This window comes from Castor canadensis, chromosome 2 (genome assembly GCF_047511655.1).
Source record: "Castor canadensis chromosome 2, mCasCan1.hap1v2, whole genome shotgun sequence".
NCBI classification, from domain to species: domain Eukaryota; kingdom Metazoa; phylum Chordata; class Mammalia; order Rodentia; family Castoridae; genus Castor; species Castor canadensis.
Genome location: NC_133387.1, coordinates 116,816,248 through 117,104,605, shown reverse-complemented (window position 1 = coordinate 117,104,605; position 288,358 = coordinate 116,816,248). Strand labels below are relative to the sequence as shown.

The 288,358-nt window shown below is 37.4% G+C and overlaps 1 protein-coding gene and 1 long non-coding RNA gene across 3 annotated transcripts; one reads left to right on the top strand and one right to left on the bottom strand.

The window, feature by feature from the left end:
• Positions 1–63,940: 63,940 nt before the first annotated feature.
• Sec61g (SEC61 translocon subunit gamma) lies at positions 63,941–70,569 on the bottom strand. Of its 2 annotated transcripts, none has more exons than XM_020188138.2 (4): positions 70,458–70,569; positions 68,899–69,001; positions 67,541–67,643; positions 63,941–65,421 (listed from the first exon to the last, which is right to left on the bottom strand). In XM_020188138.2, exons 2-4 carry the CDS (start codon positions 68,990–68,992, stop codon positions 65,412–65,414), a joined length of 207 nt encoding a protein of 68 aa, XP_020043727.1. In that variant the 5' UTR covers positions 68,993–69,001; positions 70,458–70,569; the 3' UTR covers positions 63,941–65,411. The 2 variants fall into 2 exon arrangements, with proteins under 2 accessions (XP_020043727.1, XP_020043726.1); XM_020188137.2 differs by having other exon boundaries at positions 68,899–68,998.
• LOC141420765 (uncharacterized) lies at positions 70,052–224,360 on the top strand. The gene is made up of 4 exons (XR_012445344.1): positions 70,052–70,829; positions 200,812–200,989; positions 214,157–214,256; positions 222,229–224,360. It is a non-coding gene; the product is annotated as an uncharacterized lncRNA (long non-coding RNA).
• Positions 224,361–288,358: the final 63,998 nt, after the last annotated feature.

The window sequence follows — 288,358 nt, the reverse complement described above, 5'->3', positions numbered from 1 at the left end:
TTACTTCTCCAGTGTGCTCAGAGCACCCCACCCTTACTGCTGCATGTCTTTTTCAGTTCCTTGTTTATTATTCAGTTTTTTTTTTATGAGGCAGGGGTCAGTCTGTCCAGGAGCTATGTTGGTTTATCCCAGGGGTAGCTGTGGGAATACCACATGATGCTTATTTGCTCACCTGTTGGTCTGCGTCTCCCGAGCATGTTTGGAGCTGGCATCTGGTGGTGCAGGAGCCCTTCTGTTTTCACAGTGTAACATGGCATGGATAAGCTTTGTATGGGCTGGTGGTTTTTTTTCTGCCATGTGTGGCTCCAGCGTCTCAGCAAGTTTTTTGATTTATGGAGCTCACAAGTTCTGCTTCTTCCCTCTAGTTGCCATCTTGGATCCTCGAATTCCAAGTATTCCCTTTTAAAGGACCAATTTTTATGTTAGTTCTAGTAGTCTATTTTTTGTTCCAATTCTCATATTTTAACATAATGTTTCTTTCTTCCATATAACAGTCTTATCAAAGTTAACTGGTTCTTTGTCAAGTAATGACTTGGGGATGTGAACTGGTTTTGTTTGTTTGTATGTTTGATTTTGCAACATCTCCATATTCAACAACCAACCTCCAAAGAATTTTTACTGCATAGAATTAATTGCCTTGAATGAGAACAGGGACATCTACATGCCAGAGTGGATTCACTGACATCATGTCCCCCACCAGGACAAGTAATAAGTCATTATGCTGGTTTCTATGGAGACAGTAGGTGCCTGGTACAACTTTACTCAGAGTGAATTCCAGGTGACATTCTTCAGTGATTATTGAACCTTAAAATAAATGAACTTTAAGAGTATAATATCCTGTAATCTATGCAGTGTGTGGGGGGGGGAGTTTGACTATATATGTATGTGTATGTGCTTAGTACATGGCTCAGTACTTGTAAGGCAATAAAGAACTGTATTGAGGAATCTTTCTGATGCTCATAGAACAATAACAATCATAACATGTTCATTATTCATACAACCATCTTTTTTTGAGGGCATGCTATTAGGTACAAACCAAGCTAGGAGCTGAGGATGCAGCAGTGACCATATTATTTCAGTCCCATCTCTTGCATTATTTTAACTCTATTGGGACAAACAAATAAGCAAATAATTACCCATTTAATAATTGATTAATTTGATAAACTGATATGCATAAAAATGTAGGACAATGTAAGAAAGCACAAAGACAGATGTACTGGAGGCATTAATTGAGGCTGTGAAGCATGAAGCTGGAATCTGAAAGAGTAAGTCAGGTGAAGCTGAAATTGGGATAGACATAGTTGAGTACAGATGAGTAGGGAAGATGCTTCCTGAGATGGGGTTATGTCTGCATGCAGTAACTTTGGATGGGAGAATCACAGATTCATCTTAGGATACATTGATTCCAAAGTTCACACAAGACCTCCACATACAGATGCCAAGTACACAGTGGATAGTCAAGCAGACCTCACTGGAGAGCTCTGCAGTGGTCCTGTCTTGTTAATACTCTATTGTTTCCTCACGATGTGCCTCACCACCTGCTGTGGTTTGGATCTTGAATGTCTAAGGCTCATGTGTTAATGTCTAGAGGCCCATGTGTTAAAGCATGATATCCAGGGTGGCACTATTGAGAGGTGGTGGAGAAGTGATACCTAGGAGGAGATTCTTAGGTCACTTGAGGTGTGCCTTGGAGGGGGATTGTGCTATCCAGTCCCTTTATCATTCTTTTGTTTTCTGCTCTTGAAGTGAGTGGTTTTGCTCTGCCAGTTGCTCAACCATGATGTACTGCCTTACCACAAGCCCAAAACAATGTGGCCAACTGACAATGGTCTAAAACCTCCAAAATTGTGAGCCACATTCTTTATAATTCTCACATTATCTCAGGTAGTTTGTTATAATAAAAGAAACTGACCAACATACCACTCCTTCCCCAAATTCATCATCCATGGAGAAAACTCTCAGAATTCATTATCATTCAGTTCCTCTCACACCTCTAGAAGGATGAATTTTATGTTGAAACATTATCATTGGCAGCCCAAAGATTTTGCCAAATAGTGAATCATTAACATACCAGCAAGTGAAGCTTCCCAATTTTAAGTATCACTTCTCACATCCAGATGATGGCTACAATACTGCTATAAGAAGCAGCCCCAAAGAGCAATTGGCCATGCTAAGGAGCCAGGATTCCATAATCACAGCAAGAAAGTGCCCCATACAGAACAATGCAAGGTATTTTTCTGTTTTTCTTTGCTGCCGATGCCTTAGGCAGCAAGCACTGATCTTAAATTCAGCTATGCCATCTTAAAAACATTTATTTTCCCTTAAATGTTCATTGTAGGTGCAAAATATGAATACATTAATCAGAGAGTATTTCATTCATTTGATAATGGCTTTACTCAAGTTCAGAAAACTGTGTCTCTGAAAACCTCAGAAAATTATTTGAAATCACATAAAAAGAAAACCAGTTGAAGGTCATACCACAAAGACCAGCACAAGCAGCCACAATTTAGAATAGGCATGTATTTAATTTTTCAGGTGTATGTTGATGAGGTGAGTTAGAACTGTTCTAATTGCTAATCTCTCAAAGGAAGCAACACACCATGTTAATTAAATTCACTGATGATAGAAAATGTAGAGGTGGATTAATCATTTCTAATGGCAGAACAATTTTCTTTAAAAGCAAGTTTTACAAATAAGAACTGGAATTAACCAAAAGAGAGCTTTGTTCTTAGAGAATGCACACACACACACACACACACACACACACACACAAACTGCCCCCTGCACAGATTATATACTATGTTAAATTTTTAAAGTTACTTTTTTTTTCAGCACTGGGATTTTCAGGGCCTCACACTTGCTACCCAGGTGCTGTACCACTTGAGTCACTCTGCCAGCCCTAAAGCTGTTTGTTTTTTTAAGATACAGTATTTATTGAAGAATGGCATGTATAATTCACTCTTTGAAAAAAGAGTATATGTTATACATGTATAAAGGAATGGCTTAGAGAGTGGGAAATAAATAAATGAACCCCTTCAACTACATTTTGGAGCCATTTTTGTTCCTGTATGATCATGAATATTGCTAATTAAAGACCAAAGTTACTTTTCTCTGACCCCTGTATAAGGTAGTATACAAAAATATTAAGGGAATGAAGATTTAGATATATAATTTTATTAACTAAAAACGCATTATATAATGAGGCATGAATAAAGTATACATCTCCAAGAAACACCTGACTTGTCTTTATAAATAAAGGAGATGGAAAGTATGTAAAATATAAGTTATGAAGATTATAAAATCAAGCCTGTAAAGAGGAAATGGCTTACTGAGACTGGAAATATTACGATTATTAATATCTAGAGAGGAAGGATACATTTGTCAAGCTAAACATGGAAGTAAGACAGCCACTGAGAGGTGAGAAGGGGCTGAGAGGTACAGTTGTTGAATGGGTGGGATTTTTACTGCATTCCTTTAAGAGTTCAGAATTTCTGTAAGTACCTGGAACATAGGGCACAACTGGCCCCAGACAGAGAACCCAGCAGGACCATGAGAGCTAGCTGCTACTGCTAAAATGAAAACTGTGCTTTATTGGTCGTTTTCCTCCTGGAACCCAAGCTGCCTAATTGGAAGCAGCAAGCACCAAAAAAGAAGAAAAAAAAAAGGAACAAAGAGGGCCCTAGTCAGTAGCCAAGATCCACAGCTGTACCTCCTAGTTTGATATGTAGGTGTACTTAGATCCCATCAGAACAGTGGATATTCACAAAACTGCTCTTTTTGCTTCGCTATCCAGAATGTAGGTATTCTACCAACAGTTTTTATGCTCTGCCCACTGGTGTAAGGAAGGACTGGAAGGCACAGGAAGTACTGATGCCTTATCCATTTCCTCTTGTGTTCATTGTTAAGCACAAGTGGTTGTCTCACAGTGGGAAGTAACAAAAGGAGAGAACAGCTAAGTTTCTGTGATTATTCAGTTTCAATGCAAGGCAAATACCTTCTTTTTGCACTCAGAGAAAGTTCTGTTTCAGGTGGAAAGTGTGACTGAGGACCCTCCTCACCTGTCACAGATGCGACCCTCCTACCTTGTGACTCACTCCATGTCTCCCAGATGTCCCAGCATAGCAAGTTCACTGAAATTCTAAGCTCATGAGGAGTGTGGCACACAAACTGCAAATGTCTCCTCTCCTCACAAATTCAGAAATAAATTATTGTGATGATGGTAACAGAGCATGGAGCCCAGCACACAGACCTTTTGAGAGTGGGGCCCTCTGAGGGTGGGTCTCCTTGTCACACACCTATGAATCATCCCTTTAGGAGGATGCAACACTTTGTGTTGAGTACAAAATTCCACTCCATTCCATCTTTATAGGGTCTTGATTGCACCAAAGAATTAAAGTGATATTAGATTATAAGAAACCCAAGCATAATTCAAGTATTATATAGTCAAGCAGCTCTCACAAGGAAATGAAGACCCAAAAAGGCATTTAGTGTCAATCATTTACACAGTGACTTGGGCAGAGGATAGTATGTGATGAAATTTGATAAAGAAAAGGACCTTATGCTAGAGTAGTTAATTGGATGGAAAAATGACTAAGATGCAGGGTCACTTCACAGATTTTCTTTGGCTTCCACTTTTCATTCTTGGCCGTAAGAATGTTATGCTATACGAACTTCATCTCCAGCTTTAAGAAGCAGCACAAAGGTCAGAATGATCTTTTTGCACCCACTGTTTTTCAAGTGCCTTTAACTTAAATTGTCAATGGGCAAGAATGGTATTTTTTGAATGGTGAACATTTAACTTCTTCAATTACATTTCGGGAAGTGTGGTCTCTAAACACATAATCCAGTCAGGCCCAAAGAGAATTTCCACCAGGGATTAGAGGTTATCAATTTTTCAACTTGCTCAATATGTCGAAGAGTTAGGTACCAGGGTAGGGAAAGACTGTACCTTAGTAGTCCTTATTAAATGTCTGCTCCACACTAAAAATCATATTGAAGGAATGTTATTCACAATTTACCCACAGCGTTGACCTGTTGCCCCAGCACTCACATGGGTGCTTGCAGCCATTCAGACTGGAAAAATCTACCTGTAAAAGAAAACCAGGATGCAAAGCCCTATCTGTGAAGTGATTCAATTTTATAAAAACGCTCAGAAATTTAGAATTCTATTTTATTTCATTTTACTTGTATTGTATAGAGAGTCTGCAATGATTACAATGCAAAGAGAATTTTCTTTTCCAGAGGCAGTAAGGTTTCTGACACAAATACTGTCTCTTTCCCTTCTCTTGACCCTGATGCTTGTAGCTGTTCTTGCTGAGTCTTGTTCCGCAGCCTTCAATAGAACAATAAGATTTAGACTCAAGCACACTTAGAGTCCTAGTTTTTGGAGTTTTTTGTTTTGTTTTATTTATTTTGTTGTTTTGATCCTGGCAAATTACCTGGCAATGATAAAATATTCTTGAGTGTAAGGCAGATTAGAAAACAACCTTTCTTGCAAAGTGAAACTGGGATAAAATTTTAGAATAATAGATCATTCAACCCTCTTCCTCATGTGTAGGAAGAGTTTAGTAAGCTTGAGTGAAATTAAGGATTTTCATGTTTTTTCTCTGTATTTGATTAGTTATGTGGGATCTGCGTAACACATTAGAATTGGAGCACAAAGGACTTTTATTTTTTCCCCAGATCTATGATAATAATTATATTTTCTATATATAATTTGGAGATTTTGAGATCTCTTTGAAATATATATGTGTCATCTTTAGCAAACACCACCAGAGAATTGAAAGCATATAATCAAGCACTGGACCTTTCAAATTCACCCTACCTGCTGCAACTCTCAAGTCAAGGATTTCTTAAATTTTTTTTAAATTAAGCTTTCTCCCTTTGCAAAGCTACCTATTCTGATCTAACAGCCTGCTACAGGAGCAGAGTGATGAAAGGAATCCAAGGGCTAGTAGCCATTCATTACACTCATGATCTATAGACAGAACCTATTTCAACTGGCTTGGGGATGTAGCTTAATAGTGGATCCATTGCCTAGCATATGTGTGGTCCTTCGTGCAGGTCCCTGGGTTGGATCCTCATTAGTGCTAATCTACCTCAATGGGTGAAATAAAGAAAAGGAAGCCAGCTGTGAGAGAGTACTTTTTGTGCAGAAGCCAACTCAAAACCAAGTTAAAATACCCAAGACCAGGTTCTCTCACCATGAGCAATGATATTATGGTAGACACTGCAGTCAAGAGTGGCTGTGAAGGCAAAAGGAAAGGGAATCTTCTGTGCTGACCTTTGAAACCTTCCCCACATCATCTTCCACAAGCTTTCCCCTATGGTAGCTGGGTATACACACCCAAGTATGTCACATGGCACGTGCTGAGGATGGAAAATCCTCTGCCTGCTGATTTTGAATGGCTGTGTGCCACAGAGAGCCCTCCTGGATCATGCTGACATAGAGTACGACTGCCTTTGACCCATCATCCATTTGAGAGACTGCTTGGTGTAACAGTTCATGTTCTTTTCTAATTGATATTTTTACCCAGAAAAAACAGAGTTTAAGTTTGTTGACTAATTCAGAATGCTTAATAAATCAAGTTTACATTTTAAACAGCAAATAGAGACAAAGAATGTGGACATTTTATAGAATCAGTAAGATACATGGGGGTAAGCTGTCTATGCATTATTTGACAGCATCTATAGTCCCAAATGTAGACTCAGGCTGAAATTACATACCAAGAGGTTTGCATTTGTATAAATTTGCTTAAATGTGATTCACTTAAATTGGTTTTGTTGCACTGTTAGTGGCAATATCACAAGAGGTTAATTCAGATTATGATTAATTTTCAATGAGGATACTTTCCCATGTAAGTTAATATGTAACTAGTTTACCATATTTCATATTTGTTATTTATGCTTCCTGCCAGTTTTGAGGTTTCACGGTTTTTAAACTTGTGCAAATCTCTGTCTGCTTTCTTTATTTCCTCTTCACCACATTTTCCTATTTCAGATATTGAAGAGTAGTACATGTCAGGTCAGTAGGGGGGTCTTTTATGATTTGAAATTGGAAGTGGTCTGACAGACAAAGGAGTTGTGGCATCTTGGTGCATGTGCACATAACTTAATTGTATCATTACTTTGACAACATGGTTTGAATCCATGAAATTGAGTTTGGATGAGAAAGCATATTATCACATGGATTAGTCTGCTGAAAAGTCATGACCACCATCTTGAAATGAGTCTTACTGCAGAACTTCTTTAAACCATATCCTGCCCACTCACCTAATTAACTATGCTTTTCTCTCTCTTTATGCCCCCAGGCCTTCTTCTCATCCTCCCTTTCAGGTAATCACCTGACTTCTATTCCATTGGCAAAATAAAAGTAATCAGGGAAGAATGCCCATCCATAGCTCCCTTCCTCACACTTGTTGCTGTGTCCTCTACCTACTATCTGATTTCTCACCTCCCCTTTATAACAAGTCTACTTAGTTATCCATACACTTGTCACTCTCAACTTTTTCTACTCTCTCCAAAATCCACACCAATCAGGTTTTGTCCTCCTTAATATATCAGAGATTTCCATGCTAAGTCTAATGATTATTTCTCTGTCCTTATAGGAATTTTTGGTTTGCCAAGTCTTTATAAAGACAGATCTATCTTTTCTTAACTTTAATCTATACTTTTTGTGCTTTGTCCACTGTCTCTAAAGGTTTATTTAAATATTCTTCAAGTTCTTTATGGTTTTTGTTTATTGTACTTAAACAACTCTTAAATCTCTCTGAAATACATTTTAGTGTGTAGTGTCATATAGAAATCAAGCCAAGTATATTTCTTAAAACAATCACTTGTTATTTCATTTCTTCATATCTTCTTCAATTGAGAAAGTGCTATTAATTAATTGAGAATTAATGCTGTTCTAGAGTCACACCTGATTAGGCTTTTCTCAATCAGTTTTATGTAAAAGTCACAGAAAGAAGATCCTAGAGATCTTATGTAGTTGAGATTCTTCCTGAGTACTGAAAACAAGTTTCTGTGGCTCTTTAAGTATGGTAAATTTATGTATTCTGGTGGAAAATTAAGAGAGTTGAGCTCTAGAGCTAAGCCTTGTGTGCCACTTAGAAATAAATCTCAGATTATATTCTCTGATTTACATTTGAGTATTTCATAGATCATTTTAACCAAATTACTTTGTGACCATCCACATCTTAGTTTTTAAGCAATCAAGTAATTTGAAGATCTAAAATTAAGAATATTTAGAGTACTGTAAGAATACTGCATTGCTGACCAAGTGGCTCAAGTGGTAGACCACCTGCCTAGCAAACACAAGGCCCTGAGTCCAACTCTTAGTACAAAAAAAAAAATAATATGGCATAAGAATATTTAGAAAATTGTAATTATATTCAGAACGCAGGGTAAGAGATCAATTGTTTTAGGAAAATATAGCATGTCAGAATTCACATGTTCTTCAATGTTTGTCTATGATTAATGCTTTTAAAAAAGTAAATAACTTGACAATATAAATACACGTACTCAGTACTGCTACTATTAATGTCATTCTGAAAGTTCTGGTTCATAGAAAAGGTACCAATGAAAACATAAATGCTAGCCAAGAAAGGAACTTTATAGAGGCTCAAAGTTTAGCACAGTAGTTGAGTGCATGGCCCAAAGCCCTGGGTTCAATCACCAGCACCAGAATAAGGGGTGGGGAGGGGGGAAGAATGAAAGAGAGAGAGTGAAAATTATGCCGTAGCCCAGAACTGAGCTCTCAAGGTACAAACTATACCCATGGATTTCTGACTCAAAATCTCAGAACACATGCCAAGGAATCTGCAAAATTTTCTCAAATTTAAGATTCCCTGGTGTAAGAAATGTGTGAATTTGGGCTTCAATTTCCTTATTTTAGAAGAGGAAAAACTCTTCATCATCAGGCCCTTTGGAGGAACACAGGAAATTATGCAGGTGGGGGCTTAGAATCCTTCCCCAGTGCTGTGTAGGAACTCAATTGTTATAAGTCTCAGTATTACATAGTGAAACAAACACATAGAGTATGTAAGATAACACTAAGGAAGAATATTTAGGAGTTAGTGAAGGAAACAAAAAATAACTATGGCATGCTTTTTAAAAATCATATAAATAATATATGAGAACAAAGGACAATGTGATATTGTAATTCCACACAGAAATATACAATGGACACTTTTCATAACTCAACAAAATGATGCCAACTGACACCATGAAGAAATTATTCATCCCTCTTTCCCCCCACAAATGCAGAAGGAATTATTTTGAAGCCCTTATTTCTTGCTAAATAACATAATTCACAGTTACAATACACTTAAAAATATGGTATAATTATCAAAATGGGAAGACACACTAGTGGAACTGAAAAGAAAATATAGAAATCTAAGGACATGATCATTTAGAATAAGATGGAGTTTAAGATCAATGGAGAAAATGGGAATTACTTAATAAATGATAATTGGATTATTGATTAAGTAATTAGAAAACATAAGATCACTCAGAAAAAATAAGATCACTCCAAGTTAACTTCCAAATGGATTAAGACTAAAATTTAACAATAAAAAAAGAAAATTGGAGTGCACAGAAGAATCATGTGTTTGGAATCATTCTGTATATTATGTTCATAGAAGCAGAATCTATAAAGTCATTGATTTTCTGGAAGCCACATTTGATAAATAAAATGTTTAAAAAAGGCAAAATAAGGAGCATAAAGTAGTATAACATTTACAATCTTTGATAGTAAGGTCAAAGCTGAACCAAGAATATTCCAGTTAGTGGAGAAAATATCCTGGTTAAGGCTAAACTGTATTACCACCATTCAAAGTTGCCTGGCATACTAGATACTCTTACCCTGCTAGTGACATAATAGTTACCAAAACTATATTCTAATTATTCAGATGCAGTAAATGCAAAACAGGAATGCAATGGCAAGAACTCTGTGTCAGACCATTCTGATACCCACACTGGCTCTACCGTCTAATATGGTGGCCTTGTCTATGTTCCACAACTCCTGTTCCGAGTTTGAGAACTGGCCCTGTCATCCCAGCATGTGCTCATGCCTCCGGGAACCAAAGATCATTCTAATTTCACCAGCATACATAGCCAATAAGGAATAGCCATGAAAGTATGTACCTCCTCACCGTATGTCAGAGATATACTCTATTCCTAACACCGCCATAGCCATGCTACCAGGTTAGCAGTGTTTAATGAGTTGTAAAAGGACATAATCAAGGAGGAGTTTGGAAGAAAAAATATAATAGATATACTCTTGTATATCAGTCTCTTGAAGAGTTAATGATCTCTCCAAACAGGCAATCTTTCTGGAGATCAGAAATGATGACACAGTGTGTATATGTTTTGACCCAGAAATTTCACTTTAATTATTAAAAATAAATTGAAGATGTTTCTAAAGATATTCATAGAAGCCAGCTATGGTAGTACACAACTGTAATTCCAGTTATGCAGGGGGCATAGGTAAAGGGGTCACGGCCCAAGGCTAGATCCAGGAAAAAGGCACAAGACCTTATCTGAAACATATGTAAAGGAAAAAGGATTGGGGCATGACTCAAGTGGTTGAGCACATGCCTAGCAAGTGTGAGGCCCTGAGTTCAAACCCTAGTGCTGCCAAGAAAAAAGAAAAGATATTTATAGAGTATTGGTCATAACAATACTACTTATTGTGGTAAACAAAATGTGACAAGCTGTTTCTAATAATATAAAATTCCTAAATAATGATACATTCATAGAATGTGATACTATATTAAAACTGTGCTATAGTTTTATATAGAAAAATACATAATATAAATTTCTAATTTAACAAAAATCAAGTTAAATAGGGATTAAAATTTTAAAAATAAATGTGGGGAAAACACAGGCCCAGTTAGTTGTAATTTTGAACATGAGAAAAATCAAAATCTACCATATTCGTCATGCTTGAACTATTAAATTGCCTTAAGAAGAGTTGATTTTATTTCCCTTTTCTTTATTCAGTTATACTAAATAGGTTTTTATTTTAGAGGACATCTGGAACATAAGTTTTGCACACAGGCCAAGAAATAAAGAACTAAATAAAGAACTAATAAAGAAATAAAGATATTTTAGGATGATCTCCATCATAACTATTCAAAAAATTATGAGGAACTGATGGACAAATTTGTAAAGAAACCGAGGGAATTCATGTAAGAAAAAGAGAGAAAAATATTTTCCTTCTGTTTTGAGGCTTAGCATTACTTTTAAAAAGTCTTCAAAGGGATGAAATAGCCTTATAGGAAGTTCCCCAGAGGCCTCTGGTGGTGAGAGAGGTAAAAAAAATACAGCCTCCTAAATTGTGCTGAACACTGGGGTGTTTGGTCACAGGCAAGAGAAGGTTCCAGGGACAGTACATGCTGGTGCAAAAACTTCTCTCCTTCAAATCCAGACATGGCGTTGGAGGAAGGCCATGTTGCAGTAAATTCTGTGAGGGTAGAGCTATGTATGCCTTGGGTCAAGTGTGTGAGTATGTATCATGAGTGTTCAAACCTCATAGAATTCTGTGGTAAAGCATAACCTGACAAACAAGAGCAAAACAGAAAACAAAAATATTAATAGCAATTTTCTGAGAATAGCTGAATTATAAGTGACTTTGCTTATTTGATTTTTTTCTGTTCAGAACTGAGTATTTTTTTTTTACAGTATAAAAATAGTTTCAATGAGGGAGCTAAAAATAAGGACATTACCACTTACTTTGTGAAAATTCAAAATGTTGTATTTTTAAGTTTAACTTTGTTTTTAATTGACACGTGGTAACTGTACATATTTATGGGGTATCGTGGTGTTTCCATGCATATAAATATTGTGTGATGATCAAATCATATCCAGTTAGCATGTCTATTACCTAAAACACATATCACTTCTTTGAGGCAAAAACATTCAGAAGCCTTCTTACTAGTTATTTTGAGATACATATTACAATATTGTTAGACAGACAAATGTGATTGCATCAAACTGAACAGCTTCTGCACAGGGAAACAATAAACAGAGTGAAGAGACAACTTACAGTATGGAATAAAACATTTGAAAACTATGCATCTGGCAAGTGGATAATATCAAGAATACAAGTGCTGGGGGGCACCTCAGTGGTAGGGCATGTGGTTAGTACCCATGAGATCACGGCTACAATCCACAGTCCCTGTTCCTCCAAGATCCAGAACATATAAGGAATTCAAATAGTTCAGCAGCAAAAAAAAAATCTGTCCTGCGAGCAGGTGATCTTTGGGTGTGTAGTTCCCTAAGGTTCAGGTAGACATAGACCAGTGTCTTCTTGGCAGGATAAGACAGGAGAGGCTACAGGAAAGATGGGGAACATGACACTCTTTCTCTGATCTTTGCAGTAACTTTGTGCTGTTACAACTCACCGTGCAGAGCTTATGAGATTCCAGGTTTTTCTGTACAGCACCTACTTTTGGGGTCTGGAAATAGCACCTCATCTTGATACACCCCTCATTGTTGGGGCATTTCCTCATAATCCCCTGAGTTCAGGGAAAATTTGGCTTCATAGTGAGACCATGACTCAAGAAAAAAATAATCGCAAGAATTGACTATTGTCCTGTATAGACTCTGAATGATATAAAAGCGACTGGCAGGATCCAGGCAACAAATATGAGAGTCCATTCAGACTCAGATTCAATGTCTAACAACCAAAAAAAAAAACCAGAGACAACTCAGGGATCAAGTAAAAAAAACTTCTAAATAATTATAACCTCACACCTGCACACCCATGTTTATTGCGGCACTATTCACAATAGCCAAGTTATGGAAACAGCCAAGATGCCCCACCACAAATGAATGGATTAAGAAAATGTGGTATCTATACACAATGGAATTTTATGCAGCCATGAAGAAGAACGAAATGTTATCATTCACTGGTAAATGGATGGAATTGGAGAACATCATTCTGAGTGAGGTTAGCCTGGCCCAAAACACCAAAAATCCTATGTTCTCCCTCATATGTGGACATTAGATCAAGGGCAAACACAACAATGGGATTGGACTTTGAGCACATGATAAAAGCGAGAGCACACAAGGGAGGGGTGAGGATAGGTAAGACACCTAAAAAATTAGATAGCATTTGTTGCCCTTAACGCAGAGAAACTAAAGCAGATACCTTAAAAGCAACTGAGGCCAATAGGAAAAGGGGACCAGGAACTAGAGAAAAGGTTAGATCAAAAAGAATTAACATAGAAGGTAACACACACGCACAGGAAATCAATGTGAGTCAATGCCCTGTATAGCTATCCTTATCTCAACCAGCAAAAACCCTTGTTCCTTCCTATTATTGCTTATACTCTCTCTACAACAAAATTAGAAATAAGGACAAAATAGTTTCTGCTGGGTATTGAGGGGGTGGGGGGGAGAGGGAGGGGGCGGAGTAGGTGGTAAGGGAGGGGTAGGGGCAGGGGGGAGAAATGACCCAAGCCTTGTATGCACATATGAATAATAAAAGAAAAAATAAAATAAAATAAAATGATGGAAAAATAAATAAATAAAATTCAATTACTGTTAAAAAAATAATTATAACCTCAGAGAAATATAAAAATATTATATGAGAAAAGAAACAGATGCCATGATAAGGAAAAACAAGGCAAATCTATTTAAAATTGAAAAAATGATAGATAAAACAAACAATTGAATAGTAGTTTTTGAAAACAAAGTCTAAAATATTACCAGAGACTAAAATTAGCAGAACAAAAATTATATCAGAGGTCAATCTAGAAAGTCCAATTTCAAATAACATGAGTTTCAGAGTACAAATGAAGAAACCAGAATAAGACATTCAGCAAATGACACCACTTTGGCTGAACGTTCAGATTTGCAAGCAAATGGCAGCTGCTAGTTTGGACTCTTTCTACACAGGAGCCCTTGAAGTCACAGGCCAGTTATAGGTCTGAGATTACCACAGCCTTTAAACCAAATTCCAAACTCTGGCAGAGCTCCTGCCACCAGCAAGCCTTTGAGTGTGAAAAGCAGGGAAATAGTGACTTCAGAGACGGTAAAAAGCCTTCAGAAATGCAATGGGATGTAGAACAAATCACCCCAGAAAGAACAATCCAACAAAGTTCTGAATTCTAGAAGGACTTGGCAGCTCACAGCACTGGCCAGAGATGTGAATGTGAACAAGGCTGGAATGTCAGCCAGAGACACAATGCTTCTGCAGAGAGTCAGTCCGTGGAAATAGGGTAGTGCCTGGGAAACAAACAAGGCAGCAAGAGGCAGAGGAAAGAGAAGAGAATCCTATATTTTGGGTAGCATAATAGTGTGATAATGCATGGGCTCTCAAAAAAGTAGGAAGAATACAGCTAAAAAGTAGAAAGAGGAAATGAAAAAATGGAATGAGATCATTAACTACTGTATGGATAATAAGGATGGTCAATAGTACCTTCAAAAACTCAGAGATGATAATAAAATTTTTTAAAAAAACAAAATTAGAAACACCACAAATGAAATTTCTGCAATGATAATTCAAGTTTTGCTAAACACCAAATGAAATTGTTTTTAAAACACAAAAAGACACATTTAAGAAATACATATCACGGTAACACACACAGACACCTGAATTCTGCCAAGTCAGAGGGTTTCAGAGAGGATCCTTAGCTCTGGAAAGCAGCACAGCCCAGCAGCACCTGTAGCCTGGGGACATCAAACAGAACCTGTGATAACAAAGGCATGGGGTGCTACATCACAATTTGTGAGATTTGTTACATGGCAACAGAGAATGGATACCAAAGTCTGCAGGAAAAATAAAACAAAATAGAACTGATAGTATTAAGTGCAGAGAAAACGCTATAAACATTCTTGCCGTACAGATACTGGAGTAGAAGAAAATTATGTAAAAATAGAGAAATCAGTCAATAGACTAATCAGTAAGTAAGGGGTGAGAGAATAAATTAAGAATTTTATAAGAAAGAAAAAATGTTAACCACGTGGCTTGAAAGTATATTTTCATAATATAAATACTGATAGTGATTTGACCATAAATTACAATACAACTATGTAAGAGACCAACACAGGAAGTCCATGCACTATGTTTAATTTTAATAAATCAGGAAAGAGAATGAGGCCTTTTTTTCTTTATTCATTTATTCATATGTGTATACATTTCTTGGGTCATTTCTTTCCCCTTCCCCCATCCCCTTCCCTCTCCCCTACACTCCTCTCACTTCCAGGCAGAACCTGTTCTGCCTATATCTCTAATTTTGTTGAAGAGAAGACATAAGCAATAATAAGAAAGACAAAGCGTTTTTGCTAATTTGAGATAAGAATAGCTATACAGAGAGATTCCTAGCATTGCTTCCATGCACATGTGTATTACAACATGAAAAAATGTGGTGATATGCCAGTGAAATCTCCTAGAGAAGTGGGGCTGATATTCAGGAGCAGGTGTGGATGGTGAGAAGAGGTGAAATGAAACACTACTATTTCTTGGTGACAAGACATTTAACACTGTAACTACATGAAGAAAACCTTCCATGACATTGGGGCTAAGCAGTGGCAGACTGGAGCCACCTCACAAAGGTTCATATTTATGGTTTATCTTGTTAGGAATCTTGGTGCCAGTTATGAATAATATAATTTTACAGCTAAATAAACTATACTCAAAGCACATCATTCCCCAATTGTTTTACTGTCTTTTACCATCAAAGTTATTTATTATTACTCTTTCATTATGAAAATATGGTATTATGATGTGCTGCTGTACATTTCTGCTCATCCTCTCGCTTTGTTCCACTCTGATAGTGTTAAATTCACCACGGTGCAAGAATCTGCAGCATGGAAACCCATAAATGCATTAATTCAGAACTTGATCTATTGTATGCTGTTATCTAAACTTTATAAATTGATGAATGTTTCTTTTGCAGTGTGAGAACTGAATCCAGGACCTCACATATACTGGGAAAATGCTCCACCATTGAGCCATATCCCCAGGCCCTTAAGAATAAAATTAATAATGAAAATTAGAATTAAAATTGGGCCATACCTATACCTGTTACATTATGGACAGCCTAAAAAGTCATGAGGAGTATTTATGACTTTAATTTTTTATTATTATTTGATTAGGCATATGTTGCTCATTGACATACTTCTTTACTGTGTCACTTTGTGTTAGTAAATAACATAAATGAAAACATCAACCAGCATACATATCAGATCTGCACTAAAGCATTAATTACAGCATACACATGTAAATAAATGTAAAACAATAAAATAAAAAGGAGAAAAGAAGTGGAAAAAAGCATTAATTACAACCATAAACTGCTGTAGGCACAAGATTCTGAGTAATTATGTGTGAGGCCTTCTGTGAAAAATCAATTGGTTATTTGAAATTTGAATGAAGAATATTGTACATTTCATCATTATTTGTAGATTATGTACTACACATCATCTATATCAATACAACATATAAAAACTTTTGTACATATGTGATGCATACTTTCATAATCCCCAAAGACAGCTGTTTAAAGTACTAGCACATCAATTAGCTTTAGGTTAGCAACTCTGTTTTACTTCCTTTTTCTGTGTTTATAAAATAAATTTTACATAAATTGGTATGACTTTTTCTGGAATTAAAAAAACCTGAGATGCACATGATACCCCATTAATGTGTGTAATTTCTATGTTCTTATGCACTTAAAATTAATTAATAAAAACAATTTTAAGTGGCTCACTAAAGTTCAAACATGGAATATGAATGCTAGTACAGACAAAATCCATAAGGCAACTGGCCTTGTGCTTTAATAACCCTATAAATACTCAAAATTGGTGTCAAATAATTATACATATAAATCTTTTTCACAAAGGAATTCATGAGAAATGAGTTTGTATATGATAAGATGCTCATTTTATTTGCAAGGGTTGTGGGTAATTACTTAAATCTAATACATAAAGCAATTATAATACATCTATGTGATAAAATATTTGTAAATAACTAGATTTTCATGGGTTTGAGCCCGAGTACCACAAAAAAATTTTCAGATAATTTTTTCATTAGGTGTATTTATAATATATTAACAATACATAAAATAATATGCAGAATGTCATGGTGGTGAGAATGTGTGACGGCAGAGGTTATTCAACTCATGGTTAATAGGAAGCAAGATATCAAACCCAAAGAGAAAAATGAATTTTTTAAAAAAATCAGCATATTAAGTGTTTTTATTTTTTGGAATTATTATTTCATTGTTGATGTTCATCCAAGGGGGTAAGAACATGTAGGGGTAAGAACATGTAGCAGAGAAGGTTATTCACCTCATGGCAGACAGGAAGCAGAGAAAGGGAATACAGAAAGGGTTCAGAGTAAGACAGGCCCTTCAAAAACACTCCAGTGATCTGTTTCATCCAACCAGGCCACACAATTCATAGTTCTACCACCTCCCAACATTCTATTCAAATTTTGAATTCACAAATGCAATAAACCACTCATGAAGTCAGAGCCTTCAAGATCTAATCATCTCTGAAACACCTTCACAATCAAATTACAATCAAGATTAACCATCACAATGTTACATAGTGTATGTTGAGCACTGTGTTCTGAGCTTCACACCTTTTTTAGTGTTTTAGTATATGATCGTCATACAGGAGATCTCATTGTGACATTTCCATATGTATATATATTATATCCCAGTTTGGATCATCCCCTCCATCATTCTCTCTCTTCTCTCACTCCATTTCTTACAATGACTTTGACAGGTTTCGATGTTCCATATTCATACATGTATAGAAAGTACCTCAACCATATTCAACATCCTTTACCCTCTTTATTTACCTTCCCCTCCCATTATTTCTCTACCCTTCACATGACCTGCTGTATATTCCTGTCCTTCATTGTTTAAGAGTCTATTCATGATTCATGGTTTTGCCTTGATATTTTACCTGCATATATATTATACCTTAATCAGTCTGAACCCCTCCATTATTCTTCCTTACCCTTTAATTTTGCTTAATCCTTATGACTCTGTGAGTGGGTTCGGGTATTACCCAAACTTTATAAATGCTGCAACTACATGAATTAAAAAATTACATATGGTAGGGCTGAGAATGTAGCTCAGTGGTAGAGCACTTACCTAGCATGAGTGTGGCCTAATTTAATTCCCAGAACCACAAAAATTTACACATAATGAAAATTAAAGTGAGATATAAAAATTGAATGTTAACAAAGGATTATGTTTCTGATTATGGGTGATGATTTTCTTATTTTCACTTTTCTGAATTTTTGTTCACATCCTGTAAATGGGAGCTATTGTTTTTCACAATTGGGAAAAATAGTTAACTTAATTGTTTTAACTGGTCATTTGACGGTAGAAATATAGGGAAAAGAAATGTGATGAATAAACAAAGGGAAAATAATCTCAGACAGTGGCAATGAAACAAATAGAGAGTTCATAAATTAAGTAACTTTATGTGAAACTGTGTTATTTGGTAAACAGAATGTTAAGAAGAAGTATATACTGAAATATAATTTAATAAGATAATGTTCTTGGTGCATAGGAACTGTGTAAAACTCATTAAGGAAATGAAATAACAAACAAAAAAACTTCCAGATAAAACAGAAATAAAACTTTAAAACTCTAAAAAAATCTGTAAGTAATATAATAGAATATTTACCAGATATGTATCATGAGAGCAATCTCATTGTTGAAGTAATAGAAGAAATCACAAAGGGATAAGCAGGCATATTTGAATATAAAATATTTACAACTGGTAGGAGGAAGAAAAAGCAAACTTAAAAGCAGCACAATAGAAAAACAACTTTTAAAGTATATAATTGGGGGATAAGTCATATTTTTTACTTTAATTTTGCATTTTGATTGGATCTTTGTATTAACATCCCATCAGGTATTTGGAAGAGATTAAAATATTTCACATGAAACTGTATAGGGGTTTACAAATAGTAAGTAAAACATTAGAAAATATGACTCTAAATACTAACCAAAAATGTAAATTGGGGCAATAGCTGAGTGTCATTTTCATCTACTTAACTACCAAAAAATATAGTGTAAAAATAATATAAATCCCCAATGGATGTGATTATTATAAAACCAGACTCTCATGAAATGGTCATGGCTCACTTAAATCTTACAGCCTTACGGTTACAGGAGAGAAATAACTCTGGTGTTCTATTGCACAGTAAGGTGACTATTGGTAGCAATAATGTAGTGCGTCTTTTGTAAAAAAGCTAGAAGAAAGGATTTTGAATGTTTTTAACCACAAATAAATGATTAATATTTGAGGAAATAGATATGTTTACCCTGATTCGACACATTACACAATTTATATATGTATCAAACATAACATGGTACTCTATTATGTATGTATGTGACACAAAGTAATCTCACATCATTTGATTTCCCATATCCACACCCGCAACTTTGATTTCATGAATTTATCTTATGCCCAATGCACTTAGTGTCTCATGCCATTTAGCAAGAGAAGGTTAAGGCTCACAGCAGTTTAGCAAGTGATTCAATGTGGTCATCAGACCTTTATCTCTGCTTCTGGAAATTATATTCCTTCCACTCTTAATGTCTTATACATTACCACTGAGCAGTACAGCAACTTCTAAGCTGTCACAAGGGCATTCACAGAGCCCCTGGTGTTACCACCATGTTGCTGGGAAGCCTACCCCAAAGTCTGTGTGTAAGGTTGGAAGGACTTAAAGGTATTAGGGAGAATCCCAGCATATGAACAGAGGCTTTCCCACTTAGAATATAACTAGTTATTAAAGAAGATCCTCTTATAGTCATCACCACCATCACCACATACCACTGGTGAAATTGGCTTTCACCAGTCACTGTTGCAGGTGGGTGTCCCCATTTATCTGGCTGTATTTTCTCTGCCAGCAGCAATCATGGCAGAGGACTGTAAACTTCTTGATCCAGAAGATATCTCACAGGAAGGAGCTCTACTATGTCTCATGATGTGGTTTATGTGACAAATTCAAATATTTCAAAAGGAAAAAAATGCTCTGAACTTCCCATTTATTCACCAGTGAGCTGTACTAACCAAGATCTATCAACAGAGGTTTCCAGGGCTCACTAAACAAAGGTATTGTGTTAGTTTCCTAGGGCTGCATAACAAATTACCACAAACCACATGGCTAAAAACTACAGGAATCCATTCTCTCACAGTTCTGGGGCCAGAAGTCTATAATTCAGGATCTGGCAGGGTAAATTTCTACCAGAGGTTCTGAAGCAGTTTGTTCTATGCCTTGTTCCTGGTTTCTGGTGGTTGCTGGCCAATTCTTAATATTAGTATTTTTTACCTTATAGACTGTATCACTCCAATCTCTGCCTTCATCCCCAGAGCCAGGGGAATGAGATTAACCATAAGGAAAAGACTCATATAAGAAAAAGGTAGACAAGTCCTAAAACTACAGGGAGAGTTGGTAAGCTGGAAAGTGAAGAGAGCCAATGGCTTAGTGCCATTCTGAGTCCAAAAGCTTGAGAACCAGGAAAGGTGATAGTAGTTTTTACCCAAAGACCAACAAGTTCAAGACCCAAGAAGGGCAAAAATTTCAGTTCAGTTCTGAAGGCCAGAAACAAAAAAGACAATGTCTGTTGAAAAGCCATCAGGAAGGAAGGCTAACTCATAGGAAAGTTAGCCTTTTTGTTCTATTCAGGTCTTCAACTGACTAGATGAGGCACATCCATAATTAGGGAGGGTAATCTATTCAGTCTTCCAACTGAAACCTTAATTTAATCTCATCCAAAATCACCTTCACAGAAGTACCTAGAATGATGTTTACTCAGATACCTGGGCACCCCATGGCCTAGTTAGGTTGACACCAAAAGTTAACCATCACACATGGCATTCTCTCTTTGTGTCTCTTTCTCACTGTCTCTGTGTCCAAATATCTCCTTCTTGTATGGGCACTTGTCATTAGATTAGAACACACCCTGCTCCAGCATGACTACATATTATCTGGATTACATCTGCAAAGACTTTTCCATATAAGGAGGTCACATTCACAAGTACAGCAGTTAGGACTTGAACATCTTCTGGGGATGTGTGGGGGGACACAATTCAACTCACAATAGGTTGAAAGCTAGTATGTCTTTAGAGAACCACATCTTCATGTGATGATGGACTTGTCCTGGAATCGGGTAGAAACTTTGTTGAAAAATAGGACACTGAGGTCACTGATACAGGGCCCTCCCACAATGGGCTACCATCTATAGTGAGGGAATTTTCTATCAGTTTTGAGGAAAGTTAGGTTGAATGTATTTGGGATGCAGAATTGTTTAATTTCTGGAATGTTATTATGATAGTCTCTATCCAGGTAAGCAATTTCCCTTTTCTGATAAAACCAGGATAGAAAATTGAGGAGGAAATGGCCAGTACTCATTGCTGGTGAAGTATAAAGTAGTACAACCACTTTAGAAGACTGCTCAGCAGTTTCTCCTAATGTTGAACATATGACTGTCTTGTGACATTATAGTCTGCTTCTGGGTCCTCTGGTAGATGGACACATAGGGGAGCACACAAACTACCAGCAACTGGAAACAACCCATATTTCCATCAGGCAGAATGCTGATGATATATTTATACAGTAGAACACTGTCCAGCAATAAAAATGAAAAAAATGAACTAGTGACAGGACAACATGAGTTGGCCTCACAGACTCATAATGAGCAAAAGAGACACAAAGAAGTATGCACTGTGAGGTGCCACTCATATGCAGTTCTGTTACATGTTATTTATATGTAACAGAAAAAGCTGTTGGGAGATGGCAGGTACTGGGTCAGTGGTTTCCTTTTGGAAACATGTATTGACTAGGAAGAGTTGCCAGGGACCCTTCTATATGATGGAGATGCTCTCTGTCTTGTGCTGCATAATGGTTATGTGTGTATGCATATATAAAAATTTATTAGCCAGGCAGCGGTGGCTCATGCCTATAATCCTAGCTACTCAGGAGGCAGAGATCAGGAGAATCGTGGTTCAAAGCCAGATAGGAAAATAGTTTGCAGGACCCTATCTCAAAAAAACCCATCACAATGAAGGGCTGATAGAGTGGTTTGAGGTGTAGGCTCTGAATTCAAGCCCCACTACCACAAATAAAATAAAATTTATTAAGACTTGGGTCTAAATGAAGTTTAGAAACAAACTCAAGAATCTGCAATGCCCTCAGTGGACAAATCTCAAAAGAAGAAATATAAATGGTGAGGAGGATATGAAAGAAACGTTCAACATTGTTAGCTATACAGGAAGTGCAAATAAAAACTACAGTGAGATACCATCTTACCCCAGTTAAAATGCTTATTATTTTAAAAATGAGATGTGGGAAAAAAACCTCTTATACGGTTTTGGTAGAAATGCAAATTAGTATAGCCATTACAGAGATCAGTATGGATTTAGTTTTTCAAAAAACTAAAAAATAGGGCTGAAAGTGTGGTTGAAGGGATAGAGTGCTTATCTAGCAAGCTCAACCTTGCATTCAAACCCCAGTACCAACACAAAACTAGAAACTAAAAATAGAATAGATCCAGCTACCCCACTCCTGTGTCTATACCCAAAGGAAATGAAATCAGGACATGACAGGTACATCTGCACACCCGTGTTTATCGCAGTACTGTTCAGAAATAACTAAGACATGGAGCCAGCCTAAGTGCCCATGAGCAAATGGATGGATAAGGAAAAAATGGATGGAGACTGCAGTGTGACTCAAGTGGTAGAGAACTTACCTAGCAAGCATTAGGTCCTGGGTTCAGTAACATTACCACCTTCAAAAAAAGAAAGAAGGAAAATGTGGCATATATACACAACGGAGTATTACCCACAAAAAAGAATGAAATCCTGCAACTTGCACAAAATGGATAAAACTTGAGGACATTATGTCAAGCGAACTGAGTGAGACAGGGAAAGACAAGTACTGAATATTCTCTCTCAGATGTGGAAGTTAAAAACAGTTATCTGAATGCAGAATAGTGATTAACAGAGGTCAGGAAGTGTGGGAGCAGGGAGGGGGAATAAAAGGAGGTTGGATTTGGTTAGTGTATGCTGTATGCATGTGTGGAAATAGCACATTGAACCCTATTAATATATAGATATACATGAATATATAATAATATATATTAATTTATACATATATTTGAAGCACATGCTGATTGAAACTAAAATTAATGGGCTCACAGAGTGGCTTAAGTGGTAGATCATCTGCCTAGCAAGCATGAGGCCCTGAGTTCAAACCCCAGAACCACCAAAAACCATAAACACTAAAAATTAACAATTGACAAGAAAGAACTTAAAGAGTAAGAAACTTGAATTAAAATAGCAAAAGCCCTGAGTTTTATTTGACTCTAAATTATGTGCCTGCATACTTTGATAAAATGAAAACTAAAATAAAGGCAATGGGTAAATTTACTGTCACAGTTAATTTTTGTATATATTATATCCATACTCCAAGTTCATTCTTCTTCTTTTAAAATACATCTCAATAGGCCTCAACTTTTGTCCAATCTTACTCTCTTTATATCTAAAAATGTCTAACATCTTGAATTGAGTTTTGCTAGTATAATAGGGTAGTCAGTAGGAAAATATAAGATCCTGATGTACAAAATGGATTGTAAAACACCTGACTCTAGAAGATAGAGATGGCTCAGCAATGGTTAAGCAGTTATTCTGACGTCATGTAAGAAGTGCTGCATTCCTGGCCCAAAAGACCAAAAATCGTATGTTCTCCCTCATATGTGGACATTAGATCAAGGGCAAACACAACAAGGGGATTGGACTATGAGCACATGATAAAAGCGAGAGCACACAAGGGAGGGGTGAGGATAGGTAACACACCTAAAAAACTAGCTAGCATTTGTTGCCCTTAACGCAGAGAAACTAAAGCAGATACCTTAAAAGCAACTGAGGCCAATAGGAAAAGGGGAACAGGTACTAGAGAAAAGGTGAGATCAAAAAGAATTAACCTAGAAGGTAACACCCACGCACAGGAAATCAATGTGAGTCAATGCCCTGTATAGCTATCCTTATCTCAACCAGCAAAAACCCTTGTTCCTTCCTATTATTGCTTATACTCTCTCTACAACAAAATTAGAAATAAGGGCAAAATAGTTTCTGCTGGGTTTTGCGGGGGGAGGGGGGGGGAGTGGGTGGTAAGGGAGGGGGTGGGGCAGGGGGGAGAAATGAACCAAGCCTTGTATGCACATATGAATAATACAAAAAAAAAAAAAAAAAAAAGAAGTGCTGCATTGCTACTTGGTAGTTCTCTCCCTACCCATGGCGATAGTGAGGTGAAGTGGTCCCAGTTCCTAATAGTCCGCTGTAGTTGGGTGACTTGGGGAACTTAATCCATGAGCTAAATTGCTACATACAGTGGGCCAGCTTCTGAGTCCCGCCTGTGAAATCTGAAGAGCAAGAAATAAGCAAGGCCACTGCCAACAGAAGAGCTGCGGGACAGGCCAACTAAAGGAAGCCTGAGCTTTACCCAACGGCAAGTGTGGCTATACCCTAAGACATCTGGCACAGAGGCCTCTGAAGTTCTGTGGCACCAGGCTTCCCAGATGGATAGTGTGGTCTCAGCACCAGAAGCTAAAGGTGAACCACTAGGTTGAGGCCACAGGCCATATGGGTAGAGGCAGGAAATAGAACATCTGTGAAAGAAGGTGTCTAAACAAAACACAGAAGTCAGGTGGGTCAGAGCCATGAGAATCAGTCAGTTTCAAACATTGCCCTTGCTCAGGCCTAGAAAGTACAGAGCCAGTGTTGGTCAGCTTATGTGAGCTATTCCTGCCTATGACCCCTTTCCTACCCTCCAGAAGCCTCAGTTGAGATGAAGGAGAGTTGTGTAATTTTGAATGCATTTAGGAGCTTCAACCATGGAATGGGACTGAACAGTCTATATGCTGATTTAAAAATGTGTTTTATATCTTGAAGTGCCATAAAACTTTCTATTGACTTAATAATCATTTTGAAAAAAGACTTCCTTCTCTAAGAAATATTTTAACATGGGAATGAGAGATGATCTAAATTTATAATTCTGTCATCTTTCTAGTTGGGCATGTCCAATGTTCAGGAAGATTAGTCATACCAGCACTTTGAAAGGATCATCTCCATGTACCAGTACCTACCATTTGCTGCCAGTGAGGCTCATCCCTTTGTAGATTAACAACTTTTCTCTCAAGATGCACAGACTTTATGTCTTTGATGCTCTATATTTTATTATGTGTCAAGTGTGGATTTATCTAACTTGGATAGCTAAAGCTATGATTTTGATCTGAGGTTTCAGAATCATTTTATTTTTTAATGCCACTATAGTTTGGATCTTAAATGTCCCCCAAAGACTCATGCGTTAAATGCTTCATCCTCAGAGTGGTGCTGTTGGGAGCTAGTGAGAAGTTTTAGGTCATTGGGAGGATGCCATTGAAGGGGATTGTGGCTCTTCGTCCTTTTCTTCTTTCTATTATTTCCTGGCCATGATGTTGTTTCTTCTATGATGTGCTGCCTCAACACAGGCCCAAAGGGGCTACTTGATCATGGACTGCAACTTCCAAAACTGTGAGCCAAACCAAACTGTTCTTTTCATGTTGATTTTTCTTGGTATTCATTATGGTGACAGCTAACACAAATGCCGAACACTGCCTCTTAAAATATGCCTCCTCATCATGCATTTCATCTTTTCTTTCTTTTTATCAAGTACATGTGAGTGAGTAGCAGTCCATTTTCCATGTCTCTAGACTATTCTTTCACATTTTTGGTTCTGGTTCTTTCCAGAACCAAAGATACCAGAAGATAATTTCCTGGTCATCAGCATCTAGTTCATTTTTCCACTGTTCAATTGTGTCTGTCTAAAATCCCTCCCATCTAGCTATTTAAAATCTTTTATTTGTAAGTCTGTAATTGATTCTTCTATATATCTTCCTGTTTTTCATTTTTTTAATCACTTTGTTAACATGTCGTTGTTCACATTTTATGTATGCTGTTCCTTTCTATATCATTTTAGCATCTTAAATGTAATTATTGCAAACATTTGTAGATATAATCCCAATACTCTTCTGTGGAGTAAATTTAACATTTCATTTGCTGACCTTTGTTTTACCTCTTTTTTATTATTTAATATTTCAAAAATTTTATAAATTTTTACAAGGTTATATTGCAGGAAAGATTTTGTGTTTTATTATTATTATTATTATCTTCTCTTTCTTCTTCTCTATGCTTACCTATTTCTATATAGAGATTTTGTGCTTGCATTCACTTGGTTCCCTAGACAGAAGTTTAAAAACAGAGAGCTAGCTTTAGGATTCCTACTCTGTGTTCAAATTGAGGACAATGGGATTTGGGCATTGAGCCAGTGGGAAGGTTGGACCAAATACAGAAGTGAAGAAGCTATGCCTTTGTTCAGTTACCATCCTAAGCCAAACTTCATTTTTTGTTGCTGTTTTTTTCTTCCGCAGGCAAGGATGTTGACTTTTCTCTTGCTTCAAGCTCTAAGCATGCCTCTGGAATCACCAGTCTCCATGGGCACAACAACTTCTCTTTACCCACAGATACTAATTTCAGGCCAGTGCTGAACCACAGCCCAACAAATTTGGCCATCAACGTTGTTGCTGTGTTCTCTTTTTGATGTTTTAGCTATTTCCATTTTGGGGCGAGGTTATGAGAGCTAACTAAGCATGAACTTCATATTCCATCTTGCTCAGAATCTGCTTTCCTATTCTAATTTATCAAATTGACTACTTGGTTCATTTATTTCATCTTTTGTTTTAAAAACAAAAGAATGTCAGGCTTCAGAGTTCAACTAAATCCATACATTTTTGAATAGCCTTTTCATTAATTCTATTTTCTCAGTAAGCTATATTTTTTAATTTCCTCTTTGACCTAGAAGCTATTTAGAAATTTTTGTTCTTTTGCATCAGAAATATGAATCAGTGAGTAAGTCACTCTTTTTTCTAATTTTAAACCTTTTTCTCAGCTGTTCTATATATGCATTTCCTTCCATATGAACCATGAAAGAAAAATCCCAAGTCATCGAAGTCCCTGTTTATCTGTCCTCAGGAAGAAATACAAGAAACTCTACCTCAGCAAACCCCATAACTGCTTCCTGTCTTCCACTGCTGATGCAATACTGGCTTAAATTCCCCATAGGTGACAATATTACCAATAAAGTAACAGGAGATTGCTTGGTGATATTCCAGTCCACAATGTTGGTTTTATGCTATTTTATTCTCTATCTTATTCATGCTCTAACCATTCAAATTGAGAGCAGAAATAAAAACACTTCAGGAGTCATATGTACATGTATTTTATTAGATTTAAACTCAATCCACTAGGGCTATCAAGACTACCTCAGAGCTGGAAGGCACTTGAGGCAAATTTCTGTATTTGTCCTACTTTACATTGTTAAGAGTCAGGTAAAATGCATCAAGGAAACAAGGGGGGAACATAGTATAAATTAAATCTACTTCAGCTTCCTAGTTAATCTGATAAACGTGTTCTCCTGTTTGGAAAATGAAAAAGAGTTAAAAGTTGAAATAAGCTCTCTGATATGTAAAGTTAATGATGTATAAAAGGTCATCATCAGCATCAGTACTGACTCAGTTGCTCAACCTGTCTGCCAGTATTTTCATGAGTCATTCAGTGTCCTGGCTCCTTGACAACTCAGATCAGCTGCTGAGAAGGAAAGGCATTGAGAACCACAATGGGCAGAAGTATGGAAGAAAATTTACCAGGAAGCTCTTCTCCTGACAGTGTTTGATTCAAAACACTGGTTCTCAAAGTGTGTCCTGGGAACAAGAGCATCAGTTATCTGTGAGCTTCTTAGAAATGCAAATTCAGGGCCTTCCATGACCTGTTGATTCAGAATCTCTGGGGACAGACCTAGAAAACTGGATGGGGAGATGGGGAGGGATTAGCCAAACACCCAAACTTTCAGTTTTAAGATGAGTAAGTTCTGGGGATATAAAGTACAGCATGGTGACAAGAGTTAATAACACTATATTGTATACTTGATGATGTGATGAGACAGTAGATGTTAAGTGACATATACACAGGTACAATGTGTGCATGCATACATACCAACAAATAGTTTAACTTATAGTAATCATCTTATACTGTATCAAATTCTCACATTTGTTGTATATTTTAAATAAATACATTTTTGTCATCTTTACTTAAGTAAAGCTGGGAGGCAGCTGATATTATTTTAGCAATAATACCAGTGTTGTTATTTCCAAAACAATTACATAAATATACATATGTATATATTTTACAGCAAGGAAATAAGTGACTTCATGAAGGATATTAGGTAACAGATTTTCAGCATATGGATACAAAATAAAATCAGTCAAGTTAAAAAGAAAACAAAAGCTCTCTAGGAGATTCTTAGGCATACTAAAGTTGGGGGACCATTAAGATAGAAGAAGAGATTCAATTAGGAGAAAGGAACACATTCAAATTCCAGGAATTAGAAGTAATGCAGAAGACAGAGAAAAGAGAAATCAACCATCTGGTTTTACCAATGAAAATTGAAGATCCCAACAAGACCCACAGTCCAGAAAAGCTGAGACAGTTTGCCACCCTACACTTAAGTAAGCAACTAATTTTCTAAGGTACATAAATCATTTAACTTATCCATTGTTTAAAACCTTGTCAATTAAATGACACCTGAACTTCAATAATCAATTTTAAATAATTCAATTGATTCATGTGGTTTAGAAGTATAGATTTCCAGAATCTTGCCTAACTGTGCATTCTTTATAACTGTGGAACAAAATAAGTGGTGCACAATAGTGTGTCATCAAATTTTTTGTAAGTTAAAAAGTTTATACTTTTAGGTTTATTCAGTACTTGCTGGGTGTATGTGTAGTTTAAGAGATGTGGGACACCTGGAAGAACTATTCTTATTTTCTTATTGAAACTCCAGTATGAAACTATGGACAGATATGTTGTGTAAGAACTACAAAATAGATGAATGAATCAATGACTCACAAAGCTACTGGACACTGAAGAGATTCCAAATGGGTGCATGATAAAGGAACCAACTCTGATCTATTCTGGAAATTTTGAGGGCTTATGTCATGTTATTTAAAATACTTGTGAAGAAGACCAATTCTCCCTAATTTGTAAAGACTGTTTCTGCTTTTGTTTTATACACTTGAAAGAAGTCACTAATATTGGAATCTTCTCTGATAAATCCTTGTGAAAATGACATCTTTTAAATGAATCTACTTTTATATATATTTTGATATGTCTAAAGTAGTTGGAACTCATTCTTCTAAATTATGACTCTATTATTTTAAGTGCTTGGTTCTAAGTGACATAAATAAAAAATCAGAGGTTCACTAAATCCAAATGATTGTATTATCTCTGGCAGAGAAACAGCTGCAAAGAAGTCAGGAACACAGTAACTTGAGATTCTCTCAAAAAATTTCCCTACTACCAAATCAACATTACATGATCTGTGAAAAAGAAAGACTGAATAAGATGACTTTTATAGAACACAACTATACTAATATAGTCCAATAATTTGGATCTTATGCACCAAAAGTAGTCTAAATTTTACTTATTATAGTCCAAAAGGGCCTTTGGGAAAGGAAGAAATTGAATACCAATAAATTTATTCTTAGTTATCCAGGAAAAAGAAAAATAAATCTATTTTTAAATATCTGGGTAAGGTTATTTTACTTTAAAATAACTTCATTCTGTGTGGAAAGGAGAAATACTGCCTGGGTTCTTTACATACCTCTGAAAGACTTTTAATGATAAATATCAACAATATATATTAGTACAGAAAAAGATGTTTTTAACATAGGTCATTACATGACAAAAAGACATTTGCTAATACTAAGTAATTTTCAACACTGAATTATTAAAAATTCTTACTATTGGTAACTACTTGTGATCACAATAGGGCCATATGTGAATCGTCCACAAATCGTAAGAGCTTAGCTCTGCTCACATGCTGAGTCCATTCATGAGACTCAATAAAAGATGAGAGAATAAAAAGAATGATTCTTGAGTGTGACATAGAGCTCTCCATTCTGTAAAAGTTTCTATGGTTCACTCACAAGCAGTTTTCATGATAGGGTTTTTGAAGATGATGAGTACTGCATCCACTGCTGATCAATACTGACTTAAATTCCCCATAGCTGACAATATTACCAATAAATTAACAGGACATTGTTTGGCGATATTCCAGTCCACAATGTTGGTTTTATGCTATTTTCTTCTCTATCTTATTTATGCCATGGATGGATACATAGAATGATTACATAAATAAATATGTACAGGGAACTTAGGATAGGTTATGAGTGGCTGAAGGGCAGGAAGTAGGTAATAAGCATGTTTGGGCCAGGGATCAATAGTGAGTGAGGGATAGGAGTTGGTAGTGAGTGGGGTGGGATAGGAATGGTCATGCCTGGTTAATAGTCATTGAGTAGATGAGGTTCCAGTGGAAGAAGGATAGTGCATGAACATGTAGAAAGTAGATGTGAATGGACTAGCTATGAGCAGGAATTAACAGGGATTGGACAGTGAATAGGCAGATTTGAGAGGAGGTGGAGTTGGTGTAATCAGCAAGTGTATATAGTGACATGGCAGTGGTGGTCTGTGGGGAGGAGTAAGTGAAGCATGTGCTTGGGACATGGTAGACAACGGAAGTATCTATTTCTTGTGTTTACAGAGTAATACCTCTAACATTCTAACTCTCAAGTGAGTGGTTAAAGGGTAAAGGTTAAAGGTGGTATTAGGGGTGGAGTGAGTGTGGATAGTGGATGGTTTGTATAAAAAGCAGTATAGATTTTTAGTGGGTTTGAGGCAAGGTATGATAGCAAGTAGGTAGTTAGTGGATGAATATATATAGACACTGGGCATGGTCCTTGTAATCAGATTTTCCCAGTTCATTGGATCTGGCCTTGTACCTGGAACTTGGTCTTGATGTGGTTATTTGACACAAATCATAAACCAGGAATTTTGATTTAGAGTTTGAAGAACTGGACTTTTGATTCTAGACCCTCTTACCTCAGGAAAGGACTTCAGCCTTGATATTAAATCTAGACCTAAACCAACTTTTCTTGTGGACTTAGACATTCAAACAAGTTCTGGACCTAGAATTCAGAAGTGAAAATCAGACCATATATGAGAACCATAGATGCAAACCTCAAATCTGGATTTTGACAGAGACCATAAGATATAGATCTATAACTTGCATCTGAACTTAAACCAAATTTACGTCTGGAAACTGGAACAAACTCATACAACTCCTCTCTCTCTCTCTCATATATACATATATATGTGTGTATATGTATATATATGTATACGTGTGTGTGTGTGATTTTAATTTTTTTATTGTTGTGTTGGTTGGGGGTACATTGTGGCATTTACAAATGTTCTTACAATATATCAAATATATAATATTTGAATTCACCCCAAACTCAGATCTTAAACCTAGTTGTATGAATTTTTTCTGATCTAGCTATTAAACCTGACCATAGTCATGAAAACTGGACATGAATCTGGATCTTAGAACTAGTCTTTGGACCTTGATCTGAACTTTGGACTTGGGCATCAAATCTTAAGACTTAGACCGGTATTTATGACTTAGACTTAACTTGGACATGAAATGAAACTGGATCTTGGAACTGGATTTGTCCAGGACTTGGGGATTAAAATTAGTTCAGGGTCTTGGAACCTGGTACTTTAGCTCTGATCCAGAATTTGTACATAAGCTCCTGGCTTTTTTAGGTGATCACAGGCTCAAGCTCCCATAAAACTTGTTCAAACGTCAATACTGATGATACTACACACTCACAAGAAGGGAAAGGTGTTTTATTCATAGTGAGGCTTTCTGAGGAAAGCAGAAAACAAGTTCAAGATAGTCTGAAAGTGGTTAAGAAAGCAAGGAAGGGCAAGTGGCTTGAGATTTCAGTGTGGTTACAGGATGCATCAAGGGTGAGGGCATGGACCAGGATTTGCATGGTTTGAACTTTCTGCCAGAGCCAAGGGCTTTCTTATTAACTGAACAAATTTCAAGCAAGAAGAAAAGAAAGGGGAGTAAGGCTTGAAAGTTATCAGTTGTATTGAAAACTGTTGAAAAAGGCAGGGGAGAGGGGAGGTAAAGGGATAAGGGAGAGCAATGGAAGGGGTTGAATGGACCAAAATAAAGTATACCCACAGCAGGGATACATAAAGAAACCCCTTTGAACATCATTTAATAATGAAGACAGGACTGTAAAATAGATATAGTATGTGAGTGTATGGGTGAATTAATGGGGGGGAGAGGGTGAATGAAGATGATTAAGATGAGGGTGTATGGTTGATGAATTTCATATTGTTATATGAAATAGAATAAAGAAACCTCTTGCAATTGCTTTAAGTGGGGCAGAGAGGGGGTTTAGGGGGAGAGAGGATGGAGGCAATTTAACCAACGTATAATATAAACCTAATAGGAATTATCAATATGAATCCCCTCTATATAATGAATATATCCTAATAAAAATTTTTATTAAAAATAGCTGTCAGTAGTCAAACATTAAAAATGGAGTCAGACTCTTTATCGCAATTCATGCCTGATAAATGACTGATGGCTGAAATATACCATATTTCTCATAATTGAATTTAAACTTGCTTAAACAAGCCATTACAATGCTTTATGAGGCCTGTAGCCTGAGTCTGGCAAGGGAGATAAAATTTCCATTGGATGCCAAATTCATGAACCCGACAGTATCTATGTTCAGACATGCAATGAGTACTTTGACCTCTATCACTAATAACCCACACTTTGAATGGAGTGAAGAGTACCTGACCCATGTGTAAGTTTGATTTATATTTTGGATAGTGGTGAGGCAAGAAATGACTAGACTTCTTTACACCAAGAAGGTGGTATTAGAGCAGGAATTCTGTTGCAAGTGGCTAAACTTCGTGGCCAGGTCATGGACAATTATAGTCCATAAAAACTATGCAAGTGAGGTCAACTGTTGGATAAGACACCTGAGCCAAAGATGTCTGCCTAAAGTTCAGACAATTATGCTAAACCTTAGTCTCAGACTTTATTTCAGGACATCAATTAAGAAATATCCAGGAGGACCAATCCAGTAGGCTCCTTCAAGTATACTGTTCATAAGGCCATCCACAAAATATGTCAACTCCCCTTTTTATTTACACAGGGGACTTCCAGGTGACCATTCAGTCCAGAAAATGGATGATTTCCTCTAGAATCATAAAACAAAGGACTGAGGACAATGTGAAGTTACTTTTTCCTATAAAAAGGGCATGTCACATGCCCTAGTTATAAAGATAAAAGTAAAACAAGAAGGTCATTTAAAAAGCTCATTTTTATGCTAGCAAGGTCTCAGTGTCCATGACAAGCCTTTAGGGTGCTACTCCTTGACCCAAGGTATAATGAGCATCTGGGTGTTAAGGCTGAGGGACTGCAACAGACTATATCCAGAAAGATCCGGCATGAAGGCCAGCAGTTTGCACCCTAATGATGTGTTGCCCGGGGGCCAGAAGGACAGAAGCCCATGAGCAACTATGGTCATCCTAGGTGGTCCATAGATTCTTGGTGGGATAGGGCAAGGAGACAAAAAAAGAAGTTACTAAAGATTAGACAAGGAAAGACTGTTCTAGGGAGCACCTATTGTCTTTTGGACAGTTTCTAGAACTTTTTGTTTTAGGGGCCCTATTCAAAGTGGGACAATTAGCAAGTGATAATAAATGGTCTTAAGTAAAGTTGTACTTTAGGAATATGTTCCCTTGAAATCCCCCAAAAGCCTGAAAGATACCAAACTTTTCTAGCATTGTGAGTGCTGACAAGTTCAATAATTGTTTCTTGACAGTGTTAGGGATGGACTAGCCTTCAACCAGCTATATAATGCCCAGAAATTTTACCGGTTCTTGTTTAAGTCTAGAACCAATTATAAGTCATATCTGTGTCTAGTGTCTAAAGTTCATGATAACATCCAGATCTAAATGCTAGATCCAATGTCCTGGTTTAAGTTCAATCTCCAAATCAAACATTTAGACCTAGCACTGAGATCTAAGGGCAAGATAGAAGTCCATATCAATGTCAAATCCCAAGTCTAATGTCAAATCCAAGATCCTAAGAATGTGTCCAGGCCAAGGTCCAGGTAAAATCTATTCTGTACTTTCAAAGTCTATGTCCAGGACAAGGTCAAGACGCAGAATTCTATATTCATGATCAGGGGCATGGCCTAGTTCCAGAATCAATGTTTGGGTTAAAATTCCAGCCCCAAGGCACGTCCAGGTAGAAATGTGAGGCATAGGTCCAAGGTCTACACCTGGGGTCCAGGTCTGAGGCCCAAGAAAAAGGCACATGAATCAACCAGTTGTAAGAATGAGGTGATAGGCTAATATTTATTGAGGGCCCACTTAGTATCAAGCATTATACTAAATGCTGTGCATGAATGTCACCTAATTCTCCCATACCTCTATGACAGAGGGAGGGGCTATTATTATACTCATTTCATAGATGAGAAAACTGAGGCTGAGAGAGGTTAAACAACCTCCCTGAAGTCATTAGACTTCTAAACAATAGGAGTAGGACTTAAATCTGGATTGTTTGAAGCTTGGTCCATACTGTCTCCTCAAATGACAATGAGGGACTGAGAGAGAGTTAAGGATGACATTATGAGAGTCTCATGTAGATTTGCTGAAAAATCCTTCTTTTGAAGACTTGTATGAGAAGTCACTGAAGAATTTATATAGCAACATTGTTTTAAGTTTGTCCATAATTATAAAAAGTTTTAACTCAAGTTAGAAAATTGATGTCTTCCTCAAACATAGGTAATACAGGAAAGTAAAAATAAGAAAATAAAAATCAGTCAATGTGCCAACACTGAAACTTAAGCACTGGTAGCATTTTAGTGTGTTTTCTTGAGACCTTTTATATCATTTGTCATTTGCTCATTTAAAAAATATTCACTGAAAGTTTCGTTAATGCTGAGCACTCATGAACAAGACAAATGCAGCCCCTCTTCTTGAGGAGCTCACTGTCTAGGAATCAGGATAAACACTGAAAAAGGGGTTAAAGATGTAATTGCTAGGTCCATGGAGCATACAATATGGGGACCTAACATGGATGATACCTCAGTGAAAACACTGAAATCTGGGACCTGAAGACAAGGTGTTACCTGGATGAAGACTGGAGGAAAATATTCCATACGGAAACAACAGTATGTTGTGGGTGTGTTGAAATAGGGAAGAGTATGGCCCTTTTGGAGCAGAGAATACTCTGTAAGTATGGTTGAGGCATCTACACCAAAGTAGCAATTAGCATGAGGTGAGGTGGTAGACCACAGCAGTGCCCAGTTCTGTCAGGATTTGAAAAGCTATGTAAGGCTACTGAACTTTATCCTAAGAGAAATGGGAAGCTGTTAAGGCTTCTCCATTAACAAACTCCCATGGTAAGGTGGGAATGTTTAACATCATCAAATCGTGGGTAGATGATGTAGCATGACCTGATAGGAAGTCACTGTGTACAACTACATGAGGATGGTCTTTGGACTGGAGTGGGTGTGTGCGTGTGCATGTGCGTGCATGCAGCATGGTCATCTAGAGAGAAAATTCTCAGTTCCCAACTTCAGATGAAAAACAAAAACTTCCCTAAAAATTCTCTTTAAATATTTGAGTGACTTAGTGATTTTTCATTATCAGCTCCCAGACTTCTCTTTCCCCTGGTATCTCCTTTTGTTCTCTCTCTCTCCTCTCTCTCTCTCACTCACACATTTTCACTGCCTCTTCTTATGTCAGGTAATGTTGATGTCTCTGATTTTGCCCCTTACTCTTCCAAGTAATTTACAAATTCACCACAACCCTTTCTTCTTTGGCATCTACTTCTTTAGAAGACAAGAATGGATGGCTAATAAAATATTTTTACTTTTTATACTAAGCTCAGATTCCATACTAGAATAATGTCATTATAAGGTAAAGATCTTCCTTTCTTTGATCCAGATACTTGGCCACGTTTTCCAAAACAAAGCACCAGACAGCCTTTCTCTTTCTCTTTTGATTAGTACACAGTATTTTTACACACAAAGTATGTTTCTGGTCTGCTTCCTTGATATATTCCATCTATTGATTCTTCTAATACCATTACAGTTTTAACTTTTCTAGTATTGCCTTGGCTAATCTCAGCTGATTATTTTCAAAAGATCTTTAGAATTATTAAATTAGAATTTTGTTCTAGTTTTATTAGAATTTAAAAGATCAAATTACAGTATTTAGTGTCTTTTTAATAGTTAATATTTGTGGCTATAAACTATTAGTTTCTCTCAATTTGTTCAAGACCTCTTTTATGATTTCAATGATAATTTTGGTGTTTTTTCTTATTGCTCTCACACATTTCTTAGGTAGTGAGTCTTTTGATGCCATTGTTATTTTGTCAATACAATTTATATCTGGATATTCTGTTCACTAGCCATTAAACATTTATTGAATACACATTAAGTGTCAGACACTGTGTGAAACAGGTTCTGAGGAAAAGGCAAATTTGGTATGCTAAGCATGTTTAAAGGGGATTCCGATGGGCATGGTGGGGCACATCTGTAATCCCAGCACTCTGGAGGTGAAGGACAGATGATTATGAGTTTGAAGCCAAGCTGGAATACACAGTGAGACCCTAGCTAAAAAAACCAAGGGCTGGTAGAGCACTTGTCTAGCATTCCTTGGGTTTGACTTCAGAACCACAAAAAAATAGGATTTCAAATATGCTTTGTCACACTTAACTAAGAATTTAACCTATTTTTAAGTGGAATTTCTTAATGAAATGATGGATAATGACATTTTTGAAATAAAACGAAACTTAAATTAAGTGATCTTAAGTTGGAACTTTTAGGTGGTAAGTCTGGAAATTCAGGGGATAACTTCAGTTACAACAGTAACTGGTGTTTCTGACCTTGTGTATTCAAGGATGCTCAGTCACTCAATAAAAGTATGACAAAGCTAAACTGGAGACAACAAGAGGCATAGAACTGAAAACAGCTAAGAATATTTGTAATGAATATATGAATAGCCAACATTAAAAGTCAGGACAAAGCCATAAAAAGTGTCTAACTTTCCATTTCTGGCACAGAAATGGACAAAACAGATAGGACCCAAGGACATAATTGATTTTGTAAACTGTGAAGTGATCACTTTTAGTAAGCAGAGAAAATATGATTGATCAATTCTGTTCATATTATCACCTATCAATATGGAAAAGAATTGATTTTTACCTTAGAACTTCATCCAAATGACTATAGCTAGATTAGAAGTTTAAACTAAAAAAAAGAAGATCATTTAAGGATAAGAATGTAGGTAAGTATAACAAAATATCTTTGAATTCTTGAAGTTTTTTTAAGCATTCTATCAAAGAAAGCAGGCAGAAAAGACAGCCTTCTCAAATGTGGTGGGAAAACTGGGTATCTGCCTGCAGAAAACTGAAACTAGATCCATGTCTTTCACCCTGTACAAGTATCAACTCAAAGTGGATTAAGGATGCCAATATCAGACCTGAAACTTTGAAGCTAGTGCAGGAAAAAGTAGGGAATACACTGAAATTAATAGACAAAGGCAATGATTTCTTAACGAGAACTTAAATGGCTCAACAAGAAAAAGGATTTAATTTCAGATGGGACTACGTGAAATTAAAAAGCCTCTGCATAACAAAAGAAATGGTCTCTGAATTGAAGAGGCTACTCACAGAATGGGAGAAAATCTTTGCCAGCTCAAAAAACTAAACTCCCAAAATATCAATGACCCAATGAAGAAAAGGGCAAGTGAACTGAACAGAGCTTTTTCAAAGGAAAAAGTCCAAATGACCAAAAAGCACATGAATAAATGTTCAACATCCCTGGCCATAAAGGAAATGAAAATCAAATCACGTTAAGATTCCACCTTACTCCTGTTAAAATGGCTACCATCAAGAACACAAACAAATGTTGGCAAGGATGTGCGGGAAAAGGAACCCTCATACACTGTTGGTGGGAATGCAAATTAGTACAACTACTATGGAAAATAGTACAGAGGCTTCTCAAAAACAAAACAAAACAAAAAAACTAAAACTAAACTGCCATATGATCCAGCAATACCACTCCTAGGGATATATCAGAGTGAATGTAAGTCAGGTTATAATAAAGGTACCTGCAAACCCATGTTTATTGCAGCATTATTCACAGAGATAGACTATGGAAACAGCCAAGATGCCCCAGTACTGATGAATGGATTAAGAAAATATGGAATTTATACACAATGGAATTTTATTCAGCAATAAAGAGTAATGAAATTTTGCTATTTCCAGGTAAATGGACAAAACTATAGAACATCATCTTGTGTGAAGTTAGCCAGGTTCAGAAGGCCAGAGGCTACATGTTTTCTCTCATATGTGGAATATAGACCAAATATAAATATAAGCAATATTATGAAAATCAGGTCATGCTAAGGGGAGATCACAACCAAGAGAGGGAGAATAAAAGAAGGAAGTTAAGAAGGTGAATATGGTTGATGTACTTCCTATACAAGAATAAATACAGAATTTTTAAACCTGTTGAAATCACCCTAAGAAGTGAACTATGGTAAAAAGGAGGAAAAAAGGAGGAGATGAACCAATTTGGGTTATAATACATAAACATGTGGAAATGTCACAAGGAAACTCCCTGTGTAACTATCTTAAACAAATAAGAATGTCATTTTTTTTTTCTTTTACACAATTGGAGAAGAGGAGGGCAAAACAGGTCCTTTCTGGAGGATTGGTACCAGTGGGAGGGAGAAGAATGTGGGGAAAGTGTGTAGGAGGGTAAATATGGTGCAAATGCTGTGTACACATGTATGTAAATGGAAAAATGAAACCTGCTGAAACTATTCCAGGAATGGGGGGAGGAGAAATAAAGGAGAATGATGGAGGGGACCAATTCAAGTATGATATATTGTAAGAACTTTTGTAAATACCACAATTCAACACAATAATAAAAACAACATAGCACAATAAAAAAAAGCAGGCAGAAAGGCTGACAGCTCTGTTGATTTAAAACTGTGAATGTCATATACAAAAAATTGTAGGTCTGGGGTCATGGCTCAAGTGGTAGAGTACCTGCCAAGCAAGCATGAAGCCTTGAGTTCAAACCCCAGAACTATACCACATTTTGACTAGATAATATGTGATATAGAATTATAATTTTATTATGTACAGGAATAGTTATGTGTTGTGTGGGAAATTCAGTATTTTTATAGATACATGTTGAAATATTTAGGGGTCATATATCATGATTTCTATAAATCATGTTTTAGTAGTTTAAGAAATTATATAAAGTACATATCAAGCAAGTATGGAAATTGTTAATAATTGGTGAAAATAGGTAGAGGTTACATTAGTATCAGTTTAATGTTTTTGTATGTTAGAAAAAATTCATAGTGAAATTACAGAAAATATACTGAAAAAAGACTTAAAAGACAAATTATACACTGAAACTTTTCTTTGCAACATACTGTGCCACAGAACCTAGAAAAATCTTACCTTAGCATGAAAAGGCTTTGTCTATTTGCCACATGGAAAAAGATATCCTTCCTTCATCCAGAAAATAATTCTTGGAAAACTAAGAGTAGAGTACCATTCTGCTACTAGGCTTTTATATAAGTTATAGCAAATGTAAAGAGAGGATTTTGAATGCTTTCATCACAAAGAAATGATAAGTGTTTTAAGTTAGTTGATATGCAAATTACCTTGATCTGATCATTACACAATGTGATGAATCACAGCATCACATTGTACCTCAGAAATATGTAAATTACATGGCAATCAAAAAAGGAAAAATTGGTATGAAATGGGTTAATAAAGAGATCACAACCTATCAAATGCAAATTGGTAATAAAAGGTAAAACCAAAATTCCAACAGGAATTTTTTCTAAAATCCATGCTTTATCCCTGTAACTTGCTAGTCAAAAGAAATATTAAATGAAAGCAGTGAAACCAGAATATGTAAGACTTTTGAGAGTACACAAAATAGCCTTGCTTGGTGAATAGGTTAGAAAAAAATCACTTTTCTTCAGGCTGGTACAGCTTGTGCCAAAGGACTGGAGACTTGACCAGCTCACTGGACACCTTAGCAAGACTCCCTCTGTGTGTCACACACAAACCAACCTACCATCACTACACCACAGCCACCACCTGAGAGTATTAAAGACTCTCAAGGCCATTCCAAAGGCATTTTAATCAAGAGTTAGAATCTCTTCAAATTTCCTGTTCTCTTGGAAAATAGTAGCAGGCAGTAAAAACCAGAACTTCATTGGTTGAGACCTGTTACCAAGAGATACTCTCCTGAGCTCTAGGAAGGAGAGGACTTTAACTATGAAATATTATGTATTGCCAGTGCATGGAGAGTAAGAAGTGAATCACACTGAACAAGCAGGAGGGCAGATTTATCAACCAGAGCACAGAAGATGGAACACTGCCTAATAAACAATAATAGACAGTTAATAAAATCTAAAATCAATCTTTTTCCTCACAACAATATCGGAGAACTTCAGGTTAAGATGAAAAAATATATAAATATGAGTGATTTTTTTTTTCAGGTTTTTTAAAAATAACCATTAAGTTAACATGTGCATTACAGGAAACAAACACATGAAGCAAAGAACAAAATCACCCATAGCCAATATGAGTGATTTTTGTCTAAAGGTGTGTGCTGCTGAATTCAAAGTGAGAAAGAATTAGAAGAGAAATTCTGAGAAACAGAAATGACTATGGAGTTTTAATAATACAATGTATATGTATATAATCTAAGGTATTATAACTTAAATTAAGGTACACTTGATATACATTTTAGAAAATGCTCCAATGTTAGGTTGGTTATATAATATTCTATTTCCAAAATCATGATCCAATCACTTCAATTCTGCCTCTGGCATTGTTTTAACAACATTTCCAGAATTATACCATGTCATTTGGCCTTCTTTTCCAAATGCTGATTTTAATACAATTAAGGGTCTTGGGTTATAAGAAAAAGGTACATCCTCCAATAGCTCCCAGCCAGATTTCCCTTGACCCTTTCTGTGCCTTTTTTGTAGACAATGGTGTTTGTGGTCTGACCTTTGGCTACTTTTAAAATCTTTTATGTGGTCTGTTTTTCTTCACTATAGTGTTTATTACTTGTTTTACATTAATAATTATTTTAAAACAACTAGTATATTAAAGTAAAATAATGAACATCACTTAAACTTTTAGAATGTCTTTTATCTGAAGTTCTTTAAGTGCTATGTTTTGTATTTTTTAATTGTCCCTTAAACCAGATCATTTTGTTGCGTATTTTATTAGTTATGATAAATTGTTATACCACAGAAGCAAGTAACCTCCAAATTTAAATGTTTCAAAAACTTCTGTCTATTGGACTATAGAACCAAGTTACTCTCTCAGGTAGTGGCCTCTGTATGAGGTTTCAGAGTTTGGTTCTTCATTATCAACATATGCTTTCACAATCAGTCAACACAGCAGAACAAGAGTAATATAAAGAACAGCACACAAATGCTTAAATGCTCCTGCCCCACAGTGACACATGCCACTTCTAAGCACTAGCAATTCACATGGCCAAAGCAAGTCACATGGCATTCAATAGAATGAAAAATACATTAATACTGAGTGCCTGAGAGGAAAAGTCAAAAATGTTGGTGAGTAGCTTCGGGTACTACCACCTATGTGTAATTTTTTATTTAAACTCAACTTTGTAGGGAATTGTTTTTACCATGGGCACTCTATATGCACTATGTAATTGAGGTATCCTTCCAGAGAAGATTTGTGCTAATTTCTGTTCGAGGTCCCGAGGACTCTGCATATGTAATTTTCAGCTTTGGTTCATTCAACTCATAAATCATTATCTGTATGCCAATGGGTTGCTCTGATTTAGAGTTTACATGTTTCAACATAACAATGTAATAAACTTCTTTATTGCTTACCCAGAAATTTTAGACCTATTACATGAAGATGCAGTTACCTCAGTTTCCACTTTCCACCATGCCTGTTGTATGTGCACATTCAAGAGTCAACCTCCAGCACTTAAAGCTTATAGTCTCTGTTATGTACTCAAAAAACAAAAAGCATCACATTGCATATTCAACGTTCTTTAAGTCAGTATTTTCTTTGTTATTTCCTGGCTATGCATTCAAAATTTTGCCAAATTTTTTTCTGTATATTTTGTATTTTGGATCTGTTGTCTTAATTGCCATGTTGCCAGAAACACAAATGCTATGAACTTGTGTGTCAGTCTTCTCTACAAAACTACTACAAAGATGGAAACTATGCCACTGTATTGACTCAGTATCCATCTTCCATCCCGGGACTCAGTAATAAATATTACCACCCTGGAGTACCAGACAGTGTCTAAAAAAGCAGCCATCAGTTCTTTTTCTCCCTGTACAAGCATGTTTTTCATTCTATCAAGAAATGGAATCTGTTCTCCTTCCCTTGAATCTAAAGAGCTGGCCTTGTGGCTTGCATTTTACAATAGGAAATAGTGAAAGTCATGTTCTGAGGCTTCAAACATATGCCCTGAAAGATTTGTATACCAACTTTACTCTCCTGGAGCTCAGACTAGAGTACGGAAGTATAGACTAGAGCATTAAATAATGAGCTCATATGGTGAGAAGCCCTGAAGAGTAAGAGGTTACTTTGGGCATCTCAGCCTCAGCGAAGCTTTCAGCTGAATGCATAGGTGTAAGACCTCAAACACAGTCCTCAGAGCCCTAGTGAACCTATGACATTGGGAGAAGAAAGAAGGTAATCCATCAAATTTTGTGCTGATTTATTATATAATAAGACACTAATGACCAATAATTTGATGTGCCAATGAAAGAAGCAACAGAAAAGCACTGGGCCCTTATCTTAAAATAATATTTTTGAGGCTGGTAGAGTGGCTTAAGTGGTAAAAGTGCCTGCCTAGCAAGTGTAAGGCCCTGAGTTCAAACCCGAGTGCTGCCAAAAAAAAATTTTTTAAAGGAAAAATCCTACAAAGATGATTGTCTCTAAGTTAATATAACTAAAAATTTTTAAATTACTTTAAGCCATCTTTTTTTTGCTTTAAAATTATTTTTTATTCTTTAGTTTTTATTTTATTCATATGTGCATACAATGTTTGGGTCATTTCTTCCCTCTTCCCCCCGCCCCCTCTCTTACCTCCCCTCTCCCCCACCCCCTCGCTACCAGGCAGAAACTATTTTGCCCTTATCTCTAATTTTGTTAAAGAGAGAGTCTAAGCAATAATAGGAAGGACCAAGGGTTTTTGCTGGTTGAGATAAGGACAGCTATACAGGGAGTTGACTTGCATTGCTTTCCTGTGAGGTACTGGGTTTGAATTCAGGGCCTCACACTTGCTAGGCAGGCACTCTAACACTTGAGCCATGTCTCCAACCCTGTAATTTAAGCAATTTTTGATGTTTTAAATTCTTATTCTAAAACACATATGCATTGATATTTGGAAGCTGGTTTTTTCTTGGGTTAAAAGGTGTATATCACTGTGACTTTGTCAATTTAGTTTCTGAAAAGACTGGCTGAATTCAAGGTGAGGATTTTGTTGTTTTATATGTGCTCCACATCTTGGTTTCATGCACTGAAATTTATTAAGTGTAAGAAAATAAAGCACAGTCGTTTGACTGAGGAAACTAAGTACTTTCTTTTCACATTCAAATAAATTCAGTTCCTTATCCATGGGTTTTTAAACCTGGCATTTTAAAATGAAACAAATGATACCACTCCAAAACTGATGCCAAATGAAGGCTTCAGCAATTAAATGCTGTCTATAAGTTGTAGAGAAAATACAACAAATTCTAAGTTGCTAACCTACTTTATTACAAACATAAAATACTATAGTACTGTAACTTTTATTATGTAAATGTCCAGATCAAGGCAATAAAGCCATTTCCATTCATTCCAAAAGAAGTGTCAGGTTTTATGAAAGAGATTGAGTCGGGTGTAGCTCCACATAGTGTATCAGCTTTCTTATTGGCAGCTACTGTTTGTCTGCAAAGTTTGTAAAACACAAAGAACTGAAGCTTTAGCTAAACATAACATTCTTTATTTGACTCTACAAAAATACAGTATATTTATCATCCATATCACTTATGTTTATGACTACTTAAGCATGAAATAAGAGGAAAGAACAGAAAGAGAACTGCTGCTTAGTGTTAAGCACAGGTTAATGAAATCTGCCTCTGTATGCTTTTTACATAAAACTGTCTTTTGGTCTTAAAAGAGCTCTTCCAACACAGTTCTTCTGACATTATTCTTCCATTAAATCATCACCTATATAATTACATCCTATTGATGAAAGAATCTACTGAAGTTCTCCTTCCTTCATATCAAGTAAAGGTCATAATAAGCAAAACTGGCTATTAAATAAATAGCAAATAAATTCAATCCTACAATAAATGTCTTCATCTGCTTATACTAACAGAAAAAATGACACAGCAAATATGGACTTCAAATGAGCTTAAGAAAAATGTAAAAATTCTGACAAAACATGAAATTCAGATGGCTCTTAATCAATACAAACATTTAGTACAGAAAACTTTTAGCATTCGTCCAGTAGAACATTAATCCTTTTCTGCTGGTTTGAAAAATACATTTGTATAATGCTAAACAACTAAAAGAATAGTGAAAGAGTATATAGTTTTTCTTTCCTCTATCTATGCAGTGTCATAATACATATTAAGAATTTTTACCTAGACTTAATTATTCACCAAATCTGGCAACTATACAGAAACACAAACACAAACAAAGTTAACTCTTAAAGATAAAACTCATTTAACTAAAATAATTACACTGTGCCTCAAAAAAGAATAAAGTACCTTGGAATAAACTTAACAAAGGAACCAAGGACCCTTTTGAAGAAAACTATAAACTACTGAAGAGAGAAATCAAAGAAGACATCAGAAGACAGAAAGACCTCCTATGCTTGGGGATTGGTAGAATCAACATCGTGAAAATGGCCATACTACCAAAAGCAATCTACATGTTCAATGCAATCCCTATCAAAATTCCAATGCCATTCTTCACAGAGATAGAAAAATCAATCCTTAAATACATATAAAAACAAAAAAAAACCTTGAATAGCCAAAGCAACTCTAAGCAAAAAGTCCAATACTGGAGGTATCACAATACCCAACTTCAAACTATACTACAAAGCCATAACAATAAAAACAGCATGGTATTGGCACAAAAACAAGCATGAAGACCAACAGGTTAGCACAAAAGATCCAGACAAAAATCCACACAGCTACAGCCAACTGATCTTCAACAAAGGAACCCAAAGCACACAAAGGAGAAAAGACAGCCTCTTCAACAAATGTTGCTGGGAAAACTGGATATACACATTTAGAAGACTGTAACAAGATCCCTATCTCTCACCCTGTACCTAAATCAATTCAAAGTGGATCAAAGACCTTAATATAAGGCTTGAAATTCTGAAACAACTACAGGAAGCAACAGGAAATACACTGGAACAGATAAGCATAAGGGAACAACTTCCTAAAAAGAACTCAAAAGACTCAATATCTAAGAGAAAGAATGAACATATGGGACTGCATCATAGAAAAAAGCTTCTCGAACACAGAAAAAGAAACAGTCACTAGACTCAAGAGACTCCCCACAGAAGGGGAGAGGATCTTTGCCAGCTACTCATCTAATAAGGGGCCAATATTCGGAATCTACAGGGAACTCAATCAACCCCCAAAGAATCAACATCCCAATGAAGAAATGGGCGCATGAATTAAACAGGGAATTCTCAAAGGAAGAGGTAAAAATGGTCAGTAAATACATGAAGTATTCAACTTCCCTGGCTATAAAAGAGATGCAAATAAAAACTACACTAAGATTTCACCTCACTCCAGTTACAGTGGCCATGTTCAAGGACAATAACAACAAATACTAGCATGGATGTGGTAAAACAGGTACCCCTATACAGTGTTGGTGGGAAAGTAAATTAGTACAACCATTATGGAAAGCATTATGGAGATTCTTCAAAAAGCTAGACAGAACTGCCATATGATCCAGTGATACTGCACCTGGTCATATACCCAAAGGACGTATGTCAAGATACAATAGAGACACCTGTTCAGCAATGTTCATTGCAACACTATTCACAATAGCCAAACTACGAAAACAACTCTGATGCCCCACAGCTAATGAATGGATCAAGAAATATGATATATATGCACAATGGAGTATTACTCAGCCATAAGGAATAATGACATGTGGTTTGAAAGTAAATGGATGCAACTGGAGGACATCATGTTAAGTGAAGTAAGCCAGGTTCAGAAAGACAAAGACTGCATATTTTCTCTCATATGTGGAAGACAGATCCAAAAGATAAACAAGCATGATAATATACAAATTCTTATGTTTGTAATAGTGGAACTACTCAATGGAACTCAAGGAAATAGGGAAAGGAAAAGAGAATGATAGAGCATCAACACTATCACAAAACATCTGTGAAGGTAGAAGATATAAGAATATGTATCGAAAGCTATTGAAAAATGGGGGGTGGGAGGTAAAGGGATAAGGAAGTATAATCAAAGGGGTTGAACAGACCAAAGTAAAGTATACTCACAGCGGGGATACATTGAGACACTCCTTTGAATTTTGACTGAAATATTAAAAATGAAAGACAGGACTGTAGAAAAAAATAAATAGTTATACTGTGCAACAAACCATGAAAAGAATACATTTTCCCCTGAAACAAAACTATACTGAAGCAAATATAAATTTCTTCAAATGACAATGTGGCCTTAGTGATCCTGGATTTGACTCAAGAATCAAAAACATTGGGGGTGTTTGTATTTTCAATTAACAGCAGATACTGGGGCTTGAACTCAGGGCCTACACCATAAGCCACTCCACCAGACCTTTCTTTGTGATGGGATTTTTCAAGACAGGGTCTCGTGAACTATTTCCCTGGGCTGGCTTTGAACCGTGATCCTCCTGATCTCTGCCTCCTGAGTAGCTAGGATTACAGGCATGAGCCCTCGGTGCCCAGCTAAGACAGCTGATTTATTATATAACTATATGAACCCCAATTAAACATAGTGTGAGACACCATATGAAATTAAGATTCTCAAATCTACCTGGCTTTCAATAACATGTACTACACAAATCAAGAACATAATCTCAGGGTCCTTGATGTGTGCTGGGGAGGAAGTTCTTTCCAAACACCATTATGCCTGATTCAAGAATGTTTACTTACTGTAAATTAAAAGTATACTTTAATTTTGTATTCAGAGGTGAAGGTTTGAAATTAGTTTGGAATATTTTTAAAATACATAAAAATCTGTCTTCAGATGATTACAAGAGTGGGTAACATTGTCTGATATAATTAGAGTAGCACTGAGTGTTTTAGGGAGAATGGTAAAGTCATGGCAATAGGACCAAGGAAAAGATGGAGTTCACCTTCCATCGCCTGAGTTCTGGCAGGGGAAGGGCAGGAAATAGTTGAGAAGGCTGTTTATTGTATACTTCACCTATCATAAGAATCTGCCTAGTCAAATGTGAAACAGAATAGCATTTCATTTTGTTGGTAGCATATCAGAATATTGGTGAAACAGATAAACTGTGGAACTACCCACTGTATTATCCATTCATGAGTTCTGTTCTTCAAGGTTCTTCAACTACAAGAAAGGGAGAACTAGTCTATGCCCAGCTCAAGTGAAGAGGCCTCTTGTAAGGACAGACCAGGAGATTTCAAGGAAATTCAGGAAAACTAAAACTGGAAGAGTTGAAGACAATCCACAGTCTCAAGGCTCCCTGTTGATTCTATTTCTCCTCCCCTTTCCACACAAACCACTGGGGACCCAACAGGTAATGAAGAGAAAGAGCAGCAAAGGGCTCAGAGGGTAATGACACAAACAAAACTGAACTATTTTTGATAAATTCTGTTGTGTGATATGATAAAAGAAACAGAGCGCTAGCGTGGTACACTGAAAACATCACTAATTTAGTATGTTGGTCAATAAAGTTCTCCTGGGAGAAGTGACTTTTCAATTAAGACTAGAAAAATAACCAGGAGAAAAGAAGAGAGGAGAGAATGAATGCCCTGGCCCAAGTGAGGTTCTCAGGACTTTCTGCAGAAGTTTGTGTGCTGGTGGCCTGAGCCCATCTTCAGTGCCAAATTATCAAATATTTCCCCTCCTGAGAGCTTAGTGCCTTCTTTAAATTTTAAGCTTGTTATTAACAATTCACTAAGAAAGAACTTAAGATGAAAAGGGTTTATTTTTAAAACAAAAAACACTATGCAAACTGGGAGACACAGTCTTTTGTACAAAACAAAAATGATCTCTGAAGAAACAAAAAGAGGGGCTGAATTACATATAGGATGCCCTCCATCCCCAGGTTCCCAGTCAGTCTGCTATGCAAATGAGGGATGCAAGCACTGAAAATGCTTAGTCCTCATTGGTTGTCTGTAGGCCACAGCTCCTTGGTCAGGTCCAGGTGGCAAAATGGGACTTTCTAGAGGCTGTTTATTTTGGCATTGAAACAGAAACACACCCAAGCAAGAGCTGACAAGTTCAGTCTGTGGTTCTTCTGGGAACACAAAGTATATGTGAAAACCACCCCAAACCCCAATAAGCCAACAGCTACTAGACTCCATTTTAAATTTAGACTAGTTAGCTTCTCGGGACCCTTCTTGGGAGAGTCAGCTTTTCTTAAAATTCGTAAGCATTACAAAGTGCTGTGGCACTTCACCTTAAAGAGTCAACATTTGTATTACCTATCTTTGTTTAGCTACTAGACCATTGGAATCTTTGTGACAATCAGTGTGATATTTCTTACCAGGTCAAGAGAAAATCTTTGGCTAATTACAGGGAATCTTGTGCCATGTATTTGTAGTTACCTACATTTCCCTGACTTGCACAATGTCTACCTACATTCATGATTTGTGAAATAAGACTAATACCAAGACTGCTTTCCTTCACATTCACTCTTATTGATGACTTTCCATGAAATTTTCATTGTTCATTACTACCTCTTTTAATATGTAAGAGGATTTAAGAAAATTAATATGTAATCATTTGTATTCATTCACCAATAAATATCTTAGCAACTACAGTGGGTCAGGCACCATTAAGTGTTTTTAGGATACATCAAGAACCTGCCACTGAGGCACTTACACACTAAAATTATCTCTTTAACAGATGTCCAGTTCCTCACAAATACCTCTGTGTCAAGCTTTCTATATTCCCACCATGCCACTATTTATGAGCATTGTTTCTTTGCAAATGTCCAAAAGATGTCCTCATAGAACAGGTCATATGGGTATCAGTATAGGAAAGTGCCTGCTGGGGGATGCATAGTAGGGCTGAGAGCTGCCAAAGGAAGGTGTACAACCTACATAGGAAGCAGACATGCAGCTTTTCATCTAGACCAGTTTGTGCTATTCCCTCTAATTCATCCCTGAAATGAAATGGTCTACAGATATTAGCAAAGCTCTCCCTGGCATGGCCTAAGAAGTGCTGGTTTATGTCTAATAAACTCCCATTCCACTCTTCCACTTCCTACCAGATCAAATCTCCTCTTCTCCTATTCCCACTCTAAGTCCCATTGGGTCCAACTTTCTTCCAAAACCGAACCCAGGTAAAGATGGAAAGTGGTCTCCTTCCCCTAACCCCTTATACTCTTAGGCTCCATTCATATCTATGCCTGAACACTCTGCCTGTCTTACTTCAAGATTACCTCTTATTTTCAAAACACCTGTTTTATGTTTTTTTTTTAAACTTAAACTTTGAATTTTCATAGTTCTTTTTATTCACTCCATGTTAATCCCCTCTTAAAGGCAGTGTGTTGCCTCTTGACTAATTAGAGGAAAAGTAACTTTCAAGTGACCAAATATAAAAGGCACAAAGTTAATGACTCTAGATATTATCTTATTATAATACCTTCCCTTGAAGCAATATGTCAAATCCAGGAAACCTTAAGGAACACTTACAAATCTTTCGAGAAGATACCCAGCTTATCTCCAATATCTGCCTTTTGAAATTCAATGCATCTTAAAAGGTTCATCTGCAGTGCAGGAGTCAACAGGCTTTTGATAAGACTAATCCTTCTCCATCAACTACCCTTATTCCTCAAAGGAGCATAAGCATCACCTGGGAGCAACACACTGCCTTTAGAAGGTATTAATAGGCAGTGAATAAAAAGAACTACAGGGAGTCAAAGTTCAAGTTTTTTAAACGTTACAAACCAGGTGTTTTGAAAAGCAAAGGTAATGAGGAAAGGCAGGCACAGAGTATCTGTTGTAACAACAGAACTAAAAGGAACCTAGGAGATTAGGGGAAAAAAGGTCCATTATCCATCTTTACCTGGACCTGGGTTTTGGAAGGAACAGTTGGACTCAACAGGACTTAGGGTGGGGATGGAAGATATGCTAAATTTAAGGAAATGGAAAATCTCAATCCCATTCTACACTTCCTTAATTAAAATCTGCAGCCAGATCCTCAGGTGATTCATTCCAGAAGTTTCGCTCTGTAGTACCACTAACAAAAGTGAAGAGAGTGACTCAGAACCCAGCATGCTCTTTGCAATGCCCACCAGCAGATCCCTATTAACAATTCTCATTGCCTACAAGCACTTTCAAGAAAATAAGGGCAAAATCCACACTCTTTTCCCCTACTTCTTTTTTTTTTTTTTGGAGGGGCGGGTGCGTGGACCAGTCTCTTACTTCTGAAAAACAAGATTCCCTGATCGACTCATAACTCATCTCTCATCCACATGAGGTTAATTCCCTTTTTCTTATTCCATTTTTCACCATTCTTTAACTCCTGAAACTCTTCCACTCTGTCCTTTGGAGTCCATGATCAGACATAGCAAATCCAAAACATACAACCTTATCAAAACATTTCCTTCATCCTTATGCTGTTCTAACACTGTTTAGCCTGTCCCTTTGTTCTGTCATTGGAGATTTCTTTCCCTGTCCCATCCCACTCATAACACTGTGACTGGAGAGGGGCATGTACCCTCTTTGGACCTAAAAGCAGCTTCAAGATTGTCCTCTTCTCACTCCACCCTTCAACTTTGAAATTCCTATCATCAATCAGTACTGCCTCTCCTCACAGCACTCACCTGTAAGCTATTCATCTCAAGTCTTTCTGGGATTTATTTCCTGGCTTGCTGTTACCCTCTGCAACACTACTTCTATTATAATCCTTGGTGATTTTTAATATCCACAAAGATAATCCTTTGCAGTATACAGGCTTCCAGATCTCTTGATTTTTTCACCTTTAAGAATATTGAATTCCAACCTATCTTTGCTACTGATTCTCATGACTCATTCAGTGTTGTAACTGGTCATTACCAATGACTACAACTGCTCCATAATTTGAATTTAATCATCCTGCTTTTCAACCACCAATTCCTTTTTTTGGGAGGTGGTACTAGGGTTTGAACTCAGTGCCTCATGCTTGCTAGGGAGATGCTCTACCACATGAGCTATTTTTTAGATACAGTGTCTGGTTTTGCCCAGGGCGAGCATCTCCTACCTACTTATGGCCTTCCTGTGTAGCTGGAACCACAGGCATGGGACACCACACTCAGCTTATTTAGATGGGATCTTGCTAACATTTTGCCTAGGCAATCCTCCCAATTTCCACCTTCCAAGTAGCTGGGATTATAAGCACAAACCACCATGCCCAGCCCAATTCCTGTATGTCTAGTTCACTGCTAACACTTTTAATTTCAACAATTTTTTTCTTTTGAGTTTTTGAGACAGGGTCTCACTGTGTTGACCAGATTGGCTTGAATTCCTGATCTTTCTGCCTTAGCCTCCTGGGGGCTTTGATCCCAAGTGTGAACCACGACTCCCAACTCAACAAATCTTTAATCCACTGGGACCCATGGTCTGTTGCCCTCACCCAACTCTTGCCTCTTTCTACTTCCTACTCAGCTTAAATTCCATGGTACACCATTTTATCATTGACATGTACCTTCAACCTAAGTATCTCTTCTCCTTCATTTCCGCACCTGGAAAAGGTTTGCTTACCTATATACTCTTTCTTCACAGTAGATCCCATATCTCCTCACCCCTACATTATCAATTTTTAGAGGTCTCTCTTAGACCACTCCTATCACCATACAAACACTACTTCTTCCATATAAATAAATCCTCTCTTGATCCCAATACACCACTCTTTATAAAACATTCAAGAGCAGTCCATGTCCTTGCCTTAAATTCCTAGACCCCCCACTGTCTTTTGAACCCACTTTGGTCAGGCCTTATCAAGGTTGTAAATAATCTCCACATTGCATTGCTAAATTTGTCAAATCCCAATCTTCATTCTACATAACTTGGTTTCTACAGCACTACCATTCCTGGCTCCTATCTCTCTGCCTGCTCCTTTTCAGTCTCCTTCGATGGCTGACTTCCTAATGTTGTAATTTCCCAGAACTCTGTCAATGGACTTTTGTTCTTCTTTGACTGCACTCACTCCTTTAATGATCTCATGTTGTTCCAAAGCTGTAAAAAGAAAACATCTCTATATTGATGGTTCTCAAATTTATATTTCTATCCTGAATACCTCATGGAAACTCCACACTAGTCAGCTGTGGAATCTACTTGACCATCTAATAGGTATTTCAAATTAGCATGCCCAAAACCAAACTCCTGATCATCCTCCAAAATTCACCCATTTAATTTTCCCTATGTTAGCAACTGAAACTTCAGCAGGTCTGTGTTTGTCTGTGAGAAAATTCCGTACCACTAGTTGTATCACAAAGGAGAAATACATTGATAAGTAGTTGATGCTCATATCCTTTAAAACTGAAATAAAAATAAAACAGATTTTTTCTTTTAAGTTAGCAGGAGATGACCCACTGTCAGTTGGAATTAATTCTTCAGAGACAGGAAAGATTTTGAGTAGATAATGCTCTTGTACTTGTCTTAAAGAATAAAAAAATTCAAAGATTTTTGTTTTACTGACCCCCACCCTGCCCTGCATGGTTACTTGATCTGAACATTTAGTAAACTTTGTGGGATAACTGTACAACCATAATTACTTTAGAAGGATTCTCATCTGGATGCAGCTGCCTTTGTTACTAGTAATGACACAAGAGTTAACTACCCAGTCATACATTTTATGTACTACAAAATCCTACTACAAGCTACTGACCTCTGCTTCTGAGCTCTGGGCTTCATCTGGAAAGATAAACTTGGCAATGCCTCTCAATTTCAGTTGATGTTAAGAATCACCATGTAAGAACAGTTAAACAAGTACAGAATCTGAGTCCTGGCATCTATTGACTGATTTGGTAGAGATATAAGGTAGGAGATTCCCAAGGGTATTTTTGAAAATGCCCTGATTTGCAGTTCCTCAGGGCTCTACTTCTTTTACTGCACTCTCTCCTTTGATGACCTTATGCCATCTCACGACTTAAGGATCCTGGCCTCCCCAGGATCTGTTTCTGACAAATGCCTAAGTGAGTCCTGTATTTGGGAACACATGAAAGGCACTGGTCTGTGAACAAGAGACAGCCTATTCCTGTAATAATAGTAAACAGATACAAAAGTTAAAAATATTAAGTAAAAATTCTGATAAAGTAAAAATACTAAGAATTCCTTCACCCAAAGATACTATAAAATAAAGTACCTGCCATAAAAAGTAGAAAGGTATATTATAATACCAGTAGAGGGCTGGAGGCAGGCATGGCCCAAATGGTAAAGCATCTGCCTAGCAAGCACAAGGCCCTGAGTTCAATTCCCAGTGTTGTCAAAAAGAAAATACCAGAAGATAGAGTAGGAGAGTCTCTTGATGGGGGAGAGAAGTTAGCTCTTTCACTTCAGAAATGATGGACATTACTAAAGTTGAACATAGACACACCTGATCACAGTTTTACTCTTCATTTGTGTTGTAATTTTATAATGGAATGTTACACAGCAATGAGAATAACTGTGATAACTGTGCTATAGCTATTAAAGGTATGTATCAACATTTATGAATTGAAAAATACTATTCAAAAAAAGCCAGTCACAGAAGAACATAAATAGCATGGTGCCAAATATATAAAGTTCAAGAACAGATGAACCAAACAATATGTTGTTCACATACATACATATATATACACTACCTAAAGAAAAATGAGGGAAAAGTCAGGATGGTTATAATTTCTGTGTGAAAGAAACAGAGGAAAACAGAATTGGGGAGCTTATCATTTTGTTCCCCATTGCTTCCCATATCATTTTTTTAAAACTAGTTAGAGTATTTTTTCATTATCCATTAAACTGTTCAGTCACATAGTACATAATCTTGAATATATGATTAACATCAACTTAAAATAATCATTTATTGGATAATTACTTTTTGTGAAGAGAACTTCTTGATAATCAGTTGAAAATTGACAACAGCCTTATGACATGTATTTTCCCATTTTACAGATAACATAACAGCCATAAATAGGTGAGTCCTTATGGCTGCTAAAAACCAGAACCAAGGATTGGAGGTGTGGCTCAAGTAGAGTGCCTGCTTTGAGATTGTGAAGCCCTGAGTTCAAACCCAGGGTAAAGTAAAAGCCAGAACCAGGATTTTAACCAGTGTAACTCCAAAGTCCTCTGAAACCTACTTCTCATATTGATAAAGTTCCTTTAAGCCTCCAAACACATTACATGTAATGTTTATAGTCCTTCAACTTTATAAGACATATTATTCACAATACTGAGGGCAGGTGGTGATGCTGACTTACGCTGGGCTCCTCTTTAGACTACTGCCTTCTAATTCCACTTCCTCAACCTCCCTGTAATCCATGCACACAACCTCTTTTCCTTCAACTAGTGTTAATTCAGGACCATGTCACTACCTCTTAGGACATTAGACTGCAAATTACTTTCCTTGATTTCATCATTGATCCTCTAATCAATATAGTCTCTGCACTGCTCCTATTGTGGTTTTTCTGGTTTCAGCAATGCACACTATACTATCAATAAAAGAATTCAAAAACCAGTTCAATGCATACCTTGGATTGAAAAATAATGCTAGAAACAAACTTAGTCCTGTTCCTCTTCCTCACTAGAAGCAGAGAATACTGACTTGCAGTAAAGTGTTTATTCCCTAGACAAAGTAATAAAAAAAAATACTTGGGTCTAAAACGTGGGTTGGGCCCAGAAAAATACTTCCCTTCCTGCCATTTAGAGGTCCCCAAGAACAAAGGCCAGGTACTTGTCAGCCACTGTGAAGTAAATTTTGTTTTACAAGCTCCAAAGATGTGTGAGTCCAGCCATGAAAAGAACGACATTTTACACTGGGAGATGGTTTCAAAGGTGTTGAAATAGTTTTAAAAGCATTTAAGAAATGGTGAAAACTCTCACACTGGCCATCTCAGGAAGAATGTCAGCGGACAGTGGTTGTCCCCAGCCCTAGGTGCCAAGGCCATTAGTAGGAGAAGAGCCCAGAAGCTTAAGCCAAAAAGAAGATGTAGCACAGCTGGAAACACTACCTTGGTTGAGGGAGGATAAGAGAAGACTGAGTTCCTTCCTCCTCAGTCTGTGACTCTCTAAAGGTTAAGTCACTTTCTAAGAGCATTTGGAGACACGGTTTGCAGGGATCAGCACCTGCAAAATGTTATAGAGCAGGGAAAAGGCAGGGAGTAAGTCTAAGAGCAAACAGGTAAATGAGTGCTCCAAAAAACTATCCATCATATTTGTATGCCTTATTCTTAATAAGAACTAAAAAAACGACCCAGAGGCAAAGAAAGTAAATGGTTTTTAAAACAGAAAACCACAATTTTCTTCTTAAAGAGATCTGAAATGTTAATGCATCTATGAAATAATTTGATGCTATAAAATCAAAACAAAAAACTGAGCTACTAGGAATTAAAAATGGCTTTTAAAATAAAAAGGCTGGAGAAACATAAACTCTTCCTGAAAAACGACAACAAAAAACACCGCAGGCTAAGGAGCGAGAAAATAGTAGAAAAATGAATAAAACATATGACTAGAGTGCCAGAAAAAGGAATCAAGAAAATTTAAAATGATTATATTAAGATAATTAATATTCTGAAGATTATTTCAGAACTGAAGAACACAAGTTCTCAGATTTTAAAAACTTACTAATGCTCAGCACAGTAAGTAAATCACATATAGGCAAGTCTTTGTGCAATTTATCAAAGATCCTTAAAAGCTCAAATATCAACAAAAGCCATCAATAAACAGAATGAGAATGAAAATATATTTTTATCAGCAGGACCATATTAGCAAAAACAATTATTGATATCTTAAAGCTATAAGGGAAAAGTCACAAGGGAAAATTATTTAAACTGAAGTTTCTTCATCAGCATTATACAAAGAGATTTCATTGTGACTTTTACATAAATGCGTATAATGTACTTCAAATTCACCTCATCTATACCACATTTAACACCCTCCTTTTTAATTCTTCTCATTATGCTTTCATATGATATATAGATGATGCACTTCTATCATATTTAGCCAGCTATTATCCTCTCCTTTCCCCCTCCCTCCTGCATCTACAATCATGTTCCCTTTTTAGTCATATCATATTACTGTTTTTTTTCAGGTCTAGATTCTGCAGTAGAAGAAAAACATGCCATCTGTCAGGGACTGGCTTATCTTACTTAACAAGATGATCTCCGATTGCATTCATTTTTCTGCAAACAACTGTATTTCATTCTTCTTTATTGCCAAGTATTAATATTGTATAGATGTGCCACATTTTCTTTACCCAGTCATCAGTCGCTGGGCACATAGGATGATACCATAGCTTGGCTATGTAAATAGTGCTGCCGTAAACATGGGTTTGTAGGTATCTCTATTGTATGTTGACTTAAGATTCCTTCAGATACATACGCTCAAGAGTGGTGTAGCAGCATCATATAGGAGGTCTATGTTTAGTGTCTTGAGGAAGCTCCATACTGATTTCCACAATGGTCGCACTTGTTTACATTCCCACTAACCAGATGTAAGGGTTCCTTTTTCCACATCCTTGTAGCATTTGTTTTCTTGAAGATGGGCCTTCTGACTGAGGTGAGATGGAATCTCAGTGCCTTTATGGCTTAGGATTTTGAACATTTGTTCGTGTATTCATTAGCCATTTGTACTTCTGAGAAATGTTTAATTCGTTTGCCCATTTATTAATTGCATAATTTGTTCTTGGAACTTAGTTTCTTACATGCAGTTAAACTATCAATCAAGTATTAGCTTACAATAAATGTATTTTTGACCTCTAGCACTTTTTATTTAGAAAGTTATTTGATGTCATACTATAGCAAAATAAGAGGAGAACCAAAAAAGGAAAAGATCTAGAATCTAGAAAACATAACCTCCAACCCAGGTAATCAAGGGAAGAAAGATCTTGTCCAGAAGGTAATCAGTCTAAGTTGGAATGGGAGAGCTTCAGGAGGAAAGGGTGGAAGGGATGCATGCAGAAAAGACAAAATCTGACATTCTGTGATAAAAACATACAGTGTTAAGAAAAAGAGATAAAAATATCACAACACAAAACACACAGATGATAAAAAAAATGATGTAATCATACTATGTCACTTAAGCAAGAAATTAGCAATATTAGCAATGTGTGTAACCTGGGCTGTGAACATATTAAAGTCATATAGTTCGCAACTAATTACAGAAATTAGGGATAGTGGTTAAACTACAGTAGGAAAATGAGGAAGGTGGCAGGTATATGAGCTAAAATGTCAGTTATTTTAACAAGAAATTACTAATACATCTACATAAGGCTGGTGGCATAGCTCAAGTGAGAGTGCGCCTGTCTAGCAAAGTGCAAGGCTGAGATCAACACCCAATAACACAAAAAATTAGTACATCTAAATAAATGAATCTAGAAATACATGACTTTGAAATTAAGACAATTACCAGAAGAAACAACTGAAATAAAAATGTATGCATCTCTAGAGACTAAAACAGTGAAGAAGGAATGGGGCAGAAGACTAATGCTATGTATAAACCTTGTTCCTTGTTAGTTCGGTAAAATGAATATGTGAGAGATGCTAAGATTTACAACTACATAATATAACAGGCACAAATTTCTAGACCATAAGTCTAGGATGCAAGAGATGCATTCTCATCTTTGAGAAACAAAATTAAACTGTTAAAATGTCCCATGCTAATAACAATAAAAACAGCATGGTACTGGCACAAAAACAGACATGAAGACCAGTGGAACAGAATAGAGGACCCAGATATGAAGCCACACAACTATAACCAACTTGTCTTTGACAAAGGAGCTAAAAATATACGATGGAGAAATAGCAGCCCCTTCAACAAAAACTGCTGGGAAAACTGGTTAGCAGTCTGCAAAAAACTGAAACTAGATCCATGTATATCACCCTATACCAAGATTAACTCAAAATGGATCAAGGATCTTAATATCAGACCACAAACTCTAAAGTTGATACAGGAAAGGGTAGGAAATACTCTGGAGTTAGTAGGTATAGGTAAGAACTTTCTCAACGAAACCCCAGCAGCACAGCAACTAAGAGATAGCATAGATAAATGGGACCTCATAAAACTAAAAAGCTTCTGGTCATCAAAAGAAATGGTCTCTAAACTGAAGAGAAAACCCACAGAGTGGGAGAAAATAATTGCCAGCTACACATCAGACAAAGAACTTATAACCAGAATATATAGGGAACTTAAAAAACTAAATTCTCCCAAAACTAATGAACCAATAAAGAAATGGGCAAGTGAACTAAACAGAACTTTCTCAAAAGAAGAAATTTAAATGGCCAAAAAACACATGAAAAAATGCTCACCATCTCTAGCAATAAGGGAAATGCAAATTAAAACCACGCTAAGATTCCACCTCACCCCTGTTAGAATAGCCATCATCAGCAACACCACCAACAACAGGTGTTGGCAAGGATGCGGGGGAAAAAGGAACCCTCTTACACTGTTGGTGGGAATGTAAACTAGTACAACCACTCTGGAAAAAAATTTGGAGGCTACTTAAAAAGCTAGACATTGATCTACCATTTGATCCAGCAATACCACTCTTGGGGATATACCCAAAAGACTGTGACACAGAGGCACCTGCACACCCATGTTTATTGCGGCACTATTCACAATAGTCAAGTTAGGGAAACAGCCAAGATGCCCCAGCACTGACGAATGTATTAAGAAAATGTGGTATCTATACACAATGGAATTTTATGCAGCCATGAAGAAGAACGAAATGTTATCATTCGCTGGTAACTGGATGGAATTGGAGAACATCATTCTGAGTGAGGTTAGCCTGGCCCAAAAGACCAAAAATCCTATGTTCTCCCTCATATGTGGACATTAGATCAAGGGCAAACACAACAATGGGATTGGACTTTGAGCACATGATAAAAGCGAGAGCACACAACGGAGGGGTGAGGATAGGTAAGACACCTAAAAAATTAGCTAGCATTTGTTGCCCTTAACGCAGAGAAACTAAAGCAGATACCTTAAAAGCAACTGAGGCCAATAGGAAAGGGGACCAGGAACTAGAGAAAAGGTTAGATCAAAAAGAATTAACCTAGAATGTAACACACATGCACAGGAAATTAATGTGAGTCAACTCCCTGTATAGCTATCCTTATCTCAACCAGCAAAAACCCTTGTTCCTTCCTATTATTGCTTATACTCTTTCTACAACAAAATTAGAAATAAGGGCAAAATAGTTTCTGCTGGGTATTGAGGGGGTGGGGGGGAGAGGGAGGGGGCAGAGTGGGTGGTAAGGGAGGGGGTGGGGGCAGGGGGGAGAAACGACCCAAGCCTTGTATGCACATATGAATAATAAAATAATAAAAAAAAAGTCCCATGCTAGAGTGCCAGAATATTCTTTAGCTGTTTTCAAAGATTCTCCCACCAGGCCCTTGGTCATCCGAGGAAGGCCAAGGACTTATGTTAATGTAGTCCAAAACCAGCAAGAGACCTACAACTAGATTGTCATGGATGAAGGAAAAGATTCAGGTCAGTGGGATGGAGGGAGAAGGCTAAAAGTCCAGTCTCAATGTGAAAAGCTAAGGAGTTTGCAAACCAATGAAAATGTGTTAGAAAAGCTAAGGACATGGTTTGTATGTTGTAAATAACCACCTGCTTTGTGGCACTTAGAAGGGATGACTAAACTTCAACTTCATTCAATAAATACTAAGTGGCCACTATGTGCAGACACTTGGCATATTGTAGTAATCGCAAAAAAAATGTCTTTCTGTGGACCTTATATCCTAGTGCAAATGTGAGAGAGGTAATAGTGGAGAACATAAATAGTAAACTGTGGGTATATTTTGAAGATTATAATATCTACATTATTTATGAAATACAGTTACTGTGAGGATTAACTGAGAAATACAATGAAAGCCATGTCTAGTAAATGAAAGTCCTAATGCACACCTTTTGTCTCTTGTGATTTGGGTGTGCCTAGATGACACCTCCCCATTTTAGCACCTGTCTTAGTCACCCAGATCCAATATCTTAATGACCATTGTATTTCTCCAGCTAGCAAAGTATAAGACTAAGAAGTGAGGACCATCATTTTGAGTCTTTACTCCCACTTGCTACATGGGGAGCAGGAAATGTTTCTCCCATTTCTCCCCATTTTTAATCCTTTTTTACTAAATTCCTTTCCTAATAAACTTTATTATCATTTTCACCAGAATTATTCTCTCGCCAGACACAAGAACCAAGGTATACAATAGTGCTAAACTTTCTGGTAACAGGATCACGTCATCCTAGAGTTCAGAGCAGACTGGGCCACATGGAAGACCCATTTAAAAGAAAAAAAAAGAAGGCAAGTCATGAAAAGATATGTGAAAAACTTACATACAACTGAGTGACAGGAGCTGATCTGAAAAGGCTATCCACTGGATGATTACACCTATATGACATTCCTGAAAAAGTAGAACTGTGGAGGCAGTAAAGATCAGTGGTTCCCAGGATTAAGGGAGAAGATGGGACAAACAGGCAGAACATAAGAGAATTTTTAGGGCAGTGCAACTATTCTGTGAAGTACTACTATGGTAGATGCATGTCACTGTACATTTATCAAAATCCATTTTGTTTGCACACTAAGAGGGAACCCTAATGTAAATTATGGACTTTGGATGACAATGGTGTGTCCAAGCAGGCTCATCAATGGTAGCAAATGTACCACTCTGGTGGGGAATGTTAACAATAGAAGATGCTATTCATGTGTGGGGACAAGAGGTATATGAAAATCTCAGCTTAGCTGTGAACCTTAAAGTACTCTACAAAATAAAGTTTATTAAAAAAAAAAAAGTCAACAAGTAGGGCTGAAGAAGTGGTAGCTCAAGTGGTAGAGCGCCTGCTTATAAAGCCCCAGGCCCTGAGTTCAAGCCATGGTACTGCAAAAAAAAAAAAAAAAAAGCAAGTTTCCTGAGAACCTTAAAAAAAAGTAACAATCATTTAAGGATTTGGGCAGGGGTTTATGGGGTTGGTTGAGAGAAGAATGCAAATACTTTTAGATTAAATTATAATTAATGAATTGTCTGTTTTATTTTACGAAAATGCAAATAATGGAATCAAGACATTCCAGGAGCCATTTTAGGAGTGTAAGAAGACTCCTAAAGAAAACCCCACAAAATATTGCTAAAAGCAATTGAATGAACTTAAAAAATAAGAAAGGTCTATAGGAAACTCAAAAATTTAAGGGAAATACATATACACTATGGTAGAAGCTATAGGCAAAACAAGCTCTTCAGTGTTTCAACACGAGATAATTGCATCCAAGAAGCAGGAAAATCTCAACTTTTTCTAGACTACAAAGTCATATCTGCATGTAACTTACAGGTACAACTCAACTCATTTTAAGCAGAAGTTTTCTGATAGATGGTTACAATTTTAAGAATAAAACACAACGGTGCCATGTACACTCAGGTTAAATTAAGTACCTTTTCCAACAAGCAGAAGCTTTCTTAAGAAATGGGAGACAGATACTCAGAGCACAGACTTGAGATAAGGCAATGCAGGAGTTAACGAAGCTACTGAAGTAGGAACCAGCCTTTACTTCCTGGAGCCCTCAGTCAAGGCTCTGCCACTGTCTGTACTATTACTGCCTTCCGCTTTGGTGTAACTTTGTGTTGCCTTTTTTGTTGTTAAAGTGTAGGAGTCCCTAGAAATGCAGAAGTGCCATAAAAGGGATTGCTATTTTGCTATAGGTACTTAGAAAACAAACAAGGTTTAAGAAATTTCCTCAAGTGTTTGGAACACAAACTTACCACTTCTTATACGTATTATGAGTATGTTAACTTAAAAAATCTAGGCTGGGCATCAGTGGCTCACACCTGTAATCCTACCTACTCAAGAGACGGAGATCAGGAGGATCACAGTTCAAAGCCAGCCCAGGCAAATAATCCATGAAATCCTAACTCGAAAAAAACCCATCACAAAACAAAAAGGGCTGGTTGAGTGGCTCAAGGTGTAGGCCCTGAGTTCAAGCCCCAGTACTGCAAAAAGAAAAAAAAAAAAATTCTTTCCTATTTAAGAAATTAAACTATTATTTATGAAGGTTATTTTATCATCAGCCCTCATATTACTTACATGTATAGATACAAAATACTTCTGTAATAACTTATCTACTCATGGCCAACCCATCAACCCAAATGTGTCATAAATACATAACTATAATTCTATGTCAAGAAAATCTACATTCATTTTATCTTACAACAAAATTATCAGCTAAGCAAATCTGTCACAGAATATTTTTCACTATAGTTACTTAATATAAGCAGTGTATATGTGCATGTATGTACATGTGCAGAGGCACATGTGTAAACACAAATACTAATGAGCATGCATATATACAGACACATACACACACTTTCAGCCTTTAAGTAGATAAAAATCTATCTATAGGATATAGAATTAGGTTTAAGATTAGAATCAGCCAAAGTTTCATTCAAATTTTATTTCCAAGGACACCGTTCAAGAGGCAAACACCGCCAACACTTCAAAAGCAGATTATCTGTTACTGCTATGATGAAAACAGACTTTGGTCTCTGAACTATGGATCCAAAATGGAACACTACTGCTCAACCACAATAGACACTTCCCAAGGTTTGAATGTGCCCCCCCAGAAAACACATGTTGGAAACCTACTCAGCAACAGACTTGCAAGGTAGGGCCCAAGGGCAGGGATTTAGGTCATGAACTCTTCATCCTCCTGAATGCCAATACAAAAGGGCTTGCAAGTCCTCTTGCTCTCTCACCTACCACCACAGGATGCTGTTGCAAGCAGTCCCTTGCCAGATGCTGAAACCTGAATATTGGATTTTTTTCTTTCTAAATAAATTACCTAGTGTGTGGTATTCCGCCAATAGCAACACAAACTAAATTAAGATGCTTAAAACACCTGCTACTTTAATTACCGAAAAACAAACATTTGTCCCAATGTGTACTAACCAAGGTTTGTAAAAAATTTAGAACTTGGTGGGGACAGTTATAATTCTAGTTACTCAGTAGGCAAGAGACAGTAGGACTGTGATTAGAGGCCAATCTGGGCAAAAATGTTATTGACGCCCTATTTCAAAAACAAGTTGGATATGATGGCACACTCAAGATATCCTAGCTACTCAGGAGGCTGAGGTAGGAGGACTGAAGTTTGATGTCAGCCAGGACAGAAGAGAACCTATCTGAAACATAAACTGATGCAAAAAGGACTAGGGATGTGACTTAAGTTGCAGAGCACTTGTCTAACATGAGGGTGAGGTCAAACCCCAGTACTGCAAAAAAAGAAAAAAATTGGCAAGTCTGAGCACTGAATAAAGAAATTGGAAGTAATGGAAAAGCATTTAAAAAACAAACACTGTCTTGCTTTTACACTGTAGGGTTGCAGAGGTTTCAGTATGTGGCTCAGGATGACCTCAAACTCACAACTCTGCCTTGGTCTCCTGAGCGCTGGGATTGTAGACATGCTATACCTAGCATTTTTCTAAAAAGGAATATGCCCCCTTTGGATTTCAGATTAAATTGCCAGTGAAACCTCATAAAATTCAGAACGCCAATGTTTATTACAGTATGACTACTTAGGGAAGACTTCTCACTTTCCCCATTTACTGTTTTTATAAAAACACTTTAAAGGTGTACATAAGAATTATGCCTTAATATCACTGTTTACAAAAATTTAGAAAACAAAGTAGAAATTTTTACTCATAATTCCACCCCACAGAGCCATACTGACATTTAATGTACTTCTTTGCAGGCTCCATTTGTATATCATTCTGATCCTGGTGCCTGTGTGTATATCATTATAGGTGTGTTTGTATGTGTGAGTGTATGAAGCTGTACTGCTGCTACTTTTTTTGTCAACACACCATGCCTTCAGAGTAAGAAAGGAATATAATCAAGACTGAGAACAGTAGGAAAGCCTAGTATTAGGTACTTTTTGCTAATATCATGTTTCATCTTTTTTTATACATTGTAACATTTGTGAATTTGGAATAGTTCTATACTTGTTGATGCCTTACAATTATAGTAGGCAAATGTCTTCTTTCTTTTTTATGGTACATTAAAAACATTGTATCTTACTACTTTTGCCAAAAAAAGGGAACACTTTTTATTTAGTGACATCCTGGATCCAATGATACATGATAAATTTTAGAATCTAAAAGTTGTAGGTAAAAAACAAAAATAAAAACAAAACAAAAAAACCCACCACTTTTCCAATTATAAATAAGTTCCCAAAATTATCCTGAAAACTGGAAAAATACTGGACTAAACCAGCTGTGTAGAAGGTATTGAAAAGCTGCTAAAGAATTAGCCTCCAGGAAAGGCTCCCAGCCCTAATGAATTTGAGGGACAAGGACAACTCATGATACTGAAGGATCAAAGAATATCACTTCCAAGTATTAACCATGATTTTCAGGAATGTTTCAAGTAGCTCCTGAACTTTTGTATGCTACTTTTTCTATTTTAAGTAAGTAAGGACAAAACTGATACCCTCAAACTCTAATAGGCGCTCACTATCTACCTTCCTTTACTTCTTGTGTTTCCATCACAAGGAAACACTTATCTGATAGTAGGGGCTATGATTTAAATATGTCCCTCCAAAACTCATTGTGAGAACTGTGAAAAATAAAGTCTCTATTATTTGTAAGTTACCCAGTTTCTAGCATTTTTTTATAGCAGGACAGACTAAGACAGAAAAGTCCTCTAAATACACAGTATTTTATCAGATCTCTTAATTTCTCCTATAAACCAAAATACTAAAAGAAAAAAAAAAAGAGGGAAAAAAAAGAATACACCACTTTTCTATCCTTAAAATTTGATAAATATCTGGTGGAAAAAAGGTGAAATATTTTTTAAGCTTGAAGTTATTTTAATTTAGAAATAAAAACATTTTGGAAGGGAAGGTGAAAAACCCCATAAAGTACCCCAAAACACAAGTTTTTACTTCATAAGCTTCTCAAACCCTCACTTGTTCACTAATCCCAAAGATGAAGATCTTCAAAAATGTATTCAGCCACCCCTGTAAAAGAAAGAAAAACAGTCATTTTTGAGCACAGAGATTTTAATGATGATACCCGCTTGAAATGCAGTATGCTTCAATTTTATGGAATCAAAATCAATTATCTGAGAACCACACCTAACTTTCCATCAAGACAGCATAAAAGAAAGGCATAGTCAACTTTAAAATCCTGGAACTAAAATAAAGGTCCTTCATGATGATGTGCTTCTGAAGCAGGTGTATTTTAAACTCACAAAGTTCCTTTGGGAAGTGCCATTTTGGAATAGTCAAGCATATTGTCTTTCTGAACATGACAAAAGATATTAAATACATCATAGGATAGTTGGTTGAGAAATTTTCCAATTTGATTCACAGGCAACAAACCAGATGAAAATAAAGACTACACACCAGCACAATGCTTCTCAATCATTGTCCCATAATCATTCAAAAAACTGGCTTAACCATAATGAAAACAAAGCAAGCTTTTCTACAGAAGACTGTCTAAATTTTTAAAGCTTAAATCATTAAAATTGTATTATCATATATACATTTTAGTACTGTGATGCTAAATAAACAGAAATAATTCCATTCCCAAATGAAAATTATAAAATAACTCTGAATATAAATTTTATTGCTAAGTATTTTAATTATTTATTATTAAATTGTTACTGTAACTAAAACACCAGCAAATGACTCACTCCTTTAAATTATAATACAATGGGCATTAATTTTGACTGCTATTATTATTTTTAAAAATTACTACTTAAAAAGAATAGAAGAAAATCGTAAGGGAAAAAATGTGATAATTCAATGTAATGCAAGAAAAATCTGTGGTTATACTTCAAGCAGCAATTTATGCCTTTTTTTTAATGCTCTTTCAAGCACAAAAAAACCTCTTTCAGTTTTATAGCTATCACAGCATATCATGCAAAGGGTATATTTTCTGTAGCTTTCCTCACAAAATGTTTTATCAATATTAATTAAACTGTCTGAACATGAAATGGGAACAAGAGCATATAACACTGACTTGAAGACTTGAATATTGACTGTATTACACTTTATAAAAGAACAGAGAGAGATCTGAGTGACTTGGTTCCTTCCAGCTCTAACTCTTCATGATCCTGAATGTTACTTTCTGGCACTTCTGTTTAATAACTATGGTAACCTACTTAAAAAATCCACCTGACAATATGCATGCAGTAACTTGTCATTTAAAAGACAACCTCCACCAGTATAGATAATAAAATACCTAGTACTTAACACATTTATAGTTTAGAAAACTTCGAAATAACTGCTTCAAACCTCACCATTCCATTAAATAAGATAGGTATTATTTACCTCCAAATGGTAGATGAGGATGAGAGTAAATGAATAGAAAATCATAAAGTACTGAAACTCATCCCAAGTCCTCAATCACCTAAAATTGATTAACTGTTTAGTGCCGTAAGGTGTCCCGATGACTTGTAATAAATTTAGAAAGCAAAAGCACTGTTGGTCTCAGTATTTCTCAGCCTTCTCTCTCTCTCTCTCTAATATAATAATATAAAGATTATGACACCCTACCATTAATACTAGTGGTTCATTACAACATTACAACTTCCACCTAAGTTCTTAACTAATATGGTTTTCTCTGGGCATTACAGGACTTAAGTCATGAATCTTTACTATAACCCAAATAAAAATTATTAAGCTCATGGGATAAACTGGGTAAAGAAGTAAATGGCTCAAGGCTATGACAATTTGAGTTGTGAAGCTAGGCAATCAGGCTCAGAATTAAAACTCTATCAAAATAGTGATTTTCGGATGAGAGCATTTCTTCTACATTTAAAAATCAAATTATAGCATAAAGAGGACTTGTACTTGAATAATGGCTCTGTCAATGAATACTTCCTGACATACTGAGTACCTTTAGTAATATTTTATTTAAAAAAGTAGTACCTGGCTCACAAAATTGCTAGCTATACAGCATAAGATTTAAAAATACTTTGAAAGAACTATTATCTTACCAGTAGACTTTAACAGCATTAAATATCAAAAAACATGTCTGCGTATTAATGAAATAGCAGACTGTCAACTTAGTTTCCATTTTCATTCATTTCTAGATTTCATAAAGGAAATCTATTTCATAAAGTTTACTTACACAATGATGTTATTAATAGGGATATGGATCAATTTTACAAAGAAGCCAATGAATCCCATTATGGCAAATCCTATTGCTGTTGCCATGGCAATCTTCTGGAATTCTGAATTTAGAGACACAAAATTCACATTAACTTTTTGTACTGTCAAAATATGGGGAAAAAACTATCAGTAACATAAATAAACTTACTGGTGTATACTACCCCTGTCTAGTTAGTAGCTATGTAATTTAAAAACAAAAAGTAAAACTAATAATAGTAAACAATGAGTGTCTGACAGGTTTTTAATTTTCTATCACACACATTTAAAGGAAACACAGAAATGAAAATGCGCATCTGCTAGTGAATTCATCAACAAGCACTAAAAATATCTGCTGTTCTCAACAAATGATGAAAATACTAAAAAACAGAAGAAAAAAGGTGGAGGATGGAATACACTGAAATTATTTTATTATAACATTGGGTATAAAAGCAGAATCCTAACTTTAGTGGAATACTACAAAGGATTGATTTAGTTTGTTTAGTACCAAGATGAAGTTAAAAAAAAAATTCAACATAAAAAAATCAAAATTGGGCCATTTTATAAAAAGGGTTTTAACTCTGGCATATTTTGATTTCAGCTGTTTCCTCAGGGAAGCTTTTCCTGCCTTCTGACTTGGTCAGTCTGCCTATTAGGTGCTATCAGATCTTCTATTAATCTTCCCTAATACTTACCAAGACAGTAATTTTAAAATATAATTATTTGTTTTATGAGAGTCTTCTCTGATAAGCTTCTAAGCTTCATAAGACTATTCATCTATTATTACATTTACTTATAAATTATGTGTAGTTATCTTGTGTATTATATTCTAATCTGGTCAATAAATAAAGGCAGATCCACAAAAGATGATAAATAATAAACTTTTCTAGATTGGCACCAACAATATTGTTCATTTTACATTAAAATTTGTGCGCTGGAGTGAGGAAAGAGCAGGGATGACTCCAAAGGTTTTTCCAAAATGGTAATGTGGAAGATACTAAGAACTCTAAAGTCATAAATATGATAACTTAAGTCTAACATGGGAAAAAATGCTGAAATAATTTGAAAATACATAAAACAGAAAAATTTAGACAGCACTGTACAGAATATAAGTGGCATTGCTCGAAAGCAAAAGCACAAAATAAATCAATAAAAATGTTGATAAAAGTAATGCAATGGTAGCTATCACTACTTTGTGTGTATGGGGGTGGTGGCAATGGTGGTGGTGCAAGCACTCTACCACTGAGATACATCCCAACCCTGCAATGGTTATTAATCAGGAAGATGTTAAATACAAGATTTGGAAAAAGTTAATTTTTTTTTTAATATTAAAGCTATTACCTTTTCTATCAGGTTTGGTGCATCTTTTAACCAGCCGAATTGAATCCTTCACAAACTGCCGACTCGGCTCAACAAACTGCATAACTTGATCCATGATTTCCTGCTTTAAAAAAACAAAAAAGGAAAAGAAAGAAACCAAAATACTCACTAGCATTACTTATCATATAATAATAAGGTCTTGCTGAGTTATATAAAGATGTAAATGAGTCCAGTCAAGAATTCATGCCTGACAGGGATCAATTCCATCTCATAAAATAAAAACTAAAAAGGCGGATTACACAGCCTAAATTTACACTGTATTTGTAAATTCCAGGAAAACATCAGATGAAAGACAGTAAGAAAAGCTCTACCCATGTTATCCTCATTTACAAAGGACTGCATACTCAATATAATGTTTATCTGTATTACAAGGTTATCCAGCTGACAACACACTCATTCCCAACAATGTTGGGATTCAACAACTACTTTCTGTATTTTATTTTAAACTATTCAGAAACCGCTTGTCTAGTGCAGCGAATGCCAACTACGGTGCTGCAAGAGCCTAAAATGGAGGCAAACGTGAATTTCAATGAGATTGTTATCAAACATTCCTATACAATACGTTTAGGGAAGAGTAAAGTACATTGTGTAGTATGGATAGACATGAATTTTTCAAAACCACATAAATCTAAAGCAAGATCCAGATCCTTTTAGGTGTGAATACATCTTTTATGGAAACAAGGCTATACAGTTTATCATATATGTTCTTTTGAGCTAACTACCTTAATAGCTAATGAGGCCAGGGCATTTGTGCTTTATGTGCAGTGCTTAGAATGGCAACCTGATGGTGGTTCAAATCCCTGGCCTCAAAACACTAACACTCTCTAATCAAGTCCCGGCCTCCTCCTGTAGGGTGGGCAGGGGAGAATTAAATGAAACAATTTACGTGAAACAGCTAAGGAACGCTGGGGAATTCTGTAAACCTTCTGGGTCAAGAATAGAGTTATGCCTGTTTTCTCGGTATTTCATTGAAATTTTTTCTTGAAATCCAATGGTCTTAAATGCACACTAGACAGAACGCTGCAAACAGTGTCAGAGGAAAGGATCCAAGAACCTACTAGATTTCCTGATATAGAATCCAACCCAACTCTCCCACCTGACACCACGGCAAGCCCAAGTACTAAACTACTCTTACAGAACAGGCTCCAAACACGCACCACCAGCCCCGTGGGGTCACGGGGGAGGCCACTATGTCCGACGACACTGGAAGCCCTAAATTAAAGGGTTGGCACGGAGGGACGACAGAGTATGAGCAGAAGCCGAGCCCTGACCCAAGAATCTAGGCCCTGAGGGACCACGGCCATCGCTTCCCCTCCTCCACTCCTCGGGAGCTCGCGGCCCCTGGTTCTTCGCTTCCACCTGCGGCGGTGTGGGGAAGGAGTGCAAGTGGCCGGACTCGGCCTAGGTCTAGACCGCACGTCCCCCCCGCGAGAGCTCCGCCGACTCGCCCGCGCCCTCTACCTCCGTGAGTCACAAAGGCCCGGCTCGCTCCTGCCAGCCCTCGGGTAGTCAACACTTACCTGCCCGCTGAGTTCCTACTCCCAACGCCAGAGACACGTAGCACTGAAGCAGTTAGAAGCCCGTCGGAACCGGAAGCCGAGACTGACCACGGCCCGCCCACCCTGCCTTCCAATTGGGTCTTTACCTGTAGTCGACAGTGCGCAGGCGCAGAGTGACGAGTGTCTCGGCTTCGCTTCCTGGAAGAGACGTGCCCAGGGCTGGGTGAGGATTTCTGGCGTGGAGTTTTCTTTCTCCAGCAGTTAGAGTGTGGCTTCCGCCCTGTTCTCGCTTTACTAAGTCCCCAGGAATGTCCCCCGCACCCCACCAGCCCGACCTCAAGCTATTCACGTTCACAGCCAGAGCCCCCTGCGGCTTTGTGCGATTCCGCTAAAGTAGGTAAATGAGGAAGTAAAGGTAGATTTGTCTTCGTTTGTTTTCTGCGGTCTATTTTTGGGTCATGTCTCGTCTTACTGTACATGCCTTATGAATGTATATCACGTTGTTGGTCAAAATGAGGCTGATAAGCAATATGATAGTACGACCGACCTAATTTAGCATAATCTCTCCACTCTCTAAAAATGGCCTTCTTCCGCTGTCAGTCATGGGAATGTCGCCGAAATTGAGAACGTCATTTGGTGTACTCTAGGAACGAGTGACATGATTACATTGTATCCGTGCTATTTGACGTACTGTTTCGCAGAGAATATCATGAACATTCATGACTGATGAGCTCACCAATATGTGATCTTTAGAACGAATCATTCTTTATTTTTTGAGAATCTAAAGTGTTTAACACTTTACTAGGTTTGTAAATAAATAAGCCAGGCTTGGCATGACGTACCTTCTTGGGGTTTATGGTCTGGTAAAGAAATCTACAGAATAGAGAGTTGGAAAATAGATAGATATAGTTAATATAAACACTATGCAGCAGATAAAGTGTGAAAAAGAAGAGTGAGATAAGGACAAGATTACCTTGGATAGGTCACTCTAGGCCTCTAAGGAACTACCACATGGACTAAAATCCAAGAGATGAAGAATAGTCAAATGTATCCCAGTACGTTAGTCTTAAAACTAAGACAAGATATACACAAGGTGTATGACCACTTACAGTACAATGTGACAAGGTATACATAATGCGTATGACCACCTTTAGTACAGAATGACAGTATGAGTGACCACTTACAGTAAAATATATGGAAAATGTGTTTAAAATGCAGGTTCTCTCCTGAATCAATATGCAAAGTTCTCTGAGTTAGACATTTACATTTAGATACTGAGGTTTAAGAAGCACTGGGAGCTTTTTGGGGTGGGGGCTGGATTAGGGTTTAAACTCAGGGCTTCTTGCTTGCAAAGCAGGCGCTCTACCTCTCGAGCCACACTTCCAGCTCAAGCACTGAGTTTTAACATCTCACTGGGCACAGTGTACTCAGTTACTCCTGAGGTTACATTTGTTACTCAGGTACCCTGGTTATGTTCCATCATCAGGGTAAGAAAAGGGATATAATGTACAGACCTCTGCACTTTGGAAGAGCTTTTTCTTAGCTTCATAGCCAACACATCTTGCAGTCAGTAATACTGTGAAAGAAGTATTAACAAACTCCAGTGTTTTACTTTGACAATGAATGAAAACCATAGTCATACCATTGCATATGTGAACAAAACCTACATAAAAAGTAGTGCCCATCCCTGTAACATGAATACACAACAAGATTATTTCAGTGCTATTAGTATAGCACTGAAATTCAGAATTAATCCAAAGAAGGTGGGAAAAGAGGAAGTGAAAAAAACAACAGTTGAGCTACACAAATACACACAGAGAACTAAATACAACCACGTTATAAGTTTTACATATTTTGTGACATGCTATATAACTTACAAAATGTTAAGTTTTATGTAACTTTTATATTTAAATTTTTCCCTTAAAGAACACATCAGAGTGCATTATAAAAAAAGCAAATAAGCCAGGTCTGATTGTACATGCCTGAAACCCAGCAATTGGGAGGTTGAGGCAGAAGTAGTGTGAGTTTGAGGCCAGACTGGACTATAACATGAGACCCTGTCTCAAAAAAATTAAAAAAGAAACTAAACCAAGATTTAGCTATATGCTAATGACATGCTTGTGCTTTTACATATAGAAATTTATAGGTTGCAGATAAGTAGATGGAAATGCAAACCATAAGGCACTGTCAGAATTCAGTATAAGGTTTTTGATATTAAATAATGTAGACCTTAACATTGGAAATTCCTAGACATAAAAAGAGACATTTCATAGTAATAAAGGGTCAATTCATCAGGAAGGCAAGGCATAACAGCCATAAATTTGCATGCTGAGTTTCAAAATACATGAAACAAAAATTAGGAAAAAGATAGATCTACAAACAAATAGGAGATTTTAATGATTGATAAAATTAGGAAAAAACAGCAATTGATAGAATTAGAAAAGTAATTCAGTAAACACATAGAAGATCTGAGTAACACATCAGCACATTGACTTAATTGCTCAGTAAATTGGCCACCCCCATTCTTTTAAGTGCCTGTGGTAACTTCACCAAGTTAGAACATATGCTAGGTCATAAAATAGTTCTGTACAAATATAAAAAGATTCTGTAAGGATGCAAAATTGTGCAGCCAGCCCCTTTGAAATACAATTTGGTGGATTCTTAGAAGAGTAAACATTTGACCATACTATCTAGCTTGTGCTTCTTGGTATTACTCCAGAGGAATTGAAAATTATGTCCATGTAAGAGCCTGTACCTGGAGGTTTTTAGCAGTTTTATTCATGATTGTCAAAACTTAAACTTAACCAAGGTACTTTTCCTTAGGTAAATAATTGTGATGTACCCAGAATAGTCAGTGCAGAAAATCAGTTATCTAACCATGGAAACACATGGAAAAAATAAATGCATATTACAAACTGAAAGAAAGCAATATGAAAAGGTGTGTACTGTTATGATTCCAACTATATGACCTTTTAGAAAAGGCAAAACTGTGAAGATTATTAAAAAATCAGTGATTTTCAGAATTGGGGGAAGGGAAAGATGATTTGGAGCACAAGATTTTTAGGGCACTGAACATAGTGTGCATATTATCATAGTGGCTACAGCATGGGTTCCCAAGTGAATCATTTGTCAGATGATGAAGCAGAAAACTTAATGTGTCATGCAAAGCAAACTTATTACCGTGAGGAGAAATAAAAGCCTAAGATCCAGTGAGTAGGCCACCTAAGACAAAGGAAAGCTTCCCAGAGTGGGTAGAGTGTCATCTTCATGTGCCCACTTGGCACCATAGCTGAGAGACCTAGAAAGAACTCTAAGTTTTATATCAGACAACTGGGCTCAGTGCTCTAAAGTATAGGACATTCCATACTGGGAGAGGTGAGGACAGATCTCAGGTTGTTTTAGACATTTACACCTTATCTCAGGAGGTTGCATTCTGCGTGAGAATTGTAAGCATGAGGTAGAAGAACTGGATCAGTCAAGGCCATTCAGAGACTTGTCCTCTCATAGATACATGTCGTTGTAAATTTGTCCAAACCCATGGGATATATGCCAAGAAAAAAACCTAGTGTAAACTGTGGTCTCTTAACTGATTATGATGTGTCAGTGCAGGGTCATCAGTTGAAACATACCATTCTGGTGGAAGCTGTTGATAATGTGTCAGGGTAGGGAGTATCTGGAAGTCCTCTGTATGTTCCTCAGTTTTGCTGTGAAGCGAAAACTAAAAAACAAAGTCTTAAAATACTCAAATCATACATTGCTTTTCTGACCACTGTTAACTTAGAAAACCAGATAACTGGAAAATTCCCAACTGTGGAGGAATGTATTAAACAGTATATTTCTAAAATAATCGATAGGTCAAAAAGAAATCACAAGGGAAATTAGAAAAATAATTTGAACAGAATGGCAGTGAAATTTCATCATATCACACTGCGAGATACCACCACACTTTCGTGAGAATGGTTAAAAATAGCCAGGCATGGTAGCTCATGCCTGTAATCTCAGCTACACTGGAGGTAGAGATCAGGAGCTCACACACTGTTCCAGGCCAGCCCAGGCAAAAAGCAAGACCCTATATGAAAAATAACCTAAAGCAAAAAGGGCTGACAATGTGGCACAAGTGATAGAGCACCTGCCTAGCAAGTGTGAGACCCTAAGTCTAAAACCAGGTACTGCAGTCCCCCACAAAAGAATAATTAAAGTTTAAAAATCTGACCACACCAAGTCTGTGCAAAAGTATAGATATCCAGAACTCTCATGCATGGTTATAGGAGTGTAAAGTAGAATAATCCTATTGGAAAAGTTTTAGCAGGTTGTTATAAAATTAAGCATATATTATATGATGCCCTTACAGTACCAATTCTGGGCATTACTAAGATAAATGAAAATCACAAAAAGACTTGCACAGCTTTATTCATAATAGCAAAAAGAAAAAAGGGCTGGCACAGTGGCTCAAGTTGTAGAGCACCTGTCTAGCAAGCGTAAGGCCCTGAGTTCAAACCCCAGTAATAGAAAAAAAAAAAAGTAATTCATAATAGCAAAAAAAAAAAAAAAAAAAAAAACAGGTCTTTCAGTGGATAAATATATAGGTATAAACCCACAGTGGAATACTACTGCTTATCTGAGAGGAAAAAAAGAGCTATTGAAGCAACATTGATGAATTTTAAAAGCACAGTGAATAAAAGAAGCCTTTGCAAAAGAGTGCATACTATACAATTCTATTTATACAAAGTTCTAGATAACCACAATTAACGTAAGGTGAGAAAAATCCTAATGGTGCTTGCCAATGGGGGTATGGATTGAGATGGGGGATAAGAGGCTTGGAAATGAGACTAATATTCTGTAATTTGACAGAGATTAGAGTGATAGTCAGTTTGGGCTGCTATGACAGATTATTAGAGTGGATGCTTAAAAAACAAGCATTTATATCTCACGGTTTTGAAGGCTCAAAGTTGGAGACAGAGTATCAACATACTTGGATTCTTTGTGGAGACCCGTTTTGTAGTTTATAGATGAGTACATGGTGGAGGGGTGTATTTCTAGCTCTTTTCCTCTTATAAGGACACAAAGTCTCATCATGGGGGAGTTCCATCTTCCTGATTTATTTTTATATGAAAGGCCTCAACTGCAAATCTCATCATGGTAGGACTTAGGAACATAGGAATTTTTGGGAAGAAACATCAATTCATAGAAAATAGGACTTTTAAGGTCTGTACATTCTACTTCAAAAAATAAAGCATTGAACTGCTGATCTATTTAGTAGTGAAGCATATAAGTGTCTACAACTTACTTTGATCTTTAAAAAGTAGAGTCATGGTTGGATAGAAGAATGGACCAATGTTTGATAAATATGGTCAAAACTCTTAGTTGTTAGTGTATGGGTATCCAGTGAATAACTTTTCTATGACTGAATAGTACTCCATTGTGTATACATATCACGTTTTTAATAATTCATTCATCTGCTGATAGACACTTAGAATGATTCCATATCTTGACTGTTGCAAATAGGGCTGTACAAACATGGCAGTATAAACATCTCTTCAGCATAATGATTTTAATTCTTTTTGAGTACATACTCTATAGTAGGATTTCTGTATGGTATTTTTATTTTTAATTTTTTGAGAACCCTCCATACTGTTATCCATAATGGCTGTACTAACCTACACAAACAATTTAGTAGTAAAAAACCAAATAGTCTGATATTAAAATCTGCAAAAGACCTCAGTAGAGATTAAAAAGATAAGCTATAGACTGAGATAAAAGAGAAAATAAGTGTAAAACACATATATGATTGTAGGCTTGCATCCAAAATATGCAAAGAATTCAACACTCTGCAATTAGAAAATAATCCAATTAAAATATACAAAAAATCTGGACAAAAGAAGATACACAGGGGGGAAATAAGCATATGAACAAATGTTCAGCATCACATGTCACTAGAGAATTGCAAATTAAAACAAGGAGATACTATTACAAACCTATGAGAATGATTAAAATTTAAAACCTGACAATTGCTGGCAAGGATGAGGGGCATCAGGAACTTGTATTCATTGCTGGTAGGAACACAAATGGTACATCCACTTTGGAAGACAGCCTAGCATTTCTTACACATTTAGAGATCACTACATTATTATAAGAAGCCATTTGATATATGCTGTTTTTATCTTGCTCTGAACTGCTCTTAGCACCTACTCTGTCTTCATTTTTTTAATTGGAGTAATTTAATGATTAAGAAGATGTGTTCTACACAACTGATACACCAGTTGACATGGCAGAGAACAATGGAGAGAAAACAAAACAGTAGCTAAAAGTGCTCAGAAAGATTGCTATGAGATAGAGAGCTTAACTGCTAGTTTTACAGATAAATGGAAGCAAGTGAGGACAATGTAGAGGTTTTAGAACTGAGCCCCCTAACTTACAGGCCAAAATGTTTTTCCGTCTTATCACTGTTTCTCTACCATCCCTTATGACTAAATATTTATGTTAGTAAATAAAACTGGATGGTGAATGAATTTTTTTGCTTAGGATTAGGGTTACTTTCTAGCTGCTTTTAAAACACGAAATTTAATACCTAGCCCTCACTTTAGTTTATTCCAGTCTAAGTATTAAGTACCAGCAAAGAACTCATTTACAGACTGTTCAAGAGAATCATGAGGCTTTAATTTTTAGTTCCCTCAGTTGGTATTGATTCAGTGGATTTTAATATCTTCTACCCTCTTGTTCGTAATGAGTCCCACCTAAGTTTGATAGTGCTATCAAGATCATTGAAGATTGTTAGTTTGGTCAAGAGCATGATGGAGAAGCTATGACAAGACCCATGTATAAAATGAGATAAGTGAACAAAATACATGGAATACCTGTTTTTGCACACTGAGAAACATGAAGTAATAAATGTGGTGATACATAAGTGGAGGGTGAAAAATTAAGAGTCTTAAAATTATCCCACTATTCTGCCTGAAAGTCACTTTCCAAACCAAATGTAGGGAGAATCCTGTGCAGAGAATGGTAATTACAGGCGATCAAAAAGTCTGAGATGGCTGGAGTTTCTAGAGCAGACTAAGACTGAGGAGTGAGCTAGATGTAGGAAGAGCTCAGGAAATCTGCAGACTTCTTACATCTGTTGATGAAAAGTAGTATGCCCTTATGTAAGATGACACTTGATGAGTCTGGGCTAACTGACCGGGAGCTGTAAGATAACAATTCCAAGAGAACATAAGGCTATGAGATGTAAGTTAGAAACAGCCAAATGGAGAGGCTTTGTTGACTGAATGGGACATTGAACAGAAACCTCAGAAACGTGGCTGCCTAGTAATAGGACTAAGACCATGAAGACTTGTACAAAAGAGGGAAAAATTAACTGACATTCAAAATTAAATGATGTCTGACATGTGATTAAAATTGCTAAATTGAAAAAGGCAAAAAAAGGTAACATAACCAGATGAAAAATTAGTCCGTAGAAACATGCAGAAATAGTGGAGATGAGGGAATTTATCAATGAATGATTTTTAAACAGTGTATTAAAAATTAAGCCCAAGGATATAAATAAAAATAATAGGAAGATCAAGAGAAAACAGAACTTCAAAAGCTGAAAAATACAATATCTAAAATAAGATATTCACATTACAGCTTTACCATTCAAGGAGAAATATCAGTAAATATGAACACAGCAATGGAAACTACCATAATAAAAGCACAGAGAAAGGAAAATTGAAAATTAACCAACCATTAAGGAACTGTGGGCAGAAGCAGGCTAGTAAATTTTAAAAATGGCTCTATGGGGGAAAAAATACTTGATTTCTAGCATTGGTAAGCTTTCATGATACAGATATTCCCACTGTGGATGATTTCAAGATACCAGTGTGACATCATTAAGCACAAACTTTTCCACATTTGATCAATTACAAACTGATCCCTCTGTGACATTGGACAAGGTGCTTGATTTCTTCCAGCCTCAGTTTCCTCATCTGCCAAATGGGACCAGGCATCTAGGGCCTGTTCTGCACTTGATATAATAATATACAAGATAACTTCAAGTCATGGTAAATGCTCTGACAAAAATAAGAACAGATTGATGGAATAGAGATGGGGATCTTGTTTAGAAGGGAGAGTGATATTTACATTGAGAACTGTGTGTTGAAAAATGCCAGCCACTTGGCAACCAGTGGGAGAGTAGCACAAATGTTTGCTCCAAGGCAGGATTGAATGAGTGTGACTGAAGAATGGGTGAGGGCTGGTGAGGTGGAACCCCCAGGAGCCATAAGACCATTGCAGTTAGGCTTGTTCGGGAGGGGCTTGGATCCCCACAAATGAAGTCTTTGAAGCAGAGGTAAGCAGTTTAAGTTGTGATCTAAGTTGTGGGGAGCTTTCTGGGGTCTGTGGTCATGGAGGGTGGGACCTGGTTCCTGATTGGACAAAGCCATCCTGGGCTGAACTCTGGAGAAAGGGCAGAGTCGGTGAGAATAAGTAGGGCTCACCAAGGGGCTGCCATAGGTGTCTTCTTGGAGGACACTAGTTAAGGCAATGGTAGCAGAGGGTGAGCAATGGTCAGAATGGGCACGTGTGTTAGAGCTGGATCTAGTCCTCAAGGCTTCCTGATGAGAGTAGAGGGGAGGAGAGGAGAAGGAAGGGAATCAAAGGTAGTGCCTAGGCTCGGGCCTAGCAATTAGGTGAATATTGGTATCTTTTTAACCATTACAGGGAAAATTGGGTGATAGGCAGCTTCTGTGGAAAAAGTTTTGTTTCCATCAGATTAGTGATAACATGCCTTTTTAATGTACAGCTGAGCTTCCTGTGCAAGTTGGGGCGAGGCCAGGGCTTGAGGCTTTGGAGAGTGGTGACTGTAGACTGTTTAAGACCTAGGACATGGAGGAGAGTGGACAGGGAAGAAAGGGGAGTGGAGGAAGGGGCAAGTTAGACCAACCCAGGGACTGGCGAGTGGGAAGGTCAGAGAAAGGAGGTGATACCAGTGAAGAGTTCTGAGAAGGATAATATGAGGTTACGGGACAGAGACAGCTTCAGTGAAGAGAAGGAAGCAATTGCAGTTATCACAGGCTGGAGACTGAGGGTGAGAAGGTCAGTAACTTCACATACACAGAGTTTTATTTGGAGGAGAGCAGACAGACAGTGAGGATGTGGAGTTGAGTGAGATGGGTTCCTTTCTCTTATAAGGTGGGAGGCAACAGCTAATTTGCAGGCTAGTGGTAATTATCCAGCTGAGAGGGACAAAGTAGAAAGTACAGGTGCAGGAAGGAATTAGGTGAAGTGGGCAGACAGGTGAAAGATGTCTCAACATCTAGTGCTGCTTATCCCAAAAAGTAAGAAGCCAGATAGTCAGCTGAGAGTGTGAGGAGGTGGGGCTTCAGGATTGAGAATGGAGAAGGGTGAAATGGGCCTCTCAAGCAGTGATGGGTGCTTGTTTGAGGCCTCATGCTTAATGTAGTCATCCAAGTAAACATTTCTCCAGCTCCCTTGTTCTGAGGGTCCTGGAGATCAGCTCCAGTTCTTGGCAATGCTTTGGCAAGCTAGATGAAATGTGACCACCAGATGGCCTCAGTGGAGGCATTGCTGAAATCTCAGCTGCAAGACTTCGAAGGCCAAATGGCCTCTGCCCTCTCTCTTTTATATTTAGACCATTAAGTCTCAAAGTTGAGTAGTAAAAACATACTGCTAAGTAACAAAATTTTCACAGGTTGTTATTATTATAAGAAAATTATTCTCTTATGATATTTAAATATTTGCAAATTTTAAATACTATACATTCCCTTCTTACAGATCTTATACAACTCTACAATCAAAAAATTTAAAACTGGATTAAAATACAACCACGAGTCAAAAATCCAAACCGCTCACCTTAATGTAATTTAATAAAAGATGATCTTTCTCTGAAAATAGTTAAGTGCAGTATGTGAAAAAAAATAAACTGACAGATCCAATGAGTTAAAAAATATAAATTAAAAAAACAAAAGAAATAGTAGAAAGCCATAGCCAAGTATATCATAATCAAATTTTAGAAAGCCAGTGATTAAAAAGATTGTCTTAAAATTAACCAAAAACATACATATATAAAGATAAGACCTAGAGCAGACAGCATTATTAATCCTACAGACATTAAATCAACTGTAATAGAATAGTACAAATTCATGTTATTAGATGACTTAGAAGCAATGAACAAATGACATAAGAAAAAAGTATTGATAGAAAATCTGAATAAACTGTATATTAAATTTAATTCATAATTTGTCACCATATGAGAAAACCTCTAGATCCAAATGCCTTCATTGGGGAATTTACCAAATATTTAAGAAAAATATAGTAATAATACACAAAATTTTATAGAAAATAGAAAAGGTGTGACCCTTTCAAACTCAGGTTTGTGTGTGTGTGTGTGTGTGTGTGTGGTACTGGGGATTTAACTCAGAGCCTCCTGCTTGATAGGCAGGTACTCCTACCATTTCCATTCTGCCAACCCTCAACTTTCAGGACAAGAAGAGAAAGTGCCCACACTCACGACAAAAGCTTTCAACAAAATCGGAACAAAAAGCAGCTCCCTTAAACTGGTAAGAACATTTTTTAAAAATGTATGGTAAGCTTCATATTGATGGCCAAAGATTGAATCTATTTTCCTGAAGGTTGGGAACAAGGCTTCATTCTCATCACTTCCATTCAACATTGTCCTGGAAATCTTAGGCAATCTCTCCAGTACAAACAAACAAGACCAAAAAGTACAAGGTGCTTTGTTTGTTTGTCTGTTTGTTTTGGAAACAAAAATGTTAACTCTTTTACATACAGATATCACACCGTGTGTTTAGATATTTCCAAGGAATTTACAAAAATTACAGTAGAGATAATGAGTGAATTTTGAAGGTTCATAGTATAGCATACTTACATATGTGTTTACAAAGTCATTTGTGTTTATACCATCAACAAAAAATTTGAAAATGAAAAAGTAAATACCATTATATTTACATATCAGCATCAAAAATCTTCCAATATTTAGGGATAAATTCGATAAAATGTGTTCAAAACTTATACACTGAAAACTGTAAAACATTGCTGAGAATAAATACATTGAGAAAAGTAATTGACCAGTTCTTTCCAAATTGACAGGTGCAATGCAATCTCATACAAAATCACAAAAATCTCAGCTAGCTGTTTTGTAGAACTTGACAGGCTTGTCCTAAAATTTATAAGGAAATGCAAAGGGCATAAAGTAAGCAAAATAAGAATAAGAACAAATTTGGAGGATTCAAGTCTTATTACAGAGTAAGAGCAAGCAAGAGAGAGTCATATTGACCTCAGGTTTGGTAAAATTATAGATAAAGGTAACCAAACAGGGAGTCCAGAATTGGTTCACACAAATATGGTCAGTGATTTTTTGGGGGGGAAAGTACGGGGCTTGAACTCAGGGCCTCACTTGCTAAACAGACCCTCTACTACTTGAACCACTCTGCAACCCCTTTTGTGTGTTGGGTATTTTTGTGATATTGTCTCATGAACTATTTCCCAGGACTGGCTTCTAACAGTGAACCTCCTGATCTCTGCCTCCAGAGGTGCTAGTATTGTAGGCATGAGCCACTGGCACCTGGCTTTGTTTTTTTAATTTTTAAATAATTTTGATTAGGATAAATTAATTATACTAAGGGATTTTATTGTGATCTTTACAACATTCTAAACTTTGTACATAATGTACTTTGACCATATTCACCCCTTCTATATTACTCTTTCTTAACCACACCCTTCCTTTGGTCAGTTGATTTTTAAGAAGAGTACTAAGCAAGGCCCTGTGTTTGATCCCCAGCACTAAAAAAAAAGGAAAATCAATCCCGTGGAGGGAAGGATGGTGTTTGTAACTAATGGTGTTGGTACCATTAGATATCCATATGTGAAAAATAAACCTTAGTACTTCATCATATCATACACAAAACATGAAAAAAGGATCATAGACTGAGATGTAACAAACCATAAAACTAATAGGAAAAACATGAGGAAATTTTTATAATCTCAGGATAGACAAAGATTCAAAGATTTTTGAGATGACGAAGTTATAGCTATAAAAGAATGAATTAGGCTTTATTAAAATTTTAAATATTTGGGGCTGGTGGAGTGGCTCAAGTGATAGAGTGCATGCCTAGCAAGCATGAAGCCCTGAGTTCACAACCCAATTATGGCCAAAAAAATTTTTTTTTAATGTTTGTTCTTCCAAGGTATTTTAAGAATATAAAAAGGTAAGACAAATCATAGACTAGGAAAAATAGTAACAATATATATACCTAGCAAAAGACTTGTCTAGAAAATATTCTCAATAATGAGAAGACAATTCAGTTTTATAAAGGGAGGGAAGCAAGTTAATTGCAAATTAATTAAACACATTTTAAACCAAAGAGTATAAGAGTATACACAAATAGACAATGAGCACATGAAAAAATCCAAAGCATTATTAATTAATGGGGAACTACAGATGAAAGTTTTGCCCACTAGAATACATAAAATTAAAAAGAATAAATATTGACAAGGCTGTAGTTTAAAACTGGAGCTCTCATTGTTTCTTATGGGAATACAAATGGTATCATTTTAGAAGACACTTTGTCTCTTCTTTATAAAGTTAAACATCTACTTTAAGACCCAGCAATCCATTTCTAGGTGTTTACCAAGAGAAAAGAGAACATTTGAACACACTTGTACACATTTTCTTAGAATAATATTTTTTTCCTGGTACTGGGAATTGAATCCAGAGCTATTCATAAAGTGAACTGATAGTGTACCACTGAGCTACACCCCCAGCTCTATACAGCTGTCTTATCTATAGTAGTAAAAAAGTGGAAACAATCCACAGGTCCATAACAGGAGAATGAGTAAAAAAGTTGGGACATATTTATACAAGGGAATAGTATTCAGCAGTAAAAATGAATGAAGTACTGATATTATGTTAAATGAAAAAGCAAATACATAGATACAAAAAAATACACACTATATAATTTTATTTATATAAAATTCTTAAAAGTCAAAGCTAGTATATAGTAAAACAGCAGATCAGTGGTTGTCTGGCTCAGGGATCAGGAATGGGATTATATGTAAATAGGCACAAAGATAATTTTGAAAGGTGATGAAAGCATTCTAAATTTTGATTGATGGTTGCTTGGGGCTGTATACACTTACTATAAGTCCTTGAACTTTGAATGATTCTTAAACCACAATAGTTATGTTTTTTAAGAGTGTCTATGTATGTATAAATGCATTTACTTTTTGAACCTTAAAATAAAAGCTCAAATTTCCTTTATTAGAGAACAATTATAAATGTTAAGAGATAGTTTTGCATATTTTTCATCAGAAATATCTAGAAAAAGCACAAGATGGCGATGTTACTCCAAGAAAGCATATGTGTATGTGCATGGTTTGTTTCTTAAGTAACATTTTCACCTGGTATTGATAATAAATCATTGAAATTATTCTCCATAGTACTTTCTTTCCCAGGTGCTTTTGGAATATCTTATCTTATCTAATATCTTAATTATTGTCTTTATTCAGTAACTATGCTACAGATTCTTTATAAACATCTCAAGAGCTTATTTTTCTGTGACTGCTAATAAAAGTTTTTAGAACTGTATAGTCTGAAGTCAATAAGATATGTTCTGTTAGAAAGACTTATGTCTAGTACAGTTTGTTGCTCCTCAATTGAATTGTCACAAAAATGGCCTTATCTCTTGAAGGAGTGCTTCACATTTCTATAGAATCCTTTGGTTTGTATTTCTGACAGTCAGCCATTAGAGGGCACTGCAGAAACATACATCCTAGCACATGTGAATGTGATGTGGGAAATGCAGTGGAATTGGTTGTTAGTCTTGGAGCATTGTATGAACAAAATCTTCTACAAAAGAGACTATAGTTAGTTTGTTAGTGAGCATCAATAAGCATTCATTCTACCAAAGTAAAAGGTGAAGAGGAAATGAATCCATGAAGAATCCATCTATTGATACAGATTTTTAAAAATATTCTCAGTAATGACAGAGTTGTTACCATCAAACTAACTCTCCTGAATGCAACTACAATCTCTAAACTTTACATATAAAGCAACTGTATTGAAGACAGGAGAGAAAAGAAGGCACTTGGTTTCCCATTTTCTCTCCTCAGGTTGGACCCCACTCTGTACCATGTGGAGGGCAAAAACTCAGTGAATTTGATCTTATTGGCTCAAGACCCAAATGACAAGACTTCAGAATAGCCAAACTAACTGGAAAGTGGGGAAGAGGTAGCAAGAAAAAGCCAAAGAAGGGGAATTCCATGTTCTGTATATGGAGTTTCACTTTCTAATCAATATACTATGTGTACATGAGGCAGACCCTAGGCAATAATAGCTTCAAGCTTCTTTGTTCCTTGACCAGGACTGTGTGTGCTATGGGGAGATGAGAATGGAATCTGGAATAAGGTAACTTTAGGCTACAACCTTATTCTTCTCCTATTATCCTAATGCCTTGAGCTTGTTAGTAAATCTCCAAGCTTTAGCTTGCTTTTCCAGAACATGAAGGAAGCCACACCCTTCTTATAGGGTTATTTTTGAAGATTAACAGAGATATGTATAAAGTGCCTGACATGTACACTATGTGGTCAGTTTCTTCCCACCTCTCTTTTGTGGTTTACCTGGACTCTTGTGACTAATTCTCAATTTATGAGGTAAATTCTAGTGGCAGACCTCAAAATTAGCTTGGGACTATGGTGCTGAATGTTTATTAATAGCCGTATGTTTGCTTCCTTCAACTTTGGTGATCTTCTCTGTTCCCTCCTTTTAAATACAAGTTTGAAAAGTATTCTGTCCCTTTTTTGTAGCAATCAATAGTTGGCCAGACCTCCCTAAGAGGAGGCTCTAGATGGCTTCAGCCTATGGCAAACTGGACACTTACCAACTTTCTAAGAATATCAGCTTCCCAAGAATATCACCAAGAGTCACTTGCCTTGCTCAGATATTGGCCTTTCAGACTTTGCATTTACATAAGATACTAGTCTTTATTAATCTTCATTTCCTAATGCACCTATTCCTCAGCAGTTACCTTTACATTACTTTACGTGATCACAAACACCAGTTATTCAAAGGACTGCTATAGTTTGGATCTTGAATGTGCCCCACAAGCCCATGTACTTGCTCCCTAGGGTGGTGCTATTTGAAGGTGGGGCCTAGTGGGAGGATGTTAGGTCACTGGGGGCATGCCCTTGTAGAGGATTGTTGGACACTGCTCTCTTCCTCTCTTTCTTCCTGACCATGATATGTGTGGTGATGCTCCTTTATGTGTTCCTGCCATGGTGTGTTGCCTCACCATAGGCCAATACCAACTGCTTATGGATTGGAATCTCTAAAATTATGAGCCAGAATAAACCTTTTGTTCTTTTTTTTTGCCAATACTGGGGTATGAAGTCAGGGCCTAGTATTTGCTAGGCACCCATGCTCTATCACTTGAGCCACTCCTCCAGTCCCCCAGTCTTTGTAAGTTTATTACTCTATTATAATGACAGGAAAGCTATACACTCTGTCCAGGAGTCATCTATGTTTCTACATTTTTCCTACCCCCTCCCATCCAATCTGTGCACGTCCTCAAGTCCTATAGTCTAACCTTAGTCTTTGCTCCTCTACCTTCCAGCTGGATGACTGTGATACCTCCTGATTGGTTTTTCTATTTCCATGCATATTGTGGCATGCCATTCTCCTCCAGATCCAAGAGTTAAACCTTTAAATATGCTTAAGTGTTATCAAGTCATATTACTCCTTCACTTTAATTTTTCCAATAACTTCTTATTGTAAGTAAAATAAAATCTAATCTTATGGATCCCCTAATTATGTCTCTTCAATCACCTGGTTCATTTCCTCTCATTCACTGTAGTTGTGGCTATCTCTCTGTCCCCCAACATGTCACACTCTTCCTCTCAAGGATGAAGACACTCTCTGCTTCTTTGCATAGCTGCTTGCCCTTTAGCATTCCTGGTTTGGTTCTATACTGTCTCCTTAATGAGGCCTTCCCTGGTTGTCCTAAGTGAAGCCCATCTGCAACCAACCTCAGCTCTCTCTAAACCATTGCAGTTTTGTTTCCTTCATAGCACTTAATACTTTTGTAAGTTATCTATTTATTAGTTGCAGTATCAAGAATTGATTAAAAATATAATTTAGTGGAGAAAACAGAGAAGACCAGTAGATAAGTACCTATAGTCTCCCTAACTCTTGCTGCCTTTTAGAGCTTAGGCTAGACTTAGATGGTTTGCATGCCCCATGGCTAAAGTAGCAGTAAAGAACAATGCCCCCAAGATGTTCTCTATATTTATGGGTGTGTATTTTAGGAAAGGGGTGGGGCAGGGGATATCCATGAGATTATATGTTTCCTGCTTGTGGAAGTGACTTTGTTGGAAAGGACCTAGTCATTAACCAATCCTCCTGTTACAGTAATGTAGACCTCCTTACCAAGCTCTCTACTGAACTACTGAAAGCAGAGAGGAAACAGGCCTCCTCAACTATGTGGTGGTGTCTCTCCTCACTAACATGAAAGCACCATCAAGATGGAAACTTTATCTTGCTTACCACAAGAAGAGTACTAGACACACAGAATGGTAATTGAAAAGTATTTGTTCAATGAATGGAAGAATAACAGAATGAGTAATGAAGAAGTAAATGGGTAAAAAGGAACTGAAAATTGGGGGGAAAAAGTCTATTTGCCTGAAATTAGGTCTTGATAGTGGAGTGAGTAGGTAAATGGGTGCCTGAATTTCTTATAGCGTTATGACTGACAGCAGATGCTAAAGGTTGAAGATAGTCACTAATGTTCCTTCAACTCTTAGGGGTTCTTCCATGACTTTTAAATACAGGCCCATGCAACCCTTGTGCAGCTACGTCTTCACTTACGGAATTGTACCTGTCAAATTGACATGTATTGTCTCTTAGATTAGTCTTCAATATCAGAATCAATGCATCACCTTCATTTTTGTCAGAGCAACCCACTGAGATTCTTTGAGAGACATATTGCAGTTGCCCTAATACCAAGGGAAATCTGCATTCTGTTTTGCTCATCCCAACCCAAGATCACAATCTTTCCTGGATTGGTTTTGGCAACAGGAGTGATAATGAGGCCATTTCCACTATTATAAGGTCAGTGTTGGTAATGCTTACTGCATCACGATGAATTTTTGGAATGTTTCTAATTTAGCAAAGTTAAAAAAAACTTTAATGAAGGAAAAGTATGTGATGAGCTAATCCTGAAGAGAATGACTAATACTACAAACCCATTAAGTACTTGATCAAATTCATCTCTTGAGGATTTCTTATTATAAGAAAGTTCTCTGGTACTTTCTAGTTGCTCTTATTTCCCAAATATAAACCCTTGGAACAGGTATTATTGACATGTAAAATTAGTAGGATTTATTTTCAGAATGTCAAAATATCTATAAAGTAAGAAAAACAAATCTTTACCAGTCTCTTCCACGGCTCATTACTGAATAATTTTTCTCCACCAGTGTGCTATATGTGCTTCAGGTCTCTTAGAAATTGAAAAATTACACATAATAGAGAAATTACACAATTTATTTCACTATGTATTTCTTCAAGGGACATCTCTGTTGCAATAATTTTAGCAAATTTTCTTTACAAATAAGTTTAAGACAAACACTGAAGTTTTATATATGTGACTATTCTTTCCTTAAAATTATCTTGAATATTGTGTTTTCTTGTATTTGTTCTTCTTTCTTCCTGTTCCTTCTTAGGCTTTGTAGTATCTTTATGTTTTATTTATTTATTTATTATGGCACTGGGATTTGAATGCAGGAGTTCACATTTGCTAGGCAGGCATTCTTACTACTTGAGCCACTTCACCAGCCCTTTTTGTTTCTTTAATCACCTCCTAAACATTAATACTTTACAGTCAATCCATTATTTCTTTCATACTTATACTTTTTTAAATGTAATCTGTTCACACAGCTTCAGGTTTTACTTAAATGTAGGATTTAAGTCAAACTTTTAAATAACCTTTGTAGCTACTTATAAGAGTGGACATTTCTACTTAATTGCACTACAAATTCTTCAGAATCAATTCATCTATATCTCCTCTGTCCCTATCATCAAGTCCCTCTGTTTTCTTAATTTTAATATTGTGGCAAACATTGTCTACTTTTCCATTCTGTGAACATGGGAGCCTTTCCTTATTCAATCCTCTCACTCACTGCCACTTTCCATATCTTTGTAGTATGTATTTCCCTAAAGTCTCTCCTAGCTTTTCCTTCCTCTACATCTTCATTCTTATCAGAATAACCATAAACTGCTATCTGGTCTCTCTAAAGCTTAGCAGTCACTTGGTGTTCACAGCAACTGAGGACAACATTCTTGAACCAACAGGGCTTACTTCAAGCCTTTTATGTGAAATGTGATCTATTCAGCATTAATAAGGCTCAAAATTCATTATACTTAAATTATAGGGACTGCATCAGAATAAAATAAAATTATGCTAGCAAACATCTCTTCTGTATGAAGAATATATAAGTATTCTTGAATACAAGCCATGGAAAGAAAAGGTATGATTCCTGACCTCCCACCCAGAGAGGAGAGGTAATGTATGAAAAACCAAGGTCACAGACAGTGTCTCAGATTTCAGATTTTAGCTCCACCATTTGTTTTTCTCTAGGTAAGATACTTACATTGTTTTGACTTTGGTTCCCTTATCCCTAGAGTAAATAAAGATACTAACACCTCACTCAAAAGGGCATTTTGATAGTTAAATAATATTGTAAAGTTTCCATCCAGAAACTTGCACATGGGAGATTACCATTAAATCATAACTTATGACTTAGGAGCTCAAAACTGTTACACTTGAAAACTAAAGTTCTGATAATAGTTTTAAATAACAGTTTAAGGAAATAATAGGAATTCTGTGAAATATATCCTATTTGCTAAGGAATAGTACTGATAGCCATTCTTGAAGAAGCCCAGATTGACTGTAACAGAGAGAAATTACAGATGCAGCAAGACCACACACAAATGCTGTGACTGCTCAGCTCATGAGAAAGAAGATTTTGCTGCATAAAGCAAGAAAAGTGAGGAATTTCTGTAGACTTTTATAGACTTTTAAGTAAAATCAGTCTGTGACTCACCTCTCACCTAATCCCAGTGACCAGTGACTTCTAGGTTTGAAAGCATTCCCAGCCAGTGTTTTCTCTGAGGGAAGCCCAGGAGAAACATAGATGAATAAACCTTCCCTATGGGGGGGGAGGCACTCCTGTATCAGCAGACTTACATGGGTGTGGGCTAGGTGAGGAGTGTGAAGACTACTAGAAACTGCCATTTGGGTGTACTGCAGAAAACAAGAAAAGAGATTTTTAACTCGTGTTCAGATTTTAGAGGTCATTTACCAAAGAAGAAACCCAAACTCAGACCAGCTGAGTTGGGCAAAGTTACTGAGCTACTGAAAGGCAAAGCCAGGCCTAGAGCCCAGATCTCTGGCCTCCTAGTCCAAAATTTTCTCTTTCTTCCACACCACAGCTGCCTCTTTACAGTGCTGACATTTTGGCATTTTACTTTTTCACATGCAAATATTTTGCCGTGCTTTGTGTTACTTTACTAACTAGGGTTTGCTCTCCTGACTAAATGAGTGTGGCTTGGAGATGTCAAAAGTCATCACCTCTTTTAAAACAATTTCTCCTTTCTTTCAATTTATGATGTGGAACATTTGCTTGTTTTTTCCTTACATCTAGAATGGAAGAGAGCAGTACATATACTTGATTTGTTTGTTGTAGTGGATGATACAAGTAGTGAGGGTAAGATTAACAAAACCAATGGGCCATAGGAAAGTCTTTCCCATTCCTGTTCCCACCGTTAATTTGGGATACAGTCCAGCAAATTTGTTGCTATGAAACTGCTGCAGCTGGGCCCAGTGGGAGTCTGGGTGGTCTCACTAAAGCTTGCTGCTGCTTCTGTTAGAAACTATCTAGTATAACACTACTGAGAATAACCATTATCAGCATGTATCTTCCTACACTCTGTTATTTATCCATTATTTATTGAAATAGTATTATATTCCAGGTATTCATTAGGTTCCAGGAATTTGTTGTCCCTTCACATTACAATTCTAGAGGGAATTGTAATGTGGCATGATAGATGCTGTAAGATGAAATCAAGAAATTAATACACCACAGTGACTAATTCCATCTTCTAGGGTCAGTGAAGTCTATTTGGAAGAGATGATATTTAAGCAGAAATCTGAGGATTGAAAGAGGTTATATAGCTGTAGATGTAGAAGAGAGGATGTTCTTGGCAGAGGAAACTGTCAGAGACTCAGAAGCATCAGAGAACCTGTGAAACAGAGTACAAATTAGCAGTATGTTTGAACCGCAACATAAAAGGACAGGACCAATAGAGGAGAAACTGTGAGAAAAGGAATTGAGAGTAGCTGAAGGGCCTTGAATTCCTGTCTGCCTAGGACTTTGGATGTGATAATTGCATCTTCAGGAAAGTGCAATTATCTGGTGTGCCATCTCTGTCCCCAGAAGCCTGGCCTTGTGATCTTTGGGGGTGATATAGTGAAAGTGACAGGGAAAAATCAGAGAATGGAGCATGTGTTTGCCATTTAAGAAGTTGTTGAGTGGTAAGAGGAGGCCTAGTTTTCTGATTGGGTAAGAGCCTATATCTTTGAGCAAGGATAAGATGGCAACAGAAGTAAGATTAGGTTTAGCAAATAGAAAAATAAAGGTTAAAAATAACAATAGCTTAAATATGGTGGAAGTTTCTTCCTTAAAAGGAAGCATTGAGGAGGAGCCAAGATGGCGACTAGGGTGCAGAAGCAGATAGTATGAGCGCCATGAATCAAAAACTTTGCTAAGATGCTGGAGCCACACTTGGCAGAAATAAAGCACCAAGGAGAATAAAAACTTTGACACCCTGAAACCCTAGCCCGTAAAAGGCTTCTCCATGCCACATCACACTGAGAAAACAGGTGGGCTGAGGTTGCTGCCAGCCGCTGGGAGATATTCAGCAGACCAACAGGTGAGCACGGTATTCCCCCAGCCACCCCTAGGATAAATCAGCATAGCCCCCTGGGCAGACTGACTCCTTTACACACAAAAAAAATCTGAACAATAAACAACTGAAAAATAGCACACAGAAGAGGGGGCAGGAACTCTGAAAGTGCATCGGAGAAGGGGGGAGGGCAAGGAGCTAATCTCTGTACGAACTTCAGTAAACAAGCACTGGAAAGGCAGGAGGGCTGACAGTGGGCGGGCGATAAGCCACTGCCTGAAATAGGGCAGGTAGTGGTCCAAAAAACTCATCTCCTAAGCCATTGAGCACTACCCAAAGTCAAACGGCTCTACAAAATTGAAAAACAGTGAACCATTACAACACACTGATATCAGGGGGCTGGCTGACAGATCACTGACCTTGCCTCAGAGAAAAGGGTGAGGCAAAGAAACAAGCCCCCATTAACACAGTGAAAAACCAATTCCAAAGCAAGACAGCTGGTGGACTACAGAGCTGACTTCCTGAAAAAAGGACAGCATGCAAACTTAAACTGCAATACCTCACTGAGGGAGGAGCTGACCAAGCAACTGCCACTGAAAGAAGAAAAAAAAACCACTACCCATAAGCTAACCAACTGGTTAAATACCAACAGCTTCTGGTTAAATACCAACACCAGGGCTGGATGCTGGAGGAATAACACCAGAAGTTAAGCCAAGACTGAAATTCTGTTGTTCCTGAACCTGGAGTTTTTGTTTCTTGTTTGTTCGTTCATCTCTCTCCATTGATATCTTTAGGTTTTCTTTTTTTGTTAGTTTTATTATTGTGAATTAGCTAATACTAAATTATACTCACACCAGGGACAGAAATTGCACACACACTTAGCTAAAAATCCAATACAGTCACAAAACAAAATTAAGGGGAAGAAAACTGGTGTCTGAAACCACCAACTAGCCTATCAAAAACATAGTTGAACAGTACCAAGTAGAGCAGTGGGAAGAAGAAAAAGGTATAGAAACCATTCTCCCCCCCCCCCGTATAAATTAATACAGGATTCAGAAAGAAATGAAGAAAATGGATTCCCAGTTCCAGACTCCAACAAAACAAAGATAAATGACACCAAAGAACCCAACGATGTCCACAAGAACACCCTCAAAAAGAAATCCTGCAAGTAATCACTTGACAGTTTCATGGAGATGTTACTAGACATGGTTAACCAAAATGTACAAGAGGCATTCAAAAAATTTAAAAACACCAAAATGAAGAATATGAGAAGACACAGAAACAAATAAATAAACTCATAGGAGCCCTAAATATACACCAAAGAGAAACAGAGAAAACTATAAACGAAGAGATAAATGAATTAAAGGTGAAAATAGACAATATTAAAGAGGAAGTGATCAATGATATGGAAACACCTCAGAAAAAAGAAACAATCACAAAACACAATGGAAGGCCACCACCCAAAACTGAACCAAGAGGATATTAATCACCTGAATAGATCTATAACACAAAAAGAAATTGAAGCTGCCATCAAGAGCCTCCCCAAAAAGAAAGGTCCAGGACCTGATAGTCTGAATTCTATCAGACGCTTAAACAAGAACTAATACCAACTCCCTGTAAACTGTTCCATGAAATAAAAAGGGAAGGAACACTGCCTAACTCATTTTATGAAGCCAATGCTACTCTTATCCCAAAACCAGACAAAGACACCTCCAAAAAGGAGAACTACAGGCCAATTTCCTTAAAGAATATCAATGCAAAAATTCTCAATAAAATAATGGCAAACTGAATCCAACAACACATCAGAAATCATTCACTACAACCAACCCGGCTTCATCCTAGGGATGCAGGGGGGTTCAACATACTCAAATCTATAAATATAATACAGCACATTAATAGAAGCAAAGACAAAAACCACTTGATCATCTCAATAGATGTAGAAAAAGCCTTCAACAAGATCCAACACCATTTCATGATAAAAGCTCTAGAAAACTAGGAATAGAAGGAAAGTAAACGCTATATATGACAAACCTACAGCCAACATCATAATTAACAGTGAAAAACTGAAACCATTCTCCCTAAAATCAGGAATGAGACAAGGGTGCCCACTATCCCCACTCCTATTCAACATAGTACTAGAATTTCTAGCCAGAACAATTAGACAAGAAGAAGAAATAAAAGGAATACAAATAGGTAAAGAAACTGTCAAAACATCCTATTTGCAGATGATTTGATCCTATCCTTAAAGATCCAAAAATCTCTACCTAAAAACTCTTAGACACCATAAACATCTATAGTAAGGTGGTAGGATACAAAATCAACATACAAAAACCATTAACTTTTGTATACACCAACAACGAACAAACTGAGAAGGAATATATGGAAGCAATTCCATTCACAATAGCCTCAAAAAAAAATCAAATACCTAGGAGTAAATTTAACAAAGGATGTGAATGACCTCTACAAGGAGAATTACAAACTCTTATTTTTGACAAAGGCACCAAAAACATACGATGGAGAAAAAGACAGCCTCTTCAATAAATGTTGCTGGGAAAAGTGGTTATCTGTCTGTAAAAAACTGAAACTAGATCCATATTTATCACCCTGTACTAGTATCAACTCAAAATTAATCAAGGACCTTAATATCAGACCCGAAGTTACTACAGGAAAGACCAAGGAATCCTCTGGAAGCAATAGGTATAGGCAAGGACTTCCTCAATAGAAACCCAGCAGCTCAGCAACTAACAGAAAGGATGGACAAATGGGACTACATAAAAAGCTTCTGCACAACAAAAGAAATGGATTCTAAACTAAGAGACCACCCAGAGAGTGGGAGAAAATATTTGCCAGCTATACATCAGACAAAGGACTGATAACCAAAATATACAGGGAACTCAAAAAACTAAACTCCCCTGAAATCAATGAACCAATAAAGAAATGGGCAACTGAACTAAACTGAACTTTTTCAAAAGAAGAAATCCAAATGGCCAAAAAACAAATGAAAAAATGCTCATTTTCTCTGGCCATAAAGGAAATGGAAATCAAAACCACACTAAGATTCCACCTCACCCCTGTTAGAATAGCTATCATCAAAAACATCACCAACAACATGTGTTGACAAGGATGTGGGGAAAAAGAACACTTGTACACTGCTGGTGGGGATGCAAGCTGGTCCAACTGCTCTGGAAAAAACTTTGGAGGCTTCTTAAAAATCTAAACATAGATCTGCCATATGATCCAGCAATCCCACTTCTGGGGATATACCCAAAGGAATGTGACACAGGTTACCCCAGAGGCATCTGCACACCAGTGTTTATTGCAGCACTATTCACAATAGCCAAGTTATGGAAACAACCAAGATGCCCCTGTACTGATGAATGGATCAAGAAACTATGGTATTTATACACAATGGAATTTTACTCAGCCATGAAGAAAAATGAAATCTTATCATTTGCAAGTAAATGGATGGAACTGGAGAACATCATTCTGAGAGAGGGTAGCCAGACTCAGAAGAGCAAAAATCATATGTTCTCCATCATATGCGGTCTTTAGATCTAGGGCAAATACAGCAATGTTATTGGACTTGGGTCACATGACAAGGGGAGAACATATACGGGCCACATGGGGTTAGACAGAAAACCCAAAACATGAAAACATTTGATGTCTGCACTCCAGAGGAATTAATACAGAAACCTTAAAGCGACAGAGGTCAACACGAGTTTGGGATCAGGAACCAGTTAAAGATCAGTTAGCGATGAATCAACCTGGGTTGTAATACATTTGTACATGAAAGCAATGCTAGGAATCTCTCTGTATAGCTGTCCTTATCTCAGCTAGCAAAAATGCTATGTCTTTCTTATTATTGCTTATTTCTATTCTTCAATAGAACTGGAGAAAAATGAAGAACAGGTTCTGCCTGGAAGTGAGGGCTGAGGGGAAGAGGGTGGGGGTACAGGGAAGGGGGAGAAATGACCCAAACAATGTATGCCCATATGCATATGTAAATAAATGAATAAAAAAATCCAAACATAGTTCTGCCCATATGATCCAGCAATTACCACTCCTAGAGATATACCCAAAGGAATGCAACTCTTGTAATTACAAAAGCACCTGCACATCCATGTTTATTGCAGTGCTATTCACACTAAGTGTTAAGTGCTAAGTTATGGAAACAGCCAGGATACCCACTACTGATGAATAGATTAAGAAAATGTGGTATTTATACACAATGGAATTTTACTCAACCATGAAGAAGAATGAAATCTTTTCATTCGCAAGTAAATGGATGGAACTGGAGAACATCATCTTAAGCAAAGATAACCAAGCTTAGAAAACCAAAAATCATATGTTCTCCCTCATATGCAGACTTTAGATCTAGGGCAAAGGCAGCAATGTTGTTGGACTTGGGTCACATGCTAAGGGGAGAGCACATACAGGAGGAATGGGGATAGGTAGGAAACCCAAAACTTGCAAGTGTTTGATGTCCCCACTGCAGAGGAGCTAAAACAGTAACCTTAAAAGGACAGACGTCAATATTGGAAGGTAACCGGGAAGTAGTGAAGAGGTCAGGTAGAGATGAATTAATTCAGGTTGTAATATACAACCCAAAGCAATGCTAGGAATCTCTCTGTATAGCTATCCTTATCTCAACTAGCAAAAACACTATGTCTTTCTTATTATTGCTTATGTCTATTCTTCAACAAAATTGGAGAAAAGGGCAGAACAGGTTCTGCCTGGAAGCTAGGGGAGTGGGGAAAGATGGAGGGGGTATGGGGTGGGGGAGAAATGGCCCCCAAAATGTATGCACATATGAATAAATGAATAAAGACAAAAAATTCAATACAAAAAGGAAGCATTAAGGCAATCAAGGACTGGTGTGGCAGCTCCACAGTGAATCTGAAAGGAAGTCCCACCTCCTTTGCTTCTGAAGCAAAGGTCTTATGCCTGCTTATGCCTACTAAAGATACAGTGATTACATTTGCATTCCCCAGTGTGAACTTAGGCTAGACAACTAGCAAGCTTTCCCATATGGGGTAATGCTTCCTGCTGTTTGCTTCCAGGTCAGTCAAGCTGTTAGGTTTTGTAGCACGAAATTTCTGCATGTTATTAATTGTGCTTCTCAGCCTTACTTATGTTTTCACAGTTAATGCAAACTTCCACTTCCCCTTCATTGAGTATTACGTGCTCAGCAATTGCCTGCGATGATTTCCACTAGTGTTGTGTTTTTGTATTGAAATTATTAAATAATGTCAGACTTAGCCCCCAAATTGCAAAAATACTATAAAGAGTTCACACATCCTTTCCTTCTATCTTTCTCACATGTCCCCACATGTCAGTATCTTAATAATCATAGTAAAATTATCAAAACCAGGAACCTAAATTGATAGAATACTAGGAATACATCAATATAAACTTATTCCTTATTCTTAGTTCAGGATCTAGTCCAGGACTACAAGTTGCATTTGGTTGTCATATACCCTCATTTTCCTCCAACACTAGCACCATTGTCCCTTCTGAATGTATCATATCAGAAGACATATGTTATCCATGTGTCTCAATACTATTAATTTAAGCTCCAATCTTTTGGTTAAGATAGTGTCTGCTAGGATTGCTGCACCTTAAAGTTTACTATTTTTACTTTTCTAATTAGTAAGTATCCTCTAGAGAGATGCATCAAAACTATACAAATACACCCTTTCTCTTCATACTTCCCCCACCCCACATACCACATTCTAGCTTCAGCATCTATTGATGACTTTTGCCTGTTGTAGTTACTACAATAGTAACTGTCAAGTGCTGTTTTTTGTTTGGGGTACACAGTCTAACGCTGAGTTTGAGAATATTGGAGGATTACCTCAAACATTACCCCCTTTAGAGCCCAAGATCTAAAAGCTAGGTATACTAACTACTGGCCGTTCCATGGCTGTCATGGTGAAAGTCAGCCATGGGGGATAGCATCTTTTCCATGTATTCATTCTCTGCTAATACTTGATCTGTTATTTTGTCTCATCTTTCATTTTGAAATCTAGATTACAGGCCTTATTCCTAGAATATACCTGGGCTTAAAGTTATAGGCTTTGCATCTTTTTGGTTCAGTGCCCCACTATTTCTCCTCTTTGATTATTAAACCTGACCTACTCCTTGATTCTCAACTTCAGGCAGTCTCCTGAAATTGGAGTCTATTAAGCCTTATACAAGTAATTCCTTTATGTAGGTTCAGCTTTTCAAATCTCCACAATTTTTTGGCAATTTTCTCTCCTAACATTTTCTTTCCCAAAGAAGTAATATGAGTCAAATTATTCAAATAATTGGGAATTGTGTGGACATACTAAAATTTAGTGATAATTTTGTCTTTAAAATATTATGTTCAACCCTCAGGGAGTGATGGGAAGTTAAGAAAAAGGGCAAAAAAGGCAAGATCCACTAAGGCATATGTAAAAACCCTTTTGGAAGGAGAATTTTTTATAATAAAAATATTTTTATGGTGTGTGGGTCAAAAAGGCCAAGGAACTAGTCTCAGCAACAGCATACAGGAAAAGAAGGAACTTAACAATAACAGTATTTATATCTTTCTTGGGGAGTTTGAACTCAGGACTTTGTGCTTGTGAGGCAGGTGGTTTACCATGTGAACCACTCCTCCAGCCCTTTTTGCTCTGGTTGTTTTTGAGACAGGGTTTTGCTTTTTGCTTGGGTGGGCCTGAATCATGATCCTCCTGTTTATGCTTCCTGTCATAGCTGAGATGACAGGTGTGCTTAGCCACGCCCAGCTTTTTCTGTTGAGATGGGGGTCTCCCTAATTTTTTGCCTGGACTGACCTTGAACCATGATCCACCCAATCTGTGCCTCCCGAGTAGCTAGGATTCTAGGCATGAGCAAACTTGGCAATATTCATACTTTTATGCATACTTAGTTGGTACAAGACACCATACTGGGCTCCTAACAAATACTAATTAATTTAATCTCCACAATGACTCTGTGAAGTAGGAACAATTTTTCTCATTTTAGAGCTGTTGATTTAGAGTGATGAAGTAACCAAAAGGCATATAGCAGTAAGTGGGGGAGCAAGTACTCCACTTCAGTCTGACTTCAGAGCCCATATCCTGATCATTACCAGTCATGCCAGGCTAGGTATGAAATCAAAAGGAAGTTTTCTTTGGCACTTTGCCTGCCTGCCTACATTCTACCTTGTTGAGAAAGTAAGCGATATGCTTACTTCAGTACTGTTAAAATTAATGATGACCCACTGCAACTAATCCAGACAAGAAGTGGTTTATAGGGTATCCATACTGATGACCAGACTCATATACCTGTAATGGAAAATACTTCTACCCATTTGAAATGTCCCTATTGATGCTATTATGTCACTGGGTACTCCCTGGCTTCCCGTCAGTGACAGGAACAGACTTGGCTTCATTGACAATGGAGGACATTGCTTTGGCTGTTGTATCACTCCTCTCTAGCCCTCATTCTCACCTAATTAGCTAGTCTACTTGCAGGATTTAAGTCACTGCTATGCACAGGTTTACTCAGGACATGAAGTGCATGAAGTAATTAATGAGCAGAGCAAACAAGAATCATGTCAGCTGAGATGGCAAAGAAAGAACAACAAAGGGGCTGGTGGAGTGACTCAAGTGGTAGAGTGCCTGCCTAGTAAGCTGAGGCCCTGAGTTCAAACCCCAGTACCACGCACAAAAAAAAAAAAAAACGCAACAAAGAAGCAGCAGCTAGCTACAAGGGAAAGAGACAGGAAGGAGGAAGGATCAAGGCCAATAACCAGTTAAGAAGTGCCAGCATGGCCATAATTTTTTTTTTTTTTTTGTGGTACTGGGGCTTGAACACAGGGCCTATACCCTGAGCCACTCCACCAGTCCTCATGTTTTGAGATAGGGACTCACGAACTATTTGCCTGGCCTGGCTTTGAACCACAATCCTCCTGATCTCTGCCTCCTTAGTAGCTAGGAGCCACTGTTGCCCGGCTCATACTTTTTGTTAAAATATTGAAAAATGTTCCGTTAGTTGATAAATGGGAACTGCTTCAAACCTATCCCCTTCCCAATGTCTCTGTCAGCTTTCTTCCTTCCAGAGTTAGTGAAGTGCTAATATCTGTCTAATTCAGAATTAGGCCCCGAGCAGTTTATAAATATTTTGAATATTCCCTTGAAGAGGGTACAGTCTTTTATCTACATTTCATTCTTCTACTCCAGAGAGAAATTTCCATGAGGCAAAACCTCTTTATGAAAACGCTGTTCTAGGTGGCATCTTTTATCATGGAGTTCCAACAATGAAAGATTTTGCTTTCATTTCCCTTGTTTGGCAGAAACATTCAGCCCTGTTTCCCTTCATGCATTCACTAAGGCCTTTCTACTTTGGTGTTCCATCTGCTCATCATGAGAGACACTAAATAACCTGAACCTCTTCTCCAAAGTGGCATTAGAATAAATAGTACTTATTCATTGGAAGATGACAGTGGAACTCAAGTTCTAGGATCCTATATGGTTTCTTTTATGGAATTAATGGATTATATATCAAAGAAGCACACTTCAGCTGCCAAACTAGTTTGCATATTCCAGTCTAAGTACATGATGTAATGACTTGATACACATATAAATTGTGTAATAATCACTACAATCAAATTAATTATCACATCCATCACCACCCATAGTTACCATTTTGGTGTGTTTTTGAGGGCACTTAAAATCTGCCTTATCAAACTCAAAACTCAGAACCACACTTCTCCAACGTCCCTTCCCTCAACCTCAAGCTCCTGGTGCCCTAAAGCTGTTCTGCAAAAATTCCACATCTCCCACCTCTTCCTATTCTTATTCCAGTGTCTTATTTTGTACACAGAGAACCTTACATTCTTATCCTCCCCTCAGCATTCCTCATTCCTCCTCCTCCTCAGGTCTATTTTTTTTTCATTTCTCCTGTTTTTGATGATTCATTATCAGAAAGTCACAAAACTTTGTGGTGGAAGAAATAGATTAAAATGAAGAACAGAAAGAAAGAGATTACTCTGATGTCAGAGAAAATGTTCCCTTGGACGTTGGTCCTTATGGGTGCTGCCCTTTGATGTCATTTTGCTCTGGAAAGATTCAAGGAATATATAAAACTTTGGAAAAATAAGTTTTAATTTATTTGAGAAGCTCAGGGTTGCTTGTTCTCAATTATTGCCTCAAAAAATGATGGTGGCATATAGTTACTAGGAGGGGTAAAGCATAAGGGAGAGGACACATCTGATATAATTAAGCCAGTCATCTAAGCAAATCTGTTTCCTGTGAGTAACACAAATTAACTTTAGTGTTAGTTGGGGAATTAAGGTGATAAGGAAATGATCCTTGGGACTCAGACCCAACCTAGAAAATTTTCAGTCTGTGCCTTTATCCCAAGTGACTTACTCTGGTTTCAGGAAGACCTAGAGACCATCTCATGCTTCATTCCTGTCCCATTACTTCTGCTCCATTTTCCATACTTTTGTTATAAAAAATATTTTAAACTCTTAAATAAGGTTCTAGAAAAAATTGTAGAGAATTGTTTTAACTTTTTTTTTCATTTTTCTTTTATTATTCATATGTGCATACAAGGATTGGTTCATTTCTCCCCCCTGCCCCCACCCCCTCCCTTACCACCTACTCCAACCCATCCTCTCCTCCCCCAATACCCAGCAGAAACTATTTTGCCCTTATTTCTAATTTTGTTGTAGAGAGAGTATAAGCAATAATAGGAAGGAACAAGGGTTTTGCTGGTTGAGATAAGGATAGCTATACAGGGCATTGACTCACATTGATTTCCTGTGCGTGGGTGTTACCTTCTAGGTTAATTCTTTTTGATCTAAACTTTTCTCTAGTACCTGTTCCCCTTTTCCTATTGGCCTCAGTTGCTTTAAGGTATCTGCTTTAGTTTCTCTGCATTAAGGGCAACAAATGCTAGCTAGTTTTTTAGGTGTCTTACCTATCCTCACCCCTTCCTTGTGTGCTCTCGCTTCTATCATGTGCTCATAGTCCAATCCCCTTGTTGTGTTTGCCCTTGATCTAATGTCCACATATGAGGGAGAACATACGATTTTTGGTCTTTTGGGCCAGGCTAACCTCACTCAGAATGATGTTCTCCAATTCCATCCAGTTACCAGCGAATGATAACATTCGTTCTTCTTCATGGCTGCATAAAATTCCATTGTGTATAGATACCACATTTTCTTAATCCATTCGTCAGTGCTGGGGCATCTTGGCTGTTTCCATAACTTGGCTATTGTGAATAGTGCCACAATAAACATGGGTGTGCAGGTGCCTCTGGAGTAACAGTCTTTTGGGTATATCCCCAAGAGTGGTATTGCTGGATCAAATGGTAGATCGATGTCCAGCTTTTTAAGTAGCCTCCAAATTTTTTTCCAGAGTGGTTGTACTAGTCTACATTCCCACCAACAGTGTAAGAGGGTTCCTTTTTCCCCGCATCCTCGCCAACACCTGTTGTTGGTGGTGTTGCTGATGATGGCTATTCTAACAGGGGTGAGGTGGAATCTTAGCGTGGTTTTAATTTGCATTTCCTTTATTGCTAGAGATGGTGAGCATTTTTTCATGTGTTTTCTGGCCATTTGAATTTCTTCTTTTGAGAAAGTTCTGTTTAGTTCACGTGCCCATTTGTTTATTGGTTCATTAGTTTTGGGAGAATTTAGTTTTTTAAGTTCCCTGTATATTCTGGTTATCAGTCCTTTGTCTGATGTATAATTGGCAAATATTTTCTCCCACTCTGTGGGTGTTCTCTTCAGTTTAGAGACCATTTCTTTTGATGACCAGAAGCTTTTTAGTTTTATGAGGTCCCATTTATCTATGCTATCTCTTAGTTGCTGTGCTGCTGGGGTTTCATTGAGAAAGTTCTTATCTATACCTACTAACTCCAGAGTATTTCCTACTCTTTCTTGTATCAACTTAAGAGTTTGGGGTCTGACATTAAGATCCTTGATCCATTTTGAGTTAATCTTGGTATAGGGTGATATACATGGATCTAGTTTCAGTTTTTTGCAAACTGCTAACCAGTTTTCCCAGCAGTTTTTGTTGAAGAGGCTGCTATTTCTCCATCGTATATTTTTAGCTCCTTTGTCAAAGATAAGTTGCTTATAGTTGTGTGGCTTCATATCTGGGTCCTCTATTCTGTTCCACTGGTCTTCATGTCTGTTTTTGGGCCAGTACCATGCTGTTTTTATTGTTATTGCTTTGTAATATAGTTTGAAGTCAGGTATTGTGATACCTCCTGCATTGTTCTTTTGACTGAGTATTGCCTTGGCTATTCGTGGCCTCTTGTGTTTCCATATAAATTTAACAGTAGATTTTTCAATCTCTTTAATGAATGTCATTGGAATTTTGATGGGAATTGCATTAAACATGTAGATTACTTTGGGGAGTATCGACATTTTTACTATGTTGATTCTACCAATCCATGAGCATGGGAGATCTCTCCACTTTCTATAGTCTTCCTCAATCTCTTTCTTCAGAAATGTATAGTTTTCCTTGTAGAGGTCTTTCACATCTTTTGTTAGGTTTACACCTAGGTATTTGATTTTGTTTTAGGCTATTGTAAATGGAATTGTTTTCATACATTCTTTTTCCATTTGCTCATTGTTAGTGTATAGAAATGCTAATGATTTTTCTATGTTGATTTTATATCCTGCTACCTTGCTATAGCTATTGATGATGTCTAGAAGCTTCTGAGTAGAGTTTTTTGGGTCATTAAGGTATAGGATCATGTCGTCTGCAAATAGGGATATTTTGACAGTTTCTTTCCCTATTTGTATTCCTTTTATTCCTTCTTCTTGCCTAATTGCTCTGGCTAGGAATTCCAGTACTATGTTGAATAGGAGTGGAGATAGTGGGCATCCTTGTCTGGTTCCTGATTTTAGAGGGAATGGTTTCAGTTTTTCTCCATTAAGTATAATGCTGGCTGTAGGTTTGTCATATATAGCTTTTATAATGTTGAGGAACTTTCCTTCTATTCCTAGTTTTCTTAGAGCTTTTATCATGAAATGATGTTGGATCTTATCAAAGGCTTTTTCTGCATCTATTGAGATGATCAAGTGGTTTTTGTCTTTGCTTCTGTTAATGTGGTTTATTACGTTTATTGATTTTCGTATGTTGAACCACCCCTGCATCCCTGGGATGAAGCCTACTTGGTCGTGGTGGATAATCTTTTTGATGTGTTGCTGCATTCGGTTTGCCATTATTTTGTTGAGGATTTTTGCATCAATGTTCATTAAGGAGATTGGCCTATAGTTCTCCTTTTTGGAGGTGTCTTTGCCTGGTTTTGGGATAAGTGTTAATACTGGCTTCATAAAATGTGTTTGGCAGTTTTCCTTCCCTTTCTATTTCGTGGAACAGTTTAAGGAGGGTTGGTATCAGTTCTTCTTTAAAGGTCTGATAGAATTCAGCAGAGAATCCATCAGGTCCTGGACTTTTCTTTTTGGGGAGACTCTTGATTGCTGCTTTAATTACATTTTGTGTTATAGGTCTATTCAGGTGATTAATTTCCTCTTGGTTCAGTTTTGGATGATCATATGTATCTAGAAATCTGTCCATTTCTTTTAGATTTTCAAATTTATTTGAATATAGGTTCTCAAAGTAGTCTCTTATGATTTCCTGGACTTCCATGGTGTTTGTTGTTATCTCCCCTTTTGCATTCCTAATTCTACTAATTTGGGTTTTTTCTCACCTCACTTTAGTCAGGTTTGCCAGGGGTCTATCGATCTTGTTTATTTTTTCAAAGAACCAACTTTTTGTTTCATTAATTCTTTGTATGGTTTTTTTGGTTTCTGTTTCGTTGATTTCAGCTCTTATTTTTATTATTTCTCTCCTATTTGTTTTGGGATTTGCTTGTTCTTGTTTTTCTAGGAGTTTGAGATGTATCATTAGGTCATTGATTTGGGATCTTTCAATCTTTTTAATATATGCACTCATGGCTATAAACTTTCCTCGTAAGACTGCCTTAGCTGTGTCCCATAGGTTCCGGTAGGTTGTGTTTTCATTTTCATTGACTTCCAGGAACTTTTTAATTTCCTCTTTTATTGCATCGATGATCCATTCTTCATTAAGTAATGAGTTATTTAGTTTCCAGCTGTTTGCATGTTTTTTGTCTTTACTTTTGTTGTTGAGTTCTACTTTTACTGCATTGTGGTCCGATAGTATGCACGGTATTATTTCTATTTTCTTATATTTGCTGAGGCTTGCTTTGTGCCCTAGGATATGATCTATTTTAGAGAAGGTTCCTTGGGCTGCTAAGAAGAATGTATATTGTGTAGAGGTTGGATGAAATGTTCTGTAGACATCTACTAGATCCATTTGATCTATTGCATATTTTAGATCTTGGATTTCTTTATTGAGTTTTTGTTTGGATGACCTGTCTATTGATGATAATGGGGTGTTAAAGTCTCCCACAACCACTGTGTTGGCGTTTATATATGCTTTTAGGTCTTTCAGGGTATGTTTGATGAAATTGGGTTCGTTGACATTGGGTGCATACAGATTGATGATTATTATTTCCTTTTGGTCTATTTCCCCTTTTATTAGTATGGAATGTCCTTCTTTATCTTGTTTGATCAATGTAGGTTTGAAGTCTGCTTTGTCAGAGATAAGTATTGCTACTCCTGCCTGTTTTCAGGGCCATTGGCTTGGTAAATCTTCTTCCAGCCTTTCATCCTAAGCATATGCTTATTTCTGTCAGTGAGATGAGTCTCCTGTAAATAACAAGTTGTTCGATCTTCTTTTTTAATCCATTTTGTCAAACGGTGTCTTTTGATGCGTGAATTAAGTCCATTAACATTAAGCGTTAGTACTGATAGGTAGGTGGTGATTCCTGCCATTTTTTTGTCTTAGTTGTTTGAAGGTTTGATTGTGTGTACCTAACTTGATGTTACTCTCTACTGTCTTGCTTTTTCTTAACCTGTGGTTTGGTGCTGCCTGCCTTTTCATGGTTAAGTTGGGTGTCACTTTCTGTGTGCAGGATCCCTTGCAGAATCTTTTGTAATGGTGGCTTTGTGGTCACATATTGTTTTAGTTTCTGCTTATCATGGAAGACTTTTATTGCTCCATCTATTTTGAATGATAGCTTTGCCGGGTAGAGTATCCTGGGGTTGAAGTTATTTTCATTCAGTGCCCGGAAGATCTCACCCCACGCTCTTCTTGCTTTTAATGTTCCTGTTGAGAAGTCTGCTGTGATTTTGATGGGTTTACCTTTGTATGTTACTTGTTTTTTCTCTCTTACAACCTTCAATATTCTTTCCTTAGTTTCTGAACTTATTGTTTTAATGATGATATGTCGTGGAGTAGTTCTATTTTGATCTGGTCTGTTTGGTGTCCTGGAGGCCTCTTGCATTTCTATGGTAATATCTTTCTCTAGATTTGGGACATTTTCCATTATTATTTTGTTGAATATATTATGCATTCCTTTCACTTGCACCTCTTCTCCTTCTTCGATGCCCATGATTCTCAAGTTTGGTCTTTTGATGGAGTCAGTGAGTTCTTGCATTTTCTTTTCACAGGTCTTGAGTTGTTTAATTAATAGTTCTTCAGTTTTTCCTTTAATTACCATTTCATCTTCAAGTTCTGAGATTCTGTCTTCTGTTTGTTCTATTCTGCTGGATTGGCCTTCCGTTTTGTTTTGCAGTTCTGTTTCATTCTTTTTTCTGAGGTTTTCCATATCCTGGCAGTTTTCTTCTTTAATGTTGTCTATTTTTGTCGTGAGTTCATTTATCTGTTTATTCATTGTGTTCTCTCTTTCACTTTGGTGTTTACACAGTGCTTCTATGGTTTCCTTTATTTCTTCTTTTGCTTTTTCAAATTCTCTATTTTTGTTGTCTTGGAATTTCTTGAGTGTCTCCTGTACATTTTGGTTGACCCTATCCAGTATCATCTCTATGAAATTCTCATTGAGTACTTGTAGTATGTCTTCTTTTAAATTATTCTTGTGGGCTTCATTGGGTCCTTTGGCATAGTTTATCTTCATTTTGTTGGAGTCTGGATCTGAGTTTCTGTTCTCTTCATTCCCCTCTGGTTCCTGTACTAATTTTTTGCTGTGGGGAAACTGGTTTCCCTGTTTTTTCTGTCTTCCCTTCATTGTCTTTGGTGTTGTTACTGTCCCTGTAATGTGTGCAATTAAGTATTTTCTAGCTTGTAATAATAACAGTGGTAATATTTAGAATGGAAGGGTGAACTGAGATGGAAAGCAAGAAGTTAAAGAAAAGGGGAAAACAAATATACAGACAAGAGGGAGAAAGCAGAGCAAGGTATCAGACAAGAGAGTTTCAAAGGTATAAACAGGGAGTGTTAGTGTACTAATCGACAGTAAGCTGAACAGAACATTAGAGAGACAGAGAGAGGATTGAAAATCAAAGATAAAAAAATAAAAAATAAGTAAATGAAAGAAATATCTATATATAAAATTGAATTAAAATAAAATGGAAAATAGAAAATTAAAAAAAAAAAAAAACTTCCAAGTTTATATGCAATGCAGTTTCAGTTTTAATAATTTGGGTGTCTGTCTCAATCTCCAGTCCTGGAGTTGGTGCCTCAGATGTTGTTCTGTAGTTGTCTCATCAAAGGGGATGCATAAAGTAGAACAAAACTACACACTCACACACACACATACACACACACACACATACACACACACACACAAAAAGCCCCACCAAGTGTCCCAAGTTCAAATGCAATACAGTTTCAGTAAGTTTTTCGGCTTGCAGGTGTAATTCGGTTGTTCTCTCATCAAAGGTAGGGAGAAAAAGAAAAAAAGGGTCTGGAGACAGTTCTGAGAGTGGTATCTGCAACTGTGGCTTGCCTGCTTGCTGCTCTCAGCCTGTAGCTGGGAGCGTTATTTATGCAGATCTCTGGGGTGAGCTAACACTCACCTGATCCCACAGGCTTTGTTTGCTCAGAGTTCTCCTGTGCAGGAGCCTCTGCTACAGGCTTTCTCCTTTCCAAGCACTGGGAAAGGTGACACTGCCACCAGGTTGTCAGGCCTGCATGTTTATTTACAGTTCTTGTAGCAGGTGGGTCTTCCCCCCTCTCCTCTGAAGTTTTCCTCCCACTGCCACTTTCAGAAGCTTTCCTGCTCCTGCTTACTGGGCGGTGCTGCTGCTCCTGCCCGCTGCCATGTTTATTTACAGTTCACGTGGGAAGTGGGTCTTCCCTCCTCTCCTGTGGAGTTTTTCTCCCTCCTCCACTCTCACAAGCGTCCCCGCTCCTGGTTGCTGGGTGCGCGCCCCGCTCCCGCCAGAGGCTCTCCAGCCTGCCCAGCTTGTTTATTTACAGTCCCAGGAAGGATTCCCTTCCCCCAATCTTCAGCGCTCAGGGTGCCCCACCCTCTTTCCAGCATGTTTTAACTGTTCTTATTGCTTATTACTCAGTTTCTCTTTTTTCCCCAGGGGGAGGTCAGTCTGTCCAGGGGGCTATGCTGCTCTGGCCCAGGCTTGTCTGTGGGAGTACCGCGGTACCGCGAAGCTCACTTGGTCCGTGTCTTCCCAAGCCGTATGGGCGCCGGCCACTGGTGGCCCGGGGGCCCTCCTCGTTTCTCCGTTTAACGTGAAGTGGAGATTCTCTGCACCGGCTGGAGATGTGGAGGGGTCAAAGTTATGCCTTTTCTCAGTGATTATGCCTGCAAAGTGTGTCTCCAGAGTCTCTCCAAGATTTCACTATAGGAGGGTCGCTTTCTGCTTCCTACCTCTAGCCGCCATCTTGGAATCTCTTGTTTTAACTTTTAAGTGTTCTATTTTACTGTTTGTCCTTAACCATATAAATCATATTAATTGTGGCCTTAAAATATCACCTCAAATATTTTTGTAATAACATAGTATTCCAGATTACCATTTTAATAGCTAAGAATGCCACTGAAATAGGATGTCCTAATTCCTTGACATTTCCCTTATTATTAGGTATTTGATTTGTTTTTATTATTTTACTATTCAGATCATTTTATAATCAATACTTACATGTACCTTTTTGTACCCTTCTACTATTTCCTTAGGGTAAGTGTACTGGTCCAAATTATATGAGTATTTTCATAGCCATTTACCTTTCTATTAGGGCTGTACCTGTTTAATAGCTCTTGCTTCATTATATGTATGCATTTGTTTGCATGTATTACCCATCTTCTCTAGCATTTTAATTGTAGTCTTTCTTTTACCTAGAAAATTTTTATGCTTTTGTTATAATTGGACTATTTCTCTCCTTATATTGGCCATTTTCTCTCCTTATATTGTTTTAATATTTAGAATGTTATCATTTTAAATTTCTAACATATTATGCCTTTCTGCTAGGTCATCTATGATTTCCTTAATATTTAGTTCTTTGATACATTTGGAAATTTTTTGTTTTGCCAGTACTGGGGCCTAAACTCAGGACCTCACTCACACTTGCTACACAGGTACTCTATCACTTGAGACACACATCCAGCCCTTCTTGCTGTAGTTATTTTTCAAATAGAGTCTTGCATTTTTACCCTGGCAGGCCTGGACTATGATCCTCCTATTTATGCCTATGGCCTAACTAGGATAACAGGTGTGCGTTACCATATCCAGCTTATTAGTTAACATGAGATTCACTAACTTATTTTGCCTGAGCTGGCCTCAAACTGTGATCCTCCCAATCTCTGCCTCCTGAGTAGCTGGGGTTATAGATAGGAGCCACTATACCTGGCATTAATAATTTTTCTCAAAATATTATTCTTTTATACCCTAGAAAAGTTCCTTCTGTGCTGTTTAAGAAGCGTCTTCTCTTGGTCATACCCTTAACTGAGAGAGCACTGTGATTATTCCACTTCCTAAATCCTACTGAGACTAGCATTCTTTCCTTTTGTCTTCTCCCTTCTTTTCTTCTCATTAATGCTGTTCTTTGCACCAGTTGGATTTATTATCCTAGTTCCTTTCTTCACTCCTTATCGGCATGGTTGAGCAAACCAATCAATCATTTGAGGATAGACTTAATCACTATTCTACTTTTCTCACTTTCTTGACTTTCCACCAAAACTGTGTTGCTGATTCCAAAGTCTAGAGGACCCTTTCTGTCCATATTCTCTTTGTCCTCCTCAGCTGTTTAGTGCAGCTATATAGAAATGAAGTGACTGATGGCTGACATTATGATACCTTGTTCATATTGAGCATTTAGGATTTGTGTAAAGATGGTTCAAGATTTGAGTTGGCAAATGTAGGTAAAGCCTTGACAAATGAAATATGCATTCTTCAATTTGAAACTTTACTATAGCCAGAGTGACTCTAGAACAAAAAATAAGGAAATGATCAATCATCAACTAGGAGACCAAATAGGTACACCAGGAACATAGCATGTAAGAGTAAATTTCCTGGTTGTGAGAGGAATATTAATAGGAAACTGCAGAAGGAAAAAAAAAAAATACATGGTGGAGGGAGGAACAGAGGGTCCGTGACAGAAACTTCAGAATTCTTACCTCAAAAAAGCCAGTCTGCTAGACCTTTTATACTTTATCTTTTCCAAGCCTGATAAAAATTATCCACAAAGGTAATGACTGACTTGCAGAAAAGGATGCTAAATCTCAAAACATTAACTGAACTGTTAGTGTTTAGGGGAACTTTAGTGCATGTAGGAGTCCCACCCAAATCTGCATATGAAACTGTCCTCTGTCTGCTCTGAACATGACTTTATCATGTTCTCATAAACAAGTGGAAAATGGATCTATGGAAATTCATAGTTTTTGAATGAATGTATGCTGCTACTATTTCTTTATGCCTAGTCTTGGATCCACAAGTCTTTTAACTACTTGCCTACCACTTATTTCTCCAGTCTGTGGATATCATGTGGGGATACCATGAACTTAATCAAGTTGGTCCAGACTGCTCCTCCCAACCCAGGATTTTTTTGTCACAGTGATTGTCCCCCCATTTCACCTTGTTCAAGTCAGAAACCAGCAATCATGCTGACATCTTTTTTCTTGTAGTGCTGTTGCTTTCTCACTCTTTCTGCCACTTTCCTTCAAGTCCCATCATGGTCCTTCTGGCACTGTTGATTCTTGTCTCATTACATACCCTCTTACCTTCTTTCTCTCAATTCTGTTTTCTAAAGGCTAATGTCATCTCTATTGTTTAAAGAAATGGAACAATACTCTTTTGGGAGGGGAAGGGGGTTTTAAAATTCAAACTCCTGCCCTTACATTAGGCTGGTGTGATTTGGCCCTTAACAATCTTTGCAGCTTCATCTTTCACCACTGTGCCCTGGCTTTTCACGTGTCCATCACAGACTAGCCTTTTTACAGGAACCTCAATCTGTCATATTCCTTCCAGTCTCAACCTCAGGGGACTGAATAGTTTAGTGATCTCTCATCCCTATTCCATTTTTTCCCATAATGCTTACTATTTTCTAACCTAATTTAGAACTCATTTATGATGTAATAATTTATCACCTATCTTTCTGCACCTTTATGGAATACAAGTTCCATAAAGACAGAGGTTATTGCTGATATTGTTCACTGATATTCAGAATAATGCTTTGTTCTTACTATTTAATAACTGTAGCCAATAGTTATTGAATAAGTTGTTTCAATCACTATTATTTATAGCATATAGATAAGTGAAGAATATCCAAATTTTTGGAGCAGACTGACTCATGTTGCCCAAAGGGAATAGAGCATATTCTTTTTCTAGAATGCCATATAGTTTGAGTCATAATGTTTTTTTTTTTCATACTGGCTTCTTTCACTTAGCAACCTGCTTATAAGTTTCCTCCATATTCTTTCATAGTGTGGTAACTCTTTATTTATTGATGAATAACAGTCCATTGCCTGGACCACTGCAGTTTAACCATATACATATTAAAGGACTTTTGTTTGCTTCCATTTTTTAACAGTCATGAACTAGGATTTCAGTTAATAGAAATACATGGTCACTGATCTCTGTTAATTCATACTTATTGGCTTTATAAATATTAGCCTATGACATATTGCAGTAGTAAACACATCTGCACATAGACATCCTGCTCTTTACAAACATCAAACTAGTTCTGTGATATTTTTCATGATTATTTATCAAAGAATATTGTGTTAAATTATGAGCCCAATATTTTCTTATCAACTCACACATTCAGAACAAAAAAGCAACCCAAACAATTGAAGGACTCAAAATCCTCTCCTTTGAGGGAATGAAAGTAGTATGTTTTGACTGAAGAAGAGAGAATTCAGAGACCCTGACAAAGATCTTCAACAATGTTAAAAGCAGTCATAGGAAAGAGGAGCTGATACTGTTCTGTAGGACCTTGAAGAATAGAACTTGGAGTAATGGGTAAAAGTAACATTGAGACTGATTCCAGGTTTTGAGAGGTTGCTGAAAATTCCTTCATTTTGCTTGGGACATTTCCCAATGTCTATCATCAAAGAGTAGTGGAGAGTTTGTCATTTGACAATACTTTAAAATATTGCAACCCTAATAAATCCCTACATTTATCCAACATAAATTTGATTTCAAAACTTGTCAATCAAGAAAATTTCAAGTAGAAACCTCAATCTTGAAATTTAATCTAGTAATGCAACCATATACACCCTTGAAAAGGATTCAAAGTGAAAGTTAATATTTCACACTTAAGTGAAAACATCAACTCTGACACTGAATATTTTCTTGCCTGGGAGAAAACAGACATTGCCTTCCTGTGATGCTTACATATTTTAGTGTTCCACACATTGTCTATGTCTTTTCAAGTTCCGTTCAGAGTTCTTCCTGCAGTTCTCCTCTAGAGTTCTAACAGCTGGAGTAGCCCCATAGTCATTTTTGCTAAATGATGTGAGGACCCTTGCACTTCTTTTTCCCTTTGGAAGCCAAAGGCACCCATCATGCACGTGCTCTCTCATAAGTTGTTCTCTTAGGGCCAAGTGAGTCACTTTTTCAGTTGACTGTTAGTGCCAGGTTGACTCCCAGCCAGGGCCCAGTGGTTACAACAACCCCTAAGAAAGATTCCTGGCTAAGATTCTTGAAACTAAGTTGCTCAGAGCCTTTCAACTCTCCCTTTATTTTCTGAGATCCAAGTTATTTGATATTTTTCCTAATGGATCTTCTCAAAATCATCTTGGTTCATTATCCTTATCCTCCACTCATTTTTCTGTTGTTTCTATAGAAACTGACATCCAGGTAGTAAAAACTACAGTCCTAACAATGGATGTCCTTATCTAAAGATGTTAGAACCCCATTCTTCATTTTATGATGCCCACTTAATCTTTCTGTAGCTGAAGCCTGGCTCTACATAAGGAAATAGTTTTCCATAGTTAAGAGCAATGCCCCGGGACCTGCCTCGCCCTTATGAACTCAGCCTGGGCTTTTCACATGGGAGTCATAAAAGCAATTTTGACTCAACCGGTATTTCTTTTGGCTTCAAGAAAAAAGCTATATAAACTTTAATTTGGCTCTGTAGGTCAGGAAAGTAAATGTCATTGCAGACCTTCATTTAAGTTCAGACTTCACATTTGACACCTTTTCTATCAGAATGAAGTACATAGAAATAATCAGCCATGCTTATAATGCAATCAATTTAATTAGTTTCTACATACTAATAAAATATCAAACATTGGCATAATTACCATCTTCTGACTACACTCCATTAACATGAATGTGGTGCAGTGTTACTCTTCTAGTTTCATGTTGTTTTTTTTGATCATTTCACACTTCCAAGTATTCTATTTGTTCAGTCAGTTTTGCCAAAATAATTGAGAAAGAGAAAAGCAGACTAAACACAAAGCTGAGCTTTATGACTATATGGGATTAATGACTACTTTAAACCTTCATCATTGCTGTATTTCTGGGATTTTCTCTTGGTAGCAGATTAAGGAGCCTGGGGAAAAGTTATTGTGTAAGGAAATTGAAGAGATAAAATTTCAGAATTTGTCCTGTATATTGCAAGTAAATTCAGAAACTGGTGCTTTGTGTACACAAGAAGTGAGGAGAGGGGAGAGATATTGGATCAATTCAATTTGATGCATATTATTTGGCCACCATTCCAGACACTTGTGAATGTTGAGACACAGAGATGAATAAGAGCATGGGCCTCTTACTTGTTCAGGAATGTAACACACATGAATCTCCCACAGCATGGGTAAATGCCACAATAACTGAATAAGTACTGTGTGAACAAAGATGAGAGTATTTCTTCTGTTTGGTGGGACTGGGGTGAGTTTCGTGGGAAAAGTCATGTGGAAGGACTCTTAATGAGTCACAGAAATGGGAAGAGGAGGTCCTCTGGAAATGATCAAGGGCATATAGGTTTAAGAGGTTATGATTTTTGTGGAATCATTAAATAGAACAAGACTTTGTGACCAAATTCCCTAAAGCAATGGCTTTAGAGTTAAGGACCTCTTTGAGAATGATCCGCTGCCTGGAAAATGCACATATACACAGACATTATATTTTGTAAATAATTTCTGTGTTTCATAGTACTGAGAAACCTTATTGAAAGACTCTAAGCTTATATTTGCAGAACATCTGCTGGGTAGTACCCTTGCTTTCAAAGAATCAGGGTTGGTACTTTGCAGATTAACATGTTTGTTATGTGAGTGCTTGTTCACAGCTTTGGAAGGTGTTTATTACTACAGACTGTTATTTCAATAAATATCCAATTTAAAAAGGTTTAGGGCCATTTTAATACTAGAAGAAACTAAGAGATTAATGAGTGTATCTTCTTTCTACTCCAGCAGATCTTTTTTTTCAAATCATGGGAAGATAGATAGGAATTTTCTTCTTGAAGATATTCTAAGCCCAGAAGACCATATTCCAGAGTTTTTCAAGGTACTTTTTATTGAATGAAATATTTCCTCTTATACTTGAAGCACTTGTTTTCCAATTCTCTGTAAACACTGAGAAATACTGATTAGGGCTTCCCTGAAAAAAATGCTTGTTTGTCTATTTATCAATGGATTCTGATGTAGTTGTATGGATAAAGATTACAGTAACAACGGTAATAGTGTTGTCAGCACTCTTTATGTGGGTAACAGTGCACAGCAGGTCAGTGTGTGATATACTCTGGCCTTTATACCTGCTCGTTAGTAATATTTGTCGTGGTGTCTTCACCTTGCATTGACATTTTTGAGATTTTTTTGTATATAAAGCACATTTCTTTATACAAGCCCTTTGTAAAGGACATAGTATATTTTCTTGAATCTTTATTATAACTTTCCGTGGGTAGAAAGACATTTATTTATGTCTTTTTAAAGCATTAACATTTGTAATTTTTAATGTTTCTTTTTTAAAATGTAAATAGTTTAACTCAGTAATTAGTTTACAAACACTGAGATTCTGCTATCTACAAATGCATCATGTTCTTGAAATAATAAAATATTTAAATATATTAAATTCACCATAAAAATATCTGAGCTACTTCTGTATAGCTCTTTGGTAGAGGGAAGCAGTGATTTCATGATGCAACCTGTGACCACCAAGGCATGAAGAAAGCAGAGAATCTGTTGTCAGCCTTGCTCCATACAGAAAATTCCTTTTTCAATACTGGATTGAGTAGCTTAGTGGCGCCATCCCTTTGGGCCACCAAACCATTAGTGAGCAATAACTCATAAGCATGGACAGCTGGAAAGATGCATTCAGGAAAATTCTGATGTTTTGGGGAAAATATTTTGATAGGCTATTAGGGTAAATAACAACTAACAACTGGTTGCTAATCTGCCTTCTGAGGAGGCAGGTCTGATCCCCTTAGGGGCTTGTTTTAGAGAATGTTAAGAACTGCTACCAATTACCATCCTTCTCTGTTCCTTAGAAAAGATCTGGACAAAGACAAAGAATATCCATTTCACAGGATACCCAATTATTGCTCTGCCTTAAGTTAGATCTAGATTGAGCACCAATTTTAAGTCTTTTCATTGTCAATGGCTTCTGGAGAAGGTGCCAGCTTTTGTTCAGAGGGCAAAACCAAAGAAACTGCATCTGTGTTTGAATTGATAGAAGTAAAATCAAATTTTCCCATAGAAGCTGTATTGTAAATTAGGATATACAGGTGTCCAGTGGCATCATATTAAATAGTTTTAATCTACATTTATTCATTCTAGGCTGTATCTCAAATAACTCTTCATAAACAAGGTTGAGTTATTAAGGAAACATGCCAGAACACTGTTCTGGAAATTTTTAGCTTTGTTTTTCCAGAATTATCCAAGCCAAAGTGGCATTCCAAAGCCTGTATTTTCATCTTTCCATCAGTGGTTTGTTATTTTTGTAAAGAAGCTGAAGTTTTAGCTCCATCCTCAACAGAGGTAAATGCACAATTCACCATTTCTTCCTGATATCCCAAGCACCACAGAAGTGGAACTCAGTGGTACAGGAACCTGAATTTCATTTTCCTTCCCTTTAATTTCCTTGCCTTGATCAGTGTACACTGAACTCCCCACCCCAAATTCTATGCTGGAACCTCAGGAAAGATTTCAGCTAGCTCCTCCTGTATCATGGGACTGCTTTCACAAATGCCAATATGGATTATTATTACTATACTATGTGTACCCTAAAAGATCTTTGAAGGCAAAGACCAGTATTTATCCCCAGGCTTCACACAATGTTTAGCACAAAGCTGTGTTCAATCAATCAATGTTGGAAAAATGAAGGAGCGAATGAACTTTTAACCAAGAGAAGATATGGATAGTTTACCTCATCTAGGACTCTGTGTCCTTAACAGAAGTTGGCCAGTATAAACACTAGACTTCAAGGACTAACCAATCAAAAGGTTGCTGAAAGAAGTAGTGATCAGCCCTGAGTGGGCACCAAGGTAACAAAGAAGGACATGTTTCTGCCCTTGATCTAGAGATTAGGTAGAGACTAATCCTTAAATATAGCTGGAGACACAAGAAGGTACCATGCCAAAAAGCCGCCAAAGATGATCTGAGCAGCAAGGGAAGAGAGAATTAGGAGTACAGCAGTAAGGAGGGTACAAAAAGGCAGTGTTCTAGTATTCTGAATTTTTACCCAAGGTCCTGCTGGTTGCCAGGTTGCTGTGTAGTATCTCTTGTCCCATGCACAGCAGGACATGTAGGGGAGAGAGTTTGAGAAATCCTTACAATCCAGGCAGGCCATTGAAGCCATTGGACAGCAAAGAATCAAATGCATTTTAGCTTTTAATTGATCCAGCTTTGTTCTTTCATAGGTTCGATGTCACTTTTTTAAAAGCAGTAGACTGGTTGTCTATGCCAGCAGAAAAACAACAAGCCCCCAGTGAGTTGCATATGCCCATGACATTGTGGTCCTATGAAAGGATGTGCCCTTTGCCCCAGCAGATCCCCATAGCAGAAACCAGTAAAGCCAGCACAGGATGCCCCGTGCAGGATAAGATAAACAGGATGGGGGCAGGTGGAATGTGAGGAATGTGAGGAATGTGAGGAATGTGAGCAGATTGCAAAAGATGACTAGAAGTACGTGCAAGATGTGCCCTGCCTGCTTGCTAAATGTAACCGTGTGCGCGAATACTGACCCTTGAATCTATAGGCTAAGAAGTAATGTACTCTTAAATGGATAGGCTGGAAATGTATGTGGTGTTACAAACTCATTGGCTATGTTCTGTGTGGGCTTTTGCTGTAACGGCTGGTAGGGGCCTATATAAGATCTTCCCTAAAGAGGCTCGGGGTCTTGTCTGCCCAATCGGACCTGTGTGTCTGCGTGGGAGCTTGACCCTGGCTTACCAGCTCAATAAACTCTGCTTTGTTGATTGCATTCACGCGTGACTCTCTGTCTCTCGGAGGAATAGGATTCTTGGACCCTAACATTTGGAGGTCCCACCGAGATTCCCTTTTTCGAGAAGGCAGACCATCCACGAGAAAGCAGAGGTGATTCCAAGTCCTAGGCATTGGGAGAGTCTGAGATTCTCATTTGGAGGGAACTAATTGGTAGATGATTGTTCCCGTTTGGGCCGCGGCGGGGATTTGGCCAATCCCCGGGGAGATTCATTCTGGGAATCTCGTTAAGGGGACCACGAGGTCCTGCTGGGAGAGGCTTTCCTCTCATTTGGGCTCGAGCATTTCAGGAATCCTGGCGCCAGGTGAAGAACTAATTGAACTAGTCGACCGACCACCCGTCAAGTGGACGCCTTTCGGCCTGATGTCCAAATTGGATGGTGAGGAGATTGAATGGGGTGCGCACCAGCGTGAGAGAAGGACCGGTCCAAGCGAGTGGTGGAGAGTGTTCTGTGTGTGTGGAGTTATTGTTGCTTTCACCCTTTTTGTTCTATCTCTCCTGGTGGTTGCCTCTCATCCCACAATGGGACAGGGACAAGCAACCCCAAAGTCTTTGATTCTCTCTCACTTTCCAGAAGTCAAAAAAAGGGCATTAAATGCAGGTCTGGTCATTAAGAAAGGTAAGTTCGATACCCTTTGTTCTGCAGAATGGCCCACCTTCGGAGTCGGATGGCCCATTCAAGGTTCCCTCTCCCTAGACCTATCACTAAGGTCAAGGCTGTCGTTTTCCAATCAGGCAATCAAGGCCACCCAGATCAGGTCCCCTACATTTTGGTTTGGGAAGATTTAGCGGGGAACCCCCCCCTTGGTTAACAGCTTTTCTGACTCACCCCTCCAGTTCGGCTCCTGGGGCTAAAACCCCAGTCATGCCTGCCTTGGTCATAAAAGAGGAAGAGAAACCTCCCCTTCGCTCCCTGACCAGTCCTCAAAATAGGACACCCTCTTTACCACCCCTGGTCTTACCAGAGAGTTCCCCCTTTTACCCATCCCTCGCGGGGGTAGAGGAAGATCGGCCACCCCCATACGTGACTCCCCCTGGTCAGGCCAGTGCTCCGGAGGAGGAAATTTCCTCATCCTCCTCAACAGGACTGGCGGCCAGAGGAGGAATGGGTCGAAGACTCTGCCCCCGAGGGGTACAGGAAAGGGAGGGAGAAGATGTGCCCTCCTCATCAACACATGGGGAGGAAACTGTCCCCACATTTCCAGTCCAGACGGTAGACCAAGGAGGACCGGGAGGGGGGCAACAGTTTCAGTACTGGCCCTTCTCCTCCAGTGATCTATATAACTGGAGGACACAGAACCCACCCTTTTCAGAAGACCCTAAGTGTCTCATAGATCTCCTGGAGTCCATCATGCATACACACCGCCCCACATGGGATGACTGTCACCAGCTGCTCAATACTCTTTTTACGACGGAGGAGCGGGAGCGCATCCTCCACGAAGCTAGAAAGAACGTCTTGGGGGACAACGGGAGACCCACAACCCTCCAACCGGCCATAGATGAGGCCTTCCCCCTACGCCACCCTGATTGGGATTTCGGGACTGCAGAAGGTAGGGAGTGTCTCTGAATCTACCGCCAGACTCTTATGGCAGGTCTCCGAGCGGCCGCTAGGAGGCCCACCAACTTTGCAAAGGTAAAGGCAGTTGTCCAAGGGGAAAATGAAAGCCTAGCTGGTTTCTTAGAGCACCTCTATGAGGCATTCCGTCAGTACACCCCTATTGACCCCGAGGTGGAGATCCACCGGTCTGCTGTGGTATTCTCATTCATTAATCAGGCAGCTCCAGACATTAGGAGAAAACTCAATAAACAGGAAAACTTAGGGGAGATGACCATTAGGGAAATGTTATAGATAGCGGAGAAGGTCTTTACTGCAAGGGAAACTCCAGAAGAAAGGGAGGAAAGGCGGAGAAAGGAAGACAGGGAGGCCCAGGAGAAATTGAGAAAGGAGGACAGGGAGTTCCAGGCTAAGGAGAACCGAAAGCAACAAAGAGAAATGGCCCGTATTTTCCTAGTGGGTGTCCGGGACCAACCCAGGGAAGGGGGCCACGCCAGGACCCCGGATAAGGAACACTGTTTTTACTGTAAGGAGACTGGGCATTGGAAGAGAGAGTGCCCTAAGTTAAAGGGAAGAAGAGGGTTTGGCAGGAGACCGGGAGGTAACAGGGAAAGGGAACGAGCAGTGGAGCAGGCCAGAGTCCTTCTAGCCGGAGAAGAGGACAGAGGGAGACGGGGCTTGGACCCCCTCCCCGAGTCTTGGGTAACTGTATGTGTGGAGGGGAAGCCGATGGGGTTCATGGTGGATACCGGCACCCAGTATTTGGTCTTAAACAAGGCACGTGGACCTTTGAACAAGGAACGAACAAGTGTCGTTCAGGGGGCCACGGGTACACAGTTATGCTCATGGACTACCAAAAGAAAAGTAGACTTAGGAAAACACCAGGTCACACACTCCTTCCTGGTCATCCCTGAGAGCCCCGCTCCCTTGCTCGGACGGGACCTGCTCACCAAAGTAGGGGCCCGTATCTATTTTGAACCAGATGAAGTAATTGTGACTGATCGGGAGGGGAGCCCGATACACGTCCTGTCCCTATCATTGGCTGACGAATATCGACTGTTTGAGAGCCGACAGGAGCCAGGAGGGGACATAGCCCAATGGCTAAAAAGGTTTCCCACGGCCTGGGCAGAGACTGCGGGAATTGGCCTCGCCAAACACCTCCCTCCCATAGTTACAGAATTGAAGGCTTCCGCTCTTCCCATTCGGGTAAAACAGTATCTTATGCCCAAAGAGGCTCGAAGAGGCATAGCCCCTCATATCCGCAGGCTAATAAAGAAAGGAGTACTGCGGCCTTGTCGGTCCGCCTGGAATACTCCTCTGCTCCCTGTCCAAAAGCCAGGAAGCGGGGACTATAGGCCTGTGCAAGACCTGCGAAAGGTAAATGAGCGGGCGGAGGACATTCATCCCACTGTACCGAATCCCTATACCTTGCTCAGTCACCTACCGCCCTCACAAGTATGGTATACAACACTTGATTTGAAAGATGCTTTCTTCAGCATTCCATTGTCAGAAATCAGCCAGCCGCTATTTGCATTCGAATGGCAAGAGGATGGGGGCCGGACCAGACAGCTCACTTGGACCAGACTGCCACAAGGATTTAAAAATTCTCCCACCCTGTTTAACGAGGCCCTGAGCCAGGACCTGGAGCCCTTTCGCCGGAGTCACCCTCGAGTCACTCTACTACAGTACGTTGATGACTTACTGTTAGCGGCAGAAACCCCAGAGGAGTGCAGCGAGGCTACTGAACACCTGCTAATGGAGTTAGGTGAGCTGGGATATCTGGCGAGTGCCAAGAAGACCCACATCTGTGAAAGGTCAGTGACATATCTGGGTTATCGGATCGCAGATGGGGCAAGATGGCTGACTGATGCCATGAAACAGACTATTTTGACTATTCCACCCCCCACATCCACTAGGGGAGTGAGAGAGTTCCTGGGCTCTGCAGGGTTCTGTAGACTCTTGATTCCGGGATTTGCGGAGATAGCCAGACCCCTATATGAGGCCACCAAAGAGGCTCTGGATTGGAGGTGGGGAGAGGAACAACAGCGGGCCTTTGACCAGCTAAAGGCTGCCCTTCTCCAGGCCCCTGCCTTGACCCTACCAGACCCCACAAAATCGTTCACTCTGTTTGTGGATGAAAAAAGGGGGTAGCCAAAGGAGTCCTGACCCAACAGTTAGGTCCCTGGAAAAGACCCGTGGCATATCTTTCCAAGAAATTAGATGCAGTAGCATCAGGATGGCCCCCCTGCCTCCGCATCATAGCGGCCGTTGCCATGTTAGTGAGAGAAGCAGACAAATTAACCTTTGGACAGGCCCTCTGGGTCACAGCCCCTCACCCGGTGGAGGGAGTCCTTAAACAACCCCCTGGGAAATGGATGACGAATGCCAGGCTCACCCACTACCAGGGGCTCTTGCTGGATTCCCCTCGGATCACCTTCACAGATCCCGTAACTCTGAACCCTGCCACCCTGTTGCCCAACCCGGAATTACAGGCACCTGTCCATGACTGCAAGGAGTTCCTCTCCGAAGTTACCCAGGTACAGGTTGACCTAAAGGACACCCCACTGTCCGGCTGTAAATTAAACTGGTACACTGATGGAAGCAGTTTTGTCCAAGATGGAGTCCGAAGGGCAGGGGCAGCAGTGGTCGACCAAGAAGGAAACACGGTATGGAGCAGCGCCCTCCCACCCGGAACCTCAGCCCAAAAGGCGGAATTAATTGCCTTGGCCGAGGCCCTGGAAAGGGCAGAAGGAAAACGAGTCAATATCTACACCGATAGCCGCTATGCTTTCGGTACCATCCACGTCCACGGAGCCATCTATCGCGAAAGGGGATTTTGCACAACAGAAGGGAAAGGCTTAAAAAACCTGGCCGAAGTCCAGCATCTATTAATAGCAGTGGAAAAACCGAAGGCAGTGGCAGTGATGTATGTCCCAGGCCATCAGTCTGCCAAGACTCCGGAAGCTGTCGGTAACAACAGGGCGGATCAAGAAGCTAGGAGAGCAGCAATGGTGAGTCCCTCCATGGTCGCGGCTATAGATGTGCCTGTCCCCGAGCTCCCTTCGCTACCTCCCCAACCAGAGTACTCCTCGGAGGATTTCACTTGGATGAGAGCCCACTCCCTCACTAGAAAAAGGGAGGATGAATGGAGAAGTGACTTGGAAGGCAAGCTAATCCTGCCCGAGAAACTCGGCCGATTCCTGTTAGCTAACTTACATAAGTCCACCCACTTGGGGCGGAGAAAGTTGCTAGACTTGCTGACATCTGCACAACTCCGATTTCCGAACCAGACCGTGGCCGTCCGTCAAATTGTGGAGGATTGTGCTAGCTGTACAGCTATGAAACCAGGACGAAGGGAGGGGCACCACACAGGTATTTGGGAACGGGGGAGGGCCCCGGGAAGAAGCTGGGAAGTGGATTTTACCGAAGTAAAACCAGGGAAGTTTGGGTACAAATATTTGCTAGTGTTCATAGATACCTTTTCGGGCTGGGTGGAGGTATTTCCTACAAAGAGGGAGACGAGTCAGGTAGTGGCAAAAGCCTTACTAGAGGAAATCATACCCAGGTACGGGGTGCCTGAGGCAATTGGGTCAGATAACAGTCCGGCTTTCGTTAGTAAAGTCCTGCAGGGACTAGCCCAGGCTATGGGGGCCAATTGGAAACTACATTGTGAATATAACCCCCAGAGCTCAGGGCAAGTAGAATGGATGAATAGGACACTAAAAGAGACTTTAGCCAAATTGGCCCTGGAGACTGGCGGTGATTGGGTGACACTCCTTCCCTTGGCCATCTTCTGAGTCTGGAACTCCCCTTATGTCCATGGGCTAACCCCCTTTGAGATCCTGTATGGGGCTCCACCCCCCATCATTCAAAGGACCTTAAGCCCGGGACTAGGTGATCTGGCCCCAAATTACCTGACTATGCTACAAGCTCTAGCTAAGGTGCAACAACAAATATGGCCCTTAATTCAAGCGTACCATACTACTGAGAGGGTCCCGACTCCGGAACATGGCATAGTCCCGGGTGACATGGTATGGGTTAAAAGGCATCAGTCCAAAACCCTAGAGCCTAGATGGAAAGGACCTTATGTTGTTCTGCTTACTACCCCCACCATCCTCAAGGTCAATGGAATTGCACCATGGGTACACCACTCCCATGTGAGACGGGCACATCCTCAGGAGGAGCAGGGAAATTGGACTGCACGAAAGCATCCCACAAATCCACTCAAGCTCCGGCTGATACGAGATGCTCCGGAAAACGAAAACACCCCAGATGCTCCGCAGCCCTCCTAGAATGGGATCATCATCTGGGTCCACTACACCCACATCAGACCAGCGGACCCGGTAGCTGTGAAGGAAGACTTCCTGCCAACAAGAAGGGTGTCCCACCACAAGGACAATTCCTTCAAACTCAAACTTCAGCAAACTGGACCTCGGTAACCTTATTCCTTTTTCTAACCCTGTCCACCACTTGCTTGGGGCATACAAATCCACATCAACCTTTTAACCTGACCTGGATGATTGTAGATGTATCCACAGGAGACATTCTTAACCAGACCTCCAAGGCGACCCCTCCCAGCACCTGGTTCCCAGAATTATACTTTGACTTAAGGGCCTTATTCACTGGCAGGGGACAATGGGATTTGCGCCAAAGTTACTTCTATGTCTGCCCCGCTCCCCAACCCAACCACAAAAAAAAATGTGGAGGAATTGCAGACTATTATTGTAAGTCATGGGGTTGTGAGAGCTCAGGGGACATATGGTGGCCACCCCCCAAACAGGGGGACCTTATTCAGTTAAGTAGAGTCTCTCAATCTGGTATTACATACCACCAACCTAGACCTATAAATAAGGGATGCCTAACTCCCCCCAATTGTAATCCCATTATGATAAATTTCACTGATTTAGGAAAAAAGGCAACAAATTGGGAATTGGGTAAATCCTGGGGAGTCAGACTCTACAAAACAAATCATCCAGGAGCCCTTTTTACCTTGCGGCGTGTGCGACAACCAGTCTCTACTCTAACAATAGGACCTAATCTCGTGTTAAGGCCTAATCCTGTGTTAAAGCCAGAGTTGTCTGAGGCAAAATTGGTTCCACGCACAACTCCCCAGATGCCCCAGAACACCACTCCCAATGACTCTCAGAGTCCCAAAGTGACACCCCCAGAACCCACAACCACCGTTCCCTTCACTGTACCACCTAGCCCCCTGGAGACCTTGCTGTTTGCTACATTTGAGACCTTGAATAGGACAGCCCCTAATCTAACTGAGGCTTGCTGGCTTTGCTACAGCCCTTCGCCCCCTTTCTACGAGGCTATTGGAATCAGTTCCTCTTTTGTAGTTAACACCACTACTCCAACGGTTTGGGAGGCCTGACCCGCCAGCCTGACCATGGCTCAGGTCAGTAGCCAAGGGACTTGTGTAGGGCAGGTCCCAAAAGGAAATAAAAAATTGTGCGCTACTATGATTGAGCGCCCAAACTGGAATGCCTCCCATTGGATAACCCCGGCCGGAGGTGCCTGGTGGGCATGCTTGCTGAACGGGATGACCCCCCCACTTGGCTGGATCGGTCTTTAATGCCTCCTGGGAATTCTGCCTGATGGTGATAGTGGTGCCTAGAATCCTCTACCATCCAGCTGAATATCCCATTCTTTACTGGTCCGACCACCCCCGGGCAAAAAGAGAGCCCATTACCACCCTAACCATCGATACCCTATTTGGAATAGGCCTGGCAGGGGCAGGTATCGGCATAGCCTCTCTGGCCACTCAGCACTCCAGCCTCACCTCCCTCAGGGCGGCCATCAATGAGGACCTAGACCGTATTGAAAAATCCATTAGCCACCTTGAAAAATCCCTAACTTCCCTATCCGAGGTAGTCCTCCAGAACCGGAGGGGACTGGACCTACTGTTCCTTAAGAATGGTGGCCTCTGTGCGGCTCTAGGGGAGGAATGTTGCTTTTACGCTGACCACACCAGGGTTGTTCGCGACTCTATGTCCAAACTTCGGGAAGGCCTAGAGCAACGAAAAAGAGAAAGAGAGGCCAGGGAAGGCTGGTTCGAATCTTGGTTCAACCAGTCCCCTTGGTTAGCTACCCTCCTGTCTGCACTAGCAGGGCCAATAGTAATCCTCCTGTTACTGGTCACCATAGGACCTTGTATTCTAAACCGACTTGTGACTTTCATCAAAAACCGAATTAACACTGTCCAACTTCTGGTCCTCCACCAACAATACCAGGCTCTTCATCCCCTTGAGAATGATTCCTCAATATAGCCCAAAAAAAAAAAGGGGGGGGAATGAAAGGATGTGCCCTTTGCCCCAGCAGATCCCCATAGCAGAAACCAGTAAAGCCAGCACAGGATGCCCCCGTGCAGGATAAGATAAACAGGATGGGGGCAGGTGGAATGTGAGGAATGTGAGGAATGTGAGCAGATTGCAAAAGATGACTAGAAGTACGTGCAAGAGTGCCCTGCCTGCTTGCTAAATGTAACCGTGTGCGCTAATACTGACCCTTGAATCTATAGGCTAAGAAGTAATGTACTCTTAAATGGATAGGCTGGAAATGTATGTGGTGTTACAAACTCATTGGCTATGTACTGTGCGGGCTTTTGCTGTAACGGCTGGTAGGGGCCTATATAAGATCTTCCCTAAAGAGGCTCGGGGTCTTGTCTGCCCAATCGGACCTGTGTGTCTGTGTGGGAGCTTGACCCTGGCTTACCAGCTCAATAAACTCTGCTTTGTTGATTGCATTCACGTGTGACTCTCTGTCTCTCGGAGGAATAGGATTCTCGGACCCTAACACCTATAGTTGTTAGCAAGGATGAAAGCTCTTATCTCTAGCTGACTCATTATACAGAGGTGATAGTAACTAGCAAGTTTAGACATACTGGCAAAGATTCACATTTAAAGCATGCCTTCCTTTCAGTAAGTTCTTGATTAACAGATGGGGTGAAGGAATATTTTCAATAGCAGAGTTTTTCCCCTAATCCAAGTCTTTTTCTCACATATGGCAGGGGCAGAGGAGTTATAACCTTAGGATGGTGATCTGAGAGATGCTCATTTATGTCTAGGAATCTGAAATCTGTAGAATCTACAGATTTCTTTAGTTACCCTCTTAATTCTGAACTTGATTTACTTTCTTCTCTAGTGGCTACTGTCCTGAACTTTACTCAGACTTTGTTTTAAGAACTAAAAAACAAGAGGAATTGCTGACCCCAAAGAAATCTTTTTGTGTGTGAATATCATTCATAGGAGGAATTAAGTGAAGTTAAACTGTTACATGTTGTGCAACCGCAGCTCTTAAAACATGAATTGACTTGAATGATTACAATACTATAGGATAAACTGCTATTACACTTTCTACATTCTTAACTTGATTCTGTCTGAGTGAGCACATTAACCACTCCTTCAAACTCTTTTGTGGAGAAAATAATGGAATTCTTGCTTATATGTCAGGCAACTTGAGTGTTTGATAGGTAACCCCAGATAAAAGAAAAATCATCAAAAGGTAATGAAATAACTTTTAGCAAGTTCTTATCTGTGAATCAACCATGGAGAATTTACATAAGTTGGAGATGTGGAAGTCAAACAAGTAGGAAAGAAGGAAATATTTCCAATAAACTCAGCTAGTTAGAAGGTATTCTGATAAAGAGGCAAAAGCCTCTTAATTCTAATCCTAAGCACACTGTAAGGTCTGGCCTAATGTCTCTTCCTTTTCTACCTATATCCTTATCATTCTTGTCTTTACTCAGCACCAGCCCAGTACAATTCAACCTTTCACTATCCTCAAGTCTGCCTCTCATTTCCAAATCTGAATGGATGATACTGGATAGCATTGGAGAACTGTTCTGCTAAGAATACATGTTCTCAAAAGGCAACTGATACCACAATTTCATTTAATTCTTATAATTGTCTTTGGTACACACACACACATACGTAAATATATACACATGTATATGGTATTTTTAATTAGTAAGTAAAATTGTGTATATTTAATAATTTTCTTATTCTCAAGTCTCCTAATCAACAATCTCTCACCAGTTTTAGCAGGTTTCTTTGTGTTTATCTCTTCAAGGAAATTGAGAACATCAGGCATGATGTTCTGTCATTTAAGTGGGTCTACGTGTGTGCCTGTGTTTTAAAATTTTTTCTTTAAGATCAGACAATAAAGTCCTTACAATAAAGCCCATATCCTCAGTTATTCCCCTCACACATTCCATGACACCTTATTCCACAGCCAAATCCTCTTTCCACTATTATTCTACCTCGCTTCTGGATCTTTCCTCAGTTACTTGTCTAGCTTATTTTTTTTTCTCTCAGACCTTAAATTCTTGGATCTCCACTCATCTCTTCTGCATACACTCTTTAATTAGCATAATGAGCCCTTCTTTTTCTTATATTACTCATTTATTCACATGTGCGTACATTGTTTAGGTCATTTCTCACCCTTGGCCCCCACCCTCTCCCCGACTCCCCCCTCGCTTCCAGGCAGAACCTGTTCTGTGCTTTTCTCCAGTTCTGTTGAAGAGTAGAAATAAGCAATAATAAGAAACACATAGCATTTTTGCTAGTTGAGATAAGGACAGCTATACAGCAAGATCCCTAGCATTGCTTTCATGTACAAATGTGTTACAACCCAGGTTGATTCATCTCTAAATGATCTTTACACTGGTTCCTGATCCCCTTCTCATGTTGACCTCTGTCACTTTAAGGTTTCTGTATTAATTCCTCTGGAGTGGGGACATCAAATGCTTTCATGTTTTGGGTTATCTGTGTAACCCCATACCTCCCGTATGTGTTCTCCCCTTGTCATGTAACCCAAGTCCAATAACATTGCTGTATTTGCCCTAGATCTAAAGACTGCATATGAGGGAGAACATATGATTTTTGCTCTTCTGAGTCTGGCTAACCTCACTCAGAATGATGTTCTCCAGTTCTATCCATTTACTTGCAAATGATAAGATTTCATTCTTCTTCGTGGCTGAGTAAAATTTCATTGTGTATAAATATCACATTTTCTTGATCCATTCATCAGTAGTGGGGTATCTTGGTTGTTTTCATAACTTAGCTATTATGAATAGCACTGCAATAAACATGGGTATGCAGGTGCCTTTGGAGTAACCTGTGTTGCAATCCTTCAGGTATGTCCCCAGGAGTGGGATTGTTGGATCATAAAATTAGCATAATGAGCCCTTCTTGAATTTAAAGTCACCAATTTCTGGTAACGTAAATATTCTCTCTAGTTCCATCTTTTCCCAAGCTTCAGAGATAATTACATAATGTGTACTGAGAACCAAATTTATATGATACTTTTGTGCCTCAAATAAAATCGTCATGTACTTCCATAATCCATGCCTCTTCTGAGAGTAGTTGGAGTTGCCACCATTTATCAAAACTGGAAGCGTAGTCTTTTTCATCACTTTTTTCTCCCACCATCAAGTCACTGTTAGTCCTGCCAATTTTACTTTTTATCCATTTCTCCAAAATTCTCATTTTCTTAGCTATTTGCATTACTCCAATCCAGACCCTCATTATTTTACAGATAGTTCAGTAACCTCCAAAATAATCTCTAATTCTCATCTTGACCCTCTTAAATTTTAAATCTGCCCTTCACAGTCAAATGAAAATTTGACTGACTGGGACCCTTTTACTGCCTCACCATTTCCTACCTAAGAACATCCATGAACTTCAGCAGAACACAGGGTTCTTTTGCTGCCTGTTTTTGCCTATCATTGCAATCGGTGCCTCGCATTAGGTGATACAACAACACTGCACTTCTCATGGTCCCACACTTTCTGTGTCATGTCCATCCACCTCACTGTCTTTATCCCACCCCTCCAGTTTTCACCCCAACCCATCCCAAACTCACTTCTCTAGCCAACTCCTACTTTAAGACTCAACAGAAATGTCTCTTCCCATACGATATACCCTTCCCCATCCCACCTACTATGGGAAGCCTTCTGTATTCCCATGACGAATATGTTTACGAAAATCCCTTGGATTGTTTTCCATCTAAATGAGCTAAAATTATTAAATACCTTATTTTCTTCATACTTAATTATGAGATCACTCTATAGTTGAGTAAGCTAGCCTTCCTATATGTGAATATATATATATATATATATATATATATAAAGTAAATGTACATTGCAGTTTACCATTGTGTGCACACCTTTTTTACTTGAACTTGCTAACCCATCTTGAAAGTACCTTCTAAAGACTCTCACCCAGCTTCATTCATTTATGTAACTTTAGTACCTGGTAGAATGTTCTTTCATAATTTGTCAAAATGTAATATTAACACATCTCCATCAGAGCAATATCCTATTTGTTTTATGACAAAGATTGTAACTCTGAGCTTTTAGTGCAATTGTATTTCTTAAGAAACATAAATAATAACATCAGTAAAACTCCATCTTTCCATCCACCTCTTGTACATGAGCTTAACACTATGCAAAAGGGATGGTGAGACTTCACTTGAAAATGAAAGTTGACTTAGGTTTTTTTTTTCTCCACTAATATGTGTGCTGAATATACAAGCATACCCAACCCTTTTGAATTAGTTTATTATTTCTTACAAATATTATTTATTAACAAATATAATTTATAGTTCTTAGAAATATGTTAGAACAAGAAATAGAGTTGTATTTGTTCTTTTTAACATTCCCTTTAAAATATCCAAGAAAATCTAAATTGCAGAAAGATAAAATTCATAGCAGCTCTGGCATTAAAAATTCAAACTATCATAGGGCAGATTCTGAGAAACTGACACTGATTACAAACCCCTTGCAATCCAAGTAAGACTCTTCATCAGCCAGCATAGCAGCACCAACCCAAGCAGCTGACAGCTAGCCAGGATAAGGGGTTCAGAATAAAGTCTTCTTCAGACATCTCCTTCACATCTGCATTTGCTTTTGGCTTCAGTCCCTTACTGCATCTTGGTTTTCTGTCATTATTTTTGTTTCAGAATAAGTTTGAAACAGTCTTTCAGACATTACTTGGTATGTAGAATTTTCTGCCAGGAACAAAATTGCTTGAATAATTAACCTAACTTTTCTGCATTTGCCCTTGAATTTTAACTCTGTGCCCTTCACTAATTCTCAGATGTATGTCCTGCTCAGGTAATTATTCTACATATTGGTCTGGGTCTTCAGGTTTGTGGTTTTTCTTGATGTAATGGTGTTTGTAAATTTATTTCCTTCATTCCCTTATGCAGTTGGCTGCACCTTTCTCTGAGCACTTTTCTTTTTTGTTTGTTTGTTTTTTGTTTTTGATACCTGGATCTATTTCACTAGGATCATTTGTGAGATGAGTAAGAAAAACTCCTACATGTTTTCCTCTAGGTTAAACCAGACTTTGCTCTTAGCAGCTTGGGCTGCTCCTTAGCACACTGGGTGAATCATAAGGAGCATTCCTGCCTTTCACTGACTCACATCTCAGCTGGGAAGCTTCTACCTGGGTTCTTTCTTTCCCAGTTGCCTAATCTTGCCTTCTTGTACTTTCTGTCAGTACTCTACTTGCTGAGTCTGGACTGGTAGGAAGGTGACTAGTGCTTCCTACAAGATTGCTGACAGACTTCCTTTTCTAATACATGGGAGCAGTTTTATGGCCTGCTGCTTTTGTACTGCTCTTCCACTGGATGTACTTTGAAAGCATGTTAAGCACTCATAGGAAGTTTTTCTGATACATAAGAAACCAAATGTTGGCTGCTTAATCCTTATGTTGTAATTATTCCCATAGTTTGAAATAACAATTATAAAAATATGTAAAATGTTGATCTTGCATAATCCAATTCACTTTTAAGAAATGAATCCTCAGATCCATAGATTGAAACCCATTACCAGGCAGTTTTTAAATTTTTCATTGTAATTTGTTACATGCTGAATAACTTCTCTTAACCCTTCCAAGAATATTATCTGACTTTTGCATTCCCCCTCCTGGACTTCACATAGTTGTATAAATAGGCTTCCTGAATTTAAAAAAAAAAGCTCTGACTTGCAGCACTAGATGATTTCTGTGGTGTAAATTTTTCCACAAAATAGGTTTAACACCACTCTCACAAAATTCATGCAACTTGTTTGCTTGCTTATTTGAGACAGGATTTCATTATGTAGCCCAAACTGGCTTTAAAACTAAAGATTCTCCTGCCACAGCTTCCTGAATGTTGAATTATAGGTGTGAATTACCACATCCAGCAAAATTCCTGCAATTTAACATTTACCATTGCTTAGCAACCCCTAGGATTGGCCTCAGCATATAACCCTGGATGTGGTGTCTGACCTGAGGTGCTCGTTCTCTCTCTTACACCAGCTAAGTGTCCACCAATGTGCATGTTAGTTCACAGATAAACTGGTCTCAACAGTGAACAATTCTAATAGACTCCTTGCTATAATTAGAATATCACAACACATCACAACATAAACAGGCTTTCTTATTTATGCAGAAAACTTTCTGTTTTCTCTACATTTATATAACCCACAGAGACAAGTCCATACGTTGTACCAAAAAAGGTATTTTGTTAATTTCAATGCCTTTGATATGGATACTGTGTAGAATTTTCTGTGCCAATTAAAATATCATTGTTTTGGCAGTGTGCTATAATGTGTGGAACACCCATGCTAAACAACTTGGTAAAGACAGCATTCTTTAATAGGTGGTGCTTATCTGGCAGTGACTGCTGGGATCTCTTAAGCTTCGGTTCCAATAACTGGGAGGATCCTGCCAGTCCAGTCAGACATACAGCTTGGGAGGTTGGCTGATTTAACTCTTAATGTAGTGTGAGAATTAAAAAATTTGCAACTCCTTATCTTTGTAAATACATGTTCTCGAAGACCCATTGAAGAGTATCCTCAGTCAGTGTTATCAGGATGACCTCACTGGTCAGGCAGGTCTCTGCCATGCCATCACAATGTCTGTGTCTGTAACCTTAGAGCTCTTCTTCCACATGTCTTCTGTTTTATACTGTCACAATGAGGAGGGAGTGGGACAGTGGTGGTGGTGGTTGTTTAATCTCCCTGGGAAAGGGTAAATCTCCTTTGAATACATCTGATTTAAACTTCCCACACTGGCAATAGGAGTTGAAGTATTACTTATTCAACATTTTTATTCCTGATATGTTTTGGGCCACATACTTTTAATATATAAAGTGTTTGTGTCGGAGAGACATTGAAGTAAGACAGAGATAGACCTCTCTTTCCCCACATCCTCTTTCTCCCCATTGTTGGAGATTCCAGGAGAGAGGTATATCAGTTTATAAATTCACAACAATACTCTTTACCTGAAATAAACAAATAATATAAAGTAGAAAACAGAAGATGATTGAATATCAATTTATGTATTAGGGACAAAAGAGAATGAGTCTCTGAGTAGCAGAAGGCAAGATGTCCAGGAGAAAGTAAACTTAGGTCTTCTGCCTATTGCTTCATCAATCAATCACTTGCCTACAGTAGGCCTTTCCCAGGACTTGCTGTCTGAACATGGAGGGCTGTGGCTTATTCAGAGATGGACAGTATTGCTAACTATACACTGATCAATTTTGCCTGGGACTTATGAGCAGGGCTGCTCACACTTCTTAAAATAGGGTCGTCTCACACACACACACACACACACACACACACATCTGAAAGATTGGAAGCATAAAACCATCACCCTGAATCTAAAATCCCTGCACTCTTAACTGCCATACAAGAATATGCTAAGGCTCTTCATTTATTCTGAAAAGAGACATAAATAACAATAGTCTTCGAAAAATAATAGCGTAAGTGTAAGTCAGGAAAAGTCAGATGTCAAATAAGAAAATTAAAATGTATAACTTTCAGGAATGACAGAAATTTCGATCTATTCAGAGGAATATTAAAAGTAGAGGAAAAGGAAACATAAATAAAGGAAATTAAAATGTAAAATATGATGGGAGAAAAAATAAATATTTATATAGCAATGATTGTAATTAAGGAAAGACCATGCAAATGGTGTGCAAATCCCTGATATTACTGACTGGCCCAGGGGCCACTGTGTGGCAGATGGCTGTGGACTTTGAGGTGTATGCTCAGGTGTCCGTATGTGTACACAGAGACGAAGGATAAGAAGGTGAGGTGAGTCATGGGCTAGACTGTCCTCGCCAACCAATGACACATTCTTTCAGAGACATTCAGGCAGTTTCAAAACTCTATAGAGCTTGACTTTCTATATCATTAAAAAGGTACATTTATCAAGGAACAAGGAAGGAACTTTAGCACTTTGATGTATAACTTCTAAATACTTAAACATGTTATATGTGTGTGTGCTCACAAACTTCTATTTGAATGTGTGGGTGACATAGCAATGAAGGTGCTGAGAAGTGAACAAATACTGTTGGACATAGGTTGAAACCAGAATTATAAAGTTGCCATCACAAGAGAAGGGCAAGGGTGTAAGTACAACAGATTCAGGAAGAAGTGTTCAAGGCATAATTTTGGAAATCTTGATCATGAAATATCCAAGTGTAGCTGTCAAATAGGCAGTTAAACATAAAAATCACCAGGCCAGGAGAGAGGCCTGGGCAGGATTTTTCACATGTTTAGTAGCAGGCAGAGATGGAATCTATAGGTGTCAGAGGACATGACATCACTAACTCTGTGACTAAAGGCAGAGACCAGAAGAGGAGTGAGGGCTGAGCCACAAGACCTTCCAACATTAACCAGTGCCTATCTTTATTCAACACATCAACACATTTATGTATTTTCGGTGGATTTTTTTAAGGGTCTTGTACTGAGATGGTAAGCAAATCTAGCACTATTTTAAGCTAGCTGGAGTCAACTGAAATTTCTTGGAAACATTTAAGGTCACATTATTTCCTCTGCATTCTATGACATAGAAGCTTGACTTCCATGAAGTATTACTGATTTCTAAAACAAATTCTAAGTTTCTTTGCTCAAAGTTAAAATTAAAGGGCATTGCTTATGGGTACTCTTTGCCTGTCTTTGATGAGACTGTATATTGGCTTATTGCTCAGGAGAGTTAAGTTTAGCTCCTGAATTGTATAATACCCTGTCAACTCTACAGTTTCATTTTGGTTTGCTTGTTAAAAACTAGTATCTTCAGTGAATAAAAAGTCCCAAGTAACTGATATCTTCTGACACAGTATCTAAGATGGATCATGTTACAACTCCTCAGGCCACTTCTTTACTTGATTTCCCTGAAGCTAGGGAAGGACTGCACATCAGAACCCTAAAGTAGAGGACCAAGTCCTCAAGAGAATCCTAGCTAATGGCAGGAAAATTCAGTTAATAAATGTCCCAGCTGTCTTTGTCTAGTAAGACATGCTCTGTGGGAATAGAGTCCCTAGCAAACTGAGCCTTCATTGTGCATCCCAGAAACCAGCTTGTTAACAAACTGTATGCTGATTTCTCTCCCCTTACTCTTCATTTTCAAGCCATCTCACTTCTGCTTTTTCAATATCACTTCCAAATAAATTATCTGGTCAGTAACCTGAGAAAATATCTTTTTACTAAATACCATGTGCTCAATTTTGTCTTAAATTTTGCATAAGAATATTACCATATAGGTAAATGGAAGATTACCAAATGACATTATTTGGACTGTGATTTCAGACTCAGGCACTTGCAGTTGCTTCTTTTTCTACCCTAAAAGATCTTTCTGAAGATTCCTGTCTCCCTCACAACCCCTAAAATGTTGTTCAAATGTCAGGACCATCCTGGAAACAAATACCATTCACCCTGTGTCACTACTCTCATAATTTTTCTCCCCAACATCATCTGGTATCCTATATATTTGTTCATTGTTTGTCAACTCTGTCCCTTTATAAATATTCAGAGGGACAGGAGTTTTACCTACTTTGTGTGCTCATATGCCCACCTTTGCCAACAATGAACTTGATACAAATAGGCACTGAAATATTTGCTGAGTGCGTATTTTATCTGCAATATAAAGGGTAAGGCTAGGAAAATGCTTTTTTTCCATGCAGAAATTTTCTAAACTTACAATGAACATTATAAACTTATTGTGCTGTCTCTTTTGCCTTGGATAAATTAAATCCTCAGTTATAGTAATTTTTTATCCTTTGGGTAAGCATTCAATAAATTCTAAATAATATTTCTTGTCTGCCAAGATTCCAAAGGAGTTAGCAAATAACAAGACATAGAAGAAATCAGCTCAAGTGAAACAAATGACAATGCATTTTAATGTATTAAAATAATACAAAAAGGAGATGATTTTGGCCAAAGCACATTTTATGCATGTATGGACATATCACAACAAGCCCCCCTTTCATAATTAGGGGTACCAGTATTAGAAAATATTTTTGTCTTGGCTTCAAAGGTCCCGGTAAAGGACCCAGGGTAGATGTGGAAGCAGGATGGAATAGTTGGTGCTTGACATACTTTCTCCAAACTTAGGGAGAGCTCTTTTAAATCCCAGCAACTGTGGGAGCACAGCCATTGTGTTATTAGAACAACATCTACTTTTTAGGATAAAGACATCCTTAAGCTACAACTGTACCATTGTGCAGTTAATTTGATGTCCATGCTCTTCATGAACTATGAGATGCTTCTTCAGAAGTGACCTAGGAACCCTGCCTGCTACCTTTTTACTAAGAGCAGACTATCGTTTTGTCTCTTCCTGGGGTACATGTGTGGTGAAAGAGTGTTTTACTTCCTTACATATGCCCAGTGACATTTTAAGAAAGGTTTCCTTCTTCCTAAGAAAGGGAGTTACTATCCATCTTAAATATTTTCTTACCAGTTAGCAAGGCTACCCAAACAACTGAATGAATCATTGAAGAAATGCTCCCACACACTCAGGAAAACGCCTATAATTCTTGTTGATTAGAGTTCTTTTTAAGAGGAAGTTCCAGAATACATGTTAGTATAAAGAGTATTTCTAAGGTCTTCTAAAGAGCTATTTATTAATTTTAAAAAGCACATAAATAAAAATCACGTTAGCCAGACACCAGTGGCTCATGCCTATAATCCTAGCTACTCAGGAGGCAGAGATCAGGAGGATTGTGGTTTGAAGCCAGACCGGGCAAATAGTCCACTAGACCCTATCTCAAAAAACCCCATCACAAAAAAGTGCTGGTGGAGTGGCTCAAGGTATGGGCCCTGAGTTCAAGCCACAGTACCGCAAAAAAACAAACAAACAAAAAAAATCAAGTTAATAAGACTTTGCTTCATTATCTCTTACAGATCCCATGGTTTGTTTTCACTGCTTTATTTACTGCTGCATCATCATTATTATAATTATTGTTTTGTATTGTATTGTATTGTTTTGTTTATGATTCCTTTTTTCTTTACACACACACACTCTAGTGGTTTTGCTGTGTCACTAATTTTGTGCTGGCTAAAGCATTTCAGAGAAGATAACACATACACTGAAAGTTTGCATTTTTATCATAATACTGGTGGTTGGTGATTAGAAGTCACACTATCTACATTCAGAGATTTACTGAGACACAGTGAAAACCTCCAAACAGGACGTTTTTCCTTTTTTTCTTTTTTTGTATCTTTTTGTTTGTTTGATTTTTGCCACAAAGAAGTGCTTCCCATTCTGTAAGGTCTTGACACATTCTTCTATTTTCTTGCAAATAAATGTAAGTTTGTGGGTTTAATTGTACTCTGGTGTTTTCCTATTTCTCTTTGTAGAGTTTGTCTACTTCCATCAGATACATTTTTTCACACTGTTTTTTTTTACTTTGTGGCCTTTTGGGAATAAGATTCTTAAGCAAATATGAAACAACAATTTCCTGTAAAATTTCATGACTATGTACAATTATTCATTTGAGTATTGATTGATAAATCCACTCTGAGAAACTGCAGTGCCTGTCATCTCCACTTTTCCCTAAATTCATTTCCTGCTAAGCAAAACTCTTGAAATAGTTTGAGTACAGTAATCCTAAGAATACAGCAAATTATGTGGTGATCTCATAGGAGAGATCGTGGTATGCCAGAAGTTCATTTCTAAGTAATGCTAAGATATAAAACTTGCCAAAAAATTGCCATTTTCAGTTAAGAAGTGATTTATTTTCAAAAATACTTCCAGATGTTCAAATTTACCTCTGCTCTAAAAGGCTACATTTTTAAAAGTAAATGACCTTGACTTGCAGCTACTCTATCAAGTTACACACTTCTGTTTAATATCTTGAAAGAAAGATACCTGTTTGTTTTGCCTCAAGATCTTCTTAGCTCAGGAAATCCCCATTATGGAGGTATTGCAGGTCAGCAGTGAAGCAGGCATCAAAGCTATACAGGGAGACTCCTACCACATCTGCTTCTGCTCTGTACAGCCTGTGAGGATTGCCATGCCTCTGCTGCTCGTGAGAACTTTGCCTCTTGCAGCCTCCCATTACCACAGAAAGGAAGAGGCCACTTTGCCGTGTGACCCCATCATACCATACGTGTCTCTATGTAAACACATTTCTGGGGATGTATATTATAGTCAAGAGTGGTACACCTTTAATTCATTATGTCTATGGAATGAGAATATACACATCCCATGGGTTGGAGTTTTAAAGTGTGGTCTTTGCTAATACATAAAATAACTATAAACGGAGTGCTTTTCAATTGTGTACATGTTCAGTGCAAGTAGGGAAAACCCATTCTCCATGCACAATTTGAAAATTGATTTAGCTTATTTACATTAAATACAAAGAAAGTCCTACGCCCCCTCTGAATTAGAGATTGAGCCTACTACTTGACAGTTGTTTAAAATGTAGGCTCCTAAAAGAAAAATGTATATTCATGAAAAAAAGAGAACATTATGTTTTGTTTCTCAGTAGAAAACCAACTAGCAATGGATATGCAATGAGTTAATTATGTTTATTGTGAATAGGATTGTAATTTATTAGCATAAAGTGCACGTGGCTTTTGGAGTTCTATCCCAATAGGATCAGTTTCCACTCAGTATCCATCTTGGTTGTACCCTACAACTGCCTGCTGCATGGATCACTGACTTGTATAGCTGATGTGTACCTGTGGAGCTGCTGTACGTTGTGGGCTCTAAAGTTTCTGTTGAGATACTTCTCTGAGATAAGTCTCTAGGAAGTTTGGCATATAATTAACAACATGGCCTTCCAGTTCTCTGCACATGAATTCCAGCCAGCTGTACCATTCACTGAAAGTTCAAATTTGGGCAGGTTACTTCATGTCTCCTCATTTGTAAATTGCAGATAATATGTCTTCTCACCATTGCTGAAAGCAATGAGGCACCAGTAGCAGAGTTCTTGATACAGTATTTGGCACATAATAAACCTGATGTATGGTATTTTGTTTTTGTTATATTATAATTCTATTACTGTTTTCATCAGCTATAGGATACCTTAATTATCTATAGTGGGATTCTACAGTACATCTCCTTGAATGAGCATTAGTTATTTACATAAAAAGTAAAACCAGTACTCTTTTCTCAAGCTGTATCTCTTATTCAGCATTTTTGACATATCATCTTCACTTTAATCACCTCAAGAATATATTTTTTCTGTTTTGCTGATGAATCATTTCCATGAGAGACTTTCCAGAATAAGGGATGATTTTTCCATTTTTACACAACAGACAGAAGTTAGAAAGACAGAACAGTATGTTTCCAAATTGGTTGTGATTTCCTTAAAGCATTGCTCTGCTTTTAGTCTCTTTGTTATACCACTATCCTAAATTTCAGCCATTCCATGTGTGTGAGAAACACAATATTTGATATAAAATTGGAACGCTCACATCCCAAAACTGTGCTGTCAAGGGAAAGTGTAGCTCTGTTTATAGGAAGTAAAACAGTGTTGAACAATGGAGTATCCATTTTCAGCTCTAATGCCAAGCAGGAAGCAACTCTTCCTGCCAGAGAAGCTTGCTCCCTTTTCATATCTGTTTTCAACCTGGCCTGTGTGCTCCTGTTTGGAATCCATTTCATGGAAGTTATGTTTTTCTGAATCATTTGAAGACTACTAAGATAGGAATTTTCCTGCATAAGGTTATCATCTGTAATAGTTCCTTTGACTTTGGTTTGCTGTTCCTTTTCAATAGGTTCCAGCTTACTTCTATTATAGATTTTTTATTGGGGAAGATCCATCAGGCACAGTCTTGATATGCCAGATTGCAACTCTTCATTAATAAGAGAATGCCCTTTTACTTGCAAAGTAATCCAGTTTAGACAATACATTGTATGGTCACACTGAGTCTCAATCGACAGAAAGATTGAGTATAAAGTTTTCATTTTACTTGTGCTCATGGCTTCTCTCCCTCTAAGGAGACTTGAAGAAATAGATTGATTTGCATCTTCCTGGCTGTTTGTTTATCCTTTTCTTGGTTTTCTCTGTTGGAGAATGCTACAATGCAGTGGGATTGTTGCCAGTTCTCTTTTTGCCAGCATAGACTGATTTCAAGACCACCTGCAGTTCTTTGAGAGGAGTGAAAACCTCCATTTATACCCCGGCTCACAGTGTTTCCTGCATTCTCTCACCTGCTCCTGTCTGTAGCTGCTGTTCCTCACCATGCATTCTTGAGTGGGAATACAACCCCACCACATTAGCTGCCAAACCATCTTTGTGAATGCTGGCAGTAATATTGTCTTAGAAAAATCTAAGCTGATAGGGGCAGCATAAATAGAAGTCAGAGTCATGGCCAACTCTTAGCACTATGCTAGCAGTTGGGTGCTCGCTTAGTTTTCCATTTGGTGAATGATGGATATTTTGGCCTGCAATTAAATACTAACATGCTTCCCTACCAGTTTTTTCATTACTGCCCCACCTACTAAAATGTATTTTCTACATATTTCCATTACTGATGGCATTTTTAATTCTGATTTTGGTGTATGATGGTCTCCATTTTTTCATGACCTGCTGATTTTTTTCCTTGTGTATGTTCATGGCCTTACACTTTTTCATAGAACTTTACTAGAGAATAAATCAAGCACCATTACATTGACATTAAATGAACTTTGAATTCCCAATTCAATCAACACCTGGTTGAGTTACACTTCATAATAATATATATACTGACTGAGTGTGATGATGCATGCCTGTAATCCAGCACTCTGTAGGCTGAGGAAGGAGGATCGTAACTTTAAGACCAGCCTGGCTACATAGGAAGACCCTCTCTCAAAAATAAAGGAGGGGAGTTGGTTCTGGAGACATAGCTCAAGCAGTAAAGCACCTGTCTAGAAAGTGCAAAGCCCCAAGTTCAAACTCCAATATGGCAAAAAAAAAAAAAAAAAAAAAGAAGATGATGATTTTCTATTCTGTATTCAGATTGAGGTAGTTGTCAGATTTTGAATTAATGTTGATGTGGCATTTCATAGAAACTGACACTGTCTTAAACAAAAAGGAAATTGTTTGGCAAGATCCTGGAGCATCTCACAGAACCAAGGGAAGTTCCATCTCAGCAGCCAAGGCTGGAAGGGAGGGCACCAGGCATCCCTGAGGGCTTTTCAGTAGGAACTTGAGGGCTTCCTCCAGGGTGCTTCCACTGATACAACAGAGCCAGCAATTTCCTCTTTGTAAATTGGTAATCTCTAGATTATCAGCCCCAAATTATACATTCCTGGCATAAAATGTGACTGGCCCAGTTTGAGTTAAGTATCTACTGGCCACAGCAGGGCAGGGTCACATAGCACAGAGGCAGCAACCTCTATGCCCTGAGATAGCACCGTAAGTGGAGTCTTTTCTGTTTTTCTGTGGTGCTATCTCAGTTACATTTTTGTATTAACACTATTTTTGAAATGTGAAAAATTTATTTTCATTCTTTTCCTTTGCCACCTCCCATGTATATGTACCTAGGCCATTCTGTACTCTCTGCCTAAGGAAAGGCATGGGATAGCTAAAAAGAAAGAAAAGAAATGGACTCTTTCAGGAGAATGAAAGTTCATATGAGATGGTAAGGAAATTGTTAACAGCAAAATTCCTCACTAAGAGTATGAAAATTATTCCCTGCTTTGAGGAAAATTGAGAGTTGGACAGAAAACCATGAGATGAAAATATCTGTAGGTTTCAGAAAAAGTGACTGTTCTTTCTGCTCAGGGAGGTAGAAATCCCAGGCTGGCTGTGGATCTGAGACAGTCAGCATTTCCTGGAGAGAGAGTTGAAACTCCAAAAGATTGGAATAATTCTGAAGCACACAGGAGCAACATTAGAGTGGCAGAGAGAACCACAAAACCTCTCCACAAATGGTAAAGATGGACGACCCCATGCACAACTGAGTGCCAGAATCCCTGATCAGCTTGAGTGGTGGATGTGCCTACAGCTGCATGGCAGGCAGCAGACTATGAATCAATGAAAGAATCAAAACAATCATTGGATTTCACTGAGAATCAAGTGGTGACCTAGGACACTGTGGCACTTGGTAAACGCCTAGAGTTTAGACTCAAACTTAGTTAAACAGATTGAAATTCTGCCATCCTGAATTGAAAAGAAAAGCAAAATAAAGTTGTTTCTGGTGTGGTCACAGTTGTGCACTAAGGTTTACACTTGGAATGTTTACTTGTTAAAACAACTGTAGGTCACCATAGCTTTTACTGTTCTGTGAGACTGTTTGCATGGAATAGGATTCATTTACTTCTTGAAAATTTTAGAGCCTGCACCACTAATGCTAAAACCATACATAAATCCAAATGCAGCTTTTGGGGAAACGGACAGGTTTTGTAATAAAATCACATTATTTACACTTTCTTCTTATCAGATCAACAAAGACTACTTTCCTTTTTAAAAAAGCTATGTGTCCATTGTAGAAAACTCAAATCAAGCAAAGAAAAGACATTTTAAGATGGGCATGGTGTATGTATCTGTAATCCCAGCTACTTGGAAAACAGAAGCAGGAGGATCTCAAGTTTGAGGCCAGCCTGGGAAAAGTTAGGCAGACTCTGTCCCAAAATTAAAATACAAACAAAAGATCTGGAGACCGAGTTTAAGTGGTAGAGCACTTGCCTAGAAAGTTTGAGGCCATGAGTCCAATCCCTAGTACAGAAAGAGAAGACAGAGAGGGGGTTGGGGTTGGGGGAAGGAGGGAAGGCAGACATTTGAAATTATCCATAATTTCACACTCACACAAAAATACTGTTATCTGTAATATACAATGTTTAAGTTTTTGATCAACTGTATCTTCCATATAGTTCCATATCTTTTAGACATTTAAATTCAGTATTTTATGGTTATTTGAAGTATTTAATTATAATTTATATTTTTAAATAAATATAATAAAATTACTTGAAATAACATCATACTGAGAATAATTGTTAACATTGTGGTGTTTTTTTTCTTCAAGTTTTGCATGTACTCAAACACACATTTTGATTATATGTTTAAAGTTTGTAAATTTAACTTATCCTTCATATATGTATAATATAAACTTTCATTCTTTTTCTTTAACTACAAATTTTTCTTTTCAGTTACCTTCTAAAATAGATTTTTATCAATAATTATGTATATTCTGTTCATTTGAAATTTTTTTATTTTTGAGACAGGGTCTTCTTATGCAGCCGAGGCTGGTCTTGAACTCCCAATCCTCCCCCCCCTCCACCTAGCCTTCCAAGTGTGGAAATTACTGGCATGTACCACCATACCCAGCTAAATTTGAAGTATTTCTAGTTTAGTTTTATAACTTCCTAATTCTTTTTCTCTTAAGAGCTTTTTTATGAGCCAAGATGACAGTGCATACCTGTAATACACTCAGGAAACCCAGGCAAGAGGATTGCAAGTTGAAGCCAGCCTGTGTTACATACCCTGTCTTAACAAAGACAAAAGAAACCAAAACCTTTGTTGGTACTCTTCTTGATTGGGTAGTTTATTTTCTTCCATTTATTTGGGATGATAAAGATATCGATGACTATATCAAAGTTAAGGCTAAAAGTATGTGATTTTCTTATTTTTTAACTCTAGGCTCTGTTTTTATTTTTCTCTCTCTGAGAGATTACGTTAAAAAAGATATGTACAAGTTGATTTTTTAAAGTAGAATTTTATATGATTGTCACACCTTATAGAAAAATACAAAAAGCATTTAAAAAATCAAAACTTAACTATAATTCATAATATAGAGATATTATTATTAATTTATTAGTCATATGTCCCTTTGTTTTTTTAAGCATATGTAAATTACATTAAACTCAGATAATGTATATATTTCTTTGTGAAATACATTTTTTTCCTTTATTCCTTTATTCATATGTGCATACATTGTTTGGGTGAAATACATTTTTATATTTCTTAGTGTAATAGGCATATTTCATCATAGTTTAATTTTATAATGACCCTGGGATCAAAGGATTCTTGGGGTAGTAATCGTATTAAAAATTAAATAGTTGGCAATCAACAAAATGGAAAACTATTTTTAAATAACTTCAAGTTATAGCAATTCCATTCTGTTTTCTTCTGCAATTCTTTCTTCAGGGTCATCTACTCTTTCTCTTTTTGCTAGATCATTCCCAATATACAAACATAGGCTGGTATCTGTCTTCTTAAGATAAACAGACAAACAAAGCACAGCATATAAAAAGTAATGTGGCCTCTCCATTCCACATCAGCTAATGTGGTATCGGTATGCAGTTCTTCAAAGTAACACCCTTTGCCTGTGATGTGGAGAACTGCCATGACACCTGTCTCTTCTCACATTACCTCTGCAGTCATCTCTAGTCATGCTCTGTCCCTACTTCTCCACGGAGCAGCCTTTCCAGGTTCACCCATGTACCCCATTTTGTTAAATTCAAAGGTCACTTCCCTTTTCTTATTTCACTTGCACTTCCAATAGCAATAGACGAGGTGAACACTGTTTCCTTACTGAAACATACACTTCTGTTGATTTCAGTAATGCCACTCTCCTGATTTTCCTCCTTAAGCTTCCCCTTTTCAAACTCCTTTCCTGACCATCTTTTCCTGCTTGACCTGAAAGTACTGGAGGACTTTAAAGTTAGTATTGAACTCATTTTCTTCTCTATGTATTTAATCTCCCTTTAAGACATTATCCTACCCTATGGATTAAAATTCTATCTAAAGGCTTTTTTAGCTCCATTTTTCACTCAGCAAATTTTTTTTAACTTATCCATGGAATTCTATGTATTAATAGGGCTTTCATTTTTATTACTGGGTTGTATTATATTGTGTGACTATACTACAATTGCTTTGTTTATTCACCTGTTGGTGTACATTTGTATTCAGTTTTTGGCTATTACAAAGAAAACTACTAGGAGCATTTGAGTAAAGTCTTTATGTAGACATAGTTTTCATTTGGAGTTGGGTGGCAAATTCTTTGGTGAGGAATTGTGATGAGTCTTTTGATAAATTTATGTATAAATTGTTTTCCAAATAGATGTCCTATTCACATTCCTCAATACTGATATATAAGAAAAGTAGGCATCCTTGTGGTTAAGTAATGATTTTAATTTGCATTTGTTAGATGAATAATGATATTTAGCATGTTTTTATATACTTGGCCAAATTTCTTTGAGTCGTTTTTATTTATGAGGTTATTTGCCTTTGCATTATTATTATTATTACTGTTTTTCTTTTTGATAGTACTGGGGTTTGAACTCAGGCCTTCGTGCTTGCTAGGCAGGCTCTCTACTGTTCGAGCCATGCTTCCAGCCCTGCCTTTGCATTATTGTAAAAGTTCTCTGAATATTCTCTCTACACGTTCTTTTTCTTTGTGGTACTGGGTATTTAACCCAGGGCTCACACATATTATACAAGTGCTCTACCACTTGAGCACACCCCAGTTTTTTTGCTTGTATTTTGTTTTTGAAATAGGGTCTTACTTTGTAGCATGGGCTGGCCTCAACCTCTCAGTCTTCCTGCCTCTGCCTCCTCAGGAGCTGGCATTACAGGTGTGAACTACCATGCCCAGTTTGAGTCACATTTTTTATTTGATGTATGTGCTGTATCTTTTTCTAGTTTTTTTCCGTTGTGCCCCTGTATATAAAATCATGGCTTCTCTACAAATAACTAACTGTATAAGATTCTATTTCTTTCTGTGTTCAAGTATTCACCCTCTGTCCTCTTTCCTGAGGGACTACACAGGTAAAAGCTGGGATACTACACCAACTCTTACACATACATTCCTATAAACATTTCCTTGAAGGGAAGCCCTTCTTGAGCCATTCATATCCTGTGGCCCTTTCTCTCTTCTCTTTTTATTCCTTTCTTTATCTTTCTATCTAGAATATAAGCTTCATGAAAGACATGATCAGTGTGTCTTAGAAGTGACTATTGTAGCTATTTTAAAGGCCTTGCTTAATAATATTTGTTAGGAGAATAAATACCTGGGTAAAGAGTAAAATTTTGCCCAGGAAAAAAGCCTGGTTTGATTCTAGACCAATAGGTGGTTTTAACAAACCTAATGAAAAATATGAGCTACTCATTCCACAATACCAAAACCAGGCCTTGGGAGCAGCTTGTTCTATAGGGGTCAATCAGCATGAGAATAGGTAGCTGGGCATTCCCCTTTGAGAAGAATTATCAGCACAACAGAATTGTGTGGAAAGCTTTTATAAATACAAATAGCCTAGGAATGACCCAGGACCTCCTGAGACAGGATCTCTGGGAGTGAGTTCTGAAAACCTGTTTTTCCAGAGCTCTCTCAATGACTTCAGCACAGCTGGTTACCTCTCCAGCAGCCTCCTCTCTGCTGCCCAGCTTCCCAACACACCACCTCAAACCACATTTCTCTGCCAGTTGAAAGCAAAAGTCAAACAGGCATAAAGTTTGGATGAGTGTTCTTTCAGTCTTGGTTCTTGAAAACAAATATTAGTCCATCATTGTAGTCAAAGACAGAATTCAGCCTTAAATTTGGGCAGGAAGTTCAAAGCGTAATAAGACTCAGTTATATTCTAAACAATGGGTTCTCCATGTTCATGAAGCAACGTGGATCATTTCTAACATCATACTGGTTAAGAAATGTGTAAAGCAGTATCCTTTATGGCGCAAAATGCTCATTTAATGTCTAAAAACTTTCGTTATAAAAATGAGTCTTTTGAAGGAACAATTTCCAAGCTCTGTATACACTGTTACCACCATAATGCATTTGTCAACGTAGCTTTCTTAATAAAAACTGAATACCAAGTGGCAGCATGGTAGTCCCACCCAGTTCATTTCTACAGGATCATGATTGCTTCTCTGATTTGTTCTTTCTCTTCACACTGGGATAAAAGGCTTTCTTTAGTTCCTATCTCTAGAGTCATTCCATGCACAGGTGCATACACACACACACACACACACACACACTCACTCACTCACAACAGAGGTGCATTCTACCTTTCAGCCACTCTGACTTCCTTTCTGTTCTTGTAATATTTCAAATTCCTCCATGGTGAGTTTTTTAATTCTACAGCTCTTACTTCAAATGCTTTCTCTTCAAAGATCTTTCCAGATCATCCAGATAATATGCCATTTCCCATCCTTTGCCTACTTGTCCATCATATTTTATTCATTTACTTCCTATAACTGCATTTTGAAGTTATCTCGTTCCTGTCTTTGTTTATTTATTCATTATTTCTCTTAGCTCTGTGGAGTAAAGGACTTGACCTGATGCATTTTTTCCTCTACTCTGGTACCCTAAAAGGAATTTTTATATAGTAGACAATCCATACATGTCTATAAAAGTTGAATGAGTAATTTAAATGATGATAAAACCACAGAAATAGCAGTGACAAGAAGATAGTCAGAAGTTAAGTTCAGAAAAAAGGTAAGCTCAGGAAGCTTCAGTTATGAAGCTGACAGATTAAAGCCAGTTACTTCACAGATAAAAATAAGGTAAGATAGAAATATAAAATATAAAGAAAGAAACTATATTATTCTGGGTGAATCAGAAAGTTATTTTAGAAACTCACGTAGAAAAATAGCTTTCAATATACCATTTGGGGGAATATTATGTTATTTACATGTTTGAATTTGCTGTGTCTATTAGGAATACATTTTCCAATCTAGTTGAGTCTACTGAATGTGAGAAAGTTCAGATTTATTTTAGATGCTAAACTTCTGGGAAGTTGCAGAATGAGTCTCTGGGTACAGAAATTTAATGGGATGTGCACTGAGCCTACGTCTTAGGGCAATTTAGCTCTCATGATAAATTTTTCCTCTCAAAAAGCCAAATTTTTTTCCAGATACAGTCTTTTAGGGCAGAGGCTCATCGTTTATGAAGTGATATGCCTTGAAGTACTTATCAAAATCTTCCTTATTTTGTCCTATGAAAGAGCTTAATCTTTGGAATTAAATCTTGGGCACAAGTGTTAGCCATAAGTCATCAGATGAACAGCTAAGTAACAATCTGATACTTCTCGAGTACTGCAGGCGCTGAATCTCTGCCTGCTCTTTCATTTTACCTCATGTATTTCCTATCTTCTGAATTACTGCTTTCACTCACATAATTCCTCATGCATGTAATGATCTAACCCAAGGTAAAACTATCAAATAGTGAACTAACAGATGTTTCTTTTTCTCCTTTCCCAGGGTTTCAATATTCACCCTTTCCCAAATAAGAAGGAAGACTTTGCTTTATAGCCCTGAGCCCCTACCCTATATTTTGCCATAGCCTTGATCATACACTCTTTCTTCCAGTTTGTCCAACACAGTCTACATTCAAAGTAAGATTTTGATTCTATTCATTTCTGTTTTGTGTAAATTTAATCCATGGTGTTTAATTTTTTAAATATTTAACTAAAAAATGCAACTCTAAACTCTGCTTAGTGTAGCCATATCAAGTTGATTTAAAAAATACCTGTGTCTGAGCCACACCTCTGACAGACTTTCTCCTCTGACCAAAACTTTAGTCAGACTCCCCCCAGTCCCTTGTGTGACTAGGCCCAGCTCAGGCTTCCTCTCTGTCCTTATAGAATCCAATTGGAACAAGAATCCTGCTAAATCAGTTTTACAAGGTCCTATATCACTGGTTGTGAGTATCTTAGGTATTTCATCACACTGGCCTGTCTTTAAGGTAATAAGATAATCCTATCAGATCAGGTTGGCCAGAAACCCCTTATCTTTGATGCTTCCTTTCAGTAATTTTTCCCTCCACTGACCCCAGCCCTGCTTCTTAGCTATATAATCCCACTTGTTACTGTTGGAGTTGAGCCCAATTTTTCCTTATGGCAAGGCCCCATTGTAGTAGTCCCTGTACTTAGCACTACAGCTCACTTTGAATAAAGTTTGCCTCTTCATCTTTAAGCGTTTCATAAGGTTTTCTCTAAAATCCTAAGTATTCTGATTGAGTATGTTTGAGATGGGGCCTGGCAATGTTTTTTTATTAATTTTTTTAAAGATTCTTGGTGATTTTTATATACAGGACTCAGCAACTTAAAGCCTTTCCTCTGATCCTATAAGGGTAGAATTTTGTCTCATAGCAAGATAATTTCAGATAATACCAATAAGGAGGTAGTATATCAGTGAGGACTCCATTAAGGGTAGGAAATCCACTACTAGCATTATGAAATAGGAAGTTTATTGTAGGATGTTAGACTATAATTTGGGGATGAGCTGCAAATGTAGAGCTCAGAAAGGGAAACTAGAGGATATAGGAGAGGGGCTCGCCAGCCTCCTGCAACCCTGAGTGAGCAGCAAAGCTGGAGGTGATAGGGAAGTCAGGGAACCAGCACCTTCAGCTATAGAGAGGGTCTGTGAGGGACAGATGCTGAAGAGGTAGGTCTGTAGTGTTGGGCTGCTGTTGTTCAGCAGGGACATGGCTAGGAAGAAGAGGTGTCTGTGGAGTCAGGGAGAAGGAGGACAAACTGGCTCCAATTGCCCTCTGGTGTGTCTCACTCCTCTGGCCATGACACCCTCCAGGGTCTTGGCTAATGCTTATATCGGCTCACACGAGTTTCATTTATAGCTGGTTCTAACCTGGAGCAGCACAGAGAACTGAAAACTACAAAGATAGTTTCGTTTAGCCAAGTTAATACCAATAGGTGTCAAGAAGATAAGAACAGGGTGCTCAGGCCTTAAATACCAGCCTCTAGACAACTACTATGTTCTGCTCACTTCATTTACAAATAAGGCTAGCCTTGGTCAAAAACATCTTCTAACCCTCATACCATGAGGATGGAAATTACAAAAAAAAATCAAAAAGAAAGAAAATAAGTGAAACAAGCGTTGGCAAAAATGTGGATAAACTGGAACCCTGTGTACTATCACAGGGAATGTAAGATAGTGCAGCTGATATAGAAATAAAACTAGAACTACCACATCATCCCATATCATCCAGAAATTTCACTTCTGAGTATATTCCCTGAAGCAATGAAAATAGGGACTTAATCACATATTTATTCCCCTGTTCATAGAAGCATTTTTCATAACAGTCAAAAGGTGGAAGCAACCCAAGTATCCATCAATAGATGGATGGATAAAGAAATATTCTACCAGATATGTACCCAAGGAAATGAAATCATACTTCAAAGAGATACCTGCACTCCCATGTTCAGATAGAATCAATTTACATGTCCATCAGTGGATGAATGGATGAAGAAAAGGTGGTGCACCTACACAACAGAATACTATCTAGCCATCAGAAATGAGATCCTAGACTAGTAAAGTGGTCAAGTGGTAGAGCACCTGACTAGCAAGCATGAGGCCCTGAGTTCAAACCATAGTACCACCAAAAAATGATATTCTGACATTTTCAATTACACAGATAAATCTGGAGGACATATTAAGTGAAATAAATCAGGCACAGAAAGACAAGTACCATATGGTTTCCCTTAAATGTGGAATCTAAAAAAGCTGATTTTGTCAGGTTGAAGATAGGATGGTTGCTGCAGGGAAGGGTAAATTACACACAATTTCAGTTGTGATAAGTTCAAGAAAACTATTAGCATGGTAAATTTAACATGCTATAGGTAATACCAACATACTGCATTCTTGAAACATGCTAAGAGAATGGATGTTAAGTGTTCTCCCCATACAAAGTAGTAACTATAAGGTAATGCATATGTTAATTATTGATGTTTAGTCATTCCACAATGTAGTTATATTTCAAATATCATACTGTATGTGAGATATATATATACATATATATGTATATATATTTTTTATCTGTGAATTTAAAAAATTAAAATAGATAAATGTCCTCTACCACTTTTAAAAAACATGTGGCACACACATATAATGGAATATTCAGCCTTAAAAAGAAGGAAATCCACACATTACTACAACATAGTTGAACCTTGAGGATGAATGCCAGTCACCAAAAGACAAATGCTGTATGATTCCACTTGTATGCAGTAACCAGAGTAGTAAGGTTTATCATGATAGAAAATAGCATGGTACTTGTCAGGGCCTAGGAGGATGGGGGGCTAGGGAGCTGCTGTTTAATGGGTACAAAGTTTTAGTTTAGGAAGATGAATAGAGATGGATGTTGGTGATGGTTGCCCCCCAAAATGTGAATGTATTTAATGCTAATTAACTGTACAATTAAAAGTGGTCTAGATGGTATATGTTATGTTATGTTCCACAATAAAAAAAATGTAGAATAGGATAGCTTACGGGATAAGCCTGTTTAACAGACTACAGTGTCTCTCCATTTGTTCTTTGCTCTTCTATTGGGGGAGTAAAAATCAGAAAATCAAATACAGTGGAAATAGAGAGCTCTCAAGAAGGGAAGGCAAAAATAAAAAGAAGTCAGGCATGGTGGCTCATGCCTATAATCCAGCTACTGCTGGTGGTAGGGAAGCAGGAGGATCTCAAGTTTGAGGCCTGCCCCAGCAAAGTTAGCAAGACCCTTTCTCAAAAACAAAATACAAACAAAAGATCTGGGGCATGGCTCAAGAAGTGCTAGAGTATTTGCAAGTGTGAAGCCCTGAAATCAATCACCAGTACTGCAAAAAATATGAAATAAAGTAAAAAGAAAATACGGCCTCAATTTAATTGAATAGGGCTGTAGGTGTGGCTCAAGTGGTAGAGCACCTGTCTAGAGAGCACAATGCCCTGGGTTAAAACTCCAATACAACCACCAAAAAAAGTTTGACTGATGGAAAAGAAAAGATGGGATGAATTAAAGAGGAGAAAAAAGGGAACCACTTGATCTGTAAACAATCCAAGAGGAAAAGCAACTAAGTTATTTATGGAAGCTGTTTGATTAAACACATACCTTTTAATAAATCTTCACAGCCACCAGTATAAATCACATAACTCTCAAAGACTCAAAAAATAACTTTTAAAAAAAGTGTATAAAGGACAAAAGATGTTTGGAGTTATCTTAGTATTTTACCAAAGAGCATTTAAAAATTATAACACAGAGAAATAAATCAAAACACTTAAACATAAATTCAATAAAGCAATTAAGCATCATGAAAAAGGTTAAATTATTACTGTTTTAAAAAAACAACTCCTTTCTTTCTGTCTCTCTCTCTCTCTCTCTCTCTGACTGTGTAATATCAGAATTATCTTTCAGGATTGGAATTACAGAAATTATTGCCTTCTTCATGCATACTTTCACACTGTGTGTGTTTTTAGCAATGATAATACATTACTTTTATAATCAGAAAAGCTAGAATGCTATTTCAAAACTAGAAAAAGCTCCTGCTTCTGTAGTTTCTCTTAGAGCAATCAAAGTGGAAAAACATGATCATAAGCAATTGTCCTCCTGAAAAAGGGTCAGGACTCTCCCTCCCTGGGCTCGGTGCCATAGTGGAACACTGCCTGCATCTAGATAAGGAAGGCCAGTCACTATAGCAGGTTTATAATAGGGGCACTGAGGCATGTAGTGACGTTGAGTGACTTGTCAATAGAAAAGGGGTGAGTCAGCAGCAGGCCAGACTCTGGTCAGTATGTGCTCATGACCCCAGCAGCTGGCGTGGTGAGTAGCAGGAAGACTTTGACAAGCCCTGTGAGGAATGTGCTGGGCATGTTTATGTAGCCAGACACTGCCCAATCACTCTTCAAGTGCAGAACGGAGTGTTATGCTGCCCAGGGACAGCAGTGTTACTGATGTGTCGCTTTTTTCTCACCCTGAGTAAGGGATGCATTTCTTTTCCAAAAACATCAGTGTTACTTGGAGCTGACACAGTACAGCAGACACAGTGTAGGTCAGTGGTCAGGACACCTGGCCTGCCTGCTGCTACGCTCTCATTAAACCTTCTTTTATCTGACCCCATTTTCCAGTCTTTTACATCTTTATGTCAAGATTAAGGTTAGTCACCGAAAGCAGCTGTGATGGTTGTTTCTGGAAGCTCCTGGCATGCTGATACTGGCTGACCCTGAAAGTCCCTCTGGTCTGGTGGGTGAACTCTTCATTTCTTTTCTACCTGCTTTCACTCAATGTATATTTTTGTTCATATAAGTATAGGTGCAATCAGTTGGAAACACATCCCGGGTACCTGGATGCACAACAAATGGCCTTTGGGACTTGAAGAAGTGGCGGCCACCTGGGACCTACCTCAGAATTCCCAAATCCCTGATTCTGGGATGTTGGGTGGCCTGGCCTTGGGAGTGTTCAAAGCTTCCCATGTTTCTAATGTGCAGTGAAAGTCGAGAACCTAGGTTTGATGGTGTGCTAAAGTTGCACCAAATACTGCTATGGCCCTGCCCCTTTCAGCCAGCCAAGGAGCAAAGGCTCAGGCTTCTTTGGGGAACAGGCTACTTTTCTTCTTTGCCTTAAAAAATTTCTTAACTGATACATAAAAATTGTACATATCAATGGGCACTATGTGGTGTTTCCGTACTTGTATACTCTGTGCAGTGTTTAAATCAGGATAAGCATGTCTGTCTATTCAAACATCTGACATTTCTTATAGAGGAGGGAGCATGGCAAGGCTGCTTCTGGGGATGCCAAGGAGAAGGTTGGAACCACCTGCTGCTGCTGGTGCCAAGTGTTGTTGCTAGGTGACCTGTCAGGAAAAGCGGGGTCCTAGCAGCCAGTCCCTGCTGCCCCTCTGGCCTCCCAGTGACAGAACCCAACAGGGACTCACTCTCAAATGAGAAACTAAGTTGGTAGTTACATTGAAGAAATAAAAATCACAATACACAACAGCAGTGTATTTGAACTCCGAACAGGTAGTTCAGAGCTGTGAACCATAGTTTAATAACTGGCAGAGTCTCACACCTGATGTACCTATATCAATGCCCTTTAGTCATTTTAGAACTCAAATCTGGCCATGTAATCCCACCCAACCCGGTTTCTACCCCAAAATTTGGATGAAACTCAGAATTCTCAAAGGCCCTATGTGTGCCCCTGTGCTCCCTGCCTAACTGTGTGCCAAGCACAGTGGATCTTTTTCCTGTCTTCATGCTCACCTTGCTCTCTTTGGCCGAAGAGCCTTCATGTTTTCATCTTTGCTTCATCACCCATCTCTGCTCCCAGCTAACACCTTTTCCTCCTCCTCTCTCAGATCCCACTTCAGTTTGTACTCCCCCTGACCTCTCTAAATCAAGCCCTTCCATTTTAAAGTCTTAAAATACCGTGCAGAAATTCTTCATAATACTTATTGCAAATAGAAATTTACTGTTGCCTCTACTAAACAATAAACTCCAAGGAGCATGAATTTTATCAATCCTTGATTACTTCTTATACTCCAGCATCTGACACCTTGCATGGCATAAGTGTGTGTTTAATAAAATTGGTACAATGCCTTCAGCAAGACTCCTGTCCTAAGTTGTTATGTTTTTCAATCACAGAATTTCTAATTAGCTACCAGATGCTGCCCATGAGGCCAAGAGTCTTTGTTTCTTTTGTTCCCAGATGAAACACAAGTACCCATAGCTTCTACAGACATACTTGATGCTACAATTTGGATCTGGAATGTCTCCCAGAGGCCCTTATGCCAAACTCCTGGCCCCTAGGTTGGTGATTTTTGGGAGGTGGTAGGAACTTTTAAGAGGTGGAGCCTAGTGGAAGTCTTCAGATTGTTGACATGGATGGTGGGTCACCTGCCTCTTTCTCTTTCTCTTCTTCTTCTCCAGGCTATGAGATAAGCAGCTTGCCTCCATCACATGCTCCTGCTTGGCTCCACCACATGCTCCTGCCATGACAAGCTGCCTCACCACAGGCCTCAAAGCAAGGGGGCCAACAATCTAGGACTGAGACTTCCAAAGCAGTGAGCAAAATATCTCAGATACTTATCATAGAGACAAAAAGCTGACTAACCACTCAGTTAACATTCACTGAACTAGTCTGGACCAATCATCTGAGACTGGCACCTGAAAAGAGCTATCTTTCTCTGGCCAAAATGTATTAGGTTTTTAAGAAGGTGATACCTCTCTTTGATTTCTACCTTTAACCTTTATAACTACCTTAACATTCATAACTTTAACCCTCATAACTTCTATTATAAACTTATGATTGAACCAACTGTGTAGAAGACACATCCAACTCTGGCTCCCTTCACAATAGGCCAAGCTTACAACTCGAACTTGGAGGGTCTTTGTATAATTGACACACAGTTCCATGAATGTCCTTAAATCCTCTGCCTTTTATTTGATACCAGAGTTCCCCATGGAAGGATCATGTTGATTCATGATACTCCTTAACTGCCCGTTTTGGCTCAATTTTTGTTTTGTCAGCTTATTGCTCGTAACTGAATATTTTCACAGTTGTCCCAGCTTTTGACTTTTGGCCTTACTTCTAGGTGCCTACATGTGGATTATGCCTTCTAACACAATAAAAATAATTTCTTGACAATGATTTCTTTCTAGGTAAATGGGTTATTCACTTAAGAATAAATACATTTTATCCTTCTGACAATCAAAAGAAATGCATATAGAAACTACAAGGAAAAAACAGGTTTCCATCACTCAGCCTGATTGAGGAGTAGAAAGTAAAATAAGGTTTCGCTAAAGAAATTTGGCAATGTGTAAGAGGGGCCTTAAAGTGTTTCACTCTCTTTTCCAATGACTCCTTTTCTAACAAAATATTATGGAAATGTAATAAAAAGGTAGACATAAATTGAATAGAAATTTAACTATTATTTGCAGAGAAAAACTGGAGGACCTCCATATATCTGTGGTAGAAGAATAGATAAGAGAATAATTGATTAAGCCATCAACTACCTGTGATAGAATATGATGATGCCATGTATTTATGAGTATTTTTATGTTATCTGTTCTATAACATATGTTATAGAACTTTCTATATTGTTATATGTTACATATGTTATATGTTATTTGTGTTTTCCAGATTAATAAATTATAAACAATGGAAAAGCTTAAAAATTTTGCATAAGGCCCAGGCTAACATCTGGTACTGATAGGGAGTAAAAGCATAAACCATCAAAATATGCAATAAGGACTATATGCTAATTAGGTTACTGGCACAGTTTTGAACACAAAAAAGTAGTACAAATTGTACTAGGTTCTTTATGCTCAGGTTGGGATGTGAATGAGAAACGCTCTTCAAGAGAGCTATTCAGTTAGACACAAAATGCTAGTGTTCTTAGTGCAGAGTGCACATGTAGGAAAGAAGAGACTCCCCTGATTGTGACCTACGTGTGATGTTAGGAACTGGGTGTCCTTGGGTGTAAACAGTACCCTTGCTCTCCCTCCTGTTTTTCCTCCTGAGAAATCCATAGGCAGAGTATGGTGGAGAGACAGGAATGGTGGATTACATGAAGGCAGGGACAAACCATGATCATCACTTTGGTAGGAAACATGTCCATTAATAGATAAAACTTCTGGGGGAAAACACTCTAATGCCAGGAAAATATAGACAAATATTCATAAAACTTATACTGTATCATTTCACATGTGAGAATTAATAAATAATAATTCTCACATATGAGAATTAATTTATAATAATAACTTCACATAGGAAATAGATGCTTGCTCCTCTTGTATGCTGCATCTCTCTCTCTCTCTCTCTCTCTCTCTCTCTCTCTCTCTCCCACCCTTCCTCCCTCTCTCTCAGTTTTTTTAGAACTGAGAAGTGATCTGGTTCAAAGCCCAGGGCCTTCACATGGTCTTCATCCCAGGCCCTGAAGTGGGTGGCAGCACAGTACCCAGCACTCACTCTAACTAGGGCAGCTGACTCCCCACCCCTGCCTGGGAAGTATAACTTGATCTTGGATACCATATTAAAGAACTCAGAAAACATTCATGGCAACCCATCAGATGAGCATCACAGTGTGGGACTTTACAATGGTAGCAAGCAATGGAAATTTTGAAAATATTTCTCAAGAAACAAACCCTGGAAAGGGAGCCCAAATTTAGGAATCCCGCACAACTTCTCCCAGCACATGATGAATCTTGAGTTTCTAACATCTCCTGTGCCAGAAGGTTCAGAATTATGAGGGTTGGCTTGCTTTCGTTGTTTTTGTTTTTGTTTCTTAGTTTTTGCCTATTTATAATTCTTACATATTAAAGATAGTTGGATATTTTGGGATATTTCTCTTAAACAAATCTTTATGTTTCAAAACAAAACCAATGTATTTTAGTTTTACCAGCTGAAAATGATCTGTATGTTCTTGTTGCTAAACAGTGCTTTTTGGTAGCATGTCCCACAGCATTTCCATCACCTTAGGGCCAAAGTGAACTTGAAATTTCCAACAGCAAATGAAATGGTTGGTGTTGAATAGATGGCTGTGAATTAGAAGAAAGACTGTAGGTGAAAGTGCCTCTGAGTTATCTCACACATCATTATATTTGTGATGTTGCTCTGACTAGGGATTTAGAATGAGGCTGAATTGAGCTCACCTTCCAGTGAATTCCAGTTCTCAAATCAGCTTTGGGTGTCCATTTCACTACAATGTCCTTGATCAACACTGACATACCAAAAGACCTCTGCCCTATTCTGCAGTACAGATTAAGACACTGAGAGCCACTGTAAATTATCTCTAGAGCATGCTTCTCCTGTCGAAAAGACTAGAGTAATGCCAAGCATTACTGAGAAATTTGGGAGAGAAATGCAGGTATGACCTCAGTGGACATTTTCATGACTTTTGCTCTTACTCTGAATACATGGGAGATCACTATAGGATTCTAGACAGAGTAAGGGCACAGATTTTAACTCTGTCACTGTGTACTTTTTTAAAAAGCCCTTTCTTAACCTTTGGTTATTGTGTGCATATCATGTTCCAAGCCAAACATGTACATCATCCCACTTAATCTGGCAATGGATTTTATGATCTCAACTTTATTTTAGAGTCTAATAAGGATAAATAACTAGCCCAGAGTCATGCAACTATTAACTGGCCAACCTATGCTTGAATCAACTATTTTATTTTCCATTTTAATAACCATACTAGCTTTCACAAAATAAATGAAACTCTCAGAAGAATTGACAGTCCATTCTTTGGGACATATAGATCCAGAACCCAGTCACTGAGAGAAACTGGTTAAGATATAATACGGATTACATTTGCATAATATTCATAGTTTACAGAGGTCATTCACACCCTTTACATCATTTGCTAACCATGCTGGTAAAAGCATTATTGCCTTTCCATAAAATGCAAAATCTTAGATTACCTACCCAGCACTCTATTCTTCACAACCCTCCCAGTGCTGGAAGCCTCAGGGCTCAGTGGGAGGCAATAGAAAACAGAACAGTACTGCATAAACCATGTTCCAATATAATCTGTACAGTTAAGACAGAAACACAAGTCCTGCAACTGGGCTCATGAACTTCCTAAGAAGACTCTGGCAGGTCTGACTTGGATCCCACATCCATCCTTCAATCATTGTGCTTTGCTTTATTAGCTGACATCTATGTCAAATTTGGTTTGCTCTTCAACTCTTCATCATTCAGGCCTCTGCTTCCATGGGTCCACCCATACCCTATGTCCCCAGCTTGACCCAGCTTCCATGAGTAATTTGGGCCCCACCCTAGGGATCACATCTCAGCTGTGAGCTGCAGCTGCACTTGGCTTGGGATAGTGCCTTGGCTAGAGCCCTGCTGGGTGCTCCCTTCCTGGCCAGCCTGCCTCTACTCTGCTGCCCTTTGCTTCCCTCTGGTGGGCACAGTGGTCTGACCCTGGAGCTAGGTTTAGTCAAAGGCCTCCATAGCAGACCTGCCCACTCAGAATCACCTGCAGGGACCCAGCTCCAGAGTTGGTGATTCGCTCTGTCTGGGGTGCAGCTTCAGAACCTGCTTTTCTAGCAAGTTCCCAGGTGATATTGATGCTGCTGGACAAGGCTTGACTTGGAGAAAACTACCACTGGAGATCCACTAGTAATAAGAAAGTGGACATGGGTGTGTTAATGTGTAAGAACTATGAGGGCACAGACAAAAGTCCTCATACCCTGATGGCTCAATCAAGAAGCCTAAGGTGATACCAAAGGCATTGATGAATGTCACAAAAGCTTGTCATATATACAATGCAAACAGGGTGCACACAGTGAGAACAAAAGTCAGAACATCCTCCCAAGGACTTTATTGTCAAAGCAAAAAAAGAAAAATCAAAAGGCAAAATAGCAAAGTTTAAGCAGAATTATAATTCTGAACTGTACAATGTATTTCTTAGAGGTTAGGCCCCTCTAAGATTAAAGTCTTCTAACCATGGTATACTTGCAAGTCCATCACTAAAACACTTTGGCAATTTAAAAATAATCATCATAATCATAGCTGACATTTTCAGACTACCAACCATGTTGCAAGTGACTATTCCGTACAACATTCTATGGGAGCAGATATACAGAAGGTTAAGTAACTAACCAAAATTAGAGTGGAAGTGGAGAGGCTAAGATGTATACCCTAGCAATCTTGACTTCGTAGTCCATCCACACAATGATTATGACATATTTTAAAACTACAAGATGAGCTTTGTTGTTGTTGTTAAAAATATATAAATAAATTATAATATTTGAAATAAAAAAGAGACTTTTCTTTTTAATCAACCATATCCTCACCACAGAGAGAGCTACCATTTACCTTTTGGGATATCAACTTTTTTTGTTGTTTTTTATTTTTCTTTTTTTGTTACAAATATATAAGATATTTACAAAGTGATTTTTTTCTTTTGGTGGTACTGGGGCTTGAACTCATGGCCTACTCCTTGAGTAACTCCACCAGCCCTTTTTTGTGAAGAGTTTTTTTGAGATGTGGTCTCATGGAACTGTTTGCCCAGTCTAGCTTCAAACTGCGATCCTCCTGATCTCTGCCTCCTGAGTAGTGAGAATTACAGGCGTGAGCCATGGGTGCCCAGGCTAAAGTGATAAGAATTTTATGTGATGGTGCTTAAAAATATAGTCTACATATGACTATACAAAATGAATGTTCATTAAAAATAAAATAAAATAAAAAGAGCAAAATAAAAATTATTTAATACTTCTAGATTATAAACTCTTGCTCAAGGAACTTGTGAGAATTAAATGGACTTTCAAGAGCACCCATATAGATGCAAGACAACAGGAGGAGGATCACTGACATTCACTGAATTCTTCATTTGCTTCTTTACATTGACATTTTTACTTTGAACTCTTAATGTTACTACTGAAGTTGTGCCTTCATACATATCAGAGATTTCACTTTGTACTTTAATGGACTTGGCTGTAGTGGAGATAACCTGAGAAGATACTCAATTTTCTTCATTCAACAATTTTTTACACAAAATTGGTAGACATCGAGTTGTTAATTTTCTAGAGGATCTTGAGGGAAATAGAGATATTTTAACTGAATTTTTTGCATCATTACTCCAATGCTTTGTTATTCCTTTTGGAGATTTTCTTGAACTTGCTGAAGGATTAATGTGGAGGACCAGTTTTTGTGTTGTTATTCAGTTGTTTTAAGTGCATGCATTCAGATAATGTTTTCCAAAGAATATTCCTTGGACATTAGCTAGCCTATTAAGTTTTGAAAAATCACAAATCCTCTTGTGGATATATGCAAAATCTGAGAACTTCCTCGGAAGAAAAATAATTAAAATCACTAGTATCATAATTTTCATCCCTTTGAATATCTTAATTAGTTTTCACTCATATTTCCAAGTCCCCATCATGTACATGTTATACATTCTTGGGATTTTAGATTATAGCCGTTGCAAATCAGTCATTTACACTGAAATTTGTCAGTCACATCCTCTGGAGGGCTGCAGTGCCAACTTTACTGAGTTGGTGGCCTCAGTTTGCTATGGCTTTAGCAGTAACACTTTATTTTCTCTTCGTTTCATTTCTTAAGTGTAGTGGGGACTCAAAGTAAGCCAGGATGGCTGCCAAACTTAAAGGAAGTTAGGAGGTTCTTAGAAACTATAGGCTTCTCTGCACACAGAAGGAATGATTATTCTTGGAAAAGAAACTTATTTTTTCTAAGGATAACTTCCTTGGTGAAAGAAAATATGATTTAAATTACTCTACTCCAGACTTAATCTTTCACAATGAGAAGCACTCAGCCTTCACAAAATGAGGAAGGTGCCAAGGTTGACTAAAAGGCATAGGAAGACACAGGAGTTTGGTTGTTACATCCAACTTGCCTTAGCTTTTACCACATTTTGAAACTTACATCCATTTGGTAAGGAGGCATAATCATTTAAGAAAAACAGTCATGTGAAGAAACAGGATGTTGTATCTGACTGATTTGCAAAAGCATCAGATTACTGAAGTTTTAGCCAACTCACAAGAAAAATACTTTCCTGTACGCTCCACATTTCCTGCATGTCAGTATAAACTCATTCCCACACCAAAAATCCCATACCCTGCGTGAGGCCAAATTCTTTGGGTTTTGGAGGGCTTTCTCCAGAGCCTGAAATTGATTCCCAACAGCAGTTCCTCTGGATTTGTTCAAACACACTCAGAATCATTTGGCTCAGGGCACCAACAGTAATTGAAAGAAGATATCCACCATCCTGTTCTGCATTAGTGCATCTCCTCAACAGGGATGTGTTTTCTTTCCTGATCATGATTTATGATGATCCAATTGTCTTTGGTCCATGTAAGTGTGATTATAATTCATAATCAATCTTTTTTTGTTATTGTTTAGCTGTTTTACTTTCATTTTTCAAGAATAATTTTAATGATATTGCTATATACATAAAGACATGTAGATATATAAACATGTCTACACAATGTTTATGCTATGTTATATCTAGTTATTTATAGCAGAAACATATACAGAGTCATAAATATATACTTAGGAAGTTCTAGGGAATTTCAAAGTTCCAAACCTATGTAAATACATGGTCTCATAAGAGTTTCCTTTTATGGTTTTGGGTGAGCAATATTTATGCAACTGGAAAAAAGACTTTTAAAAATTACAATTAATTATGATATGAAGAAAATCTGATTTTGTTTTGTAAAATTTACATTTTTTCTAGCAATACTACTCAGAGCTGTCAAGGGATTTAGGAAAGAGTATTTTCAAAGAGAAGGCAAATGTGAAACAAGGTGAAGAAGAATGAACTGGGAATTTATGTCTCATATGGAAGTTCTTCCTGTATGTTTTTCTATTGGCTAGGTTTCATAGTTTTTTCCTGGGGAGGGAATGCTTGCCTACATTCACTATGGTTAAGACTGGAATAGTACTTTCCATATATATATATATATATATATATATATATATATATATATATATATATACATACATATATATATGTGTGTGTGTGTGTGTGTGTATACATATTGATAGTCTCAGTGATGGGGAACTTTTTCAGATATTTTAAATACAAAAAATGTGGGGTTTTTTGCCTTAGAAAAATATTGCTGAGTAGCTTAGACATAAAGCCATAAACCTTTTGGCTTAAGGCACTGATAGTAATTGAAAGAAGCAGTAATTGACCCATTGCTGCCTTATTATGCATTAATGAGGATTTAAAAATTTTTTTTCAATGAGGCCTTATGCAACAATAGTATTTATTGTATACTTACCACATGCTGTGTTTGGTACAGGGTTAAGTTCACATTACTATTATTATCTTCATTTCTCAGAAGAAGAAACCAAGGCAGAGTTTGATCAATGTACTGTAGGTCATAACTAGTAAGAATGGTATAAAGATTCAAAACCTGATGGTTTAACTCCTTTGTATATTTTTTTGAAATAGCATTTTAAGGGTTTCATTATGACAGTTTTTATGTGCATATAATGTAATTTGATCATTTTTAGCCCCTATCACCTTCGCTTGTTCCTCCTAACTACTCTCACTTGTCCCCTTCTGCTTCCCAAATAGTCCCCTTCTACTTTTATGACTTTTTTGTAAATCTAGATTCCATATTAGAAAAAACATGTGATATTTGTCTTTTTCGGCCTTGACTTACTTCACTTAACATGATGATCCATTGTTCTGAAAATGACATGATTTCATTCTTCTTTGTGACTGAAAAATACTCTATTGTAAATATAGACCACATCTTCTTAATCCATTCATTTCTTGATGGACATCTAGACTTATTCCATAGTTTGGCTCTTGTGAATAATGCTGTGATAAACGTGGATGTGTGGATATCTCATTGCATAATTTTGTTGAGAATATACCAAGAGTTGTATTGCTGGCTCACATGGCAGTTCTATTTTTAGTTTTCTGAGGAAACTCCATACTGATTTCCAGAGTGGCTGCACTAACTTATATTCCTACCAACAATTCCCCTTTTCCCCTTCATCTTTGCCAGAATTTATTTTTGTATGATTTCTTGGCAATAGCCATTCTGACTAGGATGAGGTAGAATCTCAATGTTGTTTTGATTTACATTTCCCTGATAGCTAAACACATGGAATTTGTTTTCATGTATTTATTGGTCATTTCTACTTCTTTTGAGAACTAACTATTCAATTCATTTGCTCACTTGTTGATTGGATTATTTCCTCATTAGATGTTCACTTTTTTAGGTCTCTGTGTATTCTTACTATTAATCCCTGGTTAAATGAATAGCTGGCAAACATTTCCTCCCATTCTGTAGACTATCTGATCTCTCTGGTAATTGTTTCCTTTACTGTGGAAAAGCTTTGTAATTTGATACAATCCCATTTGTAAATTCTTGCTACTATTTTCTGAGCTATTTATCCTTATAACTTGAAGTGTTTTTCCTGTTTTCCTGTAGAAGTTTCAGAGTTTCACGTCTTACATTAAGGTCTTTGTTCTATTGTGAATTAATTTTTGTACAGAGTGAGAATTGTGGGTCATTTACACTCTGCTACATGCCGATACCCAGTTTTTGGAATCTTTGTCAAGAATCAGATAGCTTCAGCAGCATGGGTTTACTTCTGGATCCTCTTTTCTATTCCATTAGTCCACCTACATGTCTGTTTTTGTGAGAGTATCAGACTGCTTTTGTTACTATGGCTCTGTATTTTATTTTTAAATTAGGTACAGTGATACTTCCAGTATTTCTCTTTTTGCTCAGAATTGCTATCTATTCAGGGTCTTTTGGGCTTCATAAGATTTTAAGACTGCTTTCTCTGTTTCTGTGAAGAACAAAATTGGAATTTTAATGAGGATTGCATTGGATCCGTAGATCAGTTTGAGTAATATAGACATTTTCACATTATTACTTCTGCTAATTATGAGCACAAAAAGTCTCCACATTCTAGTGTCTTCTAGAATTGCTTTCTTCAGTGTTTTACAGTTGTCATTGTAGAGGTTTTTTACTTCCTTGGTTAGGTTTATTCCTAAGGTTTTGGCTTTTTTTTTTTTTTTGAGGCTATAAAAAATGGAATTGATTCTTGGCTTCTTTCTCAGCCTGTTAGTTATTGGTATATAGAAAAGCTACTGATTTTTGTATGTTGATTTTATATCTTGCTACTGTTCCAAAAGTGTTCATTAGAGCTAAGAGTTTTCTTCTGGATTCTCTATGGGCTTTTAAGATCATGCATCTGCAACTAGGGATAATCTGACTTCTTCCTTTCCTATTTGTATCCACTTTCTTTCTTTTTCTTGTCTTTTTCTCTGGCTGATAAACCAAACACTGATGGAATAAGAGGGTCTTGTTCCTGATGTTAGAGAAAATGCTTTCTTTTTCTCCATTTAGTATAATTTTTGCCATAGGCTTGTCATACATCCTTCATTATGTTGAAATATGACCTTTCTAGTACTAGTTTCCTCAGGACTTTCACCATGAAAAGATGTTGAATTTTGAGAAAGTCTTTTTTGTGTGTACTAGAGATGATCCTGCAATCATTGTCTGTTTTTCTGTTTATACGCTATATTACATTTATTGACTTTCATTTGTTGAACCATCCTTGCATTCCTGGAATTAAAATGAAGTTGATCATGATGTATGAAATTTTTAATATGCTGTCAAATTTGTTTTGCATCTCTGTTCATCAAGGAAAATTCAACTATAGTTTTCTTTTTTTGCTGGATGAGTCCAGTTTTGTTTCATAGAATGTGTTTGAAAGCTTTGCTTCCCTTTGTATTTTATGGAATATTTTGAGGAACACTGGTGTTGATTCTTAAAAGATGTGCTAGATTTGAGCAATTCTAGACTTTTCTTTCTTGGGTGATTCTTTATTATTACTTTAATCTCATTTCTCATTATAGAACTATTTTTTATATCCTCTTGGTTCAGTTTTTGGTAGTTCATACATATCTGGAAATTTATCTATTCTTGATTTTCCAACTTGTTAGAATATAAGTTTCAAAATATTCTCCAATGATCCTCTTGATTTCAGTGCTATCTATTGTAGTATACCCTTTCATCTCTAATTTTATTAAATTTAGTCTTCTCCATCTTTCCTTTATATAATTAGTCTAAGCATTTGTTAATCTCATTTGTGTTTTCAAAGAACCAACTCTTTGATTCCTTTATCTTTATATTGTTCTTTTAGTCTCTGTTTCATTAATTTCTGCCCTGATATTTTTATTTCTTTTAGGTTTGGCCTGTTGTTGTTTTTCTATTGAAGTATATCATTAGACTGTTCATTTGACATAGGACTTTTTTTCACTTTCTCTTATTTTAATTTTTAAAAAAAATTTTATTAGGACATATTCATTGGATGGGAGAGTTCATTGTGACAATTCCAAATATAATTATATTGTACATTGATTAGATTGCCCCCACCATCTCTCCCCTCAGCCCCTTCCCTGACCCACTTCAAGAAATTGTAAGAGGTTTCATTGTCCTATTTCATATAGGCATATGAAGTCCATCAACCATATTCCCTCACTTTCATCTCCTTCATTCAGCCTCTCCCCCTTCCCACAAGTATCCCCACAAACACCCTATACCAATTTGACAGTCTTGTCTTTCATTATTAATTTCTAAGTCAATGTTCAATGGGGTTTCTCAATGTATCCCCACTGTGAGTATACTTTACTTTGGTCTGCTCAACCCCTTCCATTACTCTCCCTTACCCCTCCTTTTTCAACTGCTTTCAATACATATAATAATATCCTCTAACTTCACAGATGTTCTGTTTTACAATATTGTTGACACACTTCCCCTTTTCCTTTCCTTCCTTCCCCAAGTTCCATAGAGTGGTTCCACTATTACAAACATGCTCTACGTATGAGTTTGTATACAGTCACATTTGTTTTTGTGTATATGTTTATTTTTTGGATCTGTTTTCCACATATGAGAGCAAACATGCAGCCTTTGTCTTACTGAACCTGGTTTACTTCACGTAACATGATATCCTCCAATCACATCCATTTACCTTCAAACCACTGGTGTCATTCTTCCTTATGTCTGAGTAAAACTCCATTGCTTATATATACCACATTTTCTTGATCCATTCATCAGTTGTAGGACATCTTGGCTGTTTCCATAGCTTGGATATTATGAACAGTGCTGCGATAAACATCAGCGTGCTAGTATCTATTGTATCCTGATGTATGTTCCTTTGGATATATGCCCAGGAGTGGTATCACTAGATCATATGGCAGTTCTAGCTTTAGCTTTTTGAGGAATCTCCATGTTGTTTTCCACAATGGTTGTACTAATTTGCATTCCCACTATTCCTGTTTTGCCCACATCCTTGCCAGCATTTATTGTTGTTTTCCCCTTGAATATGGCCATTCTGACTGAGGTGAGATGAAATCTTAGTGTAGTTTTGATTTGTATCTCCTTTACAACCAGGGAAGTTGAACACTTCTTCATGTACTCACTGGCCATTTGTACCTCTTTGAGAATTCCCTATTTAATTCATGTGCCCATTTCTTCATTGGGATGTTGATTCTTTGGGGACTGAATTTTTTGAGTTCCCTGTAGATTCTGGATATTAGTACCTAATCAGTTGACTATCTAGTGAAGATTTTCTCCCATTCTGTGGGCAGTCTCTTAATGTAGTAACTTTTTCTTTTGCTGTGCAGAAACTTTGTAGTTTGATACAGTCCAATTTGTTCATTCTTTTTCTCTTAAAGGCTGAGCCATTCAAGTTCTATTTAGGAAGTTGTTTCCTATGCCTATATGGTCCAGTGTATTTCCTACTACTTCCTGTAGTCAATTCAAAGTTTCAGGCCTTATATTAAGGTCTTTGATCCACCTTGAGTTGATATTGGTCTAAAATGTGATCTATTTTGTAGAACCTTCCATGGGCTTCTGAGAAGAATGTGTATTCTGTCACCATTGGTTAGAATAAGAATAATAGATGTCTATTTGGTCTATAGTGCAATTAACTCTGAAGTTTCTTTGTTGATATTTTTTGGTCTGAAGGATTTTATCTATTGATGAGAGTGGGATATTGAAGTCATATAATATTATTGTGTCTGGACCTATCTGTTTCTTTATATATAATAATATTTGTTTTATGAAATTGGCTGCACCAAAGTGTGGTGCATACATATTTACAACTGTCATATCTTCTTGATGAATTATTTGTTTTATTGATATGTACTGACCTCTTTACTCCATCTGACTAATTTTGGCATGAAGTCTACTTTGTCAGATATTAGCTTAGCTAGTCCTGCTTGCTTTTGGATTCCATTTGTTGGAATATCATTTTTGCATCCTTTCACTTTTATTCAGTGTGTGTCTTTGTCCCTGAGGGGAGTTTCTTATAGACAACAAACAGTTAGATCTTGTTTTTTAATCCATTCAGCCAATCTGTGTCTTTTATTTGGAGAGTTTAGACCATTTACATTTTTAGAGAGACATGTACAAAGTTCTCTCTTCTGCATCTGAGAGTTTTGCTGGTTTACTAAGTTAATAATGTTAGCTTCTTTCTAACTTCTCATTTGCATATGTATTCCAGTGAGATTTGTTCTTGCTTGAGCTCTCATGCTTGGGTTTGTCTTTTATCTTTACTTGTATGTACTATTCCTTTAAGTATCTTCTGCATTCCTGACTTACTGGCTATGAATTGATTTAGTTTATGCTCATCATGGAAGAGCTTTATTTCTCCTTTGATTTTAGAGGATAACTTTGCTGAATATAATACTCTTGGTTGTCAGTTATTTTGTTTCAAGGTTTGAAACACATCAATCCATGCTCTGTTGGCCTTTAGGGTTTCTTCTGAGAAATTTGCTGTCATTGACAGATTTAATTTTGGAATTAACTTGACACTTGTCTCCTGCCACTTTCAGTGTTCTTTCTTTGTTCTCTACTCTTGGCATTTTAATTATAATATGACACAAAGACCTTCTTTTCTGCTGATGTCTACTTGGGAGGTCTAAATGCCTCATGTACCTGGATATCCATTTCTTTCCATAGATTGAAGGATTTTTCTCTATAATTTCACTGAATACATTTTTTTCTGCCTTTAATCTATATCTCCATCCCCTCTTCTATACCACAGATTCATAAATTTGGTCTCTTAAGCCCAGAGTGCCCAGTCTAGTCTTTTGGTGATGCTATCTGTGGAGTTTTTATTCTTTTGGTTTGATTTATTGAGCTTTTCATTTCCAAGATTTCTGTTCTTTTCTTTCTTTTTTAGAATCTCTGTCTCTTTTCATGAATTTCTCATCCATATTGTTGATTTTCTTGTCCCGGTCTTGAATTGACTTCTTTACTTCAATTCTCTTTGAGGTAATTGATCATTTTTAAATCCAGACTTTTGAATTATTTGTCTGACATTTCAATGATTTTAATATCTTTGGATTCAGTTATTGAAGAGTTGTAAACTTTTAGAGGAGTCATATTGTTTTCTTTTTCATAATTCTTGTGTTTCTATTTTGATTTGTGCATCTGTTGGCATGAATAACTCTTCTGGTTTTATTTGTAGATGTTCTTAATAAGCAAGCTTCTTTTGAGGGTTTACTCCCTGTACCAGTCAGAAAAGAGAAAATAAACCACCATAAAGGTAACAACATTGTTCAGGCTGCTATTATATGCCAGCTGAGGGCTGGGCTGCTCAAGGGTCAGCTGTCAGTTTTAGGGCTGCTTTCACTTAAAAAGCTTCCATTCTTTGCATACCCAGATACACAGATGAACTCAACGAACTTTGCAGCCTGTGACCTGGAAAGATTCCCACTAGCTCAAGAGGCCTCCCAGTTTGTGCACCCAGAGGTAACAAGTGTCCAAGCCTAGGGGTGTCCTCTGAGTGTGTCAGAGACTGGGGGAAGAAAACAGAGCACTGAGATAGTCAATGGAGGGGAAGAACTGAGGGAACCCAGCATTCTGCCTGATAGTCTCAGTATTTCAGATCCTGCCCAGCAATATACCACCTTGTGAGAGGTAGGAGGCTAGAGCAATCAAGTGGTCAGGCAGATATCAACTGATCAGCCAATCTCAGTCTCATCATTCCCAGGCCTGCCCTGCAGCAAACCACACACAGCAGGGAGGCTTTTTCAGAGGCTGAACAATCAGTTTTCCCCAAGCTTGGTCTTGCAATTCTTAATTTATGTGATAACTAACAGGCAATCAGACTCATTCCTTGCCTTAAATTGAGGGACCACTAGTCATGGTTCCCTTTAGAGCCTGATCTCCCTGCTGCTTAAACTTCTCAGCAAATCTCTGTCCTATCCTGTCTTCTCCATTAGAGCCTCTTGAGATTGTCTCCCACCCAGATGCTATGGGAGGATGTCTCCAGGCTCCCTGACTTGCAATTGTTCCTTATTTTCATATATCTAGACTATTTCATTCTCAAACGATAAGTCTCCTGTCAAGATGGCACCTGGTTATAGCTCTCCAAATATGGAAGTAACAAAATGTATTTCTTCTCATTGCTGGTATGCCACACAGGAAAAGTCACGACCACACAAAATCCCTGCACTAGATTTAAGGCTTGTGAGAACTGTGGGTTTATCCTGTGGCTGGGAGTGCCAGTGTGTTGTAACAGGGCTGCTTATTAACCTTGTGGTTGTGCTTTGGATTCCTCTCTCACCAAGGAGCCAAACTCCCTGGGATTTTAACCACCACTTTTAATAGTATAAGACCACTCTTAAAGAAAAAATATTGACTAAATTAATGCACATATATGTAGGTAGCACTTCTTTAAAAATACTCAAAGCAAGGACAAACTATGCATTTTAATTGCCTTTGACATTGAACAGTTAACCTTTCTCAATTCTATGCTAACTCGAATTTTAGTAGATGTAAGAATTGCTAATAATTTAAAGTCCTAGGAAAAGTGTTTTATCAGATTAATGTGCTGCCTAAATCATTTGGAAAGCATTTGAACATAATCACTTAGTCATTTACCATGTAGTTTCATTGCCCTAAGCCACATATCTATTTTGATCTATGAACAATGTAATAGTACTCATTGATAGGTATTTACCACTTCCTATCATTTTCAGACCTACTATTTTTAAGTGGTTTTAAGTAGAGCAGTTCTAAATATAAAACAATACAAACAAAAAGAAGACTTCTTACTTTCATTGTGGGATAAATGACATAAGGATGACTTGAGTAAAATCTGTTGATCTATGACTCCTGGAATTGTCCCATGGCAAAATTTGCTGTTTCAGCATTTGCCATTAAAATACATCCAGTATTCAACCTCTTCTCATCACTTGACTTCTTACTGTACCCAAATACAAACCCCTGGCTCTGAATTTAAATCCTCTTGCAAGCTACCATTATTGTCTCACCTGGATTTTGGCAACAGTTACTTGGATAACTGTCTCCTGGATAGCCACTGTTGTCCACATTTTTCTTAACATGGCAAGCCAAAGTGATTTTATAAAATGTCAGTTAAGTGATGACCATCATTCCCTTACTCAAAACTCCACTTTTATCTTTCTCAAAGGACTTATATGGGCCACAAGGAAGTAGGTGTATTTACATCCTCATGATGTCTCTGACTTTATTGCTTCCTATACTCTTCCTTGCTGACTCCATTCCAGTCCTACGGGCTTCTTTTGTTGATAAAATGTCAGACCCACCTCAATACAATCTGTATGCACTCCATTGTTTCCTTAGAATTTATAACTTTCAACATCTTATATAATTTTCATATTTATCATTGGAGATATTATTCATCTGTTTCCATGATTAGAATTTAAGCCAAAGCAAGCAGAGATTATTGTCTGCATTCTCTGAGGAAAACACAACAGTGCCTGGCAAATTGCATGGCAATACATGTTTTGCATGCAATGCATGTTTATTGAATGAGTGAATGGATGATGAATGAATGAAGGTCAGTGGCTGAACTTTGCTTCTGTAGTTAAACATGATGTTAAGGTGCTCAGTCTAATCAGTATTTCTGTAATGTATTTGTCTAAAAGCAAATGATAGCCATACATAATGAACTGGCACTAAAATCACTTTTAATGACTTTAGAGAAATTGGATGTAATGGTGGGAAAGGGTCCTAAATCGTAGTTAGAATCCCTGTTCCACCCTATACCAGTCAGGCGACCTCAGGAAATCACTTTTGTTTTCTAATCCTTAGTTCTCTCACATGTGTGATAGTGTAAGCTGGGGTTCCTACTTCATAGGGTTGTCATGATGATTAAATTAGTTTATATGTGAAAAATATTATATGTGTAAAATATTAAGTGATTTCTCAATAAGTAGTAGCTATTAGTGGCAGCAACAATAAATGCAATATTTTTGTATTTTATTTTAGCAGAGGTGTACTTCTTCACATCATAGTGTACAGGCAATAGAGAGAGAGATGCAATAAATTTAACAAATGTATACCTACAGAACTATCTGAAAGAGAAACTCTATCCCTTTTTTAGTTTAACAGTTAGTTTTAAATCAACATTGCCTGATGAATATTAGCTTTAAATCATAGTCAAGAATTAGCCTTTGGTCTTTTAGAATGTCAGAGATGGAAGTGCCATAAATATCTGTCATTTGGTTACTACTAAGTATAGCTGTCAACATTCCTCAAACCTTTTAATGTCAGGACAAAATACCTTTGTACTTTTAAAAATTATTTAGGATCCAAGCTGGGCACTGGTGGCACACACTTGTAATCCTAGCTGTTCTGGAGGGAGAGATCAGGAAGATCTTGGTTTGAGGCCAGCCTGGGCAAAGAGTTTGTGAGACCCTATCTTGAAAGTACCCAACAGGGCTGGTGGCGTGGCTCAAGTGGGAGCACCTGCCTAGCAAGCATGAGGCCCTGAGTTCAAACCCCAGTACTGCTAAAAGAAAAAAAAATGAAAGAAAATACTCAACATAAAAAAATGCTTGATGGAGTGGCTCAAGTGGTAGAGTACCTGCTTGGCAAGCGTGAGCCCTGAGTTCAAACCCCAGTATCACTAAAAAAAAAAAAAAAAAATTGAGACTCCAAAGATTCTTTAATCATGTGGGATATACTGACTGATTTTTTTCTATATTCAAACTTAAAACTGAGAACTTTTTAAAAAATCTGTTAATTTATTTAAAATATAAGTGATAAACCCATTAGATATTAGCCAACTTAAAAAAACTATATTTAAAAAAATACTGGTAAGGGTAGCATTGTTTTAGTTTTACAAGTGTTTTTAGTGTCTGGTGTTATAGAAGAAAGTCAGATTCTTTTATCTGCTTTTGCACTGTATGTGTTTGTGATATCATACATCACACAACCTTTGACAAATCCCATCATACACTTATCATGAGAGTGAAAAAGACAAATAACAATTCACTATTATTATGAAAATTATCTTTACCTTGTGGACTCTAAAGCAGTTTCAGAAACCTTCCCAACCTTAACTTCCTTAAAGCACACATTGAGAACCACTAGGCTGGGTTGTGGTCTTTTTCTTCTTGAAAATTGATAAAAATAGAACAGTCTATAATCTTTCACAGGTTTTTTCAACTTTTTGCTGTTTTGACATCTGGCCTGATAGAAAAACTTAAAAGATGAAATTAGACCTTTTATCCCTTTCCTTTTAGTACTCAACAAAGGAAACTAAAAGTTTTAGAATAAAGATTCTATAAGATTTGGAAAAAAGATTGGAACTACCCTCCAAGCTTAATGAGCAGAAGTCTTTCCAGTTGTCCAGGATTCAACCTTGTCTTCATATGATTTGTAATATAATAGTAGGAAACCCTGAAAATTTTTGGAAAAACATATATTTTGTAAAACAAAAATTGGGAGCAGTATAGATTTCTTTTTCTGAGTTGACATTAAAAAAAATCCTTGGAAAAAAGTAAAAGTTTTCACCTAGTTTTCATTAAGATACCCATGAAAACAAATAGAAAAAAAAAAGAGAGAGATTTTCCATTAAAATATCCATGATTCAGCTTTGGAGACTAAAGATGAGAGTCAACATATACCAAAAATTGGAGGCATTTTACTAACAAATCATCTGTTGGTCCAGATACTAAAAACAACATTAATGGGCTTTGCCAAAGCAGTGGAAGCAAGAAAAAGCGAAGCCTTGACTCACCCCACTGTTCCTAGACCTCAGCTCCTGCCTGAAAGAGAAGCAGGTCCCATGGGCCTTTCATGGTTTTTGTTGTCTCTACAAATCAGTGTCATTAAAACCCTGCCATCAACCTAAATGGAGCAAATTTTTCAAAGAGCAATATTTTTTGAGTCCTCTTAAAACAGAAAGAACTAGTAATCTGACTACTAGGCAGTGGGTGCAAGAGACACCTGAGTTTAGGTTGTTGGAGCTGAACTGACACAGGAGGTAGAAAGTGAGGGTGGGTTAAAGAACACAGGGGATCTCATAAACCCCACCATTACCTTTTCTACTTGGAGGCATGGATAGAAGTAAACTGGTAGTGGTGGGAGCTAGACTCCTGTTTAGAGTCCTGTCACCTATATTCAAAGAAATTTGAAAATCTTAAAGAAATGGACAGATTTCTAGATACACAAAATCATCCAAAACTGAACCAAGAGGATATTAATCACCTGAATAGATCTATAACACAAAATGAAATTGAAGCAGCAATCAAGAGTCTCCCCAAAAAGAAAAGTCCAGGACCTGATGGATTCTCTGCTGAATTCTACCAGACCTTTAAAGAAGAACTGATACCAATCCTCCTTAAACTATTCCACGACATAGAAAGGGAAGGAAAACTGCCTAACACATTTATGAAGCCAGTATTATACTTATCCCAAAACCAGGCAAAGACACCTCCAAAAATCAGAGCAATAGGCCAATCTCCTTAATGAACATTGATGCAAAAATCCTCAACAAAATAATGGCAAACTGAATTCAACAACACATCAAAAAGATTATTCAACACGACCAAATAGTCTTCATCCCAGGAATGCAGGGGTGGTTCAACATACAAAAATCAATAAACATAATAAACCACATTAACAGAAGCAAAGACAAAAACCACTTGATCATCTCAATAGATGCAGAAAAAGCCTTTGATAAGATCCAACACCATTTCATGATAAAAGCTCTAAGAAAACTAGGAATAGAAGGAAAGTACCTCAACATTATAAAAGCTATATATGACAAACCTACAGTCAGCATTATACTTAATGGAGAAAAACTGAAACCATTCCCTCTAAAATCAGGAACTAGACAAGGATGCCCACTATCTCCACTCCTGTTCAACGTAGTACTGGAATTCCTAGCCAGAGCAATTAGGCAAGAAGAAGGAATAAAAGGAATACAAATAGGTAAAGAAACTGTCAAAATATCCCTATTTGAGGACGACATGATCTTATACCTGAAAGACCCAAAAAACTCTACTTCAGAAGCTCCTAGACACCATCAATAACTGTAGCAAGGTAGCAGGATATAAAATCAACATAGAAAAATCATTAGCATTTCTATGCACTAACAATGAGCAAACTGAAAAAGAATATATGAAAACAATTCCATCTACAATAGCCTCAAAAAAAAAACCAAATACCTAGGTGTAAACCTAACAAAGGATGTGCATGACCTTTACAAGGAAAACTATATACTTCTGAAGAAAGAGATTGAGGAAGACTATAGAAAGTGGAGAGATTTCCCATGCTCATGGATTGGTAGAATCAACATAGTAAAAATATCTATACTCCCAAAAGCAAACTACATATTTAATGCAATTCCCATCAAAACTCCAGTGACATTCATTAAAGAGATTGAAAAATCTACCATTAAATTTACATGGAAACACAAGAGGCCACTAATAGCCAAGGCAATACTCAGTCAAAAGAACAATGCTGGAGGTATCACGATACCTGACTTCAAACTGTATTACAAAGCAATAACAATAAAAACAGCATGGTACTGGTACAAAAACAGACATGAAGACCAGTGAACAGAATAGAGAACCCAGATATGAAGCCACACAACTATAACCAACTTGTGTTCGACAAAGGCACTAAAATTATATGATGGAGAAAAAGCAGCCTCTTCAACAAAAACTGCTGGGAAAACTGCTTAGCAGTCTGCAAAAAACTGAAACTAGATCCATGTATATCACCCTATACCAAGATTAACTCAAAATGGATCAAGGATCTTAATATCAGACCACAAACTCTAAAGTTGATACAGGAAAGAGTAGGAAATACTCTGGAGTTAGTAGGTATAGATAAGAACTTTCTCCATGGAACCCCAGCAGCACAGCAACTAAGAGATAGCATAGATAAATGGGACTTCATAAAACTAAAAAGGTTCTGCTCAACAAAAGAAATGGTCTCTAAATTGAAGAGAACACCCACAGAGTGGGAGAAAATAATTGCCAGCTACACATCAGACAAAGGACTAATAACCAGAATATACAGGGAACTTAAAAAACTAAATTCTCCCAAAACTAATGAACCAATAATGAAATGGGCAAGTGAACTAAACAGAACTTTCTCAAAAGAAGAAATTCAAATGGCCAAAACACACATGAAAAAATGCTCAATGTCTCTAGCAATAAAGGAAATGCAAATTAAAATCACACTAAGATTCCACCTCACCCCTGTTAGAATAGCCATCATTAGCAACACCACCAACAACAGGTGTTGGCGAGGATGCAGGGAAAAAGGAACCCTCTTACACTGTTGGTGGGAATGTAAACTAGTACAACCACTCTGGAAAAAAATTTGGAGGCTACTTAAAAGCTAAACATTGATCTACCATTTGATCCAGCAATACCACTCTTGGGGATATACCCAAAAGACTGTGACACAGGTTGCTCCAGAGACACCTGCACACCCATGTTTATTGCAGCACTATTCACAATAGCCAAGTTATGGAAACAGCCAAGATGCCCCACCACTGACGAATGGATCAAGAAAATGTGGTATCTATACCCAATGGAATTTTATGCAGCCATGAAGAAGAATGAAATGTTATCATTCGCTGGTAAATGGATGGAATTGGAGAACATCATTCTGAGTGAGGTTAGCCTGGCCCAAAAGACCAAAAATCATATGTTCTCCCTCATATGTGGACATTAGATCAAGGGCAAACACAACAATGGGATTGGACTTTGAGCACATGGTAAAAGCGAGAGCACACAAGGGAGGGGTGAGGATAGGTAGGACACCTAAAAAATTAGCTAGCATTTGTTGCCCTCCACACAGAGAAACTAAAGCAGATACCTTAAAAGCAACTGAGGCCAATAGGAGAAGGGGACCAGGAACTAGAGAAAAGTTTAGATCAAAAAGAATTAACCTAGAAGGTAACACACATGCACAGGAAATTAATGTGAGTCAACTCCCTGTATAGCTATCCTTATCTCAACTAGCAAAAACCCTTGTTCCTTCCTATTATTGCTTATACTCTCTCTTCAACAAAATTAGATATGGGCAAAATAGTTTCTCCCGGGTATCGAGGGGGTGGGGGGAGAGGGAAGGGGTGGGGTGGGTGGTAAGGGAGGGGGTGGGGGCAGGGGGGAGAAATGACCCAAGCATTGTATGCACATATGAATAATAAAAAAAAATAGAGTTCTGTCACCTCAATACAGTACGACAGTGTGATCTCTTACGTTCCCAGCTCTAAACCACAGTCCAAATGTAATGAGATGCCCTCCCTTCTTAGCCTATACCTGGGCAGAGATGTTTGCAAGGTTTGAAGAAACCTTTGACATCTGATCAATACTTGCCAGGGCCTCAGCCACTCCCAGAGGTCTATGAGAGAGATAAGCAGACTTGGTTCTTGATGACTATTTAAAAACACAAGTTGCCTGGAAGAGTTCCTATTCATTGTAGAATAAACAAGCCTGAATAATCTACATGCATGTCTAGACCAGGCTGGTATTTCTAATAGCTTCCTTCCTGCCTGTGCCAAGCCTGCTGGCCCTCTGAAAAGTTACTGTTGACAGAGTCTGGCTCAGGAAAATTCTCCAGGCCCCCACTCCCACTCTTAGCCATCAAAGAGTGGTTAAGAAGCCTAGGTGGATGCTACTATAGCTAGGTGGGGAAGAGTCTCTCAGGGCTAACTCAGAAAGGGTCAGCAGAAAGAGGAAAAGGGTAATTTCAATGACCTCTAACAAAGAGATTGCATGTGGAAAAGAAAGAATTAATATATTGAGGGCAGTCTGGCAAAGGCCAGGGAGGAGAGCCACTTTAAGAGAGAAGATGTTTTTAATTTTCAGAGCACTGAGTTTAAGGTTCCTTGTGACAACATCCAATAGGTTCTTAGAAACATGGTCAGCGTTCAGAAAGCACAGAATTGAATCACTTTTTCTATTTTATGGTTAAATCTTTTCATTTGCTATTCTAAAACAGAAATATTTGATCCTTCATTCTATTTTGTATTGTATTACATTTATTGATTTGAATATGTCAAATTAATCTTATATCCATGGCATGAAACCAACTTGATCAAAATGAATGATCTTTTTGATGTGCTATTAAAGTATGCTTGCTAGGAATACTGATCTATAATTTTCTCTTCTTTAAATTTTATTTTATTGTTTTTGCATTTACTTACATGTGTATACATTATTTAGACCACCTGTCTTTTTATGTTATATCAGCATCAGGTTTTGGTAACAGGGTAAGGCTGGCCTCATATAGTAAGCCTGGAAGGGTTCCTTCTCTTTGAATTTTGTTGAATAATTCTTTTAAGAGTCTGGTAAATTTCAGAAATAAAGCCATCCATTCTTTGTTGGGAGCCTTTTTATTACTGAATCAATATCAATACTTGTTACTGATCTATTCAGGCTTTTCATGCCCTCAACTTTTGTAGGTCATATGTGTCCAGAAATTTGTCCATTTCCTCTAGATTTTCTGATTTGTTATCATAATGGAGGGGAGGTGGCCCAAATAATGTATACACATGTAAGTAAATGTAAAAACAATAAAATAAAAAAGTTATAAATTGAGCAAAGAAATAATTACATAAAATACACCATAGAATATATTACTTTCTGAATGTTATAACCGAAAAACGTGTAAAACTATGGTTTTTTTTTAACATCAGCAAAAATATCAAATACAATTGAGTTTATCCAGGTATAATATTGAAGGGTCAGCAATTGTAAAATGCTTATCTTGTAAGTTATTATCTATTTGTTCTCCAATATATATATATATATATATATATATATATATATATATATATAAACAAGTATATATATATACTTGTTTAATGTAATTACCATCAAAATCCCAATGACATTCATCACAGAGATTGAAAAATCTACCCTAAAATTCATTTGGAAACACAAGAGACCACAAATAGCCAAGGCAATAATCAGCAAAAAGAGTAATGCTGGAGGTATCACAATACCCGACTTCAAACTATATTACAAAGCTATAGCAATAAAAACAGTATGGTACTGGCACAAAAACAGACATGAAGACCAGTGGAACAGAATAGAGGACCCTGATATGAATCCACACAAATATGCCGTCTTATTTTTGACAAAGGTGCTAAAAATATATGATGGAGAAAAGACAGCCTCTTCAACAAATGTTGGGAAAAGTGGTTAGCTGTCTGTAAAAAACTGAAACTAGATCCATGTTTTTCACCCTGTACTAGTATCAACTCAAAATGGAACAAGGACCTTCATATCGGACCCCAAACTCTAAAGTTGGTACAGGAAAGAGCAGGAAACACTCTGGAAGCAATACGTATAGGCAAGGACTTCCTCAATAGAACCCCAGCAGCTCAGCAACTAAGAGAAAGTATAGACAAATGGGACTTCATAAAACTAAAAAGCTCTGCACAACAAAAGAAATGGTTTCTAAACTGAAGAGACCACCACAGACTGGGAGAAAATATTTGCCATCTGTACATCAGACAAAGGACTGATAACCAGAATGTATAAGGAACTTAAAAAACTAAACTCTCCCAAAATTAATGAACCAATAAAGAAATGGGCAACTGAACTAAACAGAACTTTCTCAAAAGAAGAAATTCAAATGGCCAAAAAAACACATGAAAAAATGCTCACCATCTCTAGCCATAAAGGAAATACAAATCAAAACCACACTAAGATTCCACCTCACCCCTCTTAGAATAGCCATCATTAAAAACACCACTAACAACAGGAGTTGGCAAGGATGTGGGGGGAAAAGGAACCCTGTACACTGCTTGTGGGAATGCAAACTAGTGCAACCACACTGGAAAAAAAAATTGGAGGCTTCTTAAATATCTAAACTTAGATCTGCCATATTATCCAGCAATCCCACTCCTGGGGACATACCCAAAGGAATGCGACACAGGTTACTCCAGAGGCACTTGCACACCCATGTTTATTGCTGCACTATTCAGAATAGCCAAGTTATGGAAGCAGCCAAGATGCCCCACTACTGACAAATGAATTAAGAAAATGTAGTATTTATACACAATGGCGTTTTACTCAGCCATGAAGGAGAATGAAATCTTATCATTTGCAAGTAAATGGATGGAACTGAAAAACATCATTCTGAGCGAGTTTAGTCAGGCTCAGAAGACCAAAAATCGTATGTTCTCCCTCATATGCAGACTTTAGATCTAGGACAAATACAGCAATGTGATTGGACTTGGGTCACATGATAAGGTGAGAGCATACACGGGAGGTATGGGGATAGGTAAGAAACCCAAAAAACATGATAGTATTTGAGGTCCTCACTGCAGAGGAACTAATACAGAAACTTTAAAGCGAGAGAGGTCAATTTGAGAAAGGGATCAGGAAGTAGAGAAAAGGTCAGTTAGAGATGAATCAACTTGGGATGTAACACAGTTGTACATGGAAGCAATGCTAGGAATCTCCCTGGATAGCTATCCTTACCTCAACTAGCAAAAATGCTTTGTCTTTCTTATTATTGCTTATACTCTGTCTTCAACAAAATTAGAGATAAGGGCAGAACAGATTTTGCCTGAAAACGAGGGGGGATGGGGATGGGGGGATGGGGGGAGAAACAACCCAAACAATGTATGCACATATGAATAAATGAGAAAAAAATGTATCTTGTTTTCATTCTAGAATAATTACCAAATTATGTTTTTAAAAGCTTTTGCAAATTTGAAAAAAAAAATTAGTCCCTAATGATCTCTCTGTATCTCTCCCCCTACCCCCTGCTTAATATAGCTAAATGTTTGTCAATTTTGTTTCTTTTCAAAGAACCAACTCTTTGTTTCATTGATCCTTTATGATGTTCTTTTTGAGTCTTATTTCATTTATTTCTTCTCTAATCTTCAGTATTTATTTACTCCTACTAATTTTGAGTTTGGTGTATTCTTACTTTTCTGTCCTTGAGATGGATTATTAAGTTATTTAGTTGAAATCTTTCCATTGTTTTTTATGTAGGTACTCCTTCCTATGATCTTATCTCTTAACAGTACCTTTTCTGTGTGCCACAGATTTTGGTATGTTTTGTTTCCATTTTTATTTGTTTCAAGGAATTTTTACATTCCCTTCTGCCTTCTTAAGTGCCCCTATTCATTCAACATGTAGTGTTCATTTTCCATATATTTGTAAAATTTTCCTTGCAATATGAATAGTAATCTTGATTTGCAGTTATTTTCTTTCAGGACTTGAAATATGTCTTTCTATGACCTCCTGTCCTATGCTTCTGCTGAGAAATCTGCTATTATTCTAATGGGGTTGCCCTTAAATGTGAATTAGCATGTTTCTCTTCCTGATTTATTTTTTGGTAGTACTGGAGTTTGAACTTAGTGCTTGTGCTTGATAGGAAGGCACCTTGCCTCTTGAGCCACACCTCCAGCCCTTTTTGCTCTGGTTATTTTGAAGATAGTATCTCACTTTTTGCCCAGGCCAGCCCGGACCAAAATAGTATAATTCTCCTATTTTACACTTAACTAGGATGACAGGCATGCACCACTGCACCCAGCTTTTCTCCTGTTGAGATGTGGTCTTGCAAACATTTTTGCCCAGGCTATCTTAGAAACGCAATTCTCAAATCTCAGCCTCCATGTAACTGGCGTGATGGGCACAAGATACTAGACTCAGCTATTGTTTGAGATAGGGTCTCTTGAACTTTTTTGTCCAAGGTGGGCTCAAACTTCAGTCCTCCGAATCTCAGCCTCCCAAGTAGCTAGGATTACCAGTGTGAGCAACCAGTACTCAGCCATCTCTTCCACATTTTAAAATTCATTCTTTAGCCTGAACTTTCGTCAGTTTAACTATAATATATCATGGTTAGGATCTTTTCTGGTCATGTCTATTTGGGATTATATAAGTGTTCTGTACATGGGTGTCCATGTCTTTCCCACAGTTTAGGGTAGTTTTCTGTTTTTATTATTAAACCTGCTTAATACAGGTTTTCTGTTTCCTTAACCTTTATTTCTTCCCCTTCAGCCAGCCTCTTAACTGAAGTGATGAAGGAGAGCAGAACATGGCCAGCACTTGGAAAAAGTTTCTCTTAGGCTGTATGTCCTGAGAGAAGGGAGACAGCTACAGATACTGTGATCTTCAAGTTGGCCCCAGCATAGTCCTGTGGATGGGGGAGCAGAAGAAGGGATCCACAGAGTTCCCTGGTTTTGTTATTGACAGGCACCATGAACAACATACTGGGAGAAATGGTGGTGGGAACAAAGTGGGTAACTATTTTCTCTCTTGGTCTTGCATGAAACCACCCATGACTGGTTGTGTCCTTGTCTCAGAGGGCAAGCTCCTTATCCCTTTATTCTTGAGGGTGACACCTTCTGTTCCCTCTGTGTCCCAACAGTCTTTCTAGTATAGCACTTCCACCAGGTTAGTGTCTGAGTCACTCCACTGAGCCAAGTTTGGACCCTGAGGCCAAGTCTTCTTCATGTTTTAGTTCTTTGTGAAGAACCAGGTGAGTACTGGGAGCCTCTACTCAGTCATCTTGTCATCTTTGAGTCACTTTAATAGCTGAATTTTGGAAATTTTTTAGTATTTTCTTTTTTCAGTATGGTCACTGTAAGTTTGGCCTATTTAAAAAATATGAACAAGGATATGAATTGATAACATACAGAGCATGAATTGATATACAGTTGAACTTAAGCTTTGTTCCAGACTGTAGGTCTCCAATAATTTGCATGGGTTTTCCAATATTCACTGGCCTCATTTCTGAACTTTTAACCAACTTTCTTTTAATTTAATATAAATGCAAATGGGTGAGTTATCTTAGTTCACATTATCATCTTTGTTCCTTGAAAATCCTCTCCAGTTGTATTTTTCTTTTAATTCTCCACTGCCAAATCCCACTTTTCCTGTAATGAACCATCCTTATTGGTCAGATGTGTACATGTTTAATTGTTTATGTTCTTGAAAAGTGCATACTGGGTAGGAGGTGGTCTCATGACTTTTGGCTTAGGTCAGTTGTGCTGAGTTATATTTCAAGTTCAACTTTTCATGGCGCATAGAAAGCAGATTCTCTGTCCACTTTTCAGTGACTTCACCTCAGTTACCTTCTACTTTTTAATGGTGATGATGCATTACAGATTAGCATAGAGTTACCTTACACTGTTTTGGTTTTTCTTCTTTTATGTTATTGTTTGTACATTTACTTATATGTGTATTCATTGATTGTGTCACCTCCCCCTCTTCCCCCACCTTACCCACTTCCGGGCAGAACCTGTTCCACCTTCTTTTTCTGATTTTGTTGAAGAGAAAACATAAGAGATAATAAGAAAGACACAGCATTTTTGCTAGTTTGAAATAAAAATAGCTGTACAGAGAGATTCCTGGCATTCTTCCATGCACTTGTGAATTGCAACCCGCATTGGTTCATCTCTACCAAACCTCTTTGCTACTTCCTGGTCCCCTTCCCATAGTGGCCTCTACCAGTTTAAGATTACTTTATTTGCTCCTCTACAGGGAGCACATCAATCACATTCAAGTTTTAGGTTTTCTTTCTTTTCCCTATTTCTCCCGTGTGTGTTCTCCCCTTAGTGTATGATCCATGTCCAATAATATTACTGCATTTGTTTTGGGTCTATAATCTGCATATGAGGGAGAACATGCGATTTTTGGCCTTCTGAGCCTGGCTAGCTTCGCTTAAGATGACATTCTCTAGTTCCATCTATTGACTTGCAAATGACAAAATTTCATTCTTCTTTGTGGCTGAGTAAAATTCCATTGTATATAAATAGCACATTTTCTTGATCCATTTGTTGGTAGTGAGGCATCTTGGCTGTTTCCATAGCTTGCTATTGTAAATAGTGCTGCAATAAACATGAATGAGCAGGTGCTTTTGTAATAACTTGAGTCGCATTCCTTTGGTATATCCCTAAAAGTGGTATTGCTGGATCATATGGCAGATCTATGTTTAGTTTTTTAAGGAGTCTCCATATTGCTTTCCAAAATGTTTGTACTAGCATACATTCCCACCAGCAGTGTATAAGGGTTGCTTTTTCCACACATCCTCACCAACATTTGTTGGTGGTGGTGTTCCTGATGCTAACCATTCTAACAGGGGTGAGGTGGACCGTAGCATGGTTTTGATTTGCGTTTCCTTTATGGCCAGGCATGGTGAGCATTTTTTCATGTGTTTTTTGAACATTTGGATTTCTTCCTTTGAAAAAATTCTGTTTAGCTAAATTGCCCTTTTCTTTATTGGTTCATTGATTTTGGGGGAGTTTAGTTTTTTGAACTCCCTGAATATTCTTGTTATCTGATATATAGCTAGCAAATATTTCCTCCCATCCTGTGTGTAAAATCCTTACACATTTTTGCAATAATTTCTTCTTTTCTAAGGAACAGCATAGTATACACTGTACATATATTCTTTATCTGACTTAGAACTGCCATATTTTCCCTGATGGCTGTACCAGTCCGCCTTCCATTTGTTCAGGCATAAACGTTCTGTATCTTCACATCTCTGCCAACACTTGGCATTATACAGCTATTCAATTTCTGCCATTCCAAGTATTACATGCTATCTCATTTTTTTAACATAAATTTTCATGATTACTGATGGGTTTGAGTATTTCTTCATGTGCTAATTTGTGTTGCCTTTCTCTTCACTAATTTCCAGTTCCTATATTTTTTACCAGTGTCTTAAAAATTGAAATGATGATATTACTTTTATTGTTATTATTGATTTTCAGAAGGTTCTTTTAAGTTCTAGAGAGTAGCTGTGTGTTATTTTTACATTTTCTCTTATTGTTGACCATTCTTCTCTTCCTTTCTCCTTTTTTCCTTTTTTCATATTTGTTGTCTTTGCTTTTAAGATTGAGAAACTTTACCTTTCAGTTTCTATTAACACACCTTCAAGCTCACTGTTTCTTTCTTCAGATGTTTCCAGTGGAAACAGCCTTTGATAAACCAATCAAGGGCATTCTTCATTTCTGTTATCAAATTCTGATTGCTAACCTATTCTTTTTATCCTTTTTTTTAAGCACTTCCATCTTTCTGCTATCCACTATCCTACCATGTTATCTACTTTTTCATTATAGCCCTTAGCATATTAATCATGGTTATTTTAAATTACTGACCTGATACTCTCCAAATCACTGTCATATTTGAGTTTGGTTTTAACCCTTCAGTTGTCTTTTCAAATTGTGTTTTTGCTTTTTAGCATGTTTATGATTGTTTATTGAAAGCTGGACATGATATATTAGATAATAAAGGAACTGAGGTACATAATTCTTCAGTGTGAGGATTTATGTCTATTTGGCGAGGAATTAATCTGTGTTTATTTTCTTTCTTTCTTTCTTTCGTTTTTTTTTTTTTTTTTTTTTTTTTTTGGACAGTACTGAGAAAATTGATCTCAGGGTTTCAGATTTGCTAGGTAAATGCTCTACCACTTGAGCCATGCTCCTAGCTCCTTTTGCTTTAGTTGTTTTTAGATTAAGTCCACTTTCTAAGTTACTGGAATTAACAGGCATCAACCATGTCCAGCCCCTGTGTTTATTCTTTACTGTAGGTACAAGTGCCAGGGGTCAAAATTCCCTCTAGTGTCTTTTTTTCCTCCCTTGTTGTTGGGTTTCCCAAGAAACTCTTTCTTAAACAGTCTTATCCTTGCAAATCTTTCAGCTATTGTACATGATCCTTGTTGATATGGTAGTAAGGTGCACAGAAGAAGAAAAGTATTCTGTAATACTTCTATCTATGTCTTAATTTAGTGAGCCCATATACCTGGACTGTGTGACCTTAACAAATACTCCTCAGTTTTTTTCCCTCCTTAAGTGAGATAGAATGATTAGAAGGGGAAATAGTATTGAGTATTTTCCTTCTATTTAAAAGGTTAGAGAAGGCAACAGTTGTATTTTTCACTTACTCTACAGATTGTTTAAGGTTTATCAAAGTAGTTTTCTTCAGGGCAGATCTTCATTAAGGAGCATAGAAAGCTCTTGGTATATTTCAAAACGGTGAACTTTCCCTTCCTCTGCCAGAGCAAGAGGGGAAATTAAACTTCTGTGTTCACCTTGTGACCTGGAGGTGCTTCTGATGGTAAAACTAAGCAGACCCTCAGTTTCTCCTACTCATGCCAATGCACATTCCAGCCCTGTTACAGTTGTTGTGGGTTCCAGTGGTGGCCTCTGCTTCCAGAAAGCTGTGATTCTCTGTATCTGTATGGTAGTCTTGTTACCAGAAAAATACCACTTGTAAATAGCTTGATTCTGTTTTTTATAATTTTACTAGCATAGAGCAGTTACACAGGGGATACATTGTAATATTTACATTTGTGCTTACAATGTATCAGCGAGATTTACCCCCTCCATTTTTCTTCCTCTTCCTCCCTTTTACCTTCTTAAAACAATTTCAATAGGGTTTATTCTTCTATTTTCATGTATGAATATAAAATACATCTACCATGTACACCCTCATTCCTTTCCCAGTGTCCACCCACCTCCCACTCACTGGTACCACCCCCAGGAAAAGACCTATTTTTCCCTCCTACCTTTCACTTTTTAAAAAGTGTATATTGATAGTCCAATGGGGATTCTCCTTGGTACTTCAGGCCTGTAAATATTGTGCTTTAATCATATTAATACCCCATTACCTACTCATTATCTATCACCATGCTCCCCTAATATTCAACAGCTTACCATACTGTGCATTACAGTATATTCATATATGGATGGATTGTTTCACTATTTTTCATTCTTTAACATTTTCTTTACTTATTTTGCCTCCTGTAGCCCCCTAAGACAGACTCACTAACTCACTAATACAATTTTGTTCTCTTTCTCACCATATATGTGTGTATATATATATATATATATATATATGATCATATATATTTATATATTTTTAACTTATAGGTCTAGATTTCACATGAGGGAAAAGATGTGACCTTGGACCTTTTAACCTGCTTTACTTTGCTTTAACATGAAGTTCTCCAGTTCCATCCATTTACCCACAAACAAAATTTTATTCTTCTTTATGAATGAATAAAACTCCATTGTGTATATATACCACATTTTCTTAATCCATTCATCAGTTGTGGGGCATCTAAGCTGTTTCCAAAGCTTGGCTATTGTAAATAATGCTGCAATAAGCATAGATGTGCAAGTGGCTCTATCGTATTCTGGAGCACATTCCTTTGGATTTATGCCTAGGTGTGGTTTAGCTGGATCATATGGTGGTTCTATATTTAGTTTTTTGAGGGACCTCCATAATGCTCTCCATAGTGGTTGCACTAATGAACATTCCCACCAACAGGGTAGATGTGTTCCTTTTTCTCCACATCTTAACCAGCATTTGTTATTTCTGGTATTGATGGTAGCTATTTTGACTATGGTAAGATGAAATCTCAATGTATTTTTGATCTGCATTTCCTGTATAGACAAGGATGTTGAGCATTTCTCCATATGTTTATTGGCCATTTGTGTTTCTTCTTTTGAGAATCTTCAGTTCATTTGCCCATTTATTCATTGGGTTGTTGATTCTTTAAGACATTACATTTGTTTCTTGAGCTCTCTGTATATTCTGGTTATTAATCCCTTATCAGAAAAAGATTTTCTCCCATTCTGTAGGCTGTCTCTTCAGTCTGATAACTGTTTCCTTTGCTATGCAGAAGCTTTTTAGTTTCATGCAGTCCCATCTTAATTGCTTAGCTACTGAGTACCATTCATAAAGTTACTTCCTATGCCTGTGTGATCCAGTGTGTTCCCTATATTTTCCTGGATAAATTTCACTGTTTCAGACCTTACATTAAAATATTTAATCCATTTTGAACTGACGGAAGTACAAAGTGAAAGACTGTGATCTAGTTTCAGTCTTTCACAGGACAAATCCAGTTTTCCTAGTGCCATTTGTTGAAGAGGCTGTCTTTCTCCAACACATATTTTGGGCACCTTTATCAAAAATTCTATGTCTGTAGTTGTGTGTATTTGTGTCAAGTTCTCCTATTTTATTCCATTGGTCTTCATGTATATTTTTATGCCAGTATCATGTTGTTTCTATTACTGTGGTTCTGTGGTATAGTTTGAGTCAGGAGATAACCTCAATTCTTGCATCCAGCAGGAGGAAAATTCAAGTAATACACAAGATTATAATAAAAGTAATAGTTAAGTTTATTAGGCAAGCAATGCACTTTCAACAGACTAAAAGTGGGTTGTTTCTAGGTGAGAATGACAGGTCAGGTTTTAGAGTTGGAATATCTATTTAAAAAGTCTTAGGACACTCATGAGAAACTTACACTATCATCAAGGGACATTCTCCTGCATGTGCCTCTTCTTGCCAGAAGGACTCTGTCTCCCGAGTAAGAGAGGCCCTGCCATGTGATAGCTCTCCTTCCCTAACAAATTGAGCTCCCTGCACTCTTAGCTCAAAGGACTGCTGACAGCTGAGTTGGGCTCCTCTGTGGAGTGCTAGTTCTGCTTGCCAACAGTCTCAGCCCTAACAAACTGATTGCTAGGTGGGGCTTCATCCATGGAGCAAAAGCCTTGCCTGCTGCAGTGCCCTGCAAGGCAACTGACTGTGTGCTGTGATTCTCTCTTGGGCCTGGAGCTCTTGTATCTAAATGCCATGATATGAAATATAGTATTGGTGAATCCAATTATAGTGGTGCTAAAAGAAGTGTTCTAGGCAGAGAGCATCCAAGATGGCAACTAGAGTACAGAAGCAGACAGCATGAGCTCCATGAATCAAAAACCTTGCTGAGACACTGCAGCCACACTTGGAAATAAAGCACCAAGGAGAAGAACTTCAACACCCTTAACCCCTAACCCATAGAAAGCTTCTCAATGCCATGTTATACTGAGAAAACAGGAGGGCTACCACCACTGCCAGACACTGGCTCCAAACCTGCTTGGGAGACATTCAGCAGACCAAAAGGTGAGCACCAAGCATCACACAGTATTCCCCCAGCCACCCCTAGGATAAACCAGCATAGTCCTTTGGGCATACTGACAACCCCACACAAGAAAAAATCTGAACAATAAACAAAGAACTGAAAAATAGCACATGGCAGAGGGAGCAGGAACTCTGAAAGTGCATCGGAGAAGGGGGGGAGGAGCAAGAAGCTGATCTCTGTGTGAACTTTAGTAAACATAACCAGAAAGGCAGGAGAGGTGACAGTAGACAGGTGATAAGCCACTGCCTGAAATAGGGCAGGTAGTGGTCCAAAAAACTCATCTCCTGAGCCAGTGAGCAACACCCAAAGCCAAATGGCTCTGCAAAATTGAAAAACAAACAGCAAACCATCACAACATGCTGACAGCAGGGGGCTGGCTGACAGATCATTGACCTTGCCCCAGAGAAAGGGGGCAAACAAAGAAACAAGCCCCCATTAAACAAGAACAGTGGAAACCCAACTCCAAAGTAGGACAGCTGGTGGACTACAGAGCTGATTCTGGAACCTGAGGACAACAATCAAACTGCCATACCTCACTGAGGGAGGAGCTGACCAAGCAGCTGCTGCTGAAAGACAGAAGAAAGAACAAAAAACACTACCCAACCATGTGGTGAGAATATGACAGAGCTTTGGCTTAAAAACCAACACCAGGACTGGATGCTGGAGGAGTAACACCAGAACTTAAACTAAGACTGAAATTCTATTGTTCCTGAATCTGGAGAGTTTTTTTGTTTGTTTGTTTGTTTTGTTTCTTATTTGTTTGTGTTTGTTTATCTCTCCCCATCAATTTCTTATGTTTTTGTTGCTGCTGTTGTTGTTAGTTTTATTATTGTGAATTAGTTAACACTAAATTACACCCAGAACAGGGACAGAAATAGTACACACACACTTAGCTAAAAACTCAGTAAGCCACAAAACAAAATTAAACCAAGGGAAAGAAAACAGGTGACTGAAGCCACAAACTAGCCTATCAAGAACATAGTTGCACAGTACCAAGTGGAGTGATGGGAAGATGAAAAATGGATGGAAACTATTCTCCCCCCAAAAGTAATTTAATACAGGATTCAGAAGGAAATGAAGAAAACAGACACCCAGTTCTGAACTCCAACAAAACAAAAATAAATAACACCAAGGAACCCAATGAGATCCCCACAAGAACATCCTCAAAGAAGAAATCCTACAAATAATCACTGAGAATTTCATGGAGATGTTACTAGACATGGTTAACCAAAATGTCCAAGAAGCACTCAAGAAATTTCAAGACACCAAAAATAAAGACTACGAGAAGACACAGACACAAATAAATGAACTCATAGGAACCCTGAATAAACACCAAAGTGAAACAGAGAATACTATAAAAAAAGAGATAAATGAATTAAAGAAGAAAATTGACAATATTAAAGAGAAAGTGACCCATGGTATGAAAACCCTGAGAAAAAGAATGAAACAGAATCACAAAACACAATGGAAGGACACTTCAGAAGACTAGAATCTCAGAACTTGAAGATAAAATGGAAATTAAAGGAAAAACTGAAGCGCTATTAGTCAAACAACTCAAAACCTGTGAAAAGAATATATAAGAACTCACTGACTCCAACAAAAGACCAAACCTGAGAATCTTGGGCATTGAAGAAGGAGAAGAGGTGCAAGCAAAAGGGATTCATAATATATTCCACAAAATAATAACAGAAAATTTCCCAAATCTAAAGAAAGCTATACACATTCAGGTGCAGGAAGCCTCAAGGACACCAAGCACACTTGACCAAATAGAACTACCCTATGACATATTATCATTAAAACAACAAGCACAGAGAACAGAGAAAGAATATTGAAGGCTGTAAGAGAGAGAAAAAAATAACATACAAAAGTAAACCCATCAAAATCACAGCAGATTTCTCAACAGAAAACTTAAAAGCAAGAATAACAAGGAGTGAGTTATTCTGGGCACTAAATGAAAATAACTTCAACCCTAGGATACTCTACCCAGCAAAATTATCATTCAAAATAGATGGATCAATAAAAGTGTTCCATGATAAAAGAGACTAAAACAATATATGACCACCAAGCCACCACTACAAAAGATTCTTCAAGGAATTCTTCACAGAGAAAATGAAAGCAAATAAAACCATGAGAGGACAGGCAGTACCAAACCACAGGAGAAAAGAAGACAAGGAATCTGAGAGTAACACTGATTCAGCTGGACACAATCAAACCCTTAAGCAAGAAAAACAACTAAATGACAGGAATCACCACATACCTATCAATATTAACACTGAATGTTAACAGACTTAACTCCCCCATCAAAAGACACTGTTTGGCAAACTGGATTAAAAAGGAAGATCCAACAATGTGTTGTTTACAGAAGACCCATCTCATTGACAGAAGCAAGCACTAGCTTAGGGTGAAAGGCTAGAAGAAGATTTACCAAGCTAACGGCCCAGGAAAACAAGCAGGAGTAGCAGTACTTATCTCGGACAAAGTAGGCCTCAAACTTATATTGATCAAATGAGATAAAGAAGGACACTACATACTAATAAAAGGAGAAATACACCAAAAGGAAATAACAATTATCAACCTATATGCACCCAATGTCAGTGCACCCAATTTCATCAAACATACTCTGAAGGACCTAAAAGCATATACAGACTCCAACACCATGGTAGTGGGAGACTTTAACCCCCCATCACCAAGACATAGGTCATCCAAACAAAATATCAGTAAGGAAATTCTAGAACTAAATTACACCATAGATCAAAAGGACCTACCCGATGTCTATAGAATATTTCATCCAACTTCTGCACAATATACATTCTTCTCAGCAGCCCATGGAACTTTCTTCAAAACTGATCTTATCTTAGGGCACAAAGCAAGCCTCAGCAAATATAAGAAAATAGAAATAATCCCATGTATTCTATCTGAACACAATGCATTAAAACTAGAACTCAACAACAAAAACAACAGCAGAAAACATGCAAACAAAAGGAAGCTGAGCTCAATTATCAGTGGGTCATTGATGAAATAAAAGAGGAAATTAAAAGATTCCTGGAAGTCAATGAAAATGAAAATACAACCTACAAGAACCTATGGGATACAGCAAAGGCAGTCCTAAGAGGAAAGTTTATAGTCATGAGTGCCTATATTAAAAGGACAGAAAGATCTCAAATCAATGACCTAATGCTACATCTCAAACTCCTAGAAAAAACAAAAACAAGGAAAACCCAAAACAAGCAGAAGCAGAGAAATAATAAAAATAAGGGCTGAAATTAATAAAATAGAAACAAAAAAACATACAAAGAAACAATGAAACAAAAAGCTGGCTCTTTAAAAAAAATAAACAAGATTGACAGACCTCTGGCAAACCTGATTAAATGAGGAGAGAAAAAATCCAAATCAGTAAAATCAGAAATGGAAAAGGGGAGATAATAAAAAACACCATGGAAATCCAGGGAATAATCAAAGACTACTTTGAGAACCTATATTCCCATAAATTTGAAAATCTTGAAGAAATGGACAAATTTCTAGATACTTATGACCATCAAAAATTGAATGAAGAAGATATTAATCACATGAATAGATCTATAAAAGGAAGTGAAATCAAAGCAGTAATAGTCTCCCAAAAAAGAAAAGTCCAGGACCTGATGGATTGTCAGCTGAATTCTATCAGACATTTCAAGAAAAACTAATACCAACACTCCTTAAACTTTTCCATGAAATGGTAAGGGAAGGAACACTGCCTAACTCATTTTATGAATCCAGTATTACACTCATCCCAAAATCAGAGAAAGACACATCCTAAAAGGAGAACTTATAGGCCAATCTCCTTAATGAACATTGATGGAAAACTCCTCAATAAAATAATGGCAAACCAAATCCAACAACATATCAGAAAGATCATTCACCATGACCAAGTAGGCTTGATGCAAGGGTGGTTCAACATATGCAAATCTATAAATGTAATATAGCATATTAATAGAAGCAAAGACAAAAACCACTTGATCATCTCAATAGATGCAGAAAAAGCCTTAGATAAGATCCAACACCACTTCATGATTAAAGGTCTAAGAAAACTAGGAATAGAAGGAATGTACCTCAACATTGTAAAGGCTATATATGACAAACCTACAGACAACATCATACTTAATGGTGAAAAACTGAACCCTGTAAAGTCAAGAATGAGACAAGGGTGCCCACTATCCCCACTCCTATTCAATGTAGTACTGGAATTCTTAGCCAGAGCAATTAGGCAAGAAGAAGAAAGGAATTCAAATAGATAAAGAAAGTGTCAAAATATCCTTTTTTGCAGACAACACAATCCTATAGCTTAAAGACCCAAAAAACTCTACCCAAAAACTCCTAGGCACCATAAACAACCATAGGAAGGTGGCAGGATACAAAAATCAACTTACAAATTCATTAGTTTTTCTATACACCAACAATGAACAAATTGAGAAAGAATATATGGAAACAATTACATTTACAATAGCATAAAAAAAAATCAAATACCTAGGAGTAAACTTAGCAAAGGATGTGATTGACTCTACAAGGAGAACTACAAACCACTGAAGAAAGAGACTGAGGAAGACTACAGAAGGTAGAAAGATCTCCCATGTTCACGGATGGGTAGAATCAACATAGTAAAAATGGCTACACTACCAAAAGCAATCTACATGTTTAGTGCAATTCCCATCAAAATCCCAATGACATTCATCACATAGATTGAAAAATCTACCCTAATGTTCATTTGGAAACACAAGAGACCACGGATAGCCAAGGCAATACTCAGCAAAAAGAGCAATGCTGGAGGTATCACAATACCCGACTTCAAACTATATTACAAAGCAATAGCAATAAAAACAGCAAGGTACTGGCACAAAAACAGACATGAAGACCAGTGGAACAAAATAGAGAACCCAGATATGAATCCACACAGCCATCTTATTTTTGACAAAGTCACCAAAAACATACAGTGGAGAAAAGACAGCCTCTTCAACAAATGTTGCTGGGAAAAGTGATTATCTGCCTGCAAAAAACTGAAACTAGATCCATGTTTAGCATCCTGTACTAGTATCAACTCAAAATGGATCAAGGACCTTTGTATCTGACCCAAAATTCTGAGGTTAGTACATAAAAGAGCAGGGAATAATCTGGAAGCAATAGGTATAGGCAAGGACTTCCTCAATAGAACCCCAGCAGCTCAGCAACTAAGAGAAAGGATGGACAAATGGGACTTCATAAAATTAAAAAGCTTCTGCACAACAAAAGAAATGGTCTCTAAACTGAAGAGACCACCCACAGAGTGGGAGAAAATATTTGTTAGCTACACATCAGACAAAGGACTGATAACCGGAATATACAGAAAGCTCAAAAAACTAACTCTCCCAAAATTAATGAACCAACAAAGAAAAGGGCATCTGAACTAAATAGAATTTTTTTCAAAAGAAGAAATTCAAATGGCCAAAAAATACATGAAAAAATGCTCACCATCTCTGGCCATAAAGGAAATGCAAATCAAAACCACACTAAGATTCCACCTCACCCATGTTAGAATAGCTATCATCAAAAACACCACCAACAACAGATGTTGATGAGGATGTTGGAAAAAGGAACCCTAATCTACTGCTGGTGGGAATGCAAACTAGTGCAACCACTCTGGAAAACAATATGGAGGCTTCTTAAAAAACTAAACATACATTTGCCATATTATCCCGCAATCCCACCCCTAGGGATATATCCAAAGGAATGCAACACAGGTTACTCCAGAGGCTCCTGCACATCCATGTTTCCTAGGCTTGGGTCATTATCTTGTTAATTGAGTGAGATTACCTGTGTAAACTACCAGTTCCTGCTCTGATTGATAGAGAATTTCTGTTTAAAATTCCTAAACTTTTCTCTATTAGATGTCAAGGACCCAGCTCTTAGCTCTGGGTCTTTGTGTTGTTGAATTTACTGGTGTGAACTCCCAGCACCAGGCCTAGCTTATGTTTAGGATGTGAACTACTCCTGAGTAAGGAGAAGATTAAGCTTTAGGTGAGTGACTGACTTGAAAGCACCCTGTGATATCCCCTGGCCACTGACTACTTGATCTTAACAGAGCCTAGTGGAGTTGGGAATTTGAATTTAGAATGATTTTTCCTTTCTTCCTCTTGTGGCCACCACCTGTGTCTAGCTGCTGCCTATCATTCTGTCCAATTTTCAAGGAAACAGTTTTCCCTTTGAAATGAATGAATTATTTTATGGATTTAAGACAAATTGTGATTTCTAGTTTGTTTAGATATTTTTTTCTTGTTCCAAGCATAGAAGTAAAGACTTCCAGCATCTTCTTTATATGTTGGACTGGATATCAGAAGTAGAAAATCAATTCCAGATATAAAAAATACAATTTCTTGAACTTAAAGAAATGAGTTACAGTTAAAGTTGGAGTGGAAGAGCCTGAGTTCTTGCTCCACACCTGATTGTTGCTGTTTACGTTCCATTGTTGAGCCTACATTTTCCTAAGCTTTTCAGCAGGTTAATGTTGGGTACTTCTGTTTCATTGTCAAAAGAGAATTTATGCCATTCATACAGGCAACTGTGTTGTCTGTTTTTTTCTGTCTTTTTTCCATAATTATATCTACTGCCTCATCATGACTTACTAGAAAAACCTACAAAAATGAATGTTTTGTGGTTTATTTAGAAGTAATACAGAAAAGATTGCTGTTACTTTTGATGAAGAAAATCCATTTTGTATAGTTTATTTCAGTCTTTAAATTTTAAAAAGTTTAAATCTTTAAAAAAACAAAAATACAATTTCTCATTCTTTCACTTTCAGTCATCACAATCACCCTTCATTGAATAGAAACCATTAGTTTACATGTCATAACATCCTCACTACTTTTGTCTTTCTGTTTGTCCTTTCAAACTTTTGTCCAAGAAGACTTTTCTTTTCCTAGTTAAAAAGATATTCTCCTATTTTTGATATTGTTTTTGAAATTTTATCTTTCACACTTGAGACTAATTTCTTTGGAACCCACCATCTGGCATTTGGCAATAGATGTGGGGGTTTTTTTGGGTTTTTTGGTTTTTTTTATATAGTAAGCCAGTTTAACAGTAGACTCTATGAAGCAGTTCATTTTTCCCATTAGACCTACAGCATATTAAGTTCCCATTTATGCAACCTTCTTGCTCCTAGGTTTCTATCAACTCCATTGATCCACTTGTCTGTTCTTATGCCAAACACTCTGGGGTTTCTACACTAAGTCAACAACTGGTAAAACAAAGTCCACTTCTTTAAGTTGAATATGTTATTCAAAAATGTACTTTCAAAGTGAATTCCTTCTGGCTTTCTCTGTATGCCTTATTTCTACCATCCTTAATAAAAATAGATTCCTTTAAGGTAAGGTTTCACACAAACAAATATTATTTTTCTTTGTCTATAAGGACACAGCTACTAATCCAGCATTTTCAGGCCTTGTGCTCCAGGCTGCTTTTGAGAAGTCCCATTGTGAGAATTCTCTCTCTCTCTCTCTCTCTCTCTCTCTCTCTCTCTCTCTCTCTCTGCCTCTCTCTCTCTGTCTCCACCCTCTCCTGTCTGCTTTTTTCCATCCCTCCCTCCCTCTTTCTCCTCCATGGCTTACTTTCCCTGTGTATTTTTCTTTTGGTATTGGGAATTGAACTTGGGGCCTCTACCACCTGAGCTATTCCCCAATCCTTTCTCTTTTAGTTTTTTAAGATAGGGTCCCATGCTAACTTTGCTGGAACTGGCCTGTAACCATGATCCTCCTATCTGTGCCTTCTACGCAGCTGGGACCATTGGCCTGTGCCACCACACTTAGCCCTTACTCTGTGCATTTTTGTCTTTGATAACTGAGGTGATAGATGATAAGATGAGAGATCTTCTATTGGGGACCACAGTAGATTCATTGTTGAACCATTGGATTCATTACAAATAAGCTGGCCAACCTAAGAAGACTATACCTAGAGGACATCTGATATATTTTGTTTATTTCCTGGGTGAAAGTACTGCCCACAGTACTTTCCCTAGGATCTCACAGCTTCCTGTGCACAGACTGAGAATCAGACCCCATGTATTCCTGACTTATTGCTTCAACCATCCACTATACCACTACATCACAAAGCTTCCTTTATCAAACAGGGCATATGGATGTTCAAGTATTAAATTCTAAGAGAGACCTAAAGATATGTATGCTGGTTATATGTGTGTTACTTCTAATGATTAGGTAGAAATGCAGTTGTCTTCAAGTGATTCATCAAACATGAATCAAAACCTTATTTCCAGTCACAAGTTAGAATTCCTTTTCTCATTTTCTTACAACTTTAGGCATCTTGGTTTTTAGCACTGAGGTGAAATAAGGTATATTTCAAGCCAAATATTTTGAGGACAGCAAAGCTTTGACAGCAGAAAAGGGACTGAATTAGAAATTTTGATGACCTAACTATTGTCAAATGACTAAATGATTCTGTATACACAGCTGGTGCAACAAATGCATGGAGATAAGGCTGGCCACATTGTAAACATAACTGTGTATCGTTAAAAGTTAATATGTGGTTTGCTTTAAACTGAGAGGATGCTCCTGGATGACAAATGGCAGTTGTACCAGAAAAGAGAGAATTTCATATTGCTTTCCATTAAATATTTAAATAAAAAACAAGGAATAATAGCATATCAAGATATTTATTCTACTTACTGTAAGTAATGTTGTTAAACTATTTCCAAATTTTTATGACTCCTCAGCCCTAAAAAATAGCAATTTATATCTTTCGGGTTTTCTATGTTTATATGAATACATATTTTCATGTGGTTAGAATCATAGTTTATTTGGATTCTTTTTTGCAAGCTCAAGAAATATTATTATTAAGCATATTTCTCTGTGATTTAGTTTTAGAATTGTTTTATGTGTGTTTCAGTGTTACTTGCAGTGTGATAGTTCTTTTACAACTTTATTAGAACTGACCAATACCACAGAGTAGACTGCTTAAATGTCTTTGGCCCAGGCAGAGAAATCTTGATCTTGAAGAACCTTCCTTTTTAGGCAGACAACTTTTCGAGTGTCAATGCAAAAGTAAGTGAATTTTTCTTTCTTCCTTCAGATGGAGGAAAACTAAACAAAAGGTATTTTAGTGCTGGTAATGTCCTATAGAGAGCATGGTGGTGACTCTTCCCCAGTCCAAAGTGGTCAATCCTAATATCAAGGGCATGGCCAAGTCTATGTACCAAGATCTTCCTTATAGCTCTGTTATAATAATATATCTAATTAGAAAAAATATAAACATCCATCCACACAGGGCCTACATTTGTTCATTAAATGATGATTTTAAAGAACCTGTATAGCTGGTTGTTTTAAATTTAAAATAATGAAAAAGTAAATATTTATATTGAATTTTTAATCTTTTATTTTTATTTTGATTGACACATTAATTTTACATACTGATGGAATTTGGTAGGATACTTTCATACAGCACACATTGACCAAATCCATCTAGCCTTTCTCTACCCTCTCATCCCACCTTTATTCATCAGTATTCTACATTAAGCTCAACTTTCTTATTTTTTTATTTTATTATTTTTACATTTACTTACAGGTGTATACATTGTTTGGGCCACCTCCCCCATCCCTTCCAGGCAGAAACTGTTCTACCCTCTTGTTCTCTGATTTTGTTGAAGAGAAAGCATAAGAGATAATAAGAAAGACATAGCATTTTTGCCAGTTTGAGATAAAGATAGTTATGCAGAGAGATTCCTAGTGTTGCTTCCATGCACATGTGTATTGTAACCCACCTTGGTTCATCTACCAGATCTCTTCACTACTTCCTAGTCTACTTCCCATAGTGGCCTTGTCCAGCTTAAGATTACTCTATTTGCTCCTCTACAGTGAGCAAATCAACCACATTCAAGTTTTAGGTTTCTTTCCCTTTCCCTATTTCTCCTGTGCCTATTCTCCCTTTAGCGTGTGACCCATGTCCAATAATACTGCTGCATTTGTTCTAGGTCTATAATCCACGTATGAGGGAAAACATGCTATTTTTGGACTTCTGAGCCTGGCTAACTTCGCTTAAGATGATGTTCTCCAGTTCCATCCATTTACTTGCAAATGACAAAATTTCATTCTTTTTTGTGGTTGAATAAAATTCCATTTTGTAAATATACCACATTTTCTTAATCCATTCATCAGTAGTGGGGCATCTGGACTGTTTCTATACCTTGGCTATTGTGAATAGTTCAGCTCAACTTTCTTTTTTGTTTTTTTAACTTCCATATGTGAAAGAGAAGATGTGGCATATGTCTTTTTGTGTCTGGCTTATTTTGCTTAATGTGATGTCCTCCAGTTCCATCCATTCTGCTGCAAATGATAGGATTTCATTCCTCTTTATGTCTGAATAATATTCAATTTTGTATATATACCACATTTTCTTTACCATTCATCTGTTGATAAGAATGAAAAACTCTATCTAAATAACGATTCTAGCTACATGGCAGATTCATTATATAACAATTTTTATCCAGAATGAAATAACCAATATTTCATGCTATTGTATATTCATAAAATATACACATGAGTACTGAGAAAATATCTGCATTTTCACATTATCAGGATTGTGAATTTATGGGCTATTTAAGTTTATTTCTCCATATAAATTTCTAAAATTCAAAGTGGAAAATAATTGGTGTGTAGAACCATGGAAAAGTGAAAAAAAATTAAATTCCTTAATTTTCCTTTATTGTCCAGTGAATTGGTTTCTATGCTAAGTAGGAACCAGTCTCACCAGAAACCCTGACAATAGAAACAAGCTCCACAAAACATTGCCACTGCTTAGTTCAGTTTTTAACAGCTCACAAACTCAAGGAGTAATATGTGTAATACATCTTGGGACTGCTACAAGATCTTTGGATCAGCTACGACCAAGCCTAGGGAATGAATTATAATTGAGCACCACATGCTATATGTCTAAATATTTTAAAGCCCTAAATCAAAGTGAATACGTTATATTCATCTGTATCAATAAGTTTACATCCTGAGTTATATGAGTTTGAGGATTTCTCAGAATGCTGCATGGAGACTGGCAGCAGAAGATCCAGACCTTGGACTGTGGCATGCCTCTTTCTCCTCCTGGTCCCTGGCTCAGCCTCTGTAATCAGCTCTAACATGCACCAGTGGGTTCATTGTAGCCAGAAGGTCTAGTCCTTTCCCATCTCCATAAATAGCCAACTCTGGATTCTCAGAGCACAGAGATGACTGAAGCCTTGGCCAACATATTGACTGCAACCTCTCCAGAGACTCTGAGCTAGAGCTAGTCAATTGCACACTTTCTTAACCTATACAAACTGTGAGATAATAAAAGTTTGTTACTGTAATTACTATATTTTGTATACTAGTGTAACAAATTACTAGACATGAATATACAGAAATGCATTTGATTCTCATATATTGATCTTACAAACTTGCCAAATTTACTTATTAGTTTTGGAGAGTTTTTTGTAAATTCACTCAGATTTTCTTCATAAACAGTCTTCCATGTGTTAATAGAAATAGCTCTAGTTCTTTCTTTCCAATAACTAATATGCCTTCTGTTTATTTTTCTTGCATTATCACCTTGACCAGGACTTCCAGTATAAGAATATGGAAGGTGAAAATGTTAGAGATGAAAAATATTGAAACAACCCATCTGTATATGAATATAATATAACATAATGCACTGTAAGCTGTTGAATAATAGGGGAACATGGTGATAGATAAGGAGTAAGCAATGGGGGGATTAATCTGATTAAAGCATAAAAAATACAGATCTGAAATGCCAAGACAAAACCCCCTTGAACTATCAATATACACACATGTACAAGAAATCAATGAGAGTCAACTCCCTGTATAGCTATCCTTACCTCAACTAGCAAAAACCCTTGGTCCTTCCTATTATTGCTTATACTCTCTCTTCAACAAAATTAGAGATAAGGGCAGAATAGTTTCTTCCAGGTAGCTAGGGGTAAGGGGGGGGCATAAGGGAGGGAGTGGGGGGGAGTAATGACCCAAACATTGTATGCACATATGAATAAAATAAATAAATAAATAAATAAAAAAGGGAAGACAGGATGAGCACCAGTGGGAAGGGGGAGGACATAAGGAAAGGGTGGATATCATGGATATATTTTGAACTTATGTATGAAAATAGAACAATGAAATCTGTTGAAATTGTTCTACAAAGGGGGGAGAGGGAGAAGGGAGAATGATGGAGGGGGTAAATATAACTAAGATATATCCTAAGCACATTTGTAAATATCACAATGTATTCCCCGGTACAACTATTATATTCTAATTTTTTTAAAAAAGATATGAGATCAGGTCTTTGACTTAAGACCTTTGTTCTTTTCTAGTACAAGTATTTAGTTCTATAATTTTTCCCAAGTGCTTTAGTTGCACCCCTAAAGTTTTTATATATATTCACTTAGTTCAGATTACTTTCTAATTTCCCTTAAACTTCCTCTTTAAATCAATGAATATTTCAAAGTATATTATTTAACTTCTAAATATTTGGACATTATTCAACTATTTTTCTGTTATTAAATGATAGCTTAATTACATTCTTATCTGTGTGCATACTTTGTGTTATTTTATTCATTTCATGTGTGTTAAAGTGTTTTAAATGGCTCAGTATATCATCAGTCTTGGAAAATGTTTCATATGCACTTAAGAAAACATTATCTACTCTTGTTATTAATAATGCTTATTATTAATATCAATTAGGTCAAGATGATTGATAGTACCGTTCAGGTTTTCTCTGTCTTTTCTGATTTTCTGTCTACTTACTGTAATAATTACTGAAAATGAAATCTCCACATATAATTATGGATTTTTTTTTTCTCCTATCAGTTCTCTCTGTTTTGCTTTGTTTATTTTGGATATCTGTTGTTAGGAGCATATGTATTTAGAATTGTATCTTCTTGTTAAATTAACCCTTTTGTTATTGCATAATATCTTTTTATATCCCTGCCAATAGTCCTGGCTCTGAGGTTGACTTAGATGGTAAGTCATGCCAGCTTTTTTTTTATTATTTTTGTGGTATGAATTTTCCTTTCTTTAACTATTATCCTAACATTATGTTACATTTAAAATAGCTCTTGCACAGACACATGGTTGAGTCTAATTTTTTCAATCAAATCTGACAACTAAATTTTAATTTGTATATTTGGACCATTTAAATTTAATGTGATTGTATGCTTGGATTTAAGTGTACTATTTTTTGTTATTTTTTTGTTTCTCTTTCACCATTATTATTTTCTCATTTAAATACTTTTTAATTTTTAATTTATATATTTGATTGTGGTTATCCACCACTTTATATGAATTATATTAGGTATTGCAATATATATATATATATTCATGTTTCATGGTCTGCTGACTTCTGCACCTGATGTTCTTTGACTTAATCCTGCCTGAGCTTTGCAAAGCTTCTTGAGTTCATAGATTTGTATCTTTTACTAAATTTCAGTGATTTTTGACCACATATCTTTAAATACTTTCTTACACCAGGCTCTGTCTCTTCTCATTTTCTGCCCTAGGAATACCTTTATTGAAGACTAACATACATTTAGAAAAATATAATTAAGTGCACAAAGTGGTGAATTATCACAAAGGAACACATCATGAGATCAAAGCCCAAGAACAACTTAGAACTTGTTGTCACCTGGATGACCCTTTTTCCTCCTCCAGGTGGTGCTCCTATACTCAGTTCCAAAGGTAAGTGCTATCTTGCCTTCTAGCTTCATGGACTAGGCTTATCTTTCTTTAAACTTTATAGAATGGCATCATACTGTATACATTTCTTGTGTCTCGCTTCTTTACCTCAATATCATGTTTGCAAATTTTATAGTTATTGTTTATAGCCATAATTAGTTCATCATAATTACTAAATAGCATTTCATTATATACCCAACATAATAAAAAAGGATTATACCACATGTTGCTAGCTCAGGAAAAGGTCAAAATTCAGTATAGTTTCTACTGAATGCATTTTGGTTTTGGACCATGATAAAATGAAAAAACTTATAAGTGGAACTATCATAAGTTGAAGACTTATGTTCCTAAGCTTAAGTCTTGCTAACAAGTTGAGAATAAATCTTTCAATTTTTAAGCTATTCTTCCAGTTTATCTTGAAACTAAAATTCTGTATCAGTTTTAGAATTGGCCTACTAGTTTATACATATACTTACACACACCTGCTGGTATTTTTAAATAATTATTTTACCAATTTAATTAATTTACATAAAATTGACATAATAATATAATTTATTCTAATCTGAGAGCAAGGCATATAGCTTTACTTACTTGTCTTTTTTAACTTCTCTCAATACTGTTTTCAAGTTCCCAGTGTAGAAGACTTACACATTTGATGTTAGGTTTATTCCTAGGTATTTAATATTATTGTGAATTGTATTGCTTTAACTTCCTTTTTAAAGGAAATAACAATTATAAACCTATATACACCCAATGTCAGTGCACCAAATTTCATCAAACATATACTAAAGGACTTAAAAGCACATATAGAATCCAACACAGTGGTAGTGGGAGACATTAATACCCCTCTATGACCAATAGATAGGCCATCCAAACAAAAAAATCACAAAGAAATCCTAGAACTAAATGACACCATAAATCAAATAGAACTAACTGATGTCTACAGAATATTTCATCCAACAGCAACACAATATACATTCTTCTCGATAGCCCAAGGAACTTTCTCCAAAATAGATCAGATCTTAGGGCACAAAACAACCCTCAGCAAATATAAGAAAACAGAAATAGCCCCTTGCATTCTATCTTATCACAATGCATTAAAACTAAAACTCAACAACAAAAACAACAGCAGAAAACACACAAATAATTGGAAGCTGAATAATACATTGCTCAATGATCAGTGGGTCATAGTAGAAATAAGAGAGGAAATCAAAAGTTTCCTAGAAGCTAATGAAAATGGAAACACAACTTATCAGAACCTATGGGATACAGCAACGGAGGTCCTAAGAGGAAAGTTTATAGCCATGAGTGCATATATTAAAAAGACAGAAAGATCTCAAATAAATGACTTAATGCTACATCTCAAACTACTTGAAAAACAAAAGCAAACAAAATCCAAAACAAGCAGGAGAAAAATAATAAAAATAAGGGCCCAACTTAATGAAATAGCGATCCAAAAACCATACAAAGAATCAACAAAATAAAAAGCTGGTTCTTTGAAAAAATAAACAAGATTGGCAAGCCCCTGGCAAATTTGACTACAATGAGTAGGGAAAAGGCCTAAATTAGTAAAATCAGAAAAGAAAAGGAGGCGATAACAACAAGCACCATGGAAATCCAGAGAATTATCAGAGACTACTTTGAGAAACTGTATTCAAATAAATTGGAAAATCTTGAAGAAATGGACAAATCTCTAGATACTTATGACCATCCAAAACTGAACCAAGAAGATATAAACCATAGAAACAGATATATAACACATAATGAAATTGAAGCAGCAATACAGTCTCCCAAAAAAGAAAAGTCCAAGACATGACAGACTCTCAGATGAATTCTACCAGACCTTCAAAGAAGTACTAATACCAACTCTCCTTAAACTTTTCCATGAAATAGAAAGGAAAGGAACACTGCCCAACTCATTCTATGAAGCCAGTATTACACTCATCCTCAAATCCAACAAGGACACATCCAAAAATGAAGAACTACAGGCCAGTCTCCTTAATGAACATCTATGCAAAGATGCTCAATAAATAATGGCAAGCTGAATCCAACAACATATCAGAAAGATCATTCACCATGATCAAGTGGGCTTCATCCCAGGGATGCAGGGATGGTTCAACATATTGTTGAATCAATAAATGTGATACAGCACATTAATAGAAGCAAAAACAAAAACCACATGATCTTCTCAATATATGCAAAAAAAGCCTTTGATAAGTTTCTACACCACTTCATGATAAAAGCTCAAAGAAAACTAGAAATAGAAGGAATGTACCTCAACCTTATAAAGGCTATATATAACAAACCTAATAGGGAAAAACTGAAACCATTTCCCCTAAACTCAGGAACAAGACAAGAGTGCCCACTCTCCCCACTCCTATTCAACATAGCCCAGGTATTCCTTGTCAGAGCAGTAAGGAAGAAGAAGAAATAAAAAGGATACAAATAGATAAAGAAACTGTCAAAATATCCCTGTTTACAGATGACATGATGCTATACCTCAAAGACCCAAAAAACTCCACCCCAAAACTTACAGACCTCACAAACAGCTTCAGCAATGTGGCAGGATACAAAATCAACTTACAAAATTCAGTAGCCTTTCTATATACCAACAGTGAACAAATTGAGAAAGAATATAGGAAAACTACTTCACTTACAATAACCTCAAAAAAAATCAAATACCTATGAGTAAACTTAATGAAGGATATAAATGACCTCTACAAGGAGAACTACAAACCACTGAAGAAAGAGACTGAGGAAGACTACAGAAGGCAGAGAGATCTCCCATGCTCATGTAGTGGCAGAATCAACATAGTAAAAATGGCTACACTACCAAAAGCAATCTACATGTTCAACATAATACCCATCAAAATTCTAATGACATTCATCACAGAGATTGAAAAATCTACCCTAAAGTTCATTTAAAAACATAAAAGACCATGAATAGCCAAGGCAATACTGAGCAAAAAGAGAAATGCTGGAGGTATAACAATACCCAACTTCAAACTATACTACAGAGCCATAGAAATAAATACAGCATGGTACTGGCACAAAAACAGATATGAAAACCAGTGGAACAGACTAGAGGACCCAGATATGAATCCACACAGCTATGCCCACCTTATTTTTGACAAAGGTGCCAAAAACATGTGGTGTAGAAAAGACAGCCTCTTCAACAAATATTGCTGGGGAAAGTGGCTATCTGCCTGCAAACAACTGAAACTAGATCCATGCCTGTCACCCTGTACTAGTATCAACTCAAAGTGAATTAAGGACCTTAAAATATCAGACCCAAAACCTTGTAGTTAGTACATAAAATAGAGGGATTACCCTGGAAACAATAGGTATAGGCAAGGACTTCCTCAGTAGAACTCCAGCAGCCCAGCAACTAAGAGAAAGGATGGACAAATGGAACTACATGAGGCTAAAAAGCTTCTGCACAACAAAAGAAATGGTCTCTAAATTGAAGAGACCACCCACAGAGTGAGAGAAAATATTTGTTAACTATACATCAAAGGACTGATAACCAGAATATACAGAAAGCTCAAAAAACTAAACTCGCCCAAAATTAATGAACCAATAAAGAAATGGGCAAGTGAACTAAACAGAACTTTCTCAAAAGAAGAAATTCAAATGGCCAAAAAACACATGAAAAAGTGCTCACCATCCCTGGCCATAAAGGAAATGGAAATCAAAAGCACACTAAGATTCTACCTCATCCCTGTTAGAATAACTATCATCAAAAACACCACCAACAACAAATGTTGATGAGGATGTGGGGAGAAAGGAATCCTCATACAATGCTGGTGGGAATGTAAACTAGTACAACCACTTTGGAAAACAATATGGAGGCTCCTTAAAAAACTAAACATAGATCTGCCATTTAATCCAGCAATACCACTCCTAGGGATATATCAAAGAAATGCAACTTAAGTTATTACAAAAATGCCTGCACACCCATGTTTATTGTAGCACTATTTACAATAGCCAAGCTATGGAAAGAGCCAAGATGCCCCACTACTGACAAATGGATCAAGAAAATGTGTTATTTATATACAATGGAATTGTACTCAGCCACAAAAAATGAAATTTTGTCGTTCTCAAGTAAATGGATGGAAGTAGAGAACATCATCTTAAGTGAAGTTAGCCAGGCTCAGAAGGCCAAAAATCGCATGTTCTTCCTCATATGCAGATTATACACCCAAAACAAATGCAGTAATACTATTGGACATGGGTCACACACTAAGGGGAGAACATACATGGGAGAAATAGAGAAAGGAAAGGAAACCTAAAACTTGAATGTGGTTGATGTGCTCACTGTAGAGGAGCAAATAAAGTAATCTTAAACTGGCAGAGGCCACTATGGGAAAGTGACCAGGAAGTAGTGAAGAGGTCTAGTAGAGATGAATCAATGTGGGTTACAATTCATAAGTACATGGAAGAACGCTAGCAGTCTCTCTGTATAGCTATCTTTATTTCAAATTAGCAAGAACAATATGTCTTTCTTATTATCTCTTATGTTTTCTCTTCAACAAAATCAGAAAACAAGAGGACAGAACAGGTTCTGCCTGGAAGTGTGTAGGGGTAGGGAGTGGGGAAGTGGCACAAACAATGAATACACATGTAAGTAAATGTACAAACAATAAAATAAAAGGTGGAAAATCTTCCTTTTTAAATTCTGGATGATATATACACATAAATTTGTGTTTTGCATATTTGACTATAACAATCCTTCTAAATTTCCTCACTAGTTGTAAAGTTCTTTGTTGATTTTTAAGTTTTCTGCAATAAAATGAAAGCTTACCTGTTGCCTTCCAAATTTTATACATTTTATTGCTTTATTTTCGCTTAGGGAGCCATCCAATTTTAAAAAGAAAAAGTCTCAGAATTTTCCTAATAAATATACTCATTGCTATAGGCTCAGTTTTATTCCCACTTTGCTAAGGAATGTTGAATTTCATTGCATGATTTGTCGGCATTTATTGGAGTGATTGGATTTTTCTTCTCTATTTTGTTATAGTTTAGATTTACTTATTTTTTTGAACTTTATATATGTTGAATTTTTTACTATGTGTTCTTTGTGTCTGACTTATTTTACTCAGTTTTAAGTTTGTGAGATTTTTTTCATTTTATCGCATATTATTGGCTTCGCCCATTTTTATTACTAAAGAGAATTTCATTACGTAACTATAATACAGATTGTTCATAGATACCAAATGGACCCCCCTCCACAGCACCAAATCTAACCAGCATACAAAAGTAGTCATCACAGAACTTCTGCAACATGCTACTGCCTCCACTCACAGAAGATTCCTTGCTGCCATGGTAATGGATAGTGTGAACATCCCCAGGGCACCCGTGGGAGCCTAGTGAGCCCCTTGATCCTCTGGTTACAGGATAAACACATGCTATCATTTCTACCTTCTTGATTCTTCTGGTTTTTTCCTCAACACTGTGCTGAAGCAGCAAGGCTGCTCCACCACCCTTGCCTTGCCACAGTCGAGCTTCAAGGCGCTACTCCAGGAGCATATCATAACTGTGTCCATTTGTGCTTGGAAGGTTGATGAAGCCAGGTCCAGACAAGTGCTACCAGGCAGAGAATCTTCCTCATTGCATCTTATATTCCACCACTTCTCTGATGGTAATTACAACAGGCAATAAAGAGTGATGTGGTGAATCTAAAAGAAGACAAACATTGTCCTGTGCAGCACCTCCCAGGTGAGGCCTTTCCAAGGTCTATCTACAAAGGGACCTTGAGAAAGATGGACGATGTGGCTTTTGCTGCCCAGGAGGGTTCAGAGAATCTAGGAGTCAAGGTACTGAGTTCATTCACTAAATATGCCTATCCCAGTTCTCAGATTCCATTTCTTACTATCAGGGCCTCAGTGTAGGAGACCTTTTAGAATGTTCATTCATTCACAGTAGACCCTTGGTTTCAGAGGTATGTGCTTCCAAGGAGACTGCCTGAGATAGTCAGAATGCATGTGTTTAAATACAACTGACTATACTGTGGGCCTGAGAGCTTCTCTATGTCAACTGAGGTGCATAATGAGCACACAGGAATTTTTTTAAATCCACATTTGGTCAAAACTACTCCCACTGGTCCTCATCTTCTTCCCAAATAGTCACCCTTCTACTTTCATATCTTTAAAAAGTTTTTTATTCCAATGTGGAATAAAGCATGTAATTTCTGTCTTTTGGAGTCTGGCTTATTTACTTCACATGATGATCTCTAGTTCGATCCATTTTCATGCAAACGACATAATTTATTCTTCTTTATGGTTGAGTAAAACCCCACTGGGTATTACCACCTTTTCTTCACTAGGATTATTTATACTCAGGAAAACATTTAAATTTCCATAATATGTGGTCATGGACAATTAAATCATAGTCTATAAATTAAATAGGATATTATGCATCCTTTAAAATCAAATTTATCAAGCACTCCTCCTGTGGTTTTAAGTAACACTGAGGGTCAAAAGCAAAGTCCAGTTACCTTAAAAATGAATGGGAGAAAACTCATGAAAAAGTATTCCAGATATTAATAATGGTTTTCTCGGTGAATATGTGAAGAACATTTTTTCTTTGCGTTTTTATAGTTTTAACTAATTCCAAAATTTTCTGTTGAGCACACTATTCTTTTATAATTAGAAATCACCAAAGGTAAAAAGATGTGACTCATGTTAAAATTAATTATTTACCCAGAATAAGATAGATAATCATGCTTAGTATAATTTTTAAGGTAATTAAATATTTGTTGTATACTCCAAATAGAGCAACTTTCAGGACTAACAAAAACAACTCTAAACTATGTAAATATAAATCATCTTTTTTCTTGATTCTTAAGGCACTTCAAGTGTTATACTTTTGGAGGGTCACAATTATAAATGATTCATATCCTATCAAAACATTTTAACTTCTTCATTATCTTTCTCTTTGTCTTATTTTCCTGAGGAGTGAACTTGTTTATAATCTGATCAGCACTTTACACATGACTTTTCATTAATCTCTTTCCACTTCATTTGAGGTAAACAGCTTTTGGTATTTTACAAATATCAAGTATACGTGAATCTGGTTAAAGATTCACAGAAAGGCATGTAACTTTGCCAAATTTTTTTTTTTGAGCTTTGGCAAATTATTTAATGAACTCTGCTATAGCCACAAGTGTTTTATGAATTCAACTCAGCCAATATGTTGTGATCTGACTTTGTGAGGGACGAGCTACACTCAGTCTTCAAGCTAATTGCTTCCTAGCAGAATTGACATCTTTTTTTTTTTCATTTTTCTTTTATTATTCATATGTGCATACAAGGCTTGGTTCATTTCTCCCCCCTGCCCCCACCCCCTCCCTTACCACCCACTCTGCCCCCTCCCTCTCCCCCCCTCAATACCCAGCAGAAACTATTTTGCCCTTATTTCTAATTTTGTTGTAGAGAGAGTATAAGCAATAATAGGAAGGAACAAGGGGTTTTGCTGGTTGAGATAAGGATAGCTATACAGGGCATTGACTCACATTGATTTCCTGTGCGTGGGTGTTACCTTCTATGTTAATTCTTTTTGATCTAACCTTTTCTCTAGTAACTGTTCCCCTTTTCCTATTGGCCTCTTTTGCTTTAAGGTATCTGCTTTAGTTTCTCTGCGTTAAGGGCAACAAATGCTAGCTAGTTTTTTAGGTGTCTTACCTATCCTCACCCCTCCCTTGTGTGCTCTCGCTTTTATCATGTGCTCATAGTCCAATCCCCTTATTGTGTTTGCCCTTGATCTAATGTCCACATATGAGGGAGAACATACGATTTTTGGTTTTTTGAGCCAGGCTAACCTCACTCAGAATGATGTTCTCCAATTCCATCCATTTACCAGCGAATGATAACATTTCGTTCTTCTTCATGGCTGCATAAAATTCCATTGTGTATAGATACCACATTTTCTTAATCCATTCGTCAGTGGTGGGACATCTTGGCTGTTTCCATAACTTGGCTATTGTGAATAGTGCCGCAATAAACATGGATGTGCAGGTGCCTCTGGAGTAACAGTCTTTTGGGTATATCCCCAAGAGTGGTATTGCTGGATCAAATGGTAGATCGATGTCCAGCTTTTTAAGTAGCCTCCAAATTTTTTTCCAGAGTGGTTGTACTAGTCTACATTCCCACCAACAGTGTAAGAGGGTTCCTTTTTCCCCACATCCTCACCAACACCTGTTGTTGGTGGTGTTGCTGATGATGGCTATTCTAACAGGGGTGAGGTGGAGTCTTAGCGTGGTTTTAATTTGCATTTCCTTTATTGCTAGAGCATTTTTTCATGTGTTTTCTGTGCCAAATTTTGCATCCAGTCCCAAAACTAGGACTTGAACACAAGTCTGTGTTCAGTTCTCTTCTTTGGCCTCCCCAGGACCCTCTGGCCACCTCCAGCAGAGAGTGCTGGAAATAACAAAAAGATCATCATTATTTGTTGGTTTAATATAATTTGTTTAGTCACTCAAGGATGACTAATCTGCATTTTCCCTCTCTTTGTATATTGATCCATAGCACACTCTGTTTTCTACCTAATGCGTATTTGGGCAGTAACTTGTTAGTGTCCCTTTCCTGTTCTTTCATACAGGGTTTTCATCCTGCGGGTTCCCTGGCAGCCACCTCCATCACTATGGTGTCCTCGCTTCAGTTTTGACACGACATCATTAGCAGCTGCACCACAGTCCTTGTTCTGGCTCAATAAGAGCACAAACAGATTTGGCAATGAGAGCAAACCAGGAGGGAGCTGACAGTAGAGGCCACACAAGGGACCTGCTCTCTTCTGAGATCTGTACAGTGCCCACTGTCCCACACTAAGGCAACAAAGCTGACAAAGCAGTGGCTGCACACCAAGCCATGAATGCCTTGAACTTGGCTCTGAACCTATTTTCTTACTTAACTGAGAGAGATAGAAGAAGAAAATAAAACAACCCCCAGCACACAGTGATGTCTCCTCATCCTTTAGAACCATTTCAGAAGGATTTCTGAAATGACGGAGGGGCCTGCTGTAACTAAAACCTGGCTGAGCTTCCTCTGATCCCATTTAATTAATGTAAATGGATACAGGATTGCAGTATCACACATGGTTTAAAAATTATATAGAAATATAATATTATGTGCTTATAGTATGCTAAGTTTAAAAACTATAAAGTCATATTCATACTTTCTGTACCACTAAGAAAATTTTCATAGGCAAATGAAGATCAAAATACACACCAACAGGATCCATAAAATTGTATGTTAGGTGAGAGAAAGATGTTTTGTAGCTATATTAAAAAGGGACTGTAATATTTTACCAAATAAAATTCTCACCCTATTGTACTATTGGATTATGAAGCATAAATCATATTTCAAAAGAGAAGTATGTTTTCTTTTATTTTTAATAAGAAAATCATAAACAGTTGTATTTTAAAATATCCTGACATCAGCTGTATGCTTTCTCAGCCTCAGCCCCTGAGACAGTATACGTGAACTCAAACTCAACACAGTCATTAACCATTTAGATCCACAGTAAAAGTTTCATTGTTTCTATTCTCTTACATGGAAACCTTCTTTTCATTTATTTTAACTTCTAAATGTAATAGATCTCTCAACTAAAACATACAGAACTGCATAAAAAGAAAGGAAAATGACAATACACATACACATAGCATTTAACATCCACTCAGCATTGTTCAACACACTTTGTGTATAGTATCTCATTTAACCACCACAACAATTTCCAAAAATAAATTATCCTCATTTTACCTATGGGAAAACTGAGACCAGAGAATAAAAACTAATTATAGAATGAAAACTGAGAGCATAAACTATGAAAATGTGGACTAGTATTTATTAATAAGAATTGCATCAAGAAGGTGATATTAACCAATATTTAGGCTACAAACAAGGTTAGTATGTATGAAAATAATCTTATCAACTCAAGGAGTTATTAACTAATTCACAATTATAGCAAGAGTAAAATCCTTAAAACCTATGGCTGAAGTAGAAAAAATTCTGCAGAGAATTTGAGCAGCACCACTAACAAACATGATTTTTGTAGACTTCTAGCAAACTATTCTCAAAATAAACAGCAAATTTAAGTTACTTTTCCAATTATCTTAAGATTTGGGATTTGGTTAGGTTTATTTTACAGGATAATTTCAGATTAATTGACAAGTTTAGTATAAAAATATTTCTTTCAACGAATATAGTTTTCACATAGAAGTCTTACATAATTCTTGCTGTTCATTTCTATAATCAAATTATAATTTGAATTATTGTAAATTAAATTGTTTTGCATTACATTTTTGCAATTGATAAAATTGATATGTATTGATTACTCTCTTTCATGCAGTTGTCCTAAGGATTTTTATATAAACATAGCATCAGCTAAAAAATGTTAACCAGCTCCTTTCTTTTTTTTAACCTCGTGTTTTTCTTATATTTTAATTCCCAAATGAGTACATTTTGTCACTTTTCTTTCTTAACATATCTAGTTAGATTTTGCTTAGATAGTATGGCCTGCATTATGTATATATCATCTTTAGATATGTATGGGAATTTACAGCTCTAATGCAGAATCTGTATTGTTTAATAAACTGTTGACATTAGAAAATATAAGTCACTGTTTTCTTTTGAGACTAGTTTGCTAGAAGTCTACAAGAATCATGTTTGCTTCTGCCCCAACCCTCTGCAGAGTTCTACTTGAACCACTGCTTTCTAAGAGTTTTTCCCTTGTTATAATTGTGAATTAATTAATAATTCCTTGAGTTGATAAGAGTATTTTCATATATGCTAATCTTGTTTATGACCAAAATGTTAGTTACTATCATCAATAATAATAAATAACATTCCACACTTTCATAGTTTATGCTTAATTTTCATTCCATTTATATCTTATTAATATTGACACTTATTTCATTAATTTTATTCAGCATATCTTTCATCCTTTCTATCTTTCCAAAGATGCACTTCTTATAAACATTTTTTTCTGACTTTAACTTTCTCAATTTTTTAACCCATCCTTTCAGTTCCTGAATTTTAAGTAAGAAATTTAACCCATACTCATATACTATGTGTCTTTATGTGTTTGAAATCATCCTGCCAATTTGCATTCCATTGCTTCTTCTTCTACCCTTTCTGGAATTTTTCTGATTGTGTTTCCAGTAATTATTTTGTTTTTTCATCTCAGTTTTTACCCTAGTGTTTTAAATTTTTCCCTTGTAGTCTCTTCTAGCTCTATGAGCTCATTTTTCAAACACATAAACTATTATATACATATGTATACAAAAGAAAAAGATTAACAAATAATGCTCATTTTTACTCTTGATCCCCAAACTCTTTCTCTGTACTATAAAGAACCACTGTATTCAATTCAGTAATTGTCCCTATCTTCTTGAGATACTTTGATCCTTTGCTCCCAAGTCTCTACAGTTTCTTGATTTCCTCTTGTCCTAGGCAGCTTAGGTAGCCACAACAAAATACCCTACATTGAGAGTCTTAAACAACAGAAATTTATTTGCTCACACCTCTAGGGGCTAGAGAGTCTATGATGAAGGTTTTGAATGATTCAGTTTCTGGTGAGTATTCTCTTCCTGGCTTGCAGACAGCCACCTCTTAATGTATTTTCACATAGTCTTTGGTGTGTGCCAGTAGACAGAATTGTCTATCCCAAGCCTCTCTCTTCCTTGTCTTATAAACCAGAAGTGCCATTGGTATAGGTCTCCACCCTTATGATCAATTAATCTTAATTACCTCTTAAAAGCCTATGTCCAAGTATAGTCACGTTAGGGGGTTAGGGGCTCAACACATCAGTCCTGGGGAACACAATTAATTAGTGATAGCACCTCCTGTATTATTGTTTCTTTTGTTTGTTCCTCTTTATATCATTAAACTCTAAATATTGAACTTAATCTTTTAACCCATTTGTTCTTTGTCCACCTTTATCTCCTTTGAAATTCTATCCAATTTCTTGGTTTTAGAATCAGTGTATGTATGCACTGATAACCTCACTGTCACTGTCTCCCAAGCATGGGTCTTCTCAATACCTGATCCCACCATCATCTCCATTAGAGGTAACATCAAATGTAATCCACCCGTTGCACTAACCAAACACTTGGGAGTTATATTTAACTCCTCTCTATCAATCACCTTACAGCCAAACCTTCAAACCTTCAAAACTTTGGATTCAAAACATTTCTCTTTAATTAGTTCAGTGGCTCCTAATGTTTCTGCTTTCCATTCTTTCCACTTATGACCTGTTCTTGGCACACCCACTCAGAGCAATATTATGATAGCATAAGCCATTCAAACATGTCTGTTATAAAAGACAAAGAAAAGCTGTGTAAATGTTGTAGCTTAAATCAGGATAAAGATACACAACAGTTATACACAAGAGATAACATGAGATTAAAACCTTCCTGGGGGAAAAGATGCTATATAAACATTATTGCATCCTTTGATAAGTTGTAATATGTACAAAAGATTAAGATATTATTAATGCTAAATTTACTGAAATTAATGACCGTATTGTAGTTATGTTACATAATATCTCTATTACTAGGAAGGATATACTAAAGATTTAGAAGCAGAGACATGGTGTATATAGCATATGTTCAAATGTTCAGGAAAAAACATTGTGAATATATACATGAATTTCTTTTCATTTAATCAGTCACTATTAGTCAACTTTCTTTTACTATAACAAATACTGAGATAATGAATTTAGGAAGAGAAAAGGTTTTATTTTGGATTGAAGTTTGGAGGTTTTGTCAATGGGCCTCCTTGACTTGGGCCAGTGGTGAGGCAGCACATCATAGTAGAAATGCATGGCAGAGCAAAATGCTCACCACATGGTGAACCAAGCTGTGAAAGAAAGGAAGGTGAAGTTGTTGGGTGTCCCACTATCTCCTTCAAAGGCACACCCTGAGTGACCTGAAGACCTCTACCACTTTCCAGTAGCAGCAAATCTTTAATACATAGGCATCTGGGGGACATTTCAGATCTAAACTATAGGAGTAACACTATTTTAGACTTACTTTTTTCCAAGTATAATGGTTATGAAGTGATATCTCATTTGTTTTAATTTGATTTTCCTTAATTACTAAACCAATTTAGCATTCTGGTCCTTGTTCTTTAATAAGCACTATTTTAAGCCTGTCTGTTTTTTCTTTATATTTAGGAAATATGCACACATATGTGTGCACTTGTGTTTGGACCTGTGTGCAGTGGAGAGAGACTGTGCATGTGCACAAAGGATGGAGCTCTGGAATTGACAATAGGTAAAGCTGGCTCATTCATATATGAATGTTTTCACACCAGTCTTCTTTTATCTATTATGTAAGTTGGAAATTATTTTTTAAAAACTTGTGAAAAGTCAGATATGTCATGCATCTGCATGTGGCCTTCTAATACTCTCATCTCAGAGAAGCCAAAATCCCTTCATTGGTCCCCCGGGTCTTCACTGTCTACCCCTCCTTCTCCCAGAGCTTGTCCTCCCCTTCCTCCCAAGACACTCCCCACCATTTGCACCTGTCCTGCCACCTTGAGCACCTTGTTAACTTACTGATGTAGCCCAGTGGGCTTTGTACTCTAGGGTTTTTCACTCATGCCTTTTTTCCAGAATGCTCTTCCCTCAGGAATCTGCATAGCCAGCTCTCTTGCTTCCTTCAAGTCTTTACTCATATGTACTTGTCAATGACACCTACTCTCATCACACCATTTAAAACTGCAACATTCGGCAGTCTGTCTTCCATTCCTGCTTCACTGCTTGTTTTTTTGGTCAGTGTCACTCATCTTCAACTACAGTATGTAAGTTATGTATTTTATTTACTGTTTGTCTTCTACCCTTCAAAAATGGAAGCTACATAAGGAGAGAGTTCTGTGTGTCTTGTTCATTGTTCTATCCCTAGAGCCTAGAACATGTCATTCAATGTAGTTGTTGAATAAATAAATTAATACACCATACTTCTGTGTAAGTATACAAATCCACATCTAACTTTTTCCTCAATTCTTTTGTAATATTTACATTGGTGCGTATGTCTCCAGTTTATTCACTTTTACTACTCTACAGTTCACACACATAAATATGTATCTTAATATTTTTTGTTTTCAGCAAGAATTCAATGCTTGAGACATTTTAATTATTGCCAAATCTGATTCTGAAGTATGGCTCATTTATTTTTAATTTGCATTTCTATAATAACTAGCAAAGTCAAGCATACTAGCACATTTCTGTCTCCTATCAGGTCTACTTAGAATATATGAATCTATCTTTCTTTTAGTTTTAAGAGATGACATATTAATTCCTCAAACCTCTGGAGAATTTCTTCCTCTTCTGTAGGGTAATTTTTCATGCAATGTGTGATCTTCATCTGCCTTTTGATCACATCCTCTACCTGTTTTTTAGAGCTGCAGCTCTGCATAGGTCCTAGTTCCAAGTTTTTTAAAAATTATACTTATTTGTGGGCTACAAAGTCATGCTTCGGTACATGCATATTTTACATAATGATCAAATCAGAATAATTAGCACATTCATGCCTTAAACATTTATCATTTCTTTGTGGAGAGAACATTCAAAATTCTTTTTATTTTGGTACTGTGGTTTGAATTCAAGGCTTCATGCCTGCTAGGAAGTGCTTTACCACCTGAGCTATGCCTCCAGTCCATTTTTCTCTGGTTATTTTTAAGATAGGGTCTCACTTTTATCCAGGTCAGCCTGGACCACAATCCTCCTATTTTATGTTTCCCAGGGATGACAGGTGCTTACCTCTATGCCTACCTTTTTTTAATTCTCTTCTCTCCTCTTCTCTTCTCTTCTTTTTTTTCTTTTCTTTTCCATTGAAATGGGTTCTTGCTAACTTTTTGCCAGAGCTGGTATGGAACCATGGTCCTCCCTATCTCAGTCTCCTGACTAAGTAACTAGGATTATAGGCACCTGGTTCAAATTTCTTTTGTGGTATTTCTCCTTAAACAAATTGTTCTTTGTGAGGATTTGCTATAGTAGGGAGGGGAGAGATGGAGTTGAGACAGTCCAAACCTTTCATTGTCATACTTTTTCCTCAAACTCACTTTCATCAGGTCTGTTACTTCCTTTTCCCTTTAAGTTGTCTCCTTCAGGGTGGGGTGTTCATATTCCGGGAAGGTGAGTTATAAACATACTTCAGATGTTGGCCTGGGTTTTCCTCCTGAATCAGGCCTCCTCTGCTCCCACAGGACCTCTCTCCCCTCTGCAGGGCCTGCTTATGGCTGCAGATCACCATCTAAGCAAACAATTGTTCATGAGCCTTTCTGGTTGATGACACTGGAAAAGCAAGTCTTCCAGCTCAAGCCTGAGTGAGCAGATGCTAAGTTTCAGCTTTCCTATGTTCTTTGGACCCTGACCTTTATATTGTTTAGCTTCATAATGATTGGTGTTTAAGGTTATAGTTGTAGCTGCTTTTTCCTTTCATTCAAGATGAGGGGGTTTTTCCACCTATATTTTAATTCTTTTCATTCTTTGTGATTTTTAAAATGAAATAGAGTAAAATATCTTGTCCATAATGGTATTTAAATAATTTTTATTGTTTTTAAAGGTAGGTGAAAATAAAAAATAAACTTCAGGGTTGTGGTTGCCTCATGGGTGTCAGGAAATGGCACTCAACAGCAGTATGGAAGTTAATTAGATAGGGCAGCATTCTAGTTTTTGTTAGCAGCTGAGTTCCTCAGTTTCCCTCTCATCATGCTTCATTACTTTTTTGTATATATTTTTATGGATATCAACTCTTATGTATTAAAAAGTATATACACACATGACCTATCCCTTCCAGAACAAAGGATTAGACATAGATTCACTGCTGAACAGAGGAAGATCCATTGCCACTAGGTAATAAATAAGATGATGCAGTTGAAGTTCTGTGGAACACTAGAGAAGTGAATGTGAAGGTGAAGGAGGGAATGGAGAAGAAGATGACAGTCACTGACTTCTCACTAGGTGGCCTCTATAGAATATGGACTTAAAAATCATTTGGCCCCTCTTGAAAATTGTATAAAATACAATGATTAGGTAAACAGTGAAAATGAAGAGCCAGGAATCAAAGTTTCAAGTATTGCATAAAGAAGCACAGAAAGCTCAGGTAAAGAGTTGCTGTTCAAACTATAATAACCTCTTAATTTTTTGTTATTAAACATTAATCCTCTTTTTTACAGCTAAAAATGTTTCTTCTTTTTGATGAGTTGATTTGTTTTCTGTCACTTTTTTTTCCTTAATTATTTTTGTAGTTGTAAATTCCACTTCTAAGGGACTAAATTCAACTATGTCACAATATACATAATTAAGAAAAGAACAATAAATAAATTCCACTTCTATTCTTATAATGGCTAAACTTAAACTTTCAGTAAAAAATGGTTTCATTCAACCAATGTTGAGCATTAACAGAAATGAAGTTGGGAAATTTTTATAAAGTTTTACTCTCTGGCTACATCCCAACCACAACTTGTTAAAATGATGCAAGTTACTACCAATGGTTTTACACCGTATCTTTTTCATATATCATAATTCATTCTCAACCTTTGTCTCACAAGTTTCAGGGAAAGCTGCTATAGTCGGTATTCCATGTCAGCCGAGATGCCTCAGGTGGATCAGAGTCTGGGCTCTATGAGTGCCAGGAGCCACAGGAGGCCTAGTTAGGACACCAGAGTAGTCCAAAAGCCCAGAAATAGAGCCCATGATCTTTGATGATGAGCCAGAGCTTCACCCTGGAGGAAGTGGTCTGTGCTGTGTAGATATGTGAAGTGGGAAACACAGATCCTGGCTACAATAAGAATAAAACAGAAAACCAGAACATAGAAGGAGTCAAGTGTTAGAGAGACTCAGAACATCAAGAAGGTAATAAACATGGAGAAATTTTCAGCTGGTCTTCAGACCTTATCTGAGATTAAGAAAACTGCTGGAGTAAAAGTCACGTGAAAGCCATGAGTTGTAATTGCCACTCATCCTTAGATGTGCCTGTCAGAGTTCAAACTGAAACAAACCATATGACTATTAGGAACAAGGAGAGAAGCCATAACAATGTGAGGAATGTGGGAAAGCCTTCAATGATCATAGTTTCTTTATGTATCATGAAAGCATCCACAGTGGAGAGAAACCCTATGGATGTCATAATGTAAGAAAGCCTTCACTTTTTCTGGCAGTCTTCAGAGACATGAAAGGATGTACTCTTTAGAGAAATCTTATCTAGGTAAGAACTGTCGGAAACTTCATCCAGTGCAGTTCAGTGCAACGACATGAAAGGATCACACTGGAGAGCATCCCTAAATACAGAATATGGGAAGCCTTCATTCTCACACAACTTCCTACTGAGAATGCAGAGAGGAAAGAAGTCCCATCAATGTAAAGCATATGGGAATGCCTCTTGTCATCTTCGTTCACATCATGGATAGGGAGGAGCACACTATGGAGCAGTTCTTGAATGTGTGCAAAGGTCTTCAGTTGGTGCACATAAAAGAATGCACACTGGGTTCAAATCCCTGAAAATGTGAAAGATAAAAGGAAGTACAATGTACTACAATCAAATTTAACCCCTCTATCATAGTCTCTTAAACCCCATCCCCCTCTCTCTTTTTTAAACAGCATTTTGTTGGTTGGTTCCATTATGCTGTCTCCATATATATCATATATAGATATAAAAATACAGGTATAGATAAAGAGATGTAATGTGCTTCAGTTATGTTCGCCCATCAGTACTTTCTTCTTTCTGCTTTACCCCCACTGGTTCTCTCCCTCCCAGAAAGTCTCCCTTTTTCACTCATGTCCCATTATTGTTATCGTTGTTTTAGGTCTACATTCTGCAAATGAGCAAAAACATGATATTTGGCTTCTTGAAATTGGCTTATCTTGCTCAACATGATGTTCTCCAGTTCTGTCTATTTTTCCTGCAAATGTCATAATTTCATTCTTCTGTGTGGCTGAATAATACTTCATTGTGTATATATGCCACATTTTCTTTATACACTCATCATTTGGTGAACATCTAGGCTGAATACATAGTTTGGCTATTGTTAATAGTTCTACAATGAACATACGTGTACAGGTATCTATTTTTGTGTTGATTTACAGTCCTTCAGTTATATGCCCAAGAGTGGTATAGAAGGTCACATGGTAGCTCTATTTTTAATTTTTTGATGAACCTCTGTTCCACACAGTGGTTGTATTAACTTTCATTCCCACCAACAGTGTATGAGGATTCCTTTTCCTTATATCTTCACCAGCATTTACTGGTTTATGTTTGTTTGTTTGTTTGTTTTTGTTTTTGATGACTGCTGTTCTGACTGAGGAGAGATGGACTATCAGTGTTGATTTGTACTTCTTTATTGCTAAGTATGTTTGTGGGGGAGCCGACAAGTGTATGGAATAAGCTGTGTGTTTGAGTTTGGCACAGCCCCAAATTGCAGAAAGGAGCAAGCATAGTTATGAAAAGTAAATTGCACGCAGCCTCAGCTGCAGAAGTGGGCAAGATGCAGTACAGCTGTTTTTTTCCTAAGATGTTTACTTTCAGAGAGAAGCTGTCACAGGTTCCTTCTATTCCTGAGGATTACAGTGTCACGCCCCCTCCCCCGAATCGCCTCTCCATCTCATGTTGCAGCTGTAGATAATAAACTCACTGGAGATTGTTGGTGTGTCTCCATCAGAGCACCCAGCCTACCTGGCCCCAGCTTTATGTATGTTTGGTCTTCTGTCTGTTGTCTTTTCCGGCATCTCCTGTCACTCCCAGTTAGGTTTATAGGACAAGCTCACCCGGCGCATGAGAGATGTTGAACATTTATTCCCGTGTTCATTGGTTATTTGTACTTCTGAGAACTGGTAGTTCAATTTATTTGTCCATTTTATTTGGATTATTTGTGCTTTGGTGTTAACATTTTGAGCTCTTTGTATATTCTGGATAGCTTGCAAAGGTTCTCTCCAATTCTGTGAGCTATTTCTTTGTTTTGGTAATTATTTCCTTTGCAATGCAGAAATATTCTAATTTGATGCATCCCCATTTGTCAGTACATGCTCTTATTTCCTGGGCAAATGGAGTCCTATTCAGAAGTTAGTTGCCTATGCTGATATCTTCCAGGGTTTTCCCTATATTTTTGTACAGTAGTTTCAAACTACTAGGTGAAAAGTTTAGATCTTTGATCCATTTTGAGTTAATTTTTTGCAGGGTGAGGAGATAGGGTCTAGTTTCAGTCTTATACATGTTAAGGTCTCTAAAAATTTTAAAAGTACTGTTGGACTGTCATCTTGCAAGATCTGTGACAGCAATCTCACCCTAGTTCTTTAGTAAGCCTTTTCTCCTTGGAAACTATTAGAGTTCCTCCTTATCATTGGAGAACAGAAGTATCATAAGAATTTGACCTTTTTGACAAAAAAGGTGTTACTTTTTTGTTCCTTAATCTTTCATGGACACTTCTAATTGAAGGGCCCAGAAAACATTTTTTTTTCTTACTTCCTAGATTATGTATTTCTCTTCATTCTTCTGTTCTATTATAAACTACTGACAGACAGATATTGAATCTCCTAAAAATGTCCTATCCTTCATTAAAATTTCCCTAAAACTTTCATTTTGACATTTTAGTACCCATTTAGGGAGGTATCTTATATTTTATCTTCCACTTTGGTAATCTGGACATCAATTACTTGCCTGGACCACTGAATATTTTACTTGGGTAAACATTTTCATTTTTAACCAGGAATTCTCTGTTCCATTTCTAATGCAAACTGTTTTCATGTTGCAAATTGTTTCACTACCTAAAAACCTTTCTGTGATGTTATTGGAACTTGTTCTTGAATTTTTCTGTCCCCTCTAGACTAATCTTTTCTTGTTCCTCTTGATTCTTCTTGCTTTTGTTTTCTATTGCTCTTTTGACTTTTTTGTATAAATATACATGTATATGTGTATATAGATATACACACACATATTTGAAAGAGTCAAATAGTCATACATGGCTTGTGAGGAAAAGCAATGTGCTCCAATATCAATGGGTTATTTTGCTTTTTGCTGTCATATTTCTAAATAACATACTTCTCTTGAGGATTTTCTATCTTTTAAAGTTTTAGGGATTTTTATTGACATCCCATTATGAGAAAGTGAGACATAATCTCTTCCAAGAAAGTAACCTGTGTCCTCAATTTATTCACTCTTCCTGAATTCTGTTCCTCTAATTCAGTTATATCATGTTTTGATTAAATCAATATTCAGTGTTCATATTGCTATTTTCATATAATTGCTCACAACAGCTAACCCTTATAATTTGATTGCTTTGCTTTTAGCACTCAAGTTAAGTTTTTTTATCCCTGGAATAATGTGTCTTTCTGAGTTTTGTTCTACATGATTTTTGTGTGCTTCTCAATAATTTCCTCCCAAATATGGACTCTGTTATGCAATGTTTCCCTTCTATTGACCTGACATCTACCTGTTTACCTATCAATATATCAATCCATCCATTTAAGGTAACATAAATATTGTACTTACTCTGTGACAAGTACTATTCTAAGCAGCTATAGATTTGAAGAAAGCTGACAACATCAACAACCAGCTATATTATTATCCCTGTATTTCATGTACAGCATAAAGAGAGCAAATTCATAGCTAATATATAAAAGAGCCTCTTCAAACTCATGTGATCTGATTGCAGAGGCCTTGTTTTCATGCACACATTCCCCTCCCTATATTTTATGACTTCTTATTGGTCATATCAATTCTCTGACAATTCTACCACGTTAAAGAAGTTTCTGTTTGAAATGGGGCATGATGATACTCATCTATAATTCCAGCATTCCAGAGGCTAAGGCAGGAGGGTCATAAGTTCCAGGAAAACCTGGGATACATAGTATAACCTGGGGACTTCTTTTTCTTTCCTTTAATATAGAGTTCTCTAATGCTTGGATCTCATGACTTCCTTTTACCTTGGTATCTCCTCTTTGGGGCAGAGAACATCCTTCACTCATTTCTTAAGAAAGGATGCCACTGAACCAAGTTTTTAAGACCTTGCATATTACAAGGAATATCTTCAGTTCACACTAAGTGTGAGTCTGACTGTCCAAAATTCATACTGAAAAATATCACCCTCAGGACAGTGAGGATACTCCTCCATTACTCTCTATTTGCATGTGTGGCTGTGTACAAGTTCAATGCCATTCAATTCAGTTCTTTTGAAGAGGGTCCTTTTCTTATTTATCCTATATGCAATTAACATTTTTCTTTTTGTTTTTTGTGTTTTCAAATTTTATAGTGATGTATGTCTATTTGAGATTATTTTCATCTCTTGGGCTAGACACCGGTGTGCTTTTAACCTGGATACAAGTCTCACAGTTTTGAGATGAGAAAACAGAAGAAATCACAGATTTGGGAGGAAAAAGGATATCTCAAAGGCAGTTACTACTAATATCTTTTGACAGATAGAAAACAAAATCTGCTGAAGCACTATTAAAAATAAAGGGGAATAAGAAGACTCTCAGAGAACAAAAGAGATCCTAAAAGGTAAAAATGTGACAACAAAAATGAAAGAGAAAATTGAAGGATAGAACAGAAGAGATCTTTCTTGAATCATTGCTTTCATGATTTTTCTTTCTGCTTGTCTTCCTTGGGAACTTCTCTTTTTCAGCTGACTGGAAGCTCTGTGGCATATGCAGATGTATTTGCTGTGGATTCACCCTTGCTTTTCCTTGCCAAGTATGCCTTGATGTCAGTTCTTCAATATTTTGGGTGTCAGTATCTCTTTATTCTCATAAAAATTATTGAGGACTCTAAATTTTTTCCAGAAGAATGGGGAATGGAGGAGGAAAGAAAATTTGTTTCAACAATACTAAACCCAAGAGAAATCCTGGTCCATTGTAAGACTTAAAAGTATGGGTGAGAATGACAAAAAAAAAATTGGAAAGATTGGTACAGGCCACATATTGCTAGATCTTCCAAGAAAAGTTAAGGAATTAACAACTCAGGAAGGGCCATGGCAATGTTTTCATCTGAGGAGGTGATGTAAACAGAAATAGCCTTTGGGAAGCCCACTTTGGCTGCAGGCTGGAAATGAAACAGCAAAGGAGCAAGGCTGGAAATAGCATGGTTGGTATTGGGGCCCTGGAGTGATCCAGGGAAGATAAACATGGCTGTAGCAGGGCACCTGGCAAGGAAGTAGAAGGGAAGTGAATAAAAGACCATGTAATCACAATGGATGACTGATAGAATGGTATGAAGGATGATGAGATACCAAGATGAGTCAAGGATAATCCTCTCCTTTTTTGCCTTGAGTAAATAAGTAAATGATGACTTTTTCACTGAAACATGGAATGGATAGTTTGAAGAGTGGCTACTTATTCATTTTACAGGAAAATTTATTTTATTTTCAACTTATGTGAACCAAATTACAGTAGATTCCAAGTCTCTACTAGTACTTGAGAAATAACAATTAACATTTATTCAAAACTTATTTAAATGTCTGTTTTAAATGTCTTACATATATTCACTTATTTACTTCTTATCAAAAACCTTATTGTTAAGAACTATTAGTCCTCCCATTTTAAGTTTTTGTAAATGGAAGCAAAGTGGTTATGCAAACTGTTCAAGGCCTCGCAGCTGCTGTTTATTGGCACAGAGGTGTGAGGAGCTGGCAACACAGCCCGTACTGTTAACCACAGTCTATATTGTTCTGATTCAGGTTGTGTGGGTATGTGTTTTCCTAACAAGTCTTAGGATTAGATGCCAATAAAATGGTTGTGGAATCCATTTTCTCCACTGGTGATTTAATATTTTATTTCCATTTATTCAGTCATCAGCTATTTTGGTCAACTATCTTGCATTTATCAGACCCCAAGTCAGAAAATATTCAACATTGAAAATCCCATTCATACCATCAAATTTGTCTTTCAAATGAGAATTGGAATCAGGTAGAGACATAACAATACAATGAGACAAGTTAGAGTCAGCTGCAATGGGAGGAACTTGTAAGTCAGACTGCAGTGCAAGCCTCCAGAATTGGAGAACTTGAAGAATTGTATTGTGTAGATCTTCCCAAGCTCCTTCACAACTATTAATATGGAACCTTGTCTTTCATGTCAACAGACGTATGGGTCAGAGGTCAGAATGTTTCTGAGATCTCTGGTCATCTTGAGTGTCAAGACTTCTATCACTTCAAAAGTATCAATTTGCCAGAGTGGGAGAAAATATTTGCCAACTATACATCAGACAAAGGACTGATAACCAGAATATACAGGGAACTTAAAAAACTAAATTCTCCCAAAACTAATGAACCAATAAAGAAATGGGCACATGAACTAAACAGAACTTTCTCAAAAGAAGAAATTCAAATGGCCAGAAAACACATGAAAAAATGCTCACCATCTCTAGCAATAAAGGAAATGCAAATTAAAACCACACTAAGATTCCACCTCACCCCTGTTAGAATAGCCATCATCAGCAACACCACCAACAACAGGTGTTGGCGAGGATGCGGGGAAAAAGGAACCCTCTTACACTGTTGGTGGGAATGTAGACTAGTACAACCACTCTGGAAAAAAATTTGGAGGCTACTTAAAAAGCTGGACATCGATCTACCATTTGATCCAGCAATACCACTCTTGGGGATATACCCAAAAGACTGTTACTCCAGAGGCACCTGCACATCCATGTTTATTGCGGCACTATTCACAATAGCCAAGTTATGGAAACAGCCAAGATGCCCCAGCACTGATGAATGGATTAAGAAAATGTGGTACCTATACACAATGGAATTTTATGCAGCCATGAAGAAGAACGAAATGTTATCATTCGCTGGTAAATGGATGGAATTGGAGAACATCATTCTGAGTGAGGTTAGCCTGGCTCAAAAGACCAAAAATCGTATGTTCTCCTTCATATGTGGACATTAGATCAAGGGCAAACACAACAAGGGGATTGGACTATGAGCACATGATAAAAGCGGGAGCACACAAGGGAGGGGTGAGGATAGGTAAGACACCTAAAAAACTAGCTAGCATTTGTTGCCCTTAACGCAGAGAAACTAAAGCAGATACCTTAAAGCAAAAGAGGCCAATAGGAAAAGGGGAACAGTTACTAGAGAAAAGGTTAGATCAAAAAGAATTAACATAGAAGGTAACACCCACGCACAGGAAATCAATGTGAGTCAATGCCCTGTATAGCTATCCTTATCTCAACCAGCAAAACCCCTTGTTCCTTCCTATTATTGCTTATACTCTCTCTACAACAAAATTAGAAATAAGGGCAAAATAGTTTCTGCTGGGTATTGAGGGGGGGAGAGGGAGGGGGCAGAGTGGGTGGTAAGGGAGGGGGTGGGGGCAGGGGGGAGAAATGAACCAAGCCTTGTATGCACATATGAATAATAAAAGAAAAATGAAAAAAAAAAAGATGTCAATTCTGCTAGGAAGCAATTAGCTTGAAGACTGAGTGTAGCTCGTCCCTCACAAAGTCAGATCACAACATATTGGCTGAGTTGAATTCATAAAACACTTGTGGCTATAGCAGAGTTCATTAAATAATTTGCCAAAGCTCAAAAAAAAAAATTTGGCAAAGTTACATGCCTTTCTGTGAATCTTTAACCAGATTCACGTATACTTGATATTTGTAAAATACCAAAAGCTGTTTACCTCAAATGAAGTGGAAAGAGATTAATGAAAAGTCATGTGTAAAGTGCTGATCAGATTATAAACAAGTTCACTCCTCAGGAAAATAAGACAAAGAGAAAGATAATGAAGAAGTTAAAATGTTTTGATAGGATATGAATCATTTATAATTGTGACCCTCCAAAAGTATAACACTTGAAGTGCCTTAAGAATCAAGAAAAAAGATGATTTATATTTACATAGTTTAGAGTTGGGGTGGGGTCAGGGGGGAGAAATAAACCAAGCCTTGTATGCACATATGAATAATAAAAGAAAAATGAAAAACAAAAAAAAAAACAAAAATGATTGGAAAAAAAAAAAGTATCAATTTGCACATTGTCAAGGGCTCAGAACAAATGATAATATTATGCCAAAAAGCTGGAGAGATATTTACTTTCATATACAAGTAAAAAATATTTTACCTAAGGCATATCTAAACACTGGTTTTATTTGGAAAGAGAAGACTTACATCTATGGGGATGGGATGTGAGGAACAGCTTGTCACTGTTCTCTTTTATTCTCTTCAAATTTTGATTGGTGAGAAATATTACCCATTTGCATGTATAAACATAAAATTCATGCTTCCTCAGGTTGGTGGATTAAAAGGAGTGTAGAGCTAACACCTGTAATTGTCACTACTCCGGAGACAGAGATCAGAAGAGTCACGGTTTGAAGCCAGCAGGGCAAAGAGTTCATGAGACCCTATCTTAAAAAAAAAAATAAAATCACAAAAAAAAGAGCTTGCTGGAGTGACTCAAGGTGCCACCAGTACCGCAATACCTCAAAAAAAAAGGAGTATAGAATAATTATTCGTTTGATTATATTTTGTAAAGGGCTCATGTATAATTTAGTGCCCTCTATTATTGAGCACAATTGCTTGCTTTAAGCAAAATCTGTCAACTTTTAAACAGTTGGCCAACTGTTTGCTGCTATTTTTCATAAGGTTTATTTCACATGTTTATATTCATATGCTAATCAGAACTAAATAACCTCAAAGTCTCCAAATATTGGATTGTACTATGGAAATGCTTCATCATTTGGAGAAGAATCTTGACCTCAACAGTTTTGTTTTAAATTAATTGGCAAAATTTTATGACCAAGTCAATACCAGAGCCTTACTTGCTTCTCTAGAGAAATAAAGCCAGGATGGAACTCTGGTTGGATAATTAAATGTCATGACATAAATGGTGTGTCTAGAGAGGAAGAAAAAGTACAAAAGCCAAAGAACTTGTCTCTGAGGAAGTTGCAAAATCATCCCATATCTGAGGTCATCTTGTTCTTGATCTCAAGGACATTTTTCTTTCTGAACTGAAATCTTGGCTTCCCAAGAGATAGTTGAGCATAAAATTATAGAAATGAAAGATGTTCTCATTCAATCTCTTCATTTTACAGCTGCAAAGGAGAAAAGATTGCTTACAGACATTGAATAAATAGCCTAAAGTAGTTGCAAAACTAGACTAGAATGCAGGTCTCTAGATGGAACTCTGAAATTATGGAATTTTCATTGGACAAAATGGATAGAATGAAAGAAGTGTCTATATACACCAGTGGCCTGAGATAAGCCAGGTCAGCCCACACTATAGGTAGCTAGTATGTGAGAGTCCTGTGGATCAGTTGACTAAATATAAACAGGTTTTTGTATGTAATTCTTGGTAAGTTGGTTAGTTGGTTCTACTGTAGGAGTACTGAGGCCTCTTCATCTGCATTGATCTGTAAGGGTATATAAAAAGCAATATGCACTCAGCTCTCCATATCCACAGGCTTTGCAGCTGTGTATTCAACCAATTGTGAATCCAAAATATTTTTTAAGACTGATATTGTTGCTATCTTGAACATTGTAATACATGTGAGTGGGGATATGAGCCTCAAAACAACCTTGTGAAATCCATGATGAAAGTTATGACCAGGAAATGTAATTCAGTCTGGAAGGGATGTCATGGACATGAATGGCAGTTTCTGACCATATTAGTTGGATTGAAATATAGTCACAAACTGGTCAACTGTGTAAGACAAGCCTAATAGGCAAACAGAAATCAGGGCAGAAAATCACGTAACACTAAAGCTGGCACCAGGATTTAATAGTTATATCTCAGTATAATCTATAATATCTTATAAGTAATAACTACTCTAAAATAGCTATTAAATAAAAAGTGGATTACTGTGATATATTGTAAGAAATTTTGTAAATGCCACAATGTACCCTCAGTACAATAATAATAAATAAAAATAAAAAGATTTAAGGTTGCACAAAAGATTAATTCTGATTGTTCCTTTCATTCTCTTCCTTTGTTGTCCTTGTCTTTCAGCAATGCTTACTAGGCAGACACCTGCTATTTAAGTCATTCCTCCAACCCACACCCACACAAACTTTTTTGCTCTGGTTATTTTGGAGAGAGGATCTTACCTTTTGCCCAAGCAGGTCTGGATTACAATCTTCTATATTATACTTCCTGCCATAGCTGGGATGACAGGTATGTGCTATTGCACCTAAGATGGAGGTTTTGCAGACTCCCCCCTCCCTAAGCTGGCCTCAATCCATGATCCTCCTGAACTCAGCCTCCTAAATAGCTAGCATTACAGATGCTAGCCACAGGCGTTCAGCACCTGGCTCTTTACTTACATTTTAAATCTTATATGTAGAATTAAATAAATAAATAATTAAGCATGGTGTTACCCCAAATGCCGTATTCTGCACTCTGGGGGAGGGCCACACATACCTTGACCTCAGTGGATGCAGGCAGAGCCTAAAGTCAGTACTCCCAGTGCGCTGGGTGTACCCTACTTTACTTGCTCCAAAATGCATTCTTCTGAAGCATTGAGTTCAGTCATTTGCATGGAAGAGTTACTATTGGGGAAGCACTTGCTGAGCTTTTAATGAAAATGACTGAGAAATAGTATTACCTTCAACAAGTTTAAAAGGAGACAAATCTGTAAGCAACCATAAAGTGCCATAAAATAGTATCATACAAGAGATGAGAAATTATATGTTAAGTGTGCTTAGTAATTTAAAAAACATTTTCTCTCTCCTTACTTCTACATACTTAAGGGCAAACTTACTTCTACATACTCACAGAGCACTGATTTTTTTTGGAGAATAATGACAAGAAAAATCTGTTTATGTCAAAACAGACACAACCATTGTAGGCCTAACTACAAGGGCAATGTGCCCTTGAAGAGGATAGTGGGTCCTCAACCACTACCTCTTCCTCTCTTTTGCATCCCCACCATGAGGTGAGTGACTTTGCCCTGCCAAGTACTCCAGCCATGATGAACTGCCTCACTACAAAGCAGTGGGGGCCAACCAACCATGGACTAAAACATCCCAAACTATGAGCCAATACAAACCTTTTCTCTATATAAGTTGATTATCTTCATTATATTAACCTGAAGCTAACTCTGAAGTACCCCATTTCTCTACAAATGATCAACTTAATATTTCATGGTAACACATTAAAGAAAAAAGTTGGTTTGCTTGCACAATTTGGAAGAATTTATTTTTTATCCTTTTTTTTTTTTTGGTGTTTTTTGGTGAGACTGGAGTTTGAATTCAGTGTTTTTTTTTTTTTGTTTTTGTTTTTCATTTTTCTTTTATTATTCATATGTGCATACAAGGCTTGGTTCATTTCTCCCCCCTGCCCCCACCCCCTCCCTTACCACCCACTCCACCCCCTCCCGCTCCCCCCCTCAATACCCAGCAGAAACTATTTTGCCCTTATCTCTAATTTTGTTGTAGAGAGAGTATAAGCAATAATAGGAAGGAACAAGGGGTTTTGCTGGTTGAGATAAGGATAGCTATACAGGGCATTGACTCACATTGATTTCCTGTGCGTGGGTGTTACCTTCTAGGTTAATTCTTTTTGATCTAACCTTTTCTCTAGTTCCTGGTCCCCTTTTCCTATTGGCCTCAGTTGCTTTAAGGTATCTGCTTTAGTTTCTCTGCATTAAGGGCAACAAATGCTAGCTAGTTTTTTAGGTGTCTTACCTATCCTCACCCCTCCCTTGTGTGCTCTCGCTTTTATCATGTGCTCATAGTCCAATCCCCTTGTTGTGTTTGCCCTTGATCTAATGTCCACATATGAGGGAGAACATACGATTTTTGGTCTTTTGAGCCAGGCTAACCTCACTCAGAATGATGTTCTCCAATTCCATCCATTTACCAGCGAATGATAACATTTCGTTCTTCTTCATGGCTGCATAAAATTCCATTGTGTATAGATACCACATTTTCTTAATCCATTCGTCAGTGGTGGGGCATCTTGGCTGTTTCCATAACTTGGCTATTGTGAATAGTGCTGCAATAAACATGGATGTGCAGGTGCCTCTGGAGTAACAGTCTTTTGGGTATATCCCCAAGAGTGGTATTGCTGGATCAAATGGTAGATCGATATCCAGCTTTTTAAGTAGCCTCCAAATTTTTTTCCAGAGTGGTTGTACTAGTCTACATTCCCACCAACAGTGTAAGAGGGTTCCTTTTTCCCCAATCCTCGCCAACACCTGTTGTTGGTGGTGTTGCTGATGATGGCTATTCTAACAGGGGTGAGGTGGAATCTTAGTGTGGTTTTAATTTGCATTTCCTTTATTGCTAGAGATGGTGAGCATTTTTTCATGTGTTTTCTGGCCATTTGAATTTCTTCTTTTGAGAAAGTTCTGTTTAGTTCACGTGCCCATTTCTTTATTGGTTCATTAGTTTTGGGAGAATTTAGTTTTTTAAGTTCCCTGTATATTCTGGTTATCAGTCCTTTGTCTGATGTATAATTGGCAAATATTTTCTCCCACTCTGTGGGTGTTCTCTTCAGTTTAGAGACCATTTCTTTGGATGAACAGAAGCTTTTTAGTTTTATGAGGTCCCATTTATCTATGCTATCTCTTAGTTGCTGTGCTGCTGGGGTTTCATTGAGAAAGTTCTTACCTATACCTACTAACTCCAGAGTATTTCCTACTCTTTCTTGTATCAACTTAAGAGTTTGGGGTCTGATATTAAGATCCTTGATCCATTTTGAGTTAATCTTGGTATAGGGTGATATACATGGATCTAGTTTCAGTTTTTTGCAGACTGCTAACCAGTTTTCCCAGCAGTTTTTGTTGAAGAGGCTGCTATTTCTCCATCGTATATTTTTAGCTCCTTTATCAAAGATAAGTTGCTCATAGTTGTGTGGCTTCATATCTGGATCCTCTATTCTGTTCCACTGGTCTTCATGTCTGTTTTTGTGCCAGTACCATGCTGTTTTTATTGTTACTGCTTTGTAATATAGTTTGAAGTCAGGTATTGTGATACCTCCTGCATTGTTCTTTTGACTGAGTATTGCCTTGGCTATTCGTGGCCTCTTGTGTTTCCATATAAATTTAACAGTAGATTTTTCAATCTCTTTAATGAATGTCATTGGAATTTTGATGGGAATTGCATTAAACATGTAGATTACTTTGGGGAGTATCGACATTTTTACTATGTTGATTCTACCAATCCATGAGCATGGGAGATCTCTCCACTTTCTGTAGTCTTCCTCAATCTCTTTCTTCAGAAGTGTATAGTTTTCCTTGTAGAGGTCTTTCACATCTTTTGTTAGGTTTACACCTAGGTATTTGATTTTGTTTGAGGCTATTGTAAATGGAATTGTTTTCATACATTCTTTTTCCGTTTGCTCATTGTTAGTGTATAGAAATGCTAATGATTTTTCTATGTTGATTTTATATCCTGCTACTTTGCTATAGCTATTGATGATGTCTAGAAGCTTCTGAATTCAGTGTTTTGAGCTTGCAAAGCAGGCACTCTACCACTTGAGTCACACCTCCAGTCTTTGAACCACTTCTAAATCATCCTACCCACATCATTGAAACAACTCTCACCATGACAAATGGAAACATTAGCAAGAAAAGAGAAAGGTTCTGATGAACTTATTTTCAGAGGTACCATTCAAATTTTTGTGTGTGTGTGAAATGTTAGAACTTTCATGATTCTTTGGCATGCCATGTAGACTGTGTTTCTTCAAAAGTGACAGTAATGAAGATGTTAGATAAGATGTTCTCTTGATTGGGTAGATGTGAAAACTATATAAAGTCCATTGCAAATCCCTTTATCAACATCCTTGTCAAATAAGATAATTCTAAAACTTACCTTAGCCACATTATCACTAAACATCTTATTGACCCAGGTCTCAAGAAACTAATTTTCAGTGTTAGGGAGGCACTCCTGAACTTATTTCATTTCTGAAGAATGAAGTATTATTTTATTACTCATTAACATAGAATAGTAGAGCAAAAGTTACAGATGTGCAGTAACTGGGAAATAAAAGATTTATATGACACAGTCTTTGCTTCCTACAAACTTAAAATGAGTTCCACATGCAAAAAGGAAAACAAAGATGTCTCATGAGAATTGATTTCATGAAGGATGGTCAGAGAATGATGAGGATATAGAATATTTCACAACTTTACTTAATGGTTATCTCATTCTATCTGGTGCAAATAGGAGCCTCTTAATTATGAATTCAATGTGTAGCGCCGTTTCTGAAATGTTTCCTTATACAGACATGTCATTTAATTGGGTGAAGGTATTAATATTTCTATTATAGCTATCCAACATTGGTTATCTATTGGTAGAAAGATAATGTGACATTAAAAGTTGTAAGATGGAGAAAAAGGGCAGAACAGTTTCTACCTGGAAGCAAGAGGGGTAAGGGGGAGAGGGAGGAGGCAGGGGCAGGGTGGAGAAATAGCCCAAACAATGTATGTACATATGAATAAATGAAAAAAAAAAAAGAAATGTCAGTATTGTCGTCACAAGGAACTGAAGTTTTACTTTTAAGCAAATTTAATGAATTTACATTTAAATAGATACATATGACTATATATTATGACATAAGCTTAGAATCTTGGAATAAATCTCAGGTACCTTTACTGGAAAAAAAAAGTTGTAATATCTAAAGCAATTCATGCAGGAGCACTTATATTTAAATTCTTATATAAAAAGAAAAATCTCAAATTAACAAACTAAAGTGATTTGTGAAATTAGAAAAAATAAACCTCAAGCAGAAGGAAGGAAATAGTAAATATAAGAGCAGAAACCAATAAACTAAAAAATAGACATGTGATTTTAATCAATAAAGTGAAAATCTAGTTCTTTGAGAACATCAGTAAAATTGAAAAACTTTTAGCTAGAGTGACCAAGAAAAAAGGCAGAACACAGAGATTATTATATCAGTGGCTACAGACAAGACCTCACCACAGACCCCTTGGACATGAGTAAAACTGTAAAAAGAACACTAAACCATTTCCTGAATGATTCAAACTACTAAAAGTCAACAAGTTAGAAATAAATTGTGTAGTTCTGTATCTATTAAATAAGACAATCTTGAGTTAAAACTCTCCCAACATGAAAATGTCAGCCCTGAATGGCTTCAATGTAAATTCTATAAAAACTTTAAAGAAAAAGGAGAAAGCTGGGAAAAGAAAAAAGGGATGAGGCTCACAACCAGACTTGAAATAAAAGAGAGGGCCACAGTTTCTAACAGCCTAATAAACTCTACTAAAAGACCTACCCCAAAACTTTTAGGATACATTACCAGCATCCCCTCTAACCCCCAATTAGCTCATGCACATCCTCAGCCTTCCAGGCATCTTTCCTTACCTCCCACTTGTAGTATACAGGAGCCTCTGCAATCTGTGCTGTATAAAATACAGACAACCAGCTAGAGTCAAAGAGGTTGGAGAAGGTACTTAACCTTAAATGCTTCAAGGAAGTGCCCAAGGGTAAATAAACAGGAAGTATGCAGTACTCATTCTGGCTTTGTGAGATTGATCAAAGGCATTAAAACCTAAAACCTGAGGGCTGGGGTGTAGCTCAGTGGTAAAGCACTGCCAAGCATGCACAAGACTCTGGGTTCACTCACCAGAACTGGAAAAAAAATTAAGTAAGACCAGCAGTGTAAGTACATCCATAGAAGAGATTTGAGAGACCCCAAGAATCTTTAGCAAAGCTGATTAAACAGTGAACCCTCAAAGCCAGTCCTTCAACACTAGATGAGTTGTCTCCCTCTTAAATGAGAAGAGAGCAATAAGTAGTTCAAAGAATATAGAAAAAATGAAGGAAATATGGCACTACAAACAAACATGATCATTTTCTAGTAATGGATCCCAAAGAAATGGAGACCTATGAATTGCCTGACAAATAATTCAAAATAATTGTTCAAAGAAAGCTGAACAAGTTACAAGAAAATACAGATGGACAACAGAACAGAGCTGAGACAGCAATTCATGAATGAAATGAGAAGTTCAGCAAAGAAACAGAAAGCATGGAAAAGAACCAAACAAAATCTGAAGCTAAACACATACATTAAATGGGGAGGAAAAAAACCCAGAGAGCTTCAATAGCACACATGATCAAAAAGAAGAAAGAATCTATGAGTCATTTGAAATTATACCACAGGTTACTCCAGAGGCACCTGCACACCCATATTTATTGCAGCACTATTCACAATAGCTAAGTTATGGAAACAACCAAGATGCCCCACTGATGAATGGATCAAGAAAATGTGGTACTTGTACACAATGGAATTTTACTCAGCCATGAAGAAGAATAAAATCTTATCATTTGCAGGTAAATGGATGGAACTAGAGAACATCATTCTGAGCAAGGTCAGCCAGGCTCAGAAGACCAAAAATCCTATGTTCTCCCTCATATGCAGACTTTAGATCTAGGGCAAATGCAGCAGTGTTGTTGGACTTGGATCACATGACAAGGGGGCAGCACATACAGGAGATATAGGAATAGGTAGAAAACCCAAAACATGAAAGCTTTTGATGTCCCCACTCCAGAGGAACTAATACAGAAACCTTAAAACAAGAGGTTATCACTAGCAGGGGATCAGGAACCAATGTAAAGATCAGTTAGAGTTGAATCAACATGGGACATAACACATGGGTACATGAGAGCAATAGTAGGAATCTCTCTGTATAGCTATGCTTAACTCAACTAGCAAAAATGCTTTGTCTTCCTTATTATGCTTATGTCTTTTCTTCAACAAAATCAGTCACAAGAGCAGAGTGGGACCTGCCTGAAACTGAGGAGAGTAGAAGGGTAAGTGTGGGGGAGGCGGGCAGAGTGGAGAAATGACCCAAACAATGTATGCACGTGTGAATAAATGAACAAAAAATAAAAAATAAAAAAATAAAAGAAATTATACTAAGAAATATAAAAATGGAAAGGATTAAAGAAAGCCTATGAGATTCATGAGGCTAGTGAACCAATATACTTATTAAAGTAGTACTAGAAGAGCAACAGAAGGGAAGAGAAAAGCTTTTTTCAAAAAACTTCCTAAATCTTGGGAAAAATATAGACATCACATTTGTAAAGCTTAAAATTCTCCAAATAAGGGCTGGGCACTGTGGCTTCTTTCTATAATCCTTGCTACCTTGGAGACTCGCATCATTGTTCAAGACCAGCCAAGACAACAGTTAGCAAAATTCCATCTAAATCAATAAAAAGGTGGGCATGGTGACACATACTTGTCATCCCAACCATGTGTGAAGCATAAATAGGAAGATCACAGACCAGGCCCGCTCAGACATAAATGTGAGACCATATCTCAAAATAACTAGATAATTAAAAGGGCTGGGGGCATTACTCAAGCAGTAGCCAGGCCCTGAGTTCAAACCCCAGTACCATACCCCCAAAAAATTTCCAATAAGATAAACCTGAGGAATATTACACCGTAACATGTCATAATCAAATAATCAAAAGTCAAAGGCAATGGGAGAATTTTGAAAACAAAAAGAGAAAAGCAAATTGGCAAATTAGAAAAGAATCTCCCTAGAACCTCTGGTGAAGTGTCTAACTCCTCCTTATACTCTTGAGATGATGCCCTGAGTTATCACTTCTTACAATGTGGTTTTCAATTACCAACAGAAATTTAAATTTTATTCTCTCTATATTCCTAGTTTGTCATGGTTCCTATTTACAGAAAATTAAAGTCAGTAGTGGCTTTGACATTTTACTATGACACTTGAGAAGCCTGACAAAAACTACTACCTGCAATTTTTTTTTGCAGATTTAAATTAATTAATTTTTTTAAATCCTAGCTAGATAAGGACCAATTCACATAAGGTTGGGACTGGATAAAAGGTAGAACCAGGATTTTCTTTTAGAAACCACTTTGAATTTATCCCAACACTTGAAGAAATTATCAGATAAGGGCTAGTAGAGTGGCTCAAATGGTAAGAGCACCTTCCTAGCAAGCATGAGCCCTGAGTTCAAACCCCAGTGCTACAAAAAAAAAAAAAAAGGAAAAGAAGAAATTATCAGATAAAAAAATAACCAAAAGTACAAAATTACAGTTTTTTTTTTCTTTTTTCTTCTTCTTAATACTGGAGTTTGAACTCAGGGCCTTGTCTTTGCTAGGCAGACATACTAGCACTTGGGCCATGCCCTTAGCCATTTTGATTTGGTTATTTTTGAGATAGGGTTATATATTTACATTCAGGTTGAACTGAACTGCGATCTATTTATGCTTCCTGCCTAGCTGGGATGACAGGCATGTGCCACCATGTACAGTTTTTACTGGTTGAGATGGACTCTCATGAACTTTTTCAATGAGCTGGCCTTGAACAGGGGTCTTCCTGAACTCTGCGTCCCCAATAGCTAGGGTTACAGAAGTGAGTAACCATACCTGGGTCTAAATTACAGACTATTTCTCATCAAAGGTAGGACATTATACAGACTGTGACATAGACAGCATTTGCCTAAAATGTTTTAAACACTTTTTATCAGTTCTTTGTCTTCTATGGCTTCATGCTTGCCTTTCTGTAGTGTTAATTTGTTTATATTCTGACTTCCTTTTGCATTTCTTCACTCCTTACCCTTATTTGGTGATAATTTCTCTCCTATCCATCCCCAGCACCTAGAATATGGTCTGATATATAACAGACATTTGGTTTTTGTAGACTACATGGCCAAATCAATAGTATGAGCTTAAGAAAAGAGGAAATAAGAAAAAAGACCCACAAAAAGGAAACATGAAAAGCAAAGAGATAGGTGGGATTTGGGCCAGCTGAGAAGAGAGTCTGAATAAGCTGTGAAAACCAAGAACCAGAGGAGATATCTAGAACTTGAATGCTTAGCTCAGTTTGAGCCCAAAAAGGCATAGAGGGCCCAGAAATTTTAGCTATTATTGTCTATGCTGATCCAGTCACTGGTAGGGCAATTTTTCAGACTGCATTGCAGATCACTGGATGTTGGTAGATTCACTCTCAATAACCATGAGTTTTCTAAGAATGTTAAAATTTTATATATTGCTTATGTTGCTAATGCCAAAAAATTACTGTTAACATTTCTGGCATATACTATGAAAACTGGTATATAAATGGCAATTGTCTTTTAGTTCAATATCCAAATAATTACTTGTATTTGTAGTTGTTTTGTTACCAAGAGACAATGTATACATGCATTTTTAAGATTGCTACCTTGATAAGTAAATATATGTTAACCCCACTAAATGTCAATAATTAACTTTATTCCAATTGTAAAGAAAAGTTTCTCTCTTGTAATGAAAATATGCTCAGTATTTAAATAAGACTTTAGCTTCCTTAGTTGATATCTTAACTTGACATTATGAGAATTTCCTATTGCAGTGATATAATAAGATGCTTTAATTGTTGTATGTTAATGACAAAAGGACAGAGGTGAACTTAATGCAGAACAATGCCCTTTAGCCAAGTATAGTCTAAATGAAATTACAGCCCATATACTAATGAAGGTTTTGAAGTTACTAAAATAGAACGGTGGAGGAAGAGAACTGAGGTGGCAAACTCAGCAAGTCACCATGACCAGGCCAGAGCAAGAAGCAGCTAGGACCTCTGTGCTGGTGCAGAATCCATCCACCTTTGTGTCAGGTTGGAACATATTTTCAACAATAGAGATATCAGTTAATAAACAATTTAATCAACTGAATTTTAAAAAATGAGTAATATTTTGAAGTATGCTAAATTAATTATCACATCTAAGTAATGTTAACAGTGGTTAAAATGATAATGAAGAAGACGTATGGTGGTCCTGCATGCTAAAGTTTGAGTTAAAAATGTGAAATATAAAACACAAAACATCATTTTCCAACAATGATTTCAACAGCAATGTTTTGGCATCAGCGAAGTATCATTAGTTTTCAATCTGTAATACCCATAGAATATGGACTATAATTTAAATAAAGTATCGTATATTGTTTCCTAAATTTTATAACTGAACTGTAAATAAAAGTCTACTACTGTTCTTGGGGAATACACATCAGATTTTTATAGAATAAAACTAAAATGATATATGTAATTTATTCTCCAATGTTACAGAAAAAATTTGAGTTATATCTATATATTGGGATATAAAATAAAAAATAAATGTGTCAAGGTGTTTAAAATTGTCAAGTCTAATATATATAACTACAGTTATAGTCAGTATTCTTGCAACTTCTCTATAATTTTGATGTTTCCTATAAAATTATTAAAATTTAAAAAAATTATTTTAAAAATGAAATGCTAAAAATAAATATACAGTATAAAATAGCTACAAAAAGACCAGGGAATTGATTTAACAAAAGATACATGAATGTTTGAGAAATAAGTTACAAATGCTTTTTAAAGACATTAAATAGGACTTAATAAATGGAGTGATATGCCTCATGGATGGTGAGGTTCAATATTATAAAGATACACAGTATAAGGAGAAAAATCCCAAACAGAACATGACATCCTCACTGAATTGAGAAAAAAAGGTTTCACTTCAGTGAATCTAAGACAGTTAGAATTTGCAAAACAAATATTGGAAAACACTGAGCAATATAGGCAAAGAACTCTGGATGACTTCAAATGGAGTCCTTTTGAATCTTTGGCTGCAGAGAAAAGTATGTATTCAGAAAGTATGATTCAAATAGGAGGAAAGACCAACTACCAGGAAACAAAAACTGAACAATCACTGAATCTTACACAGAACAGAGAAATATTCAACCTCTGACTTGCCTGAGTATAGAAAGCTCATTAAACACCAAAAGTGTTCAGGAGAAAACCCAGAAATATCAAGCTGTAAAAGTAGGGCTAAACTGTCTCCAGCATAGGGTTGCTCTAAACTTGCCCTACAGAGCTTTTTAAATAACTTAAAAGAATCCAGCTGATCCCAAAAAAAGTTAACTGCCTGTCAAAACAAAACCCAGTACTCTTAAAAGACAACAAAATCCAGACATCAGCAATGTGGCATTCACATTGTAGAGCATTTAATTTAAAAAACACTTAACATGAAGAGACAGGAAAGTAGGACTGATAACCAACAGGAAAATAGTGAATAAAAACATCCGTAGGGGGCTGGTATCGTGCCTGCTTAGCAAGCATGAAGTTCTATGTTCAAACCCCAGTACAAGAATGAAGGGACTGATTAAAATCCTACAGGAAAAGTGAATGTATTGGGTCAAGGTACAGTTGTTGATATTGGATATGAGAGACATCTGTTTCTCTAAATCATAAGGAAAGAAGGATAGAATTCATAGTAATGAAAAAAAAGTAACTGTATCCAAGAAATGGAAGAGATTTCATGTCACGTGGCCTTTTGCTGAGCATGAAAAGTTTCATATGAAAAATCAGAAAAAAAATATCTGTTGGGGTGAAGAGAATAACATCATGCAAGGACTTGAAAACAAATTACAGGACAAAACTAGAAAAAATGAATATAGGGTAGTTTTGAGGATACACTTTGTGTAAAATTGTGTTAATTTCCAGTAGACAAAGGTCAAAATATTATATGTTTTTCTCCATCATACTTTTAAGGAAGGAAGGAAGGCCAATATGGTACAAGGTAAGATTTAGGATATAAACTAAATAATAGAAAGATCAAATTTCAAGAAATTATAAAAATAAGATTTGACTTAAAGGAATTGGGGAAATAGCAACAAGGGGAGAGATGATTATGTCAGAGTGTAAGCCACTTCAGAAAATAAGAGTCAATGCCTGGTCTTATATGTAAGTTAATTAACAAGAACTGAAATAAGGTTCAATTACAATAAGAATAAAATTCTGCTTATCAAAAACATGTGTATGTGTATATCCTGAGACAAGGGAGAGTCAAGTTCAGAAACCCTTAAGGAATTTGGAAGACCTTTGTACTGATTAGTAGATAGAGGGTGCCTAATTTGAGTCACATGTTGCTCTTTTGGAAGGAGGATGTGGGAGGAGGCTCTTTCTGAGCCATGAGCTATGCAAGTCCTCATATCTAACCTTAGAAAGCATCTGGATATTAGGGTAGCAGGAAGAACACATTTCTCTGGCCTGCCATACTTATACACCAAGTCTACTAGTAAATCTTTATCTTTTAAAGTTTCATTTCTTGTTAAATTTTAAATGATATTGAAAGAAGTATTCATACAACCTTATCCTTCATTTCTTTTGCAGAGCTGATGAATTTGTCATCTTTTTTTCCTGAAACTAGTTTTAATTTAAAAAAGGGGTGAGAAATGCTAGGTCATAGAAAAATTACAAGAAGAAAATAACACAACAAAGAGGAAGCTGGGAACATACAATTCATGACTTTAAGATCACTCTCACATGCCACACCTTGAACATACCTGGGACATATAACTGAAAGAAGGTGTGGCCAAGTGTTCCAGGATGAGTTCAAGCAAAGACTTCTCCTAAACCGCTGTCAAATTTACTGCTCAAAATCTTGGGCTTAAGCCAAATTTCCTGTCATCTACTATGTAATAATCTCAGTTTCCCCTTTCTCAGCAATCGACTACAGAAGACTGAATAGAAAAAAAATGTTATGTATAATCTCTGGGTGTGTTGGAGCAGGAGGCTGGGGACAGGGTAGGAAAGAGGAGAAGAAAGGTACATGGTGTTTGGTTGTTTGTATCCAAGTAGTTAATCCCTTTCTTTGAACAAGTCAAAATGATCTGACAGCTATAATAAATAATAGGTTTGATGTTAGAACTGAAAAACACATGAAAGTACATTTTCTGTTTTCTTATTTGAAAACATAATATCGACTGCTTATCCTTTATTTTCATCTGTAAGTGTGTGTGTGTGTGTGTGTCTTTTAATTTATAAACAAAGCCAAAATTTTTTTTAACTCTCTGTCTTGTCCAGGTCACGTAATAATGGCAGGCAGAGACAGTCTCAAAGAATCTTGGCCTTCAATAGTTGCTTGGGGTTTTGAAGCTTACTTTCTTGTAGGGGCAAAATAACAGCATCCTCAATCTGTGTCTTCGCCGTACAACCATCAAAGGAAGAGCATGTGAAAATAGGTAGATGCTGAGCGTATATAGCATACAACACTCTAATTCCCTGGTTTTGACAGCATATTTCAATTATCTATGTCAATTATATTAAAAAATACTGCGTCAATACCACTCTTGGGCATATACCCAAAAGACTGTGACACTGGTTACTCCAGAGACACCTGCACACCCATGTTTATTGCGGCACTATTCACAATAGCCAAGTTATGGAAACAGCCAAGATGCCCCACCACTGACGAATGGATTAAGAAAATGTGGTATCTATACACAATGGAATTTTATGCAGCCATGAAGAAGAACGAAATGCTATCATTCACTGGTAAATGGATGGAATTGGAGAACATCATTCTGAGTGAGGTTAGCCTGGCCCAAAACACCAAAAATCGTATGTTCTCCCTCATATGTGGACATTAGATCAAGGGCAAACACAACAATGGGATTGGACTTTGAGCACATGATAAAAGCGAGAGCACACAAGGGAGGTGTGAGGATAGGTAGGACACCTAAAAAATTAGCTAGCATTTGTTGCCCTTAACGCAGAGAAACTAAAGCAGATACCTTAAAAGCAACTGAGGCCAATAGGAAAAGGGGACCAGGAACTAGAGAAAAGGTGAGATCAAAAAGAATTAACATAGAAGGTAACACACATGCACAGGAAATCAATGTGAGTCAACTCCCTGTATAGCTATCCTTATCTCAACCAGCAAAAACCCTTGTTCCTTCCTATTATTGCTTATACTCTCTCTACAACAAAATTAGAGATAAGGGCAAAATAGTTTCTGCTGGGTATTGAGGGGGTGGAGGGGAGGGGGAGGGGGTGGAGTGGGTGGTAAGGGAGGGGGTAGGGGCAGGGGGGAGAAATGACCCAAGCCTTGTATGCACATATGAATAATAAAAGAAAAAAAATACTGTGTCATGCGGGACAAGAATTCATGAGTGCAGTCTAAAATTATGTGGCTTTGTATAAAAATAGTTCAATGATGTAGCAATCTATGATAGTAACATTTGTATTTGAATGTACAATTTTATAATCAAAACTGAGTTTAGTAGGTGATGTCAGTGAAAATGAGAGAGTAGGAAAATCCAACAATTCTCTTCTTTGAAAAAATAAGAACACTGAAAAATTGTCAGGAATAAAATTATGTAGAGAGAAGCAAACTAAACCTACTGCAGGTCAAAAGAAGCAATGAAGGTCATAGTGGAAATTAATGAAATAGAAAATAGAAAAGCATTGGAGAAAAGTCAAGGAAACCAAAAAACTGGTTTTTTAAAAAGAAAAATTTTAGGTAGATTAATCAAAAAAAGAGAAGACAAATGGAAAAGAAGGGCTGGTGTAATGGCTCAAGCAGTATTCAAACCCCAGGGCTAAAAAACAAACAAAAAAGGAATGAAAAGAGAATGTTACTGATTATTCTAGAAGAAAAAGGAATTATAAAGCAACTATAAACAATTACATATCAATATATGAGGTACCTTAAATGAAATGGACACAGTTGTAGAAAAGCACAGACCACTAATCTTACTCTAGAAGAGATAAATGCTCTGAATAGACAAGAGATTGAAAGGGATCTAAAAATTACCCACAAAGGGAACAGGGTTAAGAAAGAGTAAAATAGAATTCTCTCAAAGTATATTATTTATATGTTGTAAATATCAGAATGAAACCCCTTTGTATAATTAATTTATGCTAACAAAAAAGTAAATTAAAATATACTACCACAAATAAATTCCCAGACCCAGATGGCTTGGCTGTTGAATCCTACTATACATTTAAAGAGTAATTAATACAGATTCTTCAGAAACTCTTCCAAAAAGGAGAAGAAAAGAAATATTTTCCAACTCATCATATGAATATGATATAAGGCCAATATTACCCTCAGACAAACCCAGGAAAATCTATCAAAGAAAGAAAACTAGACAAAGATCTATTATCAGAACACAAAATTCTTATAACTCAACAAAAAGACAAATGACCCAATTAAAAGCTGGGTAGAAGACTTAGAAGATATTTTTCAGAGAAGATGTAAATGTCAAACAGATGTGTGAAAAAATGATCATTGCGTAGTCATTGAGGCAACTCAAACCAAAACCATTTCTGGTCAATATCATTCTACAGCCACTAGGACAGTTGCAATAAAAAGGAAAAATACAAAACACAAAGCACTGGCAATGACAGGGGAAACAGTACATTCTATTAGAAGTTTGACAATAATTCAAAATGTCGAACATAAAGTTATCAAATGAAGTGTTCATCCAAGCTATGACATGGATTAAACCTTGAAAACTTCTGTTAATTGGAAGAAACCAGTTCCAGAACCACCCATTGTATAATTCTATTTATAGGAAATGTCAAGAATAACCAAATAGACAAAAAGTGCATTAGTGGTTTCTATCGGCTAGAAACAGAAAAGCAATAGAGAATCACTGCAAATACATAATGAATTTCTTTACAGGATAAAAATGTTCTGAAGTTAGATAGTGGTGATAGTTGCACAACTTTGTGAATGTACTAAAAATCACTGAATTGTGCATTCAAATAAATAGCTGAATTTTATAGCCTTTGACTTATATCTCAATCTTAAAAATGATTTATCTTTTTAAATGTATCTATGAATTTTTTAAAATTCCACACTCTCTTTTGCTTTTACAGTCACCTTTTGTCAAAACCAATCTCTAGTCAACATCTTTTCTGAATTTAAAAGCTATTTATTTGCCAGGCATTGGTGGTCCATGTAATCCTAGCTACTTGGGAGGCTGAGATTAGTAGGATCATGGTTAGGCCAGTTTGGGCAAGTAGTTCATGAGACCCCCATCTCCAAAATTAAGCAAAAGGGACTGACGGTGTGGGTCAAGCAGTAGAGCACCTGCTTTGCAAGCATGAAGCCCTGAGTCCCACAAAAAAACACTATTTTTAATAGATAGTACGTGCACATGGTAAAAACCTCATAAGGAACAAAATGTATACAGTGAAAAGTTCGCACCCTCTTCCCAGAGGCAGCCAAGGCTTCCATGTTGCATGTAATTTCCAAGAGAAATTCTATGCATATGCAAGTCCTAGTTGACATCTTTATCCCTGGACAAGTAACTTTCTTCAGTCTTGGGGGGTCTCTGACTCTGTTTTTAATGTTAAGAAGCAAATTTTCCAAGGAAATTTCGAATAAAATGATATATTTTAAACTACCTCAAACCTATGACTGAAGTTAAAACTGGTACATTTGGGTTTGTATTTTAGTCAGCATCTTTTATATTACTTTCTTTCCTTTGAAAAGGTAGATGTAAGGAGGGAGCCATAATTTTCTCATCCAAATTTTAGGTATCCTAAACTAAATAAAATTGATCCATAGATCTGTGGGTTTCTCAGGAGAACTGAGTGTAAAATACACATATATTGCTTTATAGTTGTATTTCTTGAAATTGAGCACATTTTTGTAAAAGTGTTTTCAGTCTGACATGTAAAAGACATCTCCTTCCTTCCAGCTCTGTTTGGCGTTTACATGGACTACACCTTCAAAACTCACTGAATCCAATTAGGAAAATATAAACATTATTGTTTTAAAACATAATCATTTTGAAGAAGACAGATTAAAATATGAAGAGAAATTAAAAAAAAATCAATACAATCATAATTACTCCACTAAAAAAGTACTTAAACACATATATACTTAACAAAAATCCCAGAATCATAGTATTAAATTTTTTTACTTAAAATTTGTTTAAGGTTATACATTAAACTGTAAGTTACTCTCTAAAAAATAATAATGTAAGCTAATATCACAAATAATACAGACTGCATGTTATTTACCTAGTCTACAAAATTTAGTGGTAACATGATAATAAAAAATTAATACTTTGAACTGGGCACTAGTGGCTCACACCGTAATCCTAGCTAGTCAGGAAGCAGAGATCAGGAGGATTACAGCTCAAGGCCAGCCTGGGCAAATAGTTTGTGAGAGCCTATCTAAAAAATACACAACACAAAGAAGGCTGGTAAAGAGGCTTACATGAGAGAATGCCTGAGTAACAAGCATGAGGACCTGAGTTCAAACCCCAGTACCACCAAAAAATGTTAATAATTTTAAAAGCATTTAGCAGTCCTGGGATTAGAATACAGGGCTTTGAGTGTGGTAAGTAGGTACTCTACCACATGAGCCACGTCTCTGGTCTTTTAAAAGCATTTGAAAATTCCTGACCACAAAAAAATGCTAAGTGATTAATTTGCTAATAGCTTTATTTAAAAATTTTACAATGTATACATATATCAAAGATCACTTTATACACCATAAATGTATTCAATTTTTGTTAATTATGTTTTAATAAAGCTGAGGGGGAACATAAACTGGCAATATAAAAACTCCAGCAAATTATACTCTATAGATACTTTGAAATATTTTATGAGGGCTGGTGGAGTGGCTCACGTGGTAGAAAGCCTGCCTAGCAAGCATGAGGCCCTGAGTTCAAACCTCAGTGCCACCAAAAAAAATATTTTATGAAACTTTTTCTCAAGTTATCCTATGGATTTTTACTGTCACCCCTTTAATAGATGTCTGAATCTAATTCAATGATATCTGACAAAGAAAAGTCATAATAGTTCTTTAATTCATTTATAGCATAAGATTTTTTAAAATCCTAATTTTTTTTTTTTGGTTATTTTTGTGGTACTGGAGTTTGAGCTCAGGGCTTACACTTTGAGCCACTCTGCCAGCCCTGTGTGTGTGGTGTGTGTATGTGTATTTTCAAGAAAGGGTCTTGTGAACTATTTGCCCAAGGCAGGCTTTGGACCTTGATCCTACTGATCTCTGCCTCCTGAGTAGCTAGGAGGATAAAATTCTAAATTTTAAACAAGCTAAGATAAAAATAAGAATATTAAACATCAATTACATAGACAATGTATGCTTTAAATTATTTTCTATATATTACAGACTAGCTCTGTCGGTTATAGTCACATTTTAAGATTAAAATTGCTTCAAAACAGTGTATATACAAGATTATTACAAGAGGGCTTTACTCTGAAAGGAAAGGCTTGTTGAATCTCAATGCCATTTCCTAGGAATATCACAATTAAAATTTTATTTAACTTCTCCTGCTTCATAACACAACTTTATAGTACTGTTTCCTGACTTACCAACTTTTTTAAACTTCATTTTTAGAGCACTTTTAGATTCACAGGAAAATGCCTTTGTCTCTACCCCATCCCTGGCAGCCACTGGACTTTTTCCTGACTCCATAGTTTTGCCTTTCCTACAATACTATATGGTCAGGATCATACAGTATGCAGCCCTTTCAGTTTGGTTCATTAATGTGCATTTGTGGTTCCTATGTGTCTTTTCATGGCCTGATAATGCATTTCTTCTTAGCCCTAAAAAATACTCTGTTAACTGTACAGCCCACAGTTTACTTACATACCACCTGACTAGCGGATATTTGGGTAACTTCTGAGCTTTGGGAATAATGAATAAAGCTAGTATTAGGATCTGTCTGCAGGTTTTTGTGTGGACAAATTCTCTTTGGATAAATACCAAAGAGAATGGTTGCTATATTATATGGTAAGAGTGTGTTTACTTATAAGAAATTGCCAAAATGCCTTCCAAAGTGGCTGTACCATTTTTCATTCCCACCAGTAATGAGTAAGAATTCCTGTTGGTTTATGTCTTCACTAGAATGTGATGATGTCAGTGCTCTGGATTTTGGCTGGTATATGAGGTGCATAGTGGTATTTTACTGTTGTTTTAACGTTCATTACTCTGATGACATGTGATGTGGAAGGAGTCTTTTCACATGCTTATTTGCTACCTGTACATTTTCTTTGTTGAGATGTTCGTTAATCTCTTTGGCTCAAGTTTTTACTTGATTTTTTGTTTTATTATTGTTGAGTTTTACATTTTTTGAATAACAGTCCATTATCACACATCTTTTGCAAAGATTCTCTCCCAGTCTGTGGCTTGTCTTCTCATTTCTTCTGTCCCTGACAGTGCAGTCTTTGATTTAATGAAACTGTCTTATTACTTCTTTTGTAGATTGTACTTTGTTTTTTCATCTAAAATGTCACCACTATACTCAAGGTCAATATGTTTTCCCCTCTATTATCTCCTAGGAGTTTTATAGTTGAACCATGCTCCATTTTGAGTTAATTTATGCAAGTGGTATAAGGTCTGTCTCTATATCCTTTTTATTTTTACTTGTGGATATCCACTTGTTCCAGCAGTATTGGTTGAAAAGACATATAAAGTTCAGAATCATTTTGTCAAAATCCACAAAATAATTCTGGACTGTTTACTGGGATTGCACTGAATCCATAGATCATGTTTGGAAAAACTGACATCTGAACACTATTGAGTCTTCCTATCCATGAACATGGAATATCCCTCCACTTAATTATTTCTTTTTTTAAAAATTGATTTATCAGATTTTGTGGTTTTGCTCATGCACATTGTATACATACTTTGTTAGATTTATACATAGGATTTCATTTTGGGATGCTAATGTAAGTGGCATTATGGGTCTTTAAAAAATTTTTATTGTGCATACAATGCTTGGGTCATTTCTCCCCCCTGCCCCCACCCCTTTCCTTACCACCCACTCTGCCCCCTCCCTCTTCCCCCTACTGCCTCGATACCTGGCAGAAACTATTTTGCCCTTATCTCTAATTTTGTTGAAGAGAGAGTATAAGAAATAATAGGAAGGAACAAGGGTTTTTGCTACTTGAGATAAGGATAGCAATACAGGGAGCTGACTCACATTACTTTCCTGTGCATGTGTGTTACCTTCTAGGTTAATTCTTTTTGATCTCACCTTTTCTCTAGTTCCTGGTCCCCTTCTCCTATTGGCCTCAGTTGCTTTTAAGGTATCTGCTTTAGTTTCTCTGCGTTGAGGGCAACAATTGCTAGCTAATTTTTTAGGTGTATTACCTATCCTCACCCCTCCCTTGTGTGCTCTTGCTCTTATCATGTGCTCAAAGTCCAATCCCATTGTTGTGTTTGCCCTTGATCTAATGTCCACATATGAGGGAGAACATACGATTTTTGGTGTTTTGGGCCAGGCTAACCTCACTCAGAATAATGTTCTCCAATTCCATCCATTTACCAGTGAATGATAACATTTCATTCTTCATGGCTGCATAAAATTCCATTGTGTATAGATACCACATATTCTTGATCCATTTGTCAGTAGTGGGACATCTTGGTTGTTTCCATAACTTGGCTATTGTGAATAGTGCCGCAATAAACATGGGTGTGCACGTACTTCTGGAGTAACCTGTGTCACAGTCTTTTGGGTATATCCCCAAGAGTGGTATTGCTGGATCAAATGGTAGATCAATGTTTAGCTTTTTAAGTAGCCTCCAAATTTTTTTCCAGAGTGGTTGTACTAGTTTACATTCCCACCAGCAGTGTAAGAGGGTTCCTTTTTCCCCGCATCCTCTCCAACACCTGTTGTTGGTGGTGTTGCTAATGATGGCTATTCTAACAGGGGTGAGGTAGAATCTTAGAGTGGTTTTAATTTGCATTTCCTTTATTGCTAGATATGGTGAGCATTTTTTTCATGTGTTTTTTGGCCATTTGAATTTCTTCTTTTGAGAAAGTTCTATTTAGTTCACTTGCCCATTTCTTTATTGGTTCATTAGTTTTGGGAGAATTTAGTTTTTTAAGTTCCCTGTATATTCTGGTTATCAGTCCTTTGTCTGATGTGTAGCTGGCAAATATTTTCTCCCACTTTGTGGGTGTTCTCTTCATTTTAGAGACCATTTCTTTTGTTGAGCAGAAGCATTTTAGTTTTATGAAGTCCCATTTATCTATGCTATCTCTTAGTTGCTGAACTGCTGGGGTTCCATTAAGAAAGTCCTTGCCTATACCTATTAGTTCCAAAGTGTTTCCTACTCATTCCTGTACCAACTTTAGAGTTTGTGGTCTGATATTAACATACTTGATCCATTTTGAGTTAATACTGGTATAGGGTGATAAACATGGATCTAGTTTCAGTTTTTTGCAGACTGCAAACTAGTTTTCCCATCAGTTTTTGTTGAAGAGACTGTCTTTTCTCTATCATATATTTTTAGTGCCTTTGTCAAAGATTAGTTGGTTATAGTTGTGTGGCTTTATATGTGGGTCCTCTATTCTGTTCCACTGGTCTTCATGTCTGTTTTTGTGCCAGTACCATGCTGTTTTTGTGCCAGTACCATGCTGTTTTTATTGCTATTGCTTTGTAATATAGCTTGAAGTCGGATATTGTGATACCTCCAGCGTTGTTCTTTTTGCCGAGTATTGCCTTGGCTATTCGTGGTCTCTGTGTTTCCAAATGAATTTTAGGGTAGATTTTTCAATCTCTTTGATGAATGTCATTTGGATTTTGATGGGAATTGCATTAAACATGTACATTGCTTTTGGGAGTATAGCCATTTTTATTACTTGATTCTACCAATCCATGAGCATGAGAGATCTCTCCACTTTCTATACTCTTCCTCAATCTCTTTCTTCAGGAGTTTATAGCTTTCCTTGTAGAGGTCATTCACATCCTTTGTTAAGTTTGCTCCTAGGTATTTGATTTTTTATTGAGGCTATTGTAAATGGAATTGTTTTCATATATTCTTTCTCGGTTTGTTCATTGTTAGTGTATAGAAAAGCTAATGATTTTTCTATGTTGATTTTATATCCTGCTACCTTGCTATAGCTGCTGATGATGTCTAGAAGCTTTTGAGTTGAGTTTTTTTTTTTTTTTGGTCTTTAAGGTATAGGATCATGTCATCTGCAAAAAGGGATATTTTGACAGTTTCTTTACCTATTCGTATTCCTTTTATTCCTTCTTCTTGCCTAATTGCTCTGGCTAGGAATTCCAGTACCATGTTGAATAGGAGTGGAGATAGTGGGCATCCTTGTCTAGTTCCTGATTTTAGAGGGAATGGTTTCAGTTTTTCACCATTAAGTATAATGCTGGCTGTAGGTTTGTCATATGTAGCTTTTATAATGTTGATGTACTTTCCTTTTATTCCTAGTTTTCTTAGAACTTTTATCATGAAATGGTGTTGGATCTTGTCAAAGGCTTTTTCTGCATCTATTGAGATGATCAAGTGGTTTTTGTCTTTGTTTCTGTTAATGTGGTTTATTACATTTATTGCTTTTCATATGTTGAACCATACCTGCATTCCTGGGATGAAGCCTACTTGGTCATGGTGAATGATCTTTTTGATCTGTTGTTGAATTTGGTTTGGCATTATTTTATTGAAGATTTTTGCATCAATGTTCATTAAGGAGACTGGCCTATAGTTTTCCTTTTTGCAGGTGTCTTTGCCTGGTTTTGAGATAAGTGTAATACTGGCTTCATAAAATGTGTTAGGCAGTTTTCCTTCCCTTTGTATTTCATGGAACAGTTTAAGGAGGGTTGGTATTAGTTCTTCCTTAAAGGTCTGATAGAATTCAACAAAGAATCCATCAGGTCTTGGACTTTTTTTTGGGGGGGAGACTGTTGTTTGTTTCTTCAATTTCATTTTGTGCTATAGATCTATTCAGGTGATTAATGTCTTCTTGGTTTAGTTTTGGATGATCATAAGTATCTTGAAATCTGTCCATTTTCAAGATTTTCAAATTTATTTGAATATAGTTTCTCAAAGTAGTCTCTGATGATTTCCTGGACTTCCATGGTGTTTGGTGCTATCTCCCCTTTTGCATTCCTGATTTTACTGATTTGGGTTTTTTTCTCTCCTCATTTAGTCAGGTTTTCCAGGGGTCTCTCAATCTTGTTTATTTTTCCAAAGAACCAACTTTTTGTTTCATTAATTCTTCGTATGTTTTTTTGGTTTCTATTTCATTGATTTCAGCTCTTATTTTTATTATTTCTCTCCTTCTATTTGTTTTGGGATATGCTTGTTCTTGTTTTTCTAGGGGTTTGATAGGTATCATTAGGTCATTGATTTGGGATCTTTCAGTCTTTTTAATATATGCACTCATGGCTATAAACTTTCCTCTCAGGACTGCCTTTGCTGTGTCCCATAGGTTCCAGTAGGTTGTGTTTTCATTTTCATTGACTTCTAGGAAACTTTTAATTTCATCAATGACCCATTGTTCATTAGGCAATGACTTGTTCAGTTTCCAGGTGTTTACATGTTTTTTGTCTTTATTTTTGTTGAGTTCTAGTTTTAATGCATTGTGATCAGATAGAATGCATGGTATAATTTCTGTTTTCTTATATTTGCTGAGGCTTGCTTTGTGCCTTAGGATGTGATCTCTTTTGGAGAAGGGTCCATGGGCTACTGAGAAGAATGTATATTGTGTAGAAGTTGGATGATATGTTCTGTAGACATCAACTATGTCCATTTGAACTATGGTATGTTTTAGATCTAGGATTTCTTTATTGATTTTTTTGTTTGGATGACCTATCTGTTGATGATAATGGGGTGTTAAAGTCTCCCAGTACCACTGTGTTGGAGTTAATATATGCTTTTAGGTCCTTCAGGGTATGTTTGATGAAATTGGGTGCATTGACATTGGGTGCATATAGGTTGATAATTGTTATTTCCTTTTGGTCTATTTCCCCTTTTATTAGTATGGAATGTGCTTCTTTGTCTCGTTTGATCAATGCAGGTTTGAAGTCTACTTTGTCCGAGATAAGTATTGCTACTCCTGCCTGTTTTCGGGGGTGTCTCCTGTACATTTTGGTTGGCCATATCCAGTATCATCTCTATAAAATTCTCATTGATTACTTGCAGGATTTCTTCTTTTAGAGTGTTCTTGTAGGCTTCATTGGGTTCTACCAATAAAAGCAGCATGGTATTGGCACAAAAACAGACATGAAGGCCAGTGGAACAGAATAGAGGACCCGGGCATAAATCCACACAGATATGCCCACCTTATTTTTGACAAAGATGCCAAAAACATATGATGGAGAAAAGACAGCCTCTTCAACAAATGTTGCTGGCAAAGTGATTATCTGTCTACAAAAAAACTGAAACTATATCCATGTTTATCACTGTGTACTAGTATCAACTCAAAATGGATCAAGGACCTTAATATCAGACCTGAAATTCTGAAGTTAATATAGGAAAAAGCAGGGAATACTTTGTAAGAACTTCTGTAAATGCCACAATGTACCCCCAACACAACAATAAAAAAAGGGAAAAAATAAGTAAATCACAGTGCTCTTGGAGGTAGGAAGTAAGAACTGAAAATTGAGCAATGTGAAGGTGATGCTTAAGCAGAGTTGAGTGACATGAAGGTCAGTTATGGGCCTTTAGGCTGAAGAAACTAGCAAAGTACATTTCCTGAGGCAAGAATATCCTCATGTGTTTGTGAAACAAAATGAGGCTACTGTGGCTGGAAGGTAGTGAACAAAGAAAGGAACACTAGGATGTAGGGTGAAAGATGCAAGCATGCAGATCCTAGGGCCCTAGAGGACTATAGGACTTTGACTTTTACTATGGGAAAATGAGAATTGCTTTTAAGCAGAAGAGAAAGAGATCACTCTGACCATGAATTAATCTCATGGAGGAAAAGGATAGGTTTGGAAGCAGGAAGAACAGTACCAAATAAGAGAAGATGGTAACCTGGCCCAGGAAGGTAACCACAGCGCACATCATCAAGATGAGAACTCTAGTTAACTTGAAGAGAGACCCCAAGAGACTAGTCATAAACATGAGCAAAATATATTTTGACCTGAATAACTGAAAAGATGGTACTCCCGCTTAGTGAAACATGTGGGGCTGGCTTCAGAAAGATGAGGTGTGTAGTGTGGGCTCCTATTTGATATGAGTATGAAGAAAGAATCTTAACTATTATCAGTTACAAAGATCAACTAAAATGGATTAAAGACTTAAATGTAAGACCTGAAACTATGAGGGGAAAACATAAGAGAAGTGCTTCAAGACATTGGAATGGACAAAAAAAATTTTTTTGGACAAGCCCTCAAATGCACAGGAAGCAAAAGCATAATTGTCAAATGGGATTACATCAAACCAAAATATTTGGACACACTCATAACTGTTCAGAGATAACCTACAGAAGGGGCTCAGAATATGTAAGGAAATCCAAAAACTCAATAGCAAAAAAAAAAGTTAAACACGTATTTCCCCAAAAATGATATACAAATGGCCAACAGAGACATTTTTAACTGCTCAATATCACAAATCATCCAGCGAAATGCAAATCAAAACCATAAGATACCATCTTACCCCAGTAAGAATGGCTCATGTCAAAAATACTAAAGATAACAAGTACTGGTGAGGATGTGGAGAATAGGGGAAAGGAACTCTTGCACTTAAGCAAGGGAATGTGAATTAGTACAGACATTTTGGAAAACAGTACAGAGGTTACTCAATAAATTAAAATCAGAACTACCATATGTTCCAGTAATCCCACACCGGAGTATATATCCAAAGGAAATGAAATCGGCGTTCCGAAGAGGTGTGTGATTCACTGCAGCGCTATTCACCAAGAAATGCAAACAATGTAGTGTCCATCAATTGATGAGAAGATAAAGAAATGGTGTTACCTATGCACAATGAAACATTATTCAGCCATAAAAAGAATAAAATATTTGTCATTTGCAACAGCAAGAAAGGAACTGGAGCTCATTATGTTAAGTGAAATAAGCCAGGCACAGAAAGACAATCTCACTTATATGTGGAGTCTAAAAAAGTTTATTCTGTGCAAGTTGAGAGTAGAATGATAGTTACCAGAGGCTGAGGACAAGTAGGGGTGATGGGGAGATGTTGATCAACTGGTCCTATGTTACAGTTAGATTGAAGCAAGAAGCTTTGGAGTAGTATTGCTCACTATGGTGACTACAGAAAACAGCTATACACTGTACATTTCACTCAGCTAGAGAAAGGGTTTGGAAAGTTTTCATCCAAAAATTGATAAATATCTGAGGGGATAAGTAAATTTAACTTGATTTAAACATTATGCCATATATATATTCATCAAATACATAAGTATTTTTATGTGTCACTTTCTTTTGGGTATGTCTCTAGGAGTAGTATTGCACAATCACATAACAGATCTAAGTTTAGTTTTTTCAAGGAAACTCGATGTTGTTTTCCAAAGTGGTTATACTAGCTTACTTTCCCACCAGCAGTGTATGAGGGCTTTTTTTTCCCCTGCATCCTCGCCAACATTTGTTGGTGGTGGTATTCTTGATGCTAACCATTCTAACGGGGGTGAGGTGGAATCTTAGTGTGGTTTTGATTTTCATTTCTTTTATGGACAGGGATGGTAAGCATTTTTCATGTGTTTTTTTAGCCATTTGAACTTCATCCTTTGAAAAAGTTCTGTGTAGTTCAGTTACCCATTTTTTTATTGGGTCATTGATTTTTTTTGGGGAGTGTAGTTTTTTGAGCTCCCTGTATATTCTAGTTACCAGTCTGAGGGAGATATTTTTATATGTGGAAAGAAATATGCCAAACTTTGGATATTTTTACACTTCATTTTTCTCAAAATGTTAACTATCAACATATATTTATGGGAATGAGGAAAACAGTCACTTGATAAAAGTCACAAACCAAAACTCCCAAATAAATAGTTTATCTCAACATATGTGTTGATAAAGCATTAGCTGAGCATAAAACTAAATACCAGGCAAAAAAGCTTAGGTACAACTAAGATGCTTCACCCAACCTGTGAAGCATCTTAGTACCATTGTTGTATTTTTAAAATTCAGTTTGTTTAGCTCGATAACATCACAAGGACTGGGTGAGCAGCATTAGTCTATAGAGAGATCCTAAAAGAAATAAAGCCAACAATGATCTATGCAATGTAACACCTATCCCTTCCCTCCATGCACCTCCTGTTAGGTGGGATTCCTTGGGGTTACCCAAAGCAGAAGCATATACTGTGTGCTTGAGAAGGAAGGTGCCCAGGATCTCTCCTGCTTATTGTAATGCGGACAGTTCCTTGAGCCTCACTAACTGGTCTTACAAGGGAAAAAGGAGGCTAATGTGGAGGTACAAGTTCAGGACACATTCCCTGGTTACTAACAGCAGATTAAACTGTACAGTAATCTCCAGGACTTCCTAAAGCCACAAGGAATTGTTAAAAATTAAAAAACTCACATCTCCACCTAAATCTCTCCAAAAAGAAATAAGGAAAAGAAGAAAGTTGATGAGAAATGACTGTTGTGTGTAAGGGCAAAGAGGCCAATGGTGACTGCCTCTGCAGAAATAACTGAGCCCCCCTGCTGTGGGGGGCACCAGACAGAACAATCTAGTCCGTGCCAGAATCCTGACAGGCTCTACAACTGGCAGCAGAGCCACCTATAAATGCCAAGTCAGAATGGGGCTGATGGCTGATGGGCTCCAATAACAGTCCACATAGAAACCCTGGGATTCCCACATTTCCAACTCCATTGCAGCAGCAAGAAAACCAAACCTCTCCATACTCAACAGTGGGCAAGCCACACACACACAGGCTCCTAAGGCAACAGAGAACAAATTGAGAAATGTATCCTAATATAGATACTCCTCTACTTATGATAGAGTTATGTCCTGATATACCTATTGAAAATCAAAATATCTTAAGTTGAAAGAGCATTTAAAACATCCAACCTACTGAATAGCCCAGCATAGCCCAGCCTACCCTTAACATGCTCAGAACACTTACATTGGGCTATGTTGGGCAAAATTACAAAAACATGTTAAATATTTCATGTAATTACTTGAATACTGTGTTGAAAGTTTTCACTTTCACTTTATATGGGTATGGTTTTTTTGTACCACCACAATGCTGAATGACCCCTAAGCTAGGAGTCATCTGTAAAGTTTCTCTTACAAATGAAAATGGGTCTAAATGAATAAAGAAAGATCCATCGTCCTCCACACTGTGAAACAGTGGCATTCAAGTTGATGGTCTGAGTTCTGACAGAGCCCTCTCTCCTTAGACATCACAAGGTTGCATGAAGGAAGCAAGAGAATGAGAATGCCTTGTGCGTCATTTAAGTTCAAGAAGGCTTTCATCTGAGGTTTTGATCTGGCTTATTGTTAATCCACATTTTAGAGGGTGTATAGTAACATTGAACAACAAATCTCTAGCCTTTTATGATTTTCTGTGTCAAAATAAATAGCAAACAATCAAATGAAATGAACCATGAAGATCCTTGAATAAGACACAACATAAAATTGACTCAATTTTATTCAAAAGACCCGGAATTTATTTGTTGCACCTTAAAATAGAGGTTCACATGTGCCAAGATTATTTTAATTTATTTCCTTAATATTAAATTAATTTTAGCAAAGAGAAATAAAATTCTCAAGTAGATCTGAATCAAATTATTAAATCATCCTGGACCTGCTGAATCAGTTTAATATTTTCCCAAATGCTTGTTATTCACCAACCTAATTGTATATTCATATAACTAATCTAAATGCATTAAAAAGAGCTTCAAATTCTGTGTGAAATTACAAGAGACCATGTGTGTACGTGCATGCACGTGCATGTACAATCTTATATTACACACCTAATTATGACAGTCAAAGGAGGGGAAGTGAGTCCAGAAGTATTATTTTGATTATGACTTTGATTTTGAGACCTGTGGCAATTATATTCATGAAGTATTTTCTCCCTCCTTAGTCAATGCCACCAAACATAGCCCTTCTACAAATAACACTTATGCCATGTGTTGATATATTTGATACATGTAAGACAAAAAGTATATTTTATTTCCTTCCACATCAATCTCACCTTGTAAGAGCTAATTCTGAGGTAACTTTCTAGAGTAAATTAACAGAAAGTTTGAAGGAAGCTGTATTTGTCACAGAGCAGAGAAATAAGAAGCAGCAGGGAAATTGCAAATCTTGCCAATTGTGGGTTCTGCCATTCTGAGATGCAAAAATAAAAAATTAAAAGGCCAGTCCTGGCCCCTGGGATTTCCTTTTCTCTGGATCCAACTCTTTGGACTCCAGTCAACCCCAGCAGCTGGCACCCCAGACAAGCCTTAGTAGGTCAGGTTAGAATCCTAGCCTTTCTCACTCAGCCCTTCATCTGTACCCACCACACACAGGGGAAATTTGAATGAGACCTTAAGAATCAGAGCTCTGCCTATTCTTCATTTTGGGCAAGATTCATCTTTGTTCCTCAAAAGACAATGACTGTGTTCCTTTTCCTCTCAGTTGAACTCCTTGGCAACCTACAAAAAGCAGGGCATCTGCTGTGGTCTCAATTTCCCACTGAACCCATTTTGTTCTTATTGCATACATCAATGCTCCAAATTCATTTGAAATATATTTGTAGCTTTTGAATCAACACTATGAGCTTCATAGCTTGTATGTGTCCTTCATCAGCTGAGTGAATTTGGTAACTGCAGATATGACTTAAAGGCAGAATTGAAGAAGCTAGGAAGGACTAGAAGCAATAACTAAAGGCAGTCAATGGTCACATCTGCCAAGTCATTACTACAGCAAATTTCCTCTGTTTTGATTTTTGGATGATATGCACATTTGATTATGGAAGAAATATTTGAAAGTTTCATAGCATGTAAAAGGACTATATAAAGTGTTGGCGGTGTAAAGTTAACTCAGCCATGATCCCAGACTTCAAGCACATTTCAGTTTAGTAAAGAATGTATTAGAACATTATATTCACTAATTCCTTCAATAAGTATATATGTGTACCTGCTATGTGCCATCCTTATGATGGATCATCCTATCCTTGGCTCTCCCTCTCACACCTACATCCTGTCATCTCTGCCTTCAGTATATTTCAGAATCCATCCGCTTCTTATCATGACTTCTATAACCTGACTCAAGCTATGGTTACCCCTAGTACAAATTATTAGCAGAATCTCCTGGCTGATATGTACCTTCTGCTTTTCACCTCCTTATTCATCCTCCACATAGCATCCCAGAATGATGCTGTGGAAATGTTATGTACTCGTGTAAGAAAATGGAAAAATGAGACCAGTTGAAGCTATTCTAGGAATGGGGGGAAAGGGCATAAAGGAGAATGATGGAGGAGGTGAATTCAACGGTGATATAATGTTAGAATTTTGTTAAATGTCACAGTGTATCTCAGTACAACAATAATTAAAAAAGGAAAAAGTATATAAATCAAAGTTGAAATGTCCTTGCTCAAAGCACTTCAATGACTTCAGATGAGAGGTAAAACCCAGATCTCAATGGCCCACAAGGACTTACTGGATCAAAGTTGTTGTTACCCCTCTGAGTTCATTTTCTATTGCTCCCACCTCATTCACTCCCCTTTAGTGTGACCTTCAAACATCTTCACCAAGCATGCTTCCAATATGATGCTTCTTCACTTGCCTGGAGTCCCTCTGCCTGGACATCTCTCCCACATATGCACGTGGATCCTCACCTCAACTCGCTCAAGTCTGTGTTTAAATGTCACTTCTCAAGGAGACCTCTGTGACAGTTAAAGAATCTTATCACCTCTTCATTACCTCCCCTTTCCTGCTTTAGTTTTCTCTATGACATTTTATTATGCTCTACTTTGTATTTTTATACAGGTTCATCTTTTGCCTCCAAGCAGTAAGACGTAAGCTCCATGAGTTAGTCAGCTTTCTATCACTGACAAAACACCCGAGATAAACAACTTAGAAGTAAAGGTTTATTTTTGATTCACATTTTCAGACCATGGGTCATTGGCCCTATTGTTTGGAGCTTGTGACAGCATGGTGTGTCATTGCAGGAGTGTGTGGTGGATGAAGTTGCTCATTATGGCTGAGAAGGGAAAGAGAGAGGAAGAGGAGGGGCCAAGATCCAAATATCCCTTTCCTGTACAGACTATCAATGACCTAATAACCTCCTACTAGGCCCCACTTCATAAAGGCACCCATTACTTTCAACACCACAATACTAGGAACCAAGCTTCCAGCCCAAAACAATTGGAGAACAAACCAAACACAAAATATATACCCAACAAATTTATACAAACATACATAATGCATATATATACAATGCTTATGTAGAGAAACTATAAAACACTTTTGTTATAAAATAAAGACCACATGAATAAGGACAGAAATGTTTCATTTTCATGCTCATGAAGGTACAGTATTATAAATATGTTAGTTTTTCTCCAACTAATATGTAGATTCAATGTAATTCCCCTCCATACCCCATCAGATTTTTGTGTTGTGTTGACAGCTGATTCTAAAATCTTACTTGAAAATACAAAGGGTCAGGAATAGACAAGTCAATCATGAAAAATAAAGAAAACACTCAAGGATTTACAATCCCAGTGTCAAGACCTGTTCTAAAACTATGGCAATTGACATAACATTGTACTGCTGTGAGAAGAGACAAGTTGGGCAATGAAACGCACAAAGTTCAGAAATTGATGCAGACAAATAAAATCACAGGTTTGTAACAGTACAACAAGTACTGTTTTCATCAGGAGAAAAAGTAGAATCTTAGCTCTTACCTCATGAAATACAAACCCACACATACACATAAACAAATCAAGTCCAGATATACCATAGATCAAAATATGAGAGGTAAATATTTTAGAAGAAAACAAAGTGTAAAACATCTTCAAGTCTTTATGAAGGACAAAGCTTTTTCAAAAGGACACAAAATCACTATCCATATGAAGGAAAGAAATAATAAATTAGATTCTATTAAAGTATATTCATCAAAAGACACCATTAACAGAATTAAAATAAAAACCACAGAAGAGGTGGGGAAGATGCTGGTATTACATAAATCCAGCAAAGGAAATGGACAATTTCATGGTTTTTAATAGAGTTTAAAACTTAGGCCAATCTCACAAGAGTTAATTTGATTTCTTTTTCTTCTCCAAAGCTTCTTACATTGACTATTTTAGATTATTTGAACCTCTACATATCATCTGTCTCAGATATTATTTAAATTCTCTTTAGTCTTTTGCAGTCATTTTTTTAAATAGAAGCCTTTGTTCAGAGACCCTTCTCTTTTTAACTGTATAGATCAGGCTATAGAATCCTCTTGAGGGTGATCAATTAGTAAGCAAATGGAAATCGTGGACCTTTTGGATAAAGTATGAGGTTAGGAGAGAGTTTGAGGAACTAAGAACTCTCTGTTTTCAGGATCTCCAAACACAAAAGAAACAGAAGGAATCCTTGGATAATCACTTGATCAAATGGTAACTCATTTCAGTGCTACAGTTCCTGTTAATCTGCTGGTATCGGGGGACCAACCTCTTAGAAGAATTCCGTACAGCAAATACCTATGCCCAAGCATAGAACCAACCAGTAGACTCAGTATCTCTAAAACATAAGCCTTCCTTCACAGGGTCTCTTTCTGAAGGTCAAGCACTCTCCCTGTTCCAGGACCTAAGGCCCAATGCTGGGACCTTCAACCCGCTTGAGCTCTTGGCCTCAGGTTTGTCTCTGGGGTCCTCCAGGCTTATTGGTTACTCAAGGACAGAGTCTGGAAGGTGAAATCACATTTGTACGTCTTGCCAGTAATCTTCCAAAAAAACTAACATTATGCGCGCATGGATATTGTCCACTAGCAACATTCACACACAGGAAGATTTTCTGACAGTTCTCCTGGGTATCTTAACCATCCCCACAGACTTGGTGCTAGAGTCTATTTGTCTTTTGGTGCATGCTACATATGCAACTCTGTCCTTCCCTCACATTGGTCATCACTTTGGTTTTTATTTTGCCTTGTAATATTTACGCCAGCCTATAAATTAAGCCTTGCTTCAACCCCGGGTGGCAGTAAAGCCAAGGTCTTGCTGCCTTACCCTTGAATGAAAAGCACCCCCACTACTTCTATACCACTGTGAGTATTTAAAGAATGTTGGCCTTAAAAGTGTAATGTCTTAAAAGACATCTCTTCAAAGGATGACCCAGTAGAAGCTCTTCTGCAGCAGTATGGTTTGAGGAGAGACAAATTGACCAATAAAATGAACAGAGTCCAGAAATTGATGCAAACAAATAGAATTACCAGGCTTATAACAGTACAAAGAGTAGAGTCAACAGGAGATACGCCTGTGAAAAAAACTGAATCTTGGCTCCTACGTCATGAAATACAAACACACACACACACAAATATAAGAGGAGTTTGGATCACAAAGAAGGCACTACATATAGAAGTGCCAAAGAGAGGAAGAACACTGAGAAACACAAAAGAGTGACAAGATATCTGAAAAACACAGCAAATCAAAACGATGACAGTGTAAATCAAGAAATAGTATGAGGCCTCAATCAGGGCTCCAGCCCCAGCCTACCCCTGGGGAGAGGGAAACTAGAAGCCTCCACCGCAAGGTAAACCAGGCAGCTGCTGTAACAGATTGGCAGACCTAGCTCTGGAACAATAACTGCACCGCCTGCAAACCCTAACACCAGTTCAGGGAGATGACAGGGCAGTAATTTCCCTTGAGCAACGGCCAGCAGCAAACAAGACAACGCCTAATTTCCTATACCACAGAGAGCTGTGACAAGGCACCATCTTGAGAGAAGGCTTCTTGATTGCTGTCTGAGGTACTTGGGGATCTTGAAATCAAGGAACAATCATTGATCAGGACACCTGATCACAAAGAAGCTTTCACTTGCAGTAAGCTGAGAAGTTAAAGGGAGCTGAGTAGGGAAGTGGTGATCCCACCTAACTGCTTGTGGAAGATTTCCAAAACAAAGCATCTAGCCTTTACTGGCAGAGAGCTCCAGAGATCTGAGCCTTAGCAATTAAGGGGATGTGAAAACTCACAGCACAGAGAGTTCTGGGATCCCCAGCCATACTGTTCACATGGGAATCTGCCATTTCTATACACCAACAATGAACAGTTTAAGAAAGATATCAGGAAAACAATGCCATTCACAATAACATTAAAAATTTTAAATACCTAGGTATAAATTTAATGAAGAAAATGAAAGACCTATACAACAAACACTATAAATCACTGAAGAAAGAAATCAAAGAAGACATTGGAAGATGAAGGAAATCCCATACTCATTGGTCATCAGAATGAATATTGTGAAAAATGGCTATATGACTGAAAGTAATCTATATGTTCAACTCAATCGTCATCCCAGCCACTATGTGGTAAACAGATTTCCTCCCCTATGCACCACCTGCCATGATGTTGTTCTGCCTCTTCAGGCCCAAAAGCAACAGGGCCAAATGATTATGGACTCTAACCTCTGAAACTGTGAGCCATAATAAACCTTTCCTCCTTATAAATTGATTGTCCCAGGTATTTTGTCACAGCAACAGAAAGATTTCTAACACATTTTTCAGTAATACCTTCACTACTTAAAACAATGTGAGCTAGATAAGGAGACAGAGTAGAATAAAAACACCAGGATCACCCTCATGAATAAGGATATGGGCTTTAGCACTACTATGCCTGGACACCTGTTTTGACTTTTCAAAGTTGTGTTTGTTTGTATTGGTCATGTATCACAGTGTGGTGAAAAACGTATGGGTGAATCTCTGGAACTAGGCTACAGATTGGTTCAAATTAAAGCCATAGAACCTAGTCTCAGAATTTACTAAGGCTTTTACTTACTAAGGGATGTTAACAGCTTCTATACATCACTCTTCTGGATAATGAAGATAAAAATAACTATGTCAAGGGTTTAAGGAGGTAACACTTGTAAATTGCACAACTCAGTGTCCAGCCCATACTTAGAGCAGTTGTTATATTAAAGTTATGAGTGAAATAACTCATATAATGATTAATAAATCATTATCAATACCTGAGATTGCTCTTGAGATGCCCAAATGTGGCTGAAAAGATACACATGTTTAATTTAGGTCAAAATGTCAAGCTTACAGATGATCAAACTATTTCTTTAACTAGTGCTCGGATGTCATGTTTTGGAATGTAGTACCTTTCTTTCTGCAGTCTTTCCCTTCCAATTGTAAGATGCCAAGTTCCAGACAAGCACCTGAATTCCAAGTGACATTCAAACATAGCCTAAGTATAAAGTACTTTCATGATTACTCATCTATAATCACAATTTCACCATTTATTTTTCAGGGAGAGGGGATCTGGAATTCAATAGCTAATGTGGGAAGTCTGAGGGCAAAATGAAGCTCATCAGAAGTGTGTGCTTTGCATTGTTTGAGATTATTCTAATTACAGTGGAACACTGCATTTAGAACTGTTGCAACGGCTCTGGCAATTGAACACCTAAGCATGTCCTTGGAATGGGCCAACAGACGCCAACTATTCCAACTAGGTCCTTGTAGTTCACACACGTGTCTTAGGAAACAAGATCCCGGACAGCCCACGATGCTATTGCTTAAATATGTTGGGGTACACCATGCTCTCAGGTCTTCATCCTCCTTTCCAGGTCACATGAAAATTCCTAAGTAAGAAATATTCATGCTGAAAGCTAATAAATAAATAAGTTGCCCAGGAGACACCTCCGTATCAGGTGTGGAGTTTTGAAGAGACTGTGGGTAGAGCTGTAACGGAGTCTACTCAATGAGTTCCAGAAGTCTAAGTTCATCCAACAGATGAACTGTTGACCTTGTGGCCTCAGTAGACAAAGAATTTAATCACAAGTGGAAGAGAAGGGAGCACAGCAATTCTTGATAACTGGTAGGCATTCATAGCACAAAAAAAAAAAGAAAGAAAAACAGGCTCATCTGAATTCTATAAAGCATGACTCTAAACACAAGAAAATTCTAGCAAAACCTTATACAAGGAAAGAGCTGGAAGCAACACCAAACATAGGTCGACTGGGAAACAGAGTACAAACCAAGACCCTGTACCTGGAAGAGCAGTCATATAACCTGACCACATCTGGTAATAGGAAAAGAGGCCAGACCAGTGCTCCTACAAACACAGTCCAATCCTGTTCCCAGGCATGTTGTGCAGTCTTCATTTTGCACTGAAAGGAAGGGTCGAGCTTCCATGTAGCAGTTTGGGGTGGGGGTTGATAGACAGAACATAGCATTTGCAAAGACTTTTAGTACTATCAATGTCAATTCTAAGGAATTAAAATATTTTGTAAATTATGCAATATTTAAGGATATAATAAATTTTAAAGTTTGCTGAACTATTAACTTAAATCAATGCTACCACAAAATGCTGAACTATTTCCATGATTTCACTTTAGATAAAAAAAATAACTTCTATGGTGCTGTAATAATAACATGCAACTGAATATATATTTTGCTTTTGTGTGTCAAGCATTTGTATGTTGCATAAACTCTATATTATTATAAATTATGTATTCTAAATTCATTTCAACTTTTACTTACTATACAATATTAAGATTAATGCCAATATTTGCTAGTATATACAAATATTACAATAATTATCATTTTACCTTTACAAAGAATCCTTAGCTTGAAATTCCAAAAGTAAAATTATGAGCAAAGGCATTTTTGCTTGTCAGGATGTGTGTCTGCTATTTTTCTTATGATAGGTGCTAATAAACTAATTTCAAGAATATTCCATTGGTAGCCTACAGTTTGAGCTGGAGGCATGGCTCAAGCAGTAGAGCACCTGTCTAGCAAGTGTGAAGTCCTGAATTCTGAACCACAAAAAAGAATATTGCATTCATTTACATCATGCATGTTATTTTTTTTTCATTTTTCTTTTATTATTCATATGTGCATACAAGGCTCCCCCCTACCCCGACCCCCTCCCTTACCACCCACTCCACCCCTCCCTCTCCCCCCCCAATACCCAGCAGAAACTATTTTGCCCTTATTTCTAATTTTGTTGTAGAGAGAGTATAAGCAATAATAGGAAGGAACAAGGGGTTTTGCTGGTTGAGATAAGGATAGCTATACAGGGCATTGACTCACATTGATTTCCTGTGCATGGGTGTTACATTCTAGGTTAATTCTTTTTGATCTAACCTTTTCTCTAGTACCTGTTCCACTTTTCCTATTGGCCTCAGTTGCTTTAAGGTATCTGCTTTAGTTTCTCTGCATTAAGGGCAACAAATGCTAGCTAGTTTTTTAGGTGTCTTACCTATCCTCACCCCTCCCTGTGTGCTCTCGCTTTTATCATGTGCTCATAGTCCAATCCCCTTGTTGTGTTTGCCCTTGATCTAATGTCCACATATGAGGGAGAACATACGATTTTTGGTTTTTTGAGCCAGGCTAACCTCACTCAGAATGATGTTCTCCAATTCCATCCATTTACCAGCGAATGATAACATTTCGTTCTTCTTCATGGCTGCATAAAATTCCATTGTGTATAGATACCACATTTTCTTAATCCATTCGTCAGTGCTGGGGCATCTTGGCTGTTTCCATAACTTGGCTATTGTGAATAGTGCCACAAAAAACATGGATGTGCAGGTGCCTCTGGAGTAACAGTCTTTTGGGTATATCCCCAAGAGTGGTATTGCTGGATCAAATGGTAGATCGATGTCCAGCTTTTTAAGTAGCCTCCAAATTTTTTTCCAGAGTGGTTGTACTAGTTTACATTCCCACCAACAGTGTAAGAGGGTTCCTTTTTCCCCACATCCTCGCCAACACCTGTTGTTGGTGGTGTTGCTGATGTTGGCTATTCTAACAGGGGTGAGGTGGAATCTTAGTGTGGTTTTAATTTGCATTTCCTTTATTGCTAGAGATGGTGAGCATTTTTTCATGTGTTTTCTGGCCATTTGAATTTCTTCTTTTGAGAAAGTTCTATTTAGTTCACATGCCCATTTCTTTATTGGTTCATTAGTTTGGGGAGAATTTAGTTTTTTAAGTTCCCTGTATATTCTGATTATCAGTCCCTTGTCTGATGTATAGTTGGCAAATATTTTCTTCCACTCTGTGGGTGTTCTCTTCAGTTTAGAGACCATTTCTTTTGATGAACAGAAGCTTTTTAGTTTTATGAGGTCCCATTTATCTATGCTATCTCTTAGTTGCTGTGCTGCTGGGGTTTCATTGAGAAAGTTCTTACCTATACCTACTAACTCCAGAGTATTTCCTACTCTTTCTTGTATCAACTTAAGAGTTTGGGGTCTGATATTAAGATCCTTGATCCATTTTGAGTTAATCTTGGTATAGGGTGATATACATGGATCTAGTTTCAGTTTTTTGCAGACTGCTAACCAGTTTTCCCAGCAGTTTTTGTTGAAGAGGCTGCTATTTCTCCATCGTATATTTTTAGCTCCTTTATCAAAGATAAGTTGCTCATAGTTGTGTGGCTTCATATCTGGATCCTCTATTCTGTTCCACTGGTCTTCATGTCTGTTTTTGTGCCAGTACCATGCTGTTTTTATTGTTACTGCTTTGTAATATAGTTTGAAGTCAGGTATTGTGATACCTCCTGCATTGTTCTTTTGACTGAGTATTGCCTTGGCTATTCGTGGCCTCTTGTGTTTCCATATAAATTTAACAGTAGATTTTTCAATCTCTTTAATGAATGTCATTGGAATTTTGATGGGAATTGCATTAAACATGTAGATTACTTTGGGGAGTATCGACATTTTTACTATGTTGATTCTACCAATCCATGAGCATGGGAGATCTCTCCACTTTCTGTAGTCTTCCTCAATCTCTTTCTTCAGAAGTGTATAGTTTTCCTTGTAGAGGTCTTTCACATCTTTTGTTAGGTTTACACCTAGGTATTTGATTTTGTTTGAGGCTATTGTAAATGGAATTGTTTTCATACATTCTTTTTCCGTTTGCTCATTGTTAGTGTATAGAAATGCTAATGATTTTTCTATGTTGATTTTATATCCTGCTACCTTGCTATAGCTATTGATGATGTCTAGAAACTTCTGAGTAGAGTTTTTTGGGTCTTTAAGGTATAGGATCATGTTGTCTGCAAATAGGGATATTTTGAGAGTTTCTTTCCCTATTTGTATTCCTTTTATTCCTTCTTCTTGCCTAATTGCTCTGGCTAGGAATTCCAGTACTACGTTGAATAGGAGTGGAGATAGTGGGCATCCTTGTCTGGTTCCTGATTTTAGAGGGAATGGTTTTAATTTTTCTCCGTTAAGTATAATGCTGGCTGTAGGTTTGTCATATATAGCTTTTATAATGTTGAGGAACTTTCCTTCTATTCCTAGTTTTCTGAGAGCTTTTATCATGAAATGATGTTGGATCTTATCAAAGGCTTTTTCTGCATCTATTGAAATGATCAAGTGGTTTTTGTCTTTGCTTCTGTTAATGTGGTTTATTACGTTTATTGATTTTCATATGTTGAACCACCCCTGCATCCCTGAGATGAAGCCTACTTGGTCGTGGTGAATAATCTTTTTTTTTTTTTTTTTGTTTATGAATACCTAACTCTAAATACTTTTATTTATTTTTTTTTTCTTTACTTTTTTTTTTTTTTTCATTTTTCTTTTATTATTCATATGTGCATACAAGGCTTGGTTCATTTCTCCCCCCTGCCCCCACCCCCTCCCTTACCACCCACTCCACCCCCTCCCGCTCCCCCCCTCAATACCCAGCAGAAACTATTTTGCCCTTATCTCTAATTTTGTTGTAGAGAGAGTATAAGCAATAATAGGAAGGAACAAGGGGTTTTGCTGGTTGAGATAAGGATAGCTATACAGGGCATTGACTCACATTGATTTCCTGTGTGTGGGTGTTACCTTCTAGGTTAATTCTTTTTGATCTAACCTTTTCTCTAGTTCCTGGTCCCCTTTTCCTATTGGCCTCAGTTGCTTTAAGGTATCTGCTTTAGTTTCTCTGCGTTAAGGGCAACAAATGCTAGCTAGTTTTTTAGGTGTCTTACCTATCCTCACCCCTCCCTTGTGTGCTCTCGCTTTTATCATGTGCTCATAGTCCAATCCCCTTGTTGTGTTTGCCCTTGATCTAATGTCCACATATGAGGGAGAACATACGATTTTTGGTCTTTTGAGCCAGGCTAACCTCACTCAGAATGATGTTCTCCAATTCCATCCATTTACCAGCGAATGATAACATTTCGTTCTTCTTCATGGCTGCATAAAATTCCATGAATAATCTTTTTGATGTGTTGCTGAATTCGGTTTGCCATTATTTTGTTGAGGATTTTTGCATCAATGCTCATTAAGGAGACTGGCCTATAGTTCTCCTTTTTGGAGGTGTCTTTGCCTGGTTTTGGGATAAGTGTAATACTGGCTTCATAAAATGTGTTTGGCAGTTTTCCTTCCCTTTCTATTTCATGGAACAGTTTAAGGAGGGTTGGTATCAGTTCTTCTTTAAAGGTCTGATAGAATTCAGCAGAGAATTCATCAGGTCCTGGACTTTTCTTTTTGGGGAGACTCTTGATTGCTGCTTCAATTTCATTTTGTGTTATAGTTCTATTCAGGTGATTAATTTCCTCTTGGTTCAGTTTTGGATGATCATATGTATCTAGAAATCTGTCCATTTCTTTTAGATTTTCAAATTTATTTGAATATAGGTTCTCAAAGTAGTCTCTGATGATTTCCTGGACTTCCATGGTGTTTGTTGTTATCTCCCCTTTTGCATTCCTAATTCTACTAATTTGAGTTTTTTCTCTCCTCATTTTAGTCAGGTTTGCCAGGGGTCTATCGATCTTGTTTATTTTTTCAAAGAACCAACTTTTTGTTTCATTAATTCTTTGTATGGTTTTTTTTGGTTTCTATTTCGTTGATTTCAGCTCTTATTTTTATTATTTCTCTCCTTCTATTTGTTTTGGGATTTGCTTGTTCTTGTTTTTCTAGGAGCTTGAGATGTATCATTAGGTCATTGATTTGGGATCTTTCAATCTTTTTAATATATGCACTCATGGCTATAAACTTTCCTCTCAAGACTGCCTTAGCTGTGTCCCATAGGTTCCAGTAGGTTGTGTTTTCATTTTCATTGACTTCCAGGAACTTTTTAATTTCCTCTTTTATTGCATCGATGATCCATTCTTCATTAAGTAATGAGTTATTTAGTTTCCAGCTGTTTGCATGTTTTTTGTCTTTACTTTTGTTTTTGAGTTCTACTTTTACTGCATTGTGGTCAGATAATATGCACGGTATTATTTCTATTTTCTTATATTTGCTGAGGCTTGCTTTGTGCCCTAGGATATGATCTATTTTGGAGAAGGTTCCATGGGCTGCTGAGAAGAATGTATATTGTGTAGAGGTTGGATGAAATGTTCTGTAGACATCTACTAGGTCCACTTGATCTATTGCATATTTTAGATCTTGGATTTCTTTATTGAGTTTTTGTTTGGATGACCTATCTATTGATGATAATGGAGTGTTAAAGTCTCCCACAACCACTGTGTTGGCGTTTATATATGCTTTTAGGTCTTTCAGGGTATGTTTGATGAAATTGGGTGTGTTGACATTGGGTGCGTACAGATTGATGATTATTATTTCCTTTTGGTCTATTTCCCCTTTTATTAGTATGGAATGTCCTTCTTTATCTCGTTTGATCAATGTAGGTTTGAAGTCTACTTCGTCAGAGATAAGTATTGCTACTCCTGCTTGTTTTCTGGGGCCATTGGCTTGGTAAATCTTCTTCCAGCCTTTCATCCTAAGCATATGCTTATTTCTGTCGGTGAGATGAGTCTCCTGTAAGCGACAAATTGTTGGATCTTCTTTTTTAATCCATTTTGTCAAACGGTGTCTTTTGATGGGTGAATTAAGTCCATTAACATTAAGTGTTAGTACTGATAGGTATGTGGTGATTCCTGCCATTTAGTTGTCTTAGTTGTTTGAAGGTTTGATTGTGTGTACCTAACTTGATGTTACTCTCTACTGTCTTGCTTTTTCTTATCCTGTGGTTTGGTGCTGCCTGCCTTTTCATGGTTAAGTTGGGTGTCACTTTCTGTGTGCAGGATCCCTTGCAGAATCTTTTGTAATGGTGGCTTTGTGGTCACATATTGTTTTAGTTTCTGCTTATCATGGAAGACTTTTATTGCTCCATCTATTTTGAATGATAGCTTTGCTGGGTAGAGTATCCTGGGGTTGAAGTTATTTTCATTCAGTGCCCAGAAGATCTCACCCCACGCTCTTCTTGCTTTTAATGTTTCTGTTGAGAAGTCTGCTGTGATTTTGATGGGTTTACCTTTGTATGTTACTTGTTTTTTCTCTCTTACAGCCTTCAATATTCTTTCCTTAGTTTCTGAACTTGTTGTTTTAATGATGATATGTCGTGGAGTAGTTCTATTTTGATCTGGTCTGTTTGGTGTCCTGGAGGCCTCTTGCATTTGTATGGGAATATCTTTCTCTAGATTTGGGAAATTTTCCATTATTATTTTGTTGAATATATTACGCATTCCCTTCGCTTGCACCTCTTCTCCTTCTTCGATGCCCATGATTCTCAAGTTTGGTCTTTTGATGGAGTCAGTGAGTTCTTGCATTTTCTTTTCACAGGTCTTGAGTTGTTTAATTAATAGTTCTTCGGTTTTTCCTTTAATTACCATTTCATCTTCAAGTTCTGAGATTCTGTCTTCTGTTTGTTCTATTCTGCTGGATTGGCCTTCCGTTTTGTTTTGCAGTTCTGTTTCATTCTTTTTTCTGAGGTTTTCCATATCCTGGCAGCTTTCTTCTTTATTGTTGTCTATTTTTGTCCTGAGTTCATTTATCCATTTATTCATTGTGTTCTCTCTTTCACTTTGGTGTTTATACAGTGCTTCTATGGTTTCCTTTATTTCTTCTTTTGCTTTTTCAAATTCTCTATTTTTATTGTCTTGGAATTTCTTGAGTGTCTCCTGTACATTTTGGTTGACCCTATCCAGTATCATCTCTATAAAATTCTCGTTGAGTACTTGTAGTATGTCTTCTTTTAAATTATTCTTGTGGGCTTCATTGGGTCCTTTGGCATAGTTTATCTTCATTTTGTTGGAGTCTGGATCTGAGTTTCTGTTCTCTTCATTCCCCTCTGGTTCCTGTACTAATTTTTTGCTGTGGGGAAACTGGTTTCCCTGTTTTTTCTGTCTTTCCGTCATTGTCCTTGGTGTTGTTACTGTCCCTGTACTGTGTGTAATTAAGTATTTTCTAGCTTGTAATAATAACAATGGTAATATTTAGAATGGAAGAGTGAGCTGAGATGGAAAGCAAGAAGTTAAAGAAAAGGGGAAAACAAATATACAGACAAGAGGGAGAAAGCAGAACAAGGTATCAGACAAGAGAGTTTCAAAGGTATAAACAGGGAGTGTTAGTGTACTAATCGACAGTAAGCTGAACAGACATTAGAGGGACAGAGAGAGGATTGAAAATCAAAGATAAAAAAATAAAAAATCAGTAAATGAAAGTAATATCTATATAAAAAATGAATTAAAATAAAAGCTTCTAAGTTTATATGCAATGCAGTTTCAGTCTTAATAATTTGGGTGTCCGTCTCAATCTCCAGTCCTGGAGTTGGTGCCTCAGATGTTGTTCTGTAGTTGTCTCATCAAAGGGGATGCATAAAGTAGAACAAAATACACACTCACACACACACACACACACACACACACACACACACACACACACACACAAAAGCCCCACCAAGTGTCCCCAGTTCAAATGCAATACAGTTTCAGTAAGTTTTTCGGCTTGCAGGTGTAATTCGGTTGTTCTCTCATCAAAGGTAGGGAGAAAAAGAAAAAAAAGCATCTGGAGACAGTTCTGAGAGTGGTATCTGCAACTGTGGCTTGCCTGCCTGCTGCTCTCAGCCTGTAGCTAGCGGTGTTATTTATGCAGATCTCTGGGGTGAACTTAGCACTTACCTGGTCCCACAGGCTTTGTTTGCTCAGAGTTCTCCTGTGCGGGAGCCTCTGCTACAGGCTTTCCCCTTTCCAAGCACTGGGAAAGGTGACACTGCCCCCGTGTTGTCAGGCCTGTGTGTTTATTTACAGTTCATGTGAGAGGTGGGTCTTCCCCACTCTCCTCTGAAGTTCCCTCCCACTGCCACTTTCAGAAGCTTTCCTGCTCCTGCTTACTGGGCGGTGCTGCTGCTCCTGCCGGCTGCCATGTTTGTTTACAGTTCATGTGGGAAGTGGGTCTTCCTTCTTCTCACAAGTGTCCCCGCTCCTGGTTGCTGGGTGTGCGCCCCGCTCCCGCCAGAGGCTCTCCGGCCCGCCTGGCTTGTTTATTTACAGCCCCGGGAAGGATTCCCTTCCCCCAATCTTCAGTGCTCAGGGCACCCCACCCTCTTTCCAGCGTGTCTTAACTGTTCTTATTGCTTATTACTCAGTTTCTCTCTTTTTTTTTTTCCCGGGTGGAGGTCAGTCTGTCCAGGGGGCTATGCTGCTCTGGCCCAGGCTTGTCTGAGGGGGTACCGCGGTACCGCGAAGCTCACCTGGTCCACGTCTTCCCAAGCCGTATGGGCGCCGGCCACTGGTGGCCCCGGGGGCCCTCCTCGTTTCTCTGTTTAACGTGAAGTGGAGATTCTCTGCACCGGCTGGAGATGTGGAGGGGTCAAAGTTATGCCTGTTCTCGGTGATTATGCCTGCAAAGTGTGTCTCCAGCATCCCTCCAAGATTTCACTATAGGAGGGTCGCTTTCTGCTTCCTACCTCTAGCCGCCATCTTGGAATTCTCTCATGCATGTTATGAATGATTGCACCACCTTGTCCTCTAATACACCAGGTATTTTGCCACCTATTACTCATAAAAGATATTATATTGGTGTTTAAAATAATTTTATTCATAAACAACAATGTTGGCCATTGTTTGATGATTGTATATTAACTATATTTCCTACTACTTAAATTTTCTTTACTTAAACTTGAAGATCTCATTTTATGCTCTTAATTTGAATAACAAGTGCATTTTCCATAAAAGTTGAAACTATTTTCCAAGTTATCTATTTTTTTTATGATCAGTGATTTACCTTTCTGATTAGTGTTTGCTTTATATTACCATTTGTGAGTCTGTTGCAGATCTCAACCTGCAACATGCATGCTCCCTCACTTGAATATCCTTGAGAACTAGTGATAGCATGACTTCAGGAACACATTGAATCTAAAAGTGGAGAGTAGATGGTGGTTATCAGGGGCTTAAGTTGGGAAGGTTAGGGCCATGTAGGTCAGAGGATGCAAATTTTTAGTTAGGAGAAATAAGTTCAAGAGTGCAACATGGTAACTGTGGTTAATTATAATGAATTGTACTCTGAAAAATCACTGAGATAGAAAACTTCAAGTGTTGCTATCATGAAAAAACCAAGCATGTGAAGTAAACCATGTGTTAATTGCTTTGAATTGGCACTATGATTTGAATAAGTGCCCCCCAAACATCCATATATGAAAGCTTGATCCCTAAGTGGCACTCTTGGCAGGTGATGGAACCTTTAAGAGGTAAGTCACTGGTGGCTGCCCTTGAAGGGTATGTAGGACTGCAGCCTCTTTCTTTTTCTTTCATTGCTTCCTGTCCACCATAGGATGAGCAGCTTTATGTGCTTCTATCATGACGTCCTGCCTTGCCACAGGCACAAAATAACAAGGCCAACCCACCATGGACTGAAACCTGCAAAGCCATGAGCGACATAAGCCTTTCCTCTTAAGCTGGCTATCTCAGGTATTGTGTTAAGTGACACAAAACTAACTTATTTGACCTTTTCTTAATGCCTATATATTTGAAAACATCAATTCTTTTGTATGTGATAAATATTGTCAGTTAAACTCAAAATTAAAAAAAAAATTAGAGAAAACAAAAAAAAATCTAGTGTCAAACAGTTAACATTACAGATCATTTGTGGAATATCAGTGAAATAAAATTAAGGCGATACCAAACACAGCCATCCCTCCCTCTTTGAGAAAGAACATTCTCTGAAAGAGATTAGTAGACAATGAAGACACTGTGAGGAACCAAAAAGATGTTCACTAAGACAAAGTGACATGGCAAGAAAAAGGCTAGTGTCAAAAGAAAGCAAAGGGAGGCCACAAAAATGAGTCCAAGCAGTAGATTTCCATCGCTACACTGCCATACAGGAGGATTTGCTTAGCTTCAATTCTTCTCTCTCCAGATGGCTGAGCAGGCAGGACTGTGGAAGTTAGAAATTAAAGTTTGTGCAAAAGGTTACATAAGATGGCAGTGCTTTTTTGTTTTCTTTCTGATAACTATTTTATGTCTTCAGATTTTTCCTTGCAAACTGGTATGTCATTGACTGGGATAGGTAAATGAAGAGTCAATGTGAATTTCCCCTCTAAACCAATCTCTAACATGACTCTTTTTAATCCTTACTTAACAACGTGACAGTGTGTGATAAGGAGGCATCAGATAAACTACCCAGATGTAAAGTAAAAGTGGCATCTTTGGAAAATCTTGGAAGACATATAAAGTAGCTTTAGCAGGGAATAAGATGATGATCTTAAAAATGCAAGTGAGAAGATTGAACAGAGTTGTTTTTTCAGTGCTGGGGACCTTAGAACAGAGATTTTTATGAAAAAAAAAATGAAAGCATCAAAGATATCCTGCAATAAAGCTGTATTTCTAAGAAACAAATTAATATATTTTTTTCAATGAAAACACTGAAGTATAAGAGAAGTGGACTATATTAACAAGAGAAAAGGCTTTTTCTTTAAATATATTTATTATGAGTTGTAGGAGAAAAGCTTAAGATATTTTCTGATGTGGATTCTTCACAGCAGTCAAAGAAATGTAGCAGCCATGAAGCGTGCAAAGAATACAGAAGAAAACTGTATGAAATACTGCAGCTCTCTGAGTATGAAGAGCTTGAAGTGCTGGTCCTAATATACAACTAGCTGTAGACAGGACCCACCTAGCACATCTCTTGGCTCTTCAAAGAGAAGAAAGTATGGGAAACTCCACCCTCTGGCCCCTAAAAAAGAAAGTTCAGTGTACAGAAGAATCTGGAATAGTTATTGATAGGCAAAGGAGGTGAGCTGGGTTTCTCTGAGGGCATTACCAAGAGCCACAGAGAAATTACAGCATTGAATGTTGGGTGACTCACCTCAGCCTTGAGTATGATCAGGTCTTTCAGAAGGCTGCACATGTCCTATATTAGTTACCTGTTGCTGCTGCAATAAATAACCACAACTTAGGGAGTCAAAACAACACAAATTTATCTTAAAATTATAAAGGACAGAAAGCCTAGTCTGTCTTATGCAGCTAAAACAAAATGAGCAGAACTGCATTCCCGCTTGGCTCTGTAGGAGAATCTATTTCCATGTCTTTCCCAGCTTCTAGAGGCTATCATTATTCCCTGGTTCTTGATTCTGTTCCTCCACCTTCAAGGTCAGCAATACTAGGTCTTGTCTTTCTCATGCTACTAAACTTCCACTATTCTGCCTCCTTTGTCCACATTTAAAGATCCTTATGAATAGAGTGGGCCCACCCACACAATATTCTTCCCATCTCAGATCTATAAGTTAATCACTTCTACAAAGTCCATTTTACCAGTAAAGTTAACATATTTGTATTTTCTGGGAATTGGTATGTGGAAAATATTTTGTGGGAGGTGCTATGGTTTAGATCTTAAGTGTACCCAAAAGGCCTATGTGTTTACCACCTGTTTCCCAGAGTGATGCTATTGGAGGATGGTGAATACTTTAGGAAGTGGGACTTGGTGGGAGGTCTTTAGAACAGTGGGCATGCTCTCAGAAAAGGGGATGGTAGGATTCCTCTTTCTCTCTCTTTCTCTCTCTCTGACTCTCTCTCTCTCTCTCTCTCTCATGACTGTTGATAAAGTAAGGACTTTTGCTATCCCACACATTTCCCACTATGATGTTTTGACTGACCACAAGCCCAATGCAACAGGACCAACTAATAGTGGTCTAAAAACTTCAAAAACTGGGCCAGAGGCTGGGGGTGTAGCTCTGTGTTAGAGGACTTGCTTAGCATGCACAAAGCCCTGGGTTCAATCCCTAGCACTGCAGTGGTAGCAGGGGGAGGAGAGTTTGTAGCTGGGTGTGGTGCCTGAGATCAGGAGTCTGAGACAGGAGGGTAATAAGTTTGAGGCAACACCCTGCCTCAAAAAAATGCTAGCCAAATTAATTCTTTTTTCTTTATAAGTTGATTTTCTCAGATATTTGTTAGAATGATAGGAAGCTGACTAACACAGGGGATCATTGTTATGCTTCTCATAGTCCCTAAGCATGATGCAGTACTCCCTGGGGCCTGACCAAAGCAGGTGCACAACCCTCAAGATGAACATGTCATCAGTAGAGTTCTACAGGATTTATACAAATGGAAACCTAGTATCAAGCAATCAATGGTCAACAAACACATGAGGAGGCAAACTGCACATGTGGGAGACAGCAGATACCAGTAAATAGCAGATTCTTACTCAAGGAAAAAGACATAGATTATCAAGAATGAGCACAAAGATAATTAAGAAGACTCAGAGAAAGAAATGTGCACACACACACATCACACACCAAATTGGAAGATACAACAGAAGGAAGTACACAGGATGTAGCACAGAAGTACAAGACCATGGAAATCTTTTGTTAAAATTAAGCTACAAGCAAAAGAAAACTAGGATATCTAAATTCTATCTGAACAGAGTCCCAGAGAGAAAAGACAAAGGAGAGAGGGAAAGGGGTCCTTGGAAGGAGGGAAAGGGGAAGGGAGTGAGGGCTAGAGGGAAAGAGAAAGGGAGAGAGAGAATGAGAAAGAGACTAATGTAAGAGAAGCAATATTTGAAAAGATAATGACTGTGAATTTTTAGAAATTAAGAGAAAATCCATAGTTTCAGTATGTTCAACATACATTAAATTCAAAATAAATAGTCTAGGCCACTTTTACTACCATTATCATTGCAGCAACTATCTTTCTACAGGTGTAGCTGACCACATCTTGCTGTGACTCACATCCCTTGCTTTCTGTCCTGACACATCTCAGATGTTTGGGAGAACCTGATGGACAGGCACAATTTTATCAAGTCTGAAAATTCAAGGAGATTAACACTTCATGGAATAATCCTTGATCACTGGGGAAGAGGAATTGGTGGTAAATGTTCCCCAAGTGAATCCCACATAGCCAATTCTCAGGTCTAAAAAGTACCTCAGAGGGTCACAGAGAGCTCAAGCCCAGTTTTCCACAGCATGACTACATCTATAATATACCTTTGCATTGGGTCTTCTACCTCTTTATCTCATTTTTTCCCAATCTCATTTTTCTTTTCCCTGACTCAGTGCCCAAAATAAATTCTCCTTTCCAAGCTTATATCTGAGGCTCTGATTTCTGGACAGGGGAGAATCAGAACTAATACCAAAAGTATAGGCTCTGATTTCTGGACAGGGGAGAATCAGAACTAATACCAAAAGTCATTCTCCAATACACTACATAATAGAAAGAATTAAAATTATCCAGAGAGAAAAATCACCTAAAAAGAAATGACCAGAAGAAAGACCATCAGAATGACAAGAGCTATGCAATAATAAGGGCTCAAAAGACAATAGAATAAGACTTCAAAAAGCTGACATAAAACAGCTATTAGTCTAGAACTGTACACCAATAAAATCATATTTTAAAACCAGAGTAAAATAAAGAAATCTTAGGTAAATAGGGAACTAGAACATTTACCAACAATATACCTACACTAAGAGAACTTTTGAAGAACTTTCTTCTCAAAGTAGAAAAATAAAGTTAGAAAAAATGTTTCAGGGATAAAAGAATGTCAGCAATAGAAACTGACAAACCTGCACAAATCTAAATAAGAGAAACTTCAATGGTATAATAAAAGTGATGTCCAATTTGAAGGCTAAAGAATAAAAAGAATAGTCCTGGGCAACAATACATATATGGAAAAAGGGAGCAATCAAAGTTAAAACGCTGCAAGCTTCCTACAGCATTTGGGAAAGAGATTAAGATAGTAACGTTAGACTTGGATAAAATACATAAACATAGTTTAAATTTTAGCACAAAAATTTAAATAGGATTTTCAATTTCCAAATACTTAGAAGGGTAAATGGAATATATAATGAAGAACAAAGAATTAGCAAAGTGGAAAAATGAAGAGCCAAAACATAAAATGAGAGAGATAGTTTCAAGTATATGTGGGAACCCAAAAAATATAGAGGATCTCTTCATTAAAATACAGAGATTGTCAGTCTGACTCAGAAAATAAAAATAAAATAAACCCATCTCTACACTGCTTTCAAAAGGACTACATAAATCATAACTGTACAGAACAGTTGAAATTAAAAGTTTGGAAAATTTCACTAAGTACATCCTACCAAAAGTATATTTCTAAATGCTAGCCTGTAGCTAGCGGTGTTATTTATGCAGATCTCTGGGGTGAACTTAGCACTCACCTGGTCCCACAGGCTTTGTTTGCTCAGAGTTCTCCTGTGCGGGAGCCTCTGCTACAGGCTTTCCCCTTTCCAAGCACTGGGAAAGGTGACACTGCCCCCGTGTTGTCAGGCCTGTGTGTTTATTTACAGTTCATGTGAGAGGTGGGTCTTCCCCACTCTCCTCTGAAGTTCCCTCCCACTGCCACTTTCAGAAGCTTTCCTGCTCCTGCTTACTGGGCGGTGCTGCTGCTCCTGCCAGCCGCCATGTTTGTTTACAGTTCACGTGGGAAGTGGGTCTTCCCTCCTCTCACAAGCTTCCCCGCTCCTGGTTGCTGGGTGTGCGCCCTGCTCCCGCCAGAGCCTCTCCGGCCTGCCCAGCTTGTTTATTTACAGTCCCAGGAAGGATTCCCTTCCCCCAATCTTCAGCACTCAGGGCGCCCCACCATCTTTCCAGCGTGTCTTAACTGTTCTTATTGCTTATTACTCAGTTTCTCTCTTTTTTTTTCCCGGGTGGAGGTCAGTCTGTCCAGGGGGCTATGCTGCTCTGGCCCAGGCTTGTCTGTGGGGCTACTGCGGTACCATGAAGCTCACCTGGTCCACGTCTTCCCAAGCCGTATGGGCGCCAGCCACTGGCGGCCCCGGGGGCCCTCCTCGGTTCTCCGTTTAACGTGAAGTGGAGATTCTCTGCACCGGCTGGAGATGTGGAGGGGTCAAAGTTATGCCTGTTCTCGGTGATTATGCCTGCAAAGTGTGTCTCCAGAGTCTCTCCAAGATTTCACTATAGGAGGGTCGCTTTCTGCTTCCTACCTCTAGCCACCATCTTGGAATCTCCGGACTCTTTATTGCTGCTTGAATTTCATGTAGTGTTATAGATCTATTCAGGTGATTAATATCCTCTTGGTTCAGTTTTGTATGGTCTTAAGTATCTAGAAATTTGTCCATTTCTTCAAAATTTTCAAATTTATTGGAATATAGGTTCTCAAAGTAGTCTCTGATGATTCCCTGGATTTCCTTGGTGTTTGTTGTTATCTCTCCTTTTGTGTTTCTGATTTTACTGATTTGGGTCTTTTCCCTCCTCTATTTATGTCTTTTGATCATTTTTCTTTTGCCTTGGAAGTAAAGGCGACATTCACTATGTTCATCTTCTATGGACTATGTTTTCACAAACTTCCCCTTCTAGATTGAGGCGTGTCTTTTTAGTTTCTTTAAAATTCTTATAGTCTAAAAGTTTAAAACTTTACCTTTATGTTAAGGTTCAATTTATCAAATTTTTAAAATAAATAGTAATGAAATTAATATTTTCCCAGCTCCATTAATTCTATAGACTTTTACTCTTGTCTTCTTATGCTTTTATTCTTGAATTCAATTCCTACTGTTTCTCAGGAGAAATTGCAGACAAGAATAAAAACATATGCATTCACAAGTCTGTTTCTGGATATTTTACTCAGCTCTGCTGGTAATATTTTCTGTGCCTGGTCCTATTCCACTGTCTTCATTACTAGATACTTGTGAAAATTGTGAAGTCTGAAGAGCAAGTCACCCTTCCTACCTGCTCTCCCAACTTCCTCCTACTTCAAGAGTGTGTTGCCTGATTTTATTCCCATGTAAAATTGTAAAGCAGCTGGTTGAGTGTTATGGGACTTAACTGGACTTTCTTTGAGTTTGTCTTCTACCTTTGTGGCTTTATTTATCTTGTTTTCTATTTTACAGATGTCTGTTTTTATTTTTAATCTCTCCCACATTTGAATTCCTTTGCACATATTACAACTTTTCATTGTAAGCATTTAGAAATATACTTTTGGTAGGATGTACTTAGTGAAATTTTCCAAACTTTTAATTTCAACTGTTCTGTACAGTTATGATTTATGTAGTCCTTTTGAAAGCAGTGTAGAGATGGGTTTATTTTATTTTTATTTTCTGAGTCAGACTGACAATCTCTGTATTTTAATGAAGAGATCCTCTATATTTTTTGGGTTCCCACATATACTTGAAACTATCTCTCTCATTTTATGTTTTGGCTCTTCATTTTTCCACTTTGCTAATTCTTTGTTCTTCATTATATATTCCATTTACCCTTCTAAGTATTTGGAAATTGAAAATCCTATTTAAATTTTTGTGCTAAAATTTAAACTATGTTTATGTATTTTATCCAAGTCTAACGTTACTATCTTAATCTCTTTCCCAAATGCTGTAGGAAGCTTGCAGCGTTTTAACTTTGATTGCTCCCTTTTTCCATATATGTATTGTTGCCCAGGACTATTCTTTTTATTCTTTAGCCTTCAAATTGGACATCACTTTTATTATACCATTGAAGTTTCTCTTATTTAGATTTGTGCAGGTTTGTCAGTTTCTATTGCTGACATTCTTTTATCCCTGAAACATTTTTTCTAACTTTATTTTTCTACTTTGAGAAGAAAGTTCTTCAAAAGTTCTCTTAGTGTAGGTATATTGTTGGTAAATGTTCTAGTTCCCTATTTACCTAAGATTTCTTTATTTTACTCTGGTTTTAAAATATGATTTTATTGGTGTACAGTTCTAGACTAATAGCTGTTTTATGTCAGCTTTTTGAAGTCTTATTCTATTGTCTTTTGAGCCCTTATTATTGCATAGCTCTTGTCATTCTGATGGTCTTTCTTCTGGTCATTTCTTTTTAGGTGATTTTTCTCTCTGGATAATTTTAATTCTTTCTATTATGTAGTGTATTGGAGAATGACTTTTGGTATTAGTTCTGATTCTCCCCTGTCCAGAAATCAGAGCCTATACTTTTGGTATTAGTTCTGATTCTCCCCTGTCCAGAAATCAGAGCCTCAGATATAAGCTTGGAAAGGAGAATTTATTTTGGGCACTGAGTCAGGGAAAAGAAAAATGAGATTGGGAAAAAATGAGATAAAGAGGTAGAAGACCCAATGCAAAGGTATATTATAGATGTAGTCATGCTGTGGAAAACTGGGCTTGAGCTCTCTGTGACCCTCTGAGGTACTTTTTAGACCTGAGAATTGGCTATGTGGGATTCACTTGGGGAACATTTACCACCAATTCCTCTTCCCCAGTGATCAAGGATTATTCCATGAAGTGTTAATCTCCTTGAATTTTCAGACTTGATAAAATTGTGCCTGTCCATCAGGTTCTCCCAAACATCTGAGATGTGTCAGGACAGAAAGCAAGGGATGTGAGTCACAGCAAGATGTGGTCAGCTACACCTGTAGAAAGATAGTTGCTGCAATGATAATGGTAGTAAAAGTGGCCTAGACTATTTATTTTGAATTTAATGTATGTTGAACATACTGAAACTATGGATTTTCTCTTAATTTCTAAAAATTCACAGTCATTATCTTTTCAAATATTGCTTCTCTTACATTAGTCTCTTTCTCATTCTCTCTCTCCCTTTCTCTTTCCCTCTAGCCCTCACTCCCTTCCCCTTTCCCTCCTTCCAAGGACCCCTTTCCCTCTCTCCTTTGTCTTTTCTCTCTGGGACTCTGTTCAGATAGAATTTAGATATCCTAGTTTTCTTTTGCTTGTAGCTTAATTTTAACAAAAGATTTCCATGGTCTTGTACTTCTGTGCTACATCCTGTGTACTTCCTTCTGTTGTATCTTCCAATTTGGTGTGTGATGTGTGTGTGTGCACATTTCTTTCTCTGAGTCTTCTTAATTATCTTTGTGCTCATTCTTGATAATCTATGTCTTTTTCCTTGAGTAAGAATCTGCTATTTACTGGTATCTGCTGTCTCCCACATGTGCAGTTTGCCTCCTCATGTGTTTGTTGACCATTGATTGCTTGATACTAGGTTTCCATTTGTATAAATCCTGTAGAACTCTACTGATGACATGTTCATCTTGAGGGTTGTGCACCTGCTTTGGTCAGGCCCCAGGGAGTACTGCATCATGCTTAGGGACTATGAGAAGCATAACAATGATCCCCTGTGTTAGTCAGCTTCCTATCATTCTAACAAATATCTGAGAAAATCAACTTATAAAGAAAAAAGAATTAATTTGGCTAGCATTTTTTTGAGGCAGGGTGTTGCCTCAAACTTATTACCCTCCTGTCTCAGACTCCTGATCTCAGGCACCACACCCAGCTACAAACTCTCCTCCCCCTGCTACCACTGCAGTGCTAGGGATTGAACCCAGGGCTTTGTGCATGCTAAGCAAGTCCTCTAACACAGAGCTACACCCCCAGCCTCTGGCCCAGTTTTTGAAGTTTTTAGACCACTATTAGTTGGTCCTGTTGCATTGGGCTTGTGGTCAGTCAAAACATCATAGTGGGAAATGTGTGGGATAGCAAAAGTCCTTACTTTATCAACAGTCATGAGAGAGAGAGAGAGAGAGAGAGTCAGAGAGAGAGAAAGAGAGAGAAAGAGGAATCCTACCATCCCCTTTTCTGAGAGCATGCCCACTGTTCTAAAGACCTCCCACCAAGTCCCACTTCCTAAAGTATTCACCATCCTCCAATAGCATCACTCTGGGAAACAGGTGGTAAACACATAGGCCTTTTGGGTACACTTAAGATCTAAACCATAGCACCTCCCACAAAATATTTTCCACATACCAATTCCCAGAAAATACAAATATGTTAACTTTACTGGTAAAATGGACTTTGTAGAAGTGATTAACTTATAGATCTGAGATGGGAAGAATATTGTGTGGGTGGGCCCACTCTATTCATAAGGATCTTTAAATGTGGACAAAGGAGGCAGAATAGTGGAAGTTTAGTAGCATGAGAAAGACAAGACCTAGTATTGCTGACCTTGAAGGTGGAGGAACAGAATCAAGAACCAGGGAATAATGATAGCCTCTAGAAGCTGGGAAAGACATGGAAATAGATTCTCCTACAGAGCCAAGCGGGAATGCAGTTCTGCTCATTTTGTTTTAGCTGCATAAGACAGACTAGGCTTTCTGTCCTTTATAATTTTAAGATAAATTTGTGTTGTTTTGACTCCCTAAGTTGTGGTTATTTATTGCAGCAGCAACAGGTAACTAATATAGGACATGTGCAGCCTTCTGAAAGACCTGATCATACTCAAGGCTGAGGTGAGTCACCCAACATTCAATGCTGTAATTTCTCTGTGGCTCTTGGTAATGCCCTCAGAGAAACCCAGCTCACCTCCTTTGCCTATCAATAACTATTCCAGATTCTTCTGTACACTGAACTTTCTTTTTTAGGGGCCAGAGGGTGGAGTTTCCCATACTTTCTTCTCTTTGAAGAGCCAAGAGATGTGCTAGGTGGGTCCTGTCTACAGCTAGTTGTATATTAGGACCAGCACTTCAAGCTCTTCATACTCAGAGAGCTGCAGTATTTCATACAGTTTTCTTCTGTATTCTTTGCACGCTTCATGGCTGCTACATTTCTTTGACTGCTGTGAAGAATCCACATCAGAAAATATCTTAAGCTTTTCTCCTACAACTCATAATAAATATATTTAAAGAAAAAGCCTTTTCTCTTGTTAATATAGTCCACTTCTCTTATACTTCAGTGTTTTCATTGAAAAAAATATATTAATTTGTTTCTTAGAAATACAGCTTTATTGCAGGATATCTTTGATGCTTTCATTTTTTTTTTCATAAAAATCTCTGTTCTAAGGTCCCCAGCACTGAAAAAACAACTCTGTTCAATCTTCTCACTTGCATTTTTAAGATCATCATCTTATTCCCTGCTAAAGCTACTTTATATGTCTTCCAAGATTTTCCAAAGATGCCACTTTTACTTTACATCTGGGTAGTTTATCTGATGCCTCCTTATCACACACTGTCACGTTGTTAAGTAAGGATTAAAAAGAGTCATGTTAGAGATTGGTTTAGAGGGGAAATTCACATTGACTCTTCATTTACCTATCCCAGTCAATGACATACCAGTTTGCAAGGAAAAATCTGAAGACATAAAATAGTTATCAGAAAGAAAACAAAAAAGCACTGCCATCTTATGTAACCTTTTGCACAAACTTTAATTTCTAACTTCCACAGTCCTGCCTGCTCAGCCATCTGGAGAGAGAAGAATTGAAGCTAAGCAAATCCTCCTGTATGGCAGTGTAGCGATGGAAATCTACTGCTTGGACTCATTTTTGTGGCCTCCCTTTGCTTTCTTTTGACACTAGCCTTTTTCTTGCCATGTCACTTTGTCTTAGTGAACATCTTTTTGGTTCCTCACAGTGTCTTCATTGTCTACTAATCTCTTTCAGAGAATGTTCTTTCTCAAAGAGGGAGGGATGGCTGTGTTTGGTATCGCCTTAATTTTATTTCACTGATATTCCACAAATGATCTGTAATGTTAACTGTTTGACACTAGATTTTTTTTTGTTTTCTCTAATTTTTTTTTTAATTTTGAGTTTAACTGACAATATTTATCACATACAAAAGAATTGATGTTTTCAAATATATAGGCATTAAGAAAAGGTCAAATAAGTTAGTTTTGTGTCACTTAACACAATACCTGAGATAGCCAGCTTAAGAGGAAAGGCTTATGTCGCTCATGGCTTTGCAGGTTTCAGTCCATGGTGGGTTGGCCTTGTTATTTTGTGCCTGTGGCAAGGCAGGACGTCATGATAGAAGCACATAAAGCTGCTCATCCTATGGTGGACAGGAAGCAATGAAAGAAAAAGAAAGAGGCTGCAGTCCTACATACCCTTCAAGGGCAGCCACCAGTGACTTACCTCTTAAAGGTTCCATCACCTGCCAAGAGTGCCACTTAGGGATCAAGCTTTCATATATGGATGTTTGGGGGGCACTTATTCAAATCATAGTGCCAATTCAAAGCAATTAACACATGGTTTACTTCACATGCTTGGTTTTTTCATGATAGCAACACTTGAAGTTTTCTATCTCAGTGATTTTTCAGAGTACAATTCATTATAATTAACCACAGTTACCATGTTGCACTCTTGAACTTATTTCTCCTAACTAAAAATTTGCATCCTCTGACCTACATGGCCCTAACCTTCCCAACTTAAGCCCCTGATAACCACCATCTACTCTCCACTTTTAGATTCAATGTGTTCCTGAAGTCATGCTATCACTAGTTCTCAAGGATATTCAAGTGAGGGAGCATGCATGTTGCAGGTTGAGATCTGCAACAGACTCACAAATGGTAATATAAAGCAAACACTAATCAGAAAGGTAAATCACTGATCATAAAAAAAATAGATAACTTGGAAAATAGTTTCAACTTTTATGGAAAATGCACTTGTTATTCAAATTAAGAGCATAAAATGAGATCTTCAAGTTTAAGTAAAGAAAATTTAAGTAGTAGGAAATATAGTTAATATACAATCATCAAACAATGGCCAACATTGTTGTTTATGAATAAAATTATTTTAAACACCAATATAATATCTTTTATGAGTAATAGGTGGCAAAATACCTGGTGTATTAGAGGACAAGGTGGTGCAATCATTCATAACATGCATGAGAGAATTCCAAGATGGCGGCTAGAGGTAGGAAGCAGAAAGCGACCCTCCTATAGTGAAATCTTGGAGGGATGCTGGAGACACACTTTGCAGGCATAATCACCGAGAACAGGCATAACTTTGACCCCTCCACATCTCCAGCCGGTGCAGAGAATCTCCACTTCACGTTAAACAGAGAAACGAGGAGGGCCCCCGGGGCCACCAGTGGCCGGCGCCCATACGGCTTGGGAAGACGTGGACCAGGTGAGCTTCGCGGTACCGCGGTACCCCCTCAGACAAGCCTGGGCCAGAGCAGCATAGCCCCCTGGACAGACTGACCTCCACCCGGGAAAAAAAAAAAGAGAGAAACTGAGTAATAAGCAATAAGAACAGTTAAGACACGCTGGAAAGAGGGTGGGGTGCCCTGAGCACTGAAGATTGGGGGAAGGGAATCCTTCCCGGGGCTGTAAATAAACAAGCCAGGCGGGCCGGAGAGCCTCTGGCGGGAGCGGGGCGCACACCCAGCAACCAGGAGCGGGGACACTTGTGAGAAGAAGGAAGACCCACTTCCCACATGAACTGTAAACAAACATGGCAGCCGGCAGGAGCAGCAGCACCGCCCAGTAAGCAGGAGCAGGAAAGCTTCTGAAAGTGGCAGTGGGAGGGAACTTCAGAGGAGAGTGGGGAAGACCCACCTCTCACATGAACTGTAAATAAACACACAGGCCTGACAACACGGGGGCAGTGTCACCTTTCCCAGTGCTTGGAAAGGGGAAAGCCTGTAGCAGAGGCTCCCGCACAGGAGAACTCTGAGCAAACAAAGCCTGTGGGACCAGGTAAGTGCTAAGTTCACCCCAGAGATCTGCATAAATAACACCGCTAGCTACAGGCTGAGAGCAGCAGGCAGGCAAGCCACAGTTGCAGATACCACTCTCAGAACTGTCTCCAGATGCTTTTTTTTCTTTTTCTCCCTACCTTTGATGAGAGAACAACCGAATTACACCTGCAAGCCGAAAAACTTACTGAAACTGTATTGCATTTGAACTGGGGACACTTGGTGGGGCTTTTGTGTGTGTGTGTGTGTGTGTGTGTGTGTGTGTGTGTGTGTGTGTGTGAGTGTGTATTTTGTTCTACTTTATGCATCCCCTTTGATGAGACAACTACAGAACAACATCTGAGGCACCAACTCCAGGACTGGAGATTGAGACGGACACCCAAATTATTAAGACTGAAACTGCATTGCATATAAACTTAGAAGCTTTTATTTTAATTCATTTTTTATATAGATATTACTTTCATTTACTGATTTTTTATTTTTTTATCTTTGATTTTCAATCCTCTCTCTGTCCCTCTAATGTCTGTTCAGCTTACTGTCGATTAGTACACTAACACTCCCTGTTTATACCTTTGAAACTCTCTTGTCTGATACCTTGTTCTGCTTTCTCCCTCTTGTCTGTATATTTGTTTTCCCCTTTTCTTTAACTTCTTGCTTTCCATCTCAGCTCACTCTTCCATTCTAAATATTACCATTGTTATTATTACAAGCTAGAAAATACTTAATTACACACAGTACAGGGACAGTAACAACACCAAGGACAATGACGGAAAGACAGAAAAAACAGGGAAACCAGTTTCCCCACAGCAAAAAATTAGTACAGGAACCAGAGGGGAATGAAGAGAACAGAAACTCAGATCCAGACTCCAACAAAATGAAGATAAACTATGCCAAAGGACCCAATGAAGCCCACAAGAATAATTTAAAAGAAGACATACTACAAGTACTCAACGAGAATTTTATAGAGATGATACTGGATAGGGTCAACCAAAATGTACAGGAGACACTCAAGAAATTCCAAGACAATAAAAATAGAGAATTTGAAAAAGCAAAAGAAGAAATAAAGGAAACCATAGAAGCACTGTATAAACACCAAAGTGAAAGAGAGAACACAATGAATAAATGGATAAATGAACTCAGGACAAAAATAGACAACAATAAAGAAGAAAGCTGCCAGGATATGGAAAACCTCAGAAAAAAGAATGAAACAGAACTGCAAAACAAAACGGAAGGCCAATCCAGCAGAATAGAACAAACAGAAGACAGAATCTCAGAACTTGAAGATGAAATGGTAATTAAAGGAAAAACCGAAGAACTATTAATTAAACAACTCAAGACCTGTGAAAAGAAAATGCAAGAACTCACTGACTCCATCAAAAGACCAAACTTGAGAATCATGGGCATCGAAGAAGGAGAAGAGGTGCAAGCGAAGGGAATGCGTAATATATTCAACAAAATAATAATGGAAAATTTCCCAAATCTAGAGAAAGATATTCCCATACAAATGCAAGAGGCCTCCAGGACACCAAACAGACCAGATCAAAATAGAACTACTCCACGACATATCATCATTAAAACAACAAGTTCAGAAACTAAGGAAAGAATATTGAAGGCTGTAAGAGAGAAAAAACAAGTAACATACAAAGGTAAACCCATCAAAATCACAGCAGACTTCTCAACAGAAACATTAAAAGCAAGAAGAGCGTGGGGTGAGATCTTCTGGGCACTGAATGAAAATAACTTCAACCCCAGGATACTCTACCCAGCAAAGCTATCATTCAAAATAGATGGAGCAATAAAAGTCTTCCATGATAAGCAGAAACTAAAACAATATGTGACCACAAAGCCACCATTACAAAAGATTCTGCAAGGGATCCTGCACACAGAAAGTGACACCCAACTTAACCATGAAAAGGCAGGCAGCACCAAACCACAGGATAAGAAAAAGCAAGACAGTAGAGAGTAACATCAAGTTAGGTACACACAATCAAACCTTCAAACAACTAAGACAACTAAATGGCAGGAATCACCACATACCTATCAGTACTAACACTTAATGTTAATGGACTTAATTCACCCATCAAAAGACACCGTTTGACAAAATGGATTAAAAAAGAAGATCCAACAATTTGTCGCTTACAGGAGACTCATCTCACCGACAGAAATAAGCATATGCTTAGGATGAAAGGCTGGAAGAAGATTTACCAAGCCAATGGCCCCAGAAAACAAGCAGGAGTAGCAATACTTATCTCTGACGAAGTAGACTTCAAACCTACATTGATCAAACGAGATAAAGAAGGACATTCCATACTAATAAAAGGGG

What these genes read in the sequence shown, in the direction of transcription:
- Sec61g (XM_020188138.2), bottom strand. Translation starts at nt 68,992, where the DNA reads ATGGATCAAGTTATGCAGTTTGTTGAGCCGAGTCGGCAGTTTGTGAAG. An exon ending in CACCAAACCTGATAGAAAAG is followed by an intron (nt 67,644 to 68,898) that starts GTAATAGCTTTA and finishes CTCTAAATTCAG; the next exon opens with AATTCCAGAAGATTGCCATG.